The following is a 288,358-nucleotide window of genomic DNA, read 5'->3' as shown; positions in this document are numbered from 1 at the left end:
ACCTAAGTCCAACCCCCCTGCAGTGAGCAGGGACATCTTTTGCTACATCAGGCTGCTCAGAGCCCCGTCCAACCTGACCCGGGATGTTTCCAGGGATGGGGCTTCTACCACCTCTCTGGGCAGCCTGTGCCAGTGTTTCACCACCTTCTTTGTAAAAAATTTCTTCCTTATATCTAGTCTGAATCCGCCCTCTTTTAGTTTAAAACCATTACTCCTTGTCCTATCGCAACAGGCCCTGCTAAAAAGTCCCTCCCCACCTCTCCTGCAGCCCCTTTCAGCACTGGGAGGCCGCTCTAAGGTCTCCCCGGAGCCTTCTCTTCTCCAGGCTGAACAGCCCCAACTCTCAGCCTGTCTTCCTGCGTTCCATCCCTCTGCTCATTTTTGCAACCCTCCTCTGGACCCGCTCAAACAGGTCCGTGTCTTTCCCAAACTGGACGCAGCACTCCAGCGGGGTCTCGCTTGTCCGTAGGCAAAAGTTATTCCCTGTTGGTTGTTTTGCACAGAAAACTATGTGAATTTTTCCCTTTCAGTTTACAAGTAACTACAAGTACCTGTTGATGTAGGTATATTGAGAAAGTTAATTACTTATTGCAGGGGAGTATTGTACTTCTGCAATACCTAAATGTTGCGAAATAATCCATTTGCCTAGCGTGCTAATCCCGCCGCTTGATTTAAGTGAGAATACAACACGTATCTCACAAGCCCTGTGGTGGGGCAGAAGCGGCACAACAGCCATCCTCTGCAGCGAACTGCCTTGCTTGCGCTTACTGCTGGCTGCTTGAAACAAGTAAGAATGTAGGAGGGAAAAAAAGAGACGAATATGATGGTTAATCAAATTTTTGGATGTGTAGGAGCAACCAGCGTGAAGCAGCAGTGGAAAGCCGAATGTGCTTTTAGGAAACACTAAGCAAGACGTTTTAGGCAGAGGTATCCAAGCCATTGTATACGACAAAGGCAAAGTTTCACGTACAGCTGAGATCACCTAGCTTTAACAAAGCCTAATGTGAATGCAAACAGGTGCAGATGAGGATTAGCAGGTTGGTTAGAAAAATGGGAAAGATTAAACATTTCCCTGTTATTCCTTACAAAGAGATAAAAATGCCTTGATTTGTTTAGCCTGGTGGGCAGACTCTTATAACGGCATAGGACAACTATTTGGAAACGGATGGGAGGGTTATGTACCAAGGAGGGGAAAATCCTATATAAGAGGATAACGTTAGCCCCAGATCCAGTGTTTATTACCTGGTTAATTTAGGCTGGAAACTGGAAGGTTCCTGAACACTCGCAGAGTGAAGCTCCAAACAGGACCGGAGGGAGCAAGGAGTTTAAATTGTTGGGAGATTGAGTGTGATAAACCCAATGGAAGGGATTGTGCAACTAATTTGGCGAATTCCTGAAGATAAGAGCCCGTGCGTATCTGCTAGGTTCAAAAGGAAACCAGATCACTGCTTGCACTGTATTTATTTTTTGGTAATCCTGTGCTAAGACTTCTGCCCCTTTCTTGTAGGGATCAGCATAGATTTGTCCCCCTAAACTGTTTAACAAACTTTGTTTAACAGTTTCCTTGCCTATTGCAGGGATCTACCGCATCAGCGGTGTCTTCAGTCTCTCTCTTGCTGCCTGCCATCTACAGCCGTGTTGTCTGAGCTGTTCCCTAGGTCCTCGTTGGGTTACGAATATTGGGCAGGTATTGTGTGGAGGTGGGTACCTGGCCATCTGTCCTGTGCTTTCCTGGGACGGCAGGAAGGATCGCTGCAGGACCTGCACCCCAGTTCTCCACTCCTGCTAAAGGGAGAGCTGCTGAGTTGTTTTTCCCTCAAAAGATGCCGGTAATCCCGTAGCGTTCCCCCACCCTCTGTTTATACAGACAGTTTGTGTCCTTAAAGGCTATTTATTTTTTTGTTTTGAACATTTCATGAGACACATCGCTGTTTACTCAACCCAAGGCCTGGGGTACAACTGAGCGCTTGTCATGCTGCACTGACTGAATCCAAATTTATTTTGCCTCTGTTATTCCTCCTTTCCGGTGGATGAAAAAGAAAATATCATGGGAGAGAAGCACTCTTGGATTCTTTAAATATTCCTGGTGTCCCAGTGTTATGGCAGAGCTCTGTATGTAACTGCAATGAGAGCAGGAGTGATCCCCCTCCTTAGGACGCGCAGGCAAGGAGCAGAGTTAATTATTTTTTTTCTCTGATGGCTTTTGCACAGGTGACATAGCCATGAAATTTCAGAGACTACCGGTCATACCTGTACCTATCAGTTTACTTTGCTCAACAGTGCATAGTTAATTCCTTTTTTTTCTGTAAGATTGCTGTTTAAAAGCACTTGCTGTGCAGCCAGCTGCTGCGGGCGCCTCAAGCTGAGGAACAAAAACACACTGCCAGCTACAAGGTCTCGCTGCTGTACTTTTCCTTGCAACCTTTAACAAATTCAGACTGTTGTTATTGGGCGTAGAATCCAGCAAGGCTATAATCACCATAAAAGAGGGAGGTTGGTTTATGTTCAGTTTGGGTTTCGCTATTTTAGGGCAGACAGGAAAAATACTTCTTTTTTTTTTTTTTTTTTTTTCAGGACAGGAATAATCTTTTCTGTTGACATTTGTGGAGTGAGCACAGCCAGGTCCATGTAGTGACTGGGACTCCTGTACCACAGTATGTGAGTATTTGTGTTCTTACTTTTCTAACCCCCCCATCACAACGATCAGTGGATAAGCAGGTTTCATCGGAGTGAGATGTCTCAATAGTTAGGAAACATTGCAGCAGAAAAGAAACTATTTTCCTTCCGAGCAGCAGCAATCTAGCTCCTCCAAGTCTTGCATCCTACATCCCAACTTCCTACCCGTAAAACTAAATGAATAAAAGTCAAAACCCCTCCAGATTTCCCAACTTCCTACCAGTAAAAATAAAAGAATAAAAGTCAGAACCGCTCCAGATTTAACAGTTGCACCTCTTCTGAGCCCTCCACCACTGTTCCTTCCCCTCTCAGTGTTCCCTGCCTTTCTGCTCCCTGCACACATCCTCTCATCTTCCTCCCAACTACCGTGTGGGCAAAAGGCAGTGGGTGCGATGCCACGTCCTGAGCTGTACGTGCCCTCCCGGACCCGACTCAACAGGGAGCTGCTGATCCTCTGTTGCAGCCTTTCCCTCAACAGGGGCGTTTGCTGGTGTCTTCCATCTCCCAGAGCACTGTAGGAATTTGGGACCGCCTCAACCCCTCTGTCAAATGTGGCTCAAACCGCCTGTCGTGGTTGGAAGCCCTTAGGAAACGCAAAGCTGGGCAGATACACAGCATTATTGTAGAAAGCCCATTTAATCAGCAGAGCACCCTCAGACGACTGGACTTCCAGCTGTAATACAGACAGACAGATACATATTCCTACCCAGACACACACCATTAGCACTGAAGATGTGCCGTGACATACCTTCTCCAAACAGATGACTGGAGGGGGAGTGGGAGGAAGGAGAGGGATGTTTGCATCATCTCATGGCAGGTAACAATGTCGTAGCACACCTGAGTGCCGCTGACCTTGTTTTCTCACGCAAGCGCTAATGAAATATTTTGTGGGGAGGGGAAGGAAAAAAAAAAAGGAAAAAAAAAAGCTTGGAAACCCAACATCCAAAGGGTTTCAAAACTTTATTGTATGTGCCAAGTATTTCCAGCTGTTATTGCCTTCCACTTATTTCCCACAGCATCTTGGCCTGGGTCTGCTAGTGATCTTTGTTCGTTGATTGCATGAGATATCAGCTGAGCCAATGTTTATGCTGCTCCGAAGGATATTCCTCAAGCTTTACTGCCTTAAAGCTTGCTAACCTTCAAGGGATGGAAGCTTTCAATGCTAAATAATTTGGCCAGCATTTATATAGATTTTGATAATAAGTACAACTGGGTAACAGACTCCAGTCTGTGTTATAAGCTAGAAGCCATCACGCATCTTTCAGTTGCTTCAGAGTGGAGCGTCGACTGCGTACAGGAGTGTCTTAAGCAGCATGACACCTGCTAACTGCAGCCCATTGAGTGTTTCTAATGTACAGCTTCTCCAAAAGAAAACACTTCCTAAGATATTTGATAGTGAAAAATTTGGGGATGGTTTACTGGAGCTTCTGTGATCATCCATGGATTGCCTTGTGGCACGGCATAATCTTGTAAGTGGTTTAGTTCGGTTAAATCTAGAGCAGTAGCGGCTGTCTTGGATATTGTGGGATCAGCTGCCTTCTAACGTGAGACTTTATGAAGCTGTAGATGCAAAGCTTTTGAAAAGTCTGTTTAAGTTTTTATGTACCCGCCTATAGTGCTTTCTTAAAGAGCTGATGTCAGGCTACCCGAGTTATTCAGAAGCACAGTCTGGTTGATTGACTGCTTTTTGTTGCTGTTTTGGCTTTTAAATACTCATTAGGATGGGAGGAAGTTTTTGCTTTAATTTCATTTTCCACCATTCGCATTGGTGCTGCTTGCGTTTCTTTTTGTGTTGGTAATGAAAACATCCTACTCGGTTGTTAATTGTTGTAAACATTTGCTTAGCACTCTGCAGTCATTAATGAATTAATCTCTCTAATGCTGGGTAAGTGTTACGTGTATTTTAGAGCTCAGGAGTGTCGATGAGACATACCTAAGGCCATGAAGCGTGTCAGTAGTGTAGATGAGGATTTAATTTGAGAACCTTTCTGTGACTCACTGTAGTTAATGTGCTACTAGTGTCAGTCTGTGGGTTTGTGGACCAGCCAGGATTTGCAGTATTACAGAGATTACATCTTGCTTATTGTTCTAAAGCAGCTTTCAGGTTGCTGTTCGTTTTCCTTTGAGAAGTGGGTATTTTTGAAAGCTTGCTTCTATGTAACTGAAACGTTAACGTTACTTGAAAGGAAGCGTGATGTCCAGCTAAAGCAAAGCATTAACTGTTTCAATCCCTGCCCTAGGAGTCAGGCTCCAAAAGGTGAAAATCCCCTCTCCTCCTCCCACTGACTGGGCACAGAGAGACAACCTGTTCTCTTTTCCACTTCCCCGCCTGCAGGGACCCCCATAACCAACTTCTGTCGCTGAACCCCGGAGCTGCTCCCCAGTCTCGCGTGGCAGAGCTACATGGCAGAGCGAGGAGGAATCCGACGTCCCATCCTCTGTGGGACAATGCAGCCTCAGACCGAACGGGCTCGGGGCTGAGCAGCTTCGTGGAGCCAGCACAGGCTCTGCCCAAAAGGCCTCTTTGCACTCCATCGCACGAACGCAACACCCCGCTTTTTCTGGGGAGATGAGGAAAAAAACCATTCCTTTTATTCTAAAAAGGACAGAACCCCCCCGCAGAAAAGGCGTCACTTTACTGCCGGCAGCTCAGAGCTGGTGGAACAGCACAGAAGGCTCTGCTGTAGCGCTGGGTTATCAGAGCTGCGACAGAAGAAGCATTTTATATCACAGGGATATAAAAGGTGCTTTTACCTCACGTTTGCATTCAACGGCTGTGTTTCTGTTATTGCAGCTTCCTCATCTGGGAGCACCACTGGGTCTGCACTCACAGCCTGGACTCCAAGTCGTGTGACTATGGCTGTGGTTTTGGGTTTGTTCTTTCTTCACAAATACATTTGATATTGCTGCAGTCTCTCAGGGTTCAAGGTAGAACTAGAAGGTTTCTCAGAGATACGTGGGGTGGGGAGGGGGAAGCAGTTTTCCAATCACATAGTACGTTTTCCTCCGTTTTTTGCCACGCCACCTTTCCCAGGTGTCGCTAAATGAAACTTGGAGCTCAAAAATGTAGAAGTCGTTTTTTTGTAGCCGAACACCTCTTTCAAAGGCTATTTATTTGAGTGAAGTAACAATGCCAACTAGTGGTCAGACCCTTCATGGAGAAGAGACTTGGTATTCTGGCAGAAAAAAATGAAAATAATTTAAATAAAAATACATGTAAATCATAACAGCTTTTATGACAATCTCACTAGTCAGCTTTCTGATAGGAAAAGACTGTATTTATTGATTTTGGTTAATAAGGCCTTTCAATTAGTAATACAACAACTATATAATGAGATTAATGACATGTCCTTTGACCATGCATTAATACACTATTATGCTTTTCATTTTTTTCCCCAAAGTTAATTCATCCCACTTGCAATCTGATCACCCGTGCTAATGGTTCCAAAACCAAAGAAAGGAGTATGTTATCTCCACCTTGTTTCACAACAGTATCTGGGTTCTCCTTTCCTAAATGAGCAGTGGGGCTTGAATAACCACTCTTGCTCCTGTTTGAAAGCCCATGGTTATTCTAACAGCAAGGGATATTCTTCACATCGCTGAAAGCTTTTTTCTCCCCAAGTCTAAGTTTTAAATGTGTATCACCATATCAAAGCTCATGAGCTGCTGTCCCACAAGTCGCTTTTTTTTTTTTTTTAAATCATGTTGCTTAAGGATTCTTTTCGTCTCGAGACAGTCAGATTTTGGGACACATATGTAAATATTACTGTCTGTAATCTGGATACCAGTATTTAAATTTAAGTATTTATGGATTAAAGAGGCAAAACTGTAAAGCAGATATTTGGATTATTTTGAGTTTTAGGTTTTTGGGCACTTTGGTTTTTTTTCCCCCTTGTCAAAACTGTACCCTTCCTATAGTGTTCACCTAGCACTCAGTTGCTTTAGAAAACTCATGTGCTGATCAACAAAGGTGATTTCACCAGGTGATGAAAGGCCCAGATCAGGAAGACAGCTCTCCGAGTTCTACAAACCGGTTCAAATCAGGAGATCCATTTACTCTGCATCAGCTAGATGTTTTCAGAGTCCACAGTCTGTAAGTGCTCTGTCTTCAGTAGCTACAGTTCTCTTGATGTGCAGGATTTCTAGCAGCAGCCTGATGTTCGGACACACTGTTCTTTTACTGTTAAACTATGGGAGACATTCCCTGGAGCTTCCCCTAGAAACTGGCCTGACTACTCACCCCCCTGACTCTCAAAAAGCAAGCTTTCCACACGTTATCAGGTACTTACAATTCTTTATTTTGCATTCCTAACGATTTTGAGCATATCTATGCTATTCACCATTTTATGGCTTCTTGAAATAATAGCGACCTTACACGTTCTGTGAAGTCAGATAGTTTGCGTGTGCCTCTTGTGCCTTATAAATACAGCAGTCACCTGTCATTTATTGGATCCAGAGGCAAGACCAATTCACTTCTCTGATGCTTAGTGAACTTTGGATCAGCTCCTTGATCCCGTGTGTTTAGCTGTGATGCCGAGAGTAGGAAATCTGATTCAATCTGAGCCACAGAAAAATGGGGATCACACTTAAAGGAAATATTTTGGTGGTTAGTTTTGATTTGCACTAAAGCTCCAAATCCTTCTTGCCCTTCTGGCAGGCTTCTGTAAATGCTGTCCTATTCCACCAAGGAATAATCCAGAGAGAAATCTCCCCTCTCCTTCCTGCAGCATCAGGAATTGGAGCCTGCTCCCTACAGCTGCGAAGCTGACCAGTGACTGCTTATGGCACTGCTGAGGGTCAGGTTTGTACGAGCATCCTTTACCCAATGTCGTCCTTCAGCTCTGCTTTCACCTCCCTGACAGACAAATACTGGCGTTGTTTCAGAGCACCACGTACTCCAAGGCAACCCTGAGGTTTCCAGTGTGTTTTGGGGGAGTGTGGGGGTACACCATGTTCTTTGGTTCTTCTGCATCTCCACGGGGTTTCTGGGTTTCTCTGTCATTCTTTGACTCCAGACCCTGGGGTCGTGATTTTTCTCCTCCTACCTTGCTTGTTCAGTGCTGGCAAACCCAGAGGCCACGCTCATCGCGACCACAGCTTGTTCATTTATTTTTTTAATCTGTGACCACTTTGAAGATCATTTACCAACAACCTTCACGGAAAGAGCTTTCTAGCTTTACTGCTCAAAGTCCTCCACGTTGCTAGCTGCTCACCTATCTTCAGACCCGGTTTTTTGCTTTTTCTCCCCTTGACTCCAAGCTCCATGATTTGCATATTACTTTTATTCTCCACTTAATTTTTTTTTTTTTTTTTTAAATTTTAGCACAGAGACATCAAACACTGACTGCATTTCTGGATATATGTATTTCCTGCTTTCTCGCCCTTTGTAGCCTGAAGGCAGCCTAAGTTCATAATTAAACTATGGGCAAGACGGGAGAACAGAACTGTTTGCTCCATGAACTCAGCAGCATTAACCATTAACTATGCCTCTGTTTATTTATTTTTAATGAAGGAAGACGTGGAAAAATTAATAACATCTGTCTCTCACCTGTATGGAGACATGGGTTTCATGGAGGTGGGAAGCTAGAGAAGAGAAGAGAGAAAGATGCAGCCATTGCTTTCTGTCATCTTTTCCACTTCTACTCCTGGATAAAGGATTCCAGAATTCATTTCTCCCCACCCCAGTTTTCCTCCCTTTCTTTCTCCCCTCTCCCCTGACCTTGCATTACCAGCAAGTTCAAAGAGAAGGAGAAGGGAGCGGAAAGATGAAGCAGTTCTCAATCCACCATTCTTCTCCCCATTGCAGCCTTTCCTCTTCCCTTCCTGGCAGAAGAACGCTGCTTTCTTGCTTTTGGGGTTTCTCAGTTGCTAGGAATTCAAAATATTTGTGGCTTTTTAAAAAATAATTTTGGAAATTGCGTCAGTGCTGAGGCCCTGGGGCTGGAAATGCCAAGTGTTACCTAAGTGGAATACTTGGCAGCCTAGCATGGCACTGTGTGATGGGAGAAGAACCTGGGGCAAGAGGAGCCAAGGGTCGAAGGGCCCCCAGCCGTTTCCCAGTCAGGCAGGCAGAGGAGCGGTGCCCTGACTGCAGAGGTCAGTTGGCTGCTGCTGGAGCTGAGCGGTTGTCCTTCACGAGAAGCAGCCCACACACAGATCTTGGTGGCAGAGGGAAACCAGAGACTAAATGGGAGAGGTGAGCGGATAAGGAGCAGAAACATTCGCCTAGTAAGAAGAAAGAGGTTTCCTGAAGAAGGACCAAAGCTGAGGAGACCCAACTAGCCTTAACCTGTCGTGTTTCCTCCTTCCAAGCCTGTTGTTTGCCACAGGAGTCTGGGCAAGTGCAGTTACTCTCCCCCACACACCACACACCTCCGCCCTGTACAAAACTGTCCTACGTAGAAGATTCAGAAAGGAATGATGAGCACAGCCAGGAAACAAGAAGACTTCTCACAGGAGTCTGTGGACAAAGAGCTCCTCACTGGGAAATGAGTGGAAAAAAACCAGAGGAGCCGTCCCTCCCTCCCATGGGCATGACATGTAACTCTGCGGAGTGACACACAAACCAAGGGAATCCTGCCCTCTCCGGGGAAGGCTTAAGAAGTTCAAAATCCTGTTTTCTTTGGCATGTGGGGAAATATTGTTTGTTGTTTTAAACCCGATATTTCAGTAATGCCAGCAGAAGAATTTACAAATCACATGTACAATTATGAGGAGGTAGTGTCTGTGCACGTGACATCTACGAGAAAGGATCGGGAGCGTTCGAATAGGTCCCAGCCACAAGCTCTTCACAATATATTGATCGTTCGGCTGTTTTGTTTCTCCTCCAGAATATGGATGCCTGTTACCAGCAAAAATGACTCTTCTTCAGTCATTGTGAAGAGCCCCTGTATCCTCTAAGGAAAGAATTTTACATTGTCAAGAAATTCTGCTCAAGCAGAAGGGAGACTGGTGGGGTTTTTCCTTTTTTTTTTTCTTTTTTCCCCCTTCACACCAACTGCCCTTGCTAACAGCTACAGTGTAGTTCATGCAATGGACCAACTGCTTCGCTCCTCGGCACTGCCTGGCATTCTGAGAAAGTTTGGCTCAACCTGCACAGGATTAGTCACTTTCAGGGGTGGAAAAATGTTCAAGAACATACTCATAAATATTGCTCAGTACCGTTTTGCAACAATATACATGCAGGAATTCTCCAGTTGCCATCATAATGTCCTACAACTAACACTGGGCCACTGCAGTGCCGTTGTTCATACATAGCTCTGGGGAAATTTTTATGGCCTGTGTTGCAAGCTTCTCAAAATCCAAACCAGAAATTTCCCCCGTTAGTTCAGTCAGGTCCCCAATGGCTTGCTTCATTCCCTTCCCAAGGACTTGGGGGTCCAGGGCCCCATTTCCCTCTGTCCAGAGATGGAGCTCAAATGTGCTGCATGTAGGGCAGCTCGGGCTGTGCTTCTCTGGATGCCTTGGAGAACACAAGTGGAATGCAGACTTGAGATGTCCTGCTCTGACCCCTGCTACCTTTCCAGGGATCTGCTTAGGGGAATGTTGACCTGGCCAAAGTTTTCTGCCCTACTTCTTCCTCTACACAAACTCCCTTCTCCACTCTCCACTCCTATGATGAATGAGGGACAGATACCTGGACTGCAGAGACTTTTCTTGATAAATATGAGTACCCTGCACCCTCTTCCTCACCTCACTGCTTTCTTTTGAAAACTATTTTGTTCTTGTTGACATCTGGTAAGTGCAGACTGAGCTTTTGAAATCCTGGATAAAGGCAGAGCTCTGGTTCCTTCCTTCTGTCCTGCAAGGACAGCCAAGAAAGAGGGGGGCTTTAGCCGACCATGAAGCTACAAGGGAAGAGAATGGCAGATGGGCACATCACCAAAGCGGAGCAGGAAGAACTAAAAAGCTGCAGCGAGTCTGGTGATCTGAGGCAAGGATGTAGGCAGAAAGGAGTTGCAGATAAGGGGGAATGTGGGGGGGGTGTGGGTGAGCCAGAAGGAGAATTTGGGAGTAGGATAGAGGATTGGAGGTGAGGGAAGGAGTGAGAAGGGTGTGGTAGGAGGCTCCAGAGTGGGTTGCAGGGCCAAGACTAAGAATTTGAAACAGTAGAGGGTTTAATGAGGCGATGCTCTTGAACGGGAGAGGCTGAGGACACTGTGACTTCTGGGGCATTTGAGAAAAGGGGATGTGGGGTATTTGAAACAGGAGAGGTGAGAAGGGATTTGGGATCAGAGGAAAGCTGGAAGGAAAGAGGTGATGAGGAGAAAGGAAGGAGTTGTAGAGTGAACGCGGTTAGGTCATTTGAGCACTTAGTGGGTCACAGCAGCGCAGGGAGGTGAGGGATATGAGACCTAGGCCAGGAGAGGGACGGTAGTGGGGACCTGGAGTGTGGGTCAGAAGCAGGATAGGTTAGGAGCATGCTCAAGGCTGCAGGGACCTCTGGCTCAGGGGGGACTGTGATTACCAGTGGGCAATTTTTGTCCCTAATCATCCACCCTTCTCACTCGGACACCTCAAAGCCCGACTCAGGAACAAAAGACACCCAGGCCCACTTCCTTGCCTCTCCTCTCTGCCCCTTCCCCTTCCTGCAGACCAGCAGGAGCCACCTGCGAAACCCTCCCGCCGTCCTTCCCTTCTCTCCTGCTCCCATGCCATGGAGGTGGCGCACCAAGCAACGCAGCAGAAACTCAAAGTCACGGGGTCCGAAGCTCTCGGTGCTTCCCGTTCCCTGCAAGGGGAACGTTTGATCTCGGGCTGACTGCTTCTTTCAGGTAAGCTTGGGCTTCGAACACATGTTCAACGTGCAGAGCACAGTTCAGAATTACAGCAACGGCCTCGATCGTGATTCCTTGTTTCCAAATATAAACCATGGGGAGTGGGAGATAAGAACAACTTCGTACAGGCATCTGTACAGTCCCATTCTGTTTGCCGTTACTGCAGGTGCAAAGCCACGTCAAAACCCGTTACGCTTCTATTTTCAGATTAAATGGTTTTTATTAACAAAGCCTGAGTGTGTTTTAATGAGCCTGCAAAATGAATTCTGCAGACATTATTAAACACCACATGAAATGCAATAATTGCAAACACGGCCTACTAATTTGCTATCAGGTAATGTGAGAAAGCATCATCAGGTCCTTGCAAAACTTATTAATATATGGTAATTCTTTTAAAACGTTACGTGCACGTTACAACCAGAAGCAAGCACTGAGCGCTGTTTTAAATGAACCTGTATTCTTCTTCAGCGGGGCGATTTGTTAGAAACATTCACTAAAAATTGGATAGGAAGAAATGTCAGTGTATATGCAGGCCCCCTTCTTGAAAAACAGTTTTTCTCGTGTCAGGGGACTAGACAGTTCCCTTGCAGGCTGTACCTACAGACATGGCTGTGACTACATCCTTAGGCCAGTTTTAATATTTGTTTCAATTATGTTTCACATTTCAACATTGGCAATTTTAAATAGCTAATTTGTAAAAGTAGAGCAAGAAAGTGAACAAATCCTGAAATCTTCTGTTGAGAGGCTTAGCCTGTGAATGTGGCCTGTAAGCAAGCAGCTGTGGAGTTGGTGGTGGTGCAAAAAGAGGAACACAAACTCCCAGGCAGAACGTTGATGAAAAATTGCTGAGATGCATTTAGGTGACCCCAGTGAAGCACATCTGCAGGTAAAGTAATATAAAAAAATATTGCAAATATTTTTTCCAGGGCCCAGAGCATAAAAAGAAAGGTTTGCCTTCAGGTGCTATGCGATTAGCAGACATGGAGTAAGAGACTCTCTGAAGGCACTTCATTGGCACAGCAGCCTGAGGTCCATCTTGTGGATCTTGTAACATTTTTCTAACAAACAGGGAAGGTTCATGTATCCTCTTGGCCTTGATTACTCGCACTAACTGGTGCTCTGTTCAATCAAATGGCACCCAGGACTGAAAAAAATTGAAGGCGGTACAGTGCTCGTACCTATTCTGTACAATTTAACTTCCTAAACAACTCAGGAGGGGCAGCTACTTTTTTTGTTTGTTCTAGAGTAAAGAGCAAAATTACAGATGTTATGTTGCTTAGAATGGAGAATGTACCTCATCAATGCAGTGGTAAATAAAGATGAGGAAAATCAAAACCATTTCACCTGCAAATGAGTTTCAAGACTTATTTGTCCCTCTTCAATGAATGTCCTCTTGTCTGCTGAGGACGCTCAGGCTCGTGTTTTGTACTAAATCCATTCCCTGCACTAAGCTCACATAGGATAACACGGTACTAATTAATTTGCTGTTGCCTTTTTATAGAATCTTCCGATTCAAGATCTTCGTGTTAGCGTAGCAAACTTTTGTGTTTCCTATGTCCCACAGTAAGCTGTTGCTATAATCCAGAGCAAGGGACTGAAGATCTTGATCCAGCTCTGTTATTTGGCAAAATTACTGAATATTTATATGCAGGTATCTACCCAAATGCCTATTGTTCCATTTACCTTCCAAATATTTGCAAAGCAACCAAGCTCAGGTTTGCAGGTAGGTGAACGCTCAAAGTTGGGGCTCTGAGAGTCCCAGGAAAACACTCACAGACTTCACACGTCCTAATCCCCTGAGAAACACCTATCTCGAGCTTTTGGGATAGCAGAGACAAGTGAACACACGCATCACTAAGGCAATAAACATCTCTGCTCCAGTGAGAAATGTGGATTGGGAAAAATCTCCACTTCTTTTTATATTTCTATTTTTAAGTTTCCGCAAAGTAAAACATTGAAAAACTTAAGCTTTTGTTGCCAAATTCTGTCCTGATACGCACAAACGTGACTTTCATTGACCTTTTGAGGGAGGGCTGTGGACTTCACTGCGCACAGCAAAGAATAGCATAGGCTCTGAGTGGGAAAGTTAAGCAACTAATAGGGACTTCAGGATATTTATTACCAAGTCAGAAGCACTTGGGGAGTGAAAAAATGGCCAGTTATCGCTACGTTAGGGTGTGGAATAGATAAAGACACAGTAAAAAATATAAATCAGCAGGATCAACGCAACATCACAAAGCCAAAGAAATAGGAAAATGATGGAAAAAGGTCAACAAAACCAGAAGTGTCAGGAAGGCAACAAAAGATGTGACAAACAAGGGTGGAAGACTGTCTGTGAAGAAGACAAAGTAGGACTTTTACAATTACGTCAGGAACAAAAGGTCTGTGAGAGACTGCTTAAGCCAAGGGGAAGTTGTTCATGGCTGCACTAGATAGCGCTGGGAAACGGAGCAGTTTCTTCACCTCAGCATTCACCAGGAAGAAATGGGAAAAACCTGCCAGAACCAAACAGACTTTTTATAGAGTAAAAACCAGAAACACGACTGAAAACCAAGTCTGCCGACTGCAGCTGACAGAACAGTGTAACGGCTCAGCAGAGAGGTCCCAGGGCAGCTTGCTCCCCCCCCCAAAAAAAGTAAAGATGGCGGGTGGTGACAGCAGGGCTGGCAAGAGCCAACTGCATGATCTCCATTGCCCGGCACAGCATGGGTCATACTCAAAGAGCGGCTCCTCTTTCTTCCCTGCCTCCAGGCCTGGTATGCATGGGTTCTGGTGAGGGCTGTTTTGGGGGGTTTGCGTCTGTGTGTGCAAAGCTTTTGTATTTAAATTGAATTGAAGTCCTCCTCCTGCTTGCTTTCATCAATCTCCTCTTTCTTTAGGCTGTTCTCTTGCTCTTACTCAGCGTGCTCAGAAGACGTTGGATTTTTACACTCGGGGCGAGCATCCCCATTGGTCTGGGCTCTGTGCTCACCCAAAAGCTCTGGAGCTCAGATAAAGAAGGTCACGTTACGTTCATAAATGAAGCTGGGCATGACTAACTTGTGCATCTGGTGGGAGGAAATAAGGTGACACCTGAGGCTGCAAAGCTCATAGTCACCAATCGAACGAGGTTAATGAAATTGCACAGGGCAAGAGAGTTTATTTCTACCGCTGCTCCTGGACCACCACCCATGAAGAACCTGATAACAGAATACTCTATTTAACTATGGAATAGGTATCGTTCAGGCGTGCAAAATGGGTGCCTTTTCTTCTGCCTGTATGCCAACCCTGATTTGGAGAAAGCGCTGCTAGGCACAGAGGCAGACAATTATTAAGTGAAAAGGGGATGCTGCAGCCACTATCCCCTTCTTGTTGGCAGGAGGTAAGGCAAAGGTATTAAAGCTTCCCTTAGCACGACCCACGCAGTACGTGCTTCTGATCACTGGATACCCTCTCCCTGACCAAATCTAAATCCTGCTAAATCTGTAAGCTACTTCATTGTGTGACTTTCCAAAAATATTCACTTTCTTTCATAATTGAGCTGGTCTAACTTTAGTTTCTCATGATTAACTTTTTGGTTAGCAAGGCCAGTCTCAAAAGAAAGGGGCCAAACGGAGTCTTCTCTGATTTGTGAGCGTCTTTTCCCTGGAAATTAGATCAAGATCCTTCAGCTCTTATACTCTAAATTGCTGCTCTTTGACACTTGTTTGGCAACTGCGAAGGGCAGGATTCAAAACAGCATCTTAGAGGTGAAAGGCTACATATCCTGTTAGTGGGAAAACTTTCATCTCCAAATGCAATGGTATTTGTCAAGAGGCTAAAGAAGATCTGACATCAGGAAAAGCCTTTGTGAAGTCCACCATAGTAACAGAAATGTATTCACCTTGATTTAAAGCATTCTTTTTACAGTGAGATCTAAAAACAGAGCAAGACTGGGTTATAACTTAAATGCAGGAACTGTGACAAATAACAATTTCTACAAGGAAATGGAGGTGCCACAGGGATTGGGTTCCAAGGCAAACTTGTCTTGTGAAAAGGATATGAAAGTTAAGTAATGGTCAAACAACCAGGGATTTTTTTTGTTGTGGTTTTCATATTGCCTTTAAAAAAAAAAAAAAAAAAAAAAAAGAAAAGATAAAATAGCAGAAGTACAGGATTGCCTGACATTCAAGAAAGGCTTGCTTGTGATTAATATACTGAAGAAACTGCTGAACACTTAATCTCTGTGAAAGTACTACCTCTAGGATGTTGCTAAGATCAGGAAAAAAAAATGGGTTATTGATTACCTTGCCTGTGAATCAAACCTGCAGGAATGCAGGAATGAAAACCTATTATAGTTGATCCTGTTTGACTTGGGACATTTTCTGAATTTTTGCTCTTGAAACAATTCACTTTTAATAAAGAGTTACCGGGTTTGTTATGTTTGTCTTTTGCCTTGCTCTGCTTTTCTGTTCTAGAACAATAAGAACTCACCGGCAGTCTGGTGAGGATTTCTCTCAAGAGGTCTGAGCTGCTGCAGCTTAAACGCTGAGGAGCTGGAGGACAGAAACAAACGGCATCCTTCCCGGCGCTGTTTGCTTGCGATCAAACGACTGCGCAGTTGTTCTGCCACCCTTTCTGCTGGGCTCCAGCAGCAGCTGGGGTGTTGTACGTGCACAAGAGGAGGTCAGGCAGTTTGCTGAGCTTTGCTTTTTCCCTCTCAAATCATGGGCTTCCTGCTCCATTGAACAGAGATGGAGTTCCTGGAGCAATTTTCCAAATAAAAGACACTTTTTTGGTAATCCAAACATATTGCAAGAATGTCTCAGCAGAAGATGTTTCCTGTAGTGTGGTAATTCAGATCAACATGCTGAGAGGGACCTGCAAATAAGCCCAGGGTGGGTAGAGACAGACTGCATCCCTGTGGCCCATGAGGTGACCCAGTAGCACCAACACAGAGGTCCCAGTCCCTGGTAAAGCTGCCCACTGAAATGAAGCGCTTGTCCTTAATCAAGCAGGGCTGGGATTTGAATGAGAGCCCTTTCTTGGTTTATTTTCTTTCTACAACCGTGTAAATGCCCTAATTGTTTCAAGGCTATTCCTTTGCTCTGTTTTCACCAAAAATAATCTCATCTTCCATTATAAAAATATTAGTTTTGTCCCTGTACTGAAAAACAAAACTTCTATGAGATCAGAAGTTTCATTTAGTTTTTTACTATGCTCTACTGTTAGCAGTGTTCAGATGCAGGAGGTCAACATTTTGGTCTTCAAGCTTGTGCCTGAACCTTCATCCCAACAGATAGTTCAGTTAATTTATTAATTGTAGGTAATTTTAATTGAAGTAGTAATGCCATCAGAACACCACGAACTGCCTTCACCTTCCTCCCCTCTTTGGCCTCTAGCACCTTCCTGAGGGATGGCCTTACCATATGTAGCATACCCCAAAAAAGGGGCTCAACATGGAATCCTCCACGCATTTGACAATTTGTGTGTGTGACAACATCACTGGAGGAGCATTCCTCCGCAGGTTTTTGGGGATGCTTGCAGTAAGACAGTCCCAAAGCATTCCCTTCTCCCTGTTTTGCAGTTCTGAAAAGCCAAAGCATTTGCTGCAACTTGCCTTCCTCACATCTGCCTGGATTTTGAGAAGTGTTTACTCTTTAGCAAGTTCCTAGTCCAAGATCTATACAACCGAAGCTCCTCAAGGTCTCCCTCCCACCTTCTCACCACCAGCAGCTTTGACACTCCAGGTCTGCTCTGCAGATACCCGGGTGCGGTGGTGGAGATGCCTGCATTCACCCGGGTGGAGAGAGGAGCGCTGGAAACCCTTCCTCTGCCAGAAACGCCTTTTTGCTACCACCTAGTGGACATCAGCAGGTGTGAGAAAACAGACTTTAGAGAGGTCGACGGCAGTAACAGGAAAAGAATGTGGAGAGCTGTGCAAAGAAACCTCCCCTAAATTTCTTTGCTGTAAGATTTTGCTGCGCTGTTCCTGGCCCCTGACCCTGATGGTCTTACTTTTGGTCCATGGTGCAGGCAGGAAGGCCAAGACAGAGCTGTGGCGTGCTCTTATCCGAGACCTGCCTGCCATGATGCTGCAGCTTCTTCATCTGGTGCTCCTATGCTTGCTTCTGCTTGGCTGCCTTGGGGTGATGCATGCCGCAAAACTGCCTGAGATCCCAGAAGGTCCCCAATACTGTTAATATCGAAGGAAAGACCACAGTTGTCTCCTGACCCTGCAATGGGTTTCATCAAGAGATCAGAGGAACATTTGCTTAATGTCCTGGACCTTGAAACGAGGGCTGCATTTCAGGACATGTCAGTCAGCAACAGCAAAACACAGCAGCAGCTTGTCTGAAGGCCACAGAAGTGTTCGTCAAGTCAAGAACCTTGATACGTATGCTGTGAAAGATGGCCCTTGGCCTAAAGAGGTCACCACCTACCAAATGGCAGAGAATATTTCTGTCTCAAACTGGACGTATACACCAAAACTGTGTGTGCAATAAAGCATTAAGAGAAACAGTTATAACAAAGCACCTAAGCACTGTTGGGTGGAAGCGGCCTTCATGACCCTGCTGAGCGTTGAGGAGGGGACAGGAAGACTGAGGCGGTGACCTGCCAACGTGGATTTCACTTTTCTGCAGTCAGCCAAGACTGGAGGACGTGAAAACACAGAACAAGAGGAGAGGGCATCAACCCGCTTGTGAAGTGAGGCTGAGGTGGCAATATGGCAACTAAAGACAGACCCAAGTTGAGATAGGTCTGAAGATAAGGTGCAAGTTCTTCTGGCTATGTAGCCTGCAGGTCATGAGCCACAGTAAATACAACTGTAGAACAGGTCCCATTTTGTTCAGTCTCTGAGGATTTTTTTTTTCAGAGATAACATAGACACCGAACTGAGCCAACCACGTGAATCTTAGCGTTAGGCCTGTATCTTCCGTAGGGAATATATTTTTAATTGAGGCCAGGTACTTGCTAACAGCTATGCACCAGTGGATGCCCACTGAGAACTCAGTTCTGTTGTCTTGATTCGCCTTGGTTTTGGTGTTTTACTGCATGCTGACAAATTTGGGCAGCAACAACATGCACCAAAAGCAACACGGATAATTATGTCTTTGTTCTTAGTAAAAATTCCGTTGTCTGGTGTATATGATCTCTTCTCTACTTAAAATCACTTTTGTTCAAGAATGTGAGTGAGTACTGATTGATAGCCAATGTTTTAAAACCACTACCAGCAGAACAGCTTCTTTTAATGAATCCAGAAGAATCTTTCCTAGCACTTCAATTTAAAATGTTGATATTGAACATTGAAAAAAAGTGGACAGAATACCGAATTTCCTCAGGAAAAAAAAGCAATAGCTGGAGAACCTGAAACTGAACTCTGAAATCCATTTAATGAAACAGGCATTAAATATACAGGAAGACTTGATCCATTTTTGGCTCAATACTCCACATAAAGTTTCTAAAGAAAAGGATTTCCTTGATATTGGTCCAGAGCTCCTTTCTCAGTATCCCACAGTCTAGAGACACAAATGCTTTTGTGTAGATCACAGTAATATAAATCCAATATATTTCACTTTGTTCATGTGTGTGAGCGAATTAAAAACAAATTGAGATCTATCCAATCAGTTCTACAGCAAAAAAGTCCACCTCCATAAATGCATAATTAAGGAGCCTCTGTATATGCAATTTTACTTCTATTTTATAACTTATTTACCCCAGAACCACAAACATCCATCCATCCCAGAAGCGAAACAGGAATTAGAGAATTAGGGAGTGTATATTCATCTAATGTAATGTAAATTGTACTTCAGTCCCTAATCCTGGAATTAAATCCCTTCAGGCCTCTCCACAAATGTGGTTTTGGGAGATCTGTGACAGAACTGGCTGTCTACAGCAGGGGAAAGAAAGGGAGATGTAATTTCAACTCATATTGGGCAGCTTTCCGATGTCAGCTGTATGAACTACAGGAGTAAAGATTAAAGCTGTCTGGCTCTTGAGCTCGTCAGTCAGAGTGGGTTTTAGAAAACGTACGTTGAAATTCAGAGCGTATGTGCTAAAACCCCCCCACACTTATTGAAAGAGAAGGTGTATTTTGAAAGCTAAATCTTATCCCACATAAGCAGATGGCATAGATTTAAAATTTCGGTTCTACTTATATCCCCAAAGATAAACTAACCTGGATTGTGGAATATTACAGCCATTCGCAAAACAGTACCATAGAAATAAATCGCAAGGCAGTCACAGTCTTTCTAACGTGAATGAAAAATCATGAACCAAATATTCTGGCTGCTTTTTCCCAGGCAAGATCAAACTACTGAGATTAACACAGAAATCTTTAAGGTAATCATCTAAAATGACAGCAGAGGGTGCTATCATTTCTCCTTCGGTTCACGGTGTCATCACTGAATTTGTGGCTCTCTTACCCCTTGTGTTACTCTCAAGAATCTTGAAAAAACAAATTCTGAAATTCAGTGGAAGTTACCCAGAAGGGAGTCAGAGACCACTGATGGAGGAAGAAAATATGCAATGGTGTGTATTTAAGGTCAGAACTCAACTTCTAAATGTCAAGGCTCTGCAACAACACTTTGATTTTATAAAACTGAAATGTAGAGAATTTGACTGTTGTCTGGTTAAATTTCTCTTTTCTCTAGAAACATAAATGACAGACCTTTTAATCTGTAAATACCTCTCCCTCATGAATTCATACCTTATCTGCTACAGATTGTTCTCCCTACTGAACTGCTCAAACAGAAATGATAATATTGCTAAATGTTCGCAATGTCCTGCCTATGAAAGCCACTTAGTTTTCCTTCGGAAGAACTGATAAAAGAACGCTCTGCATCCTGGGCTGCCCTGCAAAATAAACCCAGAAACAGCTCTCAGTCTTTCCTGCCATCTGAAAGCTCTGATTAACCAGCACACATGACCACCATTTCCTTGGATTTGGGCTTTTGCCCGCGGCCTTTTGACAGGATCTTGCTGGGGGAGTGCCACCGCATCTTGCTGACGGCGTGCCATCGTTCAAAGCGTGGCCTGCGAGGCCACAGTCAAGTGAAGCCCTCAAACTCTGGCCACACTTGACTGAAGAGATAGCCCAGGCGTGAGGTTTCATGCTGAACTTACTCTAAGTGTCCTTCAGGATCAGCCCCAAAAAAATGTCAAAACACACCTATGGTTTCTAAACCCACCGGAGGCAGGAGGAGTACCCCACATTCTGTTATTGCACTAAAACCAGTCAGCCCCAGTTTTAAACTTTACTTGTCCTAAATTTAGACTCAGACCCATTCCGGGTTGTCTTTACAATGCGATATGTAAGAAGCTAATCTTATTTGGGTCTTAGTTGTCCTTTCCATATAATTTATCTCATTTTAAAACCCTGTATGCATCAGGTACAAGATTTGTGGGGAATATCTACAGTATAACAAATATAATAAATCGGCCGGATTTGTCACAGTTAAAAAAAAAAAAAAAAAGTTACGAATTTTTTGTTGTTGCATTGGTTTGTTTTTAAGGGAAATAAAGTGAAGCCACCTTGAGCGAGGCCATCCTGTGTGAGGCCTGCAGGCCTCCCCAAGCAGACAGCAAGGTGTGAGCTCAGCTCGGTCCATCAGAGGATGCAATCCCTACCCCAGAGTATCCCTGGCAAAGTTCCCACTGACTTCAGCGGGGGTCAGGATTTCACGTTGCAGGGTCTCGTCAGTTCAGGAACGCCGAGGGTCTGCCCTGGTGCCTCCGTTTCTCTCAGACCCGCTGGAGCATCTCTGCCCTCGCCTCTTCTGTTCTCACACGAATTCCTTCGTTCTTCTCTCCTGCCTGCGTGTTCACCTAGTCCCCCCTTACCGGGCTTTACCCCTGAGATGTTGTGTCTAGACTGCTGACCGGAGGAGACTGCCGCTGAGTCCCTGTTGCTGCGGTGCTCGCTGCCGTTCTCCAAAGAAACCACGTCCTCCCTGTGCTCACAGCCAGCCCGAGGCGTGGCGACAACTTCCAGAGAAACTGGTAACTGGTGGAAAACTGAGGATTTTCCACTCTTGAGGACGTCAGAGGGAGGCATCTGCATTAAGCATTGGATTTTGGACAGACCTTTTCTGCAAGTCAGGGTTGGCAACGTGTTTAATTCAGAGTTACTAACTGGCTTCAATAACCAAAGCTGCCTTTTACTAGCTTTCAGCAGTTAGTAAAGGCTGTCTTTCTGTGAATCTTTTGTGGATTTAAGACTTTCTTAGATCTTGCTTCTCATTTCCCATTTTGCCTTACACGGGCTTTGCTTCCAGGTCTTTATTCCATTTATTGGAGCAACTATTGGCACAAAAAAATACTCTGTCTGTGAATTATACCCTATTAAATTTAACCTACAAAGCAAGGAAGTGAGATTCCCAAGAGCTCTGTACCGCTATTGCACCTTTTACTCTGGTTGTATCCATTTGGGTTCCTGTGCTTTTTCTACACTCAAGAAGATACAACTGTTGGTATTTTCTTAATGAATTAAAAGTCAACATTTCTGCATTTTAAACTCCGGTGGATTTGAAGGAAATAGCTGTGGAAGCAGAACTCAGACCTAGAATTGGTTTTAAGACGTTCCCTGGCATCATCTCTACTTCTTTACAGGCTTCCTTTCACTTAAGTTATCAGGAATTTCAGGTGGCAGCTGCATTTTTTTCCCACCCTACCGATATGATAAAAATCAAAAGGCAGTATTCTGATCTTTTGAAGCTGTAGAACAGTTTTCAAAACTTTGACTTTCGAATCAGATCAAAGTTATGAATAAGGCAAAACAATCCCAGCTAGAATGCTCATTGGGTGTTATCTTCTAAATGTAACGAAACCGCTTATCTCCCCCTTCTGTTACAATGATTTCACTAAATATCTGACATTTACAGCTGACATTGTACTAGTGAGATGTATTTACTGTGTTCTTTTCCTCAAAGGGAAGTTTCCCATGAAATGATAAGCAACATTTCAGAGTTGTGATGGAAATATTAATAACTCTGTTTTGCCCATGTTATAACGTGTTTAAATATAGAGCAGTTCAGCATGTAAAGCAGTAACATAAGTGCTAGCATCTCAGCACCTTTTAGCATCCACTGCTGAATATACAAATGCACACATTTTGAAACCACACAGACGTGAAAATTTGCAATTCAGAACCTAAATTAGTTCATTAAAAAGACAGATTTTTAAAAAAATCCTTTATGTCTAAAGGCAAAGCAGCCTGCTGCCGCTATTTTAGGAAGGAAAATTAATGACTGTTTTTTTACCAAGGAAGCAGCTCTTCTCTGCAGTTTAGGTCTGATTAGTAAATGGATATGCAGAATGCTCTGCATGGAATTAGACAACTACGAGTCTGTGCACTTCAATCTATTTTATACATGTTCTCCAAGACCTCGACAACTAAAGCGAACGCTCCCTCAGCTCCATCGAACTAATTAAGCTAGGTCGTTACAGTAATGATGGGTTGCCCTTCTCTCTGCATTTACGGCACTTAGCGAGTCAGTGTGTGCGGACGCTTATCTCACGGAGGAGAAAGCTCCTGTCGATGAATTAGATTAATCCACCAAAAGAATTAATGTGACCTGATTACTGTCGGTATCTGAAAAAGCTGTCGTGCACGGCCCAGGTAACTGCAGCTGGAGGAAGAAAGCAACCACGCTCCAACCCACTGAGCAAGGCCCTGGGCCCATACCGCTCAATACAGGGGGTGCTGGCGCCAAAAACGGGGTGGTGGGCGGCTGAGGAGACGGATGCAAAGGGCGCCACAGGATCTGGAGGTGGCTCTCCAACGCTTAGCTTAACTTCGCTGGGCTGGCGTTGTGCCACAAGTAGTTCTGGTGCCTTCTGTCACGTAAAAATACTTCCCCAAATTAGTCCTCGGTTCTCTCGCTTCCTTAAGGAGCATGAAAGAGCACAGACACTTGAAAATGAATTAAGGGGAACTCCGCAGTCACCCCCCAAAAATAAAAAATTGCCTGAACTTCGGACATGGCTTTGACAGCTCGCTTGTTCGGTCAGTTCTTCCAGCAGCCGCTTCATCGTCTTCAGTTCTCTTGCTGATGGAGCGCCACGGCCGAGGTTCTGAACGGTTTGGAAGTTCCCAAGTACTGAAAAAAGTAGTGCCTTAAGCTGGTGATAACTGGCTGAGAGCAGAATGCAAAGATTCTTCTGTGTCATAAATATGAAAATATAATGAAAAGTTGATAGCTGGGATAAAGGAAAATGTTTGAAAATTGCTGAAGTGGAACTATATAAAGAACAAGAGGTTTTCTTCTTGGCAGAAAGAAATATGGATGTGGGCTTCTTTGTATTATAGACGTGACAATTACCATTTACCATGAAACCAAGTTTAAAAAACCACAAGTTTTAAACGTGACCTTAACGCTACCTCCTACTGGGCAGTTCCAGAATTTCGCTTATCAAGAATGAAGCAGTAGAAATCTATCAATAGCATCCACCAGTTTCGATTAATCATTTATTTAGCTGCAGCAAAGGGGAGAAAGACTTGGCTCATAGTCTCACACCTCCAAAAAGACAATATACAATTGGTTTTTCTCGCATGTAGCAAGAAGGGCACGAAGAGTCCCACAGAAGTGTTCTTCAGCCTCTCCACGCCACCCCTGCCCTCCCAGCATGGCTATGGAAGTTACATGGCAAGGTAAGTAGCCCAACACAGCCATAAAATAGCTATTTGCACCCACAATACATACTAAACCCAGTAAATTTGGAACAAATCTGAGAGGATGTGAACCACCGGGTGCGGCTTGCAAAGGTGGTATTAAGCTCAGGTCTAACCAGTAGTTTGCAGGCAGAACATAACGTGTGGAATTACCCAGCATGTCTTGGAGGAGGTGTTTTCATGAACAGTAGTATAAGAGGAAGAAAAGAAAAAAAATCAAAATAAAATAATATCCTGTGCAGGCCATCGTAAAACATTTTGGACTGTTATTTCAAAATCAAATTTCCACAAATATAGAGAAAAATGTCATTCACTGTGGCACTTTCTGCAAAGTCGGAAGGTTAAAAATAAAGTTATTTTGTAACCGAGCATAAAATAGGCATTTGAAAAATTATTTAGTTGGAAAAAACACAATTTTTTCCACATTAAGATAACTTAAGAACACCCAAATTGATTTTTATTAGACTTCTCATATTCAATTCTGAGCTGACACATGCATGAGATATTCAGCCCCAAAGGTCACTTCTGAGAAAGCTGTAAGTAACTGGAAACAGCACTGCAGGATGAAACGATGTCTCATTGCTAACTATTACTGCTGGAGAGTGAGAAATATTTTACTCCTGAGGCTAGAAGCCGGCTCCTGTAAATAATTTTCTATTTCTTGGCCGTACCGACAGCTGAAAGATGATGTGACAGAGCTGGTTTTCCCAATTTTAATTTTTTGGTGAATGAGGGAGGGGAGAGCGGCCTGACCTGACCGCCGGCTCCTCTCGGCCCGCTGGCCATGTCCTCCCTCCTCCTTCCTCCTCCTCCTCCTCCTCCTCCTCCCGGCCGCCCCTTCCCAGGGCTCTTCTAAGATGGCCGCCCCAAGGCCTAGCGCAAAGGGCACTCGTCACCCTGGCAGTGGACAGCTCATTCCCCCTCCCCAGGCTTTGGTCACCCCAGGCTTTGGCCACCCCACGCTTTGGCCACCCCACGTTTCATTCCCTCCTTTTTCTGTCGGTGCCAACGTCAGTCCTTAAGGTTTAACTAACAAAAAACCAAAGCCAAGGGGAAGGCCTGTGGGGATTCACAGCTGTTCTCCGGAGCTAAACGGCTGGTTAAAGCAAAGGCGGGGGCAGCCGGTTGCCTGCGGCTCCTGAGCCCCTGCGAAGCTCCTCAGGTTTGGCCTCAGGCCCCCCGCGAACACCCCCCTCAGCCCGTCCCGCCCCGTCCCGCAGGGCGGCGCGCGCTTCCCGCCCACCGCTGCCCCCCGGGGGGGGCGGGGCCGAGGAGCGCCCCGCCCCCACGCCGGGTCGTCCCAGGGCGCGGCGCGGCAGCTGCGCCGCCCCTTTTGCGCAGGCGCGGGGCGGCCATGTCGGCCGCCGTGGAGCGGCGCCTGGCGCAGTTCCGCGCCCAACGCGGCAGCGCCGCCGCCGCCGCCGCCTCCGAGCCGCCGGGGGAGGCCGCGGCTCCACGGGCCGCCGAGGGACAGCGGGCCGCCGCGGCGGGCCCCGGCGGCGGCGCTGAGGTGAGCGCCGGGGTGGGCGGGGCGGGGCCTGAACGCCGCGTCTCGCCGCCGCCTCCACAGGCCCGTCCCGGCGGCGGGGCGGCGGCGGCAGAGGAGGCTCCGGTGTGGGCGCGGCCGCTGCTGCTGAAGGTGCTGCTGTGGGCGGTGCTGCTGGCGCTGTTCGCCGAGCTGGAGCTGGGGCTGCCCTACTTCGTCCTCTCCCTCCTCTACTGGATGTACGCCGGTACCCGCGGCCCCGCCGAGCGGCGGCGGGGCGAGCTCAGCGCCTACTCCGTCTTCAACCCCGGCTGCGCCGCCATCCCCGGGACGCTGACGGCCGAGCAACTGGAGCGGGAGCTGCATTACCGGCCCGCCGCCGACCCCGGGAGGTAGCGAGCGGCCCGGCGGCGGCGGGGGAAGCGCCTGGGCTGGCGGGGACAGCCGCCTCCCGCTGGGCCGGCCCCCGCCGCCCGCCCCTCGTACTACGGACCCCGGGGCGGGGGAAAAGGGGGTGATTTCTATGCAAAACGCCGCTTGCGCCTTACGTCCGGGCCCGGCTTCCCCAAGCGCGGCCCGGTCCCCAATAAAGCCGAAGCAAAACGTGGTCCCTGGTCTCCTTTCTTGAGGGGGGGGGGGGGTCCGAGTAGGTGGCAGCAAACCCAGGGGCCGCTGGTTTCACCGCCCCGGCGGCGTCACCGAGAGGCACGGCTTTGCCCCAGGTGGCCTTTGCCACCGGTAACGGGAAGGCCGGGGATTGACGACACCTTCAGCAGAACGGCCAACTGCTTTTCTTCCCAGCCCTGGCTAGAATCCTCTTGCTGAAGAAACTAAAAGCCACGGGGCACTATCCATACATATAAAAGAGGGGGCTGCTTCTGTTCACACTCATGTTTTTCACCTGATCTTAATCCAAGTTACCTTTCTGCTCTGCATTACAGCTTTCAGCATTTGTAAGGTAAGCAAAAAAGGCATTATAGCAGGCAGGTAACCTGATTTAACCATTATTTAGAAACATTTTAGGGTGAGTGTGCAGCTCACAGGGAAACACAAGAGGCCCTCTGACAGAAGGGGATTTGCCCTCTCTTTGGCTACAGTCCTTTTCGCACAGCACAGAGGACTATGCTTCCCCCTAACATCCCACAGACCATCAGGTGTACTTCCTGCATGATCCACTGGGATTTTTTATATATAGATCATTGCATTAAAATAAATCATTAAATCATAGTGAAGAGCTGCTGGTAGAGCTTACGCCAGTGAGGACTGAGTTGAGAAGAGTCACAAGTTGGTCTTCCAACTCCTGTTTCATGAAGCCTTTTCTCATGGAGGTTACACAGAGGGTTCAGGCTTGACTTACCCCATGTTCCATCATTGGTGAGGGAATGTCCTTTATTGAATTTAAGCGGACTGGAAAGAGAATAGTAGATTAAAGCACAAGTAACATGTTCAATACCACTAAGCATCTCAGTAGCTCTCCCAGGCACACTCTTAGCTTCCAGTACTGGTCTTGTAAAAAGTCCAAATGCTGCTCTTTAAAGCCAAGCCCACAGGTTTGGGATTAGCACCTATTCCACTGTCCTCTGCTACAAACCCCTCGGAGTTCTCGCTATTCTTACCGATTCCTTCCACCTAGATGAATGACATGCTGCCTTTTGGTTTTGATTAACAGCCTCTGCAGGTTCAAAGGCCTTTTTGTAGAGGACAGTTGCAGATAGAAAGCTTTGTTTCTGTGGGAGACCCATGAACTGTGAGTCTTTCCATCCTTAGAAAGTATTCTTCCATTTGCAGAGTAAGAAGCAGCCAGGTGATTCTTAAAGTAAATATACCAGTAAGTGACAGAATTTGAAATTTTATTCATAAGCATAAAAATAAACATAAGTGTAATGCTTATGGGAGTTGATAATCTGACATCTGGTACAGTTAGATTCTGCAGGTGTTCTTTAAAACAAGGAAATACATGCAAATAAATATTAAATACACGGTAACATCCACGACATTATAAATCTTTGTAGCAGCAATGCTGGAAATAAAGTTTTCATTTGCTATATATAAACTCTAGTTACATTATGTCCAGGTGAATTTATAGACTCTTCTATTTAAAGCTTCATGAAACAGGTTACCACAGTAAGTGAGCATGAAGCTGAAAGGCACAAGAAATAAAAATTCACACAGTTAATCTGTTCCAGTGCTTTGTGTTGCTTTGCTTATTTCAAGCTACTCAAATAAACACACAGTATGAATTCTGAAGGAGAGATGGCACGAATAACCAAAGGCTTGTGAAAGGTTTCACTGAAGTAGATAAAAGTATGATGGAGAAATTGGTGTTTAGGCCTTGCTAAAAGTATTTCTCAAAATACACAATGACTGTAATTCTGCCTTGGTGGCAGTTACTTTCAATGCGTTGTTCCCTCAGTACTTCGAGGCAATTTAAAAAGGTTTGAAGTGAGAACTTCATCAGAGAGGGGGGGGGGGGAAATTTCCACCACAACCCTCTGCTTGGCCAAAGTCCCACTTTGTCATTTTTCTCTTGGATTCTAACAAGGCAGAAGTTACACAGGGAAGTTTGACATCTGGTGCTGGAGCGGATCTCGGGGGCCCAGAGCCCTCAGTTCTTAAGTGTCCAGGAGGGGCAAAAGGAGCCTAGTAACTCAAAAGCACGTCAAACTGCTGAAAGAATCTTGTGATGGCAACTAAGTACAGGTTTGTTACCACACAGGTAAAGGCTCTCTATTCCTGTGTCCTCTTTCGTTTGTTACCTACACTTTTCCCAGCACAACAGCGAGTTCAAACTTCCCTAACTTCTATTGTCACAGCAAAACTGTCATCTTGGTAACAGCTGAGCAAGTAGCAGAAACTTTTTTGTCCCCAGGTTTGCACACAACTAAGCAGGGCCCTGGAAAACTGGCACCCACTCTTGAATATTCAGGAGTGAAACTGTCCCCTCCAGTGTGCAGTGTCATACAGCCATAAATTTAACCTGTCATCGTGCTGCCTTTTCACCTACTAGTGACTAACTCTATCAGTCTTTTCCTATGAAAGCACTTAAGGGTAGATGTTAAATAGCAACATCGAGCACACTCCCTCCGTACAGAAAGCTAATTAATTACATTGCAGGACAGCAGTTAACATAGGCGGGTAGGTGTCAGGTATCGATGGTCACACAACACAGAAGCTACTCCCTAAATTTACAGAGGAACCTGAGGTGCTTCATTCCAAGGTCAGCTCTGCAACCGATGTTAGGAAGGGAAGGCCTGGAAGCGGCCCACGTGGAAGCCAGCGTGCTGAACGTACAGAAGTCAGCCCGGGAACTGTGGTGGATTTCTACCAACGTGTCCGACTTCCCACCCCCCACCCCCCCGGGGCTCAATTACAAGCATTATAGCAGAAGCAGGTAACCCATCCTCTCTAATTCAATTCTAACCTGACGACTGCAAAACTAATCCACCCCGTTGGCAATTTGGATTCTAACACAATGATTAAATAATCCCATGCAAAGCAATCTAGCTTCAGGCAGGGAAGATGCTGAATGACATCCTAGAATACCCAGTCCGCTTTCTTGGCAATGGAGGCTGTGAACACCAGTGCAAAGAGAGACTTGCAAATCGTTTTGCTTTTCATCTCTGCTGAGCCGTCTCCCTGCTCCGCCGCGGAGGTGACTTACTACAAGGAGCCTACGGACAGGGATATCCTCGGGACTAGCCTTTGCCACCTGGCCTCCTCGTTGTAAAGGGAGCCCGAGCGACAAGCCGGGTGAAGATACATAAAGCTCGTTACGACGTGATGTGACAGCCCACGTCCCGCTTGCCAAGGTACCTCCGTTCTTCCCCAGCCCCCCGGCAGACGTGGCAGGAGGTAAGGCCAGCAGCGGTGCGGACGCGCTCGCTGCCAGAGCCCTCGCAGTTTCAAGCAGAACAGGCCAAAGCCCGTTGGGGTGAGGGCAGATTTTGAGGGGGGGGGGTGTCAAACCCCGCTGGTGGCGGCAGCCCTGGGGGCGGGGAGGGGGCTGTCCGCCGTGGTGAAGCGGCCCCGCGGGCCGGCCCAGAAGCGAGCCCGCGGGGCGAACGGGCCCGTCCTTTCCGCGGAGGGGAGGTGTGCCGAGGCCGGCTGGGACCTCTGGGGGCTGGCACCCGCCAAGAGGGGAGCGGAGCTCGGACAGAAGGTGTCCTCTCCAAGCACAAGCCGCTACCCCGTCCCAGGGAACGCCCGTGTGCCAACGGGAGGGGCAGAGCACCGCCTGGGGATGGAAGGGCCGTGCGTTCAGGGGATAGTCCTGTCCGTGTCAACAGAGGTAACACACACCCATTAACAGCAGAAGAGGCCCCTACCAGATACTGCTTTTGGTTTGTTTTTTTTTTTTTTCTTTCAACTGAAGCTTAAAAAGAGCATTCAGAAGCGTGCACCACACTACCTGCTGTACTGACACACCTTCAGGATGCTGTTCTTCACCTACCCAAAAAACCCCGTAAGCCTATTTTCAGCTTTGGCTTTGGTAAACTCTTCACTATAAAACTGATTCTTCCCTAAAATGCAAGTTGGGTCCCACTAAGTTGCGTGTTTTTTTTTTTTTTTTGTATGGTTGGGGTTTTTTTCCCCCTCTAAAACTGGTGATAGCACCTTACCCTATTCCCATAGAAGTCTAAATGTATTTTTTTGGCAATCATCATATTCTGTAATTTAATCAGTCGATCACTCGGCTCACCCACTCAACAGTAATGAGCCATTGACCCTGTGGTTTCAGACTGGATCAATGCTATGCTTAAGTTCTGGACACCTGGAGGCCTTGTGTGCAAACAGGAAGAAACTTTTAACTTACATTAGACGTGATCAATTTTTCCTCTGATGCGTTGATTACATTAGCAGATTGCTTTCCCTAGAAACCTTTGTCCAACAGCCTGCAGGCAATGAGCAGCATAAGCCTCAGTTTCTTGCTGGAGATGGCACACTTAAGCCACTTGCTTGGGTATTTAAGGGTTTTCAGGTGTATTACACAATTCATTGTTCGCAGCCTGATTCGCCTGCAGAAATCTTAGCTGAACGTGGCCTGAGAAGTGGCAGCGTAGACACTACTGCCTACTGTGCCTCCACTGCTGATGCTGTTGGCTGGACACTTGAGAGGTTTCATACTGCTGTCTCTCTGGACATACAAATGTTCCAACCTCCAGCGCTCCCAGCTTTTCCGAAACTCCATCTGAACCTAACAGAAGCAAAGAAGGAAACAAAAGGAATAAATGTAGAACTAATCAGATGTTTAAATGACTCCATTAGAAGAGAGCAAGGAAAAAATAAAGAAACCATACTACTGAGAAAAGCTGGCAATGCTTTAAACCTGCAACATTACTCCTTCAAATTATCCAATTATCTCATTAGTCCATTGTTGGGTATTCTGTATTTAAAATAATGACAGTATTCGCATTTATTGTAGAAATAAAGCTCTTTTATGCACCAGGAAATCTTATCTTCGTTATTTTATTATAAATTGTATTCAGCTGCAATACCGAATGTACTCTGTGCCCTACCAGTACTAACAATTAAGTTGATTTTGCTTATCAGCCATGAAAGGACTGAAAAAACTGGCTTCCTGCTCAATACTGTCACCACAGGTGTTCTTAAGAGTTATGTTTTAACTTCTGGTTTGATTTAAACAGTATTGTGTCTTGGATTATTTTTTATTCTTGGCATATTTAAGGTTTGGGGTTTTTTATTCCATACAAAAATGAAGAGTTATTCAGAATTGAAAAATCAACAATTTAAGACTTTTAAAGACTGTACTCCCCTCTCCTTTTTAAATAGCGAGTCCAATATCTCGTTCCAGATACTAGCTTTTTTTAAAGCTACAGAATATGCTCATCCAGTCACACATTCTGGGTTCAACTGTGTAACACCTCATACTCATTTGGAAGCTGATCCAGGGTCTTGTAACTGCTAAACAAGAAAAAAAAATTTAGATCTTCCTGTTCCACAGGCAAAGTTCTTGCCACTTAACTGGAGTAAGAATGTCCATTAGCTTTTAACACATAAGGCAGAGGACATAAAATTGAACCTTTTTTACCCTAGAAAAAGGCAGCAGTGCAGCTACAGTAATCAACACATTATGGTGTGTACTTCAGCCTGGAAGTAAGGTCACTACAGGTGGGTCACTCAAGCAAGCCTTCTCTGGAGAGTTCCTTTTTTGTTTCCTCTTAGGGTCCGGTACTGACCACCAAGACCCTAAACAGGTTGATGGCAGTTCCAGCACGGGCTTGTCATCACACCCAGGCTGCTGAAACCTTCACACTCGGAGGGAAATGGTTCCTAGGGAACCAGCTGCTGCGTATCTGCCTGCTTTGCTGATTCATTGTGAAATACCAAATCTGAGAGGCAGCCCTAAAAAAAGGAGCAAAGCTTTACATAACCAATTGTCCTCCCTTGGTGGGTACCTCTAGCAGTGCCTGTCAGCTCTGGGCTACAGCCCTTGTACTGAATACTGTCCTGGTGGGAACCAGCTGCACCTCTGTGTTTCTGACAATGGGATCTGCCCCTCCAGTATCCCAACCAAATGGGACAGCAGGAAACATGCTGAGATAGAAGCTTGTATTTTACTGTGATAACTGTGGGTTGTTGTGTCAGAAGCTGCACAAAGACACCAGGAAAAGTGTGTCTCGGATAGCTTGGCATAGAAGAAAGAGGGAGAAGAGCCTCATAAAGACAGAAGAGGAATGCAGGGACCATCTTGTCTGCAGAAGAATTGACCGTATTGCCGTCCCACTACTTGGTACCTTTGGTGGGCACGCAAAACAGCGGGTATCACAGGCAGCACTGGGAAAAAGCAGTTGTAGACATTTACAGGCAGATCCTGAAAGAATGCATGAATGTACTTACCGACAGAATAAGTCAATAAGCAGTAGAAATGGATACCTTAGAATCAGTCAAAGGGAGGAAAGGAGCCTTCAATCTGGCTAGACAGGACGGGCTGTATCCTAGAGCTATGATACAAATAGCCTGCGACGAAGTGAACGGGAAGACCTGAACAAATGACTGTATCAGATATGTCATCTTAGGAATGGATCTGAATGACAGAATATTAGTTTTCTCTCCAGAGGTTACGGAAAGGGTGAAGAGTAGCTCTGCTGTCCATGTTGAATTGAGTTTTTGCCTAGACAGCTGAGAATGTATGACCGAAGGAGTAAGTATGACCGAGGGAATAAGTTAAGATTTATTTTGTAAAGTTCTTGAGCACAGAATTAGATCTACAGATCTTTCAGCAAAATAATTACCCTATTAACTTCCATGTGTGGATAAGATTCCTCAGAAATAAGCTATACAGGGAAAAGGGAACCAAGAACAAAGCTCCCATGAATAAAAGGGGAAGAAGGAAAATTTCTATGTAGAATATTTTGAAAGAGAAAGGAAAAAGGTATAAGAACTTGGAAGAGATGGGTCATGGAGGTTAAAGGTGGAGAAGACTTCTTCAGAGAGCAGCTCATCAAGCTTAATGAAGCTAATGGGCAAGGATGTTGAGAATGTGGCAATGAATCTGGAATCTGATTACAAAAAAGTTAAACTTTGGCAAAAAACATCTCAATAAATCACAGTGAAAGGAAAGTAGGTCTGAAATGGGATGGAATGGATCTGGTGGAGGAGTACAATGGATATGTATAAAGAATGAAAAGAAATGAAAAGGAGAAGGGAAGACTGGTCAGTAATTGAAATAATTCAGGAGTCCTGGAGTCAGGACAGATTCTTTAAGGTAGAAGAGAGTGAAGTGTACTTCCGTTGTGATAGGAAGGAGACAAAAAGGAGAAGCAAGACTACAGAGAATGAAATCTGAACCAGCTTAAACTAATTGTGGTGGAAAGAGGCAGCATCTCTGTGGTTTAGAATATTTCTTATAGCAAGCAACACTAACTGCAGAAAACTGGTCATATTCAGCCCAGCTCATTTTGCAAAGAACATTGATAACAAGCAATGTGATGAAATCCTGCTGTTGGCTTCAGAGTCGTATCAGAGAAAATCCAGAATCCTTCAGGTGAAATGTGACTGAAATATGAGCATATTTTAACATTTTTCCATAAATAGATATTAGAAAAGGACATTAACATCACTTCTAGCTTGATTTTTATTCTTCATCTGGTACCAGAACTTGCAAAAACCTTTCACTCTGCATGTTTAAGAAAGAAAAAAAAAAGGAGTGAGTCACATGCAAAAATAAAAATATAGACCATATTGCAAACAAGGATAGTCTTCAGGCTCATAGTCTGTTAGAAGAAAAACAGTTTCTCATTTAGTTTAGGAAAAACGTCTCATATAGTGTAGGAAAGAAATAGAAGAGATTTGACCTAATCAAACTCTTTACATGGACCTATTTTACGGATGCTCATGACTGGGCTTGACAAAATCCTTCTCCCTTCTTTTAATAAGAGTTGGAACAAGCAAAATAATTCATCCTAGACTGCCAGCTTTCTATGAAGCTGAGCACGTTGTGGTTAGATTTTACGAATTACATTACAAAGGCAAGGGCACTAGAGCAACAAGAGATTTGGAGGACCTCTTAGAAATGAAGGTAGGCTACTTCACAGTAAGGTCCCTCAAATGAAACAAGCCTATCTGTTTCAGGGTTTGTAATAAAGTTTGGGCTATGATGTAACTTTGCCCTTGTATCACACGGAGGAAATCAGTGGGCATTGCTCACAAGAGGCCTGGCTGCAGCTGCACGGTGGACGTAGACGCAAAGGCCAAAGTGGATCCAAATAAATACATGATGCACCAGCAGACGGTGCTGCATTTCAGGATTAAACCACACCTGTAAAGTTGTACAAAGGATTTGAAACAAATATTCTCAGTGCTTGAGCAAAGCCTGCTGCTACCCACCTCCGACTTTCGTAAGCAGTACAATTAACACGTCCACTTAAACAAAAACCTTACCCACGAGCTACAAAAGTGAACACTCTCCTGCAGGGCTTAACTCAGGGTGCCTGCTGCTTTTCTGTTGACTCCAGCCTGGCCGTAATGACACAAGCAGAACATTTTTCCATTGATTCCAACTCCTTGATGAGGCCTATCTCCCAACAGGTACCCTTGAATTACTGTGTCATGTTTAAAAGCAGATTTAGCAAAACACGTTGATGTGCATTAAACTTAATAATGTGCTGCCAGATCAGTAGTGTTTGCTTCCCTTGCAAAGCTGGCTACTGAAAGAATGAATAATAATAATCACTTAGCAAGTAACAGGACAGGTTCCTGCAATACTGAAACAGAACAATACTCGTTCCCCCAGCAGTGCCGGGATTCAGCAGAAGCCATAGAAGATGGTACTTGCAATCAATTAACTCAAAGCCCTGGCTACATTTCTTCTGGGCCTGTGGGAGAGCTCACCACTCCACAAAGTTCAGTTTGAATGAGCGCACGATGATGTCTTCAAGTAGCTGGGCCACAGGGAAATCAAACTAAACGAAACTGCATGGGCATTAGCCAAGAGAACTATCCAACCTCACCAGCCAGCTGAGCTGAGCTCTCAGAATAAAACAACCTCTACTCCCACATTCACCAGAACAAGCACATAAGCAGCACTATGAGACACATTAAGAGAAGCAGCTACAGTTCTTAATAAAAGAAAAGCTCCAGCAGCGCAAACTGTACAACTGCGAGCAAGGCAACTTGCAAGATTTCATGTCTACAAATAGTGGCCCTAAATTATACTGCCTGAATTCCTTCCAACAACATTTGTCTGAGGAGTTATCTTGTGTAGCTGTACAGAGGAGGGTCTGTAAAAAAAAAAAGTCCTGAACAATGACAATTTAGCAGTTCAAGACCATTTTCAATTTCCTTTTCCTATAGTGGATGCTGATAAGGCAAATTGGAACAACTAGTGTCTCTCTTACCTCATTATTGATGAAACAGTAGAGAATTGCAACCATCAGCCCCTGGAATCAACAAAAAACAGAAGAGCAGTGAGCAGAGAAGTGCCCTTGCTTTGCCAAAAAAACTTGCAGAGGGCCAGAGGCTCCACACTGGTGTGTCCCATGTAAGACTGAAAGATGGAGACAATCTGTGGTCCCTGTCAGCTCTGATGGCAAAGGAGAGGTTTGACCAAACTATGTCTCAAAGCACATGATCTTCAGAAAAAGGAGTTACTGTTTTCTTCAACCTGTTATTTTTTCCTAAACATTCATTTCCTCTTCTTTTTCCTTACCTGGTTTCATAAGCGAACAATTCATGGTGATCTTAAATACAGCTCTGTGCCTGATAAACAGGGAATGAGTGGGTGAGCAGGGAAACTAGAAGAATAATGATCCCCTTAGACAAGGAGAGTCTTCTGAAATGGCCTCACCTAAGGCAACAGCTAAATAAAAATCACAGTAAGCCTACATCCTCCTCACATGCAGTTACCAGCTGCAGACCGCTACCTGTCAAAGCACAAATTTTCCAAGGAGTATCAAAAACACTGGAGAAAGCACAAAATTCGCTTTCAGCAATGCTGTTATACAATTACAGGAAATCAGACAATTTCATTATCGCCTTGAGGTGTCCCATAGGAAGTAGATATTAATATGTGGATAGGAACACCAGTTTATTGTGGTAAACTTAAGAGATTGAAAATAAGAGAATGTGACACTAACAACCAAGCTGGCTATTAAAAATTAGTCCTTATACTTCTTCCACTGTCATAATCCTGTAATACCCAGTGCTAAACTGAGAAATACAAAGAACAGGGAACGTGCAATGAATGAGAGAGAAAGGAGGTCCCCAAACTGCAGTTAAAAAATACCTCCTCTACATGGGCATAGCATGAGTGCTACCTGGAAAGAAGCAAAGGAGAGCTCAGTAAAAAGCTTCACGAAGCGCAGCATCCCTCTGGCGTGCTCATCAGTAATAAAGGCAAAGATGACCTCATGGGTACCCAGCAGCGGGATCAGAGTCAATGTAGACTTGGCCAGCCTAAGATCACAAAGAGAGAAGAAAACCAACAGTGCCACCGAGTAGATCATTGATGTCAATGATCACTGGGAGTCACTGTCAGCTTTGGTTAAGTCACTGCACCAGTGTCGCAGGGTTTTCCCTCCAGAGGCTGCAGAAATAAAAAATAATCCTCAAAGTAACCTTAGGAGGTTTCAACATGTTTTAACTGCCCCTGCCACTCCACTGCAGACCACTTCCCCCTGAAAGCAAAGCTCTGTATTCAGCTACTGGCTGTATTTCACCTGGAAAATCAAATTCAGGAGGAGGCCATGTGCTTTCTTGTAGCTGAGATGGCTTCTTCTGTACCCTTGTCCCCATCTGTAAGTGGAAAAGATGACAAAAACCTACCTTGTTGATGGCCTGAAAGAAATGATCCATCAACAATTGGAATATTTAAAAAAATATCTTGGCAAAGGGAGGAGTACTTGCTATTCCTTCCCACTTCTGTGGTATGTTAAATCTTCAAAACATTGTAACTAACCGTAACTGCAGAACACTTTGTAAAAGCAGTTAAACTGTCTTAAAATGAGTGGTGACTCCACAATTTAAACAGTAAGCTCAAAGACTCAGCTAGCAAACAAAAAAAAAGACAAACCAACTAGAAATAAAACGTTTTTCACCTGTGAGAGCAATGCTCAGAGATACACCCACAGGAAAACATTCACAAGACTGGTCCTTAACTCTCTTAATAGACATACATGATAGCCACCCAACAGGATAATTAAAGATGCCTGAGCCTCAAGTGGGAGTTTATAGGGCTACCCTGGGCCACAGAACCTAGCAAAGTCTCACAGCAACCTGTCTCGAGACAATTCAGCAGGTCCAAAAAAAACCACTCAACTAGCAGGGCTATCAGTAGGCCCTGTGTGCCCTAGGGCTGTTGGCTGCTGCTCTGAATCATGCAATCATTCAGATTGGAAAGGACCTCTGGAAGTCTCTGGTCCAATTCCAGTTCACAGCAGGTCACTCTGGGCTGTGTCCAGCCAAGTTCTGAATATCTCCAAGGTCCTCCACAGCCCCTTGGGGCCTCTCTTCCAGCATCAGACCACTCTCACTGTGATTTTTTTTTTTTCACCTCTTGACATGCCATTGGAATTTCTCTCACTATAACTTGCAACCTCTGCCCCTTGTCCTATCACTGTGCGCCTCTGAAAAGACTCCGGCTCCATCTTCTGTATAACCACCATTAGGTAGCTGAAAACAGCAATTAAATGCTTGCTTAGTCTTCTGTTCTCCAGACTGAACAAACCCAGTTTTCAGCACCTCCTCCCGTGCCGCCTGGTCCAGCCCCTGCACTAGCTTGGTGCAAAACAAATCCAAGTCTCATGGGGTTGGAGGGACAGGACACAACGTCTGTCTTGTACCGGAGAGCATCAACCTGGACAGCAGAAGCAGTCTCACAAGTGCTGAACGGAGGGGATCGGTCACTCCCCTTGACCTTCTGGCTATGCTCTTGCTAGTGCAGCCCAGCATGCAGTCAGCCTACGCTGTCACAAGGGCACCCTGCTGCATCATGTTCAACCTGCTGTCTTCCAGCATCCCGAGGTCTTCTGTAAAGCTGCTCTCTCTCCAGTCAGTGCCCATCCTGTACCGCTGCAACGCCCCTGCCAGCTCCTCCACTGGCTTGCCAGTGTCCTCGATACACCGAGGGATGGTGAACCAAAGAAACGGTTGAAATGAAACAGTTTCCACATACAGGTAAGCAGAAATGCAGATCTCTAGTGGACCCAGGCACACCATTGCATTAGGGGATAGGGGGCTTGTTTAAATGAGCAGCCTACCAGCAAGTCTTGTGATGGAGGCTCTGCTCCACCACAACCTGCCTGAGATAGAGGCAGAAGTAGGAGGCTGACACTGAATGGGCTCTGGGCAAAACAAGGGACTGGTGTAGGTGTAGAGCAATCCCTAACTTACCTAATGAATGCTAACTCTTCCAGATAGGATACTTGGAGAGCTCTGCGTTGAACAGGAAGCCACACAAAGTCCTATGAAAAGGCCTCCTGGTTAATTAAGACCTCCCTAAAGAAAATCCTCTCCCTGAGCAAGGGGAGAACTTTCTCCAGAACTCCCAGTCCTTCTGCAGAGAAAAGGGATTTACTGCCATTCTGAACCGTGAGCTCTCTCTCCATCAAATGAACAGGCAACAGGAGAGAGGGGAAGGAAAGATTGGCCTGGGAGCAAAACGCTTTTCTTCTCTCTATACACAAACATATCTAAGCTAGTGACTTTCTAGGGCACCTAGACTGGTCCTTGTTTAAAGTAACACATTCCAACACAGCAGTTCTGTCTTCCCACCACCCAAAAATCTTTTCCAGTGTCTTTGAGCAGAAAAGAAGGGAGATGGAGGGCAGAAATTCTGATACAGGGATCTCTGACTATTGGTCTTGTTATCCTCAGAAGCATACCAACAAACTGGCTTCTTTTGGGTTAAAGACTTCCCAAAAGCTTCTGGCAATAACAACCAACCTCCAGATGGACCACCAAGACTAGAGTCTTCATCAGTGAAGGTGGCTCTGTTGCTGGATAAATCCTTTTCTGGTAAAGCCCTTCTGTTTACACAGCAGATTTTTGAACATGCAACATGAAGAAATGAATGAACGTGCACCTCTGACAAACGGCTCACCTGCATCAAACCTTCCTGCTGCCTGCAGAAGTCATGAGGGCAAGGGCTTTCTCCCTTGACAGGATACATTTACAGTCAGACTTTTAAATGGCTTCAAGCCATCAGAACTGGAAAATCTCCCCCTTCCACCACTGCAAATTTTACCTTGGCAAATAAAGGTCACGTATATTCAAAACAAACAGTAGGAACGAAAGCAAAGCCTACAGCTCATTAAAACAAATCCTCTTCTCGGCTTTAAGCTCTAAACACACATTAGTATTTCCAGAATTTCATGTGAGGTAACATACAAGGCAACTCTCTACTCTGCTGAGAAGGCACCAAAATACACGCTGTGTCTAGCTTAGAAGGCTGCAGCATTGAAATACGCAACTTCAAACTAGCTAAGCCAACCACCAGTAGCAGTCCAGCTACCACAGCATGTAGCTCCGTACTGGTTAATTCAAGAGCTAACTTGTTATTTCTACATTATTTTTCAGACTGCAATACAAAAGTATTCTCCAAGATGCAGAAATGAAGGATGTGACCGCGAATCTTAGCAAGGCGATTAAATTACAAGAAGAATACACACACGGACCGGGTAAAGCCTGCAAAATAAAAATTGAACATTTCTGTGATAACCCTGACATATCTCCTGAAACATCCTATGCATTAAAGATTGAAAGTTTGTCCCAACAACTGGCAAGAAGAACAAAAAGCAACACTCAAAATGACCCATCTTGACCTTCATTGAAGGTAAAGCTTTTATTTCTATCATTCATATTATTATTTTTATTCAAAATGGAATAGAATAAAGTGGAACAGAACATGACAGCTGGAAGGGACCTACAACAACCATCTAGTCCAACTGCCTTGACCACTTCAGGGCTGACCAAAAGTTAAAGCATGTTGTTAAGGGCATTGTCCAAATGCCTCTTCTCCAACACTGACAGGCTTGGGGCATTGACCACCTCCCTAGGAAGCCTGTTCCAGTGTCTGACCACCCTCCCGGTAAAGAAATTCTGCCTAATGACCAGTCTAACCCCCCCCGGCACAACTTTGAGGCGTTCCCAAGTGTCCTATCGCTGGATCTCAGGGAGAAGAGATCAGCACCTCCCTCTCCACTCCCCCTCCTCAGGAAGCTGTAGAGGGTAACGAGGTCGCCCCTCAGCCTCCTTTTCTCCAAACTAGACAAGTCCTCATCGGACGTTACTGCCAGCCCTGTCACCAGCTTTGTTGCCCTCCTCTGCATGCATTCCAAGACCTTAACATCCAGTACTTCCACATGCTGCAAGTATTTGAAAAATATCTGCTTAATTAATATTCATCCAGTATTATGGAAGAATGTAAAGTAACAAACGCAGAGAGCAAGCCTTCTGTTTAATCTGTAACACAGTGCAATACCTGCCCTGGCTCCACCAGGAAGGTTTTCTGGGGACTGACTGTCCAAGCAGCCCTACCAATGTGTGACACCACACCTGTATGTTACTCGAGGCCTGTGATCTTTAACCACCTTTGTCAATCCACTCCTTTTCATGTACCTCCTTGTTTAATTCCATTTGACAGGCACAAAAAGTGTCAGACCACCATATGACATACCTGCATTTTATGTCAGTTTTGCACATCAAATTAGCCTGTAGTTTGGAGATGATGATGCATATAACTCTGATAAAGATCAGGAAATTTACCTGGAAAAATGAAAGAAAGATTTTTATCATCATGAAGAAACATGTGCCTAAGTGTTGAAAAAAGCTAGTTTGTGCATGATGTGTAGGTCCCTGTACATGCTGCAGCTGCAGAATTTGCCATGGAACTCAACTCCTCGCTGAGGAATTGTGCTCTAAGTACATCCTCCAGGAATGCACAAGTCATCTTTGAAAACGCAGGCAGTTCACTAAAAGCAGGGGAGCTTACCTACATCTCTGAGGAGTGAGGCACAGCAAAGCTGCGGGCTCTCCCATTTGCCTTGTCTGGAGGTCTGAGACTGAGACAGCATTGTGGCTGCAAAAGGTGGCATTTCTCCACAATGCCACACAATTTCTTGCTCCTGAGGCCCAGTACCTGGGATATTATCTTCTACCTCCCTGTAACTACCTGCCATAGCTTTCTGCACACAGGGAAGTTAACGGGATTGCTGCAGCATGCTGTTTTGTTTTCCATTATCTGCTGCCACCACAACATGACAGTGTGCGGCCAGATTAAACAAAGTGCTGGTCAGGAATGCCAGTGACAGAAACCAATTTGGTTTCATAAAACCACATTTCTGAATGAAAATGTCAATACCCTTAAAGGTTATTAGCCTTTGGACACGCACAACAGCCGCGTGCACATCTGCTCTTTGTACTATATCATGTCCTGTTCTCGTGGAAATCTCCCAGCACGCTGCACATGCCCCATACTCACCCCAATGGCGATAAGAATGGGCAGTCTGATGATCAACCAGTAATTCATGTTATAGTTTCTGGTCCAGCAACTAGGAAGACGGCAAAAAGGAGGAGACAAGAAGAAAAAGTTTCAGTACGTTACTAAAATCTCCTGCTTTTCATTCTATCACAGCAATGCAGATGGAAAACAATATTGAGGACTAGATACCAGGAAAGCACATCATGCTGACATGGAAACAGATGCAGTTGCTTCTTAGAAACGCTGAATGTTTTGTACTATTGCAGCTATCATAATTCAACTGGATGCTACTTGCCAGCCTTTCTTGCCCACTAATGGCTAGCTCTCCTCCACAATTTGCTATGAATTATCACTAGTTAATTGTGAAGATTTACTCCATTAAAACCAAGGTCAAATTTGTCACGTGGCTGAAAGGAGAAGGGGAGGGGAAATGTATTTGTGTCAGACCTTTCCTGCGTGGTTCCTACCCTTCTCTTTCTGCATTATTTTTTTATTACTCTTCAGTCTCCACTATCAGGTCATCTTATTATTTAACTGTTCATTAGTTCTTTATCCCATTTCCTACCATCACTTTTCTTCTATCAATGTTTAGATCAGTCACTTATTTTACTTGTCCCTATTTTCAAAAAGGACCTACAAATTTCAACCAGGAGAAAGCAATTAAGGCAGCAAACTCCAGTTCCGTCAGTGTAGATACACAGGTTTCAGGCCCAAAAGGAGTTTTAAAAGTTATAAGCAAGTAAAATCTCAGAGACAGGAGCAATAGTTCCCAACTTCTGTTGGCCAGATGAATCCTCTGCCAAGGAAGTAACACACTGCAGGCAATATAATACTTCATTCTCACCATAAGTCTCATTTTAGCTTTTTAAATTCCTCTGTCCTTGACCAATATTGGGGAACAATCACAAGAAAAGTGATGACTGAAAGCCACAGGCTGGGATCACTGGTTTGAGGTGAACTTTACACTGGGGGGTTTGTCCATCTAGTTCTTTTAAGTCCCACCCTGGCCACAGCCAGCCACCCCCAACTGTATGGGGGGGTCATGCATGTGCACAACAGCCCACGTGTCGGGGCAGCGTTTACATGCCACTTCACTTGCTGCTGCAGTAACAGCATCCTTCATATTTCTATGAAATAACTTCGTTAGCCTCCTGCCACACTGCTCAGCATTGCTCAAAAGCAACAGACATCAGTAAAGCCAGCAGGTTTCTGAGCTACACAGCCTGTGAAACACAAACGATGAAACAGCAGCACAGAAAACGTAGGGTTCTTCACAAAACAAAGTTTCTCTTCGCCTCCAAATCCCATCTGCCCAAACAGGTACATGCTCAATTTTCCTTAAGGTTTCTTAACAGGACTACGAAGCTTCAGCTTGGGTGATGTTGATGGAGAGTAAACCCTCCCCAACCTCATAAAGGGACAGTCAACTTGAGAGAAACCAGCAAACCGTGCAGCACGTGGCAGGGATCCACCCTGCAGCAACACACCCACGTGGGCTCATGAGAGGAAGGTGCAGCAGCTTGGCTGGGGCAATTCCACACCCCCTTGCAGGTGCTGCAAGCCCGAGAAAGGCTCAGAATTTCATTTTTCCTTTCAATTTCAGTTTAATGCATATAACAAGCATAATATTGCAACCAGCAGCTCCACCACTTACAATTCAATTGTATTTTAGATACTGGAGAAAAAAAAAGGGGTACATACTGCGTGCAGCCAGCGTACCTGAGCCGAACCCGAGTAACAGAAGGACTTCTTAATTGGTATGCGTGACTAGGAGCCAGCTTCATGAAGCCTTTAAAATCAATTTTATTTGAACCCCTCAAGACCATCAGGATAATAGAACATGGCTGGAAGTGGAGTTCTAATTTTCTGACTAGCTGCAGTGGAAGCAGAGGCAATTTTAAAAGTTCCTGATAGTGACGGATGCTGAGAAATGATTCTTTACATTAACTCTGCTACGTTTCTGTGTGTATTAATTTGCTTCCTGTGGCACAGAGCAGTTTTAGCTACTTTTAAATGTATACAAATACATGCAATAAAAACACCATTACAGCCTAATTAAAATGTCACAGCTATTAAAATGTCCAGAAAACAAAATTGATAGATCTGTACGTGATTTCTTGTCCGTTTGTGCTTTCTGGGATTGTCACACTGATGACTACACCAACATCTATTGTTTTGGGGATCTATCCCAGCAGTTTGCTCTGCATCACTCAGGAGATGCTTGGCAACTAATAGCCTTACAACCATGAGTGGAGAATTGGTCCAGTGAAACAAACGGTACTGGGAAGTTTCTGCCTTTGCTTACCAACCTGGTATGCTTTTTCTAAAAATAAACCTACTGAATTTTTACCTTGAAGAGGTACAGCTGAATGGTTCAATTTTTAGAAATGTGTGTTCGCTGGCTCTCTTGCTCCCATAATTAATTGCAGATGGAAACAAAGATGTGTAAGTATCAGCTCTCTAGGCACAGCCTAATAACTATGAAGCACAGCTCGCCTTTAGTTTTGTTCACAATCTAGGCAAAGTCTTTTTCAGCAGCTCACTTTTTAAAACAGCAACTGCTTTTTAAAGGAGTGCACACTTCCACGTGTATGGAAAGGAGGAGCCAGCCTGCAAGTAAGTCCTGCACGCTTCAGTCCTTCACTCAAATGAAAACATCCACAAGACTGCCTCGAATTCCCAGCCCTGACCACACTTACTCCCAGTTATTCCTCATAGCCAGGGAAGTAGTTAAGTCACAAATGAGATTTACAGCCCGCTGCACATCCATGGTGACAGCGCTATGGCAAACAGCATGAAAGATATCCCCGGCTGCTCCAGCAAATGCCCGCCCAAGGCACAGAAATCTTGCCTTTCAGAGAAGCTGCTGCACGTGGTTATTTATGGCTGTATTTTGCAAATATTTATACAAGATTTAGAAAATTCAATAAGGTGCAAAATTGCCCCTTTTGAGGTCTGCTGAAGGCAGTGAGTGACAGTTTTCCTTAATAGAAAACATAAATCGGCTCTGAGCACCACATAACGTAGGAGGCTCAGCAAGAACGCTTTGGCTACATTTTCTACAGCAACGGGAAGATATGCCCATGGAACGTCACCTATGTGGAGGCCACATGTTCCCTATACTGATTCTGATATTTTCAACAAAACTTGCAATACATCAGTATGGTCATAATCTACCTACAGAATATTAACAAGTCAACCTTGAAAAGAAGAGCCACGAAATCTTAGCATTGCTTAAGCCAGAAAAGGCATCTTTGACTGAACTGGTTCAGTCCTATGAAAAACACTAAGAAAACCCAGTTCTTAATACCCATGAACACCAGAAAAAACTCAGGGGATGTCTCTGAGTACACTGAATTTTTACACTGCAGCATCTCTCCAGCAAGGGGATGGGGGCAGAAAAAAGGACCCTCTACAAAAGTGCTGACTGGGTTGTTTGGAAACTAAGAGGAAGACCCAATAAACAGTACATTTAGAACAAAACCGAAATAGCATAAAGTGATTATTTCATCACAAAGAAAGCTACCCCAATATTTCCAGGCAGTCACTGTCACTAAGAAGAGGAAGCCACTTTACTCCCTGTTTGTTGTGTTGTTTTGTTTTTAAAAAAAAAACCCAAAACTGCAGCACTATTTGGTACATAAAGCATATATAAAGGCAATTTTTCAGAAGAGCCACTGCAGTAAGAGTGGACAAAAAGTATTTTGTGCTTTGCAGAAGTTCTGCGTGTGGTATAGTTGACTTCAGCAAGACTAACATAAGCAGACAGAGAATGTGCCTTTATTTTAAGATGATCTTAAATAACAGGAGCTTAAAGAAGAACAGGCAATCACATCTCTGCTGCTAGGCATAAGCTAACCCCTACAAATCGCAGGCAGAATCCCGTGGGAGGCTTTTGCCTTCCTCTGAAGCACAACTGTAAAGGCTACTGCCAAAGGCACAGTATCAACAGTGGTCTTGGTTGGGTATGATGACTTCTACTGTGGATACTGTAACTACAGGAAAACAAAACATACCTTTCCTTGACCTGCAAGAGGATAGATCCATTCAGACATGCAGAAAATTCTGATCAGAAAGAAACATATGCTCCTTTCTGAAATGTTATGCAAGACCTTCAGACAAAACAGAAGCAATTATGCGATGTTTCTGCACATTGCCAAAGCAAACCACACTGAACAGAAAGCAAACAATGACCTGCTGGTGCACACGCACAGCGCAAACGAGTTAGCTAGAAAAATCAGAACTAAACCAACCCCTCATCTTCATAAAGGTACTTGACAGTTCCCCAGAGGATGACAAACAGCATTGGCACACCTGGGAAGAGAGGAGACAAGGTTGACACTGACATTAAGAGACAGGGAAAAGCAGAGAGAAGGACAAACCCCCCCACATCATGATGAACAACATAATTATCTGGTGGCAGGGCTGCTGCTCCTACCCAGCACAGATGGCTGTCAACGGTGGGAGGAGGAATCTAACCTGCAAGTAACTAATGCACCACGTAACTCATTTTGCCTGGACCCCCACCTAGCTCCTAACAGGCATGAAAAGTGACCAACAACAGACCATCACCCCCACACTCAGCATAAACCAGCTTTTCCACAGAGGGGCCAAGAGAACAAAATTTCTGGAAGCTCTGCTAGCCTCTGTAGTCACACCAGAGAGGAGCGCAGCGCCCTCCGACCCAAACCTTTGCCTCCACGTTTCTGGCTGTGGGTCAGCTACGCTGGATTCGGGCAGCACCAAGCTCAGGCTGCCTGTTGGCGTTGGGGCTGGAGGACACTCATCCCACGTACGGGAGGGCAAAAGGGGAGCACGGGCACACGACACACAGCAAGTGTGCTCAGGCCTCCCCCACCGAGAAGTCCCAAGTTTGGGCTCCGGTACTAGCACAGACTTGTGTGGCTGCAGCAAAGACGGCAGATACATCTGGCCTTGAGAAGAGGCTTGGATCTACACTTACCTGACAGTGGATGTGCTACGGTTGGTCAGTTTATCTGGGGTGTAAAGGGAACGGAGAAAAGCCAAATAAGCTGGCAGTCATTACTTGCTTTACAATGGCAAAGGCTCTCAAATGAGTTTCTTCCATTTATGAAATACCTAGGTCTTGAAAAGTCATCTTAAAGTGCATCTACCAACCAATACTCAGTCCAGGGAATGCCAAAAAAGCCCACAAGGAAGGAGAGCAGGTGGAGACTCAACAAGCAGGATGAGGAATTTCTGCCTAAGGATGGCGCAAGATGGTCTAATTCCTCTCTGTAGGTCCATGGACAGTGTCCAATGCTGTATGTACATTGTATAGGAAGGGCAACGTTAAATGTGCTTTGTGTTTGCATTCTTAAGAACCAGCATGGTAAGGGACCGTAAGAACATCAGTGTGCAGCAGTAAGTACTGCACAGGGCAAACACACAGTTCCTGACAGCAGAAGCCACAGGGAAATAAATCTGTGATCTCTTGCAGCCTGAAAATCCACAAGTGGTATCTGTAGTGGGTATTATCAGTAAGAACCTTCTTCCTTGTTGTACTGTACTTTTTTCTCTGTCAGAACAGCTAAATACTATCGACTCAAAAGGCCAATTATTAATTGTTCTCAATTCAAGAAAAAAAAAGAAAGAATAAAGAGTAGCAAGAAAAAAATACCAATAATTAGAGTAATAGCGAAGATAATGAATTGACTAGAGATTATTGGGGCAAGCAGTTGAACAAGTTCCATGAATGTACCTGATACCGGGAGTACACAGTATTTTGGGAGCAAAGTTACCAAGAACTCCGTGCTGTTTTGATAGCGGCATAAGAGATCAAGAACAGGCTCATTGCAAATCACTTCCAAACACAAGTGGGCCTTTGATCCATTGAACTACAGTTTGAATTATTCCCTTTTTTTTGGCTTTACTGAGAATTAAGACTACCATTCATTAACAGAATCAACATTGTATTCCAGTCCTGGGCTCCCAACATGCAGCCCTTCTGGTGCATTTCAGTTTCAGTCCTACACCTCTTTCTCTTGCTGCTGCTATTCAAAGAAAATCAGATAACTGAGAAAAAATAGCACCTGTTTATGGCAGGCACTTATTTAAGATAGACTGAACCCTTTCTACAAAACACTTTTTGTCATACAGAGAGCTCCAAGATCGATCTTTTCCCAAATCAACCGACCACAGAAAGGTCTCTGAATTCTGGAAACGGTAACATCTACTTTTGTCTGTCCTACATCACTGCTGGAGATGCCAGAAACTGCAACAGCCTGCTCATACCAGCCTTCTTGAGGGCTGAGAACTGACCAAAAATCATGGAACGCTACACAGTGATTATGAAATCCATCAAGTGCATTAGGAATTAAAGATGCCAACAGCTCAGCTAATAAAGTTCAACTTCAAATGACAGGGGACATTGCCATCATGCTGCATTTTAGGACCGATAAGTTTGTGTATAAGCTCACAATTCAGATGTAACATGACATCACTGGTTTCCACATGGTGAGAAGTTCAACCTCCAAGATAATCAGGCACACAAACCAGAAGCACACTACTTCTGTCAGAAGAACTCAAGTCATCCTCTTTCTCTCAAAACCCATCCAGGATGGTCCAACTTGGTCAGCTGCTTGACATATGAACACAAGAAGTATGTGATGAGGAACTGACTGATAAATAAATATGGCTATATGCAGAAAAAAGAGCATTGAAGATGTGAGAAGGTTAATTTTTTTCTTTCTAAGAAAGGAAAACCATGAAATACTTTAATCCAGAAGACAAAGAGTGAAGGGAATTAAGAGAAATTCCTGACAGATACATCTCTTACCACGATCAGTCTGGACACAAAACCTATTTTCACATCCTTGTCTGAAATACAGTTTTCATCTGAAAACAGAGAAGAGGTGGCCAGTGCAATGAATGCATCCTGTTGCTATAGTGAGTTCATACGGGGCTTCAGAAGGAAGGTTTCTTACTGACTGTGTTTCAGTCAGATCTTCCTTGCAATTGGGCTATAGATTTTGATGCCCTATCCAGGCTTCCTGCCTTTAACAGCTTCATTCCCTCAAAGTATTCTTCTGTAGAGCAAGACTGGATTGCCAAGGCTTGGAAGAAAGGGGATTATTTATTTTTCATGGCAGCTTCCCTGCTGCAAGTGCAGCTGGGTGTAAAATTGCCACAGCAGCTCATAGATTGTTTAGCTCTTCATTAACATTTTCTTCTTAGCCCTTAGTGCCGAAAATTGCCTCCTGTCATTCTTCCCGCCTGGATGTCGCACAGAGTCACTGTAGGATGTTGCTGCTGTTCTCCCATTCCTCCCTCCTCCTGAATGCCAACAGGTCTTTTTTCCACTAAAACCTGCCGAAAGATACATACAGCCACGTTACCGTATAAACTGCTCTTCTCCGGAGACTACTTTGTACAGCACTGCTACAGCTGCCTGAAGTCAATGCCAAGCTCAGCGACTCTTCACTTGGGCTCAGACATGATGCTAAGTTGGTGTCCTGGACACCCTGATTAAGAACAGTCCGCACAGCCCAAGAAACAAAGAAAACAAAATCATAATCATCTTGATCTCCATAGTTACACTGTTTTCCTCCCCTCCTTCTAGAGAGAACAAAAGATTTGCAGATGAGATCCATGGTCAAGGATTTCTCTTATGCCAGAGGAAGGAAGCACAAGGTACCAGTAATGTATAGCTACAGATTTTTTTTTCTGCAAGCACAGATACAGGCTGGTCTATGAGTGGATGGAGAGCAGCCCTGGGGAGAAGGACTTGGGGGTACTGGGGGATGAAAAGCTGGACATGACCCAGCCATGTGCGCTCACAGCCCAGAAAGCCAATGGCCTCCTGGGCTGCATCAGAAGCAGTGTGGGCAGCAGGTCGAGGGAGGGGGTTCTGCCCCTCTGCTCTGCTCTGGTGAGACCCTCCCTGCAGGGCTGGGTTCAGCTCTGGGGGCACCAGCAAAAGAAAGACATCAACCTGCTGTAGCGGGTCCAGAGGAGGCCCTGAAGATGCTCAGGGGGCTGGAGCAGCTCCCCTGTGAGGACAGGCTGAGAGAGTTGGGGGTGTTCAACCTGGATCAGAGAAGGCTCCGGGGAGACCTTACAGTGGCCTCCCAGTGCTGAAAGGGGCTGCAGGAGAGGTGGGGAGGGACTCGTGATCAGGGGGTGTGGTGATGGGATGAGGGGTAACGGTTTCAAACTGAAAGAGGGGAGATTGAGATGAGATATTGGGAAGAAACTCTTCCCTGTGAGGGTGGTGAGGCACTGGCACAGGCTGCCCAGAGCAGCTGTGGCTGCCCCCTCCCTGGCAGGGCTCAAGGCCAGGCTGGATGGGGCTGGGAGCAACCTGGTCTGGTGGGAGGCGTTCCTGCCCATGGCAGGGGGTTGGAACTAGGTGAGTTTTGAAGGTCCCCTTCCAACCCAAACTATTCCATGATTCCATGAAGAGATAAGGACTATCTGAATCCTGTTCAGCTGCTGTTGCGCTGACCCCCAGACTGAAGTGAACAACTCATCTACCTGCTCCGCCATTAGCCTATTCAGAACTCTGTTGGTACTGTCAGCGTTTCTGGTCCCTCCTCCCACCTCCCCACCATCAGCTTTGAACGTGGCATAGGCCCTTGTTTTGCAGTAAGGTATGTGGAACCTGGGGTTAACACAAATGTATGAAAACCTGTTTTTACAAAGAAAAAGACAACACAAGCAAGGCATTTTCCACATTAAATTAAATAGGAAAAATTTAACACTGCCATCTCAAAGCCTAGCAGGGCGTGAAACCTTGGCAAGGAAGCGCCTGTTACAGGAATACAGTGACCTCACAAGTAATCAGGAGGGTTTATAGAATCCTATCTATACACATGGTGTCGATATGAGTAACTCCCAATTTGTAAAACTACATCCATTTCCTTAGGTCTATCAAGATCTTATAACTTTTTTAGTTTTTGCAAAGTATAACAACATGAGATAAACAGATTTTTTTCCCCTTATAAAACACTTCGACAGCAGAGAATTACTAATTTAAACTGATCGACTACTGCCTAATAATGTTAAGAACTGACCTGAAATCATACAGCAAAAATATTTGGGAAATATTTATTAATTTTTCTTTACACTCCTCACTGTCTGCTAAGTGTTCCTAGGAAAACACAGACTGAGTACAGAACCTTTTACAGACATGTTTCTATTTGAAAAGCAGGTTTACCCTTTCCACGTTTTGAATTGAGATGAAATTATCACATTCAACATAAAGTGGGGGAAGTACTTTTAAATTTACACAATTACATGGACTTTTCCCCCCTGTTACAACAAAATATAGCATTTTTTTAATATAGCAGTTTAAAAGCTTGGAGAGAAATAGGTATTGGGACATTTCTGCCTATTTGAAAGCTGTCCCTTACGCTACAGTTTTGCTTGAGATTACCCGGGGAAATAATTTGCTCTAGTTCCTTGTTTGTTCCTTAAAGAAGTGCAACAGGGCAAACATTATGACCAAGAGTATGTGCAAACACTCAGGTAGACAAAAACCTTGAGGAGAATACAGTTTTATTCATGGGTACATTTGAGAGAAGTGCAAGTGCAAACATACGTGAGCACATGGGGGATTGCAGAAGCTATTCAGACAGCAACAACAATACTGTACAGTCTGTGAGCGATCACAAAGTTCAGTTCTAATTAGAAGAAATAACAACATCAAATGACTAACACCCAGTAAGTCTTTGAACAATACATAAACGAAAGTTTAAAACATAAATATTCATCAAATGATGAGTAATGAAAAAGTTAAAAAAATTACCCTGTGAGAGGACAGCTCACTAACAGAACAAAGGGTCAGGGCATCAAATAAGCTCTGACAATCAAATATTTATTTTTTGATCCAGCTTTATTTTTACAGTTGATAAACTATTTCAAAGAGCGGGACTCTCTCAGCTCAAACAGGAACCTACTGTCTCACTGAAGCCTCAGCATTAAGCTGCTCAAAAAAAAGAAAAATAAAAATCTTCTGAGCTTTGCAAACAGCAGAAAGGCGCCTGGTGAGGAACCTGAGCACCCAAAAAAAGGAGTCATCAGTGAGGCAGCAAGAAAGAGTCAAAAAGTCTTCATATGTTTCTACTTGTTAGAGATAAAACTGTAATCTGGGAGCACTGAAAGAATAGCTGCTTCTGCATTTGAAGATGGAGAAACACTGTCAAGGTTTGCATGTGCAGCCGTGGCTGGAATAGCAAGGAGTTGTACAGATGAGGATTGAATGGCACAGGCAGAGCTTTTCTAGGAAGCTGGGATGAAACCCATATATCCAGTGCCAAGTTCTGGCATTGCTACTCATTTTCACAAGCTCATCCAGAAATTCAATATACAGCATCAAAACTTCCATTGTAAATGAAGAACAAAACCAAACCAGTATCTTTGGGTGTCTCTTGCAAAAGCAGAAGGAAAAAACTAACTAGAAGTGATTCAGAGCAAAACCATCCTATCCCTTACTTCTAAAACAACATAATACCCTCAGGCTTTAGCTAGATATAATTTTGCTTTAATTTCTTTTCAATTTCCTCTCAAGACCTCAGTCAGTGCTTCAGGATAGCTTCCTCCATCTCCCCACACCCCCCCCCCTTTTTTTTTCCCCAATTGAGGGTATGGCTATTAATAAAATATGATTAAAACATACATAGTTCAAGCGTTATACAAGATGCTGTTGCTTTTGCTGCACGCCCTATATAAAACAATAATGGAAGATATAGAACTTTTTAACTAAAATTTTCTAGCAGGAAACTGCTATTACTTGCATTTATTTACTCCCATCAATACACCAGAAAGCCTTTGCTCCTCACATATCACTGTTCAGTAGAATTGGGTCATTCACAGTAAGCCATTTATATGCATTTTACTAGTGAACTAATTTGCTAGAATATTCACAGTTAGCAAATCCATAGAGAGAGGAGGACAGTCAAAGCAATTTAAAGGTTCAAATTAGTATCTGTGAGAGCATTTGCAGTATTTACTTGGATTTACTTTCAGCTTTCCAAAAGTCACCTGATTTCCACCAAAACGGGAGAGCAGAGAAGAGGAAGGGAGAGAACACAATAAAAGCACGCAAGAGATCACCCCAAAAATAGGATTAGTTCTGAACTGTCATACCCTTTTAGGCTAGCCAGGCAGTGAAAGAAGCAAGGCTTTAGCAATTCTACAGAAGGCGACTTCTGGCTCAACCAACTGATTTCAAGGCATCACAGCCCTTAATCTCAAAAGCACCCAGATGCTCACAGCATGTGCACCCTGACCGCTCTCGACCTGCTCTGCCCACAGAACCAACCCGGCAACTCCCTGCTAGCAGCCCCTTGTTCAGCCGCCCCTTCGCATCCCTCTAGCTCACGCTGCCGCCATTTCTCCTCCGTTATCCTCGACCAGATGCAAGGTATCGCTGCTGGTTCGCACCACGGGTAGCTAACACATCTTGGAACGCAGCGGGAAACTTTCAGAAGCAGCAGGACAGTTCGGGAAAGTGCACACTCACCTGGAATCACCCACACGTGTTTTCTAGCGGAAAGCTCTAGATGTCTTGCAGGAAAAGCACCACGTGCCCGCCGCTGGTTTGAGGAGTTCCTGCGATGTCGCACAGCCCCTGCGTTACGAACCCACAGCCTCTATGCCACGAGTACCCAGGAGCTGTGCTGGCCCAGCACCCTCCAGCTTTAAACAAGGTAAGGGATCAGGAACAAAAAGGGAATGGGAAGTGCAGGGCTTGAACTGGGAAGCACTATGATAGACACACGCTGCTCTTTCCTATCATACCAGTGCACACAGCCACAGGTGGACACACGGAAAGATCAACTTACCCCAGCCAATGCAGAGATAAAGCCGAAAAATCCTCTGCTCGGAAAAGACTGAAAGTACCAGCAGCGTGTACAGGTACATGCCTTCCACCAGCAGCCAGTAGTAGTTTGCAGCCACACAATACTGCATCATCACGAAGACCAAGCGGCAGCTGAGTGATTCCTGAGACAGAAGAAAGCACAGCCCAAAACGAATGCAGCAGGGGCTGAGAATAAAAGGATACTAACCCAAAAGACAGGTTCTCTCTTCTACTCTTGCTCCTCAAAACAATGCTTGCTAAATTAATCATATTTAAGTACGGTAAATTAATCACATTGAAGTACTGAAGGGACAGTAAGCCAGTTACAGGTGTTATACGAAGTAGATGCTTCCAACAACATTCCTCCTTTAGAAAAAGAATTCAACATTCCTCCCTTAGAAAAAGAATTCAAAATGATGTGTTCTGCATTTTCCCTCAATAAGCAATGGATTATAATTTGAAAAGCACAACACAAAGATGAAGAGCAAGTGAAAGGTACTGTATCAACTGCAGACTGTGAATTTTTTCACTTCCCCCCATAGCCTGTTCTGCAGCTGAGAATTTCTCTATTGAAGAGGAAATAGCAGATGTCATAATGTTGACTATTTTCCTGAACAAAAGATTTTTTGATAGAACAGCAATATTGCCCAGCACATGACATTTAAGTGCAAAATCTCTCCTGGATGGTAAATTACAGAGAAGCAGTCAGCAGGGCTTTAGGTAAGTATGAAACCTGATTACCTAATTAATATATCCATCAGATCTGATGAAACCACTATTGGATAAACCACGTGTGAAAGCATAAAGCCTAGGTTTTTTTGGAAGGAGGGAATGTTTCAACACGAACATTTCCAAATCACAGAAGCTATGCATTACAACGTTATTTCCTGCCAATTGATACACTGCAGATGAGAAGAAATGAACCATCATATGAGATTCACTATGTGGTATTAGCACTTAAGCCTTAGGGAGTGTCAGAAAAGGACAGGCATTAGAAGACATATCCTTTCGTGGCCCGAACCCTGTATTGCAGCAGCAAACACTGTACCCATATTCTTGAATCACAAGACCTATACAGATAATGAAAGACCCCTTCTTGAAGATTCAAGTACATTTATGGTTGGACTTGATGATCTTAGAGGTCTATTCCAACCCAATGATTCTAGGATTTTGTATTCCAAATCTGAAGGGGGAAAGGCATGCTTTCGTCATATTCACAAAAGAGCAGTATACCCTCTCCCTTCAACTAGGAGTATTTAACTAGCCTGTTCCTCCAAAAAGTTTTCTGAACACTTTCAAACTTGCATTTTAATTAGATGCTTCTCTTTTCTCAGTCATCAACAGATGACAAAGACCTCCAAGAATGACCAACTAATTTGGTCATTATACAAGACGGACAGTCCTGTCACAAAAGGTGTTGCCTTAGGGAAACGAATGCCCTCTTGTCACTGCTAGATGAACCTGCAGCATGGGAAGACGACATGGGCATTTGTGTGTGTGTATATATATGTATAAAACCACTATCTCTTCATGTTTCCTCTGTCTAGTAGGGGCAAACTTCCCACAGGCAGAGAAACACAGCACAGCATCAACTACATCCCTGTCCCAAGCCCGGGGTGGCCCAACCACAACTGCATACATCGTGCTACAAGTTTCAGAGAAACCCCGTGGACTGAAGAACAGCCCTTTGCGCAGCCCTCGTTGCACAGAACGAAGTCGCCTGCTGTCATGCAGACACACCACAGCGACAACTCCAATACCCTGAGACCCACCACAGTGTCTGCACCTACCTGGAAGGAGATAAGTCCTTCCCACTGGTGCTCTTGGGTGGCTGTGCTGTACATCCACTTCACCACAGAGTCTTTAATGAAGACGGATATAGCCCGGAGGATAAAAGAGGTGAAGAGGTTCAGGTGAATGTAATTCCTTGTGCAATGCAGATGCCTGTAAAAAGAAAGAACCAGTTGTGATCCACTGCCTATGTAAAAGCTGCAACATCACACACAGGACTGAGGGAAGGAAGAATGACCCCTGTTGGAAAGCAGGAGGTACCAGAGGAAATCCCATAACTTGAGAATGGCTGAAGGGATTTCAAACTGTATTTGGGGGAGAAATCACTATCAAGACAGACATTCAAAACCTCAGCCCTAAGCATGAATGCTTGGGGGATGGAAGCAGATCAGTGCTTAAGGAAAAAAGTATTTTAAGAGTTTAAAAAGTGTAAAAATAAAGTCATTTTCAGAAGACATCTCTGAAAGGACTAAAAAAAGTCAAGTTTCACATAACACTGAATCTAATCTCTTTGAACTGACCCCAGTATCACTGCACAGGTTTTCCTTGGCAAGGCTCAGGAACTGGTGTGCAGTACAGCTCCTGGCTGTGCTCAAACCCACAACGAAAAAACATCCACCTGTAAATTACCGTTTTGACAACAAGACAAAAACCAGATTGCCTCCTGGGGGAATTCTAAGTACTTTCTGGAGAACTAAAAGGAACAGAATTCTCAGCTCTGCCTTCAGAATTGAAAACAATAAAAAGGCAAAGAAAAAATCCTCTTGGATTTCAGCAGCCAGCTGCAAAGACAGTAAAATTGCTACGTGTCAAAAAAAAAGGCATGTTAAGGGAAACTGCAGTCATGTAAATGGCATCGAACTGCGAAGTGCTGCCAATGTTTAACCAGCCTTATCCACAAACATTTTTCTTCCAGAACAGCAAGGGTACGCATTTTGCTTCAAAGGAAGTTACACTGAGTGTGAGTCTTTTTTGATCCTAAAAGACACAGGTAACACACGATAAACAGCAAGTGTTCCAGCAAGAGTTTCAGAGAACTCATGCTTTAAGTATCTATTTTTACTGCTCTATAAAATTGGGTAGAAAAATAGACTTGGTCTGAAAGTTATCGGTTTTGCACTGAAGAGGAAGGAGAACTTTCTTTCATAGGTCAAATAGAATTTTTTGCGTCACTTAAGTAACAGCTTATTTCAAAGTTTATCTACTAGTAATATTTCTTTTCCTTTAACTCAAAATTTATTTGTTGCTACCCTTCAGAACTGCTACGCACTTAAATGGGATTGAAAAAATTATGTAAATTAGCCAATTGAGGAAAATAGGTTGCAAGTAGTTACTGAGTATTTCTGCTACGGGCAATGCAAGTTATTCAAATTGTTTCAGTCATGAAGTTATGAGCCTAATTCAGCTTCCATCACTGAAATTACGGACTTCCTTCCATTCCTTTCAGAGGATGCAAAAGGGCACACTAGAGATATATTGTTTCCTATGTTGTATCATTATTAAAAAACAAATATAAAGGTTATTCTGCAGTCTAAGACCTTAAAAAGGCCTTCCTATTACAAAAACGAACGTAAACATTTTGGTGCCACTGCATTAGACTTCAATCCCCATTTGTTGAGGTTGCACAGCTACTGGGGATTGGCCATGACGAGATGTTCCAGTTAGAATCCAGCAACTGCAATCCACGTAGGGGCAGGTCCCATGTATTTCATGAGATCCAGGACCAATCTCCAGATAGTCAATCCAGACAAGAAAGCACGCAATGGACTGATGGCATAGTTTTAACAAGGCTCTCAGCCTATTTAACAACTCTGAAACCTCATTTTCAAAAAATCAGCAGCACACCCTTGTGTACGTTTCTCCAGACTCTGCTTTATAGTCAATGGAAAATACGCTAAAGCATCTCTCCACAAAACTCAGGGCATCAAAATTATCTGTCGCCTACCGGTCCGTAGTGACAAACTTGCTCTTTGTTCCCTGCCAAAAGCCACGTTGCATCCTTCCTTCCAAAAGTGTATGGCTGTGCTGTGACCTCTACATTCGGACTACCAAGATTACTCAAAGTGTCATTGATGGGTGAAACAAGGAGAAAGCACTTATCCTGGGAGACATTCGGAGACTTCAAGACCATCTGGTGTTCTGTCAGATGAGTCCCAAAGTTGCACAAGTACAACACGTACAAATCATAATCATCCTGTGCCGTTCACAGAGGGTGAGCACGTCTCTGCATTTCTGTAGTCATTTTAGATCTTGGAGATTGCTACCCTATGCTTCTCCACTGGAAGGAGAAGGAATAATACAGCGCTAAAAGGTGTGGGACAATATTAGAAAGCTTGCATCGTTTTAGTTTTGGAAATTAGAAGCCAAAAGGCACCACTGATCTTTTTAAATATGTAAGGGGTATAAACACTTAGGAGGGAGGAAAGAAGAGGGGCTGCCTTGCTAACAGAGAGAGCTGGCTCCAGAGCAAATGATCATTAACTGGCAATGATAATTCTTTAGTCAGGAAAGAAAATTCTCTTAAGGATCAGAGCACTGAAGCTTCCTGACCTGGTTTCAAATAAGAGTACCAGCAGACTATACTTTTTTAGGAGGCAGGCTGATCAGCATGTAAGAGAGATGATGGGACCTGGCTGTATACAGCAGCAGGGAGCAGGACTTCATGGCAGAGGGACTTCCTTCCCACAACAGAGCAGGATCACATCTTTGTGCTTTCTAAACATCAGTCTCCTGTACTCAACATCCCCAAACTGCAGTAAAGTGCAGCTGGAATCAAGACACCGCTTGAGGGGGGGGGGAAAAACCCCACCAAAACCCAAAACAAGCAAATAAAAAACCCCCAAACCACACAGCACTCTGTTGCAGTCCAGAGTTGTTTGGGGGTTGTTTTTTGGGGAGGTTTTTTTTTTTTAAACCAAACCTACACAGTCAATCATTGACCCGTGTAACCAGTAGTCTCAAATTTGATGCACTCCGTGCAATCTGTTGGTGCATACCTGCATGAGCCCAATACACCAATCTAAGCAAGGGACAGCAAATTGTGTCACAGAAACTTTTCAGGTTTCAAAATGAGGTTCTCCTCTATATTGTAAAAAAAAAAAAAGAATTTCTGAAAGTTCTCCAAAAAGATAAATTGTGTCAAAAATCCTTTTCTGCATTGAAACACACCCTGCATATGAGGGCTGGGAAATAGGCCAGACTGAGCTTTATGCTCTGTGTAATTTCAAGCAAGGCAAGATGAAAGCAACTGTCCTAAATGTCCTCTCACACCCCAGGCTAGTGCCTCATCTGAAAGGCAACAGCACGAGGGGAATGCTGGTATCTCTCTCATTTTCCAACTCTTCCAGTAGAAATTTCATTGAAACAAAAAAATCTCACAATGAAATATTTCAACCGATATAAAGCATCTGTTCCACACATTCACAGAGGTACCACTGCAAAAATTTAGGAACTTTACTTGCAATTTGAGAAGAAATGATTGTAGGAAGGAACACAGAGGTGACATAAGATAGAGAAATAATGAGGTGATGGAAGAAAAGGAAAAAAATTAATCAAATGTTTTCGTCAAAGTGTGATACTATCATATAGAAAAACATAGCACCTTTTCTCCACTCTCTTCAGAGCTTCACCAGTTACCTGAATCCAAGAAGAATGGCAGTTGCTATTACAAGGGCAGAGAAGGAAAGAGCGTATCCAATGGTGTATATGATGGACAAATTCAGGAGCTGTTCCTCTGGTGCATCCTGAGAGCATACAAAGGAGAAAAGGGGAAAAAAAAAGGCAGGGGGGAAAAGACAGAGCTCATGGGCTTCAGTTCTCTTCTCCCAGCTGCCTTCTAACTTTTCTTAATGATAAACAGAAGTCATTCTCCTACTTTCAAGTTTTAATGCACATATCAAATCGGTCTTCCACATTCCGTATGCTCTAAAGAAATAAAAATTTAATCTTAATTCCCCAGCTGCTCCCAGGTGTTCGCTCAAACATTTGGGTTTTGCAGCCAGGCTAGAAAATAGATAATGCGACATTATTTCATAATACAGTCGGAGAGGCATGAATTACCACACAAGCAAGTCTTAAACAGATGGCAGGAAGCACAGACACAACTCAACCCTGCAGTAAAAATGGCAAAGCTGATGTTTTCAGACTCAAACCCTTAAAGCAAGCCTCCTTTAAGAAGTGGGCTCCTCTGGCTACAGCTATACTTCGAAATAAAACAAGCCAGGTCCCATTCGCTGACTCCGAGACAAAGCATGCCTTGCATTCATACAACTAAACCCTTTTCTGCCCCCAAATATTCCCTCTTCTGCCTCAACCATGCAACCTCCTGATAACGACCCACAGCCCAAGGCCACCTCCTGACCTGGCTGTTACAGCACTGCCTGGGAGGGAACGACCCGACACTGGCCGGAGCAGGGGGGATGCTCGCACCCCCCTGACAGTCCTGGGCTGATGCTCTCTTCAGACTCACTGCTGAAAACACGATAACTGAGACCCTTGAAAGTGCTGACCAAAATCTTTAGGGAGAAGCATTTGAAAAGCTACAGGTCTGAATTATAACACAGGCTTACTGCTCAGCCTCTGAGGCACATTCATATTTTCTGTTCTGGTTCATTTCTAAGCACGTATCTTTGTCTAAATAGACTCAGGCTTTTTACTTCCCTTCTTCAAGCTGCTAATTCTGCAATTGACTCCGAGACCTGTGCTGTACAACGGAATACGCTCGTCGTACTTCAGAAATAAGCACAGCTATTCACTGTTCAGCAAGCCAGTAGGATTTAAGGTGAACATACAGGCTGTTCCTCAGTGATTTGCTAGGTTAATGTTTTAAAGGGAATTATGAGAGCTGCTTTATGAAGAGAAAAGAAAAAAATCTCTTCAGTATCAAAGCTCAGGCAAACTATTGAAACCTGACAATTTAAAGCATCTACACTGATCAAAACCACATCACACCCTTAAAGTAAACAATGTTATTTTAGAAGGATTCACTCACAAACCCTTTGGATTTTGTTTTGTTTTGTAACATCATACACAGCAAACTTGTCCAAACAACCTCTTGTTCTCATGTACAGGACGCATAAAACAAAGTAGGTTATGAGGGGGCTCTATATACATTAGCTGGAAAACCAGACATGGCTGTTCACATTTCAGGGAGTGACCACCATGTACTCAGGGTTTCAGAATCCAGATCAGTTCATGGAAACTGGGAGGCAGGTGCCAAATGGCCACGTGTTATCATTAGGTATCTCTCTCCTTGGTACGTCCCAACACAGCTCTGGAAGAAACCGTAATGGCAAACAAGGAAAAGTCAAATGACCAGGCTTACACGTTGCATTCAGATAACACACTCTGCTGGGATACCCCAGAACATGGAAGGGACAAAGAACAAGGCTGCAAATGAAAGCAAAAAAAATTAAATTTAACATATTTGGAGAATTAGAAACTATCTCTTTTCCATGTCCTCCTAGTCTGCAGCCATTTATCCTTTCTGAAGAACAAGGCACTGAGCAACGGGAACTCCAGAGGACACAGATCCCGCAACACTTAGGAATTTCATATACTTAAACTGGTTTGGCTAAGTACGTACTAGTTCCCAGCACCCTGGGACAGAGGAGTGCAGTCAATTTACGTGAGGAAAAGCATCGCCCTTGGAGGCTCACAGCAGTCACGGTATCACGTGTCATGGGAACGCACGCAGTGTGCTAGTTGACGCCAACAGCTGACAAAAATCCCCTGGAAATCCCTATACTCCCCTTCATTTGGTGCCAGGTACCTCAGCTCCCTGCAGAGCGTAAAGCACTAGGGCAAGAAAATAACACTGACAAGCCTAATTCCATCGCCCACAGCAAATGAAGGCAAAAAGACAAAAAAACCCACCAAACAAATAAAAAGCAGGGACTGCCCCCTGCCCAAAGGTGAAAAGCAAATATCCTTCAGTTCAGTTCATCTTAATCACCTTAATAGCCGCTAATAAGACAGAGAGAACAAGCGGTCGCTTTATTGTAATGATGTGCCAATGGAAGAAAAGGCAAAGGAATAACTTCAGGTCACTCCTCTGGTTCGGGTGGGCTGCAGCTGAGCCCCCTGCAATGCACCACAGCTGGGACACCCTGGTTCACTTTTTTTGGCACTCTCATGGACGTTTAAATCCGCTCTCGTCTACCCTCCACCTTCCCTTTGTTGAAGGGAAGAGGCCTGACGTCCCTTACCATCAGGCTCACTGAACTGAGGCACCCAGGACGAGCTGGTAAAGATTACTTTGACAGGACAAAAACACGTGGGCATCAACCACTCTATTTTTCCTCTCTTCTGTTTTGTCCCAAACAACAGCAGCAAGAGACAGAAACTCTTACCTGGTCAGAGGCCTCACACTCGGACAGGTTCCTCCAGGGCAGGGTTGAATTCTCCTTCAGCAGCCACGTCCCCTCTGGGGTGCAAAACCGGTACACCTGCCCGTGCAGCACTGCCAGGAGCAAAACGAGCCACGGGGTTAACGGGAGGAAAGCCTGCTCACGGGGCAAGGCGGCCGAGGCTCAGGGTGACCTTTCTGCCTTCCAACTCGCTCCCCTGGCTGCTGGGGGAAGCCGCAGCATCGCTGGGGAAGGGTTTCGCCTGCTACCTGCCTGCGGCAGACCCCGCTCCCGCTCCTCACGCTCGGGGCCAGGGAGCGGCTTGGGAGGACGCGGCTGCCAAGGGGTCAGGCGGCACAGACTCCGGGACAGCTCCTGTTGTTCAGCGGCAGCACCAGTCTGAAACACTCGCTGCCGTCTTTCCAACACGCATGAAGTCCAGCTCGCGGAAATACTAGATTTTAAAACGCGCAAGTTTTGGCAACGTTAAGCCGCGGCTACAGAATTCAGAGGGCAAAGGGGGCGCGCAAAGAGTAAACGTGCTTTTTCTTGTGTGAGATCGTGCAGACCCAGAGACAGCTCAGAACAGGTATGCTAACACAAGCTCCCCAAAATGTAAGTGCTTCTACAAACATCTGCACCACAAAATGAAGCCCTAAATCTTCGCCTAAAGTACCCACGTACTCTTTTTATTCCCTCTGCCTACCTGTTTGAATAACAAAACCAGCAATAAATAAAACGCCTTTCCAAAGCAGTTAGCAGCTTGATCTTGTAAAAGCAGGTACGATGAAATGGCTCATAATAAAATTACACCAGACTGAAACATCAAAATAAATGTCCAAAGAGGAAAGAGCAGTCAATCATAGCGTATCAAAGGAAACCACTGTCTCTGGTGCCTGTAGTATGGCAGAAGCGTAACAACTTTTACAGCTGTACATAAGCAACCTCAAAGTCCCCTATACCAGGGCATAGCTGGAGTGATGATGTCAGCTGCTTTGCAAATGAAGTTTCTTACTAATCACATTTCTGACCCAGTAAAACGGACCTATTCTATGTTATGAAGCTCCTGCTCAAAGAGCAGTGCTGGGTCAACACCTCAACCAGGTTCAGCCTCTACCAAGGCAACATTCAGAAATAGACACTTGGAATGTTTTGAGGGATGAGAAGCAGAGTTAGGACGATACAGTGCTACACAGGTATCCAAATCTCTCTCAATTACAGCACTTGCTCAAACCCAGCCTTGCCTGCGGCAACCTCATCCTGTTGTCAGCTCCCTCATTACTGCAAACCAGAACTCGTCAGAATGCCGCATTCCTGTTCAACTAGAAAATATTAATACTTATTTGAAGTTATAACAACCTAGTAGGCTATTTGCATTAGTTGACAACTGGTAATTTGCTTGATAATCGTCAGCGGAAGACTAGCAGTAGGTACTCTAAGTGAAGAATGATCCTGTAAAAAATAATATAGACATTCATATTCTAATAAGCCATTTCTAATGAGCATGCTAAATGGTAACTGATAATGGTTTTGGTAGGCATAGTCTGTTTGGTTTTGTAATTGGTATACTGAATATACCAGTAAGAGATAATATAAAGATGTTATAAAAATTAAGTTATGCCTGGTGGAGGTCTTTCCTTACTATTAAAGATACCTCTTTGCATATATTCACACAAAATCACAAGGAGAGATTACTCAGCACACTCAACATATACATTCACATCCATTAACTGCTATGAACATTTTGTCACCCGCTCTTATTATCTACTGCCTGTGCCAACCGCTTCCTTCGGTCAGGATGTTGCTGCAGTGTTAAGGATCTCACACCCAACGGGAGAGCAACAAGTAGTACAGCTCTGTACTACTCTGAATAAACTCTGAATAAACATTTTTCCCCCTCAAGATTAATGGACAGCAAATTGAAGTCAGTCATTCGAAATGCCTATGCAAAGGCAGCTCTAGAAATCAGCAATCAGTAAATATTATGTATTAGAAGTCAATGAAGGTGAAATCCAGGGGGTAGAAGTCCAGAGGGTCACAGGACTCAAATTCAGTCTGATTCCCATTGCATGAGCTGCAAGTAAGTATTACAAGACAAAATTATTATGAGAAACAGTCTCACACAAAAAGAAATTCCACTATGTTCCTGAAAAACAAAGAAAAACTTGCTAAGGGCAAATTGACTTAAGAAGACAACCACCATTATTTCACATTCTCCAAAACTTCGTGAATTTTCCCCCCCTCCAGTAATTCTTATTGTCAAAGTCTAATTGGGATGAAAGCTTAGCCTCAGTGTATTTATTTTCTCTCCAAATCATGGTGACACATTTTAATTTTCTTTTTACTGATAACACTTCTTTTGAAATAATGAGAAAGAGAATCTATTGTACGCTGCAGCCTGGCATATATTGGAGAATGGAAGAGTTTACAGTAAACGAAACATGAAATTTGCCACCAGACAGAAAGACAAGGCAATCCATTTAGATAGGAAGAAAAATTAAGGTAACCCTATTACACTGGAGAGTTCCTGCCACATCTAGGAGTCAACAAACACTCGAACTGGACTGACGGCTCTGATGGACCTCTGGGTAGCCACAAGTCAGACAGGCTGCTGTAGCCTCACTGCTCGCCAAAACAGTGGTGGTCAGTGCAGGATCCAGAAGCAACTCAAGACCAGCTGAGCTGCCTGCATCCAGGAAGAGCCTTAAAAATCCAAAGAATTCATCAAGCCAAAAATGCAAATAGATGAGACTGCACATGAAAGCGTGAGTGTGTACACATCTGGTCTACAGAAAAATTTATTAGCCAAAATGCTTATGAGATAGAAAAAGTTAAAACAGAAAATTAGACTTTAAGGCAGCATTGAGATTCTGGTTGATAACAGAGAGACACATGCTCATGTAGAGCTGAGAGACCCCACAAAGCATGACACGAAGAGAGCACAGGGCTGAGGTACTGCAGGCAGCCAGCTACTCTCAGGAACATGAAAACAAGTCCCTCCATTGTGGGAACAGATTATTGTCAGTTCTGTGTCAAACGCCACAGACCCCACACAACACCAGCAGAGGTTCACGTGGGGCTGTGAAGGGCTCGGTGATGGATACACACCACACACAAGACCCTTCATGCCCTGCAGCTGGGCACATCCAACACCGGCACCACGCAGGACCTGTGAGGCAAGCCCAGCCGCCCAGGGGTGTTGACATCTTCTCCTGCTGTGTGATCAGCTGCAGAAGCCCCCAGAAAAGGGCACCCAGAGCCACAGTCCCATAAGCCCCCACCTTCACACAGCAGCCACCTGCTACCGCCCAAACACAAGAAAAAGGCTGTTAATGACTGCCATCTCAGAAGAGATGGTACCTTAACTGAATGCTCTTCCCTGGTCTTGCCTCGTTGAAGAGAGTCTCAACACCAGAACCTCTACTCTGGTGTGTCTCCAAAATAACTGATCAAAGTCTGAAGACTTTACATCTTTTTTGTTTCATATACAAGCTAAATTTTCATTAGTGAAAGCAGTTCCAACAAATTGCAAAGGGATCCACTGGCTTTTAATCAGGGGTGATTTGATTCAAGCACTGCAAGTATCTTGCCATTCTTACTGCTCAGAGAAAAGCAAGTGGTTTGCATTAAAGCTACCTATAAGTGTTCTTAAAACAATTTTCTCACATGGACTTTTTATGACTGACTCTCTGCACAGCTGGTCATGGCTTCGGATGGCAGAGATCTTCAACCTCCTAAAATGGATAAAGGGATAGTATTCATACTCATTCTCTTTGCCATGGGCCTGATCAAAAACTCACAGGAATCTCATTTCCTTCAGCTTTCATATGAAGCTGTTGCTGAAAAAAATTCAGTTACTAATACATGCAGAGGTAAACTTGGAGGTTGCCTCTGTGCCATGACAGAAGGGAAGACGCACACACACAGCTTCCCCCTCAGCTGCTGAGCAGTTACAGCTTCTTGCTTGCAGGTGGTTTAGTCAGAGGTGATTCACATTTGTCCATACCTGGATTCTGCAGTGACTCAGGCCCTCTTACCTTTAATGCAGTGCAAATACCAAACATACAAGGATCAGCTTCAGTTCTAACAGACCAGCGTGAGGAACAATCTTTTTTGAAAGTTCAAGTGGTTGCTGCCTCCTTGCTATCCCTATGATACCTTTTTCCTGTCTTGTAGTGCTCTTTGTTACCATATAGTCAATGTTTCAAATCACATTCTAGAACTGGCTATCGTCCTCTGCAAACAAAAAACTAAAATCTACATCCAGTGCATAGGGAATCTGCTTTTATTTGACCTGTAGGCTAAATGCATGCACTCAAAGTTGCACAACCTTTGGAACAGCAGCTTAACGACACCAGTTTATTTGAACAGTGTCAATCACACCTCATTAGAATTACACGTTAAAACACGGATTGATGCCCAAAACTCAGGCTCTGTAAACTGACAAAAGACAGAAAGGAGAGCCCAAGAGTTAGCACTGAAGTTAATAACATCTATCTTGTTCTCTGATGAGCCTGTAAATCAAATCAAATACTCTAACTAGCTAAATACTTTTATATACAGAGAAAATATGTTATCACACAGGCAGGACGCTCCCAAACATTTCCTTATGAGCCCCCTTTTACTAGAAATAAAACCAAATGAAGTGATTCCTCTGTTTAAACCAACCAACCTGATCTGCATTTTACATCAGGGTGGCAAGGTCCGTGTGAGATTACTCACCCAACTGTCCTGGAGGGCAAACTGGAACATTATTCATTGTAAAACCAAATTACAGCATATCCTATCCAATCAATTCTATTCAGGCAGAGATGAGAGAATGAGAAAAAGAACAAGAGACGCCACAGTTTTGTCTGGCTGCTGTATGTCAAGTATTGTAGATCTCTCCTCCATTAATACCTATTTTCTGTTTCCAGCAGGGAAAACATTTTGGAAAAGGTAACAATTTTCGCCATAAACCAGGGACTGTGTAGTAGAACATCACTACAGTCTTCAAAGCAGACTGGTTTGACCCTGAAATGAGCAACTCGCCATCAAAGGATGGAGACAAGAATTTATCTGAATTTAAGAGGTTGCGCCCCTATCAGCAGCTCTGTTCAGCTATCATTTGGTGTGACCCGGGCACTGCTCTCCTGAAACAAGCCACTCTTGGCTGTAAAAGCTGCTGCATAAGTGTCACTCAGTCCCAATCCCAGTGCTCCTTACAGCAAAGGCATCCTAAACTTAGCACTCATGCACTCATCCGTGCGGCTACAGCTGGGAGTAAGACACCAGGGAGCAGCCTGATCATGATGCCTCCGGGGAGCAGGAGGCCCTCCAGCCTGCACTACTGTCCAAGAATCACATTTATCAAAAAGTGCATTTATTCTGGGCTTACTGCCACATCATCTGAAATTATATTACCTCAACGGGCATTTTAACTACGAGTACTTTATTTAGTATCCCTTCCCATTATTCCTCCTCCCTCACAGAGGATTAGTCATCCCAACTCCTTTGCTTTAGTCACAATAAAAAAATATAATTGAAAAAGAGCTACACCTTGCATTTTGCCTTGAAGGCAGAAAGGTCGGTGGTCACTTCAAGTTCCTGAAGCAGGAAGAGAATAATTTTCAGTTATCTTCCATGGTTGGGATGAGAGGTGGGGAAAGAGATTCATACAGTCCTACTGTGAATTCTCCCCATCGCTAGCTCCTAGCTTGAAAGATCCAAGGAGCACTTGAAATTCTTGCAATAAAAAAACAAACAAACAAAAAAAACAAACCAAAGAATACTGCAAAGAAGAAGAGTGATGATAGGCATCCATCCACACACCTACCAAGAGCTGGACCTGAGCTTATGCAGACCTAACAGAGACCTTCACATAGCGCAAGGGGAGACCCAACTAAGTAGCCTCAGGCCATGTCACCAGCAGCACAAACCCACCCTGCATGTCCTGGAAATCCTCAGTGCCTGAATCCTGCACTGTCCTATCAAAAGCACAAAGTCAGAGACTCTGCATATGGAGATGATGGTGTCTGGCATCACCCAAAGGATATTGTGTCAGAGACTCTGCATATGGAGATGATGGTGTCTGGCATCACCCAAAGGATATTGTGTGCACATAAATTCTTGGTTTTGAATATTCATTTTGGAGTGAAATTAACAAAACAAAACTAAACATTCAAGAATTAGAAACTGTTAAGCTAAAGCTACTTCTGTGGGTTTTAGTTCCACCCAATAACACTGTTTCTACATACAGAGTCATACGTTCTTTCCAACATAATCTACTGTTTCATTGAGGATACAGAATAGAGGGAGATAATTCAATGGGAAATTATTCATCCTTACTACTGTGAGATGTCAAGTCATGTTTAAGCATACTGAATCAAGTCTATACCAAATCAGTATTTTCTTATTTGTATGGTCCATTCAAAGACCACCAGTTCAGCTCTGCAGTGAATGCTGTGTTATTATCTCACACATAACCCCAAAAAATAAAGAGCATATTCTAGTCACATAGTAAAGTCAGATTTATACAATGAAGAAAATTATGCAGCCACAAAATTTGTTCTGCACAGACATTCAGTTGTCCTAGTGCAGAGATCATACTCGCCAGCTCTGCAATATCTTGCCTCACTCAACACAAACTCCCACAGTTAGTGAGGCAATGATCCTGCAGAGAAGAGCCCCCTTTACTGCATATCTCACAAGCTGATCCATTCTGCATAGTGAAGGAATAAGAGATCTGTGGAAAAATCATAGAACATAGCTTCACAATTAAAAACTACTTGCATAATGGTGGCCAATAAAGGTTGTGTGAGCAAAGTCGACTACACCACATCATAAAGCAGTGAGTTGGGTAGGAGTTAATCTCCCAGAAAAATGAAAATACCTTCCTGAAAAAACAATACTGTTTTTTAACACAGAGTATTACCCTAAAAAGAGCTATACTCTCCAAGCATTTCAGCTGAGTAACTTATATTGAGAAAGAGCTGCATTAACTATGCTAGACCACACTGAAACCTAACATAACTTTGTGAAATATACTTTAAAAAACAACTCATAAAAATGCATGCATGTATGTATGCATTAGGTTTAATAGAGAGTGTTTATGAACTATAAAAGATATGTGAATTATTGTAATAAAAAAGGCTGTTTATGAAAAGCAAGTATTTATGATAATGGTACATCTTTGTGAAGGTTTGGTAAGATACCAAAAAGCACCATTAAAAGCTTTGTTCAGAATAAATAAAAGTGGGTTGCAATAAATTTATTGCAACAACAAACGTGACTGGAAGTTTAATGCATAATAAACTTGTAAAAATGGTGCTAAGAGGTTTTGTGTTTTAAAGTTAGTTAATGTAATTAATAGAAGACATCTCATTAGAGGATGTTAAAATAAAGCAAAGAATTATCCAATAAAAAGTTTTCTTAAAAGGCTGCAAAAGACACAATTAAAGTCTTCCCAGGGCAGAGGAATGGATCTACTTTACTATGCCCATGCTCCAAGGACTTGTAAAAATAAGCCCAAAAAACTCTGAATAAACAAACAACACGCAGACAGCGAAAGAAAGACAAGCTAAAAGAAAAGGAAACAACTAGGCAAATAATTAGCATAACGCTTGCTGAGCTGAAGCAAAGAAAAACAACTTTGAGAAAAAACAACAGATAACTAGTATGTTAAATATGCAAAGCTAGGAGGGAGAGGGAAGTAAGCGTGCAAATAAACACCAGTTGTTTGATGAAGCTTCTGAGCAAAACAAGAAGCTCCAGAAGATGCAGGCTAGAACCAGTGCCAGGTGCTGCAAACCAAGTGCCAATCTTTGGCAACAGGGAAATTAGGGGTATTTAGCCATCCTGAAAAACAACGGTATGAAGAACCAACGATTCAACAATCCTAATTTATCATCTCTCACAGGACAGGCAACAAAGATAAACCAAAAAATCCTAAACAACTGGAAGCTTTCAGCACAGCAACTGCAAAACATACAAAAAAAAGAACCCAAACCATGGAACTTCATTTAGAGATGACTATAATTCTACAGGTATTAGCCACTATCACAGAATGGTAGGAGTTGGAAGGGACCTCTGGAGATCACCTGGTCCAACTCCCCCACCAAAGCAGGATCACACAAGATCGCATCCAGGCAGGTTTTGAGTATCTCCAGAGAAGGAGAGACCCCACAACCTCCCTGGGCAGCCTGTTCCAGGGCTCTGTCACCCTCAATGTAAAGAAATTTTTTTCATGTTCAAGTGGAACTTCCTCTGCTCCAGTTTGTGCCCGTTGCCCCTTGTCCTGTCGCTGGGCACCACTGAAAAGAGCCTCGCCCCATCCTCATGACACCCACCCTTTAGATATTTGTAAGTGCTGATAAGGTCCCCTCTCAGTCTTCTCCAGGCTGAAGAGCCCCAGGTCTCTCAGCTTTTCCTCGTAGGAGAGATGCTCCAGCCACTATCTACAGAAAGTAAAGGCAGTGGATACTTCAAAGCAGAGCAAATAAAATGAAGCATCTCATGCGTTTCAAAGAGCGAAGACATCCATTTTTATTGAGCAAGCTGTGCAATGTGGCATTGGTTAAAGGCTTATTACCTCTGTATACATGACCTAAAGCATCTGAAGCTGAAAAGAAAAATGATATCAACTGGTAAAGGCTTTCCTACAGACATAGCTCTTCTACTCTCTGCAGAACTAGCATTACAGAGATAAGCTGCATCTATACAATAAGTCGTACCATGCAATGAACCCCAAACGCGGCTAGCTCAAGTATAAGAAGAAATACAGCCCCTGATTCTACTGCTCAGGACACTGCCCTGTGCCACATCAATATACCCCTGTGCTTTGGCAATGGATTTCTCTGCTACCCAACAAGGGGATACTGATTTTGAGTTTCAAGCTCTGTAGTAGATATGCCTTAACACTAACATTCTTCTGCCTTCCTCTCCTCTCTGCTTCCTTTGCCCCTCTCCTTTTAGCTACTGTCACACCGTTCCTCTTTCTCCCCTGCCTGCATTCTCCTCCTTGGTTCTCTCCTTTTCAGCTTTATTCCTCCAACCCTCCCTGTTGCTGCAACAGCTACTTCCATGCTGCTGATCTGCCTACCCACCGCTGACCCTTCCCCTTCACCCTGCACTCTCCTGTTCCTCTCCCAGGTCCTACTCTGACTTGCTGTTCTCCAAAAACACTGTCATTCAACAAAATTGCTACCTGACTCCAGCCTCTGACACCTCCCTTCTTGCTGATCCATTCCTCATCACGCCCCAGCCGCTCCTCCTGCTCCAGCCAAGCAGTAAGGAGGGGTGAAAACAATGAAGCACCTCTGTTCTCCAATCTGAAGCCTGCTGTGGCCAGCAAGGGCACATGCCCACACAGCCCATGAGCCAAAAGCACCCCTGGCCTGACAGTCACACAGCATTTGAGAAGAAAGGACCACTGCTCCGCTCTCACGTGGCCTCTGGAGACTGTAGGTACAAACTAGTAAGTCTAGGGAAGCACACATGAGGAATTCATCCCTGTGAGCAGCAAGAGGCATATCACCACTACCACAGAACCATCGTCCTCTTCCTCATCCACATACTGAAATGTAGAACAAGGTTTTGACAAAATGTTCTCTAAAAACATCAGCATTAAAACAGATTTCTATTGTGTCGAATCTCAAACAAAGCTCTGCAAACCTATAAGCTACTAAATACAAGCTCTTACAAACAAGAAAAAAGCAACAAGTGCTTTTATGATGAAAACCACTGTCTTTGCTGTCAATAATGTCTGGAGGCCACTAAAGCTGCAGTTACGTCCGGGTTTACCTTTCCATTGCAAAGCCAATCTTTACACTAATCTCTGATTCTTACTCTCCAACCCAAAGTTGGGACCTATCCCCTGACCTAAAAATCAGGAACTCTTACACCATTCCTTTAGTCATCTTCCAGAAGTTTTCTATCCCATTTTCACTTCCACTCAATTTTCATTTCTTGAAAGGTATTTGGATAGACTTACAATCCTTTTGTCTTAAACTTCTTTTCCTGCCAAGGTGCAATCTTTTCCTTGAATATCCACTACCAACGCTACCTCACATTTTTAAAACCTTAGAGAGTCCCACTGTCATTCATCAGCCACACAAACACAGCGTTTTCCACATTTTTCCCCATGCTTTCACTCTGTTTGAAGGAAATTGTGGGCACCCTCCTTCATTAAGCTCTTGGACAGCCATCAGGCAGGTTTTGCATATGGAAGCCAGGTTTTTTTTGCTTTCAGAGCAAATATGCTGATGAGCACTTGATCCTTTTCTTGCCTAGTGCATTTCTGCTCATCCCAATTGTCAAAAAGTAAATTAGTTCCAGAAAGGGCAGATGAGTCTGGCTGGGCACCAACCACCACTATCGTTATTATTGTCATTGAACCAGACACGTACCCAGGTTCTCTCATAAATATGTTGCCCAGAAACACTTTACTCAAAGAAAATTTGAAGTGATATATGGGAATCCTAACAGTTAACATTTGAGGCCTGTTTGAGGAGGATTAGATATACTTTCAAAATTCATAGCAGGGACCTGGGTCTCAGGCAAAATCTAGTCTATGACAGAAAACTCTCAAGGGGAAAGTTACCAGCAAAACACACAAGTGGAAAAGGATAATACTGCAAAATAAATAAAATTGTGTACATGACCAACAAGTGCAATTATTGTATAGGTTAGCACATTTTCAAGTTAAAGCTGCATTTGTGAAATGGCGTGAAAGGAAGGATGTTCTATAATTAGACTACTTATAGGCAGACACCTTTTAAATCAGTCCACATTTTTTTGCATGACTACTCTGTCAAATGAAAATATTATAAAACTTTCAAACAGAGCAAACAGAGCTAATAAATTCAAGAGGCAGCGTAATTCACCTTTACATAAAACATTTGCTTTTATAGATATAAGTAGATTGAGTTGTATCTTCATCCAAATTCAACTGAGAATTTCAGGAGAAAGCAGCAACCTTTAAGCTCCAGAAGTGTATTTGTTATGTGAGGGAACACATATAGGCTGGATGCGAGAAAAGCATTTCCCACCCCCCAAAGGTGAAGTGCCAGTGATTCCTGGAAAAGGAAGGAAGCAGCGGGCTGTAGGTCATACAGCTAGTTGCTCTCAACCTATGCTGGTTTAAGATCAGGTATTCATGTTTCATCCCATATTTGGGATTTGGAAAAAAATTAATACTTCACTAATTAGCAATATTTAGCTAAGCAAGAAAGATAATGAGCTGTTTTCAGCAAGGCATTTAATTATGTAGCACACACAAGCACTTATTCAGGCCCTTAATTAGTTCAATTTACTCTTTGTCCACTGCAATTAAAAACTGCAAGTTCTTAAGTGCAAGTAACATGCAGAACGGTTTGATGTCCCTTCATTTAAAAGAGTACAGGGGTACTGTGAACAAATGGAAGTGGGTAGGTAATACATAATTCAGTTATGCAAGACCTGTAATGAGAGAGTAGATGAAGTTTAAGGTATTGGTGAGCTCAAACACGTCTGTTGGAAGCTAAGCTACCTGCCAGATTAGCAAGGGCAAGGCACAGAGGCAGTCCAGTAGCTTCCTTGCAGCTGAGTTAACGATATTTGTCACTTAAATGTTCACAGCCAGATCAGCAGCTGGGCGCAGCTTCTCAAGGAGCCACAGAAGGAGGCTCAGCTACGTCTCTGCACAAGTGTGCCTTGATACCCTTGACTGTTCATCTCAGAACTGCTTTAGCAAAACTATTATACAGTTCTAACTGAAGAACTGCTGGAAAACATGTGGTCCTGCCACAGACACAGCAAGCTGATATCCTACAGCAAGGCTGTCCAGCAGATATGCTGTGTCCAGCAATGCAGAAAAGTAAATTCTCCCCAGAGGGCCTCGGGTGACCAGATCTGTACCTGACACAGGAACAACATGCAGCTGCTCCCATCACCCATACGTGCCCTTCAATGTTTGGCCACATGTAAAAACTTTTCTCCTCTTCCCATCACAAATGTGATGAGGATTGCCCGTGTTTTGGTCGCAGGAGAAATCAGAGCATATAGCTTTTCACTGTGCCTAAAGAAGTCACATCTCACCCCAGCTGCAAGTTCATAAACCACTGCTCTGTTGCATGTACCTCAATCTGAAGATAACCAGCAATTTACTTAAAAATATAGTTCAGGTTTTTTAAACAAATAAAATAGATGAAATGGAGAATGGCATTGCCACATGGCCCACAATAGATGCATGTTAATAAATCTGTTAATGACGACTTAAAAATTATTTCTTCCAATAGTCGCTATATCTACCCTTGAGATGAGCAGCATATGTTCTAGAGTTCTCTGGTGTACTACCAGATGGAGACTAAAAACAGAGACAGAGGTGAACTTGAAAGACTAGGGGGTTTATTTTTTTTTTAAGAAAAATGAGATTGCCAATTAGCTTGAGACAGTTTTTCGTGCAAGGAAGTATAAATTTTGAATTGCTTACGGTTTAGTGAATGCAAAGCAACATCTTTTTCACTCCAGCATTATGGAGAGCTTTCTGGAAACTTGGTTTTATTAGAGCAAAGACGGGAAGAAATGTAATAAGTGTCTAATCATCTTCACTTTATCCAGTATTTGAAGTGAAACATTTTCTTCCGTGTTAAAAGACAAACAGGTAGTTTAGCTATATGTTCACATAACCATCTGCTACCTTGGTTTCAAGAAGGTATCAAACTGTGAAACTGGATGATTAAACAAAAAGTGAGAGAGATTAAGCCAGACAAGGTTTAACCTGGTCCCCCGAACCAAATGTTCCAGCCATGCCTATACTTCCAAACTGTCTGAAGGAAAGACTCTCACACAAACATCTCCTTCCTCAGCTGCAGCTTTCCAAAGACCCCTCTAGGAAGCAGCACATATTGTTTCCTTTGGTCTGCCTCGCACAGGCAGTAGCAGCATTTCACTGCCCCAGCATCATTACCCACAGGAGAGCTCACAAACCAAAGCATCTTCTGTTTCTGCTTTTTGTGCTTGTGGCATTATGGCACCCTGTCCCCAAACTCCCTCCCCTCTCCAACTCCAAACCGTGCCCAAACCCAGGCAACCCTGGGGAAAGGAGGGAGGACCAGGACAGTGGATTTAATCCCGCAGCACAGCGGATGCCCTGCTTGAAGATCAGCCCTCCATGACCACATTTGATGGCAGGGGGAAGGCGTTAAATCACTTTTAAGAAAAAGTTGCCTGCAGAAGCTTTTCCAACGGCCCGCAGGCAGTGGGCTGAGCGGACTGACGGGACCGCGTTGCTCACGGGACAACATTTGAGCAAGGCTTAGAGAGATGAAGTCAGTTATATCACTCCCCCAACCCCAAACGAGTGCCTACCACCAGCCTGCTTCCCACCATGCTGCCACCTGCCCAGCCCAGGAACACTCTGCTGCAGGGAGGGCATGACGCTACCGGCCACCTCTACCAACAGTCAACGACCCAAAATCCCTGCTGAGGCAGAAGTCTACTTGCCATCCCCCCTCACCTGGGTCACAACGTGGTATGCCGTGGGCCTAAAGCACTTGCAACAACGCCCTGATGAATGTGACAAGGTTCTCTTTCCTTTTTCAGCCCTTCTCTTTGGTGGTCACAACCACCACAGGCTAATCTCTCTGATCCCAAACCAAATCCATTTCAACACTTCACATTTCTGCTGCTTGGGTAGCAGGGAATAGGATCTGCAGTATTGCTGTGCATGATGCCATCACAACTCTAAGTCTATAATCACAGCTTTTGGGGAGGGGAAGGTGCCACACAGGAGGGAAGTATTAAGGCATGATAAATTCATGATTTAAACAGCAGCCAGGACTAAGCTAGACACTAATCCGAGGGGCAGCGGGGACTGTGAGGAAATTTCCATCATCTCTGCTGCACCACAAAAAGGTTTGCCTGCATCTTATAGCCCTGGGGAAATTGCTTTTAAAGAGCATAAAATCCTCACGGTTAGCCTGGTAATCTCCGGCACTTGGCAGTTCTGAGGTAACGCCCCATTTCCACCCAAAGCCTCACACAGAGCCCACACTTACCTAAAGACACCTCAGGAAAAACAGTTTTGTCACCAGAGAGGAAGCGTGTAGTGCTGGAAAAAGCGTCTCAGATGTAGGTTACAGCAGGAGCAAATGGCAAAGAGCTGACTCGGATGCGTCCTTGCACATAAAGGTACTCTGGAGCAGCAACCCAGTCTCTGGACTCTGCATTACCACACCCCTACATGAAGCTCAGTTCATGCAATTTCTGTGACTGGGCAAAACTACTGTGCAAAGTACAGTTGTGGTCCCAGATCTCCACAACACCCTTCAACTTATTAGATTTCATCAGACTCCGACTGCACCTCTAGTAGCCAGAGGCAGCCACAAGGTTGCTATCAGAAGTCATCTAATATTCCTGCTGAGTTCTTCTGCCATCAGAGAGACTTTCAGGTCTTTCACGTCACAGGCTGAAAAGCTATGTTGTTTCCAGTGGTCCCCAGGCTGTACTTCACCTGGTCTTCTGGGAGAAGAAGGGAGTAGGCGTCACCACTGCAACACGTAACGTAGCAAAGAGGATAATATAGAAAATAAAAGTGAATTATAGGAGACAAGTGATTCAAGCAAAGGTGAATGACAATGGAAGTTATTAGCTAAACAGAGGAAAGGATTTCAAACTAGAAGAAAGAATCTAGAGAGCATGGCGAATTACAAAGCACTGAGGCCTCATGGTCAACAGCAGTTAAAGGCGCACAAGCCAACTAGCCCTTTAGCTGGCACAAGAAACACTCAGGATTTACTGAGAGCTTGGTAGTTCAGGAGTCCTCCAATGGCCCACATATGGTCAACACTGGAAGACTTCATAGTAGTACAGACAATTTATTAGGTCTTATGTCTCCAAACAGGACTGAAGAGAATCCAACGCACACCTAGGGCATAGCTTCCTCCAAAGCAACAGACCCCAAAACTGCTCGAACTAACGCAGTCACAGCAAGTGACTGCAAGTGGGACAATCAGGGGGTTGCTTCAAAATTCACTATGGTGCCAGAGCAAGATACCAATACAGATACAGACCAGCAGTCAAGACAATTCAGGTGTCAGACTCCTCAAAACCAGAGAGATTTGAAAACAAAAAGCATTCAAAGAGTTCACAGGATTTTGAGTGGAGATCTGAATAACAGCCATACCTGTGTCAACGCCAGTTTGCAGCCAGCTTCTGCACAGCCCAGTGCATATAGGAGCAACTGATGTGGCTATTGTTCACATAACTTGTCTGAAACTAGTACCTCTGCAAGGTTTTTTAATTAGAAAGGATTTAGTGCTATTAAACAATAAAATATCAGAACCCCAGAGGGGGCATAATTGCAAGATGAATTGTACAGCTCCACAGTTTCCAAATCCACATGGTGCTATTGGCAGCTAGCCTTCAATTATAAGGAGGTAACAAGAAAAAAACCACGCAGCCAGTGACAGTGAGGCAAGGCGCCTGCTGCCCCTCAAAGAAATACTGCTCTCCTTGGAGGTTTCTGCACTGATTGGACTCGGAGACAGCTGCTGCCCTAGTACGACGCATGGTAATCTCACCAACTACAATGTAAATAGCAAGATATGCAAAGTTGACCTAGTCTAACTTCAATGCCACCATAAACTGAATAGGCTTTCTGTTTTTTTTTTTTTCACTAAAGGCAAGGTTTGGCCCAAGCCACATATGGGAGCAAAAGCTTTGACTCAGGCAGTCAGAAGTACGTGAAGTTTGCCTTCAACAAGCTTTGGCCACGATACAAAATCGGTGCTGGCAACTTCACAGAACAAATCTTTTTACCAATAGCCTCCCTCCTTCTACTTCAGCATCTCCCCATGAAGAGCTGTCCAACAGTGAGAGCTGCACAAGAACAAACAGAAGCAAAACAAAGCCGGAGTGAAAGAGCGCATACAGGTTTGAAACTGCCGTTTCACTGAAATTTCACTGCAGAGTCCTGAACAGAACGCTTTGTTTGACCAAAATTAGTCCCCTCCACCTTCTGTTTGCCACTGCTTCTCATTGTCCCAAAGGGCCTCTCTCACTACACGCACAAAGCTGTTTTATACAGCACTAGAGGGACACAGATGACTTTATGAACTCCTGCCGTGTAGTTACAGCCCAGCAGGGTCTGGACTCCTTGTTTGCTATGATACCAAACCCCTGCACTGTGCTGTGAAACACATTAGCCACCTATTTCTCATTCCAGTGACAATGCATTGAAACAGAAGCTACTCTAAACCTCAGCTCCTTCGGCTTCAGTGTGATACCAGTTACCCAGATCCCTATAATGTCTTTATTTTGTAATTTATGGTATTGCCTTAACAGGAACAACCAATATACCTGAAGCAAGTGAATGCTAATACAGCTGCAATCACACCAATCAGGAAACTGATCTGCACGAGGGGAAAAAAAAAAAGACAGGACTCACAGGGATGAGGACAACCCCCCACATTTCAGCTGGCTGAAATTCCCAATCTAGCTTGCTGCATAGCTACAGATGGAAAAAAGGCAGTTGTGAAGTACTACTGAAGAAACACATAATAGACCAACCTTCAGGCCACATCCCAAAAGTGCACCAACAATCCAATACCCACTACACTTCCGTGTGAACCATAAAACAAAAATTCCTCCAAAAATTCAGGTTTAATTTACTTGCCTGTCACAAAGCAAGTCTGCAGCAGTACAGGGATACGCGCTTTCGAGCGCAAAATCTTGGTCTAAGGTGATCATTCTCCTATGCAATTATCGCCAACATATTCCCCAGCCTTCAGAGCCCATCCTTGCAGACAGCATGCCAACACCAGGTTTGGCAGGGATGCTGACACATCCACTGGGTTACACAAAAAAAAGTCTCAGGTTCAGTGTTTCTGAAGAGAACTGACACGCAAGTCAAGATTATCTCTGCTGGACTTTGCTGCTTGCTAAGGCAGCCTATACTTTCAAAAAGGGCAGAAAATGAATGTTGCAATCACAAAGCAAGGGATGCTGCGAGACAAAACCTTGCAACCGCATGCATGGCTTAGCACAGAAGACCTGCAGGCCCATCCTCCGTGGATTTGTCTTGTGAAAGACTAGTCTTGAGTCTCCATATACACGTAAATTTGAATGGACATACAGCACTGAGCACCAGGTTTATTCTCAATTTCGACAATGAACAGATGCCCATCTCCCTGCAAGCTGCTCTTGTACCTTGAGATAAGTGAGCAATCTGAAGACCTGGAGGAAGCATCACTGCTGAACCCATGCCCACAATGCCGGCAGCGATTCAGAGGCTGCCACCTTAAGGAAACAAAAAGAAAGTTACACCTCAGCAAGCACCTCTGTGGCAGCAAGTAGAGACAAGAATGTACCAACATGTGGGGTTGGACTAGTGACACAGCACACACCTGCTGAGCAGGTAAAAAGTTCTCCGTATCATTTCCAGCTTGCCGCTCTGCTAGGCCACCCGCTGAGCTACATCTGCTGTCGAGATCTGCAGAAGGGCAGGCTCAAGACTGACAGCCACTAGAACAAGAACAGTGGGACGCAAACAAGAATAAACGCCGTTAAAGTTTAAGGTTTGCAAAACCTGTAATTGATTAAGGAATGCTCCAGCATTACAAGCTCTTCCCATGCCAATTCTTTTCCCTATCTCCTATTCTGGCTGACACCAAGGGAAATTTGTAGCACCTGACAGTAACTAGTTACCAAGACTTAACATCTTAAAAATTAACAGAAAGAGAATCACAAACTAGTCAAGATTGGAAGGGGACTCTGGAAATTTCCTAGTGCAACACCCTGCTCAGAGCGGGGTGAAATACAGCAGGTTACTTAGGTCCATGTCCAGACCATCTTCAAAAATAGAGCCTCCAAAACCTCTCCAGATCACCTGTTCCAGGCATTTGGCCAACCTCAGTACAATAATTATGTTTAAAGGAAATTTCCTGTATTTCAATTTGTGACCATACACATTGACAAGATCCCCCCTGATCCTCTTCTCCAAGGCTGAAGAATACCATTTCGCTCAGCCTTGCCTCATACAAGAGATACTTCCATCCCTTAATAATCTTCATGGTCATTCACTGGACATCCATGTCTCTCATACTGGGGAGTCCAGAAATGGACAAAGCACTCCAGACATGTCTCACCCTGCCCCCAGAACAGAGAAGGATGATCCCCTTGAGCTGCCCATGACACTCTTCCCAATACAGCCCAGGAAGCTGTTGGTGTTCCTTGCCTCAAGGGCACACTGCTGCTCATGCTGAGCTTGGTGTCCAACAGGACCTCCAGGGACTTCTGCTAAACTGCTTTCCAGCCAGATAGTCTTGGTGCACGCAGCTACTTACCCCACCCCCCCGGGGCAGAACTTCACAGGATTCCCATCAGCCCATTTCTTCAGCCTCTCAAGGTCCTCCTGAATGGCAGCACCATCATGTGGCATATCAGCCACTCCTCCCAGTTCTGTATGGTCTGCAAACTTGCTGAAGGTACACTCAGTCCCACCCTCCAAATCATTAATGAAGATGTTAAACAGTCCTGGCCCTACTACCAATCCCTGGGGTACACCCCTAGGGACCAATTTCCAACTGGATTGAGTGCTGCTGACCACAACCCTGTTTGTCCAGCAGCTCAGCCTGTTTTCAGTTAATCTCATTGTTCGTTTATTGAATCCACACTTCATCAGTTTGTCAATGAGTATATTATGGGAGACAGTGTCAAAAGCCTTACTAAAGTAGAGATAAATCCATCCAGTGCTTCCCCCTTATCAGCCAAGCTAGCCATCTCATCAGGTTCGTCAAGCATGACTTCACCTTCATAAATCCATGATGACTACTCCCAGTCACCCTCTTGTCCTTTATGTGTTTGGAAAGAGTTTCCAGGATTATTTGTTCCATCACCTTCCTAGGGCCTGATGCAAGGCTGATCACCTAGAGTTCCCCAGATTCTCCTCAATGTGCTTCTTGAAGACAGTGCTGACAATTACTTTCTTCCAGTCCTCATGAATCTCCCTCAATTGCCGTGACCTTTCAAAGATAATCAACAGTGGCCCAGCACTGGCATCAGCCAGCTCATTCAGCACTTGCTAGTACATCCCACCCAGTCCCATGGACTTGTGTATGTCCTGGTCAAGCATTCTATTATCTGATCCTCCTCCACTAAGAGTAAGTCTTCCTTGCTCCAGACTTTACCACTGATCTCAGGGGCCTGAGATTGCTGAAGGTAAACTTTACCAGTAAAGACCATGAAGGCGGCAGCAAGCACCTCAGAGTCATTTCCCCATCCCTTGTCACAAGATCCTCCTGCCCCATTCAGCAGTGGATCCAAGTTTTCTCTCATTTATGTTTAGAAGCCCTTTTTTTCACCTCCACATTACTTGTCAGATTCTGGGTGGGCTTTGGCTTCCCTAATCCTATCCTTGAACAAGCAGCATCTCCGTATGCCTCCTGGGTCACCTGTCCCTGCTTCCGACTCTTCCACACTTTTTATGGAAACGACCAGGTCATAAAGAGAACGGCACTCAGTGCTTGCTCCATTTCAGTACCCCCATCCTAAGCAGTATTCAGTTTCAGGTGTTTCAGTTTATTGCCCAGAGGGCTTCTGGGGGTATGGTGTGAAAACCTGACTCCTAATCAAAGGAAGTGCAGTCTTAAATAAGCAAGCTTGGCTGAAGCACTTTATACTTCACGATGACCTTCACTGGACGGATTTTGAAAGCACTTTGCAAACATAGTCTTATCTTTTAATTTTCTCCACTTTCATCAGATGAAGAGATGGAAGCCCTACAGTGCTAGAGGCTATTTCAAGTTCCAAGTACGGGGCTAAGCAAGAAAAGTGATTACTGTAAATCCCAGGGTGTCCAATTTCCTATTGCTCTAGATCTTCCACTATAATGATGGTACCTTTTCATCATGGCAGTCTATTAGCATTCACTTTGAACATGACTCCACAAGAAGTCACAAAATAGTATGAGCTCATGGTAACTCAGGCTCCTAAGTTGCGTACCTGGCTTTGATACGAACTTCTTGTTTTAAATTAGATAATGAAAGGCCTCCTTGTTCCATTTCTATTCCTTGCTGATAAAACAGATTCAGGTAGATGCACAGTATGCACAACAAGGGAACATGTCCAGAGGTTTAATGACTTTCTGAAGTACTTCTGCAATCCTCCCTAGCAAGGGGTTATACAAAATGCTGAAAATGAACTGAAACAAACACTGCGTTCAGGATAACTAATTTTCTAAAAAAAAACTTATTTCCAAAAGTATGAAAGATATTGCACATTGCAATAATTTATTAATCTGCACTATTGTGTTAAACCTTGGCTCTCTCCAGCAGTGATATTTCATGAGCAGTTGGAAGACAAGTAAGTGTGTCCAGGGTCTTAAAGACAGCAAGTAAATCAGTTTAGAGGAAAGAAGTTTAATCTGTGACGAGTTTTAGATATTCAGAAAGATTAGCATTATTGGAAAAAATTCTGCAGCATCCAATAATTTTACATCAATTATGAGGTAAGCATTAATCTCAAGTTTATAAAAGCTTGTTTACCCATTCTAAAAACATAATATCTTTATGAATAATCTGAAGATCAGCAAGCAGCATTTTAGAGGTTATCAAATTGGCAGTAACTACCAAGATAGTTGAGGTAATGTAGAAGATGTGCAGAACTTAGAAATACGGACACATTAGCATAATATTCACCCAGTAGAATAGAGAAACACATCAGGGGTGGGGGGAGGAAGTCACCCCAACATAGATGTTCAGCACAAACAAGACAGGAATAAAATTGCCAAAGCACACAGGTCACTTGACAAAGCAGGCAAGGCTGAACAGGCAACCAAGCAGCAGCAGGACCCCAGCTGAGGTGCAGAAAGAGTGGAGCAGATCATCTCTCCCACACACACCGCAGGTGCCCCTAACCACTAAGTACACCATAATGCTGGTTCCCATCTCTTCCCTTGAAACCCTAGTATCAAAGATGCATCAAGTTAAAGTGAAAACAGCAATCCAGACTCAGCAGTTTTGTCTTAGGGACTTAACTCTGAGACAAGCTTAAAGCTAGCCAGAAAGTTAATAGGTTGTGACAGTTGACCTGACATTTCCCCGCACGCATACATCCCACCACCAAACTGGTACATTTCCAAGCATCTGTCCCACTCAACTGTAAAAGCCATGAAGTGCTACAGCAGGTTGCCAAGGGCATCTGTGTCTAGATGTTGGCAGGATGGGACTGCAGGGTGGCCTCTGTCAGGAGAGGCTGGAGCTGCCCCATTGCTGGGCACAGCTGGTTCCAATGGACCCACCACTGAGCCCCTCAGCCATGATGGTTGCTGCCTCAGGGGAAATGTAAGAAGGCACCAAACACTGCCTGCCAGTGCAGAGTGAGGGGAAAAACAAGTGTGAGAAACAGCTCTGTGAGCACAGAGGTCAGAGAAGATGAAGGGGAGGAGGCAATGCAGGCACCAGAGCAGAGACTTCCTTGCAGCCCTCAAAGGTATCATGGTGGATGTGATGAGCTGACCTCAGCCAGCTGCCAAAAGCCCACCCAGCCACTCCCCCTCCTCAACATGATGGGGGAGAAAATGAGATGGAAAAGCTCATTGGTCAGGATAAAGACAGTAACTGGGAGAGGTAATGGGCAAAACCGGGACTGCCTGTGGCCACAGAGGGCAATAATTGTGGGGAATCTTTTGTGGTTGTAAAGCAGTGAAGGGACAAGAGATGGAGCTTTATTGTGTGCGTAAATTGTCCACTTTTGTCAGTGTTGTGATGACATTTTGATTTTGGTGCGAGGATTTCACCCCCCACACACACCACTACCCCTTCAAACAATGACAGTTTAATAAGCAAAGCAAATGCTGCAAGCACAAGCAAAGCAAAATAAGGAATTTATTCACTGCTTCCCATCAGCAGGCAGATGCCCAGCTACTTCTTGGAAAGCAGGGCCTCAGCACACATAACCATCACTCAGGAAGACAAACATCATTACCATGAGTGTCCTCCACCCACTTCTTCCCCCTTTCCCTGAGCTTTCACTGCTGACCACAATGTCCTATGGTAGAGAACATCCCTTTGGTCACATCAGGTCAGCTGTCCCATTTATGTTGCCTCCCAACCTCCTGCAGAACCCCAGCCTACTGGCCTCAGGCAGGGCACAGGCTGGAGCAAGAGCTTTGATGCTGGGCAAGCACCGTTCAGCAACAGCCGAACCACTGGTGCACTATCAACGCTTTAACCATAGATATGAAGAACAGCACCATACAGGCTGCTAGGAAGAAAGTTACCTCCATTCCAGCCAGATGCAGTACAACCTCCACCCCTTACTCCATTCCATTTGCATCATGTCCAGCTCCCACATTAGCCAATACATCTAAGCATCCTTTGACCATCCTATTACTTTTCTCCCGTTCCTGAAAGCCCGTCATACCAACACTTATAACACAAACTCCACACTTAAATCACCTTTACATGCAGCATTCAGATTTATACATCCTCACTGAACCAGTATCATCTATCCCTTAAAACAGTGGCCAAAGCCAATTTGCCACACCAAGGTAGCGAGTCAAACTGTTTCATTTAGACTTCAAAACATCGGAAGGTCCTTCACAAAGAACAAGCTGTACAAGACACTGCTTTCAAAGGCAGAACAGCAGACGAAGCCATCCAATACACATTGCTTTCAAGTGGCACCCAGTGTACATAAGGATGTAAAATTTAAAAGGTGACATTCAGTCCTTTAGAGAAAAAAAAAGGTTTTGCAATCACTGACAATGCCTTCATCTTGCAGCATGCTGAGAAACAAGTTTATCTCAGGAAGCAGCACAAAACACTTTCACTTTAGACCTTTTTGCCTTCAGCTGCTCCAGAACAACCTACCATCTAGCTTTGCTAGTTTTAGCTCAGTTTTCAAACTACACCATTATTATTGTTAGATAGTCTTCAGCAAGCACCACGCTACTATTTTATCAATAGTCACCACTATTCAAGCAGCAAAAAAGCACAAAAATCCAAACTAAGTGCAACCCTTAAAGAACAGTCTCTTCTCTCATTTTCATTTTCTCTTGCTAAATGAGATAAGAGCGTATCATGCTGAGCCCCATTCCTACTTTATTCCGCAGAGAACTGACTGTATTCAGACCCATTTAAGCCAAATTTATCCTCACTAAGACTATACAAGGAAAACGGAGTTGGTTTAAAGCTACGCCTGTAAGGAAAGGCTCTTACCTGCGTTAGCCCAGGGGAGGTACCAGGGGCAGCTGACATTCACATAGGTGCCGGGCAGTCCGTCTGGCCAGCAGGCATAATTGTCAAATGTCCTGTTGCAGAACTTGCCTTCTGCAGAGAGATGTAAGGGAGGGTCATGCCATTGCCTTGCACTAGTGCTGCAAGGAGGAAAAGACTGAAGAGCAGAAAAGGAAAGACATGTGCATTTAAGCCACAACAACATCATACAATTAAGCTTTGGTATGGAGTTAGGCGAGATTTCCTTGTCCAAAAGTTCATCCCCACAAAAACCAGGAAACTGTTGTTTCAGGGGGGAATTGAAGAACAGATAAGGGTCTTTGACTAAACCAAGGTATGAGAAACTCAAACTAAAACGCCATCTACAATACTAATCCATTCTCATCTTTTCTTTTACATTCTTAAGTGTCTCAGTTTAATTAAAAATAATTTTGCTACAAAAACTGTAATTATTTCCAAGAATGGTTCAGAGTTGTGCAGTTGGAAAATCTAGCCTAATATATAGATCCATCAACGAAATACTCACACACGACCGTAACTTTGCATTACAGCTTAATCAACATGAGAATACTTCAGATTTATTAGACTGTCATTGTTAGAGGGCAGCACTCAGCAGGATAATAGAGCAGAGGAGATGAATGTTTCCCTGCCACTGCTGTCACCAGCTACTGCTCTCACCCTGCCATAATAATGTAGTTAAGTGAAGGAAAATTAACAGTTTTGAAATAATTCTTCACAGACACAACTTTAGACCCATCTTATCTCTCAGTGTGTCACAAAAGCACTGAGGCATAGGAGAGGCTGCACTGTGCCCAGTTGTGAGCGTCACTGACAAATCACCAGTGTCCTCTAAACACCATGATGCTGGCACACCACAGCTGCTCTCAGCACATTACAGCAGCTCATCTGCTAAGACAAGCTGCATTCTCATTTTCACTAAGGCTTTTTTCGGGGTTTTTTTTTTTTTTGGTTGGTTGGTTTGTTGTGGGTTTGGGGTTTTTTTTTGCCCTTTGGTTTGTTTTTGATTTTTTTTTTTTTAAAGCCATTTCAGCATTTTGCAATGCTCAAATTAATTTATACCAACTTTAAGGCCCACAAAGTGCTAGGTCAATGTGAACAGCATAGTCACAGGTTTCCTAACACCTGTGCGCTCTCTCAACCTTGAACCCTAAAAAAGTCTCAGGGGTATTACATTAGTGTGCTGCTTTGACGGGCTACAGCCACCACAAACCACTCTGGACATAAAGACGAGCATCTTTACAATGAAATTGTTCTAGAAAATGCTTCCTCAGCAGAGAGGAGAGTCCCACAGAGAGCAAATGGGATAAAGAAGAAATGGACTGGAAAGTAAGACGGAGAAGTATTTTCAAGTTCTCATTTCATCACTCCCTTGCTACTGTTATCAGGCATTGTACAAATTAATACATTCTATCCCCACCAAGTGGGCTTACCTGCCGCAATGGGGGGTGCCTCGTACAAGTATTTCAGGCATTGGAGCTGATACTCCTTCCACTTCTGCATAACCCCAGAGAGGGACCCATCTGAACTCTGAAAGAGAAATAACAAGTCTCAGACACTGCAAGGATTTAAACTGAATGCTTTCATGCAGCCTGGGTAGAGGAGTGTGAAAATGACCACTAGAAGCCACAACAGCACTGCTTAGCATAAGGGGTACAAGATGCTGCTACGTGTTTGCATAGCACACCAAAGAACTGCAAAGAAATACCTTTGTGCCACAAGGAACTGAAAAGAAGACACAAGCAACTATACCATGCCCTCACTGAAACCCAAACTGAGCTAGCCTTGCTCTCTTGGACACATCCCAATTGTGGGATTTATTATCTCACAAAAAGACAGGGACAGCAGCAAGTCCTTCGGGGAGAGGTTTTCTTTCCAACAGCAGTATTTCTGCTATCCCATAAATGAAACCAAGCTAATTCACTGTATTCAGCAGATATTCCCCAAGCATTCTTACAGAACACGGATAAAAGCTTTTCCAGCTCAGCTTTTCTTCCATGAACAGCAGCTTTTCCCCACATCCAGCATATTTTTCCCGAAACCACAGAAAGAGCAGGTACCTCCTTTTTTTGCACAGTTTGACAGGCTGCAGATGCCACCATCAGCTACCCCAAGTGCTGAGGGGGCAGGGGAAAGTACACACAAACTCTTCTGAGCACAAAGGAAATTAACTGTTACTGAACTGAAAAATTTCGCGCTGGCTGCTTGCTCAAACCTAGCAGATGCCTCACCTGGCTCAGAGGCCCAGCTTACTCACTGCATCTAATTAAAGAGACATTAGTCCTCCTCTCCTCTCTCCACATTCATATAAACTGAATTACAAGTGTCAGGATTAGCAGGCTGCAATAACGCAGCTCACTCTGCATTCTTTTTCCAGAGGAAGGCCCAGCACAGATGTCTCAGATACAGTCAACAGCATAAACCTAATGGTACAACACACTAACACTGAGTGGAGGAAAACTCATTTAATCCCAGCTGATTAAAAGGAACCCGGGGCACACGAAGGATTGTTTTAAAACAGAGTAGTAATTCTGGCTTTCAGGAAAGGCGAACTGAATGCTTTCCACTACAACCGATGTGACTAAAATTTAGACACCAGTGCAATCACCTTGGTCTAAAAGAAGTAGAATTGGCATTTTTGGACTACAGACCTCTCTAGTCCTCTCCTCTTGTATCCTTCCAATTAACAAAGTTGTTTGCTTTTTAAACAACACATGCATCATGCTTCTGCCCAGATTAAGACACTACATTTAATTACAAGATGCCCTTGTACACGCAAGTAGTACAACATTTAGTAGATACCTGTATCGTGTTGCAAGAATAACTGCCTGTATTTACATGCAACTTAACTGTAGCTAGTGCCTCATAGCCATAATTTTAAAGAGTTTAGCCAGCTCCCCCTGAAGTCAAAAGATGCACAAGCTTGTGGATCTTTGAAATTCAGACCCTTGTGTGCCTGATTTAAATCATTTTATCTATGCCAATAAATGCTGCCAAAGTCTGTCTGCGCTGAAGTCCCTAGTGTAAAATGAATGCATCCCACTGAAGTTTAACCCCATGTGTCTACGGAAACACACAAACCTGTAGCATAGTGATCTATGCTCAGCATACCTGAAGGAGAACAAACCCATCACGACCGAAATTAGGTCTACAGGTGTGTGTAGAGAAACACATAACCAGTAACTCAAACTAAAATGCCATCTACAGATCCATGTCGGCTGAATAAGGATGGATGACCAGAATATGGGGAGAGAAAAACACTTTCAAACCTAACACTTCCCTCAAGCAGTCTTTAAAAAGTAACTTTCAGGTTACACATCGTTTAAAAGGTCTTCATTTTACAAGGGTGGTTACTGAAGTTATACAGGACTGTTTCACCCCCCCTCTCATCACCAGGTTAAGACTTTAATAAAGGAATTAGAAGGAACATTCAAGATAAACTCAAATTATGGCTCATAATAATTTCAGAAGCTACTAAGTGTCACACATCTTCCCAAGAAGTAACTATTGATCATGCATGCAGATGACCCCATCAAGTTAATCCAAATTCACCCATTAAAATTATGACAAGATAAAAGATGCAGTTTCATTTAGAATCAAGACTACCTTTGAAAATACCCTGAAAACATCCTAAAACTGCTTGCACTAGGAAAATTAGCTCTTTTGGAGTCAGCAAGCCTCGAAGTATTTTCTTCTAAATCAAGTTTTCATGTATTGCTTTCATGAATGCAAGAACAACCAACTTTAATTACATCTTAGAAAAAGCAAGCCTCTATCCCTCCATTTAATGAAAAAGTAGAAGCATTCTACTTATATTGGTTTCTCATAGTGTGAGAAGACAACTCTAATCAGGAGATTAGCAAACTACAAGAGTAAAATAATTAGACATGCCTTTTTGTGGTGATGACTGATTTGGTAGACAATTGGCTATTATCTGCCGTCTGTTGCACTAAGACAATCAAATATAAATTCCAAGACTACTTAATTTGTTCACTCTATGCCACAGTTTACTCTGGTTCAGCTAAATACCATGTTTGGTATCAGACAAATTGACTTACATTTTATTTTAATACATACTAATCCCCATTTCCCAGAGATTTTGGCCCACACGAACAAGAATCACAAGTTATACAGCGCCAGATTTACAATGTGAGTAGTTACTCAAATAAGAGGTACTGTATTTTCTTGAAAAGTGATTCAATACCTTCTGCAACACCAAAGCACTGAACACACATAGACAAGGACAAGGTTCTTGAGTGAGTACCCAAATTTTGGGTCAAATTACAAAAGTTCAAATAGATTTCTTACACTCAGGATTATACTGTTGTTGCTAAAAGCACTGGTTCTTGCATTTTAGTTCTGTGTTTTGGTTTTGTTTTGGTTTTTCCCAGCTATACTCAACCATGGGAGGAAAAACAGCAGTAGTTTTGCTGTGGTGAAAATGTATCACAGAAGGACAGCGGAGGAGAAGAGGGTGGAAACAAGGCTAAGTGGTTAAGGTAGAGAAGTCAGAAGGCAAGAATGGATGATGAAGGACATTAAAGAAATGAGTAATGGCACAGCATAAGGAACATAAAATGGAAGCAGAAAAATTAAGACAGGCCAGAGCACAGAGACTGGGAGCCTTTCAGTGTATGTATATAATTCAGTATCATTAATCTCCAGTGATAAATTAGCTCGTTCAACAGTCTGAAGACAGAATTCCTTACAAATCCTTAGCACCTTCATAGGAAAGTCTCCTTCTGTGGCCATCATTTGTCTTCACAGACCCTACTGTAAAAGGAAGCATTTTAATCACTTTTCAACACATCTTTGAAACTCCTGCTGCTGCAACAAAAACAGCATCCACACGGATCCAAGGTGATCAATGCTACAAAAGCACCATTCTAATACAGCGAAAGCCGAGCACACAAAGTATAAACCCTCAGAGGACTCAGATGGGACAAAACACACCATGGAACAGCATCATTCAGAGTGGAAGGGAGAATTCTTGGAGCTTTCAAAGCAGCCAGTGACTCCTGGGGTTATCTTCCCTCTTCTCCCATCACCATATAAAAGTACATGCATCAGAATGAGAAATTCCTCCTCACATTTGTATTTCTTACATCTTCGGTTGTCTGTTTTTCAATGGGAATACTTACGTCACAGCTTTTTCATGCTTTTAACATTGCAGGATAATAAGCAAGACTTCAACTTGCTTAAGCTAAAGGCTCACGTGTAACGTTACAACCACTGGGACCACCAAAATGCTCATCTTCATCTCCAAAAGTAAAAGCTGGGCAACCTGGCACTAAACCATGCATTGGTATGGCCTTGGTATTCTTCCCCTCAGACATTAACAATGACAGATCTACCTCAGGAGAGGAGGGTTCAGCTTACATTTACTGCCTTTTATCCCAGAAGCACCAGGCAGTTACTTTTAAACTTTACTGCCCTTTTTGAGAAGCCCAATGTGACACATTAGGCTATTCTACTCAGGATCAGCACAGGAACCAAGTCCAAGATAGATGAAGATGACACATTTTTAGCTTCATGCTTACTCTGACTCAACATTCTTTCCTGTATAATATGGATCTTACTAAACCATCTGTTGTGTCAGCATAAGCTATAGATCTGCATCAATAAAAGCCAACCCAGAGTGGAAGCTAAGCTGGCCACCCAACAGGTTTATTCAATTCATAGCATGGACATCAACTGAATTTACAAGACAGTTTTGTCCTCAGTTCACTGCCCAAATGGGGCGGAGCACAACACTGCTACCCCAGAAAGATTTGACCCAATGTCACCTTGCATTTATTGGGAGGAGACTCCTCCTGCCCAAGAATGATTTCCAGGTTTCAAACTGAAATGAATTCATTCTTGTGGGGCTTAAACACAGTCACATTCCTGAAAGCACTTTCCCACCTAACACGATGCTTTGGCTTGCCACAACAGCACCTCTAAGAACAGAATTTTAGAAACAGGCTGCAGCACAGCACAATTCTGCAGCAGACAGAACAAGCTTATCCCCCTTGCAATTTGTCATCACTTTTCGCCACTTCTAATTTGAAGGAAATACGAAAGCATATGAATGACAGGATGCTTTTACTACTTCCTAAGCCCATCCATTAAGATCTAATTTCTCATTAGTTACCATAAATTTGTCAAAAGAGTCCTGCAAATGTTGATGCTCCAACCACCAGTTTGTAAGAACACTTAACTGTTGCGGGGGAAAAAAAAACCACAACACTACACCAAAACACCCAACACTGAGCTTCATCGTAATAGAGTCCTTCGACCCACTGTTCACCCCATGACAGAGCAGTCCTGTTGAGGATCAGTCCTTCAGGTACAATGATCCCTGAAAACCAAAAGAGATTTTGGAAACGCATTAGTATGGGAGCAGGCTTTCTTCTTTGAACTCCCCCCCCCTCACTCCCCAAAACCAGATGAGATTTATCCTGATTTTATAACTACTTAGTTCAGCTTCTGTGTAATGAGCTAATCTGAATCCATTACAGGCAACACCTCCAACAGTCCATCTCCTTTAAGTACTGAAGCTATGTCAAAGGAGGAGGTACATCAAGAATTACAGCGCTGCCTCTATTATAGGTAGTACAAAAGAAGTATCATTAAAGATACCTGAGCAATACATTTTCCAGAGATCATAAAGTGAGATGACACTTCAGGACATCTGACATCCCCCACATGGCCATATTTATTGCATTCCCTTCCCATATTACATTGCCCAGTATCAAGTTTAATGTGGTCATCTGACATTATGCAAGACTAATCAACCCTTTGAAGTAAAGTCATTATTCTCAGCCCCTTCTGTAGGGCTGCTTGACAGACCAGATGATGTAACATTAACTATGCTTCCCAAGTCATATTTTACAACATCCTTCGTCAGCAGTTGGATCACTCTGGACAAATCCCTCATCCTCCAGAAAAAAAAACACCAAACGGGATCAAAACAACTTTTCTTTCAGAGAGAAGTCCATCACCAGCTTCTAGGAGCTTTTCCTGTAAATGCTTCTGTTCCTTAGTTACTAATGAACCAATGACTTCAGTAGCTCAAGAGCGCCAGAAAAAAAGAAACCTTTCAGCATCCTCCCCGCTAGTGGAAAGCGGCAAATGAGCTTCCACAAGAGGAGTGACTGGATTCAGCGAGAAACTCCCTGGCGACATCTGCCAGCTGAGTTTTCTCTCAGGCTGTAGCAGCTCAGCTCTTACAACAAAACTTTCAAGTCCCACAACTTCAGTAAAGGCAAATCTTGAACAGTGTTTCACCAGCTATCTAACCATGGAGAGCCCTCTATCCTGCCACTGTTGTAAGACTTTCAAGTTTTCATGACATCAAGCTTTTGAACCCAAAGCTGCAAGAGCAAGCATTTGTCATGCACAGAAGAGACACTCCTCCTCGGTCTCTTCAGAGCTGTTCAGCCCAGACTGACAGCACACATCCAGTCCTGAACAGTAACACTGGGCTTTCAGTAACTTCCCAAAACACAGACGATCCCCTCCCACCCATTCCATTTCATTCTCTGCCTGAGCAGCTTCAAAACAGTATTTCAAGCCCCCCCCAAAGAATAAACACTCCTGTCAAAGACAACAATATGTACAAAAACATCCATATGAGGAATATTGTTTTGTTTGTTTGGGTTTTTTTTTTGGTGGTGTTTGTTGTTGTTCTTCTGTTTGTTTTAGATAAGAGGCTGAATCTCTGCATTTGTGTCTCTCAGCTGAAAATAAACCACTGCACCACATGGTCCCTTATTTTCTTCCTTTCACACACCCACACAGCTTCAGAAGGAAGGGTGGGCTGTGCTCAATCCCATAGCAGTCTATAACAGCACAGGGCACCAATCACCACCCTGTGCCACCCCCACCCCGTTCTTAAGACCTGTTCTTGCCAGATTAAGGAAAACAGGATAGAGTTTGGAAACACAGATTCCCAAATGCAGAATGCTTCTGCCCACAGTCTCAGCGAAGGCATTTTAAAGAACAGACCCAAAACTGACTTGAGGCACATTCCTGCTTCTCTCTACTTCTGTTGATTAGGCACAGGCAGCTCCCAGGTCAGCTGGCTTATTTCACAAATGGTTCCAAATATAAGCTGTCTGAACAGAGAGGAGGACTCAGCCCTGACCACAAGGGTTTCCACTCCAGGACCAGACATCCCAGGTCTGTCCTTAGATGCCTCATTCATGCTTTGAAGCTGATCCATTTTCTCTTCCTATCCCTGAAGTTTGTTTTGACAAGGTGCATTTCGACAAGAATAATCTCTTGGCCCCTCTCATTTTCTGGATCAAGGAAAAAGCATTTGGCATTCAGAGGCACAGATGTCAAAGTAAACTTTTTAAACACCTAAATCAACTTGCATAGCACACGGTCTCAAAATCAAGGGAACAAAGTACAGCCTAATATTTCAGCATGCTACAAAATTAAGCATCATCTTCTAGAGACACAAATAAAATCAATCTCCTGTAGGTCAGGTAGGATAGACTGAAAATGCAGTACAAAGCTGTGTTTGAGGGGTTATTCTGTTGTTTCTGTCCTCAAGTGGAGGACAGACCTGGGATGAGAACAGTCACCTGCAGAGTTTTTCTGCCCCATGAAGAGCTTTCCCAGCCTGGAAACGGGTTCCCTCTTTGGTCCCTGCAGGACCCATGAATCTGTATGCTTACATTTGAAGCAGACACATGTTTAGACTGACAGCATTGTTACCAGAAAATGTTATTTTCATTACAATGTCTTTTATCTGTCCTGGTAAATGTTCCTGTCAAGTATGAATTACATGAGCCAGTCAAACATGGCAGAAGAAACTACTGAGAAACTATCCAGAGAATTAAAAAACAAAAATTCAAAAGCAACTAAATCCCAAACTCCTGGAGGGCAGAATGCAATCCCACAATTTTAGTGGGAGACAGTGTGCCAGCACTCATGAGAATTCAATTACCCTGTACAGGGATATTTTACTGTGCATTGCAAATCTAGACACATGCTTTGTGAAGTGCTCTTTAGAAGAGGACTTTTATTGATGCAGTTATACAAGAAAGCAAGCAAACCAGCAGAATGAAGAGTTTAAATTGCTTTTTTAGACAGATACAAAAGGTGTAGCACTAGAAACACTATGGAAGGAACAAAGGCAAAGTTGAGCAATGTTGTGGGAGCAGAGGAAGCTACAAGGCTGAAGATGACAAGAGCACTTCAGATCTACCCTCACAGATTTCGAAATAAAATGCAGCCTATGTTACTGGAAGAGGAACTTGTCATTTCATTCAAGATGTCGTAGCAACAGCATCATCAAATGGCTTGGGTTGGAAGGGACCTTTACAGATCATCTAGTTCCAATCCCTCTGCCACGGGCATGAACATCCTTCACTAGACCAGGTTGCTCAAAGCCCTGCCCTGTCTAACTTTGAACATTCCCAGGGATGGGGCACCCACAGTTTATCTGGGCAACTGGTTGCAGTGGCTCAACACCCTCATACTAAATTTCTTCCTTATATCTAATGTAATTCTACCCTGTTTTGGTTTAAAACCACGACTCCTTGTCTTATCACACTACAAGCCCTGGTAAAACGTCTCTCCATCTTTCTTAGAGGCCCTCTAAGTTGGAAAAGCCACAAGAAGGTCTCCCCAGAGCCTTCTCCTCTCCAGGCTGAACTACCCAAACACTCAGAGCATTTCCTCATGGAAGAGATGCTTCTGCTCTCAGATTCTTTTCCATCCACCGGCTCTGCTCAAGCAGGTCCACATCTTTCTTGTACTGGGGGCCCCAGACGCAGCACTGCAGGTGGGGTCTCATGAGAGTGGAGTAGGTGAGAATCACCTCCCTTGACCTGCTGGCCACACTTTTGATGTAGCCCAGGATGGGGTACCACTATCACAACAGAGTACAGGGATAGTGAGGGACATATGTCTGAAAAAGCAGTGGAGATTTAGGGTGGAATTTAGATGCCTGATCACAGGCACCTACTGTTCCTCTTGACACACACAAGTGCCTTGCTTCACCTCCTGCCACAGCTGCAGAGAGGTGCATGCTTCCCCTGCACCCTACATCATACCTGTTAGTCCCATACAGGTCCTGAATACTGTAGGAAGTTTTGAGCAGCACTAGATCCTGAAGGTCTCCGAGCTGCCAAAGCAAAGACCATCCGTCAAAGCTGGAGTTTTGGCTCCTCTTGCTGTGGTTTAGTGTTTAGGTTGGAAGAGACCTTTAAGATCATTGAGTCCAACCATTAACGTAGCATTGCCAAGTTCCACTAATAAACCATGTCACTAAGCACCACACCTCCACATCTTTTAAATATCTCCAGGGATGGTGACTCAACCACTTCCCTGGGCAGCCTGTTCCAGTGGTTAACAACCCATTCAGTGAAGAAATTTTTCCTTACGTCCAATCTAAACCTCCCCAGCAGAACTTGAAGCAATTTCCTCTTGTCCTTTTACTTGTTATTTGTGAGAAGAGACCAACCCCCACCTCACTACAACCTCCTTTCAGGCAGTTGTAGAGAGCGACAAGGTCTCCTCTCGGCCTCCTTTTCTCCAGACTAAACAACCCCAGTTCCCTCAACCACTGCTTGTAAGACTTAGGCTTTAGATGCTTCACCAGCTTTGCTGCCCATCTCTGGACACACTCCAGCATCTCAATGTCCTCCCTGTAGTGAGGGGCCCAAAACCACACATAGCACTCGAGGGGCAGCCTCACCAGTGCCAAGTACAGGGGCATGATCACCTCCCTGCTCCTGCTGGCCACATCACCTCTGATACAGGCCAGGACACTGTTGGCTCATGTCCAGCCAGGTGTCTACCAGCACCCCCAGGGCCTTTTCTGCCGGGCAGCTTTCCAGCTACTCCTCCCCAAGCCTGTAGCGCTGCATGGGGTTGTTGTGACCCAAGTGCGGGACCCAGCACTTGGACTTGTTGAACCTCATAGAGTTGACCTTGGCCCATCGATCCAGCCTGTCCAGATCCCTCTGCAGAGCCTTCCTGCCCTGAAGCAGACCAACATTACTGCCCAACTTGGTGTCATCTGCAAACCTGAGGGTGCACTCGATCTCCTCATCCAGATAAATGCATAAAGACATTAAACAGAACTGGCCCCAATACCGAGCCCTGGGGAACTCCGCTTGTGACAATGCAATTAGTTAAGCCAGTTCTTTATGACATACTGAACCAAGAGCATTTAAAAGGATGTTTCTTAAGCTTATCACTCACTGGTTTCTCTAACAGCCAGGAATGGTCCAGTCCCAGAGCTGGCTGAGCAGAGACAGACAGAGCCTGCAGTCACACAAAGCCGGGGAATTCAAACACGTGAGTTTCGAAGCGAAAAAAAAAAAGAAAAGGAGGATTTCACAAAGACAATTGGTCTTCATCACAACCTCAGGGACTGAGCGAACATCACTTCATTGTAAATAACTATTTTCATTAGGCAAGAAAAACTCTAAACCTTTCCACCATTCACACCGAAGTGTCCCAAGGGAGTCAAGCTCCCCCCAACTTTTCAAATTACTATTTAACAGTCACTCTTCTAGAGAGCTACTGCACTGGATTAGAAGGCAAGGTGCAGAGAGTTAGCTGTTTTTCCCAGGATCACAAATCTTATAGAAACATAAACCTGGTCACCAGTTTGTCAACCCATCACTGCAATCCCTGCAATAAGCTCAATAACAAGGAAAAACCCAGGTGAATCAGACATAATAACCTTTAGACCTTACTCTCACTGAATCTATTTCCATTTACACTTTATTTTTTAAACAAACCTAGATCTCCAGTAAAAAAACGAGATTTGACAGAAAAAAAAACAATCACCATAAAGCTATTTCAAACCAACAACACACAAACCCAAAAACTCCCATAATGTAATGGGTTCTGCCTCTATGACTGTTTAGAGATCACTAGAGAAGAACACAATCAAATCTGCATGGCTTTTGCAGTTCTAGTTGAAGGCAGTAGTTTATTCTGGTTTTAACTAATGTGAATTACCTCCCTCAGCAGCTCACTGTCACAGTGGCTCAAGGTCAGAAGACAATGAAGAGGTACACCTTTGCATAACAGAATGGCAGGACAGAAACGCTACAAGAACATCCTTGCAGTCCTGTATCATATACAGTAGCGTTCACATTTACTTGGTTGGATGCACTGTCGTGTTTTACAGCCTGCATATAATCTTCTACTTTTCAGCATTCAACCCACACAGCTGCCAAGTGTCATATCCCAGGGGCTTGAATTGTCAAAAACAAGACAGGAGCAATGTTGCATAAAGACCAGAGTATTACCTCAGCCCAATACAAAAAAAAACAACACACATTAAAATGAACAAAAACAAAACAGTAATAAGACAAAAGTATACTGAGATGCTACCCAGAGATCGCACACTGATCACACGAAACACAGAAGTTACACGGGTTGACAAAGGACCAAATCAACATGCCTGAAGCTAAGCTCACAGTGGATGATCACGTTATCGTATCAAAGTTTGAGGGGAAGACCTTGCAGTCCTTGGACATCAAAATCAAGAGGGGGCACAAGCTAAAAGAAAATACTCCAGCACCACACTCTCCTGCAGCAGCATCCTCAGAGCTGCGCTCCCAGGCAGAGAGAGACAGATAACACTACCAGTTCCAGAGACCACCCAACCATGGAACTTGCATTCCTGCCTTCATCCCACCTCACATGTCCTTTTCCTTCTACTGTCTTTTAAAACAGAACTTAGAAGAGTTTAACTTCCCTATACAGGGCTGCCTTCCCCCCTCTTCTCTTTTTGGCTATGCTCCTCAAAGCCTCTAAGCAGAGAGGCAATTTAAAGCATCATCTTAACTTGTCAACAGCCCGCTGTATTTGTGAGGTCTTGGTAGCGAAGTCTGCACAGTCATTTTTCTCCCAAAGTGGTTACAAGCAGGAGTCAACAGCAGATACGAGTGTGCTACGATGTCTGCTTTCACTTCTGCAGTTTTACATTTGCTTTTATTTGCAGAGGCCAATTCAGCTTCCCTTGAAAGCAAAAATAAAACAGCTCCAGCCTACTACCTAAACTTTCTGCTTTCTCATGCTCTGAGGATAGTCATCACCACCTTCTACAATATTTAAAATTAGTCAGATGGAATTAATCTAGTTGCAGGACACAGGAATGAAAGCCAGTAAAACCAGAAGCTTTCATTAATAAATTAGTTAACATTAGCTTTTTCTTTTTTTTAACATCTTTAATACAGAATTGATGCTTTTAGAGCTTTCCATAGGACTAAGCAGGCTGAAGACTTTGAACCCAAGGAATTCCAAACAACTTTTAGCTGTTCAGTATTTTATCACAACAACATTATGTTATTTCCTTTGACTCGAATGATTTGGGAGGTCAGTAACACCCTCCCCCCTTCTTCCCTTTACACAAGTTAAAGTACTTGTCAAATTGATCCAGAATAGATTTACTTCACAGTTTTCCTACAGTCCCTCTCAGCCAGGGAAGCAGACTGCAGAAATACAGGCAAGTCAAGTTGAATCACAGACATTCCTTACTCTAGGACTGCAAAGCAACTTGTGAACCACACTATTACTTTAGGAATCAGATGAGGCTTTTCCTCAAATCTGAATTAGTCTACCGCAATACCCCTTTCAAAAAGACAACTGTAGTTTCTTCATTTCAGAAGCACAGTAAGATGGTCAACCAAGCAAATGGTCAACCAAGACACAAATGGATTCTGGGAGTTCTGTCTTCCCCTAGTTCCCCAAGGAGATGACAATAGTATCAGTTCTCTGAAGTTCATACCATGACAGAAGTTAATAAAATTAAAAATGCTTCCGCATGCTTAATGCTGAGATCTTGCTTCAGTACACCTCCTCCTTGAGCTCAGAGGATTTGTAATTTAAGAATTTTAATAAAACACAATCCTCAAACACTTCTTTCAGCAGTTAATATTGTGCCAGTTTCAGACATGTGAGTTTCTCAGACAAAACAGCAATTTTCCCAATTCCCTTTCTGTGTATTTTGGTTGGGTAAAAAATGAAATGACTAAGCAGCCTGCAACTCATTTCAGTATCATGCACACATCAGCTCACTGTTCTCCCTATCCCCCTACATCCCTACCTTTGTTGCATCAACCTTGCATACGTAATACTCAGATATTAACACTCAGTCCCTCCTCTGCCCAGAGATCCTGGCACTGACTGCACAAGTTAAATCAGTAGCAAAGGGTCTGCGCATTAGTTCTGCAAAGGCAATCCCACATGCTACCATGCTTCTGCCTCCCAGCAGCAGCCCAAGAAAGGAACTCGGACGCATGATGTAAGTTATAGTTTTCAGAAGTTTATCCCTACCCCCATCTTCAGGCCACTTCTGGCAGGCTTTTATCTTGGTCAGCTGGAGTCTCACAACATCGTTTTCCCCATACCTGGGAAATTAGTGGATTTTCAGAATTCTTACCAGCCCCAGGGCCAGATCCTGCCCCTTTCCTTCTGGCAGATATGGCAGCCTTCAGCCCCGCAGGTCTGCTGTAGCAACAGCCACTTTCAAAGATAGTCATAACTCCCCACAGAAATCAGCCTGCCACCCCCTCAGCCCTTCTTTTCTGTACTCTTGGAGACGCATGTGGAGCTAGAGAGGTTTGTGGCCTCATCCACAGAAATGAACTGCGATTGTGTTAATGTTAAAGCTGAGTGGACTTATGTTTCTTCCCACCCTTCTTTGGCAAGACCTTGAAAAGAAAGGGGGAAGTGAGCAACAGAAGATGACTGTGCAGCAAGGACATTGGTTTTCAGAAAGCAAGAGATAGGATAAAGCCCAAGAGTAGACTGAAACAACTTTATAATAAGCCAAGCCAAGAAAAACATGCGGAGAGCTTCTCAAGAAAGCTGTCCAGCCTGGACAAACGGAAACACAGAAGAGCTGTCCCTCCAGTCAGGTCTCTAACCTTTGTCAAAACGGGTATTTCAAGTTGTGCACAAAGCTCCCTCTCCCCCAGCTCCAATTTTCAAAGCACTGAGGGAAGCAGTGACCACGCAGTAAAGCTGAAAATGGATAGGTCACACAAAGCAATTAAAATCATTCCATTAGTTCCATGTTAGTAGTTTCACAGCCACATATTCCCCATCTGACGTTAACATTAAATCAAGCAGTGCTTGTAGGAACAGAACAGATTCACGGAGAAGAGGCTAGAGAAAAATCTCGGGAACTTCAATAGCAGTGACTATTTGACATGTCTCTTCCAATGAAAGGTTTGCTCTCTGAACTAACTTGCTCTGCAAAGGATGTTTATGTTTTGCATCTCAGTTCATCCTTAAGACATACTTCTGGAGCACAGAGTCATCTTACAGCATAACTATCAACTTTTAAATCAGCATAAACCAACACTGCTGTTAAAAGAAGTGGTTGCTCTGTCCCCAGAGAAAGATTACAATTTCCTCCCCTACGCCTCGCTCCCTTCTTTTCCTTATGCCACCATAAGCACTTGCACCATCAAACTGCGAGCTGGACAGGCAAACTCTCCAGGGTAAAATTAAACAGACAAAATGTTCATGAGGATAAGAGCTGCTGTGAAGCAGAGACAAAAGCAGCACAGCTCACAGTGAGGCAGAAGAATAATGTTAATTTTCCACCATCTTGGAACTAAGAGGAGCCCAAAATGAAGCCCACTATTTGTATAAAAATGTTAAGCTAAGAGTCAAATGTTTATTACTCACAAAGAAGCAAAGACTTGAGGACTTCAGCTATTTGAGAAAGAGCCCCTGAGGTCTCTTCATCTATGCTCATTACTAGGCAACTCATGGTTTCTCACCTTTTGCCACTAGGAATGGTACATGGCAACCATGGTGACCCTGAGGTCAGGACCCATTATGAGAGTCCCCATTTCCTGCATAGCACCTTCTAGCGCCCCACACTACCTTCAGCATTCATCTCACACATGCTAGCTTAACCAGAAAATACCACTCAGACACACACCTAATCTCGACTTGGAGCTTCAAGTGACAGAATCCACTGCACCCTTAGGCAAGCTGCCACTGTGGTTGATTACCCTCATATTGAATTCCACACCTATTTCTGGTCTGAGCTGAATTAGCCAAGCAAATAAGTTTCCTTAAAAGGAAGTACCTTGCAAAACATGACGTGTCACAATAGTGTTAATTAATAAAATGCGACTGATGTTCTTAAAATACATCCAGTTCAATTTTCCCTAGATAACGAGTTGGTTAGTATTTATGACATTAGGTCATTTTTAGCCTGTTCACAACACCGCTGGAGGAGCAGACTGAACAGCTAATAGTTACTAATGAAAGCAAACACACTGAATTTTTCATAGTACTGCTACCATACAGTACCGTGCTAACACTCTGCTCTGGAGCCCTGTGGAGGAGAGGCCAGACTCCTCCACCCCACAGCCGTTAAGACTGAGTAAGTCTGACAAAGGAGCCAGTTATCCTTTAGCCCCAGCCTCCACAGACTTTTCAGATACTTCAGCCTTCATTAGCATTTTTTAAACTGTTGGTTTGCACTTGTTGCCATCAGCTTCCCTACCTTTTGGTTATACATCATTGCTGGAGTCATTTTAGCTGCCACTTTCATTTCCTACAGGAATGGTTTAGCTTGTTACAGAAGACAACCCAACAGCTAGAGGTACTGGAGACACTAACAGCATCTTGAACACCTCATAGTTAAAAGTATGTGGGCTTTTATATGATAAGTTTTTCCTTGCACATCAGTTTTACTCTTTCAGCTTTGCAGCTGCAGATAGTAGCTTACATTTCTTTCTACTTTTCCAATTAGAAAAAATTGATTGGGTAAACAAGTCAAAACCTGTCGGTGGAAATGCTGCAGTATCAGAGCTGTAGATCACATCATCTTCTGGAGATTGGCGAAAGCTTTCATGCCCGACTACCTCGCCCCAAAAATAAGTCTGTTCCTCATAGCTTGCAAAGCAGCACACCGATACACTACATGCAACAGTCCCTCTTCCACCTCAGGTACCTTTTTGCTTCAGCAGCACAGATTTTGAGGACAAAGTTCACCGAAATGTTTAAGATTAAAATAGGTAAATTAGCCACTGCTTGTGAAAGTTCTGCTCAAACATCACACCAGCCATAGACACATGTGTGTGCATACACACACCTCTCCTACACCCTTCCAAAGCACCCAGAGAACACAGCATTACACATCCCTTGCCCTTCTCCTTTCTTGCTGTCTTCCTCTCCCTCTTACTGAGTGTATGTGGAGTCCAGGAAGACATGACTCCAAGCACAAGACCTTAAGTGGATTCACAGTATAGAAGCATTAATAGCCTCCATTCACCTTCTAACTTTAATTCTTGGATTCTGCGTAAAATTCTCAGCAGTCTTATCCTCCTCTCCTACACATACACTCACGTACAATACTTAAGTCATTTTTAGTTTGCATGTTACAGAAACACAGCAAATTTCAGCCTAAGATTAGTATCTCCAAAGCTGCCCGAGATGCTCTGGCACTTTTATTAAAAACACACTTTTTAAAACAAACTCACTACCACAGCTTCTCTCTCAAGGTCTTACTGCTCTGTCACACCCAGCTCTCAACAGGCTGAAAGCAGTCACCAATACTCCATAAAAGAAAAACACAACAAAAAACCTCCCACAAAATAAACCAAGTTACTCTTCATCACTAAGAAATGAAATCACAAGTTCTAAACCCTATGAAGGACTAGTCACTAGATCAGATAGACAATTAAGGTTGACATGTGACTGTAGAACACACTGCAACCAAGACTTTTACCTAGTGAGGTAGATATATTCTCATTACCCAAGTAGAATTGAAAGTACTAAGTGCAAAGGAAAGCAAGGTCAGCTTTGATTATCCTCTTAAAGCCCCTATCCAAAATCACGCTAGAAATGGCAGGCACCCAAAAAACCTTGTGCTCCAACCACCTGCAGGAACAGCTTCTGTTCAGGTACACCTTCCTCCTCTATGGCAACCAAGATTTATTGAATGAGTCTTTGTGCATGCAAACCTCTCAACATCCTTTAGACAACAGTTTCCAATTATTAAAATGAGCAGGTCATGAATTCATTAAAGTCTCATTCTTCACACTTTCTGTCTCCAAAATGAGGGCCCACTTAGCTATAGAGAGTGCTTGAAGAAAAAGAGGACATTCTTATTACCTTTTCAAAAACAAAAGAAACACCAATGCTCATCGCTACAAATCAGCAAAGTAATTTGTACAGGATCTCTCTAGGCTGATCACTATATAAACAAGTGTTTCAGGCAATAAATAAAATCCTAAACCCCCTAGTCTTAACTGGAGTTGTTCAGAAGCATCCATTTTATGGAATTCAAGGAAGGAAACAATACAACCAAAAAAAAGGCAGTAACTCACCACATGGAGGACAGGAAGACAACTCTGGCCAGAGCTGGGACGCACTCCCTGGAGGAGCCCATTAGATAAGCAGCTTGGGCAACTGGACAAACACACAGCAGACCGGCCAGCTTGTCTGCCTTTTTTTTTTTCTACCAAAACTTTTAATGGAAAGGACACTAACCCGCAGAACATTCCTCTTGTCAGATTACTTGGGCCAGAAATGGTCAAAAAACTTAAGGCGGCGCCCGGGTGGAGGAAAAGACAGATGAGAGGGAAGAGAAGGGTAAAGAGAAAGTGATTTAGTCAAGACCAAAGTAGGCTGACACTTCCCATTCCCAACTGTTCAAACAGTTTCTTTTCCAGTTCAGGTCATAAAGCCAAAAGATAAGCATAGCAAAATAAGCACAAAGCAGTTAGCTCACAATGGTACTGGAAGTTGAACATTTCCATGTTGGTTGCCTGTCACCCTGTACTTGACAGTGTTCCAAGCTTGCTATAAATTTGCTATGAAATTATCTTCTCATTTCCCGGTGACAATAGTCTGCTGCCCATGCTGCCTTTCAAGAAACACTTTTCTTCTGTGCTGATCCCAGCTGTCCATTGAGCAGGATACACCACTTTGAACAGCATAATAAATCTGTTTGTTTCCAGAGCTTGATTTTGCTCCAAATATTTCCAGCATGACAAAAACAGGGGAAAAAGGGAAGAATAACAGCTATAAATCAAAAACAAGCTGAAAAACTCCAGAGGCCGTAAAGTAGCATCACATAAAGATCTTGATCTTGGACACAGTTGGGGACAAGAGAAAGTATTTGGAATTCAGGATTTTAATGCAAGTTCTTCCTTGCACACTAACTGGAAATACAGTTTCTCTTGACCAGCCAGTACACAGGCGTGCTCCCTCTCTCCCCCTCCCCTTCCCCAAAGTACAAGCGTATTCATGAATTACTTGAACACACAAATTTTCTGTAAGGCTTTATTTAAGCATTATGCCAAGCAGCTCAGAATGACAAAGCCAAGATTCAAGAGGACTTTAAGACCCTCTGTTGAAGAAAAACCATAGAGTATTGTCAACGACTACAGGGGACAGCACACAGCAAAGATTAAAGCCAGGCTGTGAACCAAGCTGCTGAACCCGAGGAGAACTCTACAAGCAAGGGGCAACACAAGGGACAGACACAAAGGAAACTAATTATTGAAAGCTTGAGCAAGTAGAAAGTTAACCTCGTGAACTATGAAGGATGTTTACATTAGCTCTGTCCTCTCAATATTACAGCTTTTAATCTTCGCAAGTAGTACGTGTAGCACCGACAGCTTAGTTTGTTATTAAGTGCCTGGCTCTAAAGAGTATACTGTTTAACAGTACAAAGTCTCATCAAGATGTCTACCGTGCAGCTGTAACCCCTCCTCCCTCTGCAATCAGTTATACAGGAACTGAGAATATTTTCAGAAAAAACACAGCCCTTCAACCCCAACTCAATACAAAAAGGGATTCGTACTTTACAGCCTTCTGTAGCTATTACAGATATTTCCAAGACATCTATCATATTAATATCCAAGCACACAGACTTCATAATCTACATGCACACGGAAGACAGCTCATCACTACCACTCCTTCCTCAAAACAGGTATTCGGAAGGGGTCATCTCACCACATCAGCAGCATGCACATGTGGGCATCCTACCTTGTTATTAATAGTGACAGTGACAACTGCTCCTACTTTTATGCAAAATGCAAGACAACACTGCAACCTATTTCCCTATTCAATAATTAAACCATACACCCACAGGAATGTTAATCACTTAACTTTATCTCCCTAAAATGTAGAGTACAAGATATTCAAAGTTTGCAACTTTAACTCTTTCTGTGTAAGATAGTAAAGGAAAAAAGCAAACACACCCTCAAGCTGGACATATCTTGTCATCTATCAGCCACAAGATGTTCCACCAGACTTGCACAGGGGCACAGAGACACATTTAAGGTAAATCTTGAGCCACCTCTTTCTTTTCTGACCTGACTATTCCATTCCCTCTTCCTAGAAGAAAGCCTTTATCTGCAAGCGCAGGCACTATATAAGATAAAAGAAAGCTCTAACAGAACAACAGCTTGTGAATGAGACAAGTTTCCTTGCCACCAACCACCACTGTCTTAGATGGCACTTCTCCCTTGATTGCTCAGACTAACGATGACTACTACAGCAACGTGGACAGTTTGTCACCCACCTTCTCTTCCCTTTCCCCAGGTACAGAAGTCAGAGCCTTGTCCCCAAAGAGGACTCCAACTACTTTTTGTAGCTGAACTTCCCACCCATCCTCACACAGAAATGTCAGTTTCCTGTTCAAAATAAGAAACATTTTATCCTGAACAGGTTTTGAAAGTGTTTCCCCACAAAAAAAAAAACACCCCAACAACCCTAAACACACAAACTAAAAACCCCATCCTATTCTCTTCCTTCTGGGAAAAGAAAGAGCATCCTGGTAGATCACCATAAAGGTCCAAACAAGAGACTGCTACTCACACTTGGAAAGCCTGTGACACCCTCTTGCCAAAACCAAGTAGAAGTAGAGAAAGCTGCCCCAACTCAAGGCTTCTTTCACTGAAGACTAAGTCTACATCTGTAACAGCTTACTCTAGAATTAATATGTAGGGGAAGAGATTAATCCACGTAATCATTTGCCCATTTCCCTGCTCATATAATGTTTCATTGCTGGTGCAATCACAAAGGTCTATTTGAGTACAATCAGAGGACTGCAAGTCTATCATATCATTATGAGACTTTTGCATCTTGAAAAAGTTTTCAATGGTGAAATACCACATGTAAACCCTGCTCCTGGATATTTAAGAAGGATGAGGGTGGCCGAGTGCAAAAGAAGGTAAGAGTGAGGAGCAAGATGAAAGCTTCCTTGAGTCATCTGAGGATGTCCCAACACTCATTTACCATAAGCAGCAAAGTAGTAGGAAAACTGGTTAGGAAATACAGAGCTCTTCAGCTGCTCAATGACTCATCAGCATGGATTCTATCCTACCACACACAAAAAATGTTTGGTTGGTTGGTTGTTTTTTTCCCCAACCACAGGGCCAGCTCTAGGTGGCCCTGCCTGAGCAGGGAGGTTGGACCAGATCACCCCAGAGGCTCCTTCCAACCTCAGCCATTCTGTGATTCCAGCCCCAAGACACCCATGTAGCCTAGACAACAAGTAAGAAACCAAGAAACCCAGTTGCAAGCGCCAGTTTTGTTTCCTGCAATTTACAATTGTCTCTACTATTGCAAGGCCATTAAGAGTTCAAACTACGAAGCTAACACACTTTTATCCTTACATCTTATTAGTAACAGAATCAGTTTTATTCTAGAAAGCTTTAATAACCTCATTCATTACCACCACGTGTCTTAATCCCCAAAGAGCAATGAACAAATTCAGAACATACTGAATTACTCTATAGATATCTTCTAATGTAAGTTTATCCTTTAACTAACAACAGCTGCCCCTTGGGAGTCCACAGGGACACGAGCTGAATGAGACTGACGACAGTTTTTGTGAAGTTTCCAGTGTCAACTGTCAGCTAAATTCAACTAACAAACAGGAGTGCTGAGATCTAGACTTAAAGCACATCTATCACAACACTCAATGTGTTGGAACTTAGTTTTCCAAAATCCTGTTTGAACAGGATGTTTCTGGCCACCTTTATACCTGAATATCTTCCATACCATCTCTGCAACATTTAGAGAAGTCATACGTATTAAGGATCTGGGGATTTTTGAAACAAGTCCACTACAAATCCATCTTAATGTATTTGATGTGCAATTTATAACTATGCAGTGTCACTGTAAATAGCATATAATAGCTGCCTGTCTTCTTTCTCCAGAGCATACCCTGCTTGCAGTGTCACCAAGTTTAAAAGGAATGGGATCTCTTTGCTAGAGCAATGCATTTCAAAAGGTATTTGATGAACTTTTCTTCATTAAGAAACAGTAATGAAAAGGGCAATAGATTAGAGGATACCACAGCATCTGACAAAAGCAGAGACCAATAGCTATTTTAAGTAATTCAGATCAAATATTATACATTTACTTTTCCCATCTCAAGGGATAAATAACAAAAGCTTTATTCATTGTGTATAACTAGCTTTGTCCAGCAGACAATTTTTATTTGGGCTGAATGGGACTGAATGAGGAAGATGGGGATTGACCCACCTGAGTGTCTCTTTTTGTAACCCGTGCACAGCCGTACCAATATCCACAACACTTTTAAAGGTGACTTACACGGAAGCACAGGGTTTTTTCCAGGGTCTGGCTCTTTCCACCACAGCAGTAGCACCTCTAGGAATATGGGGGCATATAAAGCATATAAATGTCTTCCTAGATGTTGTATTCCCTTCAAATTTCATGCTTCCTACCCAATTTCATACTGAAACAGAGGGAAGAATTCAAGTGCTGATGCCGAGATTCTCACCCTGTCCAAAAGGCACAGAGCTTGGATTTCCATCTACAAAACGCCTCAGCACAACAATCAGCCGGTAGAAGAGTCATGGCCTGCCATAAAGGCAACAGGTTTCTGGACTTCCCAAACCAGACAGGTACCTTGTCCCACCACCCTATTCCGGGTCCCAAGGGGCTCACTTGGAGTGATCGAATTGGGATGAGTAGAATTATTTATTACACAAAGTTGTAACTTGAATAGAGTATTCCGTAACTTATAAATCAAGTCTTTTGAGAGTTTCCTGCTTTTTCCCCTCCAATTCAGCATAAAGATGCCTGATGCCTGTCAATGCTTCTGTACACTCAGCCCTTCTGTATGTCAAAAAGTCTTACAGCAGCTCTTCAGTACGTTCTGTACAGCACTCTAGACACGTCAGCAGAGAAAAATAAGCTATCAATTTCCATCTTGAAGAAAATCTATGAAGAGGCTACAACATTGCCAGGAGTCTGTGTATGTCAGGAAACTAATCTTACACTAGAAGCCCACAGGTATCAGGCATGTCACTCTCCCAGTAGGTTTGAAGTACATTAATTACTACTTTTTTCACACCACAGCTTAGCAGTTACATTAACCCCCATACTTTAGAATTTCTACCAGGAACCTGCAAAACCAGAAAACTATACCAGAAATGTCCTCCAAAGAGAGCAAGGCTTCTGCCATTACTTTACCTGCAATCATTCTGAGTTAAGTCTCCTTTACAGGAGGCAACAAAAAAAATCTGCTGGGCTGCTGACAGCGCATACAGCACCCTGTACCCAGGATTTATCTTCACTCAACAAAAAGCTAAGAGGCAGATGAATACCACAAAAGGATAAGAGAGAAAAGTCAAGAGAAAGATAGTCCAATGTCTCCAACCCCTCCCCAAAGACAGAGCTTTAGAGATGAACTGCAGCATAGAATAAAACCTTTAGCCACATCCACCAAGGCTCCTGCCAACACGCACATCAAATACTTTCTCAAATGCTCTGTGCGTACGTGGTCTCAAATCTAACCCGAAACCAGAGTCTCTCCATCTAACTGATCACAGACCCTTTGTCCTTTCTCCTCTCCATTAAAAGCTGACTATGTCATCTTGAAAAAAACAAAAATTTGGTGATCTCTGCAATTGCAGGGACATACCATACCCTCTCACCTACTGTCCTCCTAGTGCCCCATACAGTGAGAGCAAATTTCAAAGAAAAAAAAAGTTCTACAACGCTATGGAAGGTCAGTTTCGTTCCAGGGTGGGTTCTTTCGGGTTTGGTTGTTGGTTTTTTTTTGAAGGTGGGGGCAGGTTTTGACATCCATCAAGGGAACAAAGTAATTCTCTGATTTTTTTGCTCTAAGAGAATCTTAGAGGACTGAGTCACACTTGCTGCAGTTGAGAAGCCATCTACTTGCTATCCCTCTACTCTTCCCCCGAGTCACACCCTACATTGTCACACAGTCCCATTACACTCATTTTAGGAGAGCTTTATTCAGATGCCAAGAGACTGAGCTGATGAAAGATGAGAAAAATGCAAAATTTAGATCGTAATCTGGTCACATTAAAAACAAACTCTTTGAAACTTAAGTTACAGAGTTGAGCTGCAATGAAACAATTGGAATATGCTTTGAGTAAAAAACAACCAAAATATTTCTCACATTTTAGAAGGAACCAATATATGAGGATGCATATAGCATCCAGGAGATGTTGGTCAATACCATGAGCAGTGTTGGTATCTATAGAGTAGAAAGGGAGTAGGAATATTAGCAAACAGAAGACAATTGTTTCCTGTAGGAAAGAAACACACAGAAGTTTGCAGCTAGCAGAATTCAGAGGAAAAGAAGGATGCTAGATATCCTGAAATATCCCAAGTCTGATTTTAAGAGGTGCAATCCACACACTCCTTGGGAAGGAGTCTTGATGATCAGAGCCCAGCAGACAGCATGGTAAACATCTTGGTTATGGCATCAGCTGCCATCCCTTAACTTGCTTCAACACACAAGACCTCCTCTCCAGTAGTCGGACTGCCTCACAAAGCACCACAGAAACACCCATTAGGAACAGCACCAGAGCACTCGGGAGGCGGCTCTTCTGGTAGCTGAGCTTCCCGTCTGCGTTTGGCTTGTCCACACCCAAGCACAAGTCACAGCCTAAACCACCCATGCTGCGGTGTAGGAGGACTGTTCCACAAGCTTCTGCCAAGCCCCAGAGATGTGTTCAGTGCAAAAGCCTCGGTGGCCACCTTTCTTTCCATTTAGAGCAGGATGTACACAAGGGCCCTGTTTTCCCTCCAGCTTTTCCCCTCAGGCTGGTCACAGAAGCGTCCTGCTTTACCTGATGCCAGGCCTTTTGGCATGGATCCATTTCCAGGCTGATGTGCTGAGCAGCACCAGAACTGCTGTCAGAGGGGTTACCAGAATGCCCCAGTCACAAATACAAGTCTTAAAAGCCAGGAGATTTCAGAGACTGTCCTATGCAGGTATGTCCATACGCACACCCCTCCTGTTCGCCCTGAAGACACCAAGTCTAGCAAATTTGCAAGGAACTGCTTCCTGGAAAAAAAAAAGGCAAACAGCAGTGCAGTTTTACAGAGGGGCAGGGGAAAAAAAATCAGTTGGAACAACAGCAAGGGGCATGAGTGGGCAAGCAGACAACACACGCCACATACAACAAAATTTAGATGGCGAGCTAACTCACACTGACTTGTCCTTTAAGGAAACAAAAGGTGGTGAAAAAGGCAGGACACCGAAAGAGCCACAAGCTTCCCAACTGTGCTCTAGGAGTTCATAGTCTAACATTTGCAGAAGGCTCTTCCACACAGATCTTTACTCTTTAGCTACTTCCAAGGCACAATCAGAAAGCCGCTTCGCTTTCTTGAACTTCTCCCGTAGTGCAGTATAGAAGGCATAGGAGTAGCAACAGAGCAAGGAAGACGGCCGCAGCAAACAACAGCTAAAACCACACATCAAGACAAGAATGTAGGTTTCAAAAGTTGTCCTGAAAGCACCAAGGAATGCACTGGGAGAGAGTCAGGGCAAGGCAGCGACAGGAGAATGCAGATGAGCTCAACGGACAGAAGAGCCTAAGACAGAAAAATACGGTAATTGGGAAAGCCAGCACAAAACAATTTAGAAAAAATATGGCGAGAGGATGAACTAACAATGAAGTGCAATCAATTGCAAGAAAAACAGCACTCGATACCAGACTGCACTAAGACGGCAATCCATTAACAATCAATTATAGTGAAACAGCAATAAGATGTAGTCAGTAAAATGACCCTCTGAAGGAACTATTCCTTTCCACACATATAAACTACAGTTTCCTCTACCCAGCTACCATTTTTCAATTTTCATCCACTAAATCAAGCCTCTATTCAATACATAGCTGTAGTGTTGATGAGACTACTCAGAAGCCATACTTGAACCTGGGGCAGAGGGTTGCTCACAAGGTTTTTCACCTACGCGTTTAGGAAAGAGACTCTTATGCTATCACATCTGCCCTTAGCAAGCTCTATCAATTCATTCACATCCATCAGAGGGCAGAGGTTGTTGCTTGTTTCTTTAAGACAACCATAAAGATTAAGGGAAGGCAACGGTGGAAATCCATTCATATCCTCCTCCACAAAGACCTGCCGCGGTGTATCCCAGGAACACCGTAAGGCTTACTGAAGTCCCCACAAAGCTGCAGGGAGTTTCCCTTTGTGTGGCCCCACATTCATGGCAGCAAGAGCAGCATCATCTGCTTTCCTTCAGCAGTGGGAGAGGTGGACTCTCCACACTTATGCTTAATCACAGATTATGCAACTTCGCCTGGAGATTCTCCTCCTGCCGGTGAAGATCGACACACATTTCATAAGCCCCTCTACGCTCACAGCAAAGGATCACCGGAACGCAGCAGACCATAGGCCACTGCGTTTGCCATCTATAAATACCAGTTTCCAATACTGAACAAAAAGAGGCATCGAAGAAAAGTATCAGCCACCAGCAGCAAACATATTGACCTATGGTAAGTTCAAACCTGCTGCACTTTGTACAAAACCATGACATTGGAAGGGGCTACCTTCCATTTGGCAAGCTAGAGATCCCTCGATACTGTTTATCCGATCCCTCTTCTGATAGGAGGCATTGGATGCAAGCGTTAAACTTGGTCTTTCCTTCAGTAGCTAGGTTTGGAAGATTTAATTAAAGGAGTTGCTGCCCAGTGTTTTAATTCAGCCTCACAAGAAAACAACATTGTAGGTCTTAAATAGAAGGTCTCTTATCTACTGAGCAGACAACTTTTTTCCATAGCAAAGGCATATCTGCTATTGTGTAAACTTACTTTTGTGGAGACAAACTAATAGGACTGATGCACTGCGCCAAGGAAACTGGAGCAGACAGCCTTGGCAGCAGTACATACACTGGTTTACCACGGAGAAAGAAGCACAAAAGCTTTTAATGAAAGAAGCCAAATGCAAAGATAATAGCTTTCATTTCACTACAGCATTGCAGGAGGAAACAATCAGTTTTCCAAAGGACTTCTCCAAGTTGTAAACTAACAAAGGCCCTGTGATTTCAGAGATAACAGCTCCTCCTGGATTGTCCTCTCCAGTAACTGGAGATCAATTAACAAAGTAAATTGAAGCTCAATTCAGTTTGACAGGCTAACAGAAACAGGATATGATACAAAACCTTTAAAAATCTGTTTTGACAGCCAGCAGACAACTGTTTATGCTTCGTATATCAGGCCCAGTTTCACTGAACTTTATTGCAGCTATAGAGCTACAACTTTTGGAGGGCAGGAGTTTTAGTTTTGCAAAGCTCCATCGCTTGGAGAATCTGAGTTTTTCTTCTCACAGATGAGCTGCACAGACTTCACTGCTGGCACAGCCACGAAACACGTCCTTCCATGCCCAGCTGTATCTGCCCACACTTTACCTCAAATGGTTTTTTTTGTCCAAACTCTTTCAGACTGCTGCCTAGTTCAGGGGGTGGGGTGCAGGGTGCAGTAATAGCAGTGGAAATATGGGGAAGGTAGAAAGATTTGACAACTGTTTCACTAACTTAAACTTGCCTGGACCAGACATCAGAACTTTAAAACAATGCCAAGGGCCAAGTCATTGTTCTGCTGTGTGAAATACTGTCCTGTGCTTTGGCCCTTGGAGATCAGACAGCCGAGGTCCCTTAATGAAATGTCATCCCTGGCCCCCCTCCCCCCCATACAGTTAGGTTTGGGATATTACAACAAGTAAATAAGTATCTTCTTTTTAGCTGGTATAATCAGGTTTGCTGTGTTAGACCATCTGGCTTTATAGCACATGCACAGTCACTAGCTTTATGAAGTTTCCAGAAAATTAGAGTTGTTTCTAAAAACAGCAAACAACAAAAACAACCCCACATTATTTTATGAATACATAAAGGTTTTAGTCATTCAGGGCAGCAATTTAATCTGTACTAATTTAGATGACTGTACTATTAAGTAATTCAAAGTTTTACACCATACTAATACAGTCATGGATTTAAGTAGCCTATAAATATTAAGTTTTTAAGAACCTGGCCATATTCCTGGGAAAGAAGTCCATTGCCTAGAAGCCAGCCAAGTATCCTTTGATAATAACTACAGCAAGGTGGCACAATGTCAGACCTTGCCTGCCACCCTTTCCTCCACTGCTTTCTATACCACTGCCAGTACATGCTGCTGAGACTGGTCTAGCACATTTTGATTTTCAGAGTGCAGGCAACAAGAAAACCAGCTCTATGCAAGCTTTTGGGAACAGAAAATGGAGAAAGAAAAAGAATAACTCAGAACATGCGGCCAACCTAAGGATGGAGGGATTTTTTTGCCCAGGTAAAGAGCCCATTAATCCAGATGCAGTCCAACCCCCATCCTTGCTTCTGCATGGAGTCACTGGTTTCCAGGTCACTTTAGTTGTTTTCAGCCAAAACTCTACAGCTATTTTCTCACCCTAATGATTTTTAAAGAATATAAATCTTCAGGACAGTTGCCAGGAGCCTTAGTTCACTTCTCTCAATGTTAGGGCATGCAACAGAAGTCAAAGTCTGCATGATCCTGCAAGCCTGTGCTGGGACATTCAAACACACAGGGACTTCTGTGCTGGCAAGGGCAGAGCACAGCAGACTAACGAGGCATTCCCAACCACCCCCTCACACTGCATCTTCTCATCATGGCTTATCAGGATTCAAAGCTAACCCTCTCAGAGACAAATACCCAATTCCTAGATACCCACGGTTAAAGAAGCAGATGCTGCAGAACCAGAAGCAGCCACTGCAGGCTTCAGAAGGGCAAGCGAGGAGCAGTAACTACACATGCCCCTAACACCTGCAACCTAAGAAGTCCTGCTGACTGTTGGCTTGGAGAACGGACTAGAAACTGTACCTAAATAAGCCTGAGTAAGACAATAGTAACTGAAAGCACCAATAACATACACATACCTAAATACTCCTACGCTCCAATTAATTTTGATATTGATGCAAGTACTCTACTATTCCCGTACAAGAGTACTTCAGAAACAAGAACCAAGGAGAGCAAGAGATCTGTAACTTTCCCACTGAACTCAGCTGGTTGTACTTCCACCCAGGAGCCTGTACTACTCCCATTTTAGTCTGTGGAACAAAAGCACCAGGGTAGTCTGAAGAACAGACCCCCCCCAATGAAGAACTGTGCACAGCTCCTGCCTGCTCTTCACTGACCTTTAAACTACTTCAAGATTGTCTTACCAAACCTTTGTGCACAAGTGCTACATCGAAAACCAGGAGATGTAAAATGCAAAACCGAGAGAGAAGCGGATGGTAGGGAACCAGCGGCCAGCTGGGTGTCAGCGCTGGCAGCAGCGGGACGTCGCTGCTCACGGCCACGCAGGGAAAGGACACAGGCTTGTCATTAGTAACAAGGTTCTGCAATGCAGCCATGTGCTACCAGCTCCTGGTCATCTCAGTGCTCCAAATGCAGTAAGAAATATCTCGACATTTATTAAGCAATTCCCAGTCACCCTGCGTTGAAGACTACGGCAAGCAAGCACCTCCTCAAAAGCTCTGGACTTTTCTTCCCGCTATGCACATTCTCAGCTTTCTCTTCTCCCCCTTCCCTTTCTCATTTTGGGGGGGGGGGGGGGGGGGGCAGCAGAGGGAAGATCAGAGTAAAACAGTAGCCAAAGCACCAATAAAATACTTCCTCCCCTAACTCCGTGTCAAATCATTCTACCTTCCTCTCACACCTCTCCTGCCCATTTCAACCAGAAGACTTTGCAGCGATCACCTAGATTTTACTACCCACCACTGCCTCAGCAGTGCTATTTTCAGTTTGCTTCAAATATTACCTTTACGACTGCTCTGAACTGAGCCTGAGAAAGGGCTCCCGACAGCAAGTCCCACGCTTTGGTACACTTAAGACCGAGCAGAGCGTGTTGTACATTTTCTCAGCATAGAACAAGCACAATAACTGCTCGAGACAAGTTGTCTGGTAAGACCCTCTAGTGTCAGAAGAGGTTATAGAAGTACGCTTTCTCTTGCAAGACTGCAGTCAAAGGGTGACCACAATGTTGAGACCAGAGAAGCCCCTACCCGCAGCTCTGTGTCCAGCTAAGGGAGACCCCTTTGTTAGCAAAGGTACTTCACTTCGATTCTCTCCCTCGGGCAGCCCCATCACTGGTTTGCTCACTGGTACAAGCTCAAGCCTTACCCTGTCAAAGGACAAACACCTCCACAGATGGAGGGTCCTGAGCCTCTCTGGGCCCCCATTTCAGCACCTGAATCATCTTCACAATGATGACATTTTCCTGACTGGAATTTTCCCGACTGGAATTTTCCCTGATGCAACTTTGCCTGTTGCTCCTTTAAGGACCTCATGTCTGTAACAAGGAACAAAAAAGCCACAAAAAAACCCCAAACCCAGAAGCCAATACCCAAGACAACCCTACAGACTTAGACCTAGTTGGGAACTGAACCGATCACCTTCGCGCTGTTCTGTACAAACCAGTAACCTCAAAAACTTCCAGCAACGGAAAAGCAGCTGCACAGAGCAAACTCGGTCCATCATCCTCATCTTCACTGCCCCTTCCTTCACCGCTGCAGCCCCAGCCCGACCTTGCTCTCGGTGCTCTGTCCGTCCTTGCTCCCCCCACAGCAGCATCCCTCCTCCTCCTCCTCTCACCGGTCTCTTGCCCTCCCCTATCCCCAGCCCCACCAAACCGCAGTTCGCCTTCTCCATCCACCACCCCCTCCCCTCCATCCTCCCCATCCCTCTCCACACCAAACCCAACCCCGTCTCCCCACCCCACGCCCCAGCAGCCCCCTCCCTCCCCAGCCCGCCACCCCTCCGGCCTCCGCCCGGCACCGCCGGCAGCTCCTCCGCGCCCGCGGGTCCCGCCAAACGCGACCGAAACCCCGCGGCCCCACCTGTCCCGCCGGGCCGGGGCGGGAAAGCGCCGCCGCCACCCGCCATTTCGCTGAGGGGACCCGCGGGGGCAGACCCTCCCCCGCTCCCCCCACGGCACGACCCCTGCCCGACAGCACAACCCAGCGCGCTGCTGTCCCCGGGACACACACACACACACGACACGGGACGCGTTACCTCGGGGGGCAGCGGCCTTAAACCCGAACCGCCCCCGCGGGGCGCACCCGACGGGCGCTGGAGCCGCTGCCCGGGGACCCCCGCCCGCTCGTAGCGGGCACCCAGAAAGTGGCGCCTCCAACTTCCAGCGGGTCCGCCCGGCACCGCCGGCCGCGTTCCACTCCGCGGAAACCCTCGGGGGGTTAAAAAAAAACGGGGGGGGGGGGGAAGGGGGGGCGGCCCCGCAGCCGCCCGCCCCAGCGCCGACGGGGGCGGAATAACCTCGGGAGCGGGCAGCGGCGCGGGGGGGACCCGCCGGGCAATGGGGAAGGGGACGCAGGTGCAGGCGCTCAGCGCGGGCGCGCAAGTGGCGGGCGGAGGGCGCGGGCAGCGCCGCGGGACTCACCCGCCTGACGGGGAGGGACCTTCCCGCGGCCGCCAGCAGGAGCAGGAGGACGAAGCCGGTCGGCGCCGCCGGCGGGGAGAAGGGCATGTCCGGGGCGGCCCCGCCATGCGCGGGGGGCTCGGCGAGGCTCCGGCTCCCGCTCCCCGCGGAGGCTCCGCGGCGGGGGCCGGCAGCGCGGCGGCGGGGGCTCCGGCGGCCGCTTTTGTAGCGGCGGCGGAGGCGGGGCCGGGGCCGGCCCAGGTGCGGCGCGGCCCGGCCCGGTGCGGTGCGGCCCCGCCCGGCGGGGATGGGGTCCGCAGGGCGGAGGGGGGGGTCTCAGCGCCAAGGGCCGCTCCGGGGAGCGGGGGGGGAAAGGGAGGGGAAAAGAAAAAAGCCGAGAAAGCGCCTTGGCCATCCCGCCCCGCGCCTTTCCAACTGCTTTTGGGGGGATTTTACTCTGACTTTGTCCAGGCTTGGGCGCCTTGGTGGCCGTCGTGCTGTTGGTGACGTCCAAGTTTTATTAGTTCTTAATGACAGTAAATGCAATTACTCGTTTATAACATGAGCGCGCGGAGCTGCGTGTCAGATCGGAGCTCGGTTTCTAAGTTGAAGTCGGGGCACAGGTCGCTCCTAGCAGTGGTGTGATGTGTAAATTCGGAGGATTCAGAATACTTATTTGCCGAGCAAAAGAAGACTTTGAATCTACTCTGTACTAGATTCACGTTATCATCCTTATTTAGTCACTTTGCACTGACTAGGAAAGCTAAACGTTCACCAAATCCTGTGTCCTCGGTGAGATTATGCACCAGAAGCTGGAAGAGGAAAGCATACAGCACCTAACAGATTTAGAAGGAAAGCTCAAAATCGAACTGGAAACTGGGGGAAAGATTTCACATTGGTCTGTTAGATGCTGCTGGGCTATAAAGTTGTTAATAGCTTAAATATTAATGACATGTATTAATTTCAAATATAACACAGCATCAGGCTGATGCTTTGGGAATGTAACTAGTCACAGCATTGATGCTGTGAGTTCATGAAATCATTAAAGTCCTCAGCATGTGAATTGCCAGGACAGCAGTTCCATCTCAACAGCTGACTCCAGGCAGAAAGAATTTGCCGTGGTCGTTTGGTTGACTGAAGGCTGAAAATATATTTCCTTCAACTTTTCTACAGCGAGAGGAAACAAAGATTGAAGGGGAAAAAAAAATTACTCCCAAAGAGGAGAGAAAGAAAATACATTTTAAGTTGTTAAAACAGATGATCCCCAAACACCCCAAGTTAGCTGAAACCCCTATGTGTGTCTCAGGTGCTGGTTTTTATGTTGCTCATTAAGATTAATTTTTTTTACTATCCCAATAAAATAAATACTCTGTTCCTGTAGAATAATGACATCTGCTACAGACATTGCTGAAGACTTAGGGAACCGTGAGAAGGAATGAAGGGTGAAGGTCTAATGGAAAGAGTATGTTCAGGCACAGCAATGTCACCTGGAGCAAGGAAAAGATGCTGTGATTTTTAAAGAAATCGGCAATGCCCTGGATTTAAAAGATTTGAACCCGTACCTAACGTTTGCCTCAAAGGGATGAAGCTAATGAGCCAGGGAAAAGCCTGCCTGTTTTGACTGAATCTGTATTTGTGTGTGTGTGCTAGGACAAATTACACATACATACAAGAAGCTTCTGTAAAAACTACATTTCTGTTACCTGCAGTTATCACACACCCTTGAAGGAAGCAACCAGAGAGCATCTGCAGTACCAGACCGCTGAGGAGTGTGGCCAGGAAACCGAACAGCTGGCTGTTAACTGTTCTGTGTGGATGGACTCCCCTGAAAGGCTGAGAGGACCATGCCCAAGCCTGGTCCCCCCTTCACAGGAATGTTTGACCTGAAGCCCAACACCTGATCCCATTTGGAAGTGCCTATGGGCTGGCCTGACCTCCTGGCACCTGAAGACCCTGAATGTTACGTGTGCTTTCAAGAAACGAACAAAAACACGGAGCAACTGAGCAAAATATCCTCCAGCTTCCTTCAGGCCAGGCAACAGAAACCTTTACCGAAAGGGAAAGAAACCTCTTCCTCCTGGATAGCACCACCAGCCTTAGCAGTGCTGCTTCTCGCAGATCTCGACTGCTTTCTGCTGTTTCTGGTGAAGTTTTCCAGTTAGGACCTCTGCTCTCAAGATGACTGCGCGCAGCAGAGGGCCAGCTGCTTTTGCAAGAGCCTTGTAGGCATCTGTCTCTCTTGAGAAGTCTTATACGGGCTACGAGGGTGGTGTCTTGGGAAGGACAGTCTGATTTTTTGTCCTAAACAACCTGTTTTGCAGATTTAATGTCTGTGTCTTGAACAAACCTGGTTTACAGGGCAAGTTTTATGTATTAGCCCTAAAACCAGCCTGCTTTGCAGTACAGCCTGCTCCAGGGAGGGAAGAAGCCCTGCGAAGGTGGAGCCGTGCTCCCTCCTCGGAGATGAGAGCGTGGAGCGGTGTGCTCCCTTCAGAAGCTGTAGTTGGGGTGACCGATAATGGGGGGCTTCAGTTGGAGCAGCTCCTCAACCTCCCCTATCCAAAGGGACAAACCCTGCAGAAGAGGGGTGTTTCTGGACTCGGCGAGGTCCGCTCCCTTATCTATAGTGGACGGAATACCCTTGGAGACCCCCCAAAATGTTATATACTGTGCCCGCATCCTCATTAGCATGGAAAGTGAGAAGAGGAGGGGATAATGTGAACAAAACTCGTGAATATTAATTGAAAGGGACAATAAAAATACCAATAATCAAGACAAAGGCGTGCACCCGCCACTGAAGAACCAAAGATCAGACCAGACCTGCGAGACATCGCTGGACCCCAGCAGTGGTGATCTTTCTTTCTTTCTCACGCTTTTTTTTTTTCTCTCTCCATATTATTAGACAGAATTAGGGAAAACCGTACCTTCATCCGATCTGTGAAATGTTATTTTATCCAATCTGTGAAATATTACTACTATTATAGTGCATTGTTGATGCCAATCTACTGACCAAAGAGGGTTATTAACTCGCTACCTTTGCCGAGCAGAGGGTCTCTGCCGTGCAGAGGAAAACCCCTTTAAAAGGGAGGATACAAAAGATTCATCTACCCCAAAACCCACCGAGTGGGACGGGACATATGTATCACTTGGGAAGGAGAGGTATTACTTTGGAATAATTCTGTTTTCCGGAAGTAATCAAAGGTAACTCTTTAGGTATGATGATACCATACACTAGTGTTATCTACACGAATGTTTTTGGAGGGGAAAAAAAAAAGGATCAGAGTAAACGCTGAACAGGCACATTAAGAAGCTATTAGCAAATTTCAGAAGGCTGAACAAGTCCTTTTGACTTAAATTATTGAAATAAAAGAGGAATTCACTGTCCTGGTTTCAGCTGGGGCAGAGTTAACGTTGTTCCCAGTAGCTGGTCCAGCGCTGCGTTCTGGATTTAGTGTGGGAATAACGCCGATAACGCCCTGATGATGTAGCTGTCGCTAAGGAGCGCTTACCCGAAGTGAAGGGTTTCGGTTTCCCATGCTCTGCCAGCGAGCAGGTGCCCAAGAAGCTGGGAGGGAGCGTGGCCGGGACGGCGGACCCGAACCAGCCAAAGGCTGTTCCGTGCCACAGGAATTCCCGCTCGGTGTGACCGGGGGGAGTTGGCCGGGAGGGACGGGTCGCTGCTTGGCCAGCGGTCAGCCGGGGGGGAGCGGTTGCGTTGTGCATCACTTGTTTTGTATGTTCTATTATTATTATTATTATTATTATTGTTTTCCCTTTATTTTCTGTCCTATTAAACTGTCTTTATCCCAACCCATGAGTTTTCTCACTTTTACTCTTCCCATCCTCTCCCTCATCCCACTGGAGTAGGGGGTGAGCAAGCGGCCGTGCGGTGCTTAGTTGCCAGCTGGGGTTAAACCAAGACACTCATTTTCCTAGAGACGGAAAGGTGTTTGTCCAACAAATTCGGATCTTTGGTGGGGGGAAATACTGATGAAAGTTGTCTCTAACACCTGGCTCTGCTAGATTTTTGTTGTATTTACTCATGGTTTTGTTAATATTAAAATTTGACTTGATCTTTTATCAGTGTTAATGTAAGAAAATAACAGTTTAAAAATAACCATGTGAAGCATTAAGGTTATCCAAATTTGAAAGGAGCAGGCGTCCTTTCAGTTTGGAAAATACAATACAATGAGTTGAAGAAGCTTTGTTCAACCTAAGGATTTTGTTTGTTGAGGCAAACACCTCTTTTTCTGTAGCTGAAGGACTGCAAATGCTATTTAAAATGCAGGACTTGGTAACCTCTCTCATGTTCCTTTACGTCTAGGCTGGACCAGACCTCTCAGATGTGTTAAGGAGAAGCTACTTTGCAGTTACACTGCATACAGAGATTATTGTACTCCTAAGACATTGAGCGTTATTAATGCAATGTAGTGTATTTTGAGGGCAAAACTGCATTTTTATAGAACCATGGAGTGGTTTGGGTTGGAAGAGACCTTAAAGACCATCTAGTTCCACCCCCCTGCCATGAGCAGGGACACCTCCCACCAGACCAGGTTGCTCCCAGCCCCATCCAGCCTGGCCTTGAGCCCTGCCAGGGAGGGGGCAGCCACGGCTGCTCTGGGCAACCTCTGCCAGTGCCTCACCACCCTCACAGGGAAGAGTTTCTTCCCAATATCTCATCTAAATTTCCCCTCTTTCAGTTTGAAACCGTTACCCCTCGTCCTATCACCACACCCCCTGATCCAGAGTCCCTCCCCACCTCTCCTGCAGCCCCTTTCAGCACTGAAGGCCGCTGTAAGGTCTCCCCGGAGCCTTCTCTTCTCCAGGCTGAACACCCCCAACTCTCCCAACCTGTTCTCACAGGGGAGCTGCTCCAGCCCCCTGAGCATCTTTGTGGCCCTCCTTTTGAAAAAGCTCAGTGTCTCTTTTAATAACCTCCCCTCATAATCCTTCTCTGCAGAACCAGCCTCACCAGTGGCTCACCACCCACCAGAGGTTCCCGCGGGCGAGACAAGGCCTTCGCAAGGGTTCAGGCTCCGCTACCTGAAAACTGTGACCACTAGCCCTGTATACACAGAAAGTAATGTCTCTGTCCCGCAGGAGACTGAATGCTTTGTCTCTGAAACTTTGTGAAGAGAAAAAATGCGTTTCATGGAGAAACTGCATGTTTCTGCTGTGACATTTTTTGAGTAGCGGACATTTTTCTGAGCTGCCTTAGGCAGTTTCCTGAAGGACGTTATTAGTTTTCAGTGCAAGCTACACACTTTGTGCTTCTCCATGGCCAGTAATGATTCAGTTTTATAAATGTCATCTTTTATAATAAGTTTGTTTATGGGATAGAGACATGCCATTCTTGGAAGCAACCACGGTGCGATTAGATGTAAACTTTTACTGGAATTTTATTCTTTTCTACCTTGTATATGTATATTTGAAGTTGCAGGGTAGCTGAGATTTGGAGAATGAAGTGTTTTACCTAAACTCGGGGTTCATATGAAAAATTGAGGGAGCTGCTGCTCTTACAGTGGCTGTGTAAGAGTCGCCTGTGTGCCTGAAAGGCTCTTGGCTATTTACTCTTCTGTTTTGTAACTGCAGTGTGCTCCAGCGGTCAATACACTTTGGCTCATTTTTTTTGCTTTACAAAGCCAAGAGGATCTGTCAGTAAAGATCTTTCAAGCTCAATAAAAGTTAAAGCGTCTGAGCTGAGGACCAGCCCCTGTGAAGTTACTCAAATAAATCACATAGAAATTTGAAATATGTGTTTAGGAAAGGAAGCGGAAGAATTTCAGCGTTGAATCATTGAATGTGGATAGTGTTTGCAGAATTTCAATTCCTATAGGTAACTACTTAACTGAAATAAAAGTTCATCTAAGCTGAATCCTTCTGTAGAGCTCCTGGGGGAAAAAAAAAGGTAGCTCTGAGCAGTATTATGCAAATGAGAGTTTCAAACACATAAGCTACGACTGCGATTACAAGCACACCGGTGTTTAGAAGGGAGAACATCTTGTCTTGGAGCTATGTATACTTCAATGTCTTTGGAGAAACTAAATAATCAGAATTGTACCTTGAAACCTGGGCTTTGGGAAGTGGGTAATTTGTGCATCTCAGTAATGCTCAGAATGACCTTACGGAATTCTGTGTCAGAGCATGGCTACAGCAGTAGGTATGTGACAGAGCAACCTACAAAACTTTTAAATCTGTAGCGCATTAGGAAGCAGGAGAATTTCTCCTGGTTGCTGGCCATCGTACACATTTATGCACTAAATATTGTTATTTTTGGTTTAGTGCTTATAAACCTTCATTGTTCTGTTACTGAAGTTACCTGCACACGTGCAGGACAATGTGCTCAGTACCTGAGTGGCTCATGGTAGCTACGCAGGCTGGAGCGCAGGGGTTAAAATCACCCGGTTTTCTACAACGTGTGGTAGTGTAGCTGTGGGCTCAGAAGGAACGAACAGAAGGAGTTGCTGGTTTGCAGCTCCAGGCGTAAGGGCCTGGTTGTAGGAGAAGAACGAGCGGTGCTGGAGCGAAATGGACGGCTCCGTTTCTCAGCTGTCCAGTAGTCTGGCTTGTACACTGGGCTGTAAAGTTCTTGAGGATAACAAGATACTAAATTTTTATAAACTGCACCCAGAACTGAAATAGCTGTATCAACTTTTGGGGTCTAACTGCCTTGTGGAATTTAGCCTACGTAATGATCGTGTGGAGGGAATGAATTGGGTAGGTATTTAATTTCAATACAAAGCTTACGTTCTCTGTCTTATAAAGAAGAAATGGCTTTAAATCTTTCCCATAAAATGCTGTTAAAGGATTCATAGGGCCCTGTGTTGAGTAATTCGTGAATCTGACCCAGACACTCTTAAATTTAAAAATCATAGAAGTATAGAAAAGGAAAGGGTTTTTGCAGTCATGTAATATAACAGGAAACAAATTTTTTTTTTACAATTTGAATTTCTTTCCACAACCCCTGACTCCTAATTCAAATTTCCTCATTAAAAACCCGCTATTCAAGAATGCTTTGTTAAGAATTGTATTTTATTCTGTAGCCTACAGAAGGCTGCTAGGAGGAACAAAATGAGAAGGTGCTAGCACAAAGGAAATGGTGGTAAGAAATACTCAGTAAAGCATTCCATTTCCTCATTTTTCACAAGAAGGTAGGAAGCTATGAATCACAGAACAAAGGAAAGAAAGAGTAAAGTCAAATTATTCTTTATTAAGTAAAATTGACAGAAATATTACTCTCCTCTCTCCCTCTTCTGTAGTGGTGGCTTTTTTCTGTGAGGAAATTATTTGGAAATCACTCCAATATCTCCTCACCAAGGGGAAGCTCGAAAAGGAAGATTGTCTTGTACAGTTTGATACACGCCCCGTGCAACGAGAATAATGCTGGTCTTTTCCAAAGAGGCGGAGATGATTTCTCTGTACTCTGCTGCTAGACACCCAGCAGGTAGGACCTGGACTCCCTCAGTAAAAGGCTTCCCACATGCCGAGACAAGCGTTTCACAGCATCTGATGGGGTTTTGAGAAAAATATCCTTTGAAGAGGAACAGGATGTGCCTCCTGAGAAAGAGGTGATATTTTATAGTCTAGCAAAAAATATTCCCTGGATGAATGAGTGAGATGGGGAAACTGTTTCATGGGTTTCCCATGGGCTATCTTGGTTATGATGAGAGAGAGAGAGAGAGAGACAGACAGACAGACAGACAGATTATGGAGAGAGAGAGCGCTTATGACGAGAGAGATAGATTATGACGAGAGAGATTATGACGAGAGAGAGAGAGAGAGATGACGAGAACAAGCGAGATTGTGACGAGAGTGAGCAAGCAGGGCACTGTTTGGATGATTTAATTCTGTCATCATAAATATGCAGGTTCAATCCTTTCAGTTTACATAATTTTACTTTTCGTGCTTATGTGCCCAGTGAGGAGGAGATCCCAAACTGTTAATCAATGTCTTTCGAGGCCATAGCTTTTCGTATCATAACTATCCCCCCCCAAAAGAGGGTGACCCCAACCGTCGTTCATTTCCATCACTACACAGCAGCCTGCTCGTAAGGCAGCTGAAGCTGCAAGGACCCGGGGCAATTCTCTGTTTAATGCGGTTCTCCATGTCTGTAAGGCAAATAACCGAGGGCAGAGGTGGGGGGAAAGGCAAAGTTAAAGACCTTCTTTATCTTCAGATGTGTCATTTTGTCCAAGAAAGAATAAAAGGTGGTGTTTTACGAATATCCAGAGAAGGGAATCACATTTCCCTGGAGCTGAATGAGGCTTAGGGGGAAAACCACTGATAATCATAGATTAATTAAGGCAACTGACATTAAGGATAAGTTTTGGATGAGATCTCTGTATTTATGAAAAATGATAAAATAATTTTGCTAGAGATTGAACCTCCCCTGAATGCTGTGAATATCTTGATGAATAATAAAAAAAAAATATAAAAATCTAGGGCAAATGATAGGTCTTATCAGCAAGATAAGAATTAAGTTGAAATCCTCCAAAATGGACTTTCGGCCAGAACACAACCACTAATCCTTTTAGGTATTTGGGAATGTGAAGATGGTGGCAGTTAGCTAAGTCGGGTCTTGCATTCCTCGATAACCATTTCTAGTCATCAACTAACCTTGGTTGTGTCATTCCGTTATTAGTCAATGCAGTAAGTCAGAGACTGTTCAAATGTCCCAAACAACTTTATTAGCATATGTTTACATCTAATAAATCAGAAATTGTAATGGAAATAAAGAGGCATAAAAGTAAGTCATCCATATTAACAGTTGATAATTTCCCCATCCTGATCTCTGCTACATAAGAATCATGTGGTATTTCTATTTCCAAAGTCAGTTTCTGGATTTGACCTTTATTGTGGACTATTGCCAACTTAAAAATGGAAAGTTTTCCTGAATTTCTAAGAGTTAGTCTGTGCATTTTTTCTTTTGTGCCCTGAAGGCAGTATTAATCACTGGAAAAGACATCTCTCTTGGCTTTTACACAACCAGACGTGCCTTGGGAATAGCCTGCTTGTGTGGTGCAGATACAGGTACCACATCTTACAATGTTCGGTTTAGTATGTGTGACATCTGCCCTGGGAGTGTAAACAGTACCAGCAGCTTCTGAAGAAGTCTGAAGGGACTTGTCATAGCTGTGCAATTACACTCAAATATATATATATAAAAAAAAAAAATCAGCAGAAACATAAATATACTTAAAACTGCAGCTTGCACATTCCACATGTTTCATTTTCAGTCTTTGTGTCGACAGAACTATACTTACATACTGCTGACAAGTGTCCTTCCAGACTATCAAAGTAATGATTTACTTTAAATATTAAGAATGGATATGGTCAGTAAATGAGATTACTGAACAAGAAAACTGTTCATAAAGGTCTTTCCATAAAATACGAATATTATGAATCTCTGATGAACAAATTTTAGTCACAACCAACCAGAATCTAGAGGCAGAAACAGAGGGTGTGAATGAATAAAATTATTCTATGGATTTAGCAAGGTTTTAAAGTTAAAGTTTGGGTGAAATGTTAACCTTCTTAGAACAAGCTCATTCCAATCAGTGGTTTTGTGAGATGTAGCACCTGACCAGAAAACAAATCCTTCCCGCCCTCCCCCACCGTTTGCAAGCTCTTTTCCATCGTTTTGATTAACTCTACCCATTGTTTACCGTAACAGCCATGCTCCAGACTTCTCAGGAATCATCACCTAAGAACAAGCACTTTTGTGAAAAGTGAGTATTTTGATATACAATGACATATCATGTGTCATATACAATGGCACATCAATGACTCCCAATTAATGCATCTACTCTAAAGCAGTGGGAAAGAGTAGGCCTTCTCTTGTCTCACCTGCTTGAACTTACCTGTCGAAATTAGGGCAAATGGGTAGGAGCATCCTTCTGGGTGATAGTTCCACCGAGCGAGGAAAGAATAACACAGACTATGGATGCACCCTCAAAGCTAATTCTGGACACTTTCTTCTTGACATTCTCAAACGCAGATCTTCGTGAGTTAGGCCCTCACTTTCACAGAGGCTAGTTAAATGTCGTATTTCAAGGCTTTGTCTTTTTTTTTTGGTCATCTGTTAAATGTGCTTTGCTGACATGGCATTCTTTGCTTTGCCAATTTGAGCACCGCAGTAATGTCTCACAACTTGAACAGCAGTATCTCGAATGGCAAAGGAGCACAAAAAGGTTCAGGAGGTAACTTGTTCAGTAACTTGAAAAAAACTAGGTTAGAGCTAATTTAAGAATTTGAATGCTTGTCACAATATCCTGGATGTATAGAGCATTCCTGGGAGTGAGAGGTCTTGAACTGCGGTCTTGAATTCCTATAGATTATGTCAGAGGGGAGGAATGATTTGTGGTGATTCGAGTAATTAACTGCACCTTGTTAAATGTTTGCAGAGCTGGCTGTAATCAACTTCAGTGAAAGAATACTATCCACATATGACTAGGACAGAGAAATACTTTGTGAATATTCCTAAAGCACACAGAGACAAAAAAAGAGGCCTTCTGACTGTTGCTGTCACAAAACATAGATTATTCCCATGAACCTTTTTCCTTGTGCCCCTATAGAGTGTAGACTGGGAGTGCACAAGAACATGGGAAGGGAAAAAGCTGGGACAGCTGACCCAACCTGTCCAAAGGGATATTCCATAGCATGTGATGTCATGTTCAGCACCAAAGGCTTGGGGAAATGGGAAGGAAGGGGGACATTTGTGCTTATTGCACCTGTCTTCCCAAGAGATCGCTGTGGGTACTGAGGCCCTTCTTCCCAGGGAGTGGCAGAACATCTGCCCGCCAGCGGGAAGCAGTGAATAAATTCCTTAATTTGCTTTGCTCGTGTGTGCAGCTTTCCTTCACATATTAAGCTGTCTTCATCTTGACCCATGTGTTTTCAGCTTCTGCTTTTCCAATTCTTTCCCCCGTCCTGCTGGGGCAGGGGGAGAGTGAACAAGCAACTGGGCAGGTACTTAGTTGCTGGTCACCTTCAACCCACCGCAAGTACTGTCAGCAATTTTTTGATTACTTGGAGCAAAATCTCTTGCAGTTGCACAGTCAGATTATTTTTTTTTTTTTCTCCTGTGCAGATTTAGTTCTGTGGTACAACCTTTAAAAATATATAGAAATTGTAAAAGTTAACTAATACCTTTGCTGGTTTGTAACTCTGCTCATATTTTGTGTCGATGTAGTGTTATTTGCTATATGACTGGCCTTTCTGCAAGAGGGTATCCTGGGAGGGTGACCTCTAACAGCAACCCGTAGGATTATAACTCGAGGAAGAGCCTTTGACCATCCCATCAGGTGCCCCCGGACTTCATCAAGTAGTAGCTGCTCTTTGCCAGAGCAGATGCATTTGGCCACTCTTGAACTGCAAAAGGAAGCACATAGTCCAGTCGTGGGATGTAAGTGAAAACCTGTTGCCAAATAAAGGTACCTGAAGGAAGAACAAATTTTATGCAGACAATTAAAGAGATAGTGCAGGCTGCATATCTTGTTTAGTATTACATGCATAGAATTAGTTTGATACTAATTATGTCTGGAAAATTCATGCATGTTCATCAGGTTTATCACAGAATAATGCTATGACAGCCACTCCAAGGACTTCTATATTTTAGAGCTAAGATGAGACGCAGGGAAGTAATTGTAGATACTTGTAAATAATCTGGTTCTCTATTTTAATTACAAAAACATCCATATTAAGCAGTTGGCATTGTTCTACTTCTGTAGCTGTGTTCCCACACAGCTCAATTGGATGGAGAACATACTGCTCTCTGCCAGATACTCCAGACACAAACATTCCTGGTGTAGTTTTGCTCAATCTATATAGTTTAACAAGAACAAGTGAACCCTGAGAAACCACAAGCAAAAAATACAGAGTATACTTTTCTGTCTTAGTTTCCTGCAGAGTCAAAGAAAATAATATATATCATGCAGACTCCAGGAATATTTTAAAACTTGTGTCTAGGAGAACTTAAACTTTGTTATGTTCTATATTGTTTTCTGTTGTCATCATATGTCACCAAAACACCAGCTAAAGGTTTAATGAGAAAGAAGGTGAAAAGGCTACCTTTTTCTTTTTTAAGGTTTAATGGCATTTTATTTTACATTAATTGTATTATTAAAGCAAATATTCCTTTTTTAAGTCATATAATGGAAACATCAGAGACTAAAATCAGTGAACTTATTTTGAAAACTTAACTTTAAAACTACCATCAAATAGCCAAGACAAACTGAATTTACTGGAAGCAAAGGAAAAAATTCATTAAGCCATGACTGAAACGAAACTTTTAGTATAATGGCCAATGACCAATGGCCACCAAATAAAAACCAGCAGAAGAATTACACATGTAATTGGTTCCATATGTTCTGTTTCTGTCATGGTATGTAAAACAGTTTACTTGATGTCAGACAGGAGAGCCACTCCTCTCAATATCCAGTGGTCTGGAGGCTTTAATGTCCTTAAATAGATCACTGTAACATAGTTCAGGTCTGTCCTCTTGGGCTTCTTGTAAAGAGGACAAACATAGAGCTTGGGATCCTTAGGACTGATTGTATTAACAGCAAATATGTGCACCACAGGCAGCTGGACAAAAAGAATCTTCGGCGTAGATTCAATGAGTCTGCTATTTTTTCTGTCCCAGCCTGCACCTTCCAAGTATAGCCGATAGATATACACTCCTTCCTGTGGGGAGAGTAAGCAGATATATCACACAACATAAAGCATCTGTTTCTAAAATGAGTAATTGGCTTAAAACTGTAAAAGGAATATATATTTTATAGTAAAAAAATCTGACATTGAAGCTTTTCAAACTATTTAATTTTAAACTATAATATAATCTTTTTTTCAGAAAATAATGCTACTGAAATGGATGGCAATAAAAGTTGCTTAATAAAGCCCATTCACTACAAAATTTGATCTAAAGTTTACTATAAATTCAAAAAATCAAGAGGTGGTACAGTGAGATGGTTCTTTTAATCAAGTATTTTTGTAACAGCAAAATAAAAAATTAAAATCTTCTTACTTATTGTTATTTATCTTCTATGCTGAGCAAAAAGAGTGAGGTGAAGGCAGTAGTAACTTTTTCCTCTAGCAATCTAAAACGACTGAATGGTGCACGATATAAACTAAATACTGAAATTAATCCTGAAACCTCTTTGAGGTCATACATACAGAAGGAGGTGCTGTAATTTCTTCTTTGTTTTCCTTTAGCACTTTGTTATGGATTGTAACTCTATCCAAAGCCCAGCCTTTATGAGCTCGAGTTGCTTCTTGTTTCATCGCTGTCAGGAACCCTCGAGAAATTAAGCCAGAGATTTAGTATCTATCTCACATGACAAAAAAATCTTGCTCGGTTATCTGCGTGGTTCTGCACCGAGTGTTATAGACAGAGACTCCGATAAGCACCCTGACTAATCACAGCAAACTTCGCTTTGGGGACGAAATAGGAACACAAGTGGCATAGAATGCATTACACAGAAAAATCTTTTTCAATGGCACATGAAATAATATACTATTTTTTTTTGCTACTGAATTATTCAGTGAACAAAAGTTTACTTAGGGTACTGTGTTACAATTATCATTAGGCAATCAACTACAGGATCCATGGTAGAGGTGTGTTTCAAGAAGGGAAGGCAGACGAGATATCAATTATGTGAGCTGATATTGATGTAAAGGCGACTTATGGAAAAGGAATTTTTGTTTTTTTAAATGAAAGAAGTAGAAAAATAAAATCAATTTCACTGATGGAAACCAGAAAAGGTATGTCTGAATGTGACGATAAAAAGAACTATATGAGTGTGGAGAATCGAGACAAAGCAGTGCCTACGAAGGGTGAAAAAAATTATGTTTTCTTAGTGAAGAAAAGAGAGTCCTAGTCAGAAATGAAGGTCGACAATGACACAGTCAGCAGAGAGTTAGATGATTCTTTGAGTATTGTTTTGAACAGACTTTACAGAGGTTTGCAATATAAAAGGTTTGAGAGGTGAAGGGCTGAACAGTATAAGCACAAGATGATAAATAACTGGGCAGGACAGAGGTTTGGATGTGTTATAAACGAAAAAGCTACAAAAATGAAACACTTGTAGCAAATACCTGGTTCTTTCTGTATAAGTGTCTTAGAAATGACAGAGCAGTCACCAAAAAAACTGATAGCTGCTATTTTATGGTAGCAGATGCAGAACTACTTGGGGTTGTCAGAGAGGGATTGAAGCGAAGAGAGAAAAGTTACCGATGGAGACCTGCATATTTAAGAGTGATTACTGTAAACACTTGAAGATGAAACAATGTCAGTTCCTTCCTGATAGGGCATAAAGGAAAAGACAACTAGCGTTTTGTGGGCTGTCGAGTATCTACAAGGAGGAGAAACCACCTAATGAAATCCTGACAAGCCAGGGTGGAAATCATGAAAGCACACTGACATGCAGTAGAAGACAGCAGTTCAAGATTCAAGAAGTGGTTTAACGTGCTAATTAGGACAAAGCAAATTAGAAGGTAAAGTATTAGTCACGGCTAAAATATTCATACCTGATGTAAATACAATTAACGTAGTACTTCAAATGAACATGTATTCATTTCTCAAGTACTATGTATTCTAATAAAAATAAAAGAGTGTTATTTAGGCTTTAAATTTTGCTAAAATTTAATTATATCTCTACATGACATTTAGGGTTTCATAAGCCTGTTCATTCCAAGTGCCATGTCTACTGAATGGAATCATTAACATCCATTCTCCCTTATAATGATAATTTATAGGAGGCAAACACTGATAATGCTAAAAAAAAAAAAATCACAACAGCTTTAAATACAATTATTGATAATACTTTATAGTACTATGAATAGATGTTTCCACTAAACTGATCAAATACGTTCCTTATGTTTTAACATTATAATGTATATGCCAGTGCTGTGATAGACGTAGAGTTCAATTCACCACTGCAATCAGTCTAGATTTTCCTGCAATGGCAGCACAGCATAGTCCAAATTCTGATTTGCCTCACACCAGTCAATTTTTGACCTTTACTGTATGATTTCATTTACTTAGAATTTGCTGGTGAGCAATATTAGGAATACAGTAACTATACTTACCTCACCCCTAGCCGTAGCACACCTTTTGCACTTAGCAGACTTCTTTCTCCATCTGCAGGACTATTTTTTTTTTGGAACACAGAGGTTGAAGCATGTTCATCAAGTTCAAGACCACCTGTGTCTCAGGGTTGTTTGCCATTAGGCTAAATATTTTCTTTGGTCAAAAGAATCTGGTCCTTTGTCCTTTACACCACCATGAGTGCTGTTCTTGAATCACCAGAGATCAGTATGCTTACCAGCTGTGCCATTTATGGTACAAATGGAAGGATATTTTGACTGGCATCTCAATACCATCATTTAGTGGTAATTTGGACGTGCTCCAGGATGTGTTTCTGAGAGCAACTCCAAAAATAGACTTTGACATTAGTACTTTTTACAGTCCCGGTCACAAAAAGGCCAGTAAGAATAGAAGTGTCACAAAGTGAAGATAACTCATACAATATTCAACAATTTCAGAGGTTAATCCTAATGAAAAAAAAAGCACCTCATAGCTGTTACATAGAAGTTTCTCACAAGAATTTTGTATGGGCAGTTGTGTAGAGCAAATAAGGGTCTTCTATGAACATGCATCTAATGAGGTAACAGGTTTTGTTACTTATGGAGGTGGTTACAACTTGGGTTTCCTCTTCTTTCCTATAAATGGTAAATATGTCAAGCTATAACAGATAATGTTTACTTGTACTTTGCAGTGTGTCTTTTACAAATTTGAACAAACTGTTCATTAAATAACCTGTGAAATGGAAACACTGTGAAAACTACTGTTTGATAATTCTCCGTGACAGACAGGTAACTGCTATAGATTCTGGTGTAGTTGCATGTTCACAGAATCGTAGAACAGCCCAGGTTGGAAGACATCTCGAAAGATCACCTGGTCCAACCTTTCATGGGAAAGGGAGCCCAGATGAGATTATCCAGGACCCTCATTGCACCTTGAAAACCTCCAGCAACAGGAACTGTACCATGTTCCTGGGGAGGTTGTTCCAGTGAATGATTGCTCTTGCTGTAAAAAAAAAGTCCTATTGCTACTGTACAGCACGTAAATAGCATCTTCCTCTAGATTAAAGCTCTTCCATGCTTGCAACTTACAGTCTGGAATGAGTTAAACAGCTCAAAAACACAGGAAAATAATATTTTCTTTAAAAGCTGTATCGTTATCATTAAGTATTTTTTCTTTAGAGACTGTACCATATCGTGGTACAATACATTAACAAGATAAAGCACTTCATTTGTTAGCCATGTGTTCTCCTTCTTGTAACATAAAACTGTGTTTACAGGTCAGACTAAAAGAGCATCTGTACAAGCATCCTGTCTCTGACACGAGACAATGGCAGATGCTTAGTGAAATAATATTACAACAGGCAAAATGACACATAAATCCTTTCCCTTCTATGTTCTTCCAGATTCTGGCAATCGGGAGCTTAGGGACCTCCCAACTCGAAGGTTAAGTTTGAACAGTCATGTTTATTGCTACCATTGGACCCGTTTCCCATTACTTTATCTAATCTCTTTTTTGAACCCATTTATTATCTTGGCTTCTGTGGCATATTCTGATAGTGGTGAAAACATCTTTTCTAGGTGTAATATTAAATTAGATATGTAGTAAAAAACATTAAATTATGATTAAATAACATTACTCAAGTCCTTTCAGTATGCTTACCTTGAGGATTAAAGAATCCGGTCATCCAAAATACATTTGGTCTTCCTTCATATAGCCAAGCAGAGAATTGAGTATTTCTTTCCAAAAGTTCACTAAACCAGAAGCCAAGTGTTGAAGAATCCCAAGATACTCTTTTCCATACTTGAGGAATTCGAGCATCATACATATTATCAAGTGCATCTCTCAGATTCTGAAGGAATGAAATTATAATATATGCACTAAAGCAATCAAGAGAATAGTTTCAAATAAAGTATTCCATGTAGGAAATAAGCTTTGCTTGCCTCACTCATGACAATAGTTCCTTCTATGGCCAATTTAAGATCATTCAAACTGTTGCGGACTATTGTGATGACCTTTTGCATTCTCTCAATTTCTTGCCGAAGAAAAATATTCATAGAGTTAAGACATCCCATTTTAGTTAAACGAGCTTTTACCTAAAATACAGAAGCGCAGAAGGAGGAATTTAGTTAAATCTGAATTGTTGAAATAGGGTTGTCATATACAACATCTTAACTTTCTTCTGTTCAGAAAAGTAAGCAGCAGACTTGTACTTCACATTATTCAACTAACAATTATCCCCTTAAAACTGTTGAAGTTTTTATTTTCATTTTTTTTTGCCTGACACTACCAAATTACTCATGATTTTGCTCAAATAGGACTTCACCCAGAAGGCCCAGGAAACTGCTGTCACAAAAAGTCAAGATTGATTTTTTTCTGTGTTTTCACATGCAGCTTTGGAAGCCCAAGCATAGTCTCCATGACGTATCCCCATGATCAATTGTCAGATGTCTTGCTTTTAAATAAAAAGCCTCATATTGACTCACGCCCAAAGCAACAAAGATGTAAGTTCTTTGCTTGAATCTGCTACTCGCTATATGATCTTTCATTACAGTTCAGGGTTTCTTTTTCGGGATGTCTTCTGTGAAAACTCAACAGAAAGAACAGTAAGAAAACAACTAAGATTAGCTTGCCTCGTGAGGTACGTAATCTGGAGGAAGTTTCTCTAGCATGTCTTCAGCTAAACGATAAACAATTGCTTCACGAGTTTCTCCGGGTCCTGCGCCACTTTCTTTAGGCTGGATGTAGGTAATAGTATCTAGAACATCGGCTGCTGTATTACTTTGGTATCTGAGAGAATAAGAAATACGTTATAAAGTACACGGGATTTTTTTAATAGTTAAATGATACTTTGCAGAACACGCAACTTGAAAGTTGAGAACAAAACCGTACTGTGTCATCAGGTTAAATCAAAACTCTCAAAAGAAATTGCTTTCCTTTGCGTCCTGCACCAAGCTGAACACACTGATCGTGAGCTTTGGTTTTCCACGACTGCAAAGAACATGAACTTTCCTCTATGCACCCTGCTACACACTTGCTGTTTTTCTAAATCGGGGCTAAGAAGGAGTTCTGCAAACTGAGAATGTGAGGTGGCAGAAAATCCCATTGTATGATTTCTAGGGATTCCGAGGAAAGGGAAGAAAATGGCATATGCCTGATAAGGACTTCTCAACAGCTTTTTGCTGGGAAGAAGCAACACAAGTTTTGTAACAAGGAAAACTATTTCCCTCATTTAGTTACTGCTGAAAAATGGAATGCAGAAGAAGGAAAAGGTGGAGGCAGAACTCTGCAAGCTGCCTCTTTATTCATTAGTAAATTCCTTCTACTTTGAGGTATTTCAGGCTTAATGACAAAAGCTGCTAAATTTACAATGTTGGAGATGAAAACCTTCTATTCCGTAGTACAGCATGGGCAGTGCTAATGTAAGTTTATGTTCTGAGTCAATACAAAAAAGTGAATTAAATTTGATGGTAAAAGATAGTAGACTACATCAGTCGTTCAACACAAGCAGGATTACAGGAGCACGTTCGTTACAACGCTGCCTAGTGGCACAGAGCTGTGAGAGGCCATAAGAAAACCTGACAGTGTCCATGTTGGTACTGCAGTGCTGGCGCTGCCTGCTTTTACCTTATGGGATCGGCTACATAAGGAACATACAGCACGAGTCCGACACAGAAGTTAAATTTATACTGACTCCAAGCATGATTTTACACATCAGTTTTACTTTTCAACCATCACACAACACCCATCTCCTCGTATTCCTTTGTCGTACGTAATCATAGAAGACATGAAACCAAGGATTGTGCCACAGGATAGAACATGGGAACTCCTAAAGCATCTAAGTGTTGGAGGCAGTATCGAAAGACAACAGAGGCTACATACTGCAGCATTTCAGCATAAACTGTTTGTGAATGCAACTATGAAGACTATAAATCAGAAAAATAGAAGAAACGCTACTGATAGTTTGCATATCAGAGGATGTAATTTCTAATTCTCAGTGTAGGAATGGTGGGGCTTCCGTGGTTTTTGATTATGCTTGACTTTAGGCTCTCAAGTTTTTTTCAATTTATGCCCCATTTAAAGAATGACATATTTATTCAAGACCACATATGAGTAGAAAAGTTGGATAAAATCAAATTTCTCTTGGACTCATGGCTTCATTCCTAATTTGAATGACGTGCTGGGGGTTGTAGCCCTTACTCTGGGTCTCGATCTAACAACTAGCAGTGAGAAAGACGTGAACCTTCCTCTTGATGCTGCAAGTACTGGTCTTCCAATACTGCTGTCAGACTGTTCTATGGAAGGAATAGGTCCCATGATTATTACATCAACCAAATTATAAAATATTACAGATTTATAAAAAAAGGAGTGGTCTTTCCCCACATATAAACAAAAATAGAAACAATTTCAAAAGGAAGGCAATATGCAAACTTTGGGGAAAAGCAGAGAACAGTTTCTGAAAAATAACCTCAAAGGAGCAGAATCGAAGGTAAATAATATTCCTGTCTCCAATGACACAACCTAGGAACCTTCCAGAGAGGAGAAATTATCATCTGAATCTTGTATAAAGAAGCAAACATGAATAGCAATAGCAGTTTGAACAAGAAGAATTTTGTTGTAAATAATACGAGAAAAGACAAAAAGATGCACCTTGATGTGTACATAATGAAAAATAATATTCCCATGTGGAAGTCAGGAGAAAATAGAAACAAGAAATTTCATTCATGTAACAGCAAGACAGTCAATATAAAAGACACTCTGGAACAAAATTTTTGTGGCCTTTGGAAAACCTGACTTTCCTTTACATTGCGAATAAAATGCTGAAGTACAGATGCAAACAATAATGAAAAATGATCGCACAGGTTTGTGGAGAAAGTCCCATGTTCCTGGGAAGGAAATCAAATATGCACAAGGGGGTGTCCCTGATCGCATTTAGATATCTATGTGTAGATGTCTACAGAACAGCTGTTTTGTCTAGCTTGCCCTTACAGGTAATGCAAAGCAGCATGATGCAGTTCAAGCTTTTTCAGATGTCTGCTTTGTGGTCAGAGGAATTGCACTTGACAAGGACCTATTTTTTCTCTATTACAGTAAAGGAAGTCTAAGTTTTCATGATCACTGCAGCCAAGGCTTCCCTTGAGCTTCACGTGACCCACCAGCCCCTCTTTGTTGGTGAGAACAAGTTCCAGCATGGCACCCCTTCTCGTCAGTTGCTCTACCACCTGGAGAAGGAAATTGTCATCAACGCATTCCAGGAACCTCCTAGAGTGCTGGTGCCCTGCTGTTCCTTCCTTCCAACAGATATCTGAGTGATTGAAGTCCCCTGTGAGGACAAGGGCCTGTGAATGTGAAGCTGCTCCTATCTGTCTGTAGAGGGCCTCATCCGCTCAGTCATCTTGATCAAGTAGGCCTGTAGCAGACCCCCCACTATGATATCACCTTCCCCTGCCTTTCCTCTAATCCTGACCCATAAGCTCTTGGTCAACTCCTCAGCTACCCCTAAGCCAAGTTCCGTGGACTCTAGCTGGCTCTTGACATAAAGGGCAGCACCCCCTCCTCTTCTCCCCTGCCTGTCTTTCCTAAAGAGCCTGTTCCCATCTATTCCTACACTCCAGTCATAGGAGCTGTCCCACCACGTCTCAATGATGCCTATAACATCATAGCCTTGTAGACGTGCACACATCTCTAACTTCTCTTGGTTGTTCTCACATGGTGAGGTCCTGGCTGCCTCAGCGCTCCAATTCTAGCAGTTAGCCTTCTGCATCTTCTGAGATGACTTGGTAGGAGATTGTAAGGAGAATTTTAATTTTATATCGCAGGGGATGCTCACCCCTCTGGTCTGGATGTCAAAGGTGAAATTCAGACAGGGTAGTGCACAGTTGACTATAGCAGACTGTGACAAGACATGGAAAAAAAGCATGAAGCTTTTGAACATTTTCCCAAACTCTAAAGAAACACCTACAAAGGAAAATCTCCAGAAAAGGACTAAAGTAGCAGCAATATGCTGATACACCAAATGGAAGAAAAACTCAGTACTAGAGAGAAATGAAAGAGCTGCTCCTACTCACTAAAACTCCCCCAACAGTGTTAGTCTCCAGCTTCCTCCTGTAAATTAGCCATTCTACAAGCCTAATTTTGGATCCAAAGTATGTCTCTCTTTAGGACTTCATTTAGTTCTCTGTTAAATCTTGGCTTTTCTTTAATCAGTTCTGGAAGGGAGGTCTTGCAAGTATCAGTGAATGACTTGAAACAATCTACTCTTAGATTCTTTTCTTCAGAAGTATATATATATACAGCAGTAGGTGCTGGGCAAATAAAACTGTACTGTTCTCACAGCAAGCTTAGAACACTGGGGTTTTGATATGGCATCAGCCTCCCAAATTTGAGATTGAAAAATTGTGGGAAATTATTGTTTTGTCCAAAAATGTTAGAAGATAATAGGTTTCCATGGCAGTTGGGCATTTGAATAACATTTGTTTTGTTTTAAAATACAAAAATCTATGTTAAGAAACAATAAATGTGGACATAATGAAAACGCAATAATTCATGGCAGAATTATTAAGAACTTCAGTGAAAAAAATATAGTGATGATTCATATCCTTTCACAGGGCATATAATGTCAGAAACAAATAAAAGCCAAGCTGTTACACATGTTATTTGGAATGAAAAACTGAATTATATCAAAGATAAAATTTTAAATGGAGTTAGTACTTGGTGCAGTTGAAAAGCCTTGTCTAAATAATGGAAATGGCAGGACTGATGGTAACAAAAGATTGTAGTTACATCCAAAGGCATGCTTGTAAACCAAATGACAATCCAGAGAATCATTTAATAAGTAGGAAAATAATATACTACTTGGAACAGAAGGCAAGTATTAGAAACTTTCTCTAGTTGAACTGTATAGAACTTTGTATCATGTGTTTACATAGAAGTTTTATAACGCTTTCAAATTAAAAAAAAATTCTAAACCCATGAAAAGTAAGTAATAAGAATTCTGACTGCTTTAAAAGAACATGTAAAATGTAGCTGAAGATACTGCATTCACAACCATGTGCGTACACATCAAGTGTTCCACCTCAGTTGTGAAATTCACATGAATCCTAGGTTTCCTATGAAAAATATACATTACATAGGGATTTGTTTCCAAATAGTAAACAAAAGGGTCTCTGTTTTCAGTATGTTGAGACCTACTTACGTAATATCAGCATTAGGATGGAGACCAAAGACCTTTGGGCTGTCCATGGCAGGGAGTGACTGGATGTATTCAAAATACTGTTCCAGGGTTTTGCACACTGGGATTTTATATCCAGTGTAAAAACAGAAAGTGCTGTCAAACATCTTTTCATTAAACCATGCCTGCAAAAAATCCAGAGGGGAAAAAACCCACAATTACTTTGGTACTGAGAGTTTTCTTAATCTCATTTTTATTCCTGGAGAATTAGGGTTCTTGTTTTAGCTGCTGTATCCAATTTTACTTGAATACACAAGTATGTCATAAAGAGTTGTCTTCTAAGTTTGAGTTTCAGCTAAGTCTTTTTAATAGTTTCTGCTCCTCACTAAAGAGAAAACAAAGGGAAGAACCTCACTGTCAAAGAATGATGTTTTGAAAAATTTGTTTTACTCCAAAGAGTCTTACGAACTGGTGAAAAGTACATACTGAGCAGAAGGAAGGTCTCGTGATTTCTGTATTGCAGCTGCCAATAAAAAAGACAAAAAACTGTATTTCCAAGGTCTCCTACCTTTGCAAAGCAATTAAGAAGACGTTTATCAAAGTCATCTGTGACTCGGCCTCCATATTGTATTTCTCCAATCATGTAGCGTACTGCGTTCCATGATATCCCCTGGATGCAGAACAGTAAATGAAAGACTAATTGTAACACGTAAGAAGGAGATATCCAGCCTGTAATTTCAATACAATCTGAAGCTCATAAAGCTCAGAAACGTAAGCTGAAAAGATCATTGTTGGAAGAAAAAATACTTTATTTCTAATGCATTTTTTGAGCTCTGCTCTGTAATTTTATAGTAGAGTAGAGCTTGATCCTGTTAGTAGAAATGTATCTCGTTATTTCTTGGGTGACCTGAAATCACTCTCAGCTGCTAGTGCCTCTCCTCTTGGGTTTTTTTTTTTTTTATTTTCCCCTTCCCCCAGTTTCTCATTTTTCTCTATTGTCAAAGTGCTGCTTTGCAAGGAATGGCTGTTCTATTACATTATTCCCTGATAAACAGTAGAAGACCGGACACAGCTATAGAGAAGTTTGACTGGCTCTGTCAAACTCTGTAAATATTTTAGATCCCTTTCCAAGACAGATATTCTATAAACCTGTTAATATTTAAGATATGATACTGAAAAAAACAAGATCAAATTCTGAAGTTCTTAACTATTACATATTTTTCTATGGACGATAGCACACAAAACATTTCAGCTTGACTGTCTTGTAGAGAATCTGAAACTTTGATCATGAGAAGCTGCACTGAAAGAACAGCAATGAATAAAGTATTATAAACAGTAACGTGAAGAAAAAACAATTACAGATGCTGTGCAAAGCAGTTAAATATACCGTATGCAAATTTAGCATTCACCTTCTTGATGTCACATTCTTCTAGGTGATTTTGTATAAACTGAACACTGGCTGTAAAGTCTGCTGAGTTAAATTCATAGGGAATATTCCAACCCAAGGGCCCAAACTTGCGTCGTTCCTTAGGAATACAATTAAAACCAAATATTTTTAGGAAACAACATACGGTTTTGTTTCATTATTAAAGTTCCATGATAATAATAATAGTTGAGTAAAGAATTGAACTCAAGAAGAAAGCTAGCCTAGGAAACCGCTATGTGCCTCATACACATCAGTAATAAACAAAGTTTACCATTAAATTATGCCATGAGGGATAAATATTTACAGGAAAAGCAGCAGAATCATTTATTGCTACCTTTACTAATCAATGTATCAGTCATAGGTTTGAAACATCTCATGTCTGTGTGGATGATCAGATTTTTATATTAAGTAATTAATTTAAAGAGTTACCAAATCTCTGCATTTTCTGCATACTCAACAATTCCAAGGCCAACAGTTTTTCATTTTTTTCCTACATATACTAATGATAGTTTCAATTTTTCAAGCTCCTGTATTAATACTCAGTTATCCAAAGGCTTCTAGGTTGCCCGTTATTGTTTCACTGTATTGTTTTAGTACACTTTTTCCAAAATTCACAGCTTTATTATAAGGCTGCAACCACTATATTACTCAAATTTATTATTGCGTACATATTTGAAAACAAAATGATAACACCTGCAGAAAAATAGTTGATTATAAAAGAATATGATCTGCAGCTCAAACATTTTAAATATCCAACACTATTATATTTCTCACAACTTTGTTTTAGCCACCTCAGTTACATCACTCAATGATTGTTTTCAGAATGTAGAACTAATTAACCCAAGAAGTTAAGAATTAAATTGCTGAAGACCGCTGATATTTATTAAATGAATAAACGGCGTAGTACTGGTGTTCTAAAATTAACTGAGTGATCAGATATTTATGAGAGTTTAAATTACCAGGTCAACAATGACTGACAGTCTTTGACATCTAGTTAGGTAACACTTAGGTACCTTAGCTTCAATATTTAAAAAGAGCTAGAATTGAAAAAAAATCTTTTATTTTTTCAAAATCAAGCATTGTTTATAGGCAGATGAGAGAGCATTAACCAATAATACCCTGCAGAAAGGTATAATGATTTTCTGCCAAATTCTCTGATTTACTTCTTAAGCCATATTTATCACAGCGATCTTGTCACCAAAGGAAATTAGGAACTGGTCAGTTAAAGGCGAGGCAATGTATATATTGCTTGCTGACTGGCAATCCATAAATAAGTTTTCTGAACAGATGAATAGGCATAATAGTTTTTAAAACTTGGTTGATGAAGCTTGGATCTTCTAGTTCTGCAAGAACAGTATAATCCTGTGGTAGATTTAACACAGAACAACTTATAAAAAAGGTAGAAAAAGGAAAATAATGCAGGATATTGTATCTTAAAAGGGACCTCCAACCCGTTGTCCTTCTCTCACCCTCTTTGTTACACACTGAAAATATGGGCAACTCAATAGAGCCTAAGGCTTAAATAGTGCTTTATGACTATTTTGAGATCCTTGATGAAAGGGTGTATTCAGAAAGCTCAATATGTTGGTATTTATCACGATCTCAAAACTTGTATATCTTTAAAGTACAAAGCATAGATATCATTGTCCTCACATTGGAATTAATGTAGAAAACATTGACACAGATAAGATAAAACCAAGACACTAAGTGATAAAATTTTATTTAATTTTAGCCATCTAGAAAGTAGACAGCGACTCTAAGCCAAGCATCTGGATCGCCTTTGAAATCAAGGAGCAGAAAGAGTGATATATCTCTAGAGAATGATCCACTTTTCTGTAGAGACACAGCTAAGACAGATGAGCTGCTTTTCTTTTTCAGGGTGCTTATCTGTTTCTAATGACTACAGAGAGAGCTTTTCCCCTTACACCAAATGGGTAACTTTTGGACAGCTAAAGTTAGGTAAGAAAAAAATTCTTATTTTAAATGCCCATTGTAGGAAAAAAGCGTAAAATTTATAAAATCTTGTAATACAGACAATAGAAATTCAAGCTTCAGACCTGCAACACGATGCTACAATAAATATCAGAACGTGTATTTTCAGGAATCCCTGCTAAGTGAATCCATATATTATAACACTACTTGCAAACCCCGTAAGAAATACCTGAACAGTAGAATGCAGGAAAGCTACAGTGTAAAGCAAAGGTTTCCACATAGGCATATTTCTAACATCTAACAGATCCTGGTTAATTCCAGAAAATGTTCTTTTCAGTCCGGCACGTATACCTTGGGGAGGTTCATTTGTGAACTTGATAGCAATCTGTCATGTGAAAAAGATAACAGCATTGGATTTGTTTACCGAAACAAAACCAGCAACATGTCACAACTATTAGTTATAAATAAAACGTAAATAGCTGAAGCATTGTAGAATAAAGTTGATACGTAGTTTTACTATAAACTGCATAGAAGGAGTACTTACTAGATTAGGCCACAAAAGATTTTGAACATAGACCTTCAGTTTAGATTCGTCAGAGCGATCGCTGACACTTGTCTATCTAAGAATTTTCATCAAGAACCTGAAAGCAGCTGCCACGCTTTTCAGAAGGCGTCATATGATTCTCTATCCCTGATTTAGTGACTGAAGGGTGGAAGAGAAATGTCCAGAGCAGATGACAAGAACTCTGTTGTATTGCCGGTCCCAGGACTTTGCAGCAAACGCAAAGAGATCTCACCTCTCTTCAGATGAGATCTTTATGTCCACAGTGGCTACTCTGGGCTCTGTGGCTACGTCTCCAGCAGTAAATTAGATTCAACCTGAGAACATTCCTGGGCACTCTGGTCAGCAGGTGCAGAATCCACAGCTGTAGTAGTAAACTGCCACAGCCCCTTAAAATATAGCCCCGTAGTTTCATGTGAACTGCCTGAAGGGAATCGTTGCTACATAATCTTAATTGTCAGACCATACCTGCAAATGATTTGCGAGTTGGCACAGGATTTCACATCAGAGAACGTTGTAACTGCTTATCCCTAGGGGCTGCTCCACTCCAGTGCTGGGTAATGTTCATGGGGCACACCTGAATCTATCAGTTCAGGGACAGACTGGCCTTAGCAGCATCTCTATTCCTTAAGACACTTCCAAATGCTGGAGGAACTCAAATAAAAACTAAGTATTTTTCTGCTCCAACAGTAATTACTGGTCTGGCTGGACTGGGTAACATGGCAGCATGGACTGAAAGCATAATAAATGCCAGGCTGCCCATGAGCTGAATGCAAGAGTGGCTCTGAACTGTTTCCACTTCTGAGACACACGCATGAATGTGTACTTCATACCTGGTAGCTTTAATATCTCCATATTTGTGGTAAAGAAATTAAATTCTTTTTAAGGAATGACTTTTCGACTTCAGTCTCACTGGGCTGCAGAGCCCAGGCAAGCTGTCTCAGAGATGAGCTCTAGTCTTCTGCAAGGATATCCGCACATGAACACACTGAGTGCTGGATTGAATGGGAACACTTGCTAACCAGTCTTTCCACATTTCGAGGTATATCCTTTTCAGTTTTTGACGAATGTTCTGTATATAAGAAAAGCAAATTGTTCTCTTCTTTCTTCTGAGATGGAGCTGACCTTTGGTTTGTCAGTTACTCATTTCTTGGAATTCCTGAATATGTTAATATTTTAAAAGGTAACCTGATGCTATAGACTGGGAAATCACATGCAGTGAAGATTGATCTAGCAACCCTCTCCATTCTTTATTCTCACTTTTAGCAAACTATATGTTTATACACCTCAGTATTCATAAACTCCTTGAAGGTGCAGGATGATTTCATTTTCTATGGAGAAAATACAAGAGAATGTAGGTCCATACAGCTGGCTTTCTGTACACAGTGTTTTCCCATGGTGACACATATTTCTTGAGAAGATTGTCTCCTAGATTCATTTGAGAAAGGGACATTTCCCCTCCTTTACATCCTAGGTGTCAGGTATGGTACCTACTTTTTCTTTTAGAGAGGATGAGAACCACTAAGGAGACCTCTACTGTGTTTGAGAGGAAAGGGGTCTACGAACACAGAAGAGTCAAAGCACAGCTATTATGCTAGACATTAGCCAGCATTATGACCTGCCGTGAGAGTGCTAGGAACCATCATAAGTGACTCAAATGTACTTTGTAAGAGTTTTGGCAATTTTCCTGGTACTGATGAAAAACGTCTCCTTGAGATCTACAGAACAACCATTTATAGTTTATCCAACGAAAAATAGGTGCTTCTTGGTAGATTATGTTCTTTGAGATGTGCTGTCCCTGTGTGTTCTGTCCCCTTTATCCTTTATTTCAGATAGGGAGATCTGGAGGAGTCTAAGAGCAGTTGTGGGCATTACTCTGTTCACAAGGCATCTTACTGAGCAAAAAGGGATATAAGTAAAGCCGTATAGTTTTGATTCAAGTGTTTCTGTGTACAGAAGTAGTGTGAACTCACACATACATAATGCATCTTCCAGAACTTCCAGTTACTGGTAAGTAACCTTCCTGTTTTAAAGTGGTATTTGCATTGTAATGGAAGTTCATTTCTTTCTTGGGTTTTGTATCCACACCCCCCCCCCCCCCCCCCATTTATTTAATTTCCATGTACACATTTAATGTGAATAATTTGGATGGCATGAGGTACCCAAATTAAATATTAGAACAGACCTGTAGCAGTGTAATTGGGAATTTAGGATGTGGTTCAGTAGTTATCCAAACTCGAAACGTCTCATTCTGTATCTCAGCAGTAAGAAGTGTCTCCAGTAGTTCATCCATGAAATCCAGGCCAAGATGACAATTCTGAAGTAACACCCAGCCTCCCTAAATAAGAATATCGACTATTACCATATAAAATTTAGAACAAGTTATTCACAATGTTAAAATCAACTGTCTATCAAATTTGGCCTTGCATGTAATATTTTGTTTCTTTTAGTTTTTCGACTTTTGGTCTGTTCCTGAATATGTATTATCATGTGATTTGATATGATATTGGCACAGTTAAAGAAAATCGGAAAAGTAAGTGCAAAAGTTATTTCCACATCCTATTGTTCTCAATGAAATGAATATAACGAGAGCCAATATTCTAAGTAAAGTGTCAGTGCTACCTAGTGGCAAAAAGAAGTAATTCCTGTCCTCTCCCAGTTAAACATTGATAAGCAATCCTGCCATCAGATCCAAAAGAATAGCAGTGGAAAAGTAACAGCTGAAATCTAACGAATATATCTTTTTTTAAAACTTATTTGTTAATAACACAATCTAAAGTAAGTGCAGAGAGATGGTGACAAGACTCTGAAACTTTTCAGCTGCAATTAGTTTATCTGCAGTAAATGCATTTGCATGAAATTCAACCTCCACATATTAATTTTCATCTTATTCAACTCTCAAATTGCATGAAAGCTCTATTTTGATTAATATCTCTCCGCACTTCTGCTTATGAATTTAAATTCAATCAGCTTTTGTAGCATCACTTTAGAAGCCTGATGAATCAGAAGCCTGATATTAAAATGGGACATAATTTAATCAGTTCTAAACATTGATGTGTGTATTTCATTACAGCTTGTAATTTTGTTTTGGCAATTTTGTTTAAGCTCATTTAAAAAGAAATAAATAAATCTGGTGACAAAATGTAATTGAAATATTTATGGTGAACTGACGGATTTTAAAAAAAAAAGACTAAATGAAGGAGGGTTTTTTCCTTCTTTTATGGGGATCCACTTTTTTGAGGAAGATCCTCAATCGATTTGTCACATTGCCAAATGAATCAGACTAGGTTTTTGAAAATTATCTACCTGTAACACAGCACAGCAGTTTTAATCGTATTATATACTCTTGGCCAGAGGAAAGAAAAGACCCCCAGATATTTGTCTTCATAGTCACTAATTCTGTTTTGTTATTTCAAATCTGATATTCACATATCCCTCCCTCTATAAAATGTGTGCACCAGCGAGGCATTTAGTTCAGCAATTGTTACTAGTAGCCCTGCTGGAGTGCTGTTTTGAGTATTCTTGTGCATTTAATCGAGGGCAAAAGAAAGGCAGGGATGCCTCAGTTTTCACCATTCCAATGAACTGGAAGTTGATGATGAGTATTCTAGACACATGGACACAAAGAAGTACGACAGATGTACGTGTGCATTTGCACATCATAAAAAATGCCATCTGCTATAGAGAGATTTCTTCTTTCTCTTTTCCCGAAGTGGGGTACGTCTATATTCCAGTACTTGTGTCACAACACTTGGTAGGACTTGAGAGGTTGCTGGGATACGATATAGTGAACTCCATAACCAAGGCTGCATTAGCCAGAGAACCTTGGAGTGTACAGTAGTGTCTAGAAAGCGTGCAGTAAAGGCCATATACAGGTGTTACATACGTCCATAACAGAAAAACACAAAGGAAGCAGAATGTACTATGGTCAAATGAACAAATATCATCTGACAACTTTTTTTTTTTTGCCTCAAATGAAGATATCTCAGATAGCAGGCAATGATCTAGTTGAAGATGTCCCTGCTTACTGCAGGGGGAGTTGAACTAGATGACCTTTAAAGGTCCCTTCCAACCCAAATTATTCTATGATTCTATATAACAACTGGAATTCCCTGGACTGATGTTGTCTGACCTTTTCTTTTTTCTGTGTGAAAGACAGGAAGTCCTGAAAAGGCTCTGAAGCTTTTCAGTTTGTCAGATTAAGAGGACAGGACTTCACAGGAGTCTAAAGAAGCTTTTCCTCATCTCATTATAATTAAACATTAGAGAATAAAGTGACAGAAGAACAGTTTAGTTCAGATGAAAATCTGAAATTATCTTGATTGTTCATCTGCAACAATCTCACAAGTACGTTTGTTCTTGCAGAGCGTTCCGTGTTGTGATCTCATTTTCGCTGTTTGTGCTACCAGAACTCTTAACGGCTGAGGACGAAGACCCAGGGAATCTAATGGATGTCATATATTCTGAGGAGTTAAGTTTTACTTCTCATAATGAATCCATCTTTAACTTTTTATTTAACAATTGATGAATACTCCTAGATATAAAAGCATATGCTGGCTAACAAATAGGTAACATGGTACCACTCAAAACTATTACTGAAAACAAGACAGTTCAGATTTCTTTAGGTGAATATTACAAGCAGTTCTGTACTGCTTTAGTGAGGACTAACTGTTGGTCATGATCATAAGAAAAATATGTTTCATTTATCAATATTGTTCTTGCAGTCTTCTGCTCTCTATTAGAGGAGATATTGTAGGTCTTCAGAATACTGGTATAAGACTAATTCCTGATATTTTGAGTTTACAGGCAACTATGGCTCTATGTCTTCATTTGCAACGCTGTCCACAACTCTTTAAGGTGTCCAGCTGACTAGACAGTGCTACCTTTACACTGTAACTTTTATATTGTATTCGAGTTTTCAATTACCATCATTCTGTAGCTGCTACTTAGACTTCTCATGTTTTTACTGTTTGAAAATATCATCTGCTGTAACAAAATACACTACAGTATTTAAGAGAAAAGTTCTTAAATATTGTTTGGAAATTCTTAGACGTCCTTGGGACTCAAAGCCAAAAGGATTGGCAATTAAAGACAAAAAGAACTGAAAACAGTTGCTGGTGAGCAAGGGGCCCTCTCACTAGCACAGATGCGAGGAAAATGCGAGGCCGTGTTAGGAGCCAGCACATCCTGTTGTATCTACAACTATGCAACATGCAGGTAGCTCTCATAGGGGAGGGGAAAAAAAGAAAAGAAAGAAAAAGAATGCCAGCAAAGAGGTGGGATCTGCAAGTCCTGAAGGATAGAACTAGAAAATTATTTCACCCTTGGTTAACAGTGTAGTCGTAAGAAGGGAATGTGCTGCCCTTGAAAAGCTGCTCAGTGTCACGCTCCAGAAGTATTGACTTGGACTCCACTGGCACATGCATATCCCACAGCAGAACGTTTTTAAGCCCAGGCACTCAAGGACACTTGTTTACCTTGAGATACGCCTGATAGCAAGGTGAAAATGCAGCATATTAAAGATTGCAAGCCAAAGAGGTGTAAAAGAATCAACTTCTATTGCAGTGGTGTTTTCCTACCTGTTGCATTGACATCTGTAGGAATTTGCGTACATGGACTTCTTGCCCTTGACCCATGGAGATGATCCTACATTCTATAACATAGTTGACAACGCATGATTAATGAACTTACATTCTTAAGAAAAAGTAAGAATTCAGATTCAGTCCCAAAAAAGTGATATTAACGTAGCAAAATTGAGTACATTTTAATGCAAAAACATATACTTATGAAAGTAGAATCCCTTCACCGTTACATTATGCTACTATGTATACATTTTCTAGACACTGAAACTTTATAAAAATAACACTAAAATGTACATCCACAATATTTCGTGTTTGTAGAAGTGAAAGACTGTGACTTACATTGCTGACAATGGGAATTTGTGCCAAATTTTAATGAAGTAAGCCACAGCATTTGAAATAGAAAGCCAGATTTGTCTTTAAGTGAAGATAATGAAGCCACATAAATAAGCAGTATGCATAATTGTGAAATTGCATTTGTGAACACTTTAATGTGACTAATATAATGAATATAATTGTCTCCTTCCAGTTCAGTTTGTATGCACAGTTTTTCAAAATTTTCATATAAGGTAGACATAAAGTCCAGAATATAGAAATGCAGATCTTGTGGGTATTTTTGGTTAGACAGCAATCTTGTAAGCAGATTGCTGATCGTTACCTTACCTGCAGTTAAGAGTTAAAACAAGAAAACAGTATTGTCACCATGCCAGAATTCTTTTTTTTTTAAAAAAAAAGGTAAATATTGTCTTACAGACAGGGATTTAAACAGTATTATCACTGGGAAGGATGATAACAATTTATAAAAAAAGAACTGAAAACATTACTGTCCGACTGTACACAGAATGTTTCTCAGCATACCATCTTTTATTTAAAATACTATTTTATTTCTAAGATGGTGTTTTGGAACAAATAATAGTGCAACAGAACTTAAGAAATACCTTTCAGAAAAAAGATCTCTGAAATTACTTGATTACCCTTCTGTATCTTAATGCGTGACAATGAATTATTACTTTCATACCCAATTTAAGCTTCCTAGCCAAGGAATCAATCTGAATAGTTGGGTCAGATCCCATAGACAAGAAACAGATGAGAGGTGTTCGTGTGTCACTTTCCTCCCAAGTTTTCTCTAAATTCAAAATGACGGGTTCTGTATATTTCTCATCCAAGGAATTTGCAATATATTTCCTGGCTTGGGAAAGCGTTCGGTCTGGACACCAAGATCTAGAAATTAAAATATATACCAAGATACAAAATTCACTGCCTCTTCCTGTTGCAAAGACTAGGCTTTGAAAAAAGAAATACTATTTTTATCAAATACAGGTTTTTGCTTCATAATATGCTTCAACACACACATTCATATACATGTTTGTAGGTTTGTCTTTACAGATGCAGTTACAGACAGAGCTGTTAGTCTCCCTCTATTTATGACTGTTCAATACTTTTCAGTCGATTACAATTTTGCTTTAAGTAAACGATTTACACTGGAATTTTCTGTTCTGGGTCCCTTTATCAGGTTGGGATATTCCTCATTTTAAATAGACCTTTTGCATCTGAGAACACAAGTAAGAAATTTAAGATTGGTTTTGCCCTTTAGTGAAATTCTGCAGGTGTTTCATTGGGTCTGTTAGTCTTTGAGAGTACAGACCCAACTCTTTTGCACTTGGTTGCATTTGTGTTGGGGATGAGTCTTTATTCTTCTCATGGGGATAAAAAACAACAAACAAACAACTACTTTTGGATAAAAGATACAACTTTGCAAAACTTCAGTTACTCTTATTATTTAAAGGCTTAGGACTTAGATGCTCCCCTCCCCATTTAGGGTATATAACATATAACACCACAGTACTTCTTCCATCAGATTCTGGCTTTTTTTTACTGCACAGGTTGAATCTGCTCCAAAGACAAATCATGGTCTAGTAATTAATGTTGTTGTTTTTTGCAGTGTCTCTGATTTATTTGTCGCAGCACTTGGAAAGTATACAATGACCGTAGGAAGGTATGATCTCATGCATAAGGCAGCTGAATGCTGCTTTGGGGAAATCCATTCTGTCCCAAGCCCTGCCACAGAGATCTTAGCTGATGCAATAAATTAATTTAGAGCCCCTTTTCACACGGGGTTTTTGAATAACTGTTTTGCATTTTCACAAATTTGGTTGTTTTTTTTTTTTTTTGGTTTAAATTATCTAAAGTTATTTAAAATAGTTCATTTCAAAATAAATTAAAAAAAAATTTAAACTATCTGAATCATGCTACTTTTTTAGTGGCTTTTTGGAGAGGGCTGCAATGGGATTCCCAGTTTCCATTTGTCATGACATAAAAGCAAAGCTATAAAAAAATATTTTCTAGAAATAGCTTTTCTAGACTCTTCAGAGGATAGCTCTGAAGTGAGCGAATTAAACCGTATTTCATGTGAGTGAATTAAATAATGTTTCATGTCACCCAGAAATTAATTAAAATCGCACTGTTATGATAATAGCATACCAATAGACTGAGATGTGATGCAGCCATGTAGGTTATTCCCTAAATTTCTGAAGGTGCTCACCTGATGAGTAAAAGCTTGCGAAAGGTATCAAGTGAATCATTATATCCATCAGGTATAATTTCTTCCTCGGGAGCATCTTTATCAAACCAACTTTTCCATCCCTTTCCATTACGGGCTATCTAAATTCATTACATAAACACACATACGTTTCAGCTGTAGTAATGTCCCCTTGTAAATGTATATTTTAATGAGAGTCTGTTATTATATTAGGATACATTACAAGTAACATTAAGAGTCTCTAGCATTTAAGACACATGCCAAGTGAATTGCTATTGAGCTATTACAAATAGAAATTTTAGTATTAAGATGCAGGCTCTTAAGCTAATCTGTTATCCATGGATTCCCCTTCCAAACACATGCAGCTATGTAAGAAAAATGAATAGTTAGCAGAAGGATTCTGTACTACTAGAGGAACATACTGTGATTAAATTATTCCTTCTGATAAGAAAATACTAAGAGGAACAGAAAAATCTGTCCCAGTACCGTCCAGTCAAGAATGGTCTGGGAGAGGAGTGAGAAATGAACATACAGAGACCTCTTCCAACCAGGTATTGCCTATAATGAAATTAATTCAAAGAGATTCACAAACACCAAATGTCCCTTTCTGAACTATAATCCGAGAAAAAAAATTTACTCTGTGAGCAAATAGCTCAGTTCTACGGTAACTGCTATCAACCTGAGCACATGCTAGCAGAGTGTTCAGAGGAGGTACCTTCTCAACGCCAGGCCACAGCCAGAGATAGGTTACTGAGCTACAGGGACTTCACTTGACTCAGTAAAATCATTAACCTTTCATTACATCTTTCTTTGTACCATCTCTCACTCAACCACAGCTGGAAGTAGTAAGAGTGTGAAAAAGAACAAGGTCATGTAAATGTTTAAAGAGGAACATGTCTTTATTAAATTAAGTTAGGCATCTGGGACTGGAGGACTTCAGTTTTAGAGGAGGAAAAGATTTGTAACTGGCAAGAAAAAAAGAAAAACACAGGCAACCCCTTGAGAACTAGGCATACCATTTTCAGGTTTTTTTCTTACTTTAAATAATTTTCTGCTTGTATCTAAACGAATAATAATACAGTTGTATTTAACATGATGAGCCAAATAGAACAGCATATGTAACGGATGCAAATAAGTATTTAAAAACATTATTGCCATATTTGCATTTTTCATTGATATCCTAGTTGGCACCCTCCCATATTCCATCTCTATCTATTACTAAAATCACCTAATTGTCACTTTTCAACTTGTAAATATACGGTAATGTAACGGGTTTGCATGGCAAGGTTTTGGTAGCGGGGGGATTACAGGGGTGGCTTCTGTGAGAAGCTGCTAGAAGTTTCCCCATGTCCAAGACAGCCAGTGTCAGCCAGCTTTAAGTCAGACCCGCCGCTGGCCAAGACCGAGCCCATCAGAGACAGTGGTAGCGCCTCGGGGATAATGGGTTTAAGAAGGGGAAAAAAGTGATTGCACGGCAGCAATTGCAGCCAGAGAGGAGTGAGAATTGGGGAGAGAAACAACTCTGCAGACACCCAGGTCAGTGCAGAAGGAGGGGGAGGAGGTGCTCCAGGCACCAGAGCAGTGATTCCCCTGCGGCCTGTGGTGAAGACCACGGTGAGGCAGGCTGTGCCCCTGCAGCCCATGGGCGGTGGAGCAGATGACTGCCTACACCCCGTGGAGCACCCCACGCCGGAGCAAATGGATGCCTGAAGGAGGCTGTGACCCCGTGGGAAGCCCGCACCGGTGCAGGCTCCTGGCAGGACCTGTGGCCCGTGGAGAGAGAGAAGCCCACGCTGGAGCAGGTTTGCTGCCGGTGACCCCATGGGGGACCCACGCTGGAGCAGTTCATGAAGAACTGTAGCCCATGGGAAGGACTCACGCTGGAGAAGTCATGGAGGACGGTCTGCCGTGAAAGGGACCCCTTATTGGATCAGGGACCCCACATTGGATCAGGGGAAGCACGTGAGGAGTCCTCCCCCTAAGGAGGAAGGAGCAGCAGAAACAACGTGTGATGAACTGACCACAACCCTCATTCCCTGTCCCCCTGTGCCGCTCGGGGGGAGGAGAGAGAGAAACCAGGAGTAAAGTTAAGCCAAGGAAAGAAGGGAAAGGTGGAGGTGGAAGGTATTTTAAGATTTGGTTTTATTTCTCATTCCTCCTGAGTTGATTGGTAATAAATTACATTTTTTTCCCAAGTTGGGTCTGTTTTCTCTGTGACAGTAAATGCTGAGTGATTTCCCTGTCCTTATCTCGACCCATGAGCCTGGTATATTTTTCTCTCCCCTGTCCAGCTGAGGAGGAGGAGTGATAGAGCGGCTTTGGTGGGTACCTGGCATCCAACCAGGGTCAACCCACCACAGGTAATTTTAAGTTAGAGCTACAAAATCAGTTAAAAGAGAGGCCTTTTGGTGTAACATGGTCGCCCAAGTATTTTGGAGTCTGAAATTTTGTTTGCACCAATTCTAGAAAAGTCTATAACAGAACCATTACAATTACAAATTAAAAGCAAAATACGTAATTCAAAACCCCATGGCTAAATTTAAATATTGTTAGCAAGTGTGCAGTGGCGTACTTTTGGGTTCCAGTGCCCTGAGCCACCCAGAGTGAAGAGCTAACTAGAATTCCTCCAGGTTTCTCCTAACTCAAAATCCTGTTTTCATACCTCCAGAAACCAAAACCTGTAGGAAAGGGGCTGGTACGTATCCAGATCTTGCCTTGATACAGAGTTGGGAAACAGCCAGAACCACTTCTAAGTACCCCATTTAGATCAAATCTCTGCTACCCTTCAGGGCACCAAACGTCATCACAAAATGGACTAGGCTGACCAATGCTGTAACAGCAAGAACAACTTCGTGTCCTGGTTATCAGGACAAGGAATAACAAGGAATGCTTAGGAAGTACAGAAAGATGCTTAGGGAGTGTTTTAACTACACTAGAGAAAGATAAATTTACCAAAGTAAAGAAAATAACTGGTAAACAGGTCACAAGCTTATATGCATATAAGCTCATGTATGCCCCGAGAAAATAAATGATATTTTTATATCTAGCTTGTCATATCTGAATAATATGTTAACCTTGGAGTGGAAATGAGTATTTAAAAACAAGCAGCAATTTACTTGTAAAGAAAAAAAAATAAAAATCTATCAGACTCAGAACATAGAACATTGTAAATTAAAATCTGACTCTCATAGATTGTCTGAGCCTTTTTGATACCTCTACTTTATTATCCTTTCTCCTTATTTCTGTCTCTCTCACTGACTTCCTTTTTTACTAGTTCTTTGCAACTGTTCTCTTCCTACCTCAATGAGTATAATACAAAAAATACAACAAAACACATTAAAAAAAAAAAGAGTAGAGCAAATAAATATGCCCCCATTCATGCTACCTAGCTGTAAATGTCTATGCCTTTATTCTGTATCTCTCTGGCCTCAGTCTAACTACCTACATCTCTTGTGCATTCCAAATGTAAAATATGGATCCAATTATGACTGGGAAACTGGTTATTATCACTAAAAAAATAACCTCTAGATATCACCTGATTCAAAATTTCTGCAAATTGTGGAAGTTTGCTCAATTCCACTAGGTTCAACCACGTCATGTCAAGAATCCAGCAGAACGGTTTGGGTGGGCAAGCCTGTAGATCCAATGCTGCGCCTCCTGTGGATAAAAACACTCTGATGAATTGCCATGACATTCCAGGGGTCAAGACGTTTATTTTAAAATTACGTTTTCTAGCCCATGTAATTTTTACCAGGGTAATAATTGCACTTTTGTACTTTGCATTTATTTCGTAAGATCATAGGATAATTTAGTCTGGAAGAGACCTCAGGAGATCTCTAGCCCAACCTGTTCACAGCAGGGTCAGCTATGAGATAAAATCGGGTCTTCATCCTGTCTGGTATTGAAAACCTCCAAGGATGGAGACTGTACAACCTTTCTAGACAATGTGTTCTAATGTTTGCCTGTCCTCATAAGGAAAAAATTTCCCTTTCACCCATTCTGAACCTCTCTTTTTTCAGATTGTTTCTGTTGTCTCTCATCTTCCTACTATGCAGCACTGAAGAGCCAGGCTCTGTGTTCTTCATGGCCTTCTCACAGCTGCTGGAAGGCTGCTATCAGGTCTGCCCTAAGCCTTCTGTTCGCTGCATTGAACAAGCCCAATTCTCAGCCTCTCGCTGCAGATCGTGTGCTCCGTATAGTTTGTTGTTAAAAGTTTATACAATGATACTGATTATATTTGAAGTAGAGGAAATTCTTTCATAATCTCTTTTCCTTTTCATCTGTGCTGACAATACAGTAAAGGTAATTATGTATTTATCTGAAAGATAAAAATATTCCTCTGAAGACGGTCTATATTTTATCCCACTATTCCTAAAAAGAAAAGAAATTCTTATTTTCTCATCTGCAAACATAACATAATTATTAATTGTCCACCAAAATAGCATACTTGGCAATATTTCTGGCTTTAAGTCAATAAAGCCAAAGATGTTTTGCAATTCTTCTGTAAAATGCTCTCTAATATTTATGGAGCTTCTTAGTAAATATATTTTCTGCTGCAGAAGAGCATATTCTTCCCTTGTGCCAGTCCCTCCAGTCCCTCACTTTTTACTGGTAAAGTATGCAGCTTACCTAAGTGTCAAAATCTACCTGCTTAGATTTTCTCATTTCTTTTGGTTTTGATTTTGTTTTGTTTTGTTTTGTTTTTTTTCCTACAGTTTTAATAAAAATTCTGTACCACCATCACAGGAGGCTATTTTCCTATGATTTGGGGACCTGCTTTCTCTGTTTTGCTGACTTAAGGTTACCTTCAACTTATGCATTAAAGTATTCAGGAAGGGCCTAGTGTTTGGCTGTAATGGAATACAGAAGATAGAATGAAATTCAATTTGTGTACTCTAGCAGAAAGAAAGATTTTGAGTTTATAATCTCCTGGGACTAGATGAATAACAAGTTCTGGAAACTCTTTCATTTCAAATAGCAATGCTTATCTCACTGAGACGTTCCCTGATAAGATGGCTGACAATAAGCCATGAAAGCTCTCCTGGAAAAGAAACGGAAAGAAGAGGAAGAGATTTATTTTTCAAACAAACCCTTTCTTCAGTTGCCCAATGATGCATGGCAATCATTTTGCACCAAGAACTGCTCATCCAAGGAGGAAAACTGAACAATTCATTGCAGAAGAATGTCCAGGACAATTTGGCTAGGCATCTGCCCACTTCTCAATCTTATTTAATATCATGTGAATAATTATAGAAAAATCTGTTGTTACTTTGGTGTCATTTTGTACATCAGAAGAATTTCTCAGTGTCATTTTACTCACCAGACGGATTTCTCACTATCAAATCAACTGTGGCAAAGCTAGGCAGGAAACTGCAGTCATATGTTCTAGACAAAAATTGCTAAAAGTACTCCTGTATTTTATTACAGATTCTCATCAGTTAAAAAGGGGTAAATGACCACTTTCTACTTCAGATGCCCAAGGTGTATTTTCCTCTGGCAAAACAGGAATCCATGACCTGAGAAGCCAAGAAATATGGTTCCTTGTCTAACACTTCACTAAAGCAGACAGTTCATTTTGAAAGAATTTCCAAGCATGCCCTGCCTGACATCAGTGGTAAACTGGTAGCTGAATACCATTCTTAAAGGATAAAACCATTACAAAAAAACCTGGAAAGCAAAACAGAAAGTGAATTTAATCTTGTTTCCTACCCATTTTATTCATTAGAGGCAGATAATGATCTTCGAATCTAGGTTCACTACTTTGGCATTAGACCTTTGTCAGATTCATCTGAACACTGAAAAATTCAAACAGATTTTATATGGCCCTCCACATAGCAATCCTGATCACATTTTTCAGCAGAGGCACAAATTCACAGAGCACAGGGGAGGCAGACCTGGCCAACTGGGCCACAGAAACACATGATGTTCTCTAAAAGTCAGTGTTAGCTGGTTGGCAAAAGCCAGAGAAAGCTCAAGCTGAAACTGATAAAAGACTGTCGCACCTCCTGGACTTTATATGGAGTTGTTCTGGCAACTTAGGAGGTAGATTTGTTCAGCTTCACCAAAGCAGAGAAGCAAAGGAGCAAGAAGTCAAGGAGCAAGAAGTGATCTAATTTATAAAAATAAGGATACAAATATAGTACAAAAATACACAATTATTAAACCAAGTCATGGAGAGAAGCAAAACTATCACCTTGATGTCAGGATAGAACGCAGCCTGGATAAATGGTGGAGGTAGAACTGCGATGGAGAACTGCATCTAACTCCACTGGACTGCACCAGGGGTAAGGACAGAGGCAGCTCCCACAAAGCTATTGGTAGAAACTATGCAGCCAAAAAATTACACTTTGAAAAGGTACAATAGTTTAAAAAGTCAAAATCAGCTCCACATATAGCACAATTTTTTACACTTACCTCTAATGAGTGCATAGAATTCTCTGGTTTTCACATGCCCTCTCTCAAGGTCAATTTTTAACGTCAGGAAGAGGGTAAAGAGGAATTTGTGGTTTTCATACAAGCCTCTAACAAAATATGAGTAAATTTCAAAGGTAAGATACTCAATAATATTTGAGATTCTTTTCTGAGGTAAAGGAGACTTCTTAGATCTGAATTGTGAAAACAAAGCACAAAGAAAGCATGTTAATAACAGCAAATACATTGGAAAGACAAACATCTGAATAGTAGAAAAATCTGTGTCTTCCTACTTGGCCATGGACTGATCAAATAACTTCAAGAACTGAGCCAGTGAAGTCTGATACATATTATTGACCATGCCCATTTCTGTAATAAGAAAATAAAGAATGCTGCCACGTGTAGCAACAGGTCGATATTCTTCCTGAGCAGTGTTAATCTTCACTTCAGTTTCTGCTGCCACAGACAACTTTTCAGCTACTTCAGCAGCTGTTTGCTTAGTTGTTTGCAGAACACCAATCAAGGATTCATCATCTACTAGTGAACCTAAAAAGTCAAATATTGTATGTTCAGTACATTATCATAACAATTTTTTCACTTCATATATGTAAAAATCAAAAAGCCATATTACAGGAATTGTTTATAACAAGTGGAAATGATTCATTGAATTGCAGAAAGCTTTTAAAATGGAAACCAAACAGGATATGTAATACTAAAAATTATTTTTATATTCAACAGGCTAAATAAATGCATTCAACCTATGTCAATATCAATGATTCTATACCAACAGAATGCTGCATACATGTTTGTAGCATGTACTAGAGAAGTCAGCTTTCCTATGCACATAACACATATTCGTACACAGTACTCCAATTATTTTAAAGTCTGTTAATTGGTATGCTCAAAGTCAGAAAGACTGAGGGTCCTAAATGCCATAGTCACACAACAGTATTCATGCATCTCAACCACTTGCTGATTGATTTGCTGGAAGTTACCACCTTCTTTTTCCACCAGAGATGGTAATCTATCATGTGCAGGCTCCTAATATACTGCAAAAGACTTCCCAACGCCATTTAAACCCATTTTACTTTGCCTTTTCAATGGATCAAGGATGTGCCCATGATCAGTTACCTTATCTTATTTGAGTGTCAGAAAGCTTTGTTTAGGTGTTAAAAGTACTTAGTGTCGAGAGTTTTACATAGTGGCAGGCTACAGTACCAAATCCCTCACACTCCGGTAAATCACCATCCTTCAAATTTCTACCATTGGATAATCTCTTATTGTATCTTGGATGGATAAATCAGTTTCTGTGTGGAAAGGTGAATCAGCTTAATCTGCCTCATCTGCTTAATTATTTGATACAGAACCTCTGGTTGCACTTAGTTTGTACAGAAGATTGTCTTCCAGTTCTTTCATCTTCCTCTTATTAAAAGTTACATCTTTCATGAGTTGAATTCGTTCTGCCTCTTGCTCCTATTATTAAAAAACAAGAAAATGGCATGATACTTTACGGACTCTGACTACGAGTCTTACTTAAAATCCAGCTGCTGATTTTTCAAGTTCATGAAAACTGATTGAAGAGATAGGTGAAGAGTTGGATCCAGTCATGAAATGTGCCTTTTCCCTTTTCAGGTATCCAAAATATGTTTTTATAGCATCCTCTTATTTCTAAGCAATGTTTATTCAGTATCTTATGAAGTATCTTATCAATGCCAAATGCTTGTGCTTAATTGTTTGGGTTGTACTGACAGGCTTACATAGAAGATCCTCTAGATGTATTTTTGTTATCTGGAAATTTCTATACTGAATCTCAAGAAAATTTTAGAAAATGGCTGATGTCTTTTTTCTATTTGAGCATTTCTTTTTCCCTATGTACTAAAGCCAGTTAAATAAATAAAAAATAAGCATCGCTATGGTTTGTGTGTACTGTTAGGTTACCTTTTTTTCAGTAAGAATTACTCTTCTCAGTAACTGATTCTCAAGTCCTTTCATTGTAACAGTAAAATCAATAATTGACGTTTTTGCATTGATTTCAGGTGTGAAAGCAGGATTGGGTAGCTTTGTAGTAATGTACAGTCTAAATGAACTCATAACATTTACTTCCTTATCACCAACTTTCACCTGTGGAATAAGTTAGAATTGTATTAAGGAGAGGAAAATGAGCTTTATTCAACTCAATAATATTGACCAGAAAAAAAACCCTACGTTATTTGAAATGTGAAAGAGAGGAAGTTTATTTCACAATTCAAAATTGTCAGGAAAATAATGATCGATGACTAAAGGCAGCAGTTAGGATATCTTACAAAAGTAGCACTCCCCTCCCTTCACCTGTGGAATAAGTTAGAATTGTATTAAGGAGAGGAAAATGGGCTTTATTCAACTCAATAATATTGACCAGAAAAAAACCCTACGTTATTTGAAATGTGAAAGAGAAGAAGTTTATTTTCTATTTACCATTCTATTCCAACTAGAAATGTACTAGAATATATTTTCTAATAAAAAAATACAGGGATTACTTCCACTGTGGATTCTAATTAATGGCTTCAGAACCATTTGGTTCAGGTTTTGTGCTTCTAATCACATCTCAAATGAAGATGGTAGAAACTATTAACATTTGGAGAAAGCATTGCTCTCTTGTGCTCAGAGAAAAGGTAATTATATGATCCAACAATGGAACAGAAATTTTTGGAAATTAGTTCTATATTTATTAAGACTAAGTGGATCTTAAAGAATATTTCTAAAGGAACTATAAATTTACTCGGAATTTTCCACAGAAATTTTTAGAGAAGTTAAGTCTAACTTGAAAGCTGCAAGGAAACCTGATCACTGTGTATAATCCTCCAAGGCCACTTCAAATACCTGCCTTAAGACGCAGTAGGACCAAACCACACGCTTAAGCATATTGTTTGCTCTGACAGTCAAAGTAAAACTATTCCACAAAAACAGCAATCATTTTATTTTCATTATCATCAACAATTTGGTCTACCATCTCTCTCATATCCCAGCCAGTTAATTAAGATTATTTGAGAAAAATATATATGGAAATATTCAACATGTGCAGTCATTTTATCTCAGGATGTCTGAAGGGGGGTTGTTTTTAAAATTTGGGAGTGATTTCTTCGTCTGATGAAAGTCAGAAACACTCATGATTTTTCAAGGTTGGGAATATACTTAATATTATTAGTAAAACTTCATGGGTTTTGGCTTGTTCCACCTGAAAAGAACTCTCTTCCAGATTAAAGATTCTGCAGTTGCTACAAACAATGCAAGGAAGAGCGAGATCTTTTCAATTCTGTTAATTCTGTTAAAGGATGTAAAATGAAATTGCTTGAAAATCAATAGAAAATATTGTAAGCTTTCAATAGTATAAACATAACTGGTTCCAGTTTGGAACCTTCAGTAGTAACTCCAGTAGTTAAACTCAAATTTTAACCTCATGAACTTACTCATGAACTCAGCTGAGGCTCTGTCTCCTACTTTTTATTAGTTCAGTTTGAGTCTTCGCACTACCCTAACTAGTACAGATTTTACCTGATTTTAGCAGAGGTTTGGAATAAAAGGGTAAAATATAATTCATCACAAAGACAGCTACTTATTCCAGGTCTTTTGTTTGTTTACTAACCTTAAAAGAAGTTCCAGCTTTTATGAAATTCTTTTCTAATACATTATCAAGGACAGGATCCAACTCTTCACCTATATCTTCAATCACAAGTGATCGTCCAAGTGAAAGGCTGTCTTCTAGGTGTGTACGGAAATACTTGTCATTCAACGTTGTTACCTCAAAAAGTAAATTATAAATTGATATAAGGACAAAAACATTTCTTCAAAGTCTTACGTGAAAACCAGAGATCTAACTATGAGAACTTTTTTCATTGTTTTTGTTAATGGCAGTTCAAAGAAAGTAATAAACGTTGACCATGCAGCAGTTTATGCAGAAATACTTCTTGTGCATACAATGACAAGTACCTTGAAAAGGTGAATTAAAAGACTGGCTGTACTAGAATCCGACAAACTTCATTATGAGAGTAATAATGCACCAAATAAAGCTGATACAGATTGTTGGGAATTGAAGGTGTTACATACAGTTTTGAAATCAGAGACACATAACTGCTAATTTTCTGTTCTGTGTCTGTCCTGAGGACTAGATTTTCTAATTTTAGCATGAAGCATCGAGAAATTCTTTCCAGAAACCTGAATTCAGTCTAACAAATGAGTCGCTGTTACAATATTATGAACTCAGATCTTTGAAATATCATGGAATGGGATTCATAGTATATGAAATAATTAAAAAACATGAATAAATAAATAAACCACTAATTTTGCATGGCTTTCTAGGTTTTGGCTTTCAGAAAGTTCTCCTATTATTTTCAAGGTTTTTCTCTGCAGGTCTGAAATGGAGCCATTCTACTGGAAAACAGCTTTGCAAACAAGTTGCCCAGAGAGTTGGTGAAGTCTCCATCCTTGGAGGTATTCAAAACCTAACTGGACAGAGTCCTGGGCAACTTCCTTTAGTAGATCCTGATCTAAGCAGGGAGGTTGGACTAGATCATGTTCAGAGATCCCTTCCAACCTCAACTTTTCTGTGGTTCTGACAGTTTGCTTTATTAATGATAAAATTATAAGCAAGAACTTCACATCCCTTTTACTCCAATACTTACAATCTTCAAAATCTGGAGATCCTAAAACCCCGAAAATACATGGAGATTCAGGAGGACATACGAGATTTTGCAACATTCATATTAAGGGGTTTAAAATCACGTTCCTTTTCCCACGCTACTTCATTTGTGATGCCAACTACAGGTGACACATGAATATCTTTGCACTATATTTTATGAGCAGACATTTAAATCTATTGTCTCAAGCTATAAAAGAGCTATTAAAATCGCAGTAACATTAGGATATCCAAATTTGTCTTGGATTTGCTTTCAACTGGTTATCCTTTGTAGCAATAACTTCATGTATGAAATCATCTCGGGTTCTAAATTCTGGACTTCATCGGTTTAAGTACTTTGGCTGCACTTTCAAAGCTGTAAGTTATCCTCCCTTTGTCTGTAACCTTACTAATAGTTGCCCAATTTACTCTCATTTAATAATTTCATATTGTGCTCTCTTACTGTGTTTTTCACCACTTTGGTATGTTCCCTATACAGGGGGCAATTTTGAACACAAGGCCACCTCCTTCTCTTTCAGACTTCTTGCTGGATTTCAAACCGGTATTTACTTATTTTATCATCTTTCCCAAGTCCTTGAATAGGGTTTACAGCTCTTGTCAAGATCCCTCCTGACACATCTATGTCATTGTCAGTCTCCACACAAGTTAAAGTTATCTCAGATATGCATGTGACTGAAATGCAGACATACCATAAAGCAATAATGTTTGAAGGAATACAATAAAGCACACGATTCCTTTAAAAACTGTTCACCTGTAATTTGTTATCCTGTTCTTTCTTTTTAATCCACGATTTTCCTTGAGTTTGTGGGTCTACCAAAAGCGGGTATCTAGTTGCCTTAGTGACAATGATACCATTCTGAATTGAAAGATCATCTCCAGGCAGTCCTTGAAGATTCCACTCACTAATCTGAGGGAGGGGAGGAAAAAAAAGTAGTTTGGAATAAAATCTCACTGTAATTATCCTTCAATTACAATTGTTCTAAGAAATAATGGGAATAACAAGCCAAAAGGGGATGTATATCTAAACCTGCTGAAAAATGATTAATGTAGATGGAAAAATATTTCCAGGATTTTATTTTTATGGATATTTTTAATTATATATAATGACAAAAAATATATTTTAAAAGTGTAAGAAACTCAAAAGGCAGCTTGACAGCCAAATTAAACACTGGGATCGATTAGGAGAAAACCAGGCTAAGATAGCTTTTGGGGCTTAATGTTTACTGGAGGAAACTTGAAGATTCTGGCATTGTCCTCTGTTGGATTTCTCATACCTTCACACTGAATGAAAAGACTTTATACATTCTTTTTTAAATGTTCTTTTTGATATAAATTTTTTTTTGAAAGCAGACTCGGGTAATACTGACAGAACCAAAAGCTAACAACCAAACCCACTGTTTTAGTAGATATGTGATCTTTATCTGTGGTGAAGGGTTCTCAAAATAAGCTACATGAAAGTGCAGTCTTACTGGCAATTGTGTAATTGTGTAATATATCTATCTAAACTTTGCTCCATACCAAGGTGTTTAGTGGAAACTGAAAAGAACATTTGAAAACCACAGAACTACATTGCACAGCAGTATTGGGGATTATAGTTCTGTTCCAAACAAACATAATGCTGCCTAACAGTCACAGAATATGTTAATTGGCATTAAAATGAAACCCACCAAGCACCAAGAACTTACTGTTGGCAGATCTACCAACATAGAAATCAGGTTCAAATTTTCAGAAAAGGGGATTTCATGGGCTCTTATCTCTGCTTCCCATAAATCTTTAAGCAAAAGCTTCCTGAAGGTTTGATTAAAAGGTCCACAGTATGAAAGAAAAGCTGTGCAGAGCAGTACATCTCCCACAAGCCTAGAAAAGGAAAAAAAAACCCATAATTAAAAGGTGTTGTACAATTTCAATCTCCATTGATTTAGACAACCAGCTTCTGAAACATAAGAAGGTTTCTGTTCCGAGGACAATTTAAGGAGAAAACTGTTGCTTATTTGTACTTCCAAAATATTTTTGTAGCAAAACTATTTCGGGATAGTCCACTTAGTTGTGTAACTATAAGATTTCCAGGAGAAAAATGAAGAACAACTATTATAGCTACTATATTGCTTGTTAGCTCTTCAGTTTTTACAGGTTTGGGGTTTTTTTCTCTGATGAATTGGATACCTGTTAATCTGAGATTTAAATTCTTTACTTTGCTGAGTCCACCTAACTTTCTCTCCACTCAGTCCATCTATAAGCACAGAGGCTGCTTGCATCTTTCTTCTGCATGTTTCTGCATCATTCAGCAAGTCCTAAAATTAAAAAAAAAAAGTCCTGCATAATTTAATAATCAAACACAAAAATCTAAAGAGTTTTTTCATCCTTATATTTATTATGACTTTCATATATTTAATTTTTGAGAACTCTAAGTGCATCTATTGTCTGGCATGTTCCTATTCACAGAAAGAAGGAAATATGGGAGAGCATAGTTTAAATCTCTTCTTTTCATACCTGAATCTCATCCACGTCATTCAAGGTAGCAGGCTCTAAATGTGTGTTTGTATCAATTCCTGCTCACACAACAGTATTGTATGCAAGCACTTTTCATCATTTTAAAATACTTTTCTCTCACCATTTTCTCCTTCATTGCTGCATCAGACTTGGCCTGCACTTTATCCAGTTCAGCTTGCTTTTCATCTAATGCCTCCTGAGCCTCTGCTAATTCTGCATTAGCTATTTTCAGGCGGCCTTCCTGTTTTGCCAAGTTAGCCTGCAAAGAGAAGGAATACTAAAACAGTAATCATACAAGATTTGAATGTGCTTTGATGAATTATTTTAATCCTGCTTAGCTGGTAATCATGAGACAATAATACAGCAAAATAACTTTTATAGTAATATTTATATAAATATTTAAAATATTTAGTCTGAAAACTGTGTCACATAGATACTGCAGACATGATTTTTTTGTTAAATAACAACGTAGCACTCAAAAGTTCCTACTATATGTCCACTTCATTTCTTTCAAAAAAGTTTAAATTCAAAGAAGCTGGTTAAGGAAGTATCTGATCCGTACGTATTGATTAGCCTAGAGGAACAATCACTTAATCTTCTTGCTTGATTATATGCTTTATTTTTTTTTTTATTTGTACATTCTGTAGCTATCAACAATTGCAACAACAGGAGATCGGTCCTTTATCAGCTAACAGCACAGATTTACTCACTACAAAACCGTGGTCTTAAACCAGTGAATCTTCCCATTGCTCCTACACTAATATTTATGCTGAACTCAGGAGATTCATTAAAAAAATGTTTTTGAATCATCCACCTGCATTGCTGTTGCTTTTGTAAATACCACTTCTACCAGTGACAAAAACATGGAAAAGGTTTGGAATCACAATTCAGATGCTTCCCCCCGCACTTTTTTTATAAACTGTGCCACATGTAGTAATCAAATACCTGGTTTAGGATCCAAAAAGCAGTGCCTTTGAGTTTCTGTATGGTCTTTGCCTTTGATAAAATTTTTAATGCGAATGTTCACAAACATAAAAAAGAACACCCACACTGAAGTAAAAATTACTCTTAAAAATGTTTTACTCAGTTTGGTTCCCACTATTGCAACATAACTCCTTTATTGCAGTGAGCTCAGAGTCTCTTCAGAGTGCCAATATTTGGGCAAGATATCAGTCCTCCGCTCCCTCCAACTTACTGTGTGAAAGCGAAGGAGGTAAAATAGCTGCAAACCTCTGTTTGCAGGAGTTTTTAGAGAAGGAATAAAGATCCTGGTACAACTTTTTGAAGACAATTATAAAGTAATTATAACATAATAAAAACAAAGACTGAAAACACCTTTCACTGTACACAGTAAACCAGAGCACACAAATTCAATGTGGGCTATCTTTTTTGTTCTGTGTTCTGTCTAGAATCAAGAAGAGGATATGGGGGGTTTCTGCTTTTATCACCCTTAGCCACCAAAGTCTACAAGGCAATTAAGTCTGAATGAAGTTATCTAAATATATTTTTTAAATCCTACTACTATTAAAGTAAATAAAATTAAATTACATGGAAAGCAAACACAAAGCATGAGATGTTGTATTACCTTAAGAGGCAAGACTTCTCTGTTAACACCATAAAATATTGCCATGGCTTGCGTCCAAGAGAGGAGTCCTGCCACGTTACCACACACCTTTTCACCATACTCCAGTGTATAGTCTTCCATGTTAAAGTAAGGCTGGAGTAATTCTACTGTCTCTTCATTGATTGAATCCTTTGGAAACTGCTGTAGACTCTGCAAGAATGGGCCACTCATAAGCTGCAAAAAACAACACAGGATATTTATAAGCTATTTAGACATTATAGATTCAAGAGCTTGTTCATAGTTGAGTATGTTAGAAAATGTTCCTAAAATTCTTCTGGAAAGAGGTAATTCAGTTAATATTATGCGTGTGCTATTCACTTGTAACTCCTTCCACATGCCTTCAATTATTTTAAAGTCTTAAGCAGTTACACTTCAGTAACAAGGCTTGGAAGTTATTGATGTACTTTCCACCTTCCATATTCCTGTGTTGCCATTTAAAAAGCATTGAATAAGCAGCATTTCATAAAAAAAATAAAATAAAATTGGACTGAGATAAAGCCTCAGAGATACATTCGTAAATTATCTAAAGAATGCCAAAAAAGCTGCTTACGCGTTTGTGAAAGGTGATCTAAATTCTTCTGGAAAGGGAAATCATTGGGTTTAACTTTTTTCCAACAAATGTTTAACATGTTAAAGTCAACTCATGGAATAACTGCTTATCCCATTTCATTATGCCAGTGAAAAATGAAAAGCTTTCATGATTTCTTAACTCCTGGAAAAGTTTAAATAAAAAGCAAGAGCCCTATTCATATCTAAAATATATAACTTTTCTTCATTCACATGACAAAAAAAATGAGGCAATAATATTGGCAAGTTAATACACTAACAGAGGTAGAACAGGATTGAAAGAATGGTGGGAGAAGGCATGGAAATAAAAGAATATCCCGAGAGAAGCTGAAAGTCTAGAAGGAAGAGATGGCTGTCTGATCAAGGACTTTGGGCTTGGAACATCAAAAAGACAGAATGGGAAAAGCTACTATCTCTTAGTCAGTCAAATAATCTTTCAAACAATCAAGGAGCCCAGGAGGATCAGAAAAGACTGTTTAAATGTGAACCTCTAAGTTCCCAAAGAGAAAGAGAGGTTTTCCAGAACGCCCTTATCTCATGTATGGTTAACACGATTGGTATCCTTTATTTATTTGCTATCAGGTCATATGCTAGGAATGGGAGAAGGAAAATCTAAAGCTCCTACTGCAAAAGTCTAAGCAATTCGCCTACAACTTCCTACCAAATAAACTCCATTCATATGTTAAGTCTATCTTAAAACCATACGTTTGCCTTCTTGCAAAATTCTGTCCTGTTTTGAGTAAGCAGCACCATAAATTCTCTGATATGCAAGTTGCTATTTCTGATGTTCAAGAAACGCTGTTTGAAAATTCTACTTACTTTTAATGATTCTTTCCACGATGGCTTGCAGCAAGGATTTTCTGGATCCGTGGTAACTGGATCTACTTTCTTTTGGAACAGCAGCAGACAACAGTCCATGACTCTCATAATCAGGTGAGGAGGTTTTGCAAGTTTTCTAACAGTAGCGATATCCACCGGTTTGATGGTCTGTTTGAAGAATAACGTAACAGAATCCTGCATCAATATCCTTGTTCTGTTTTCCCATTCAATATCTTGATTTTAATGGTTGTTTGTCAAACTTTTCTCTGAGGCAAGTTTGTACCAAGTACATACAGAAAAAGTGAGGAACTGGGCTTACTTTAACTAAAGTCATAGTTTCATGAGACTTTAATTTTAACTAGTACACATTAGACAAGAATATTTTCTCAATGGTAAAGACACCACTCAAAAATCAAATTTAGATACATGGAACAGCAGCATTAACTTATCACTCTAAGTGTCTGAAGAAAAGTATATTGTAAAATTGCATAGAACAATCAAAAGCAGTTTCCTTGGTAAAATAGTATTTTGGATTTTTAAGGGTTAAGTGTCATCGTTTATTCTGAGATGGATTTGGTTATTTTGGATGGTTTTTAATTTATCATAGGTACGAGATACTGCTTTTTTACTGCACTTTCTAGCAGCATCACTGACACTTTGCTTAGTTCAATAACAAATAAAAATAACTAAAAAATAAAAAATAACTGAAAACTTCAAAACTAACATATTGATTTGTGTCTACAAAATACATGCATGCCACTACCTGTCTAGAAGGAATAGTTACAGATACAGTATAGAAACCACAGGACAATGTATACACATTGTATGAGTGAATTTTGTGAGCATTTTTGGAAGTTTCAGCAATTTGATTATCTAAATGTCAGTGTAAGAGCAAACAATGCTCCTTTTCTGGCTTTTTCCACTCAGTATTTTTTGTAACTGGAACAGAATGCCTTGAAAATATGTCATTGATTTCTGATTCCAGAGTTCTTTACTTTTTAATTGTTCACAGTGGCATAAGGAAATTATGTAGTACAGCAGTGCCTCCAAATTTCTTAACCCTGACTGATCAACTTTGACCCCCTTTGTTTCCTGTTTCTCTCCAAATCAAACTGAGATCTTTGGAAGAGACAGCTTTTTATTTGTCTTAAAAGAATACACAGCTGGTTAAGAGAAAAGGAAAAAACACTCTTTTAGCACAAGAAGTGTGCTCTTGAATTCAGAATAACAGATATTCTAAAGGCATCTGGAACTTTTGGAAAGATTTACACCTTTGTAATGATCAAATATTGGAGGAAGCAGAACAAGTACAATAAAATAATCTCTATGTGTTTAAGGCAAAATGTGAGCTCCATAAATATTCAGAGAGATGACCTCTAACTTCGAAGAGCTGGTGACAGCAGTCAAAACCAAGTGACAACTGCATGCTGGTGGCTCTAGCCTTTCTTTCATGGATCATTCAAATAGTACTAAATGAATTAAAATGTAAGAATTTTATTCACATTCAGTGCAGCTTTTGCTGCTTCTAATGCCGGTTTGGCTGCCTCCAGTTTAGTCTCTGCTTTCACTTTTTCTAAATCAATTTCATCTACGATTTTTTGTGCTTTATCTTTCACTCCTTGGACTTCATTTTTCACTTTAGCTGCAGCTTCAGCACGTTCTGTGACTTCTGCTAGTACCTGAAATTGATTACAAACACACAGAATGTATACATCAAAATTGTGGAACAAGTAGTTTAGTTATCAGACACAAGACAAAGCTTCATCACTGGAAGTGTTCAAGACCGGGTTGGATGGAGTCTTGAGCAACCTGATCTAGTGGGAGGTGTCCCTGCCCATGGCAGGGGGGTGGAATTATATGATCTTTGAGGTCCCTTCTAATCCAAACCACTCTATGATTCTGTGATATGTAAAGGCTATTATACAGAAAAATGTAAAGCTAACCCTAACTATATATGGCATTATGTAACTATGGAATAAAAGGTAATACAATTTACAGAAACCCTACAAAGAAATTTCGTATGAGTGTCTCATGAGGAGTTGAATAGTAAAAACTAAACTATTTTTATGATGGATAGAAGAACTTTCAGTGGCTTTTAAAGCCAGTTTTTTATCCTATGATGGATTTTTATCCTATTTAAACCTATACTTTTTCAATACAATAAGTATTTGCTTTTTTCATTTTAATTCTGCAGATAAAAACTGAAATAGTATAACTAATAAAAGTAATGGAAGACTGAACCCTCTGCACCAATGATCAGCCTCTCTTTCACTCCTTTAGCCTAAAAAGATTAATTTTAATTAGTCTATTCAAGCATAGACCCATGTGAATTCACAGCATGAAGTCATCCATTTGTGTCTGGTTCCTCTGTACCTATATTTTTCATTCTCTTGTGCGTGTGCAACATACCCTTGGTGTCAGAATGGTTTTTGACCACTATCAGCTATAGGGTCAAGGCTGGTACTCTGTATAAATAAATAATGCTCCCAAATACCTGTGAGAAAAAAATTACAGATAAAATCCCTAAATCCCTCAATTTTTTTTTATGTGAAATCCAGTTCTGATTTCTATAGGCTCATTACTACGGGAAAGAAAGAAATGTACAGAATTTGAACAATATTACATGTAGTTCAAATAAATGTCTGTTCTTTTACTACTTGTTCACATCTTCTACTTCTGATGACTCGTAACTAGGGCCCTATTGAAAAAGGTGTCAACTAAGAGGCTGTGTGAATGATTGCCAGAGAGCTACTTCAAAATGTACATCAAATATAAATGTTAACTAAAGTGAACTCTACCAGCATATGTCACACTTCTGAAATGTTAGAAGGATAATTTCATCCCTTTCTGGTATGATTTTCTCTCTTATGAGATGAAATGCCTTGAATGCAGGCAGTCCCTTAGCTGTCACCAGCCAAAAGTTTGCTCTGCAGTGCACACTAAATAGGCACCATCGTAGCATTACGGTATCTGTCAGAAAACAGAATGCCCCTACTAATACATCCCCTAATATACCTTTCCAGAGAGTCAGTCTGGAAACTAGATTTCTACCAGACCACCAATCTCATCAGCACCTGGACATTGTGTTAATATATATAAAAAAAAAAGGAACTGAACTGTGGGGAACTTTTTTCTAAGCAATTTTGAAATAGTCAAGTCCCATTATCAAGGGTGAACTTCTTATCTGCAAGTAAGTGCACATAACCCCAGATCTAATAAACGTCAATCAAGCACGCAAAAAACCTTGAAACAAAAAATGAAACCTGATGCTTATAGGAGTGGGTAAGAAATGGGAGAACAAGGAAGGCGCTCAACCTCTGCGGCAGTCTCAAAGTGCCTCACTTTCAGAAGCAAATGCTGAAACAACATGCTAGAGAGTGCAGAGTGAAACCTCATTTTAGATCACAACATTTTTTGGCTTGTAGAAATGATGAGAAAAATCTGCAATAGCGCTTTACCCATCTATATATATCCTGGTGCTGTCCACTGCTTTTTGCTATTGAACACACAAGTACTTACTTTATCTGCCTTAATAGATGCCAAAGTCAGTTCCTTCTTCTTAACAGCCAGCTCCTCAGAGAGTTTAGCAACAGATTCACTGGCCTCCATCAGCTTAGACAGACCTATTAAAAAAAGATAAAATTCAGAAGAATGAGAACTATTTTTTCCTTGTGAGATAATACAGTCTAGTTCTAGATCCCAAATGCCTTGTACCTTGTGTTCTTATTTAAATTTGTATAAAGAAGATGAAGTGGGTGTAAGCAGCCATACTGTCATGATTGTGCGTACTATTCACTTTTCATGGATATAAATAAGTTCACAAGGTGCAAAATTATTATAAATAAGCCTGATTCTTCAAAAGAGTAATCCATACTTCTTAGGTCTAGTTTGTTATAGCCGTAAACAGTACCTAAAAGTATATAGCTGGGATAATACCTGCAATAAAATATGTCCTTATGCTGACTATATAGACTTCTTGGAAAAAAAAAGAAAAAAAAAAGAAAAAAATAACAGAAAAAAAAAGATGGGGTATGTCAAGGATATGTTGTGTCAAAGTCACAGGACAAGCAGAAAATTAGACTGATAACACGTTGCTATCATTACATGAGGAAATGACATAAACAATAGTATCTGTAAGTGCCTTCCCATAAGGAGTTCTTTCTACAAAGAAGTGGGAAGAAGTGGAGTCACCAGCAGTGGACCCAAAGGTCACAGCAAGATTACAACCTCCAGCTCCTGCATGCTGAGTTCACCCTTTCTTGTCCCTGGTGACAGAGTGCAGAAAAGCACACAGAAGCGTCCGTGCCCTCCCGGCTTAGGGCCAGCCCTGTCGTAGTTCTTCTACGTGCTGCAGCAACCATCCCTAGAGGCCATTCAGCCTTATACGAACGGTTGCCCAGAAAGAGGCAAGTTTGCTCCCTCTGTAATTATTGTATATTCAGTCTTTCCCATGCCTTCATGCATTCTTTTTTTCCGTCCTCTCTTGCGCATAGATTTGAGCACAGATTTTTGGTTATTCCTGAGCTCCACATTGCATGCTGAAGCCTTTCTATCCTCTCCTCTCCATCACTGAATCTTAAAATCTCACAACTTGTCTGGAAGCATTCCCCTTCTCTCCCTCTCTCCCTAAAGGCTGGAGTCAGAGCACACCTGCAGTTACACATTTGATACGCAAAGTTTCTCTGTGATATCTCTCCACTTTTCTGTTACCACATTTCACACAGACAAGCACTCTCTCCTAGCACATTTCTCGTTCTTCTGACACAGCTGCCTCATGACTAGGCTACTGCCATTCTATAGGCTCTTTATTATTCTTCCTCAAAAGACAAGTTATTTTGCCACTCAACAATGAAGTTCAAGGGTATATTCACTGAAAGACATTGACTTGGAGACAGGAGAGATGTTTTAGAATGTTTCCTTTTCCCAGACACATGCCGTTTCCTAAAATACTCTGAGGAACAGAGGTACCATACATACGAACATTCTACGCCCACCTCCCACTCTGACAGCCATTTCCAAAACAGTTGTTACTTCACGGTAAAACAAGTTCTGAAAGAGAAGGTATGAAAGGGAAAGTGATACCCATCCTAGAGTGAGAAGAAAGAAAGATGGACAATGAATGGGAACACGCAGAACGAGATGCATTGAAGAATTTCAGTGGCAAACAAGAAACCTTTATAGCTTCTTCAGGTCTCCTGCATGCTTCCAATCACAAGAGACATTACATCAGTATCATGCCAGCAGATAATTTTTTTTTTTAGTTCTTGTAGTCATAAACGAACGTCTGATTTGGGCATTAGAAACAGGAACAGTGTTTTTCAGGGGGATATGTAGAACCCATGTAAGAACTTTACTCATAGCAGCTACGACTCATCTAAAGCCAGCTAAAAAGGCACCGTATGTTTTGATCCTATAGGGAGAATCAAAGTAATCTTTATCTCTTTATCTCTTCTTCTCTTTATCTCTTCTCAACATATTTTGTAACTTGTCTAGATGATTACTGCAGAAAAGTAAAGAATATAGAAAAAAATTTTAAATCTTTAAGATACTAAGCACCTCAAGGATGTAATTTCTCTCACTTTTAATCAGCAGGAAATTTAGCAACAAGTTGCTTAAATGGATGACGTGCCCACTTTGTCAGAGGTAAACTGAGGTCTCCTTGTAGAACCCCAGTTCTATATGAAAAGACATTATCTACACATGTGGTGCTCTACCAAGGATTCCCCAGACGGATTCTGAGAGGACACAAGATGTTAAGCATTCAGAACTAATTGTAATTTTCATTGGGTCTCAGTTTTTTTCCTCCGTCTTACAAGATTTTTCATCCAATCTATCTTTCAAAATGTGTTGCTCGTATAGATAGTGCAGTGCTGACAAGCACGCTTTCAGTGTGCTCAAGCCAGAGACTTTTCTAGAAATCAGCACTGATCGAGGTATTTCTTAGAATTTTGCTGCTTTACAAGCATCTTGAATTGGCACAGACATCGTTACATACAGGAAAAACATTTCAACAAGGAGATGAGAAGACTGAGATTATCTCAGCTGAGTTTAATAACATAAAATTTAAATCCCATATCGGGATAATCTCCTAACAAACTGAAACAACTTTCAAGGTTAATCTTTTTAACCTTCTAAATCTTTTTGACATTAAGTGATAAAAGACTAAGGATTAAAGGATGGATATGAGAGGTAGTAGCTAAATAATTCATAAAAAACTGTTGGAGAAAGTCCCTTAGGATGCAGTAAACAGTGGAGCACATTTGGAGTCAGGGATGACCACTATTTTTGTTGGGTTTTGCATCTTTTTTATGCAAGTGAAACTAATTAGAACATTTTATAACTGGCATGAGTATTGCCCATAAACTGACAGACATGATTTTCTGAGCAACCCTGCAGTAGAAGATGTACGTGTACATGGTCATCCATACATGATCATTCTGTTTTGAAGACCACATAAGGAATTAGTGATAACATGCGAGAGGCTAGGAAAATCTACATGTGGAATTTTCTTGACAGTGCTGAGGTTCCTTAGGTTACTACTTATAAATTAATTTTGAAAACATACTCTTATTCTATTCTTTTATTCATGTGAGGTGTGCCAGTTCCATTACTAATCATATTGTGAATGCTACATCCTTTTACCTTTGTATGAAAAAAATCAAAACCCGTATAATGTAGAATTCTCTGTTCTGTTAGATTGATATACAATTTATTTTCCCATAAAGATCAAGTTCCCTAAGCTGTTCAGTTGCCTTTGTACCTTTCCAAAAGCATGTCTAGATGCAAGCCAGAGAACACTGGAAATGTATTCTGAACCCATTAAGTACTAATCGAATGCCAAAAATTAGGTAATTTCAAACAGATATCCAAAACTAGGACATTTCAATCACACCTTTCTGTATTCCAGGTCTCTAGTTACAGTGACCACAAGTAACAGCTACTTATCCTATAGAAGAAATCTGAAATAAACCAGCTGTGAAGCGCTCAGATTGCATAGTGAGAATTTCCATAGACAAGTCCAGAAGTAAATTAATAACGGTGTTCAGAGCTACCTCTCTCTACACTGGTAAATCAGATGCTCTTTCTGGCCATTTTCAAGTACTACTTTCTATTACAAATGCTAAATTGGAAATATTAAAGTTTAATGTAACACTGAGATGAAATATTAAGCTGGCAGCTTCTTTGAGGTGTTTTTTTAAGAGAATCATTGTGAGTGGGTGATAGCTGGAGTGCTTGGAAACAGTCCTCATATGCTACCAGTTTCGGACCGTGATCCAGCAGAACTGATTTTAAGCAATCACTGAATAAGAAGTCTAATATCAAAACTACAGATCATCTGAGACCATACATGGAAACAGATGGTTATCCCTGTATCTTGCTTACCAATTTGCATACGTTCGGCTTGTTCACTAATACTCTTTAACTTTTCAGTATAAACTTCTTTGTAGCCATTGATGAAAGAGATATAGGATTTAGGTGTTACGTATGCTCTTCTTTGATACCTAAAACATAGTATATAAGCAACATCCACTTAGTACCTATTTTTGATACGTACAGCCATTTGATCACTTCCAATGAAACAGAAGATGATATAAAACGAGTCTTTAATTCTGTCAATATCAAATTTCTTTGTAATGCAAACTCTTATTTCCAATTACATTGCTTTTATCCACATAAGTACCATGAAAGATTCTTGAATAGTGGAAATAAAGATAATGAATTTGCAACAAAATAATCACTTTTCATGGCCTTTGCATATCTTTATATAGCAGATTTAATTTTGTATTAGCCTTAAAAGACACTTATTGATTCGTATTAACACAATGATTTCAAAACACACTATCAGGAGCAACACTTGTGGGATTAATTATTGCAATTGTATAAAATACTACCTTTGGAAATAGTTCTCACAGCTTTCTGAAACTATATCATGAAAGACACCCATGGTTTCCACCACTTGTGTTTTAACTGATGTAGAGCAGACCATATTAAATTCTGAAAGAAAATAACTGGCTACAGCTACAAGAGCTTCCTTGGGCCATTGACTGAACCAATCCATGGTGCACCCTGATATGAGACCAGGAAATTTCGAAGAACGTGCACGAAACTTCTCACCAACCTAAAGAGAGGTTAACATTATTAGTTCACAGTGTGATACTTGATTAGGTTGACAAAAAGTTTCATTCATATAAACATCTAAACAGTCTATTTTTTCCTTGCTTATTTTCCACTTGGAACACCCTGCACCTTCTTTTATAGAAGTATTCTGCTAAACTTCCAACATTCAATATTTTATGAAATTTGAAGAAAGAAGTTAATGACAAATATAAATGTTCCTTAATATTCTAAAACTTCTATTAACTTACTCTATTTTCCATTAAATTCTTCTGTTCAGGTAAAAAGCAAGAATTTCACAAAGGTACATTCAGTGATTTGTATTAAGAAAGAATAAGCCAGGAGAAAAAAATAAAAATTACTTTAACACGTAAGGAATTATTTACTTTTTAAGTATTTTGCTTTTAAATTCTGACAACTGTACCGTTATTTTTATTTTCTCAGCAATTACAACCAGACTTCAGTAATCTTTTTATGCATCTTTAAATCTCCTTAAAAATATAAAGCTTGAATAAGCCTGTCACACCTTATAGGTTAGTTTGCTAATGGAAGTAAGGAAGACATATGAAGAAAAAAAACTTACTGGAGAAAAGCAGAGGACAATATGCAAGTTCTTCTTTGCCCGAGTTAAAAAGTATTCATAAAGATTATCAGAAGTAGGAGGACACCGAGGCATCTCTTTTTTCATCACAGGTATTAATCCTTGGGTGATTTCATCCAATTCATCCCGAGCGAATAAATTAGAAATCTTTTTATAAAATTAAAATTGAGAAGAAAATAAGTTGCATTGATGTCATTATTATAGAGTTTATACCTATTTGTCTGCTTACATCTGTATCTCTTGCTCTGATTTAGACTTACGTAACTCCATTTAAAAACTAGGAAATCTCACTCAGGAAAAGTGCAGATCTTGACTGGCCAGGGAATCTTTTTTTAGTAAAGGCTACTGAACTACCCATCACAGCTCCTCATCCTTTCCTGGCTTACATTGAAACAGAGACAAATGAACTCCATGTCAAGAGCACTCCTTATTTTAAAAGTTGATGTATTTTGAAGTTAATCATTATTTTGGTAATAAATTGTAGAATAAATAAAGAGAAATAAACTAATAGGAACAAATTCTGCAGTTTCCTTTTCCTAAAGTACATTGCCTGTCACGTTGAGACTCTTACCTCTCCTGAAGACAGCAGATTATTGACATATTCCAAAAACGACTCCTCTTTTATCTCATTATCAGTGAAAATAAAAGTGATGCCTTTTCCTTCTACTCCAGCTGTTCTATACAACAATTTTAAATCATCTGAGAGATTGCTTACATTATAGGTTCTAGGAGGAATAAGAAACACCACCTGTGGATTCAAAGCAACTCAGAATACTGCTGTTTTCAGATTATAGTATTTTATAAATGACAGTGCAAACATCCTTTGTAAACACAGATATTTTGTCTCAGGAATAGCTTACACACGGTCCAGCTTTTTCAGCTCAAATGATCCCATGTTGTATACAAACCAGGGAAGAATGTCTTGTTTTTCATGTTTTTAAATGGCAGCAAAATAAAAATAAAAAAGGCTGTTGAAAACATAAGGTTATGACTGTGTAAAGAGAAAGCAGCAGCATAAATCAGATTTATACATTTCTTGTATTTCTTACCTCGTTAAGGTGATCTGAAATATTTTATAGCCAGCAATAAAGGAGGCCAACCTTGAAAGACTTTGTTTTCCAGAACCACCAACCCCAACAAGTAAAGCATTTCCATACGCTGTCCGAATTATCCTGGAAATCTGTATAGGAAAAAATGGAAGAAAATATCATTAATAAATTTAAATTAAAATGTTAGTTAACAAAATTAAAAATCTGTTATTCTCCACACTTTATTTACTAGAGTACAATGTAAAGATTATTAAAAGGACATTTGCAGAAAATTTTTCCTTTCAAAACAACTCGTACATTCTTTAGAAATTTTGTGTAGTTAATGAAAAAGCTGTATGTGAAAGTGTAGGATAGTTATAATCAGTTACACCAAGGATTTAAATACATAACATGAGCTCCATGTTCTGTTGAAGGTATGTGTTTAAAAATATCAATTAAAAAACTTCATCTTGAAGAATAAACATACTAGGTTCCTAGTTTTAAGAGTCTGAAAGACTTGGACACATTCAAACTACCATTGAGTGTTATCTTCTATTTTAGCTACCTTCTATGTTTCTTTTGAGATAGTTTTCTTAATAAGTTTCCGGGATATAAAACCTGGATTACAAATTTACAAAATGGTTTTTTTGCAGATCTCCTGACTATACACCACATCTTCCTTGGTTTTATTATATTTTAGTGCACTGTTACTTTTAAGATGCTACAGGTTGCTTTGCTCCTCATTTAAGCTATGTACAAAATGCAAAAGATCGGCATCCACATCAAGACTTTGAACCCCTACTAATTTTTTTCTTCAAAGAAATGTTGGGTTTATGCACAGTTCCCTTTGAGCCTATCCAGACAACTACATTAAAACAGAAGTCTGAATATGAAATTATGAGGGTGACTAGATTTATTGTCACCACAGTGACAGCAGGACTCATTTCTACTACCTAAAGTGCATATTCCAGATATTCTGGTTAAAACTTGCCAATAGAAATGGAGTATCAGAGACTTTAAAGGTCTTCTGAAATTCCCCTAGCATCATATGAACTATATTTTTTAAAAAAATAAATTATTTTCTTCTGTTTAAATGCAAAGCAAACAAAATAGTTTACTTCACTGGGGGTCAACTACAGAAGTACCAAACATCTCCTCCTGCTTTGGTTTCACTGTGGCTTCTCTGTGTCTATCAGTAAAGAGATCATCAAGTTAAAGTAATTCCTGAGAAAACTAACAAAACTTATTAAACCTGAGGCACAGTGCTTCCAACACATCTCACACTTAGCCCTTTCCCCCCTCCCCCAAATCAAATTCTGGCTTTGGATAAATTCTTTCCTTATATCTTCCTTTCTGAAGAGGGGTTCAATTGATTGGAAACTTGGACTTTCGTCTGCCCTACACGCTGATCCTACTGCAGCTCTGATTTCTGGTTCTTTCCATGTTTCTCATCCAACCAGATTCTGCCTCATGTTGTTCTGGTCACTTGTCAGGTACAGATACCTTTGAAGTGTTCTCTGAACTCCTAATGATTAAAAGTCATTCTATACATTCTATATACAAAATATAAATGTGCCTCTCTATGACCTCACCTTTCCCATAGAGGAAAATCCTCCTATCCCTGAATACACAGAAGCTCAAACAAACACATAAAATAAGGTTTTTATTACACAACATGCAAAGAGGTAAAATGACTGTAGCTCTTTCCTAGTTCTTGAAAACGGCCAGGCAAAGATGGCAAGCAATTTTGGGGGTAAGAGTAGCTTTTCAGAATGTGTCCTCTAGGCATAGCTTGCCCAAATCAGGAACACTGTTCCAACAGTTAAACTACTAAAAGAGTAACAAACGCCAAACCTTAATAAGATGTGTCATTGCATCCTTAAAAAACACCAAATCAAGAAATGATCCTCTAATACATTCATTGTATTGTCTCTGATACATTTGCAATTTTTCACAAAGAAATTCAAAGCTTGGAATCTGGGAAAAAAAAAAAAAAAATCAGTAAAAGTAGTACTGTGGCCCTTCAGAATTTAAAACCACACTGACACTTTTACACAAACTTAAGTTCATGTACTAGTCACATATAATGAGATTATCTTCTTAATTCACTGTCGTGACTGTGGCTGTGTTTAAGCAGAAATTTTCTGCAAATGGTGGGAAAAAAGGAGCAAGGAGAATAGGAATGCATAAACTAAATTTATATGGGATTATTAACATCACTAAAATGGTTTATTGCATACTAACTGGAAAAATCTAGGTATATCATCACAAAAAATGTGCTAGGTATTCAACGAAACTTTCTGTATGATAGGAGTTTGGCAACATAGCATACTCCCTAATTAAAGGAAAAATTCAGTGCCTCATATTTTAGGTGTAAAGTAAAATACCTCCTCATAAATTTTTGGTGGTTCAAACACAAAATCCTCTGGTTCATCACCAGTTGGTTCAGGCATCTCCCGTAAAAAATCTGCAAAATATGGTTCAGCTTGGAGAACTTCTGTTAAGGCTGTGTCCACATATTCCTCAATTGCTTTAGTAATAGTTTTATCAAACCAGGCTGTATCTTCAGGAGTAATAAATCTAAAAACCATTAAAAAAATAAATATCTGAAAATCAAAACCTGATTTCTACTTATATAGGGAGAAAAACAGATAATTAAATACTAAAAAACCCTTGTAATATTTCAAAGAAAAATATATATTAGGCAATACATATTAGACAATAGTCACAGAAATGGATTAGGCAGTATTCACAGAAATTAAATGCTTCCATAATCTAAAGTATAGCAGTCAATCACATGAAACATAACACACAAACCAACTTGACTTTCCAACTTCCACCTAGAACTAGGCAATGACAAACCACTTAATTTCCAAGGTGAAAAAGGTTGAATGATTTCCAAATAACCATTGCTAGGTGACCCTTTATCATCTTTCAACCTGCAGCAGAATGGCATAATTTATGTTGTAGTACTGCCTGTGAAATGCAATGAGGTAAGGAACAGTGAAGGGAAGATAATACATGTCACTGCAACCTGACTTCATTCTCAATCCCTTTTACACAAAACCCCATAATTAACAGAGGGGGATGTACAACCCGGGAGGGGGGACCGAGGCAGTGATAATGCAGAATGAAATAGAACAAAGCCTGCAAACACGAATACTCATGACTAAGTTTCATTGTTTGAACAGCTGTATCTGCTTCACTTGACAGGTTCAAGACAGTTTTAATACAGATAAAGTTCTTTGACTACTTGACTGCTCTGATTATCTGTGATTATCTGAGAAGCAGTCAAGCATGATACTCAGTAGTAATCAGGAAACATAAAAGACAAGAAACACCTCGAAGCCAGAAAAAGGGAATGCCATCTGTGAATGTCAGACTACAGGAAAAAGAATGTTCGTCTTTACTTCTTTTCCTTTTCAGTGACACAACTGAGAGGAAAATAAAGACAAACATGAAAAAGCTGTACACAGGGCTCTGAGTTTTCAAATAAGGCAAAGAATATTAAAGAACTGGGGTACAGAGACAGCCTAGATATACATTATATACTTCATTATTGCTAAAGGCTTTGAGTGATGACATTATAATACTAACCACTATGAAGTCTAAAAGCAGCATGGAAGAAGAGACTGCATGACTACTCTCTCTCTCTCTCTCTCTCATTTTTTCTAATATATAACAGCTCTGTACAAATATATATCTTGTATGTATTTTTAAATTCCCCACGAGAAATAAAAAAAAAACATATATAAAACCATCTCCGTACATGTCAGTGACATCACTCCTGACTTTAAAGCAGAAAATACTGCACTCAAAGCTGTATGACACTTTTGCATCAGGGCTATGATCCTAACTTCAAATTCAAATGAAACACTTTTCCCCTTTTTATATCAACAGCACTCTATTGCACATACAAGTGCACTTACATCAATTTCAGGTAATTTGTAAGTTTATAACAGACAGTAGTTTAGGCACTTAGAAATACCATCATTGTTAGACTTTGTAGCAGATTTACGCTGCGTAAGCTTGCTTAGATTGTAGAGAAATAGCTATTAAAGTCAGCAGAAAATTCTGGCCTTCATTTTTATACTTTTGACAACTGATGGGTAAGATTCCGGTTTAGATTTCCTGCATGCATTCTCTGAACTCAGCGTGTGTATCTAAGCAAACAGGAGCAAGTGAGCAGGATTTTCAAATCAGAGTTCCTCTGGGATATTTGAACTGGCCCTAAGAGCAATCTTACTTCCTTGGCTCTTAACTCAAGGTTGTTAATGAACCTTCCCAGGGAAAATGAGAAAGCATCTGCCAGTTGATTTGGAGCTCTCATGGAAGAAAATGAGGGATTCGAGAACATACAGGTAGGGATGGTGAACAACACTGGTTGACACTGGTCTATGTTTTGTTTGGAATTGTTTCAAACATTTACCTGAAACTGAGGGCAGTTGTTCCGTCCACCAGTTTTCACAATGGGTAATTAATCTCTAAGTTTTACTTATCTCGTTTTGTTTCTGTTTCAACTGAGTACATGCTAAAGTCCACATATCGAAGTATACTTAGGAGTATTTCACACTGTCCCTCTTGTCTTTTGAAACCAGAGGTGGAACCCCTTATAGTCCTTTTGTAGCTTTGTTCTTCCCTTTATGTTGACAAGTTACTAAAATAACGGCAATTGAGCCTGACTGTGCTTGAACACAACGCAATCGTTACGTACACATCTTGCCTGCTGCCACGCCAAATCATCTGCATCAGACTGTATTTCTGTAGCTGACATCTTAAAGTTGATAAATTCCATCACAGATTTCTGCAACTATGTTGAATACTGAAAATATTCTGGTCATGACACTCCTAAGCACCTGTCATTTCAAGGCCTTCAGGTCAAATTTAAAGTAAAAGCAATATAACGTGTTACCTTGTGTCCACTGCAAAATATTTTTCATTCCTTTCACTTTGTGATAGTTTTATAAAGTAAATGCAGTATAATAAAATACATGTATAAAGTAAATGCAGTATAATAAAATACATGCATATATTTTTAAGAGTCCACATTTAATTTCAGTGCTGTAATGATAGAGCATTAATTTTATACAAATCATGAAGGCCCTTCCTCAGGACATCAGAATAAGAAATGCACAGAGTGGTGGGTGTATGTCAAGTTTTTACTGACACCTACAGTACTACATCAAGAATGTCACAAGAAATTGAAACACTGTAAACACAGAAATACTACTGGATCTTTAACACACAGCTCATAACTATCTGTTTTATGAATATTTTAAAGGAGATTTAGAAGAGATGGGACATTTTTTAATCATAGCCATGTCACCCTTTTTTCTGTGAGGAGATCAAAGCAATTTTAAATTATTCTCTGTGTATGAATTTAGGACACTGTACAATCCTGGTTTTTAGAGAGCAACTGTCTGAGTGTAGCTGAAGATAAGTGCAAAAAAGCGGGTTAGAACATAGAAGAGGTGAATGTTCTGGAGTTTTCCAACCAACTACTGGGCTAATCAACCAGCATGTAGAGCATGGCATTTGTTGGGATAGTACCCCGATGGAAACTGCATGAAAAACAAGACAAAAATTTTTCATATTGGCCTAATAAGGTTTGTCACACTATGAATTTTTACAGATGCATGAGCATAAATGAATTAAATGGCTAAACCTACTAAATACAAAATGCTACATTTATTATACCTGTCAGCAATTACTCTGGTACATTCATGTTTAAAAAGCATGAGAAGGACAGTGCTGTTGCTGCATTCTTCCGCCTTTATAGTTAGCATTCCTTGCCAAATTCTAGACAGGTCTCGAAGGTTGAAGATATAGTGGAATTTAGACGGTGTAGGCAGCATCTTTGTCTAAAGAAAAATATTGTTAATCAAAACCAGTAACATTTAGAAGGAATCAAGAACAATATAAACCATAAATTTATAGTTAATTACACATAAAATATAAAAATAACAAACCTACTAATTTTCACACATAATACTGCAGGCAAACTCTTTCTAAGAAGCCATCAAAAACATCTCAGGTATTTGGAAGGAGGATCTAGCATGTAACCCCCCAACTTTTATAATGTGTAATTATTTCATATTTTGCTCTGGGCTTTATAAACAAAAAATTATGATTTATAAAGAATTTCACTCGCTGTTCCTTACCTAGAGTGATTACAGCTTTGGGTAACACGGGTAAAACTATAGGAATGAATGGATTGAATTTTCCATTCATCTGCCTTGTATACTGAAATCTGATATTTTCCATACTATCTCCAAAACTTTTTTAGCCCGTCTTTCTACTGTTGTTTTTTTTCTTGTTAGATATGTCCTTAAGGAATATGTGGCTAAATTATACAAATAGCCATTCTGTTCAGACTGATTGTGACAAAATTTTCCCTGTAATTTATACCTTTGTCCACTGCCACAATATTCTGCCTGTTGGGACCAATTTTTTTACCATATCACATACTTCAGGGTTGAATTTTCTACAGGAATGAAAGTATCCACAGCCAATAACACCTGAAAAGATAAAATGCAATCTACAATTAATCTCAAGTTGTAGGATGTAATAAGGTAGGTTGTGAGCAACACATACAAGTACTTACTTAAAACACCGATTTACTTTTAAATTACAGATTAAATAATCTTGTCTCTCTTGTTCATGGCTTTTCTGAACTGGTGTAAGAACAACTGGGAGTAAGTGCTGGCTTTTAACAATATACTGTATTGACAAAGTTAACAGTTGAAAACTGCAGCAACAGAGGCCATTTCAGACCATGCAGAGGTGGTATGGCAACCTACATAGTAATAATTCTTCCAGAAAATGTCATTACTTTCTTATTAATTATTCTGCATGTCCAAAGTTAGAAAGACAAAAATTTAAATATTTAATTTTATCTTCCACAGCACTATTTTTGATGTAATACAGCTTCAGTAGTTTCACTGGAAGTACTCTGAATTTGCATGACAAAAATGAGAGAGAGATCATATTTTTTACATTTTAAGTCAATTGTGAAAAAAAAAAAAATACTAAAACAAGGGAAAGAAGTACCAAAAATTTTGTCGATGGACGCGTTGGATGGCAATGTACAATTGAATACACAAAACTGTCTTTTTAAACGCTGGGGGATATCATTACGGCCTCCTCCAGGGTGTATCATCGCTGCTATTAGTTGTACATCTACAACTGTAGTGAAGTCTCCGGGTTTATCCAAGCTGTACATTCCTTTCATTTCCATCATCTGACGAACTATTTCATTTGTTACCTGTAAGTTTATGTAACTAGTTTTCAATCCGAAATTCAAACAAGAAAAAAAGAAAGTATACCCTGATAATCTAATTTCTTCTTGTAACTCTATCATTAATCCCTAGAGAGGTGTTTTCATTTCAATCTAAACTCAGGTTAAACTATCTTCCTTAGTCATATGGGAGATCTCGGTTTATATGATTGTAAACAGCAGGAAAATTGTTTCAGAGCTGTACTGCCGTATAAGACCAACAAAATGTATTTGTATTCCTATTAAGCAAATAAAGTTAAGGCAATGAACTGGGAAAAAAAATGGTTTGTTCCATATTTTGCTGCTGGACTTTCATGTCCAGATGTTCAAACTATGCTTTTCAGTTTTCCCTTGGACCTCCTTCGAAGGAAAACAACTCATTTTCTTTTTTGGAGGAAGTTGTTTATTCTGGAAAGGTTACTTACTCCACATTCCACTCTACAGAACCTGTATGGATTAGTTTGCCCCCGTAGCAACTGCTCCAACGATATTCAGTAAACCTTATGCGCTCACATACCCCGACAGAGCCACACGACACGCAGCAGGACACCGATCACAAACCATCATCCCATTAAAAATATTTCAGCAATGTTTTGGGGCCATCATGGAAGATCTAGTGGAGGTCCTTCCATAATGGACATCCTTCCTATTATTGGACACTGCCTGGGTCTGTGAGGGCTTTTCCTCAAACACAGCCATCTGTGTTCTAGACTACGGTCAAGCAGCTCAGTGTTGTGGGTTATTCAACACTAGTTTCATTTTTTTAACTAAATTAACGTTCTCTCAAGTGAGAGCAAAGGATGCAAACCAAAGAACTGATGTATATTGGCATTTAGGTAGAAGGCCAGGCTCCATTTCAGACACTAAAAACACATGTTTGGTGTCTACTTTGACAAAACCAGCCTTCTAAAGCGAAGAGGAGGAACTATTCAGTCTACATAGACCCATTTATATCCATACCACCACTGAAATATGTGCTCAAGCCCACTCTCCGACCAGACCTACCACCCACACTGTTAACAAACCAGCTCAATGCTGTGAGCAGCCCTAACCCAAACTGTGAGCCTCACAGAAGCCAGAGAGCCTGAGCACTCAAAAGTGCACAGAAGCCCCAGGTTTCTCATTTGTTATTTACCCTGAGCAAATTAAGACAAGTAATGAGAAACATCCTTGGTCTTTATATTAGAATAAGCATTCCAGCAGATCTGGAATCCTGGGCAGGAAATACCTTAGACCTGCTGCGGGAAGGAACTGAGAGACACTTTTGCCTGATTTTAGGTCTGTGTAAGCATATGAATGTTACACAGGCAAATTGTAGATGGGCTCATCAAAAGTCTTTAATCCGGTTTGCAAGCCAATGGGTTACCCTTGAATCTGGACACTTTAGTACTTTCTCCAAGGTATCACACCTTCATTTTGCAGAAAGTTTGTTTACTGGTGCTCTCAAATTAATGTCAGTCTTGAAATTAATAATACAGTACTTTAATACAGTGATGCTTTTTATTTAGTCTTACAAAAACATAAGAAAGTATAGAGATAATGTAAGGTCTGACACCATTTTCTACATGTCTTTTCAGTAAATCTAATTTGCTCTTTTTTTCTTCATTGGTGTACCATACTAGAAAAACTTTCTAATAACTAACAATTAAAATAAAGAAAGTCCAGATTCCCACATATGTTAAAAAAAGGCACAAGAATTTGAGCACAAGTTATACTTGTTAAAAAAAAAGTTTACCTGATCTCCCCATTCATTGACAAATGGCATATTGATATCATCAATAAAAATAGTCATTTTTCTGCCTCCAGGAGGTCCATAAGTACTTCCAATGCGTTTGTCCAAATAACTTTCTATTGTCCTCTAAAAATTAAAGAAAGTTCTTTTTTCACATCTAAAGTAACAATATTTAAAATGTATTGTTAAAAAATGTGTTAATTACTGCTTTCTGCTCCTGCACTTATCCAGTGATTTTATCTTTTTGTTAGCAGTTTCATCTTTGATTCATCATTAAGGACCTCTATTCTCCTGTTCATCACACTCATTCCTATGCAATTCCCTGGCCTTAGGACTATGTCCTGCAACCCACTTCTGGCTCCCAGAGAAGTTCTTAAAAACTTTTCAAACTTGGAAATTGTTATTTGATTATCAGCATTGAAACCAATTACCAAACTAAAATTACATTAATTTTAGTATGATGCATTATGTCTGTAGAAGATATTACATCTTCTTGTGAATTGCATTTCAGTCTTCAAACATATCAAGAATAATGCAAGAGAAACTGCTAAGAGATAAGAAAATGAACAGATCAGAAGCTGTGAATTGTGTTGCATAGCTTTTTTTTTTTTCCTCTTGTTGCTCAAATCAGTAAGAGATAATGGAAAGATAGTACACAATTTGAGAATTTAAGGATTAATCAAAATTATATTAATTATGAGCAAGCTAAAATATCAACAAGCAGAAAGAGTATTTTCATTGTCGACAGTATAATTTTTATAAATACTGGACTTATTTAGAAAGGCATTTAAGAATCTCCCTTCCAAAGGGTAGCTCAGGAGAAGAATGCAATCTGATTTCAGAGAATTTTTCATGCACTGTCTGAAAATTAGGATTGTTCTAGACTACCCCTAGCTAAACTCAATTGATTTATATATGCAGTACAACTGCAGACCACATAGAGGCAACAGATTCTTTTCACAATGATTTCCCAGGTGTCTTGTAAGCTAAGTAATGCAGCATTTTAACATTTTGTTGGCAAGAATCTTTTAGGACTGAGTTTTGAACTAAACAAGAAGCAGGCTGCAATAGACAAGACATTGTTATCTAACTGAAAAATATGTTCAAGGTTCTACAGCTCTAGTCTTTCTAAAGGTACTCAGAACATAAACAATGGCAGAAGAAATACCTTGCAAGATGGTAGCAAATGTTTTCCTTAAACAAATATTTTTTTAGTCTCACAAGCATAAATGTCATCCTATATGAGTAATGTGGCATGTGCTGTCATCAAGACAGAAGTATTAATAGCATTTTTGAAACAGAAAACAGATACAAGTTTTGACAAATATTTTTCTGCTGTTTCTTCACAACAGAAAATAATTAGCTGAGTGTTCCAAGATAAACAGGTATAGAATATTGTTAGCATTAATGCATTGTTTTGGAGATACACGATTAAGGTGAAAAAGAGAAACTGCTAAGAGAAAGAAAGTGATTACACAAGGAATCAAGAACTTTGTAGCTCAAACATCCAAAATCACCCCATCTTTCAAATATCTTCAAAATTAAAAAACTTTTGAGTGTGTCTCTTTCATGTATTTATAAACATTTCAGCTGGTTTTCTGCTGCATCTCTCTTGGAAGTCAGCAGAGTGAGCTATGTGTTCAGCTAGCTGTCTGAAAAGAAAGAGCGTGCCTTCTGAGGTACTACGGGACTGCAGCAGAGGCAAGACACAGTACGATCCTTTCACAGACTCCCTGTACCAGCGACAAGGAAGTCTGCGTTTTGTTTAGGAGACAGTTATGTTCTAGAGACCTATAATACACTAAGTAGAGGACACAGGCAGAGATAACGACTGTTCAATTAATCTCCCATGCATGAAAGGATGCCTGCCTTATTCTGTCTCACAGTTTGACATCAACCACAGAGATCTTACGCATAGCAGAAAAGCTCAGCAGATATTCTGTGAGTTTGGAATCGTAAAAACTAGATGTTAAAGCCACTACTTTTCGCCATTTTCTTAATAACATTTACATTAGTTTCTTTAAAAAAAAAAAAAATGCTTGATTTTGGGATGGAGTTTGTAAGACCTGCTCCACAGGCAGGCTTTTCAATAAAGAAATATTCCAAGATCATTACTTTATCCTACTGGATTGTCATCATGAATCCATTGCTTTGAACTGGTCATGAAGCCAATTCAACTTACAGGATCACATCCTAGCAGATTAGTAGTACTGAGTCATAGCACAGCGATATAAATCATCCTTTCAATCACTTGAAAAAACTACCTGTAGTATTTCTTTCTATTTATATGGATTTTGGCAGTTATATTGGGAAAAGGAAGTATCTACAAAGTTGCCATGCTAGAGGACCTTAAAGATTGGATTCTTGATGCTGTAGTCACTCCAGAGCTGAGGAAAATTAAGAGGAACTGAGCTGAAATCTGCTCTTTATTTAACAAAAATAAAAATTATGGTTATAAAATGAAGAATCAAGAAAAACTGAAGAAGTATAACCAAAAATTTTCATTAATCTAAAATGAAAAGGAAGGTTCTTCAGCAAAAAACCAGATTCTTAGAATTCCATAATGAAAAAGCACACAGCAATCATGCATATACATACCCCCCTGCGACTGACTATATTTTATTCTGATCTGCAAAAATTATTTTTTATGGAATTTTCTGAAGTGTTTGAGTGACTTCAAGGAAAAAGATCCTGTACAGTTTATTTCTAAATCACTTCTTTTATCATCAGAATTAAGTGCACTTTAAATACTTAGCAAGGAAAAGATCCACAAGAATTGCTTAAAATCTGTACTTTTACCTGAAACATGAATGGTTCTGTGGCAGATGAAAAGTTTAAACATTTTGACAAATGCTCTTCTGGGTCGTATTTCTTCAGATACGCCTTAATCATGACTGTCTTTGCAGTTCCCTGTTCTCCTGTGAGCAAAACCGCCTGCACAGATAATTAAATCATATAAGTAGTATCAAAGCTTATAATTAAATATACGTAACAGACCCATTTTAGAGAAAGGGATACTTTCTGTGTCCACTTTTGAATGGTATATTTTTCTGGGAGGTTTTGCTGTGTCTCCATATACAGTGACACAGTATGCATTTTTCATCCCACTCAGATTCTCCAAGAAAATTGTTTAGAGTGAAAAGAGAAAGGATGAAGTGAGAATGTACTAATGGTTCTTCTTCCAGTTGATTAACTTCTTCCACTTTCCAACATGTTCACCACAGTAGTCTCTTGTAGTGGACGCCCTTAAGAAGGCTTTCTTTATAACAGAAAGTAGTCTCCAACATGTAATTTGAACATAAAATTTCCACTATTTGGTTTGGCTTTAGGTATCCTTTGTGACATGCGCTTGGAATAGAAGGATAGCTCCTTCTTCCCGGCTCTGTCCTTAAAGCAACAGTACAGTACAGATGAGATGTAGCTATATCCGCTCTCAAGAACATTGCTAAAAGAGATACTCAAAAGGTCTGTAGAGACACGATGTAGTGATAATTGTAAATAAGAGACACTGAACTGTGTACAGAAATCTTAGCTGACCCAGCAATATCCACAGCTTTGTGGTAAAATGTTATTAAAGGTGAGAAACAATTGGGTAAGAGACAGTTGCTTTCCACCTCTGGAAGTATAGTCCTTTTTGAAGCTCCTCTTATATTTCCATATATTGTCTAAAATCCCTGAACAATTTTTTTCTCTAATGTGTGTGTGTGTGTATATATATAGTATTAAAATATATGAGATTATAAAACTTATTTTCTGGTTAATCTGTACTCTAAGTGTCATTTCCCTGAAGGAAAAAAAAAAAGTAGTAATAAATGTGTCAACAAAGAAGAAAGTCTTTCCTGGTTTCCTTCTTATCTTGGTAAAATCTGAACCTAAATCAGAAAGTTGCTGAACCAAAGGATGAACATTTCTTTCCTTTCTCTAAAGCCTTTTAGAGAAATCACCCACTTCATCTCATGAAAACGAGCTAGAGAAGAACCCTGCTCTTTTTTCAGATACGTAAGGATCCTCCATGGTTTTTTCCGGCTCAGAGTTTCATCCTACTTATGTTTTTGACAGATGGTATTATATTCATTATTATATCCACTCCATTAAAGGAATTTAATCAGTTTGCAAAAAGAAGTATGAATTAATTTATGATTGTGAGCACTGAAGTTGATAATGCAAGAGGTTTGAAATGCTCAAATACTCCTGACTGACCTGCTCCTACTTTAAATTAATGCTCTCCAACCGACAGCCACAATGGTACCACATGGTCTCATTCTTCGCCCTCTTTTTGAACACCCAAGTGATCAATCAAGCATGATATCACAGATGATAGTAATAAACCCTCAGAACCAACAAGTGAAGTCAGATCTGTAAAACCCCACTTTGGCTTCATCTAGTATTTGCAATTCAGCTGTAGCTGGAAAGAAAGTTCATGCTGCTGTGGTCTGATCCAGGGGGAAAAAACCCAAACGCCACAGACATTTCTCTCTCACAGTTCAATATGTGATTAAATCAAACCTCATCAAATTAAAAATTGCTTGAAAACCAAGTAAGCTGACTGCTTTCATGGAGGGGAACATTCTGCTCAATAGGGAAGCGTAGACAAGTCCCATTGCACGTGGAATGCTGGAATTTTTCAACTGAAGAAAGGAAGATATAAAACTGTACGCCACAGAAACACTGAATTGGGGAAAATGCCAGGTCTCAGACTCATTTTGGAGAATCTAAATTTATTTCTACTGCAATGAGGGCCAAAAAAATGTATCTGAAAATATAGTCAATATCTCCCAAGGCATTAATGTACCAAGATTAATTGTTTCCAAATATATAATTTTGCATGTTTTTGTAATTTGTGTCAGATACATCAAAGGCACAGCCACACTTTGGCCTCTGGAACAGTTTCATCGAAGCCACTTGACAGGTTTTCTGTCCAAATCCCAGAATTTTATCCAAAAATCAGGTTCCAACACTGGCTCATGCACTTGTGGTATTTCTAATGTTGGCTCAAGCTGCTAAGAAGGAAGTACATTGATTGATATTTCACAAGCCGCCACAGATTTCCATAGGAAGATGCTGGGGTTATTATTAAGAGCACTGTGCTAAAGCAAAATACGTATTTTTCAGATCTTCCTCTGTTTGCATATAGGCTTATATATGTTTTAATAACTATTGTTTAACATGGCCTGAGTCAAAAGACACGACAACAGATTGGTCCTTGTTGGTTAACGCTGTGTGAGGAGTGTTCTCTCCTTTTCTATAGTTGTGGCTACTGCTATTTACTACAGCTTTCTTAATGAGAGAAAAAGAACAGTAAAAGGAAGGAGTTTCAGGGTTTTAGTGAACTACCGTATGAAATTTATTTTCCTTGTTGGCCTGTTCAAGAAAGCACAAATCAGAAAAATGAATATGGCGTAAAGAATAAGAACAAGGTTTTATATGTCTTCCTCTGAGAAAAATGATAGGCTGTGGGAATTAAACTTTTATGACAAAAAAATTGTTTGACAAAAAGGATATTTTAAGCATCTTGCCCATGCACAGAAATAAATGCAGAGGATTCATGTTAGGAAAATAAAAATAGAGTAATATATAAATAATGATGCACCTTGCAAGCAATGACTAGAGACAGAGAACATGAATAATGTTTGCAACCCCCAGTTAATTTATAAGTAGGTTTCTATTTATTTTATATAGTAGACATATACTTAAATAAGTAATCCTGTGCTTACTTTCTGTTGTTTTGCAATTGTGTTTATCAAAAACTGAGTTCTGACACTGTCAACATTTGGAACGAGAATAGATGCATAGTCTGGAACAGTATCTGTTGGATAAACATATTCCTGAACCCTTTTACTCCAGTGCTCCCAGTCACCTGAAATGACAAAATAAAAGCAGAAGAGAAAAATATCTCGATTGTGTTCAACATTTTGTTAGTACAAAAAAAAAATCCTAGATGTTACAGATGAAGTACTACAAAGTATATAAAAAGGGATAAATTTTCGCAAATCTGGATAAAACACATCTAACAAAGGACATAGTCATGACCTCTAATTAGTCTACAATCCTACTAAATATACACATATTTATCAAATTTATATATAGCTATCTAAAAATAACCCAAAAGAACGTTTTCCTAGAAACTTATTCTCACATTGCTGGTGAAAAATTATAGAATGTGAGAATAGGGATTGCATACGTGTACACTAAATCAGCATTGCTGGGAAAAAAAACCACCTGAATTTCTATGCAAGAGCAACAGATGTATTCATATAAGAATACACTTTGAAAGAACAAGTTAGTTGTGAAATTTGTTATGTATGTGTTACTTAAACTATGAATTTATTGTGGAAAATATCACACTATTCAAAATATCAGTATTCACGATATTCAAAATACCACACTATTCTTACAGTTTTATAAACGATAAGATTTATTACTGATTATCAGACATGGATAAATAGTAATTTCCACATGGAATTAAAATCAGATTATATTTTTTAACAAGAAATACTAGCTGTGAGGAAATTAAATATAAAATTAATATTAATTTAGACTAAACCAGCCTAAGCATAAGTTATCTAAAAACTGTAGCCTGGTTAAGTTAATAGAAAAGAAATCTGTAAGAATGAAGTGAAAACCAAAAGACATAAGAAAGTGTTACCAATGAGCAGTCGATCCCCCATTTCTTACTCACCTCCGCAGAGGCGCTGCATAAAAAAAATCTGTGTTTTACTGTACTGTCATCAAAAATCTCCACTCATATGACTGTATCAGGACTAAAGGAGTAATTTTAAATGTCAAAGCGGCTATACTCAGATTTAAAATGACAACATAAAATGAATGTTAGTGCTTTTTCTTACCATTATCAGTAACATAAAACTCATACATTGTTTGACTGGTGCCAGGGGAGATTTCTGGTAAGTCTAATTTGTTGTCATGTGCTCTAATGAAGGCTTCAAGTTTATCTCTGCTGTCTAACTCCAGAAGGGCACCTAAACTCCACATTATTGCAAAGCAGAACAATTTATGCAGTTGAAATGTAGTTGATAAACCACCTTCTTCCTTCGATGGAATCAAACCCTCCAGAAGATTGATAGACTGAAAATATTTTTAAAATATTTTGCATTAAGAAAACATTGCATAATCACTTTTTATTTTTAAACACATTGACACATGCATTATTTATACGTACTCAAACTTTAAATCATAATTTGAAAACCCATACAGGTTACCAAAGAATAACATAGAAATCAGAACTACAAATCCAAGAAAATAGATTAAATATATCTATATAAAACTAGATAAAATTTTCAAAATTACTTAAGTAATTTGATCATCAACTATCCTTTTACATTTTCTTATATAATAAATGTAGTTTAAGAGCTAGGGAAACAGAACAGCTTTTTAAGAGATTTTATAATCTCTAATGGGATATTCAGAACTCAAAAAATAGGTAGCCATTTATTTCCATTTTTGAGCTTGGAAGAACTTTCAGCATCTGTCTAATTAATTTCATCTAAATTATGGTCAATTAATGCATGTATCACATTAACTTCTAGACTAAAATATTACATTTTATGATTGCTTCACTCTGTTTCCTAAGGAACCTGATTCCAGATTCCAGAAATCTAGTAACTTGCTGTCGAGTTCCGTGATATCACTCATGAAGCCAAAGGTTTGACTGTGTTAGATACTACCACTCCTATTCCCTTTCTATACAAGGCAGTGTCAAGCACATTCTTCCAAAATATGTATTTTTAACAGCGAAGCAGATTTTCAGACAGCTTTATTCTTTGTGCTGCCTTGGATCTCATACTTGAAGTGGGAAGTAATGCAGTAACATACACATTTAATGCAGCCTAAAGGACCTAAGTATTCAGAATACTTTGGATTGCTTTAAAATTCAGTTTAAAAAAATGATTAATCAGTATCAATTACACTTCATGATATTAAAATAAGTTCACTTCTTTTCTTTGGAAGACAAATGGTTTATCTAATTATTTCCAGGACAGACCGTGTCTCAGTTTATCTGAACAAAATCTTTTTGTTCCCTCAAATACAAACTCAAGTTCAAAATTTCCCGTGATGCTCTGGGTCTTAGCAATACTCTGTAACAAGTTTTTGAAGAAATAAACCAGAAAAAAATTAAACTAACTTTAAAAACACACAAATGGTTGAAAAAAATCAGATTAAAACTTCAGCTTGCCCAGCATCTCATCTACATTAGTGACCAAAAGTGGACACTTAGAGATGACTAAAAATCACAAAAAACCTCTCTTGGCTTGTGGTGGTACTAGGGCTGGTTCTTCCTGCTGGTACTCTCTTCAGTTTGAGGCTTTCTGAACCAAATACACTATTTCTGCTTTTAGTACTCCTCTATGGATTTTTCCACCCTGAAAGTATCCAGGCTAGTCTTGAACCTACATAAACTTTTATCATCTATAACATCCTTTGGCAAGATGATCGATAGGTCTGCTCTTCACGGCATTGAACAGTTTGTTTTTCCCCTTTGTGAACCCCTTCATACTTATCTTAATTGAATTTCATTTGCCATTTTATTACCTATTTATTCAGTCTCATAAAGTCTGTCTACAGTTCTTCATGGTTAGCTGTTTTGTCCTTACTACCCTGAATAATTCAGTATCATCAGTAAACTTCTTCACCTAAAATTTTTCCAAATCATTTATAACATTTTGAACAGCGTTTGTCCCTGCAAAGTTCCCTCGGGACCAGTGGTAACCTCTGTCCTTCCTAAGAACTGATACTCCAATCACACATTTCCTATCTTCTAATCAGTTATTTACCTAGAAATGAACCTCCTATCTTCTGCTATGACTGCTGAGCTTCCGTGTAAATCCCTGGTAAAGAACTTTGACAAAGACCTTTGTTCCTTCATGCAGATCGTATCAATCAGATCTCCTTTAGCTACAAGTTTATTGACTGCTCCAACAGTCTTGTAAGGCAAGAATAACCCTTGTAAGGCAGGATAACCCTACACAAAAACTATGTTGAATCTCCTAAGGTAAATTATATTTCTTTACCTAATGAGGTGGGCCACATGGAAAGTCTGGAAATTACAAGGAGGAAAGCAAAGGTGAGATGACATTTTATACAAAACCATTATGGAGCTGTTGTAGATGAAAAAACAGCTTAAATTGTACACGCTAACAAATGGCAGATAGTTGGGTACACACGCATGTTTGAGTGAACATCCAAACCTGAACTTGAGAACTCAAGCACCAGTCTGCTATCTGCAAGACGCAACTGGCTTGAGACAGTTGTAAATTTTGAAAACACCTGAACTAAAGCGGCATGTCCTGAATTCCACAATCAATAGACACGGAGAGAACCACCAATCCAGAGGCTGAAAAGGTGCAGTGCTTCTGCACATAGATCATTTACGGCAAACCTGAGATCTTAGGGTTCTGGAAATGAGAGGCGGTGCGGAAAAGAAGGGTTCCCAAAAGAAATGGTCTTGGAAAAAAAAGGGGCCCAGAAAGCAAGAGGTGATTGGAAAAGATCCTGGAAACAAGGGAGGATTCTGGAAATCAGAGGGGTACACGCTGGATCATGCCAAGAAACCTTGTCAAGTAGTGCCCAATCCTGGTAGCTGCAAGCAGCTGCACGGCACAGAAACCAACATGACTTTTCGCCCTACCTTCCCACACCGAGAATTAAATCCCTGCTGGGAAGAGAAATCAAGACTACGTGAATGTAACACTAGAGGCAGAAGCAAGTGAGGAAGTGAATCTGTAAAATGAGGGTATAAAAGCTCTAGTCTCTCCGGTTCTTAGATGAACCCCAGCAAAGAGATCCACTAAGGGTTATTTACTCTATCACTCCTGTGACAGAAACTCACTATTCACAGGAAGAAACACTCAATACAGGCTAAATCAGGGAACTATTTCCCTGACGAAGCAGCATGAGTAGAATGCTGACTTGCTCGCACTTCCTGACAAGTCCTAGTCAAAAATAACATAGAAACTTCTAGTCACATGAAAAGTCTTCCGTGAAGACAACACCAATTCAGAGATTTCACAGATAAGAAAAGTAGGAGAAAAAAAAAAATTATCTCTCAAAATTTTGGCCATAGCACGTCCATCCTGTTCATCATCATAAATTGGTAAGTTACATAGTTTCTGCCTGTGGACTTCAATTCTATAGATATCCTAATTCCATTTGATACCGCACAGTTAATCTTAATGTGGCTATTAATTTGTAGCAAAATACTTTGAACCGTTGAAAATTTGAAGCTAAATCCTTAATGAACAGTAAAGAGATATGAGGTGCAAACTGACTAGTTAATATTAAATTGAAGTGTTATCCAAAACTATAGCTTGTCCACCCTCTTACTCAGGGGCACTACCGAATTTGTTATCAGAGTGTCAATATAAAACGGAGATTACATGGACAAATGGAAAGTCTGGAGACCTCAAATCTGCAGCTGACCACAGACTCAAACAAAGCAGCTGGAGACATGCAGTATAAGACTAAGAGTCTTGCAAAAATCTGTCAAACACAATTTTATTATTAATAAATCACTGATAAAATTTGGACTCCACTCAAGGTAGAATTCCAACGGATAGAAAGGGACACGCAAAAATTACTACCTTGGCCTTGGAAGAGCTGACTGACAGAATATAGCTATTACAGCTGGAGATGAAAAGACAATTAGAATTGTTCTTCACTTTCTCTGCTGACATTACCAGTAGGGTTAGACTCACCCTTATCACAATTTGTTTGATATTAAAAAAACTGGAATAAGACCACTAGCTTATTAATATATGCTTCTGAAAACTTACTGAAGCCTGCAAATTCCAGTCAACAGAAGACTAGCCTACATGTGAAGTGATAAAGAGACGTAAAATTTTCCCCTGCACATCTCTAACAGTTCCTCTTACGTTGCCTCACAAACAAATACTGAGTTTGAGATTTTCTTTATCAGGAAACAATCTTTTCGAATTAAATTTTATTGCTATTAAAAGTTCTCTTTGCTATTTCTGCATACTTACTATAGTCAGTCAATTCATACAGAATTACACAATATCTGCTTTACCTGCATGATGTAGTTACATTCCAGAAGCTCTATTTTTGGATTAAGGTTTAGTTTCATGTATGTATATGCTGGTTCAAAGATTCTATCATACAAATTTTGTAAAACTTCAGCTTCTTGAGAAGAACGTTTTTTCAGCCATGCCTGAAAAACATCCACAATATTTTTCTGTATGAAATGTATAACAAAGTAAAGTTAGGAGTAGCCAGAAATGATAATCTTACTTGCAATATTGGTCTCCAGCTGAGGGCAGAAGAACTGATATAGATCATACCCATTCGAGAAACTGTCGCTGGAGAGGCATTCTCAATGTTGTGGACCTCAAATAACAGTTTACATGTAGGAGACATAGGAATTCGATCTCCATTTGCTAAAGTGAGGGTCTTGTTATCATCCAAAACTGAATTTAGATTCTCAATCCAGATTGCATCTACAGGGCCATCTAAAACCAGAAACACATTTTCACCTGGAAAAACAATCAAAAGAGACATAGTTCATAACACAACGCTGAAAAAGCAAGAAAATAAGTTTACAAAAGATGGTCTACAACTTAACGTATAAAAATGTATTTTGTCTACTGTAATTCCTGCCATCTCCATGGATGCTCATTACTGTATAAATCGCACATTTAGTTAAGGAACTGTTTTTGAAACAATTATTAGCAAATGAGAGCACAAGTATATCTTTATGATGTTGAACATCTGTGGTGAAATCACCTTGGCTGGCTGTCAGGCAGGCACCACTCTCTCCCTCCACACTACTCAACAGCACAGAGGCAGAAAATAGGGTGAAAGTGCTTGTGGGTTGAGGTGAAGACAGGGAGATGACTTATGAGCTACTGTCATGGGCAAAACGAATTAATTTTCCCCAAGTCGAGTCTATCGCAAATTAACATAGACTTGGATGATGAGAACCAAAGAGAAGAAACCAAAACACCTTTCCCCTACCCCCTTCCCTTCCTCCAGACTCAACTTCTTCCCTCCTCCCTTCAGAGCAGCACAGGGGGGAAATGGGGCATCTAACATTTTGTTGCTAAAATAAGGGTTCTTTGGGTAACTAAACAAAAGACATTGAGTATTCACAGATTCCATTTAAATTAATGAAAACTACAATCACTCCAATTCTGAAAATCTTGTTGTTTTTCTCTTATTTTGAAACACAAATACAGATGAATACGCCTAAATTTTGGCAATCAAATTTTAAAATTCTGGCTTAGTTTTGAACACAGAAAATTTCAAATAGACAAAATATAGACAATTCCAATAAAGAAAATTCAACTTTCTTTTAAAAAGAACCTCCGTCTAGGAAGGTTCCCTGTAAGAATTCCCTTTCTTTAATAAATAATGAATCCCTGTGAAAAGGAATTTCGGTATTCCAACCCTAAAGTACTGAAATATAAATATGGGTAATCAACATACTAAAAAAACATGCAATAAACATTATTTTAAAGCTAGTGCAATTAGTACAAATAAATCTAAATTATAGTTTATCAGCTTTCAAATAACACACTGTAGAACTGAAGTGGCAAGGAAACGAGCAATATTTTAATGTAGATACACTACTGAAATAACGATTTTTAAACTGTTGCCCTTTCTTGAGAAGTGAGCTGTAACCTCACCTATGTTCCCTATCGTTTCTCTCAACAGGGAACTTCAGCACATTTGCAAATTGAAGATGCTTTTTTTCAACATTCATTCAAGAGATATTCTTGTGATACCACACACAAAGTATTTTCATACCCCTTTTAGCTTTCAGTGTTTTCCTCCACAGTGTAGAAAAGATTCCATCTGTCCAATCATTAGTTGCAGCATCTAATTTTCCAAACATCTGAGGAACAGTAATAGCTTTGGGATTCATACGCATTTCTCTGTGAGGCTGGCCACATTCTGTCAGTGCTCTCATTAATATAGTTATGACCGTTGTTTTTCCAGATCCACTAGGTCCAAGTATCATCAGCCCGTGGCGTACTAGAGATGTTTCATATAACTATGAAAAAAACCCAAAATATTTTAAGAAATATATGCTTTTGGAAGATTTTGCTTGCATTTAATAGATATAATAGTCAGCAATTATAAGTGTATTAGACATAAAAAAATTACATGCTCAGAATGGAAATCAGCATGCATTTGCTGATTTTTAGAGTTTCATGGAATAATACATACCTTCACATCCTAATCTTCTAAGCACCTAACAAGTTTAATATAAAACAGCCTACAGGACTAAATTTTGCCTAAACTTTTGGAAAGCAACTGAAAATAATTTTACCAGATTTTAAAAAGGATTTTCTGTATTATTCAAAAGGAAAAATGAACAGTAACAAAACATTAATGCCACAGAATGACTAATCGCTACAGTGCTAAAATACTTGAGTATATGAAATAAACATAAGGGCTGCACTTCCTCCAGGGCTGTGGATGGGTTTAGGTTCAGGAGAGTTCTTTATTGAATATTCTATTTTTCTTCTAATATTAGCTTTAGGCTTGCCATGGAAGTGGCAGGGTCTGCCTACACAAGTATCTCCTTTCGGAGCAACTGAAAGGAACAAAAAGTGGTAGTCCTCCTGGATGACAGAACCTTGTAAGGAGAAAATCTATAGCTGCTTGCTCTGCAAGCTGGGTAAAGGCTTGTGTCAGTCTAGGAGGAAGGTCTACAGGTACCACAAATCTAAACTAAGATCAAGTCCACCATGAACTTGACAATTTCAAACTTCTTATTCCCAGTGGAAGATGGAATTTGTTAAGGCATGAGCAATCTTCCTATGACCCATTTGGCAACCAGAAATATTAAGCTGTGAATACAACTGTGAAGCATGACTTTAAGCAGGATGGTCAAAAGCGTTCTCCCATGCAAAAACTCTGCTGGTCACCAGTGTGAAGCCCTGTGAAAGACAATACGGATCCAGCCTGCAGAGTGTGGAGCAAAACCTTCTGTAAATTGGGTGGAGTCTGAGCAGAGCCATAAATACACCTCTGGTTTGATGACAGAGACATGATATTTTAGTTGCTGTGAAGTAACCTAAGGCAGAATGTTGCACTTTGTAGAATACTGTAATGCATTGTATCTTTTGCTGTCATCACACAAATCAGCAGTTTGGTTTTTTGAAGTTTGGAAATTTTGAGAAATCTGGTAATAAGCATAAAGGTTAGTGCGCCTTTCTTGGTTTACATCTAGTTTATTTTAAGATACTTAGTTCATAAGAGCCAATAATGTAGTTTCTAATTTAAGACTGTACAGCTGATGAACAAGCCTAGCACTTCAAGGCCTGTAGTTTCAGGAAGTCTTTATTTTGAGGTTGTGTTTGAAGAAGATGCAAACACATTTACATAGGCTAAAATGATCTCACTTGTCAGTTATCGTAGCGGTACTCTCAGCTTCACAATCAGCAAAATTACAAATAAATGCTTCTAGAGCATGTAGTTTTCAGCCATTAGAAATGGCCAAGGTTATCAGTCTTAACCATTAATGGTATTTAATTACTATCCAAAAAGTAGGGATAAGTAAAACACAAAAATTAGAAGACAGCGTAATTCTTCTCTGGCTGACAAATTTTACAAAGCAAAATTCAACTTCAACTAATGGAATTAAAAAACAAATCAATTTCACAATCTCAATGAGTAATACAGCCAATAAAGTAAAGCTGATCACAGTTTAAAGCTTGGTATTACAAGAAAAATTGTTCACGCCTTGTTGCCTGCATGCAGAAAAAACCAAAGAATCAGAGAACACAGGAAATCAACAGTCATAACACCTAAAGACATCACTATCGTGAACAATTACGGTGTGCTCTCAGAAAAGAGCAGAACAAAAAGACAAAAGAGCAACAATGCTCTAGTTACTTTTCTAGCTTGCTAATTTATAACTATTTTGTCATTGTCTAACTGTTTATTTCTTGAGTTGTTAGTCTGATGATTCGTTAAGTTTGCTCTTTAAAAAAGGATGTGTATAGGGAAGTGCGTTGGCATAAAAATCATCAGAACATGAGTTAATTCAAAGTTAGTTTCAAACATGATTGCATGTCATAAATACAGTCATCAGCCGTTTAAATGTTGTGTTGGAGTACAGGTCCAAAAAGCCATTTCAGCACCTTTTTTTTCCTTCATATTAGCTACATATTTATTCATCACAGCACTTCATAAAAATTATCCCACACTAAACACAAATTACCATAATCCAAAATTACGGTTTAATCATTGAATCATTTGTTTATGAAGCATAACATCTTACAAATATTCTGAAGTAAAAATTATTTCTTGCAACACCTTAACAATATTCTCTCTTTGGCTTCGGAATCAGAGCACACTGCAGGTCTAAAGAGTTTGCAATGCAAGATAAAAACATACTACACTCCTGGCAAGCTGCCAGCACACAGGGTCTACTTTTCTGTTCCTCAAGTGCCAAGAACCAAGTGGTTTTCATGTCAAAAGTAAGCAATTTCTTGGTTTATGTAAACAAGACAGTAATAACGTTTTGCTACACAGTCTCTCCTTCAGATTCTGTGTATTTTCTTGCTCATTTTTACTAAAGCAGAGAGGGATACGTGTTCCACTTAGGTGGGGTCTTTCCACACTCTTCAGGTGGCTAACGCGCTTCAGAAGGATGTTAGCTTTGAACACTACAGATACAATTTGACAGAGGCTGGGCTTGTTCATATCTTTTGCAGTCTAGAAAGCCTCTAAATCTCTTTAGAGCTTTATTCTTCCAATCACTCATGCACTTGAGAGAAACAATTCCCTTTTCATGGCAGAATCATTCTTATTATTGACAGTATTTTTGGTTCTTTCATTTTATAGTACCTACATGCATGTTTATTTGCATGCTTAGCCTTGTTATAGGTTTCCATAAGCTTGTCATAGCATATGCTAAGACCTGTATGCTCTGTGCCTCCTTATACTTTAGCTCTTTCAACTCAATACAGGTAAGATAGATGATTACCCAAGCAGCGTACAGCTTCTCAAAACTTATGTGAGAAAAAACTTTGTCTACTACAATGTCTGCTCAAATTCATCATGAAGACTCTTCTTCATTACAGAAACATATTTAAGTCAGAAATACATATCTCTTACATTTCTCTTTGCCCTTATAAAGGTCTTTTAGCTCTCTCCTCCTACTTAGCAGTTGGGCCCTGACTATGTTTCTTCTCACTCTTTATTTACTGCTTTGGCCTTCAAAATGCCTCCCAGTCCTTCTTATGCTGTGCTGTCCCTACTCTAGTCTAAGAAACTCCTGTTAGAGACCCATGTAGGTGCCTCGCTGCTTCATTCAGATGCGCAGATGCACTGCCATATCTGGGAACGGCTGGGTTAAGTAGCACGCTTTATGATATTTCTTTACTTTTTCTGGATAATGTAAAGAAATAAAAATGCAAGTCTCTTAGATTGATCTTCCTTGATGTGGTGTACACACAGCCTTCAGTTTTTCCCCATATTAGAAACACAGGTCCTTGAGTTAAAGTGTTTTAACAACTAACATGGTGTTCTGACTCCTGTTTGTTAAAGATGTTTTGGGAAAAAAAAAAACTTTTACCTGAACAAGCTTAAGATTCCATGGTGGATGGTTTATCAATCCTGCCTCTTCAACCTGATTACCTACTGCAGCCTGAAGCTCAGCATAGGTACTGCTGTCCAACTGTAACCCCGGAAAGACATCGTTGATAAGACTGAGGAACAAAGGCTCATCTTCATCTATCTGAAGCAAACAAAAAAAATTACTAAGTGCTTAAAGTATAGTTACCTAAAGAATGCTCTCAAACCAAAAGTAATCTCTATTTTAAAATAATAAACAGTAAGAATATATTTTCTAAATACAGTAATAATAAACAGTAAGAAGATATTTTCTAAATTTAAGTTTATAAACACAGCCAGCCAACTTACTACAAAAATAACATTTTTTAAAAAATGTCATTCATATGCCGTGTGAAAAATAAATTCAAGACTGAAAGAAATTTCTCGCTGAGTAGACACTGGAATCTATTTGTAAATTTGACTTTTAAAACACTTGCAGCATATATTGGAAAGGACATCCTACCTGGAAAGACACTTTTAAAAGTCTAATTTAATGAACACTCAAATTATTCAGTTTGCTTATGGTACAGCAGACAGACTGTGCGCAAGTCAGCACATAAAATGTCACACCCACAGCTAAGTCACTATTCGCCTACTTGACTTGGCACTCTGAGCACGGTTTACAAGTCTAATAAACTCTCACTGCTGATTAATGATAACATGGTGATTACCATTGTTTCAATGTTTGAGATTTTTTTCTAATCTTCTAGAAAGCCCCATGAACCATCTAGAAGACTTGCCTCTACATGGTGCTAGAGTATTAAATTAGATTCTTACCAGCTTAGAAAGATTCATATCTCTTAGCCCTCTCATAACAACACTTAGTTCACTTTCGTTTGGCCTGGCCCTCTTTTGGGATCCAAGAGTCCTCAGTACTGAAAGGATATTCCTCAGACCAAAGTCATAATGGACCTAGAGAATGGAAGAAGGCTTATGCATCAGTGACAAGTTCTCGAGCTTTATTTCATCAGCATATTAAACCTTACTTGCATATTGTATAGTATAGTTGCCTTGCCTGGAAAAGGTAGCTAAAATAGGAATTGTTACTGTTTAGGAATTATTCTATTATATAAATGAAGGATAATAAGGTTATTTTCTGGAAAGGGTATATGGTTTTTCTTTTCTAATTTAAATTTGACTTCACCATTTCTAATGCCATATTGCAACTATTTTGTAACTCTGTATAGCAGGGCTTTAAAAAAATAATAGTTCCGTTCCAGGCTGGGCCTTTGCAACTGAGGCAGCTTAAAGCCAAGACTTCAGATCAAGGCAGTGCTCTGAGGAGAAGGGCAACAAGTCAAACTTGAGACATTCCTCCTATAATTTCCAATTTCCAGCTACTTTCTCTAGCCCTAGACAAGTCTTACGGAAAAATGGCATCAACAGGTTAATATTTACCTGGCTGCCACTTTAGGCAGAGAACCTCATGTACTTGCAACGATAAACTATCATTCTATAACAAACAAAAATGTGTATGTGACTACATATACATGAATTAACACGGTTATTTGTTCAAAAATTTTATAGAGATGTTTGTTTTAATCTACTTCAGCATTTTCTAAAAAGCACAAAAGTGATGCTTCAAAACAGTCTGCCCAACCCAAAAACTACGCAATTGTATGGTGTAAATAGGAAGACAAGGAGGAAAGGAATACACAACACTACCTGCTTAGTGAGCTGCTCCTCACAAAGTTTATAAAGAACAAAGAATTTCTGAGACAAGATCACATTCTCGATAAATCCATAACTTGCAAGCTTAACTCTTATAATTATCTGAAAACCAATTTTTTTAGAAATCCCATTAGTTTTCCTAAACACAGGTAAGCAAAGTAAAATACTTGGTTTTTTCCTTTCAGTTAGGTCAGTAATGGTACCTGTCTATCCGGAACCATCATTGCGACAGTTCTAAACTGAATTTTGAGATTTTCTGGTAGTTCTTGACGTCCAGCATATCCAGGATTCTATGTAAGAAAACATGCTGTGTTATTATTTACAACAGTCAAAATAACATCTTTTTTATTGCTCAATGCAAGTAAAATTATGCATAAATACCTAGATCTGCTCAGAGTTAGAACCCTTGTCTACTAATGATTAAAATGTGAAGAAAAAACATCAACCATAACTATAAATTTAATAACCTAAGCGTAATTGCCAGAGAAATAACTGAATTTCTTTATCATAGCAAGTCAGTAATCAGAATATTAGAATTTCGTGAAACACAATGTAGTTGGTTGATTTCTTCTACCGCATTCCCAATGCGAATGAAGCTTTTGTTACCTTTTGCATAAGGTTTTGTAATATTAAAAATTCGATGTCTAGGAAAAGCCAATATAATTATTATTAATAATAATAATTTTAAAATATAACAGCAGTCTACAGTGAAGAAATATTAAGATGCCCTTCTCTATTTCTTCTGTCTAAAAGGCTAGCTTAAAGTACTGAATCTCACTGAATGTTTAATGTGAGTGAATCCTATCCACTGAAGTAAGAATCATACAAGAAATTGTAATTCTCTTTTAGTGAGAGAAATTATGTTAATAATGGCTCAGGAATACACAGAGAATATTTTGTAATCACACAGTAAAAATAAGACAGTCAACAAAATTAAAACATAAAAACTTTACAACCAAAATCACATGAAAGGAAATTTTAACGACCAGATCAAGAGAGTTTGACTACTAGAAGATTTCTGGAAACTTGCTGCAAACATGAGCAGTAAGTCTGACATCAAACAGGTGACATTTAAGAAATCAGAAGCAGCCAAAACGTATGTATGACGTCCTCAGTTATTATCCTGCACTCAAGCATGCAGATGCAGATTTTAATTTCCCATAAAGTCATCTTGGACTGCCATCAGCCTTGGCATTAGGAAACACACACTATAAAATACCCTGCCCATGAGATTACAGAAATTAGTGCTATGAAGCCTCAGGCACCTGATGGCAACAAGGCAGCATACTCTGAAGGTTGATATTCTAAATCCAAGAGTTCGTGTTTCTCCGTTGGGTAATGGTTGACAACTAGTGTAAAACTACACACACTGCCCTGCGTATCTTTTTTGTGCAGATTATCTGTTCAGTTGTGGGACCTAACTTTCATCTGTACATACTGCAAGTCTTTTTCACAAGTAGTCATTAGAAGAAGGGGAACAATGCATCTCAAATACCACCTATAAACACTTCATGATATAAGACACACAGTTGTCATAACACGTGCACTGATTCCAGGACTGACGCACAGAGCAGAGCGGGCCCCTCGGCCACAGAAGGCCAAAAGTGAACATCCAGCCTTGTGTTCACCACTTTAGACACATCCTGTATCAACAAATTAAAGAATCTGATAAATTTTTTGCACAGGTTTTGGAAAGACCTGGTGTCACCACAGTACAGGGAGGGTGGTTCATTCCAGAATGATCATGCTTGTCTCTTCTGTAAATCAGCCTGAAGAATTCTCTTTATATATCCTCGTACTCGTTAGACAAGACATATGTCCTTTTCCTATATCTCCTGCTTTAAATGGATGCTCTTTTTTTTCCCCCCCTATAGCATCTTTCTCACTAATACTATAAAGCATTTCACGCTGAGTTAAGTAAAGCATATTAGTGTTTCAGTCCTCTCAGTGAGCACAGAGAATTCTGGAAATTTGGCCAAACACTTAGTCTTCATTATGAACTGCAATTCAGTAATGAAGGGACATATTATGAACCTTTTCAATAATCTTAAAGTAAAAATGAGGGCATGTAATTCATGAATAATCAGATTATTTATAAATTCCAGTAGTTTAGTCTAATTCTATTGCAACAGCATCACTTAATAAAACCGGTTATTTTCACCTTGTCATATAATTAACTTGCATATAGTACAATTGTCACTTCTCTGGAATTATTACTACATTTACCATTGTTAGGAAAATTCCAAACTCTGGATTTAAATCTACGCAGTCTCCATCAGAAAAAATGAACTGCTTTTTTCTTTCTTTTCTTGCTGTCAAAATAATATAGATTTGTTGTGCTGCTACTGACAAGACAGGCAACTCAATTCGGTTGAATTCATCAAAACATCCCCAAGATCCGGACTGTGCAAGACCTAAAGCAGGGACAGAATAATATATTATCTGTTGTTCTTTGTGCATATTTGAGATATCTGAACTAGATGACTTTTCCTTCAAATAATTAAATAAAATTGGTTTTATTTATTGCCCTGTGGCCGAGGTCAATATTCCTCCAATCCACCTGACTATTTCTGTATCAGTCTGAATTAACTAGTTGACTTATACAAAATGCTTAAAAGTAAATCAAAATCAGAAAAAATCTTCTGAATGTTTTTGTCCAGATCTTTCTGTGAACGTAGCCTTTTATTGTAGAGTGGCAATTGAATTATTTGCAAAAAGCTGTATCATTATTCTAAAAAAATAGAAATGAGTTACTTAGAGCTACAAAAGGCTAACCTTAAATGTTATAACAAAAAAACCCACAAGTTTTTTATTTTTGTTTGGGTCTTCCAGCCTTCCCAATGCTTTTAAAATTACTTTTTACTTGCTTCTTATAAATCATAAAGGTTAAAATTAAAAATTAAAATTATTTTTGCTCTAACTAGGGGTTTAAATAAAACTGTGAATCTCACAAACAGAAAATAATGATCTTGGAGCATATATATTTATGCATAAGCATTATCATTTTAAGTCCACACTAAACTACGAGTTTTTCATGTAATGGTAAAGGGTATCAACGTCATGAAAAGTGTTGACAATGCTCCACATGAACTTGTCTATGAAAGACAGACAGGAAGACAGAGAAAGAGAATTAAATCTAAAGATAAATCTAGAAGCACTGTATTAATAACAACAACATTTTCATAAAGGATTTTCTCAGTTGCCCTAATTTCAGTTTGGAAAAGTAACACATATTTAGTAGAAACTAAGAGAACTGCTATTGTTTTAGCAACATTTTATGAGAAAATTTGTAGCAGTTTCTTTTTCTGAATGATATTAAAGTACCAATAGGTAGTGGTTTTCTTTCATGTATACTGAAAGATAGCTATTTAAAAGTGAAAAATTTATTGAATTCATTCAGGGTTTATTATTGTTACACAGTTAAGGCTAAATCACTTTAAAGGGATTCTGTCATGTACTGAAAGATTCTCTAAAATTTGAATAGCTTGACTTTCAAAGGGGCGAAATGTTTATAAACCCACAGCTTTAGGCACTTTTATGCCACAATTATTTGCTTGCTAAAAAGAAATATTAAAAAAATAATTGATAGTTTCACCCCTTGCTTCTCAATACATACAATACCATAACTTTGAAAAATGAGCTGACAGAAACCTCGTGAAGGTCAAGTCCTTTATCTGGAACAGAACTACTCCTTCCAGCAGTACAGGCTTGGTGCTGACTGGCTACAAAGCAGTTTTGCAGAAAATGACCTGGTGTCCTGCTTAACAGCTGATTGAGCACGAACCAGAATTATGGCCTTGTGGCAAAGGCAGGCAGCTGCCTATGGGGCAGGAGTGTAGCCAGCAGGTTGACAAAAATCATTGTTTGCCTCTGCTCTGCACTTGCCAGGTAGCAGCTGGAGTACTGGGGCTTACCAACAGGGCAGAGGCATCGAAACACTTGCATGACTTCAGCAGGTGGCTGCCACGATATCCTCCAGTGGCTGGAGGACATGACACAGTGGGACAGGCTGAGAGAACATGATTTGTTGACCCTGAAGAGAAAGTTAAGGGGAAAGCCTATTGCTGTTCATAAATAGCTGAGAGAAGGCATTGAAACATTTGAGCCACGCTCTTCTCAGAGGTGCAGCGGAGACAACAGACATAGGTTTCAATGTAGGAAATTCCAAGGCAACTGAAGTATAAAAAAACCATTACCATGACGAAGGTCAAACACTTGAAAAGGGGCCTAGAGGTGTTGTGAAACATCCATTCCTGCGGATACTCAAAACCCAACATGAATGAGGTCCTGAGCAACCTGCTCTAATTAGACCTGCTAAATGACATGTGGAGGTCTCTTCTATCCTACACGAAGAAGTCTTACCTTTGAAAATCCTACCCAAACCTCTGAAGTCCATTTGATCAGAGCAGTTAAAGACTACTACGTATTTTCCCAGAGCCTTTCCCATGTCTTTCGTTGTTTCTGTTTTGCCAGTTCCAGCTGGTCCTGCTGGAGCTCCTCCCATGTTCATTCTCAAAGCCTGCGCTAAAGTTATATAGCACCTACAAATGTTAATTCATATTAATTTATTAAATCATATGAAAAATATATGTGTATATATAAGATAACAATGAGTTATGCAATGGATTCTACAGCTCTTATGTCAAAACTTTCTTCATAAAGCAGTTCCATTGATTTCCATGAGTGCAAAAAGTTGAGAGGTAAAAGTCACAAAATACAGCATTTAAACATTACTTATAAAAGCAAAAAATTTTATCTGGTGTTAATTTAGCTCGTTACAATCTGTGAATATTAGATAGGCTGAAAAGTTAATGCACACCAGACAAAGGAATTTAATTGCCATTAACTCTTTTGGCAGTTACAAAGTGGAGATTCTGCTGTTGAATTCTGCCACCTCATCATATTCTGCAGTATCTTAATCTGTACGTATTTCATTAGGTTAGGTTACCTTGGTCTGAATCCTCAAATGTGAAAGAATAAGGATATATGGCCCCTTCTACAATTACGGTTAAAAATTTTTTACAATTTTAAGAAAAAAAAAAAAAAACACAACTAAGCTTTACCTTTTTTTTTTTTTTTTGTCTGAAAAAGTTTAGACTACTATTTTAGTTATATGTGAGTCAGTTACAATTTAAATTCATGGTATGGTATGGAAGACTAATACTAAAGGAAGTAAATGACAAAGGTCCTATACAAACACTGTTAAATCAACTCAACATACCTTGAACGCACTTCTAGCTAAAGTATTTCTAGTTTTAATCCATAATTGAACAGAGTTTAATAACTAACTCGTTCCTACAGTTTAGCTTGAATCATTACAACATATTATGCCAAACTTGCACTGCAGGGACCTTCATGTTTTCTAAACAATAAGAAACTTGAAAGTGACATCAATGTTTTACTTCTACGGTTCTACTGATGTCAAGGCACATTTTGGGATAGAATTTAACATTTTGCATGAGAACACTTGATTGTTGAGGGCAGTACCAGTTCACTGCACAAAGGTACTGAATGTTCCATAGCGTCACAATAACAGTCGTAGAAGCATAAAGTTAGAATGTCTTCTGGAGAAATAAAGGTGTTCAAAAAGCTGTACAGACGTATGCTCCACACAGGCAGCAAAGTAAATGATTGTAGGTTGGAAGTTATTGTTGGTTCATGAGGGGATCTTTTTGCAAGTGGAGTATCTTTTGGCCTTCTATTTTATCATTTGATCAGAAGTGACATCTCAAGAAAGGAATAAATGGAGAAAGAATATTGACAAGAAAAGAAGCCAAGAAATTCCCAAGAGGAAAAAAGAAAAATCGTTCTCATGGTTAAGCCACATTTGAAACAAAATTAATGGTCGTTTGCTTGCCTGGCTACAGCAGAGTGGCAGGGGAGGGCATACAGCCAGGATTTTGTCAACATCTAGATTCTTATGGACAAATCGTAACTGTTTCCCAGTACCGATAAGATGACAGACTGATTGTCTTAGACTTTCAAAGACATGGGTAGCCCCAAAATCTTTATATTTGACCTAACCTTTTCTTCAGTAAAGATATACTACCAAACTATATGTTACTGTATAACTTTTAAATTATTCATTTCTCTTGCCATATCTTTTTTGTAAGACTGGGCAGTGATAAAACTTTTCTAGGAATTAGTAGATGCACAAATTCATGAGACTCTTATTTTTTCTAAAAAAGCATGATTAAGCAAATGTATGAAGATTTTAATGAGTGACCTGGCCCACACAGAATTTAATTCAGAATGTACCTCTTTGAAAATATATGTTAAATAAACTCTCTATATTAAAAGCATTCATTATATAAAAATTGTTTTTCTAACCTGTCTGTAAGAGGTGTTATAACCAGACGATCAGTGCAACCCAGAAATTCATTTTGGTAAACAAAATCAACGTCTGTAATGGATACCAAGACTCGATCAAGATTCTCTTTAAAGTAGAATCTAGACTGCTTTAACCATTCAAAATGAGTTGGTGATTTGATGCACATTTTTACCTTAAAAGAAAGTAAATAAATGTATATGTTATAACTGAGCATCCACATTTATTTTCTTCGGTAACTGTGATAAAATGCTCATTTGTGTGAGTATAAAGACTGATTACTCAGGATACAGTTCCTATGTAAGTAAACTGAAATACAAAGAAGCATCACATAATACGTTCCGATGTAGGCTAAACTGATACTAAAACAAGTCCTGATCATCACAACATCTGTGTTAATCAAATAAATCTTAAATTGTTTTGGTAGTGCAGCTCACCTTCCAAGTGAAATTAGCAAACACCACACTGCTAAATCCACCAAACACATTGGAACAAAGGGCAGGACAAAGAAAGGACCTGATCGAGGCATGGAAGGCAGATTGTATAGAATCTAATAAGCTCATGTCATCAGCAGTAAAAATGTGAGAGATGTAGTGCTGAGGGATGGCATTCCTCAGGGAATGGAGGAACATAAACAGTTTAGCACAGTCTAAAAAGTTCAAGTATAGGTTTGCCATTATCTGTTGATTTTAGTAGGTTTTTTTCTTCGTTTGTCTTCTATGTATTCTCTTTAGGAAGCAGAAAGCCGGTAGCCTGCTCTCAGAAAGAGTAGGAGAGACAGAAAGAAGAAACTAGGAGATGTGGAAGATATTCTATCATTGCAGTAACTCTAGAACGGGTGGAGCGAAGGTACAGCCTAGTGGCAACTACTGAGATTCTGTAACGAGCCAAGAGGAAAGTATCTGTGACAAAGCTACAACACCCTCAGCAGACTCAACCTTTTTAGTTATGCAAGTAACAGTAATTCAATAGTTTTTCAAAGAAAAGACATACTAAAATATTTTTGTCTATCAAAACAATTCTGTGGGAACAAGTAGAAAATTGAAATATTCTAAGAAAGGTGTAAAACTGAAGCAAATATTTAGATGACAGAACTGATGGATTTTATTCTAGTCTAAGTAAAAATGTACTATTTTTACTACAAGTGAGATTATGGAAGTCTCTGTCTTACAGACACATGCATACATGTGTAACTGTATCTGCCACACACAAGAAAAAATATGATGACAGAAAATGCATTTAATTGCCAGAAATCAAAATCTGTACTTTACCAAATCATCAAAAATATCACGCTGATGCACATGAATGGTAATAAGCGTTTCAAATTTCACTCTGTCAAACTTGGAAAGATCATGCGTGGTTTGTCTAATCAACATATTCAGAATCCCCAGAAATCTCCTGTTGGTTACTTGCATGATTTTTCCATCCTCTTTAGCATTCTGTAGAGCTTCTTCTGAATCATGTGTCCACAACATTTGAATTCCCAGTAAACCAACCTACAAATTTAACATGTGAAAAAAAATACAAAAGAATCACTTGTTGAACACTAGCCTTATTAGAGAAGCCTTAGGTGGAATAGGAATAATAAATTATGGGGCAGAGAGTCCCAGATCATCACTACATTCAGCACAGGGCTATCCTACCAGTATGCTCTGCACGAGCTAATTGGCTCTGCTCTGGTACTGGAAAGTCCTGAGAAAACACTTAGAAGCTTTTATGAAAATTTGTCCCATACAGAGATATACACAATTTAAGGACGAGTCTCAGTTTCACTTAAAATCTCTTAGTGTACCCCAGTATCACAAACATAAACAGGTCTCAAATGGTGGGGAGAAGTCCTTATAAAAATTTCCCATTGCTACTTCATAGCTAATTAAAGAACACTTAAAAATAATGCTGTGCATTTCTGCTGAACATGGGATGGATTGCTGTCTTTCTAACACATTGCCATGACCTACAGCACACTGAACTGTAAGTTATTTTGCTTCCAAATAAAACATCCTGTAAGTCTCTGGATTTATGTAAACTGCAGTCTCTGATTTTAATTTACAACATGAGGCACACCCATGACAAAACAGGATAGACGAGAACTGTACCAATATCTTTCCCCCCCACCCCATTTCTACATTCACAAAACAGCAAGACCTGAAGATTTGACCCACTCACTCTTTCTACTTTTCTATCTCACTCTACTCATAGTGAGTTCATGGTTACAGAGACTGTGTAGCAGGAAATATCTCACTATTTTAGAACCATTAGGCTACCATCAGTAGAGTCTAAACCAAATTTATTTTAGAATGACCAATTAATCATAGGGAAAAAAAAAATCTTTCAGTGTGACTTTTTCATGCTACCTATAACAGGAGCTTCTCAGACAAGAACAAGGCAGTTTGAAGGAAAGAAAACATTTCAAATATTTGTCAGTATTTTGCCTGATTTCTTCTCTGTCCTGTAACACAGCTTTTCTTCCTCTGTACTTTAAATTTCTTGGCCAAAGACCATTTTCTTCTCCCCTGCCTTCTAACAATGACAATTCATTGAACATAAAAACATTTGGATTAGCAAGACACAGGACAGAAGACTTTGCACGTAGTAATAAAGCCACTTCAAAACGTCTGATGTTCAAACAAGACAAAGAGTCCTTACCTGTTTAAAGAAAAGTAGTAGACTTTTTAAAATAAATGATGTTGAGATAATACGTAATTACATCATAAATACAGCTTTAAGATAATTCCATCCAGTATTTAAGTGTAGTGATTTTTTTTTTTTTTTAATCAGCAATGTATGGGCTAGTTTAAATATTTGCGGAATTTCTAATAAAAAAAATTACACCCACCGCTGCTGATTGCAAAATACAGAGTCAGAATTTGTACAGGATGGGAAACAATTCATTACTTGTTAATGAAATTTATGAATTATTGGTAAACTGGAGAAGTCTCTAGGCAAACTAGAATCCTTCAAGATAGGCTTCTACTAGGACTGCATTTTCATTGTGACAAATATATGAGGTAGATCTTGTAAATGACGAGATAAATGACCATAATCGTAGCTCTTGCAATCTGAAATTATGAGAGAGAAATCATTCTGCACAGGAAATTTTATTTGCATCTCAAAAGGGTTTGAAATCCACCACAGAAAATATAAACTCTACTTTATATTCTCCAAGAGAAGAAAAATGTCTTTTTAAAGTAGATTACAAGAAAAATACTGTGCTATACACAGGGTACCAAAAATGAAGTATTAAGGATTGCCTTCTGCTGAGTAGATCCTTATCCTTGTTTCCTCTATGAAAACTTCCTCATACAGACAATCCCATGTGCTCTTTACATCCCCGCACATACACAGCCCACACTGCACACACAAATCCACATCCCGTTATCTCACCTGTGCTGGGAAGCGATTAAGAAAATCCAGCAACTGAAATCCTGAGTCACTAATTTGGTAATACGCTGCCCTAATGATGCCGTGCAATGAAACCTGCTGCACACGCAATAAATCCTGCAACCAAAGTTCCACCGGTCCCTTTGCAATCACTGGAGTGTCCAACTGAAAAATTAATACAAGTAAAAGGTACAAAGAGAACATAGTTACTAAACTTCTGCTCAAGAATGTTAGTTACTAAATAGTTACTACATTTCTATTCAAGGCAACTAGAGTTCAATTTCAATAAAAACGCTATAAATTTATTTAATGAAGACATATTATAGTTTTGTTACACTATGCCTTGAAATGTTCAGTTGTGATTAACAGTAATTCAATTTAAAATATATATGTTCAATAATAGAGCAATTTATCTATCAATAATATTTCTGAAAAATTTTTTCAGGTAATTACTGGAATTTTTTCTCCTTCTCTCGATATGACTGCCAGTATGCGATCATAATCCTCTGGGTGAAAGTCAACTTCATTTATATTGTCAGATACGGAAAGCAGATGTGGCTGTAACGACAAGTCAGAAGTCATTCAGTGTAAATACATAACATCAGCAAAGAGAAAAAAACCTCAAATACAGTTATCCTGCCAAGTTTCATCTGAACTTACAGATGAATTTCAGGCTATCTGTAGGTGATGATTACAGAAATGGTTGCGTAGGATTTTATCTCCATTTGCTGGTGTTTTTTTGGGGGGTTTGGTTTTGTTTTGTTTTGTTTTTGTTTGGTTGGGTTTTTTGTTTGTTTTTTTGTTTGTTTTTGTTTTTTACAATTTCCAAATATGATCTAGCAGAACAGAGATCAGCTATTGTGCGAGATCAACTATCTTACCTCAATCAATCCTCTAACAATCCAGACTAACTGGATGAGGTTTGCAATACACAAAGCAGGAAAGTCTCACAAGGTCCCTTCTGTTAGTTTAGTTGGGAAAGGAACCACCAGCAAATCACTTGATGGGACCATATTCTAGGGTTCTCAATTACAGATAACCATTTCATATTTTATTAATGACTAAAGAGCAAGAATGAAAATTTTTCTCAAGCAAAATTTATGAGCAAAATGGTTACATTTTAATTTACTAAATGCTTTTCCTTTTCTTTCTTTTTTTTTTTTGTTGTAGGAAGAAAAAAATTGCCAAGATTGTACCTGAATTGTGTGAGAATCACTTGCTTGTCCAAGAATTTCAAGAAGGGCAGGATCAGAAATAAAAAAGAACCTAGGAAACAGTAGTCTTTTCTTCTCTAAGTACCTTTAAAATTGAACAAGAACTTTATTAGAATATTTCAGCTCTTCAATTTTTTCTACATGAGTGAAATACTGAAATACTATTAATATTTCATATAAACTATTTACAAAACAATAATGCACTAAAAAAAAAAAAATCAAACAATTCATACCCTGTAAGGGATTTCTGACATATTTCCAACTCTTCATGCAAATGAGGGAGAAGTTGCTCCATAGTCTCATCTCCAACACAGCAGTTAATTACATTGGGGTTTTCACGAGCTCGTTGCATTATTCTTATCCATGTTCTATCAATATTCTGAAAACGTTTCGCTTCCTATATATGGCAAAACCATAAGTACTTTCACAGCATCATCTATTGGAAATTATTATACAGATAATTTTTAATAAACAACAATAGGTAGCATTGTAAAGTTTACCTGGGGTAACTCTTCTGCGATATCTCCCCCTACAAAAACAGCTTCAAGATAAATCCAGAGTTTCTGTACAACCAGCCATTCTTCAATTATGTCTGTAGATCTGCTTAGTTTATAAATCCAGCTCTGAATTTCATTTCTATATGGTGCGTTATATCTAAAAAAGGATGAGAAGCAGAAATTATTTGATTCATAAGCTATTATAAAATGAATACTTACAATGGTGAAAAAAAACCCCAAACAACGCTTATTTCACTTAGAGCAAGAAGAATCTCACAAGAAGTTTCTACCAGCTTGATTACATCCGAATTTGAGACAACAGTTTTCTTCTAATGAAAAACTTCCTCAAGTGGAAGACTTTCATACATTAGACACTGTAACATTATTTTTCATTAAAAAATAATGTTCCATTCAAATCTACTGCTGATTTAGCCTAATAATAGCACAGTTGCTACCTCAGTTTGTTCCTGAAGAAGCCATACACAATCAATTTGAAAGTACCTCTTGGTCAGTAAAGAGCCAAGAATCATTAAACTGTCCTCCATCAACATTATAATATCCAACGATTCAGTTCCCTTTAACAGTAACTCTCCTCTCCCTTTGAATGATGAAAAGCTCAGAATTTGGCTTCCCCAAATGTCAGCTATTTGAGATAGTTTGGTTTCTATATCCTTTTCCTTTGTAGCAGATATGCATATGTCCTGCAAAGGAAGAGCAATTTTTTAGAATCTCCATTCTTCAGAAGTAAAATCTCCCCTAGCACTACACATCTAGTAATAGAATATTTTAAAACAACACATGAAATTTTATAAAATAGTACATAAATGTGCCACATAAATGCACAGATCACACTACTAATTTTACTCACTCAAATTACACGTATGGGTAGCTGAAAAATGCACACTTGGAAACGTGTGGATACATCACTTCTGTGGCTTCACATTTGTTATTTCTGCACAACAAGATTTCGGAATCATCATTTGCACAAGGTTTAGGGTAGTGACGTGTAGACTCCTCACCAGATAAACTCTCAATCTTACCACATTTCAATTTATAGAATCACAAAATCTAAGAATAGTTTAGGTTGGAAAGTTCATCGACTCAAACATTCTATTCAAATCAGAGCTTAACTCAAAATTAAGCAGACCTCCTTGGAATGCTTCCATGTAAATCGAGTATGAGTATGACAGTATCTTTTGCATGCATATTTAACCTATGACATCTGCAAAACCCATAGAGAGTTTTTTCAGGTTACGTGGGGGATCTTTTGAAGCTGTATGGTTCAGAAGAAGCCATAAAGATCTAGAAAGCTACGCATAGTAAATATTAATAAGCATGGAGCCTTCCTCTAAAATTTCTGATTTATTTACAAATCTTTAAAGCAACCACAGAGTTAAAAAATCAGGTGACCATGATTACTCGAAGTTTTGTTTGAGGTTTTTTTTTCTGTTTAAAAAGGGCTAAGAAAATCATAGAAAATAGGGCCAGGAAGAATGTGAAGAGATTATCTAGAAATAAGTGTCTAAAGAGTCCATTTGTTACTCTATCTTTGTTCACATGGATGAGAACTTCCATTAAAATACAAGTTATTTTAAACTAGTGTGGTCTGATTGAGAGCCAAGGACTTCAACGAAGTAAAAATATTTTTAATAAGAGGTGGTAATTTCATAAATAATCATATTATTTTGCCTGACAATATAAAATGAACAAGGAGGGGGAAAAAAAAAACTTATTACCTACCTCAATATCATCTCTATGTTTAAGAATTGGTGCTTCCAGGATGTTTCGAAGGCAAAAGGATTCAGATTCTATATCAAATTGATGTCCTGTTGTTTCAGCAATACAATTCCAGTGCTTTTGCTTCATTGCTTTGTTGGTCATCATTTCCAACAAAGGACAACACTCACTAAAATCATCGATTTTTTTCTTGAGATCTAAAAATGCTTGCCAGTGCTGGAGGCCTTTAGGTAGTCTACGGCACCTGCAGTTGAGTTAAATTGATACAGTAGTAAGTGCCTTCTGTCAAAATAGGAATTGTTTAAACATTTTAAGAACAGACAAGGAGATATGAAGTAGCTTGTATTGAGGTCAACGTTTCCTGTGTAAAATTCCAATTTGATCAATTCATCTACCTTTTTAGGAAAAAAACTAACGCAAATGCCCTACTAACAAATAATAATATTTACAAGTTTTAACCACCAATATGTTCTTTGCAAATAAACAGAAATATTGTAGTCTGCATTAAAACATAGCTTACCGGCTGCTTATCATCACAAACTATTGGCAAACAAAGAACAAAGCAAAATTCGTTAAATTTCACATATGTAAACCTTGTACAAATATAATATTTACTTCAATTTACTATACCAGTAATACACATGGCACATATTAACACACCACTTTGGAGACAGAAGTGAAAATTAGAAAAATATGACCACCTTCTCCTCTCCTTTTGGCTAGTGGTCCTGAAACTATTCATGAAGAAAATTAAAATTACATACTTCTAATGAGGAAAAACTCCAGCAAAACAGTTAAATGAATATTCACATCTTGGACCACACTTCTGCAGAGCCTGCACACTAGGAATTAAGCAGTTGACCCACCACAGGAATGTCCTAATATAAATGATCAAGTATATCGTTAGCAGGAATGTAATAAAGCCTGGATCACATTTTGCTTGGTTTTGCATCCTTTAACACTTATCTCCCTACCTCCCACTGATATAATTTCATATTTTCTGTAACCAGGTACAACACAGCAGTCTGTGCCTGGCTTAGAGCTGTGTTGGTGCTGTATAGTTCCCAACACATTCATGTTGATTACTTTAGTCGCTGTCAAACAGAATGCTTAATACCTGTCTGCCTTGCCCCGAGGGGGAAAAGTATTTTGTGTCTGGTTTTGGAATACTGTGAAGTTTTGACTTTTGTAAAACGCATAGACACTTACGGTTATTTTGTAAGTGTCATGGTTTAGCTTCAGGCAGCAACTAAACACCACACAGCTGCTCGCTCACTCCTGCCCGCTCACTCCTGCCCGCTCCCAGTGGGATGGGGAGAAGAACTGACAAAAAAGAAGTAAAACTTTTGGGCTGAGATAAGAATAATTTAACAACTAAAATGGAATAATAATAATAATAACAACAACAATAATAATAATATAAATTTTTATTATATAATAATAATAACAATAATAGTAATGAAAAACAAACAAACAAAAGATAAATAAAACCCAAGGAAGCACAACGCAACCGCTACCCCCCGGCTGACTGTTGGCCAAGCAGTGACCTGTCCCTCCCGGCCAACTCCCCCCGGTCACACCGAGCGGGAATTCCTGTGGCACGGAACAGCCTTTGGCTGGTTCGGGTCCGCCGTCCCGGCCACGCTCCCTCCCAGCTTCTTGGGCACCCGCTCGCTGGCAGAGCACGGGAAACCGAAACCCTTCACTTCGGGTAAGCGCTCCTTAGCGACAGCTACATCATCAGGGCGTTATCGGCGTTATTCCCACACTAAATCCAGAACGCAGCGCTGGACCAGCTACTGGGAACAACGTTAACTCTGCCCCAGCTGAAACCAGGACAGTGAGAAATCTGCCTTGTTGAAAGTTGAAACTAGTGAAGAGATTACAAAGAAAAAAAAAGGTATTCAAGAACACTGAAAAAGAGGAGCACAGGCATGGTCAGATAGTGACATCACAGATCACCTTTTTCCTTAGAAAACTGGGCAAAACATCTGAATATTTTATAAATTTCTCTGTTTGCAGCCATTCTTTTCATTCATCAGTAAAGAGTTAATGTCAGATTCAGTGACTTGGGACACAGGAATCGGACACAGCAAAGCAGTAGAGTGAGTGACACGCTGCAGGTTCCAGAGCTGGGAGTCCTGTTATCCTTATCGAGTCTTGTGAGTCAGGAGATACCATTTCACACAAAGACGAGATTAGGTGTCTGTCAACACCTTGCTTGAGAAACGCTCAATCCCTGAAATTCTGTCAGCATATGTAACCTCAAATTTGGGAAAGAAAAATACTCTGTCACGTATTTCCTTGAAAGGTAATTAGTATCTGGTTAATGCTTCCCATTTAGAAATTAAGAAGTAATGCAAATCTAAGACCCAACCTTCAACTCCAGCTGTCAAAAGTGCAATTTCAAAACTACAGAAATTCTTCACTTAACAATTTTATGCCTTATAATGACCTATTTGGTATATTAGCTAACCTTCAGGAAATCATATGTTTACTAGACTACCATGACACCCTAGATTAGAAGACAATAATAAGTAAAAAATTCAAGTCAAAAATTCCACAGTCTGTGGAACAGATCCTCTTCCCCTGGTTTAGGAAGATTATGCTACCCTTCTTAGTTACCTGAACCCATCAGCATAAGGCATGAAAAACTGCCAAAGTAATGCCAAGAGGTAAGATATGTTGACAAAATGGAGAATGGAAGGAAATGATGAGTAAATAGGTGGGATGAGCAATTAACAGCCTAAGAAAGAGCTACTTATACTGAAGGTTTTTCTCTTCACTGCAGTTACAAAAGTAACTGGTTTGTTTGTTTGTTTGTTTTTTTCTTTACACACTTCTACTTGAACTACCTCAAACGAATGCCTGTTTCAAAGAGCAATATAATGTAGCTCTTGCAGAGCTCTGTGTTTCAGCAATTAGACTTCAACATTATCTAAGACTGATTCATAGCTGGTTTAACGGGCCTGCACTTCTCTGTAAGCGTAGTATAGATATCCTCTAAAAGATCAAATACTGGCACAGGTACAAATACATCAATTAGTCGTGCCTTTATTTTGGAAATTAATAATGAAAGATTCTAGAATATTGTTCTAATAGGAGGATAGGGGGTGCGAAGAAAGTGCCAAGAAAGCTGGAGTTGTTTTAGGATGGAGCTTGCTAAGTTTATAACAGGACTCTGTTAGGGAGCAGGAGAGCTGGGGACTGCACTCGATGCAGTTATTCTGTTGTAAAATAATCCTTGTCCTAGTCTTCTGTATTCTTTCTTCCCAAAATAATATAGGTAGTTTTGAAAATATTAAAAATAGAGTTAAATGAAAAGGTTAGAAAACACTTCTGAATCAAACTAATTACATCTAATCTTCTCAACTGTGTCAAAACCATTTTAAGATTTCAGCATTACTGCAATAATTTTAACTTTTTCACAAACCCATACTATTTAAGACACTCAGCATTGTTAATGTATTTGAAATGGCAGAAATATTTTCAAAAAAGGATAAAATATTCTAAAAGACTTAGAAACGTTATTCCTGTATCCAGGACTTAAAATCAACGGGCCAGTCCTCCTAGTTGAAGAACCCACCTTTTACAAATAAACTTCTAGCTCTCCTAATGTCTTGGTCGGTTTAGCTAAGGAGATCGACTCTTCTGCTGGTTGTATGCCCTTCAATTATCAAAACTACAGGTAAAGGCTGATTAACTAAAAGTACAGTGTTATTCTGCTCTTCCCTGAAGGATCTTATCACTTTATGATAAACCTTATTCATGGAAGTTTTATATTTAAATACATCAAATACCTTTATTGTAGTGACTTAAATCTTAATGCACTTAACATCAGTTATAATTTATATTATGAACGTACCTGTTTCGAAAATCCAGAAGTTCAGCGTTAATTTTTTCAATATCTACATCTGCCCAAAGTATCTCATAATAATCATTGATACTGTTTATCACAGCATCATATAATCGATACAATTTCTGAAGCAAGCCTAACTCCTCCCTGGGGAAAAAAAAATAATCATACTGATAACTTCAATCAGCTATTGGGATATCTCACAACAGCAAAATACAACAAAAAAAATTGGGGTAGATAAACTAGGTTATGTTTCTTAATGTAGCAAAGTGCACTTTATTAATAAAATCCACAAAAAAAAAAAGCAGAGCTGGTGCTGAGGACCTAACATCAGCAGTAAATATATTTGGTGGAAGTTTTGCTTTAGTCTAGTTCTATAAAGTTTCCATTCAACCACAAGGAAGCTAGCTTATGTACCCTGAGCTGGCTCTGCAGGGCCACACAGAGCACGGCAAGTGGGGACAATTAGTCGATCTACTTTGGAAGCCCTCTCTGAGTCTGAGCTAAAATGCTGATCTAAAAATAGCCAGGAAAAGGTCCCATCCTTATCTGGGGTGAATCATCATCAAAGCACTGAAATGGCTGGGGCAGAAACTTTGTACAGCTGCTCAAAAAATTTCGACTTTCATAAAAGCTCTAGTTTTATTTTTCATATAAGACGATAGCGACCTTTCCTTGCCTTTTCCTTGTTCGCTTTGTACCATATCTTAATACATAATACTGTATTTACTCACCTGCTTAAGTATATTATGTATATATTTTTTTCTATGGCATGGTATTCTGCTCCTTTATATAGTATTTACATTAGTAAAATAATCTGGTAAGGTTCTGTTATCACAATAAATAAATACTATTATTTCTTATTGGCAAATCCATTAGACCTCTATTCCTGTAATATTTTATTTTTTAAAAATTTAATTCAAGGCAACTAAAATCTTCCATATTGTAATATTTCCGTCTTTGGTGTACCCTAACCCTTTCTAACATACATAGTAATCACCTAAGACAGCTTTTAACTGTTACCTGACTTTACGCAAAACTTCATAGTCTGTGACAGGCAATCCAAACAACTGTTCACCATGTGAGTATGTGATAAATTTTCTCCACAGCTTATCAAAGTGAGCCTGATAAAATTAGGATTCATACAGACAACATGACAATATGTTTATAAGTTTTAATTTTAAATTGTCTAATAATAAATCATTAAACAGTTCTAAACTTGATTAAAGTAATCCTATTAGAAGCATATTTAAATATCTGAAAATATTTTTTATCTAAAATTTTGAACAGTTCTTATGTAATGTAATACTCAAAACCATATACTGAATTCAAATAGTGAAAGTTTATATAAGAAGCAATAATTTGAAGAAGCATTTTATAAAAATGGGATGTAAAATAAATTATACAGCGTCAAGGAAAAAAAAAAAGAAAGAAAAGGAAATACTTGTATCAGATGGTAAAATGTACAGCCTGAAAAAAAACCACTGAAGAGTGCCAAAAAATACAATTTCATTCAAAGTATAACTGCTGTCCAAAGGATATGTTCACCATAGAAAAAAGAATGATTTTGGCAGTTGCTGTCCATAAGTACAAAGCACTTTCTTGGCAAAATAGTCAAAAAAATTCAATCCAAATCACTCAATTTTCAGCACATACTAGATGCACTAGGAGGTTTAAACATCTTCCATTAGTTACTTAGTGCTTTTCACAAACTTCTAATTTACTTTTTACAGTCTATACAATACATAAGTGACTGGCAAATGTCCTTTTGAAAAAAAAATCTTCAAGTTACTGTAACTTGCAGAGAAAGAAGGATTAAAAATAGATTAAAAACTGGTTATGCACCTGTGAACTAAGGTTCATAACAAACAAATATCATTTATCTAATGGAAAATGTGATCTTTAAAAGATGAAAAGATTGGCCTATATGACCAATACATAACCTGGCTTCTTTTCAAACATTATTGAATCGTCGTACTTGACTCTTCCCTCTTCGACTGCTTTTATTACTTCAAGTTGATAATTTCTTCTCACAAAATGTGAGGAGTGAAGCAAGGTTACACATCAATAAATCGATCCTTCTACACCTTAAGGAAAACATTGCCTGATACAAACTAGAGCATAGTTAACATAATACTACACAGAATATCCACCAAGACACATTTACCAAAGATTGTAAACGTATCTTTTTCTAAACTTGTTTTGATAATCAACAGCAGATCTGCTTTTAGTTATTTGGAAATGCAACAGTTTATTTTCTTACCTGAAAGATCCACAGCCTATTACTGACTTCCTGCGGTGGAATACTTGGAACCATAGGTCCTTCCTTTCCAACAAGCAGTTAAAACAAATTCAATATTAATTCTCAAAGCGACTGAAGACTACCGTATATTTACAGGACATCAAAAAATGCGTATTTTTTTTTGTACTCAAAATCCAGTCAAGTTAAGTATCTTGGTAGTGCAACTTACAACAGTAAATCTAAGTTAACTTTTATGAAATTGAAAAATCTTTAGCTTAAACTCGATAGGATTAGACTTTCATTTTTCACATTTTGTTCTTCTGCTGTAAATAAAATGCCCAGTGAATGGCCTGAGACAGTCCTTTTTAATGCTGATGTGGAAGCAAAGATAGCACAATCTGTGCTACAATTTATAAATTAATTTCTAAATTAATTTCAGATTTCATGGCAAGTTGTACAACCAGGGATTATTTTCTTCCCTTACAGAGTTGTGTGCACTGCTATGTCTTCATACCGAAAAGTTTGACCTACAATGATGACTGCTCAGCAACCAGGGCATCAAACATCCAGTAGCTGAGCAGAATAAAATTCTGGCACGCAACTGCTGCAAACTAAAAATACTGAAAAACTAAGTACAAGTCTTACAGATAACTATTACATTAATTTACCGTTTCATAGGACATTTCAAAGTTTGACACATCCTGCCGAAAAACTGTGATTGATTCCAGCAAATTACTCTTAAATTTGGGCTGAATTTGAAGCAACTCATCTTGAACTCTGGTCTGACATACAAAAGATTAAAATCAAAGTTATTTCTTTAAAAATCAGGAGCAAATATTTGAGTTATATATAAACCAAAATGATAAAGTATTAACATTCCGAATAAAAATTTGAAGTTAAATAGGTGGTTTTTTCCTTTTATGGTGCTATATGTTCAATTTTTGAGATTAAAAGTGGAGAGAAAAAAAAAACGTAAGAAAATCTTCCCTCCACGTTTAAGTGAACATGTTTTATTACAAGTAGTTGGGGGAACAAACAGACACCAAAAAAAGGCAAAAATATCAATCTTATTCTTTTCCTTCCTTCCCACCATCCAAAAAGCCTCTCAAAACCTAAAGTGTTAAGGTCCTCTTCCTCATGGATGGCTCAGCCTTCTCTTTAACAACTTTCTTATTCTTTGTTCAAAAGCTTGAGAGAAAGATCCAAGAGCTGCATTAAATGCAAATGGAAAACATGCTCTTGAGTCAGAGTGAATGAATCTGTGGGATAGGATGTAACTTAATTGTTCCAACAAAATATCTACACGTTTCCAACTAAACCACCTACACTATAGAAAATATTCAATAAACATGGAGCTTTTGAGGGATATAAGGCTGTCCTAAGCAATAAAGACGGATGTGGAATCACCACTTAGGGGTAAGGGCACTGGCAGAGTGCACGCTTCTTAGAAGTAAGTAATCTAAGAGTAGCAATCTTGCTGATCAGACAGGAATGACACAAAAACTGGAAATGAAGGAGGGCAGAAAGAGCAGAAAGAAATATTGAATTTCTCAATTTCTTGCAGGTTTTAAGCATATATCTAAAAGCTACAATAATATGTAAAGAAGTCTACAAAAACAAAATTAGAAAACAAATATACTAATAATATAGACACTCATATGCAACTGAGGCCAAAAGTGTGAAGATAGAGTGGAGTGACAATTGGTCCCACACTGTCATTTATACTCTGAAAAAAAGCACACGAAGACAAATGGAAAACACAATTTTATATACGTACAGCTTCGGTCTGCAACTTATTGAAAGAGTATCTGAGTGTATCAACTCCTTCTGATTCCTCTTTCGTAATCTCAATTTCAAACTTATTTAAAATGGCATAGGCTTCCTAGGTGAAAAGAATAAAACCTTAGGAATACGGCATTTTAAGTTCATTTGCAGGAACACAGATCCAATTTGTAAGAAACTTTTCAAAGAAAATCTGTTCATGTAATTTAGGCATGAAGTGTTTTGTTTTAAGTAAGGATGACAAATGAGGAACTAGGGAACAGCAAAAAATATTTCTTCTTGGATGTAATTCTAGACAAAACATACAAACACAATAAATTTAATATTAAAACCAGATAAAATTTTATCATCTCAACGGTATTCTTATTCCACAGATTTACAGTCCACCTGAATGTCAATTTTGGTGAATTTTTCCTAACTCTGAATAATTATGCACACTAAACTACACATTTTTAAATATTTTCCTTCATAGTCTAGGAAGTATTTATTACTGTGTTTGCCAAACTGTTAAGTGCCACATATGTATCTGTTACAGAATGAACCTTTCTTATAACTTGTTCTCATTTGCAACTTGTGTGTGTTATGTTAGCTGTTCCTTTGACTTACAACTTGTATTCTGTGCAGTTTGTGATGGCAGATAAATGCAGTTGTTTATTCCATGCAGATATCTACACTTAGACTTCTCTCCTGTTCAGTTTCTGAGAGGTGTAAACTAAGCCACCGAGGTTGAAAGGGGCTCTGGAAATTGCCTAGTCCAACACCCCCACCCTGCTCAGAGCAGGATCATCTAAATCGGGTTGCCCAGAACCATGTCCAGTCAGGTTTTTAATATCCTCATGGATGGAGAGCCCACAACCCCTCTAGGCTATCTGTTCTAGTGTTTGAGCACACTCATAGTAAATTTTTCTTAGGTTTAAATGGAATTTACTGTATTTCAACGTGTGCCCGTTGCCTCTTGTCCTGTTACTGGCTGCCACTGAGAAGCCTGGTCCCCTCTTCCTTCCTAGCTCCCATCAGGGACTCACACACATTGATAAAATACCCCCTGCACCTTCCTTCTCCACAATAAATATTCTCAGCATTCTCAACCTCTCCTTATATGTCAGATTCTACAGTTGTTTAACCAGCTTTTGCTGAACTCACTCCAGTATGTCCATGTCTCTCTGGTATTGGGAAGCCCAGAACTGGACACAGCACTCCAGATACGTCTCATACCCCAGAGCAGAGGGGATCACTTCCCTCAACCTGCTGGCAACTTGACTCCTAACACAGCCCACGATACCCTTTAACCTTCTTTCCTGCCAGGGCACTTTGCTGGCTTATGTTTAGTTTGATGTACACCGAGAAACTCGGTTCTTTTTCTGCAAAGCTGCTTTCTGCCCAGCCTGCACTGGTGCCTAGGGTTACTCATCTCCTGGAGCAGGACTTGGCATCTCCCTTTGTTGAACTTCATGAAGTTCCCGTTAGCCCATTTCTCTATCCAGGCGCCTCCGAAAGGCAGTACAACCATCTGGCGTGTCAGCCACTCCTCCCAGTTTTGTGTCATCTGGGAACTTGTTCAGGGTGCACTCTGCTCCATCCTCCAGGTACACAATACTGGACCCAGTATGCCCCTGGGGTATACCAATACTTACTGGTCCCTAGCTACCTTTGGTGCCACTGATCACAATCCTTTGAGCCTGATAGTTTTCCATCCAGCTCACTGCCCACTCATCTAGTCCACACTTCATCAGTTCGTCAATGAAGTTGTTATGGGAGACAGTGTCAAAAGCCTTGCTACCATCACAATAGACAATATCCACTTGTTCATGAGTCATCTCATCACAGAAGCCCATCAAGTTGGTCAGGCATGATTTTCCCTTGATAAATCCACATTGACTACGCTTAATCCCTTTCCTTACATCAAGCCCTCTTTCCTTCAATCATATTCTAGTAAGAAATACAATGCCTAATCACATCATCCACAAAGTTCTAATTAAATCCACCAAGAAAACAAGACATAATAGTGGAATTACTGACCAGTTGCCATTGTTCTATATTAATGTCTTGATTTTATCAGCTCTATATTTTTTCATTATTTAAGGATAACTGATGAAAAAAGATCTAAGGTCTACTTGTTAACGTGGCTAGCCCTACTGATACCAAAGGAACTCATTACATTAATACAGAAAGGGAGTAAATGTCTGCAAGATATATAGAATACAGGTGATTTGGGAAAGAAGCTTATTCTAATATTCATCTCAAAGTGCCAGAAGAAGGTATAAACAAACAAGCAATGTTAATACTTCATAATTTTGTATACTTCTTACTTATTTATTTACAAATTTTGCATCACTTCCTACACGTGTAAAACCTAACAAATAGATAGTGCTGAACTCAGTTCCTCTTGCTTGTTTTATTTAACATCTCTGAGTATGATTATCATGTCCGTATGTTCAACCTGAAGACAGTCAGACTAAGAAATAAGGTTTAGTAGATCTAAATATTACTTTAGATGTTAAAATTATTGTTCAGTTTCTTCCTTTACTTGTTTATTCTCAGCCTCTTTTGGATCACAGAACTGGTTGTACTTGCCTTTCAAACAGTCTCTCTACCATTGCTGGCTTACAAACCACTGCAGATATTGCTAAGACAAAACAACAATCCACTGAAAATCCTTTCTGGTACCCTGTTAATGGAACCTCTTCAAGAAAGAAAATGTTGCTATACAGCAATGCAATTTCTTTTCCAAAAGGTGGGTGAATATGTAAAACAAATGTGTTATATCGAGCTGAGTGTTTCAAAGTCTGATAATAAATATCAAGTATATATAAAACTTATTGAGCTGCTTTTAGCTTCTTTCTTACAGGAAAAACTAAGAGAATGCTGCAAGTTTCTGACAGCATACAATGATGTGTGGCTCCATGAATATATTCAGTTATCTTTGATAGGGTCAGATGATCAAGATGTTTTTGTATACATACAGAAAAGATAAGGAGAGGATTAAGGCTAATGGAAAAGCACACAGCAAAAGGGAGAATACTGCCCCCTTCTCTTGTACTCTCATCTGCTTATTTCTGCATGTTGTCTCCTAGATTGGATTTATATTGTAATTTATTTGAGAGAGAATAATTTTTTCCGTTCTGCATTTATACAGTATCTAGCAAAGTATCTAACACTGATTCGTAATTTATAATAAAAATAACTACAAAAATATCACTTTGTTTCCAATCTTCAGCCTAGATCCTTCAGGACAGGAAACTCATTGTTTGGGTTCTCAGTTTATCTTATGACTCTTACTATATAATATCATTTTAATCAAGATAAAAAAAAAATAAATGTTATCTTACTTCAATAGGTCCCAGAGTCATACCCATTTGTATCTGATTATCATGTACGATAGTTAATGCTTCCATTACAAATCTGATGTCATCTAAGTCGTGCAGAGGTCGAGACATTTTCTTTAAATATTCAGTTATGAACGACATCATGTCTGTCATTTTCTTTTTATATTCCTCATTTAAATAACGACAGAGGAGCTTCTTCCAGGCTTCGGCTTCACTTGCTAAAGTTATTTTCAGTGGTCCTGATTTAAAAAAAAAAAAAAAAAATTAAAAATTTAAAAAATTCAATCTACATCTTAACTTTTTTCTGTTAAAAAACCCCACATCATCACACACGGTTCTTTGACAGCAATTAGTAAAAGCAGACAGGCAATCCAATTACTGTCTTTTAAACATTTTAAACCAATTTCAACTATACTTCAATATATTTCTGTTGTTTTCTTGTCTATTATGATATCTGTAAAACATATTGGTAAGCTTATCTAATAGAATATATAGAGAAGATGAGTAAAGAAGAAAACACCTACTTACTAATGCAGATTCTCAGAGGATACCTTTGATATATATTTCACAAAATGCCTAAAGATCAGTGATATTTAAATGGTTTATAGCCACTGAGGAAATGGCATCTTGTGATTTCAATATTTGGATTTGGAACAACTGAAACAGTAGGGTGTCACATGATATCACATGTAGGATATATATAAACACAAACCAACACTGAAGAGAGAAAAGCCAGTCACTTGCACTCTAACTTATTATCAGAATAAATTGGGATTTTAATAGGTAGCATTTTGCACTCTGGTGAAAGAAACCAGAAGACACTAAAATCATATAACCTTTCTGCTCACAAAGCAAGTTTTGCAGTAGATCTAGTTTCTTCTTTAATAATGTGGCTATTAGCATTAAAAAAAAAAACGATTCCTGAAGGCCAGGGGTAATTCAATAAAAGTACTGTACCCTGTCCAGAAGCTACAATATGTAAACAACAATAAATGAATTCCCAAACCTAAATTGAGTCAGAGAAAACTATCTCCTTCCCCAGATCATAAAACATTCAATATCCTTGTTTTTGAACCTAGAGTACTTGGCTGCCTTTGATGCAGTGGTCACAGATGAGGGAGTAGTGTGACCATCAATAAAATCCATATTCTTTTGGATACAGTGCTTCTTATCACCCTTGGTCACAGAATAATAGCAAGAGTTTTCCAGAGTGAATTAATTGGCTCCAGAGTGATTTCATCAGTAAGAAGTCGCATCCAGGAACTGGATGACAACATGCAGTCAGCAATGTCTCAGTTTTGCTTATTCACACCACAAGAAAGCTAGGAGTAACACGCCACCAAGATCCTGAAGTGAACTCTAGTCAAAGCGTGCAGCTTCTGTCTTCTCTGATGTACAAGGAAGACAAGTTGTACAGAGATGATTTCTCAATTGAATCAATCTAATCTCTCAAAGATGGAAGTTGCTCATTAGAACTGTGGCCACAATGGTATTTGGAAAGGAATACATTTACTACTGTCCCTAGATAGCAACCATGACAACATCTGCCACAGAAAGTGAAAAAACAAATCAAAGAGAAGACGTTAGCTACATAACAGTCTGTGAGGGATAAGTGCCATCGAAATCCTTGCTTCTCTGTCATAGCACAAGCAGCTTAATTCTTCAACAAGCAGTTCTCTGGAGAGAATACATTTTTCCACACCTGACTGCTCTTCAGAGTAACACAATCAAGGAGTAGCAGGTTGTCAGGGCCACAGAAGGCCAGGTATCAGGGCACGGTGCTCTATAGAACTGAGGGAACATGTGCTGTGTGAGAGAACTCATTCCGACACCAGGTCTTGGTGCCAGTTTCTCGACTTTTAAAGACACTAGAGGTGGACAGGAAAACACACGATACTCCAAGAGCTATGGTTGCTAAACATGGGAATGGCTAAGCAGCCGTATCTGCTGCTGAAAGAAATATTGGCAGTGAAAAAGCAGCTAATGCAGCTGTGTGTTACTGGACCAATACCAACGAATGTGATTTATGCTTCCAATGCTCTTTATAACAGCCGACCTGGTGCCAGAGGTGACCAAATCAGTGTCAACGCACATTAACTCTTCAGCAAGCTGACTTCAGGGAGCAGAAGGCAAGGGGAATGGAGGGGTTTTTTCAATTCAGATTTCTTACAAGGGTCTGAGTGAGCCCTGTCTGATCAGTCAGGAAGGTCTCTTCAGTAATTTCTATTAATATTGTAAGCACTTATTTCCGAGAATAAACCAAACAACATGACTATTACATTCATTATCTTACTGTACATGCAAAGACAAGAAAATGTCATACCTGTATGCAATTCGATTGGACCAAGAAGAATAACGGGCTTTAAATCTTCCATCTCTTGCTCAAACATAGCATAGTGAAGTAATTCTTGTTTAATTTCACTCAGAGATGGACAGCTAGCCAAAAATTGCTGTGTATAGTTTAAAAATGTCAATCAACAAATGTTCTTTTTCGTATTTTTGATAAAACACGTGGCAACAGTTATGCAGGAATTACTGAAAATGTAAACCAATATTATACCTGTTTTTAGCCACCTGTGTAGCCTTGTGAACGTAGTAAATTGCACATGATGAGGCATTAATGCTTATCAATTTCTTTGTCAGTAACTCTGAAGCTTGTAGGGAAATTCCATTCAAATTTACCAGAGAAACATCTATCCAAGCCGTGTTAAGTGCTTACTAGTTTTGTGAAAACAGGTGGTGAAACAGAGATCAAAAAAATACATGCCCACACTTACAGAAAGACCGCACCATTAGCCCATTTACACATGAAATGATCTCAGTAAAACACATTTTCTGAGTAGTTCCACGAGCAGAACTGAAGTGTAGCAAAGTTCTGTGCTTCTGAAAAGCTGCACTTCAGAAACGTTACACAAAGTATGTATTCAATATGCCTCCATTGCACGGGCAAGCAGTAAATGCTGAAAGCTGTTTCCCACCTCTGTTCCTTTGTCTGAGAGTACCCAGACAGGCGGTGGAAGGCTTGGCATAATGCAAAAGAAAGAATGCAGAAAGTAGGCCCTGCGAGTGTAAAACTTAATTGCATTATTATTATTGAGGCTTTCTCTATAGCAGTATCCTTTTCTTCAGTAGTAACTAGATCAAACTAATATTATTTATTTGATTAGAATTAAGATTTTAAATTACACTAACAGTAAATTCTCAGCTCTGCCTATAAAGAGGGGGTTTTTAGCTCACAAACTGTACAACTTGCATTGTGATGCTCAAAATATACCAGCGCTCCTGTAGTAAACAACGTGATGCGATATTCCCAGATCTATGTACATATAATGTAGCCTATTAAACAGGAAAGATAAGAATAGAAAACTCAAGCCAAGGATAAAGTAGATATAGAAGCTAACTTTCTTTTACTGAATCTCTAAATTCAAGCTCTAAATTAAAACTATATTGTAGGACAGCATAAAGTCTTCCGAAGCAGAAGTCCCAGAGGCCTCCAATTCCTGGAAATGAACTTTTTTCTGCTGTAGTAGAAGCTACATTTTTCTACTACACTTGAGGATTCAACTTACAAGTTCAAAAAACAAAGAACTGAATAGAGAATTCTTCTTGGACTAGAGAATGCAGAACTTGCCTCCTAAAATAACTACAGGAAGGGTGGTGAATAAAAATCTGTGCTGAACTCAAAGTAAACACTTTCCATAGGGAAAAGTGCACAACTACGAGCACTGATGCTATGGGAATTTCTATGGGTTGTGGTGTACATCATGCCAGATTAAGGTAGTTTCTTGTGGCCTAAAAATCCAGAGTTCCCCAAACAAAAATTAAAGCAATTCACAAATTCGGACCAGTTTATCAGTATCTAGAATGGCACAGAAGCAGGAAAAGCCAAACCCCAGCACAAAAATTAGGTAGCATTCTATTACTTCTGCTTAGGAAATATACTACTATGACTACCGAAAGATAAAATAAGAATTTCAGCTGTTACTGTGTTTTCTACATCTTTTTCTTTAATTTTTTTTCCTCGATGTTTTCTGATTTTGAAAGGTAAGATTAGTGAGCAGTCCTGTAGGTAATCATCATTAAACTCACCTGAATTTTGGCATCTCTATCTTCTGCCCACAGCACTTTATATTTCTGAAAGTCCTGCAGAACTTCACTAGCTACTTCTCTTAAAGAAGTCACAGAAGAAGAGAGGAGCATAACTAACATAGAAATATCTTCACGTTCTGCAACATCCGAGTAAAAATTTCTAAGGTTTCTGACAAGCACATCATCTTCAACTCCTTCTGTAAAATAAAATTATATGTAAATGAATGAACCATTAAAAGTCTGGTTAGAATTCTCTTCTAAGCTCATGCATGCCAAGTTAATCAATGATGCTATTCAGTAAGGCTGAATATCCTTCTTCAAATGCCTGTCCGACTGCTTAATATGAAAGTACCAAGTGCTAGTGCAGGCCAGGCTCTACACAGCTGGAGCAGATTCAGTCCAGAGTGAAAGTTTCCAAATGAAAATGGTCATCTTAATTCACAAAGTTAATTTTCTCCACTGTAATTTAATTCTAACTAGAACACAACAAGGCCTCATAAACATTCAGTGTTATTTTCTATATTTTTTGATTCATACAAATGAAGATTTTTAATTGTATAAACCCCTTGAAACAGTGTAAGTTTCTTGAACTTTAACATGCCTCAAATAAGTAACTTCCTGTTATTCTATTTAGTCATTTCAAAAATGCTGAATTTTGCCAAGTCACATATTAATGAGTGCAGAAATAAAGTCTGTCCTGTTTTGGAGCGGCACTTGTTTTACAACCTGCTAATATCAAAGTCTTTCGAGTCTTGTCTGAAAGAGGTTAGAATTGAATGAAGGAAAAAAAAAAAAAAGAAAAGGACAATCTAGACATTTTCCTAAACTTCTTGCCTCCAAATATGCTTTCAAAGGGGGTTAGACAAGGGTAGCTGCTGCTCCAGTTACATGGTTGATATTGAAACAGGAGCCCTGCCTCTTTCAAGAACTACAAGTAAGCTCAAATAGAAGGAAAAAGAAATGCAATTTTTCCTGTCCCTTCTTCATCTTTGATGACTTGCTGAGACAATCGGGGTCAATATAGACACTGATATCCCTGACATCTAAGGAGCCCGTTCTATTGTAACAATCCCTGAGCAGATTTGAAAGAATAGAGAAGAAAAAGCCGCGCTTCCCACTACACACATTATGTAATTGGGAGGATTTAATGCAACTTCAAGTTCTCTTTTAGTCTGAAGACCTTTTCAGGGACCAGGTCACTGGAAACATAGTCTCTGATTGATCCATCCTTGCCCGTGTACTCCCTAGGTCTCATGAGACAAACATCAACATGCACCCCCCAGGCGTTGCTGATGAGTAGTTCAAAGGTAATGGAAATGGTTACTTGCTGATGACGTATTTTGACAGGGCAGAGGAAAAGCTATGACTGTCTGATGAGGGTAGTTCCCTGAAGCCCATTAAAGAAGTTAAAATCATACAAAGCACATCAGTAGAAGATTAAAGTCCCAGCTCTGGACTACTAAAAAGAATAACTTTCCAAAATGTTACAGACTTTCCAAAGGAATCACAACAAAGACACAACTGTATTGTAGATCACTGGTTCAGTCAAGAAGTTAAGAGAACCTGAGGATAAAAGCCATTTGGATTTTTGTGGATGCTTGCAATGCATATGGGCAGATGCTTAGAAATAATATTAAGGAAAAAAGTATCTGACTAAATGTGGGTCTATTATATACAGTCTGAATATTCACATGAACAAACACTTGAAGTGTTTTATAACCCACTGTAGGAACAGAGCCAGCAATTAAAATCTTTACTGAAATCTAACTATTAAACTAGCTCTTGTTCTATCTCAATCTTCCGCTGAGAGCTAGTCTGCAGTCATTGTTTATGGTTTCAAACATAACATTATGGCTACATTCCACAGTAAGTAGGTAAAAAAGATAAATGAACAAGCTTGCTTTGCCTCCAATTAAATAGGAGATTTAGAATCTAGCAATTTTAAAGATTTTTTTGCTTATTGTTTCTCAATGTTCTAACACTTACGTAAAAAATACAGCTAATTAAAGCAAAATAAACCCAACAAATTAATCCAAGATAATCCACAGTTGGCCTCTTTGAAGAAAAGTGAGCTTATTCACAAATACTTATACATGATATTTTTATTAAAGTAAAGAGTTGAAATAAGGTAAAAAAAAAACAACCAATCAACAAACACTTACTTTCCCATTTTTGGGCTATTTTTCCTGGTGTAGATGCTGCCTGTGTGCCTGATTCTGCTTTTAAGATAGATTTTTGCAAATGTCTCTGTCCCCACTGAGCAACTCCACGACTTACTTCCAGTATTAACTGAACCGCGCGATTGATGGCGTGCTGTATATCATCTAAACTGGGAACCATTACCTATATAAAACAGTTGAAATATTGTTGAAATAAACTCAACTGATTGTCTTTTTCCAAGACCTCAGTTTTACTCCACTCGTAATGAATTGCAGAACTTGTCCCAGAAAAGCAGCTGGAAAACATAACTTTACCAGTTAGTCTTGCTCAGAACTGCCTCTAAAGAAATGAAATATATTGTACTGACCTTCCATCTACTTATACAGTCATATCGTGGGTAAAATGACAAGCAAGTACATAAGTAGATAGATTTATTGGGGGGGTTACAATTATTTTTACAATTCCTACAACACTTTAAACAGCATTTTTTTTATAGTGTGTGGGAATACATTACAAGCCTCCTTTCCTGCATTCTAGAATCACAAAGCATTAAAAATTGCAGGTCAAGATCTGTTGTTCTAAGCATTGGAACCCCTTTAAACAGGAGGATACAGAGCACACTCCTACCCCAAAACCCACCGAGTGGGACAGCACACACCGTGAACGTGAGCACACATTTCATCAGTGCACTGAAAGGCCTGAGCAACTGCTCTCCTTGAGAACGGCTGCTGGTTCAGTAGAAGCGTGCCCACACGCTGTCCTTGGGCAAGTGCAGAGAGAACAGGGGGTGTATTTTACCTTACCTATACGACACATAACTTACCACATTGGGAATAGCAAGGTGTACTTCTGCTTTTAGAAGAGGAGCAACCTCTTCAGATTTGCTTGGATGAACAGAAAACTTTGTTCTCCCAAATGCAGTTTTGCTAAAAAGAATTTTGAAACATGTCATAAGTACTTCACCATGAAACCCCCTCAAATTATCTTAGAAATATAATTTTGAGCTTTTCTGGGCAAACCCTCATGGAGAATTTTCACATTAAGTTACGAACTGCTTGACAAAACTTACAGAAGCTCCTTGTTTAAAAGGTAAAGATCACAGCCAGAGCTCCATCATTCAGACAGAGGTTACCTTGGATCCAGCCATTGCTTTCGTAATTTTTTTTATCCAGAATATTTTCTGATTCTGGATTTTAATCTTTCAATCTAAGAACAACGGAACTCTGCCAGAGCTTTGAGTAGGACATAAGAAAATTTTACTGACATTTCATGCAACAACCTACCAAGAGTAAAAGTTTCCTCATTACATTTTAGATAAATATTCAACTGAACAGAAAAAAAACCCAGCACCTTGAAAGCACTTCCAAGGGAAAATGGAAATAAAAACAAAAGGGTGCAGGCAGAGGGGAAACAATAGTAGGAAGAAACTTGATTTTCTGCACAAAATAAAGTGCATAGACTAACACTAACAACAAAAAAGAATTCAAGTATGAAAGAAAAATGTGGGCCAAAGGCATCACTGCAACAAAAAGCAAATGCTCTCTAGGCGTTGGTTGAGCTAAACAGGCCAAGAGGTCTGGAACTGTGTAACTGGTGATGCATACACATGTACCTTTACATGTGTATATATATGTTTGTATTATTATATTATTACAGAAATAACTGTTCTGGTAATACTGTTGAAGGTATCTTTCATTTGCAACTTACTTTGAAACAAATATTCTTTTTTTAAGACTATGCAAAGACAGTTGGGTGGCTTTCCGGAGGCTGTCTAGCAGCTGCTGACTGAAATAGGCAACGAGCTCTTCACATTTCTGTAATAAATAAAATGTGCATTATTTAGTATTGTATTCAGACAGGAACCAGAAGATTATCTCAAAAGGTTTTAAGTCAAACTTATTAGTTCTTGTCTGAAGGCATTTATGCTGTAAACTACATGAGAAACACAGGGGAGAAGTTGGGGGGAAAATAGTCTGTAAGTAAATAAGTAAAAGCTGCATGAAAAAGAGAATATAGCATCTGAGGAAACTCAATTTGTCTTATTCAGAGACAGAATACTGAGATCTGGCTGAAGTCTCATGCTTCTTCAGAAAAGCTCTCGATATTAATAAAAAACCCCACCATCAACTATCCAAGCATACTGGTGGATGTGTACCCTTTTCAAGTAAGGGCCAAATACAGTAAAATCTGACTGCACTGGATTAAGAACAACACGAAAATACAGTAACGTGTAATAATCACTAGCACAAAACAACAGAACGCAACCTTGTAACATGATTGCATTTGTGCTGGCAAGTTTATGAGTCTTAGTTCTCTATTCCCACTTCCTTTCTCTGCTGAAGATGAAGAGATTGTATTCTTCAAGGAAAAAGTACAAAGTTCATCTTTCTTGGTGAAGGTGGAAGAGGAGGATAGAAAGGATGTTTGCTTCTGCCCACCCAAGAAAGAAAGCCCGTGTTATGGCTTAAGCACCATATTCTCTCCAAACCTGTACACTTACCACTCACATAAAGAATTTGTTTGATAACTGGAATAACATGGAATATACTTTTGAAAGCTAAAATCCATCTTAAAAATCACTTTGTAGGAAAGCTATTTCGTAATCTTTACACGACATTCGAAATTTTCTATGTGCTGTCTTTCTGTAATAGAGATACCCAGCTACCAAAACTCAAGATACTGTATACTAATCTGATTGGTCTGAAAAAATTCCCTTCTTATCACAAAATACCTTTTTAAACTCATCTTCATCATTCCCCTTGCTATTATCACCACGAAGAGCTGCAGACGTATCCTTTTCTCTCTCCTCTTCGTTATTTCCAAACATTACTTTTACTGTAAATTTAAAAAAATAAAAACTTATTTTTTTTGTTAACTGGACATTGTGTTCTGTTTTGAAGCACGCTGTACGCTCTCTTTACAGGTAAAACAATATTGTGTTTTATTTTATTAGTACCTGGATCAGCTAATTGGTTTTATTTCACAGCCTACAAGCCTCAGTCTAACAAACACCATGCATGTTATTAAAGATAGGTAGGCAGACATGGATATATCAGCTACAAATGGCCAAAATAATGATCGATATAAACAATTTAACAAAATACAGAGATGTATCTTTTCATCAGGTTTTTCTGGTTGCATCATACTAAACTACCTGGAGTATTGACCCTGACTATGCCCCTACACCTGAAGGAAACTGAACCCAGAAGGAAAAAATCCTGTGTAAGGAAAGTAGCTCCATTACTGATTAAGCTTCAAAGCGGAATTTTTCTTTAGATAATCCATAGTATCTACCTGGTAATACATGTTTTCCTGAGGTTTTCTTAGAATCTTTAATTTCATAATTCTTTTCAAATACAGATATTAGTTCTTGAACAGCATTTTCAATCTGCATGCTTTTGTGGTTCAGTAACTCAGCACATTCTTTAGTATAAGCCTGTTAAATAAAAATATCAGTCAATTGATAGTCAACCAATATCACTGATTATCTTATTATTGTTCCTCTTCATGGAAAGACAAAACGTTTCCCTGAATATTCCATTCTTCAGATTAAGACGATTTCAATGAAACAGCAACATTTTAAAATTCTGTATTTCTACAGTGAGAAGAATTCTTTTCTAGTTTTCTATTAATTTACTAAGGCGTTGTTTCCAACATGCTCAAGAATTCAAGTTCAAAGAAGTACAGTGGCACACACCTCATTGCAGGTCAACATATCCTCTACTTTGATAGGACCATCTACTGGTAAGACAATTAAAAGAGTATTTGATATTTCTTTTAATATTAAATCAATCTGCACTTCACTTAAATCATTAACCTGAAAAAGAAAATCATATTAATACCATACACTTATCTTTAAAGCATACTGTGTTCTATTTTAGAGAGTTCTAACATGTATATAATGTTTTGTAGAAAAATCAAAAATTGTGTCTCTTCTCAGTGAGAACACAAAACCTTACATAGTAGAAAATCCTCTAAGGAAGTGACTCAGAAAAAAAAAAAACCAAAACCCTGGGGTAAAAGCACCAACACAAAAGACCTCAAGAAGAGAAAAGCAGAGGAAAAAGGAAACGCAGCAATGCTTCATGAGATGTAGTAACTCCAGAAATTTTTATAATGGCTAAATAGGGTCTGCTTTTACTGTGAATGATCCTCTTTCTCTCTTATCTACAGAGGGAATTTAGGGAGACAAGTACCCTACAAAAAATGTAGCTTTTGTTAAGGTGTTCCGTTGCAGACAATCTGGAATATGAACAATGAAAGAAGAGATCTAAGTCTGGAAATTTTATGGTTACTATTGCCACAGAAAACAAGAACTCAACTGTTAAAACTGTATTTAAATCCTGCACAGTGTGATAACACAATTCTACAAAGATCAGTAGTGTGCACAGTTTCATTTCAGGCAGTCCTTTAAAAACAAAAACTCATTCTTAAGTATCTGCTAGTTCCATGTTGGGAATCCGAGATACATGAATCCTTGAGAAAGTGAAATCTTTAGACAATTTTGGTGTTTCCACCTACTTCTTCACAGATTTCTGGTTATCAGCACCATACTTTTAAATTCACTGCATAAGTGAAACTAATTCACAGACAGTATGAGCCAAGACTACTTCTGCATCATAGCAGCAATGATGTAAGTTTTGGATGAGCTTCTTTGGACAGCTCTTTGACCTAATCAATCTTTGAGGTAGACAAATGAGTGACAATGGAAAGAATTATCTCCTATGCCCCAAGAACCTCATCTGAAAACAGTCCCAAGACTAAGAGTAGCTTCTTTAAACTTGTTTTTCTTCTGCCCTGAAGGTTTAGGAATTGATGGAATAGAAGAGATCTCTTGCTCCACGAGCTTATTGATGCTAGACTTCTTAAGAATCCTTGCTGTTTTAAGAGCAGTTTTAGGCAGACAGGCAGTGATAGTGAATCAGACCCCAGATCAGCAGGATACACTGCTGCTAGATTAAATAAAACAGACTAATAAAACAAGCTACGTTAATATAAGATGATTAGATTCTTGTTCATGATCTCACTGGCCACGAGCCTAGTTGCAACGCTAGTTGGGGCCTGCTGTATCTTGCTTGACGGGTTAGTCTTCAGTCCTTCTTTCACTCAACATAACTTTTCACTGTGTTTTTTGACTCTTAATTACAGCATTATTAGCATTCAGTCAATTATAGTGAAGTGGCTTTGTCATGGCAGGATCCAAATAAAACTGACTTCTGGCCAATTTAATTTTTTTTTTACCTGAAATACTCTGCATCTGTGATATCCCATCTTGTTTCTCACAATACCGCTCATGCTTCTGGTTTACTTTACTCTTTCCCTATTTGTTTACATTATCCCACTCACAGTAATCAAGGGTCTGAGTTTACATCTTTTTGTATTGATAGGGGAGGGGTGAGAAAGTCAGAAATACACATGACCTACATATTTAAGGAAAATAGAGCGTATCTACAAAAGACATGGTTATCTGAGATATACTCAGGCAGAGAGAGAAGTGTTAATTTTTTACATAGCCATTCTTTTTTTTTGACTTGATGTTTCAGTGGCCGACAGAACACAATTCTGTTTTCCTGCCATACAGAAAAAGTAGTGGATATACCCACCAGCATACCTACCAGAGGAGACAAAATTTATGATATTGGTAGGAGAGATCATAGCCATAAAACTCAACCATCAAGCCAGAAGGATGATGTGACTATCAAGGTAAAGTCTTGAGGAAAAAAAAGAACCAATACAGGTCCTCAAGCATGTTAACAGAACCAAAAGAATTCAGAAATCAGGTGGCAAACACTAGGAGAGGAAAAAAGCACAGACTCAGTCAGCATGCAGAGAACTGTGAGGAAAAGGCATGTTCTCCTTCGTTATTTTATGGGCTGCATGAAAAGGAGAAAGTTTCACAGCATGGATGCCCCGAATAGAGTTAAAGCTTCCCTAGGCAGCATTTACATGGAGGTATCTTGTGTGCAACATCACTCAGGGGCAAGCACTCAAAGAGAAGCAGAGGTTGACTCTGAAAATCCAAGCGGCAGTCAGAATCTGAGGACAAGAAGGGGAAATACATTCTACTGCAAGAATGGAGGCAAATATAAAACATTTGAGGGTAATAATGGGACAGAATCATTGAATATATCGTTCTTCAAAAAAAAGAACGTACTTTAAAAAGCAAACAAAATGCCTACATATTTCGGGTGATACAAAAATAAGTACAGATCAATTTCTGATGTGAAGAGCAGTGCACTAGAAATATAATTTCTCTAAACTGTCATTTCATTTGTATAGTGATCAAGTGAATACCTTTTTCAAAAACCATTTAAATATACACAGAACTTGATCAGCTTCTTGAAAGAAACTTTCCAGTGTCACAGACGACCAAGTCAACATGGTAAGTCCTTGCCTCAACACAGCTTCCATCTAAGCATAAAAATACAATTTCATAGATTAAACAAAAAAAAAAAAACCACAAAAAAACCAAGCAACAATTTAAAACAAATGCCATTATTATGCATATCACTCATGCCACTAATGAAAGAAAGAATTGTGTCTAAGTTTTGCAAGGAAAGTTATAAGTTTTCAAGGAAACTATCAAAGAAACCTACGCAATACCGGGGAAGGCAAGGGTAGTGCATACTATAGCCTCTGGTCACAACTGTCAAGGGTACACACTCAGCAAAGACCTTTTAGTGGTTCCCACTACTTCCTAAAATTAAAATCAAGTCCACTATTGATCTCACAATTTGTTCTTTAACATGTACCTAGACCACTCTCAACTGCATAATCACTTGTTTTACAACCTCATATCCACCTAACGATACTTTTCATTCGTCCCTTTTTGAATCACACTGGTCCCTTCAATTTTTTTTTTATAGCCTCAGTGCTATTTTTACAAATTCTCTCTTCCCTACCATTTCCCTTACTGAATTCTTGGTTCTCCACAGTCTGTTTCTTCTGGATTTGTCACCAAGATGATCAGCATGTAGCTGAAATCTGCTCATTTTCCTGTCACTGAATGACCTACACCAAAGTCCTTCCTTCTTTGCAGATCCTGTACCATTAAAGATAGGACTCTGAGGAAAAGGAAATCTTATACTACCTCCAGGCTATGAAAGTCAAGCTTTCCAGACTCTCTCACAGAGCTCCCCTGAAAGTTTTGCCTAGCATTCCAAAACTTCTCACTGATTTCCCAGTATACAGCCACCACAATTTTAAATTTTGCCAATCCCATCATGCTTAAAGTGACAGAAATTTAGTTTTGCTTAATTGTTGAAAAACTTTAAGCTGCTTCCATTCATGTTTAATTTTAAATAGCCACCTATCATATCTACTCTTTTGTCTCGACATTTGCCAAGTCACTGCCTGGACTTCACCCTCTCTCTTCATCCTAATGCTTCTTTTTGCTATACCTATATCGCAGCTAAAACATTGAATTCAGGTCAAACAGCCACAAAGGTATTTGCAAATACAGCCACTACTATCACCTTAATAGCTATGTTTTGAGGGAATATGTTCAACTCTACAATGCTGGGATGGTACCGTTACTGGTCACCAATATAGCCAAACTAGAAACAGTGTAAGGGTCTACAAGAGTCACTGCCAAATTACGGCACCAATGCAGCCATAGATTAGATTTGCTCATTCCATCTTTGGATTTGTGCTTTCCTCTCTTCTTCCTCTACACCAAAGACTTCTTTCCCTTTTTCAAATAACATTTTCATCTTTGTTGTTTTTGAAATATTAATCCTTCTCTTTTGTCAGTTGTTTCCTCCAAAATAGAGAGGTACATCATTCCCTCTATGATATAATGATGTTTACAGTAACATCACTATGAAGACTATCATCTCTTTGTCTTGTTATTTAACTCTTAAGAGTATGGCCAAGTGTTTTGTCTCTCACACTTCAGCACACGCCAGCTATGTAGTTACACAAACTTATGCAAACTCTGCAACTTTCTGATGTTATTATTTACAACTAAAAAGGGAAGAGTTACTCAGAACAACTACATGCATACACTTGCAAGTGTCCGGCAAAAGAAAATGGCTTGTAGGATAAACATCCTGCATCTCCAATAAAACTGTACCTTTAGTGTAGTATATAAGCTTTCTACATCACTGAAGAGACAGGATCAATTCACAAGGCTAATAATCCTCTCCAAGCAAAGACAAGGTTTATGATATTTAGTATTTCAGCTAAGTGAAAAGCACAACTTCCTGTGAAAACCTCTAAAACTGATACAAGTGATAATTTACTTCCGTGTCAAAACCAGAGATTTATGTAGATAAATAGACCCACAAACTCCATATTCTTTGTTCTACTGGATTTACATCTCATAGGCACTAAGATTATTCTATTGTAATACACATCATTTGAGCACTGTATGAAGGATGCAAAGAGCCAATTTTTAGTCTTAAATGTTTTAGTAAAACTCATTAAGTTCATAACATGCAGATCCATATAAATATTTTTAAACTATTATTAAGTTATTTAACTTCTTCTGAAGCATATTGAAGTGCATTTAGCAATACCAACCTTTTTCATTTTTGGTGCCATTAGATTTACAAAAATCACTGGTGTTTGTTGACACAACTCTTCATAACATTGGAGAAGACCCTATTAATTATTAGAAAGGATTGAGAAGAATATTTTAAGTGCTTTCTTTATTGGAGCAACCTGTTATACAATCCAATAATCAGAAAAAACATGGAACGCATTACAAGACTATCTGAAAACAAGTGTAGAACTTTACACAGACATTACATCCCTATGTACATCATTTCTGGAACGTAATTAATCCATATCATGCTACACAAGGAGGAATGAAAGCAGCCTTTGTGCAACACATTCTCTATGCACAAAGCCAGACAACGACCTTTCTCTAGAGGTAAAGACAGCTTGAGCTTTGGTGACAGTAACTTGCAATACCTTCTGAACACTGAGTATCATATGCTTTAGATAATTAAAGTCACATATAAACTCAGTTTTAAAATATACTTGTCTCACACCTTGCACACATACACAAAACTTTTATGGCACACCTCGTCCCCAAGATATAAGCTTATCAAAACACAACAGCAGCAAATACTACAACAGGTTTCAGAAATCTGATTTGTCTGGCAGGTAACCTGCCAAGTTCTTGATGTTTTTGTGGCTCACCGTATCTTCCAATCCAGAAGAATTCCAATCCTTACTTCTCAAAAACTCTGTAAAACTGTACTTTATTGATTTTCAGAGAGCGAGCACTTTTTGCACAGCTTTACTTATTTAATCATCAGAATATATTTAACATGTCACAGGGTACAAGAAATATATATGCTTATATTTAAGTATATACTAGCTCACACAGCAGTTAGTAGAGGTTTTTCAAATTAGACTCTCCATGCCCACCTGTGCATTCCACTATTTCACCTTAAACTACTTCATACCCAGCTTTAATCTTTACTTAACCATAGAAAAATTTCTATGGTTAATCAGATTTTCTTTCTTAAATGATTTCTTAAATCATGATAAATTTAAGTTTACCTCCAAATGCAACTTTTTTGACTTCAGGGTATTTTCCATTTTTACAATCTTTTTCGCTTCCTTTGGTACTTCTAGCCCCAACTCTATCACGCATTTGGTCTCTCGGACTATCTCTAGAATTTGGGGATCAAAATTAACGAGGAACTTCCCAGTTTCAGGATGACACACAGATATTGTGGCTTGTAAGGCTGTAAAGACATTTTAATGTAAATTTCTAAGACAAACAATTGTTTCCTCTAGAAATCTGTGTTCCATAATAATTTATATAGTGTTACTTCATAGTGAATAAATATGTTACTTGTGAAATAGATTCCCATCGCTTTCTGTTAAAGAAAACATACAGCTGACTTTCCCCATCTTAGCTTCCTGACATACATAACCCTGCTCTTTATAAGATAAACATGCACCAGACCCATGTTTATTGGTGGCTTTTTTTTTTTTTTTTTTTTTTAGCTTGAGTCAGAAAATTATGAAATTAATTTTCTAGGGACCTGGAAACACCATACTTTGAGATACTCAGTATCTTACAGTAATTTGTCAACCCGGATGACGAATGCTTATATAGGGATGTTGCAAAAGCCCAAAACAAAGTAAAAGTCCAAACAGCAACACAAACCCCTCTGTTGACTGTGTGATGACAAGATTTTATTCTTACAGATCTCATCCTAGTTTTGAAGCCCACAGTGTCTACAAGTTACATGAAAAATTTACTCTTTTTTTTTTTTAACTTCAACTCTCATTTAATTTTAAAATGATAAAGCTTGATGCTAAAACATTTTTTCTAGGCATAAAGTAATACTTGTCCTGAGAGGACCTGGGATAATACATCTGTATAAACTATTATAGTGGAAAGACAACAGGAAGAATTATTAAATGGTATACACAAAGAATTTGAATACAAAAATGAACCACTGTGTGCCTTCAATTTGTTCCACTACTGTTTCCAGTCACCTGTCAAACAGTGTACCAAAGCTGCAATCCTCTGCACCAAACCCAGTTTCAAGGTCAATAAAGGGTAGAGATTTGTATTATTCGGCCTGCTTATTGGATCATGATTAATTTGCACATTTTAAGGGTAAACGAGGCTTCAAAATTGCCTGATTTGATTTGTGTTAACTTAGTGCTCAGTAACAGTTAAAAAAAGACCAATTACATATTTAATTACTTACGATGTTGTAATTGCGAAACTTCCTTCACCCACGCGTTATGATAGACTACCTCGAATTCCACCAGTACATAGGCAATGCTGTTGTATAATTGGACAACTGCTTTACCTTCTGGACTTGACAAGATATTTGAGTTTTTCTATTAAAACACAGTACAACCAAATTAAAATCATATCAGAAGAAAACCATACTATTTGGGTTTTCCTCGATCTGACCAGCGACTACACATTCTATAACTTAATATAAATTATACTTACAGAGTTCTTAAAAACTGTATCAAGTATTTCTGATTAATCAATAAGAACTTGTAAGTAATAAATGCTAAATATTTAACACATGTACAATTACTTTATTATAAATACCCATAACTCACAGATGCTCAGTTCTACTCAAAATTGAACAGAAACTAAAAATTGATTTTAAAGAAACCTCCTTTTTTGATCAGTAATAATATTTATGTCTTTTTACTTTGGAGCAGATTTAGGTAATCATTATTCCCATCTGAGTGAAGCAGCAAAGTGAAAACCTCTCTGACATAGAAGTTAACTTGGCAGAAGACCCTAGATACTTTGTAGGAGAAACATTCAAACATTTCAAGAAATAGAATTGCTATAGCAGATCCTAGTATAGCAAGATTCTAACTATCCCAGTGAAAGAAGGAAATCCAATACCAAGAGATTCCTAAGGGCCATAAACATTAAAGCTTACTGTGACTGGTACAAACCTTCAGCTGGACTGTTAAGCGGTACAGAAGAAGTAGAATGAGAAGTTCAGTAATGGATCTCCCTGTTCTCAGACTAGTTCAGAGACCACGTCGAGCGAAACTGGTGACCAGATTCTCAATTATAGTACTGCAGCTATTGTGTGGGTGCTTAAAATCAACTTGCTTTTTCAGTAGTACCAAAACATATATACCAGACAATTTAGGGATGTCAGGCAGTCCACACTGATGCCTTAAGCTGCTCCTAGCAGCTGCTTGGTAAGGAGACACGATTCTCCATATAGAACCCCATGGGGCTGGAGGAACAGAAGAGGTAGGTACTCGTTTAAAACACAGGACAGGAGTCTTACGGACAAGCCCCAGTCTGCTCATGACAAAAAGAAGACCACCACCACTACCACCGGCAGGAACAGTGAAATATTGTGGGCAAAATGAAGACAGACATATGAACAATTAGGTCCATATTTCCAGCTTGGGGTGCTAGTTCAGCAGTAAGTCAAACAAACAATTTTCCTAGAGTTTCGTAAGGCTTTTGATACTGTCCCTCACAGCACCCCTCTGGACAAGTTGTCCAACTGTGGGATAAGAGGGTTTACAGTGCGCTGGGTGAAGAACTGGCTGAAGGGCAGAGCTCAAAGGGCTGTAGGGAACGGGGCTACATGTGGCTGCTGACCCGTCAGCCGCAGCATTCCCCAGGGCTCAGTTCTAGGGCCAGCTTTGTTCAATGTATTTATCAACAATCTGGATGCAGGAGTTGAATGCACCATCGGCCAGTTTGCTGACGATACCAAACTGGGAGGTGCTGCTGACTCTCTGAAGGGACAAGAGGCCTTGCAGAAGGACCTAGATAGATTGGAGCTTTGGGCTGTGACTACTGGGATGAAATTTAACAAGTCAAAGTGCCAGATTCTGTACCCAGGACAGAGTGACACCAGGCACAAGTATAAATTGGGAAAGCAGTGGCTGGAGAGCAGCCCTGCAGAAAGGGACCTGGGGGTGCTGGGCGACAGCAGGCTCAACGTGAGTCAGCCGCATGCGCTGGCAGCCAAGAGGGCAAACACAGCATAACCAGCCCGCCAAGAGAGCTGATTATCCCCCTGTATTCAGTGTTGGTGCGGCCTCACCATGAGTACCGTGTGCGGTTCTGGGCCTCACAAATTAAGAAGGATGTGAAGGTCCTTGAATGCATCCAGAAGAGGGCAACAAAGCTGGTCGAAGGGCTGGAAGGAATGTCCTATGAGGAGCGGCTAAGGACTTTGGGTTTCTCTAGTTTGGAGAAAAGGAGGCTGAGGGGCAACCTCATTGTTCTCTACAGCTTCCTGAGGAGGGGAAGTGAAGAAGGAGGTGCTGATCTCTTCTCCCTGGGACCCAGTGACAGGACATGCAGGTTCAAAGCTGCACCAGGGAGCTTTAAATGACATTAGGAAGCATTTATTTACCGAGAAAACGTTCAAACACTGGAAGAGGCTTCCTGGACAGGTGGTCCTAGAGAGGTCCCAAGCCCATCAGTGTTTAAGAGGCATTTGGATAACGACCTTAACAACACACCAAGTTTTGGTCAGCCCTGAAGCAGTCAGGCAGTTGGACTAGATTATCGCTGCAGGTCCCTTCCAACTGAAATAGCCTATTTATTCTATTCTAACACTAGAAAGAAAGTTCACTGTTACACGAAACACCTCATTTTTCTTCACATCAACTTACATGGAAATAGCTGATTGGTTCATTTATCCTTCTGAATAGCTGTCTCGCCCACAGTATCTTTCCTGTAACAGGTGGCATATTTCGAGGAAGAGGAGGGTCATCTTTCTGAATTTCATAAAGCTACGATAAGAACAATATCATTAAACACAGGGATTAAAAAATCTGTTGAAATGTTAAACTGTTTTTCCTGCGGTACCACAATTTCTTCCTCCTCTCAAACAGATTAAATTTGTGTGGAGTCACACAATAGTTTACTGAGAGAAAAACGTACCGCTCCCCCACTGAGATGTGCTTCTGAGACGCACACATTGATACCCCTGTTGGTATGTCTGCCATCTTCATTACGTCATGCTGTTTCTTAGCTGTTCTTACTTTTAACAGAGCCCTGAGTATGCCAAAAGGCCTTGCAAACCTAGGAGCTGAGTGGCCAGTACTCAGGGCCAAGCCTGCACTGTGTAACTTCGGAGCCACCTACTGCGAAAGCAAGCTGTGTAAGGAAGTGTTGTGAGATCCCTTACTGGGACTTTTCCTCTTTTGCTTGGGAACTGCCTTAACAACAGGCCTAAGCTGTACTGTTAACGGAGAGGTTTTACTGGAACAGAAATGTCAACGCTGTTCTTGAGACACATACACCTGACTGATAGCTAACATTGCAGGAGTTGGACTTGATTCTTGTGGGTCTCTTCCAACACAGGATAATCAGCGATTCTACGATACGCTCTTTTCTACTAACTGCTCATCAATATGTAAGTAGAGACTCCTGGGTTTTATCTGTGCCCAAGATGAGGAGGAAAAAAAAAAAAAAGGGGGGGGGGGGGGGGGGCGGGCGGGAAGGGGTTGCTCACTGAATGGCTGCATTCTAGGCAAGAAAAATTTGGCCTAAAATTATCACATACCAAATTTGTATTGACAAATTATTCAAGGACTTTAGAAGCAGTATTCCTGTGGGAGCAACTGTTTGTTAGAAATAACTTGCTCAAAGATGAGAAGCAATCCAGTAATATCTAATAAACAGTTAAAACTAGCCAGTATATTGGCAACATTTATCAACAGAAGGAAGAGGAATATTTGTACCCACCCTACTTTAGGCATGCAAGCTCATGCTGTGACAACACAAATAGCCATACTGCTTAAGCAAACACCACTCTTCACTTACTGACAAGTCTTCTAACCCCGATATTGTCTCCTGCACAGTCCCAACAAAAGAAATTAAAGTAGCTTCGTGGTGAAGCTTAAGAGAGGAATTGACTTGGATGAAACCCCCTCGAAAAACATACCTATTTTTTTGGCTGGGGTCAGTGATTTCTTAAGCAGGCAGTGCTGCTGACAATACATTAATCAAATTAAGCCAGTAATTAGAGGTTCAGGAAGTGCTATATACAGTGAGTAGTTAGGCAAAGGACACTGTAAAGAGCGGTTCAGAGCAGCTATGCCAGGCTACAGTTAAGTCACTGCTTGGAGGAATCATTTTCTAGTAAGTACAGAGTTTACAGATACTTGGCTCCTCATGTAAACACGTGTCCTTCATCTGACAAAGTGTAAACATCTCTCCAAAACTGTTCACATCAGTCTGGTTTTCCAAATTCCTTTTATACTCATTGAAGAAAACCAGTCATTTCAAGGAAATTATTTAAAACATCAGGAATTATTTAAAACATGCAAAATAGATCAGATGAATCGACTCTGGTTTCTTTCTTAATACTGTGATGCACACAGCCAGTAAAGAACACACTTTTTTTTTCTAATTGATGAAGAGATAACAGAAGAGATTTTGGTTTAAAAAGTAAAATTGGGACGACACGTTTGCCTGCAAGAACATGTATAACATTTGCTACACACTCAAGTTCTGTAACAGGAAAATAGAAGTATGATAAATTGACCATTTACAGTCAGTTTGTGAAACAGACAGAATAAATAAAAATGAATTATATTAAAATACTGGCTTTTATTTTAAGATGATGTTTAAAATTTATTGCAAAGAAATGAAATACCTTTTTAGTAGCTTCAAGTTCTGATACATAATGCTGAAGAATACAACCAACTGTATGTACAATTTCTTCTTGAAGGCATGGCATTCTCAGATTTTGAAACCTGTATTAAAAATGAGTATCCAAAATATTTCTAAAATGCAAATAATTTTTTTTTGGGGGGGGGTGGGGCTGGTACATGAACATTACATAAAATGAAAGAAGCACAAATACAGGAACACTTCTGGATCTGGGAAATTTTTTGCTTTTAGTAAGTTTAAGCAAATTGACAAGTTCTGCCCTGGTCGGATTTTTTTGTTGTTGCTATTGTGGGTTTTTAGGGTTTTCTTTCAGTATCCTCTTGTATATATGAAATGAACTAACAAAATTAAGAAACAGGAGAATATATCAATTCTGATAAGACAGCTAAAATACACCTTTTATCCTGATTACGTGGTTCAGCACACCAATAATGAGAAATTCTTGATAAGGCTTTTTGTTCTAAAACTGTGTTATTTAAATTGTGCTAATCAGTAGCTTGAAGTTACTTGGAAATATTTTAAAACATAGTTGCCAATACCTTTGAAGTAACTGAAGGGCATGTTGCGAAGACAAAATTCTCTCAAAACGGGTACGCATAAGTGTTTGTATCTGTATCTAAAGAATATATAATTTAGTACAGTTTTTCTGCTGATATAATAGTATTTTGATATTTCCTAACATAGTAGCATTTGAAATCGTTACTACTTAAAGCACAAAATAACAGCCTTCACTGGTCTATGCCTGATATAGCCAATAAATAGCTAGTGTCAGCCAAGCAATTTCTTAAGATGCCAGACAATTCTAGGAAAGAATCAAATCACACATTGAAAACAGTTGTAGCTTTGTTCTGCCCAAAACCTCCATGTAGCTTATTCTCTCAGCTCTCATAATTTTTGTCTTTTTGACCGCAGAGTGACGGATCTTCAATGATGACTGTATATTTTACAGCTTCCTTTGGAAGGAAGAGAAAGAATGGGAAAAGCCTCCCTCCAGACGAACACAAACTCTATGCTCAGTGGAAAAAGAACACTGTAGCCTATTTGCAGTCTGAAGCCTCACTGACATTCAGGGAGATACTGAGTAAGTAATGACAAGATTCCTCCCCAAGAAGTTACAGGTAGCAATATTACATACCTCTAAATCTTCAACTTTTGCCATGAAGTTCACAAAATCCACATCAAATTCTGGTTTTCGTCGATCAAGGATGTCATATTGTTTCTTTTGAACACTTTGGTAGATATTTTTGAACTTTCCTGCTATAATACCTATCCCTTCAATGGTAGACAGACTCAGTGTACGAAAAGTTTGTACTACAGTTATCAGCTCGGTAATCTGAAATATAAACATTACATTCATGCCCATAAATTGTTACTACCTCTACAAACTAAAACCTGAGGAAAATAAAATAACGAATAGCCCATTTTCTAACTACTGCATTAATGTGTTGCTTCTGAGCTTCTAAGTCAAGTATCTTCAACAGAACGTGGTTAATTCAGTTTTCAACATGAGGAGTTCTCACCACAACCCAAGACAAAGTAAAATCATCTTCATTTTTTTGACGGTAAAGGGATTCTTTTTATATTCGACTGTTAGATTCAATGAAGTAACATGGGAAAAGTGTTAAAACATGACTTATGCATCCTGATGACACAAAGAGATTTCACAGAATAAAACACAACCATACAGATTACTATATATACTGCAAAATAAGGAAAAACATCAAAGACTCATAGTATTCCTACCCTGTGGTGACTGCTCCATTATCCCCTTATCCCTTGCCTGACCTTATTCTGCACCTATTAACTTTTCCACACAATGTCTATGAATGTTAGTTTAAAATTCTGGCGTTGGGTTAGCGAGCTGAATGTTAAGAGCACAGCAAGCAGCAGAATCACCTGAAGAACTGCATTTGGCAGTAACAGGAGTTCTTAATGCCTTAGGACACCATTCAGAAAAGCAAAGGTGTGTTATTTTTCACATAATTTTAAACCTTTTGATCTAAGTCTAAATCAATTATATTTTTTCTCTATACACTAACAGAGATAAACTCACAAATTCAGAAAGATATTGTGAGGTAGTTGTCTAAAGTATTGGGATGACTTCATCTGGGGAAGTGCCTAATTTCTCTCAATAATCAGTTACAAACATCTTCACAGGGTGATTAATTAAGAGCATGTATGTTGACAAGTTTCCACCTTGTAAACCATTCTTTGGAGAAGCCCTTCTCCTCTACAGGTAACAACAGCACACAGTGTACTCACTTTTTCTAATCTCCTACAAAAAGCTTCAGATTTTCCAAAAATGTACATTTCTGATACTTCAAATGTCTTCTCTCCTAGAGTTTCCAAAATCTCTTGCTTTGTTTCACGAAAGCATTTCTGATATTCTTTCAGTAGAAGCACGCAGTTCTAAAAAGTGAATGAATAAATACCATACTCATTATGCTATTCTTATGGGTGAGAGACTGGAGAACTCATACTATCATTCCAAAGTGGTTAATTATCACCAAATCTAGTTTCAGTCAATAGGCAGTAATGACCTTCATACAGTGCTTTTCTTTCAATATGTGTAGCAAATATCTGCAACATATGGAAATCCAACAGTACAGTGAAAGTCTAAACACTGCGAAATAAATCACCAAAAATAAGAACAGGAAAGTTTTAGTTCTTGTTAGAGCGGCTCAGATGCAGCGAAGAGTGGGTGATGACTCCTGCTCTAAAGGAGACAATTGAATATTAACAAAAGCCATTAGCTTAATTAAAAATGGTCGGACTGTCCTCCGGATAAGGACAGAATTTGGCATAACTAGGTAGTCCGTTTGGAACTCCCAGGAGACTTAAAGGAAATTGTTTTTCAATCTCACTTTAACTCAGGCTTGTTGACATGCATTAATTTGTATAACCAATCTCAGTCGATTATTTACTTAAAATACTAAGACCTTATCGGATGTAAAAATAATGACCGGTGAGAAATGTAAAGTCTTTAATCATTGGAATACAAAATCTTCTGTCAGTTCTTGGAAAACAGAAAGTAGATTTTATCACAATACACTGGCAGTCACCAGACTGTTTGAATATATAGGTGTATATATAACAATTGGCTAGGAGTTACAGGAAATTAAAAAGGTCCTTGTTGAAAGGAACGTTCCTATCTTCACAAATACACAAACACTAGAATGAAGACCGATTACCATAGTTAGAAACTGGGTTTATATTTCTCTTATAGAATAACGAGGGCTCATCGACTCTAGAACAGTCACCAGATGACCTCAATGAAACAGATGAATTATTAGAACCATATCATCCTGTCAGGTCAGGAGACATACACTTTCTGTTGTACCTCTGGACCCAATTTTTAAAGGACTATGAAATCCTATGCCTTGTAAGATAGGGTAAGATAGGAAGTCAGTACCTGAAGTCTAATAAAGAAGAGGCTGGAAATGAAGTCAGTATTTGCAACCAGTAACCCCATAGCTGGACGTATTTTGCCATGGCACATTGCATGTGCTTAAGTTGCTCTTAATATTATTGTCACCATGAGCTGAAGAAGAGAAGACTTCCCTAGCGCTGCACTTTCATGGCGTGCCAAGGAAATCTGGTATTGGAAGGAGCTATTGTAACGAAGTGGGGGTCTATTCAAATACCAGGTTCCGCATGGTAGAGGAAGATGGTACCATATCAGATACCCTCAAGATGGAAGAACATGTATTATGCAGGACAGTAAAATTCCTTGGTCACGTATATGGCAAAGATCACCATTCCAAGGTCAGTGACAAACCACCCTGACAAAGATGAGGCCATTGTAATTTCAACAAGTGCCAGTGGGCTAAGGAAAGGGAAAACACTCAAAGCATCATGAAATAAAACAGCAAGGAGGTGTGAAGTACTTGATACATACTGATATGGACTTCCTTGTGCATACCAATAGCTAATCAATAGGTTTGACAGGTAAATAATAAAATATCAAAATACAAACCTTAATTTTTCCCATGACTGCTGATGTGTCCTGCTCCCAGACATGAGACAAGCCACCATCTGTAATATATGCTTTACATGTTGTGACCATTTGATTTGTAACCTAGTGCAGACAAACGAAAACAAGTAGGTCTCAAGCTTATAAGGTAATTTGCCCATTTCACAAAATCTAACAAAATTGCCATATGTATCTATTAGTACTATCAGAGTTTGGGGAAAATTCATCTGTGAGAGTAACAGTGGCTAAATAATATATGTAACATACATGACAAACACCCTATCAAAAGTCTTAAAACACTCTGAGAAGTGTATTTAAGCCCCAGGAAATATTTGTAAGTGCTGTAAGTGCAGCAATATATACGCATAAACACAGAATGCCACCAATCATAACTCAAGAACAAAGTTATTTAACTATTCTTCACTTACTTTTTAGAGTGTGCAACCTGATTTAAAAACTGCAATTAAAGAATTTTATACCCCAACAGTATATCTTTACCTTGGTCTCCCATGGTTATGAAAAGGAGAAAATATTATTCTGCTTCTCAACCACAAAAATCCAAACTTTGTAATGACAAAGAGAGAGGAGTTCAGGTGTGAATGCAGATATAGAAAACAAATCTCAGAGAACAGCTACAGGTAGATAATCTTTTCCATCTATTAAATAACGTGAACAATTCAAAACCGTTCTCCTAACACATAAGAATACTGTAACCAGGTCCTAAGAATCCCTAACTGAGTAAGACTGAAAACTGTCACACCAAAGGCAGCCTCACACTGTAATACAACTGGTGAAGTTGTAGATAGGACCTCCAGAGTAACCTCCAAAGATCTTTAAATGAAAGCAAACAGCAAAGGGGTCCTTAAGCCATTGCATCAAAACAGAGCTTTTTCCTTTCTATTTCTTAGCACAGCTTCATGTAACCAGTTTGTTACTGGCCTCTGTAGCGAAAAGCCCAATCCCTTGGACTGTTAAATAATAGACACCAGCAAGTGTCGATACACAAACATATAAAAAAATCATTCCATAACAGGCAACGCAAACATTGCTGCATAATCCATACCCAACATCTGATGTATGGAAAAGGGCCCCAGCCATGGATAAATGTAGCCCCAAAGCAGCACATAGTTCTTCATATCCTAGTTCCTATTGAATTGTAACAAAACTTTACACTAAAGCCGGGGGTGTAGTGAGGGTCTGCTATGAATTTCCCCTGTGTGCTTACTGGAGATGTGTGTTGTAGTTATGAAGGATTTATTTGATCCAAAACCATCACACAAACCATCCTTTCCTGCAGTGAATACCTGGATTTGGCAAAAGACGTGGGTATAATTACCTAGCTGGTCTTAATTTTCTGTTTAAGGTGCCAAAGTTTATGACCTGAGATTCAATTAACTTTCCAAGTATGACTTGCTTCTGACAGCAGGAACTTTTTGTCCTTCATACCTTTTGGAGGAATAGCCTAGTCAGACTGATGGCCATCTGCTTAATTAGGTCTTCAAGGCTGATAATAAAAGAATCTTTGTGGATTCAGTGGTTTAGGAAACAACCGAGCAGATTAATCAAGAAGATAAGGAAAAAAATAATTAATTTCACTGAACCAAGAATAACAACAAAGTTCCTTCCAGAAGACAAGTCCCTAATCCAAGTTCAATCCTCTCCTGATCAACAGACCTCCCTTCCTTTCCCATGCAAGTAACACTTTATCTATTACCATTTTTTAACAAATGTCCTACTGATTTAAACAAAATAAGGGTTTTTCCCTGAAAAAAATCACATAATTTCTATAACAGATATACTACTTAGATATCTACCTTTATAAACAGTGATGTCATTCTCTCAGAAGTATTGTAATATCTTGAAACACTGTGAATCATTCGTATAGTCTTTATCAAGTTTGGTATTCCATGTGTCATTGATACCTTAGAGCAGAGTTTTGGAAAAAAGTTTACTTTCTATTCTTACCAACTGTATTTTTATTCTATTGATAGCTCTTAAAATTAAATTTTTCCCTACATCACATGAACCAATCTTCAAAATGCCATGGCATCTTACTAAAAGGCTTCTTGCAAAAAAAAAAAAAGCGCTAATCACACTCAATACATTTTTAAACCTCAAATAATAAAACTAATAAAACAAATTAAAGATATTTATATGAATTTTTAATGTGATATTTTAATGATCAAAATTGAACATCGATTCAAAAAGTACAGGTTGCATTTTTTGGCACAGAAGAAAGTGTTCTGGCAGCTGACAGTGGTTGTCTGTGATAAATGCTTTTGTCCGCTCTCCTTCAAGTACATCTGGTAAATATACTCTGTGATTACAATCATTATGTAAAATGTTTCATTCAGACATTTAACAAAACTAATGAAATAATTGTTATGATGTTAATTTAATTGAGTGCTTAATTCATTCAATTATCATGTGAAACACCTAAATGTTTCACATTTCACAAAATCATTGATCATTAAAAAAAATTAAACTGCAGTATTACAAGTGCTCTGCAGTTCAATCACTTCCAAAGCATTTTGAAAAAAAGAAACAAAAGGTAAAAAATGATAATTCATTAACATTATCAGGGATTTACTAGAGTTGCAATTCAGAACATCAAGCAATTTTGACCATCACCCGCCAGCAGACAAGCCAAGCTCCTGGAATTAACTTCAGGCTTCCAAGTAAACACACCAATCCTGTGGATAGAGGTAGCAGGTATGTGCACAGCAGTGGCACATGACACTCTCCCACAGGACACCCCTGTCTCTAAACTGGAGAAACATGGGTTTGATGGATGGACCACTGAGTGGATAAGATTTTGGCTGCATGGCTGCACTCAAAGAGTCATGGTCAACAACTCAATGTCCAAGTGGAGACCAGCAACAGGCAGCATTCCTCAAGGATTGGTACTGGGACTGGTGCTGTTTAACATCTTTGTCAGCAACACAGACAGTGGCATCGAGCGCACCCTCAGCAAGTTTGTTGGTGACACCGAGCTGTGTGGTGTGGTCGACACGCTGGAGGGACAGGAGGCCATCCAGAGGGACCTGGACAGGCTGGAGAGGTGGGCCCAGGTGAACCCCATGGAGCTCAACAAGGACAAGTGCAAGGCTCCAAACCTGGGTCGGGGCAATCCCAAGCACAGATACAGGCTGGGGGATGAGTGGATGGAGAGCAGCCCTGGGGAGAAGGACTTGGCGGTGCTGGGGGATGAAAAACCGAGTATAACCAAGCAACGTGCGCTCACAGCCCAGAAAGCCAATCTCATCCTGGGCTGTGTCAAAAGCAGCGAGGCCAGCAAGTCGAGGGAGGGGATTCTGCCCCTCTGCTCTGCTCTGGTGAGACCCACCTGCAGGGCTGGGTTCAGCTCTGGGGGCACCAGCACAAGACAGACATGGACCTGCTGGAGTAGGTCCAGAGGAGGCCCTGAAGATGCTCAGGAGGCTGGAGCACCTCCCCTGTGAGAACAGGTTGGGAGAGTTGGGGGTGTTCAGCCTGGAGAAGAGAAGGCTCTGAGGAGACCTTACAGCGGCCTCCCAGTGCTGAAAGGGGCTACAGGAGAGGTGGGGAGGGACTCTGGATCAGGGAGTGTGGTGATAGGACGAGGGGTAACAGTTTCAAACTGAAAGAGGGGAGATTGAGATGAGGTATTGGGAAGAAATTCCTCACTGTGAGGGTGGTGAGGCACTGGCACAGGTTGCCCAGAGAAGCTGTGGCTGCCCCCTCCCTGGCAGTGCTCAAGGCCAGGCTGGATGGGGCTGGGAGCAACCTGGTCTGGTGGGAGGTGTCCCTGCTCATGGCAGGGAGTTGGAACTGGATGGTCTTGAAGGTCCCTTCCAACCCAAACCATTTTATGACTTGGCAGAAGAGTGTGAAAGACAGGCTATATGGCGTCAAAACAACCCTCAGCATCCACGTGCTGTTCATCACCCTCCTCCCTGCCCCCCCCCCCCCCCCCCAAAATGGAATCAGGAGGTTCAAAGTCTACTGATTTTCTTTTTCAATCCTTAAGAAAAAAATAAACCCCTGAATACTGGACTATGTAGAGATTTCTACGATTCAAAGCCCCAAGTTAAACAGCCAGTATAAATTTTTCACGTAATAACTCACTTCAGCTACAAATGTGACTGTGTGTGACCCTGCATATACTAAATGCCATATTTTAGGCACACACCAAATATCACATTAAATCTTCCTGTACTCAAATCTTAAACCACTAATACTTAAAGTCATTTTCAATATCAGCTATTAAATTCAACCCAATTCAGAATGTGATTCTTTTTAAAACAGGATATATTTAACTTTGATGTCATTACTTTTAAGTTGAATACCATAGAAAATCCTGCTGAAGTTACCTTGATCCCTGGAATAACATTCCAAGAAATGAAACAGAAATTCATATTTATCCAAATTGCTCCAGGTTAAACAACGAGCTATAGTTAAATATCCTGTATTAGTAAAGTGATAAACTCTTTAATGGGTTTCTGCCCACAAATGTCTTTCTGTTTAAGATAAACAGAATTTTATCTTAGTAACTCGTATGAAGCAGCTTGGCATTATGGCCTGGTACCTAGCACCCTCTAGCGATACGCTGGAGATAAAAAAAAGCATCTTGGTAATACTGTTCGTCATACTCCTCTCTTCTACTGTTCCATGCAGTATCAGTTCTATGTCATATCACAGACTTTTTCCTTCCCCTCACTTAAAACTTTGAAGTAGTATTCTAAGCTGTCAGCAATTCAAAAGAAACACAACACTTCTTGGCAGAGGCCAAGAGGCAGGTAGGACCAAAAACCAAGGAAGACTGAAAAAAAAAAAAAAAGAAAAAAGGCAGAACAAGCAATTTTTTCTAGGGTATTTCCTCCTTCCACTCTATTCTGCCACAATCATTACAAACATATACCTGTCACAATAATTAACAGTTCACATTAAGCCTACTAACTGTTACCTTGAACTAGGGCTGACCAGTTGTCTATGTTTAGCCTGTACCCAGGGCTAAACTGCAAGTTGTCTATCACCCAACAAACCCTCCCCAGCCAGGGAGGGGAATCAGGAAAGGAAGGAGAGCAGACCCGTGGGTAGAAGTACAACGGATTTAACAAAAACACCACCAATCCCAACAGAGATATACTTAGCCAAACAAATATGGAATCATCACAATTGACCCCAGAGCAATCCTCAGGAGAGGCCAGAGAAGGAGCAGGGGGAACCAGAGCCAGAGGAACTCCAACAGGAGCTCCCTCTTCTCAGCCAACCTTCCCCCTTCACAATGACCATGACACGATGGGATGGGCTACACCTGTAGCTGCCTCAGGTCAGCTGCCCCGGCTGGCTTGAGCCTGACTAGCATGGCTGGGCTGGGATTCTGTCCCAGCCAAACCAGGACACTGGTCTACAAGGACAATCAATTATTTAAAATCTGACTAGCTGGTATTTCTGCAAACAGAAGGAGCGAATACTGTTTTCAATATCAAAATACTAATTTACCCATTCAGGACCTCATTAGGTTTCATTACTGTCTATTGTCTACACTTAGCCTGTACCCAAGGCTAAATTGTAACAGTCGCTCTGTCACCCAACAACCCCTCACCAGCCAGGGAGAGGAATTGGGAAAAAGGAGAGCAAACCTGTGGGCAAAAGTGAAACAGATTGGATGAAACACCACCAATACCAACAGAGACATACAGTTATACTCAGCCGAATATCCAGTCGTCACAACTGACCAGAGAGCAGTCCTCAGGAGAAGCCGGAGGAACCTCAGGAGGAACCCCAGAGGAGCTCCCTCTCCTCAGTAAACCTTACTCGGGTCAGCTGCCCTGGCTGGCCTGTGATTCTGTCCCAGCCAAAGCAGGACCCCGACACAAGGGACATTGCGGTACGTTGGTTACAGCTGTGTGAGTATTCATGGACGCATATGGAATTTGCAAGGAAAGACATATTTTGAGATTCTTGTATTATAAAATATATATACAATACCTGTTTTAGCTCATTTTAAAAATAGTATGAGTAGCAGGACTGACTTACGAGGCAGTCATATGTATTTATATATATGATAAAATACATATTTTAAAACAACATATTTTAATGTAATATAGAATAAACTAATGCTTTAACATTTAGCTTGACAGGCATTTTGAAAAAAAATAAAAAAATAGAAAAGTAAATTAGAAAAAAATACTTTTAAGCAAACACAAAGATTTCTTTTGCCCTGGACATTCTATGTAAATACCCAAACCACGTTTAAAGAATGACGACAGGCATACTTACAGGATCACAGTTGTAAAGTGGCTGACAAACTTTTGCAAGTGTGCGCAAGTATTTCACATCATCTTTTGATTCATGTGCTGCATCTGTGATTCTGGCATCTAACTCTTGCCACATCTACAGGGAAAATAGTACTGTAAAAAACTTCATACAAAGCGAACTATTTCTTAGCTTGCATTGATCTGCCAGAAGTAAACCTTGGTAAACTAATTTTTAAAAAGCACTCTCAAAGCAGGCAATAAAAGTTATTTTGATTCATGGTAATTTTTGTCTGTATTTCTAAAAATGTCTTGTTTTTTCTCTTAATATATTAAGAACACCAGCACCATATTTAAATTTTCCTCTCTTAATTCTCCTCAGGAAATGTCTCTTAGATGCAATGAAACAAAATAAATATCGCAAGCTTTGTCTACTATAGGGAAAAAAAAAAAAATAGAAGAAGAAAAAAATAATTACCCTTAGTAGTTTAGAATGTCCAACATTCAGAACATTAATGACAGCTTTGCAGTTTGGTCCTTTAATCTGCTCAATAATAAAATTAAATTTAGCAGACATACATTTCCAGTACTCTAGTTCAGTCAGTGGACCTGAATCATCACCTTCTTTCCTCACCTGCTTACTCTCAATCAGAACCTGCAACCAATTTGAGAAAAAACAAATGTCTACTATAGAGAATAGACAAATTATTGTAAAGAAGAGAAGCTACTCTTAGGATACTAACTTAAAAAGGAACAAGCTTGCAGTTATTGACACATGAAAATGGTTCTGATTTGGAAAAGCATCCTAAGTGTGAATCGTACCCAAATACATCCACTAACTGAAACCACGGCAACTAATACATACGCTCAACTGCTGTCATAAACTGAGTGAATCTCAGCATGTACGCGTATTTTTTTCTTTAATCAGAATCTATGGATTGAAACACACCAAATGTAAGTTCACTCGTAAAAAACTTGAAGAGCTACTTCAATAAAAGTGTTAAATATCAGACACAAAGTTATAAATGTACTCATTGGTATGTTGATAAACGTGCAGTCAGCTCTTTTTCCATGTCCTTTATGCTTTTATTCTTGTCAGCTAAGCACACTAAACATAGTATGCCCTTCTGAGTAGAGGATGTCCCAGTCTACACGGATTCTGTATTTTGACAAACGGTTCTGTGCTTTATCACGGAGGTCCCAGACACCAATTTCTTGAGACCTTACCATGTAAGATTTACACAGGATCAAAAAATCCCCTAGTGGGCCTGGTCAAAGACCTTTTATTTAAGAGTAGTATCTCATACTATGACTGGCAGCAGAAACTTAACAGGTAATGTACAGAGTACACCTAACCGTATACATGTGGTCCTCACCAGCGTTATTATTCCTGCGTCCTTCTGACCTCTCCTTCTTACTATTTGTGTATTAACTGTTCAGAAACTTGGTCTTGCTAGACTGTAAGTTCCTGGGGACAGGGAGTACCTACTTCACTTCACTTGTGCTAGAAGAGAAACACTTGTCTTACGCAGCTGGAGATGCAAGTCTGCAGGCAAGTCTCATACATCATTTGTACATATCTATCCATATTCATGCTGGACTGACGTGTGAAAGCAACAACTTACCTGTTCAATTTGTCTGTACCATATCATAAGTACTTCCTCTAGCTGGTGAACTATGTCAGGATTATCAGCTGCTGCAGTCACTTTCTCAAAGGACTGGAGTTTAGAAAAATTAATGTAATCTATTTTTTTCAACTCAACAGTTCCCTCAATGCTTATTATAGCCCCTGGGGGAAACAAAAACAACAAAAACAAAAAAAAAAAAAAGAGAAAAGCAATTACAATACAGAACCAATTAAGACTTTCAAATTAATTTCCACCAGTGTAAGCAATTTAAATTTGGGAATATATGTCTGCAAACAGTGTTGTTTTCAAATAAGAGCCATTTTACTGCACTCACAGAAGGAGTGTCCCTCCTTAAAAGTAACATAGCATTGGAGTACTTTCTTATGTAAATAATCTACCCATGTACCTATTACGGAAGTAATTGATTATTTTCTTTTTCCTTGCAGAACGTGAAAAGCTCCTTACCTATGTGTTACTGCCTTTAAACGGAAATTCTTAAATAAATTCCTCTAGTTTGATTGCTTCCTAAATGCAATGCTTACCTTCTAAAAATGAAAGGTATCTGTTAATTGTTTCCACAAAATTCTGTTTGGTTTTTTTATCCTGTTCGGTCTGACTTAGGGCACCCCAATTATTTGTTGCAAGGATAGCAGGGAGAAAAATCTTTTCTATCATACTCCTAACACCATGTAGGAGTCCTTCAGTGGCATCCAAAACACCAAAGAATATATCCTGCATTGTAACAGAATGCTTGTTAGTAATGCAGTAACTTAGACTGGAAACAGTACTATAAAACCAGTGGGTTTTTTTATAAAGGCACTCCGATCTGCCAGTGAAAACTTTAAGGAAACAAATCTTTACAAAATACTGATACCTACAAAGTGACCATAAGATACAGTTTTCAATAAAAAAGGGAAGTCATAGAACCATAGAATCATAGAATAGTTTGGGTTGGAAGAGACCTTCAAGATCATCGAGTCCAACCTTTGTCCCAGCTCTACCAACACCACTAAACCATGTCCCTAAGGACAACACCTACCCGTCTCTTAAACACCTCCAGGGATGGTGACTCCCCCACCCCCCTGGGCAGGCTGTTCCAATGCCTGACAACCCTTTCAGTAAAGAAATTCTTCCTAATCTCCACCCTGAACCTCTCCTGGTGCAGCTTAAGGCCATTTCCCCTTGTTCTGTCGCTTGTTACTAGAGAGAACAGACTGACCCCCGCCTCACTACAACCTCCTTTCAGGTAGTTGTAGAAAGCCATAAGGTCTGCCCTCAGCCTTCTCTTCTCCAGGCTGAACAGCCCCAAATCCCTCAGCCGTTCCTCAAACGAGACACACTCCAAATCCTTCACTAGCTTGGTAGCCTGCCTCTGGACCTTCTCCAGCACCTCACTGTCCTTCTTCTAGAGAGCGGCCCAAAACTGCCCACAGCATTCGAGGTTGAGCCTCACCAGTGCCAAGTACAGGGGCACGATCCCCTCCCTGCTCCTGCTGGCCACACCATGGCTGATACAGGCCAGGATGCTGTTGGCCTTCTTGGCCACCTGAGCACACTGCTGGCTCATGTCCTGCCGGCTCTTGACCAGCACCCCCAGGTCCCTCTCTGCCTGGCAGCTCTCCAGCCACTCCTCCCCAAGCCCGTAGCCCTGCTGGGGGTTGTTGTGGCCAAAGTGCAGGACCCAGCACTTGGCCTTATTGAAATTCATGGAACTGGCCTTGCCCCAGTGATCCAGCTTATCCAGATCCCTCTGTAGAACTTCCCTATCCTCAAGCAGATCGACACTTCCACCCAGCTTGGTGTCATCTGCAAATTCACTAAGGGTGCACTCCAACCCCTTGTCCAAATCATTGATAAAGATGTTAAACAGAAGCAGCCCCAGTACTGAGCCCTGGGGAACACCACTCGTGACGGGCCGCCAACTGGATTTAACTCCATTGACCACCACTCTCTGGACTCGGCCATCCAACCAGTTTTTCACCCAGCACGGCGTATGCCCATCCAAGCCAAGAGCAGTCAATTGCTGTAGGAGAACACCGTGGGAAAAGTCAATAATGATTTACTACAGTTTTAAAAGGCTGCCAGGTTGTATTTTTGTCATTTCATTTATTTCCCTATCATACAGAAAGTTTGGAAAATTTTAAGTCGTACATAACAATTAAAAACATTCTAAATGTCCCCATCTACAATTAGGTACTAAGTAATGAAATGCAAGTAGCAAAAATGCTCTGAATGTCCATATCTGAAGTTATATGAGAAGCAATTATCTGACTGAATGTATATTACTTTCGATCGGATGAAATATTTGTCTGCTCTCCAAAACTAAATCTTACAAGTTCTGATTATTTTTATTTTTCCAATATTTTAAATATTCTTCAAATCAGCAAATACTAACGTACTTCATGTAACAAACTTCATCGAACATCAACTTCCTTTTATGTTCACTTCAGTAAGGAATTTGATGCAAAAGCAATATTTATGGCCAATTTTGAGACTCTTGATGGACAGATCTTGTGTCTTCTAACAGTGCTTTTCCCCCTTCACCTTCTCAGCTCTCAACAGGAATAAAATATTTTAATATATAATATAAAATACATAAATTAATAATGAATTTTCTGTCTGAAGAACTTGAAATCGTATTAATTAGAAGATACACACATAAGACTGATTCTTATCCATTTACAATCTCTTGAGCACTGCCCGAGTATCAAGACATGTAGCTATGAACGAGAATGAAGCCCATACTTAGCTAAGAATTTGTCTTGTAAAGCAGAACCTCATGCTACATAATTTACACAGGATAAATGTATATTGCACACATTCAAAGACGTATAACAGAGAACAGTACAAGTAAACTTTTCCTCTCCTGGTATTTGCAATAAAGTCTTCTCAGTGAGTCCTTCTAGTTTAGAGATTTTGATGACAGCTAAAATGATGAGTGGCTTTAACCTCTCCAAAACCAGCAAGGAGAACGAGAAATGAATCTAGATGCTGACTTCTTTAACAAGAGTCCTGTAAGACACTGAATTCACCAGATACCCTGAGTATTTGCTGAAGTGATACAGCTAATGCACTGTCTACCCAGAAAGGAGAGCAAAGGGCACGGTATAGCTTAGCTCTCAAAAAATGCAGTTACCAGTAACTTTAGTTATGTGGCAAGAGTGAAACAAATTATGAAACAAAAATAGCTATTTTTAAAGTTTTTAGGTTTTGAAATATAGAAAAGAGTACCTCATGTATAGTTTTTGTGCTGAGAGGGCTGTCGTTCCTACAGAGGACAAAAAATAAGCACAGTCCTACGAATTTGTCTGGTGTCTTGTCCACATATAATCGCATCATTTTACTTCCTTTTACAACTCCTGGAATTGTTCGACCACATTCTGAAAAGAATTTCGTAGGTGTCACTATTTTCAAAAGTAAGGGGATTATAAAATGCTTAAAATCAATGTAGTGAAATATAGACATCAATTATTTTCTTCTTTTATGTGTAAGGGAATCAAAACCAGCAGAATTTGCGGCTGTAACTACCACACAATTAAAAATCTAAACTAAACATCTAACATATGCCTTGCAAAGCCATTTTGGTGCATTGTACTGCACTGACAAGGGAATTTGCTCAGGTCCATTATTTTGGGTTAATTTGCTGGTGACTGAGGTACTTTGTGTGTTTATTCGCATTCGCCCTATCAAACAAGATGTCATGCCCAAGTGAGAAAACAGAATATGAGATGCCTGCGGGTCCCTTGTGGATACAGTCCTGTGCAATTTGATCATTTCATATAAACAGGTAAGGGAACAGCAGGTTCAGTGCTTAGAGAATCATTTTAGACATTAAATTCTAATTCTTTACTGAGCATGTGAAAACGAAAAAAAAATCAAATATTTGTAAAATGCAAATTCAGACAGGTTTTATGAAAGTGCTTTCTAATGAACTGGGGGCGTAACTCCTGTAAGAACAAGTTGCAACCAGTTTAAGATTTCAGAACAACTTATCTATTTATAGCCTTCCTTCCAAGAGTAGCTAAAATCGACTAAAATTTTTTAAACAATTTGACATGAAGCAAGCATTTAAAACATGAATTTTCAGTACTTACAGCAAAAGGCTGCAAAATTACGAACAAGTAGAAACAGATTTTTTTCTGGGAAACATTAAACAAAATTAACAATAGAAGGCACTATTACATCTGCCTGTATTAATATGGCGAAAAATTTACCTATTCCTGGTGCTTCTCCTTCTTGATAGAAAACTTTCAACGTTTTACTTCCTCCCTTGGCAAAAAAAGAATCAAAGGCTTCCAACTGTTAAATAAAAAAGAGAATACTTGTTACTCAAAATATTTTTATGTGCTTTCAAGACATGAAAAAATAATTTGACCATGCCACTGTTTAAAGTTTTAGTGGTACGTAATGTTTGCTGGATTTGATCAAAATTCTCAAATATTGTGAGGATTTACAAAACAGCATCATAGATACTTCAAATATTGCCTTCAAGTACCGAACCCGCGCACACAGATGGCCTCGCTCCTGGTAACTGTGTATGAAATGGTTACCTTCCCGTCCAGCAATGCAGAGACACTGGAGGATTTTCTGTCACTCACAGAGATCTGTAAGTCTAAAGCTGGAAGTAACTCAGAAACATGCACAGCAGCTTTGCATGGCTTGACATACCCTGCTAGTGCTACTCTGGCCCTAAACATAAAAGATTAATTTTTAAAAGAGGAGTAACATGACACATGAGGATTTTATCCTGGAGACATGAATTACCTCCAGAAAAAAAAAAGGCTCCAAAACCTTTTAATGACAAAGAACACTTTGCTGCCCTCTGGAAGGACAATGAGCTCACATCTGAGGGAGACCATGCTGCCCCATAATTAGCTTGGGGTACCCATCCATAAAACACTGGGTCTCTAGATGGCATTTTGATTTCTGTCATGTTATACCGAGTGCCTCGGACAGTAAGGATGAAAAGCTTTGAAACAAACGCTTCTTGTATATGGATTATCATTCTGAAGAACTGTAAGAGATGACTTGGAATTCCCTGAAATGAAAGCAGGCTGAGAAGGGGCGGAGGAGAGGGGCAAAGGCCCTCTGAGCCCTCCCAAGGAATGCTTCAAACCTCAATGAACGATGCAGACCTTGTGCTTAACGAACTGATAAGGCTGACATTCGTTTATCTCTTGTGGGCCTGAGCAGCACAGGCTGCGGCTGGAGGAGGGAGTCCTGTGGAGACAGGGCAGCTCTGCTCTGGCCCAGCTGGTTTGTTTTCGGGGCTATCTTGTCCGATGAATGACTTTTGCCTCATTATCCACAAAATGCATATTGAAGTTGAAGCCCCTTTATATGTTCATGAAGATTTTAGAGCTCATGTCGTGGACCTAATTAAGAGATATATTAATCACTGTGGGCTAATAAGTGTTTATGTACAGACCTTGAGAGTTGTCTCACCTTAGTCCACTGGGGATTTGTGAATCCGAGTCACGTGCCCCCCTCTTCTGAGTGGGTGCTGACAAGACTTGCCTGAAATTACAGCTAGGGTTTCCAAAATCTGAATTTTCCAACTGCCCTAGGCAATGTGTGTGTCCTGGTAAAACCAGGATGCGTGATTTAGCAGGAAGTGAACAAAGCTCTGAAAAGCACTGAAAGAAGGTTTGGAGGAGATCGGAAGGGACAGATCTGGTCAAAATCCAGCTTCTTTCAGTCTCTGTAGTTATCTGCAAGGATGACTGACTCAACAAGAGGTGACTGGGCATTCAGACTCTCCAACTGAAGGGCTCAGCCTTGGTAGCAAGACCTTCTGTTTCCTCCCCATCAAAAAAAAGTCAGAAATTTAGCTAGCAAGTATGTCTGGAGATGCAACACCTGTTCAAGCACAAAGCATACAACTCTAGATGTGGAATATTTCTTATAAGCATGAGTTTTCCCTCCAAAATAAACAAATATAACATCAGAATCAGAATGGCAACAGGAAAATGAGTGACAACCATGTGGAGAGAATTTAAACTCGCTCTTTTGAGAAGACAACATTGTGTGAAAATAAAAGTAGTAAAAGCAAGACAGCTCTAGAAACGCACGCTGCGCTTTCACTTTGGTTAGTAGGCACTAGTGAATAACAGGGTTAAAACTAAGAAAAATACAGAAAAAATCCCCCACCAATAGTGAAAGAAAAGAAAAATTGTTAAAGTATTGAAATGACAAAAATCAGAAGAAGATCCGCTACTGCAAACAGCACTCCAGCCTGAGAGGAAGAGCAAGGCAAACAGAGAGTAACTTTTGGGCTTGTGTGATTTTACACAGGAGGTGAGACGTGAGCTGTGCCTGCGGCTACTGCTGCTGCAATCGGCTTCTGGTTCAAGCCCACACGGTACAAACGCTCGCTGTGTGAATGCACACACAGGTAATGCTTTAAAGGGGGAAACTTGACTCATGGATGTCACAGGCAGGATGTGGTTACGGAAATTTACTGACAGTTTGTTAAAAGCCCCACAGCCTAAACTGTTTATGAATAAATTAAAACTGGAAACTGGAAAATTTCCAACCATAAAAAGGCTTCAGATGGTCCTGGTGACAGGAAAAAAAAACAACCAAAACCCAAAACAAATGGAAAACTAAAAAAAAAAAAAAGGCAAAAAAAAAAGCCTTAAGAACCCAAAGGTTCTCAAGTGTTTGTATTAATCAAACTCAATGTAGAACAGCAGTTTTACATGGAGCCAGAATGATCTAAAAATATATACCATTTAGCAGCCGTGAAAAAAGGAAATACTAGTTGATTGGCAACACTTAAAGCACCTCTATGTTGTGAAGCATACAAAAAAAGTACATTTTATGATACATAAATATCAGTAAACAACAAATAAATTCAGATTGGGACTATATTTGGCTTGTAAGTGAACAGCTGAAGTTCTAACGATTTGTTTCAGCAAAGGAGACAATATCTGGCGGAGTTTTGAATGCCAAGTGAAATCTCTAACAGACAAAATACCGTCATGCAATCAGAGAAGGCAAGGGTCATATCTTTTCAGAAACAGCCATACTGAGCTTTGAGGCTCTACTAAAAAGAACAGTTTAGCTGGTTGCTCCTGTTTGTTCAATCACTGTGAAACAACACGAAAGACACACCAGGAAAGACACACAAAGGATAACTGAGCTTTCAGTTGTTCCACGTGTTTGGGATCTACTCACTCTACAAACCCACTTTATCCCACCTTTTAAACATTCAAAAATAAACAAAGCACTTAAACCTGAAAATTATTTAATGGGTCTTTCCAGATGTAATTACAGTAATTAAATGGTGCAGGATTGATCTTCCCGCTTATGACTAAATAACACTCTTGATTTTCAAAATGTTCCTATGAAGTTACAGGTATTTTTGCAGAATCTTTGGCATTTCAGTGAGGATTTGCTTCACAAATAAAAAAAGATCATCTTTAGACTATAATAATGTCAGGCTGAGATGGATGAAACTTGTTGGAACTGGCAGAGGTGACAAGAATCCCTCGGGTCAAAACAACAGCAGTAATTCTATTTCCCTTGAGGTAAGAAAAATGAAAAAGCCACAATCAAAAACCTTGGGAATATTTGCAAATCTGCCAGGAAACTAAGCTGAATGATTTAGTCAGGCATAATTTTAGATGAGTTGTGTGCCTTATTAATCACATTTTCCGGCAGAAACAATCAAAATGATGGATAACACTTCATATCAAATGGGCAATCTGCTATATATTTTGACTAATAATTGAAACCAACAAACACACAGAACCGACTCACCAAAGGGGCATCCAAAATCATTTCTTCCACAGTTGCTAAGTCTAAACCTAGCCGGACACTGAGAACTTCAAATATGTATTTATATGAAGGATCTACTTTTGTTCTTCGATATTCTCTCGCTTCTTTGTATCGAGCCTGAAACATTAAAACGGTCTTTCAAACTAAAAATACGCAAAGTGATGACAACAATTACCTGCTACTTAACTTGCAATAATGCTGAAATCTACTGTCTTGTGAGACGACATAATTGCCCTACTCTTAAAAAATATCTGATTTTTCAGAGGCTAACAGAAGAATAAATTATTAATAGTTACTATAAAACATGAACTAAATTCTGAGGATATGTCAGGGAAAAGCAAACATTAAATATACTACAGGTAGATTTTAAGATATTTGCATGCCATATTAACTGGTGTTATTTTTCACAATCAATATTTCAAATTATTATATTAATACAGAAAGGTCACAACATTAATTTAGAACTAAAGTATCTAGAGTCGGTAAATATTTGCAGGAACTAAGCTAGGTACAGCTTTGCTTCAGTGTCAATTTTTCAGTTAATATCTCCTGCTTCCTTCCTCTATTACTTTAAAACAAAATCTCACTCCAAACATTGGGAAAAAAAAAAAACCTCACTCACTTTCTACCAGGAATAATTTAGTAAAAGAACTGTGTATAAATAAAAAGGAAAGATAAAAAAAACCAAACCAGAAACTATTAATATAAACTGAACTTAACCATCTGAGAAAGTAACCAGAAATCTACTTCAAGAGCGAAGGTTGGATACTAAACCTGTTTTTCTTTTAAAAATTGCAAGGACATAATTCCAGCACTGCACCGGGAAAGCCTAGACAACTTTCGGCTTGCCACAGAAGCAGCCTCTAGGGGAGAGGAAAGGCTTGCTGTTTGTTGAGTGTGGGGCATAGGTCCGGCTCCAGCATCATCTGCACGACTGGGTCCAGCATCTTCTCCAGGGTTTGAACTTTCTTCATTATTTTTTCGTACCTTCTCCATTCTGAAATCTGAAAATTTGCAAAAAAAAAATATAAATTGCATTTTTAACAATACAGATTTTTCAAGTCTACCTTTTCAAGAAGGCAGGAAGGAAGAGCAAGGTAGGGAATAAAGACACAACAAAAAGAGAGCATCTCAAAACTGATTTCCCCAGTACATAAATTTAATCATCTCATCAAGTCCTCCTCCAAGATCTTAAGATAACAGACATTTATATAGGTTTTATGACAGGTTACAAATGTCAAGCTGAAGATGATTACAGAAAGACTTTTTAAAAATAATTTACCATACATTTGTGTTTTGTAGAACAAGCATCTTTCTACATAAAAAATAAAATTTTAAAAATATTAATACTTTCACTGAATATCTGATTACTGAGAACTAGAAATGTTTTAGAATATAAATGACTTGTTTAAATCTTAGTTTGCAAAATACATACACATATTCAGCGACTGAGCTTACAAAGAGACTTGCATACACTTCCATACCAAGCACGGCTGACACAAGCACTTACACACGATTTTTTACACAAATGCCCTGCCATGCATAACGTTCTCAACATGTGCTAAGTGTTTGCGGAAGTGACACAAGACAGAGGGTGCTGGGTAGTATTTTTTCAGTGGAAAAAATTTCATTTTAGCATGAGACATCCTCAGCATAATGAAACAAAATCAGACTTTCTCTTAATTCTGTGCCTAAAACCTGGAACACTGCAGTGCACAGGGAATGGATGCTGTTCCTCCACAGGAGAAAGGCATTCCTCAAGTCCATCTCCTGGTGGCCAGGGACTAGCAGGTTAATCATCTCAGATGAGGATTTCTAAAATGGCCCAAACGGAACGATGTTCACGGTTGACTGCTAAGCAGCAGGCCGTTATGCAACGGTGGCTCCTTCCATTTTCTTTCCCTTTCTACTCCACTAGCACATAAGCCTCGGAAAGGTTTGGTTTCTGAATCCCAAGCCCATAATTCAGGGCTACAAGATTCACCTAAATCCTCTCTCTCCATGTTTTCCTATCATGGTGCATACTCATCCACTTGCATTTGCTGGCTGCCATCAATCCTATTCAGTAGATCTTAACATTCATAAATATATACAGAAAATTAAGTGTTTTAATCAGTGTGCTCAAATCTAGACATGGATCGCGCAACTAGTTTTAAGGCACTGTAATCACCAGCAGAGCTATGCCTAAAGTCCTTGCTCTGTGTCTAATTTTTGCTCTAAAAGTAGATTGTTCAGATTCACAGGGATGTTATAATGCAGAAATAATTTATAAAACAAATGTTAAAACATGCCGTTAAGGTCATACCCAAAAGAATAGATAAAAAAAAGCCCAAACAAACACAGAAACTGCTAGTCTACTCTGAGCACTATTACTATAAGAATTAAAATACCTCTCAGGAATTACCTAGTAGTTCCTGTGAGGCCTTAGGGCAGCCAGCCATAGGTGTAACTGGGTTACACACACTCTTAGATACTGCTGCCTGGTTCAGGAGACAGAAAACCAGGAGTGACGCTGACATGAAAAGCAACACCTGGTGCTACATTCCTATCACCTTATTTTTGCCCATGATTAGCAAAGTGGCCACTGTTCCAGGGACTCCGGCGTGCAATCACCTGTTGCAGGAAATGTTTGTCTCTTTCTTGAAGTAAAAATACTAAGAAAAAACAACTTAGGGAAATCACATTAAAAAAAGGGAAAAAAAAAAAGAAAATGTAAAATCTAAATCAATTCCTTTCTTTTCCTTTACATTTATGTGGCTGAGCTGGCCATCTATAAGGTTAGCAGTGGTACTTTCCTCCTCAACACTCACATTGGGTGCTAATTTCCTTGCCTTTTAACTGGTTCTCTTGAAGTTGACCAGTGAAATCAATACCTTTCCCTAAAGCCCAAGATGAGAGAGGCTGGGTTCTCACAGGTTTTTTCTTAAAGCAAAGACTACATTGTACACTGGCATCCTCCCAGACTCTCCAAACACCTGTACTCAAGATGCCTGGTGGCTCAGCTGGGGCTTTCACACTTTTCAAAAACCAGTGCCTGAACTCCACCTGGCTACCTGTCCTCGTTTGTAACAGCAGATGTGCTTTTATGTTAAAATCTCCTTTCCTCCCCTCCAGGGTGCCCTAAATCTTGTCTACAGGGCTGTTCTTGCAAGAGAAGTGGGTCTGGCTTCCAGCACACGTCTTAGAAGGTAGAATGAGGTGAAGGAGGGAAGTGGAGGATTCTCAAACATAGAGCCAGAGGGATACTGTAATGGGTTTTCATGGCAAGGTTTTGACAGCAGGGGGGTTTACCGGGGTGACTTCTGTGAGAAGCTGCTAGAAATTTCCCCTATGTCTGATGGAACCAATGCCAGCCAGCTCCAAGATGGACCCGCTGCTGGCCAAGGCCAAGCCAATCAGGGGTGGTGGCAGAACCTCTGTGATAACGTATTTAAGAAAGGGAAAAAGTTACTGTGCAGCAGCAATTGCAGCCAGAGAGAGGAGTGAGAATTCGGGAGAGAAACAACTCTGCAGACACCAAGGTCAGTGAAGGAGGGGGAGGAGATGCTCCAGGCACTGATGCAGTGATTCCCCTGCGGCCTGTGGTGAAGACCATGGTGAGGCAGGCTGTGCCCCTGCAGCCCATGGAGGTTAATGGTGGAGCAGATCTCCTCCTACACCCTTTGGAGAACTCCACGCCAGAGCAGGTGGATGCCCAAAGGAGGCTGTGACCCCATGGGAAGCCTGCACTGGAGCAGGCTCCTGGCAGGACCTGTGGCCCCGTGGAGACAGAGGAGACCACGGCAGAGCAGGTTTGCTGGCAGGACTTGTGACCCCTGCGGGGGACCCACGCTGGAGCTGTCTGTTGCTGAGGGACTGCACCCCATGGAAGGGACTCACACTGGAGCAGCTCGTGAACTGTAGCCTGTGGGAAGGACTCACGCCGGAGAAGTCATGGAGGACTGTCTCCCGTAAGGGACCCCACGCTGAATCTGGGGAAGCACATTGAGGAGTCCCCCTGAGGAGGAAGGAACAGCAGAAGCAAGTGTGATGGACTGACACCAACCCCCATTCCCTGTCCGGCTGTGCCACTCGGTGGGAGGAAGGAGAGAAACCGGGAGTAAAGTTAAGCCCAGGAAAGAAAGGAGGGGTGGGGGGGGAAGGTGTTTTAAGATTTGATTTTATTTCTCATTACTCCTCTCTGAGTTGATTTGTAATAAATCATGTTTTTCCCCAAATCGAGTCTGGTTTGCCTGTGACGGTAATTGCTGAGTGATCTCCCCCTGTTCCTATTTCGACCCTCGAGCCTGTTGTATTTTCTCTCCCCGGTCCAGCTGAGGAGGGGGAGTGACAGAGCGGCTCTGGTAGGCACCTGGCGCCCAGCCGGTGTCAACCCACCACAGATGCTGCCTTCTGGCTCTCCTAAAAAGCTGAGGTGCCTCAACCCGCATTTCTGCTTTGGCCCAGAGATGCAGGCAAAGAGCCTCACGGACCTGGCTGCAGCGGTGCCTCGCAGCGCGGAGAGGGACGCGCCCCCCGCCCAGCAGCCCAGCCGCCTGCGGCTTCCCCCCCTCAGGCGGCCGGGCGGACTCCCCTCCTCAGCCGGCGGGGCGGGCGGGTGGACTCCCCTCCTCAGCCGGCGGGGCGGGCGGGCGGACTCCCCTCCTCAGCCGGCGGGGCGGGCGGGTGGACTCCCCCCTCAGCCGGCGGGGCGGGCGGGCGGCTCTAACGGCTGCCGCGGCCGCTTTCACCGCGCCAGCCCGCAACCGTTAAGGGGAGCCCGTAACGGTCGCGCCGCCGCTCGCGCCTGGGTCTCGCTCCACCCCTCTGCCCGCGAGCCGCTGGGGCAGAGGCGCCGCTGCCGGCTGCTCCTTCCAGCGCTGGCCCGGGCGAAGATCGACGTCGACCTCCCCCCCCCCCCCACCCCGAGGCTGAAGCGTCGTTCCCGCGTTGGGCACCGGGCGGCTTGATGCCGTGTATTCCCCCTGCTCGGGGGCTGGTTTTAAAGGTACCTACGGCAGGGACTTCAGTAACGCAGCCAGAGTTCTGCCCTGCCAAAGTGCCACCCTCTCAATTATCAAAAGCGCGTATATTCCCCCAGAGTCCTCCATCCTGTTCTTCATGCTGAAGGGAAGGGCATCCTTCTGTCAGACCTGAAATAACGGTTCACGCTAAACGCCGCTGCACGCCCCCGAGGGGCGCCAAGCGCTGCCTGCCACCCCCCAGCCCCCGGAGGCGAAGGCAGGAGCCCGCCGCCGCCAGCACCGGAGCCACCGCGCAGCGGCTGCCTCCGCGGGCAGGGCTGCAGCCGCACGGCCGGGCCTCCCCACCGCCCTAACGCCCCCGGAGCTGGGCACGGCCCCCACGCCGGCTCAGGCGTTTGTAGGGTACCCACGGCCTGCGAGCGGCAGCGCGGAGGATCCGTGGTCTTGTTGACGGAGGGTCGCCATCACGACAAAACTTATCTACCCCGCGGCAGAGCAGCCGGCACTTCTGTACGGCAGCGCTGGGAAGCACGGCGGGTGGCTCCTCCTGACGGGCTTCAGTTACATCAAAAACTCGGCATTTCTATATCCTTTTTCTGCAAAGTCATGATCCTTAACAGATTTTAACATAAGCATGCATGTTATGACCGCTGTTAATGTTGACATCTACAATGATTGGTCCACTCGATCATATAACTTTATTAATATTCCTATACTAATATAACCATTAGTTATTTTACTGATCAAAATCTCTGTTCTACAAATGAGGGTGGAGAGGATGTGAGTCTTCACAGCAACATTCCTTTGTGTCTACGGTTCCATCCCATGAGAGAACGAGCGGAGACTGTACCATTTCACCCCCCGTACCTGCCTCCCTGCCTCCCCGCCCTGTGCTCTGCACCATTTCACCCCCCGCAGCAGCTCTGGCTTTGGCCATCTCCGCAAGGCAGCAGCTGCTGGCTCTGAGCATCAGGGAGGGTTTGGGTAGTTCCTACCATCATGTAAATTAATTGCATCAGGAAATTATTAAATATAAGACGGTAGTTGTTCATTAAAAGCAATTATCAATGAAAAGTAATTAGCTATTCAAAATTCAGACCTGATTATAACAGTCTCATTCCACGCCTCAGATAATTAAGGCCACAGTCAAGGGGCTGCGGCCTCTTCATGCCGCTGGAAACGACCAGCGCTGCCGCCCCTGCCCCTTGCCCCCCGCCGTGCCCCTGCCGCCCCGCCAAGCAGCGGCGCGGCCGGAAGGACGCCCCCCGAGGCGGGACGGAGCGGGGCACCGCCTTCCCGCGGGCGCGGCCACCGTCGTCTCCTCCTCCTCCTCCTCCTCGTCCTCCTCCTCCTCCCCTTCCTCTCCAAAGATGGCGGCCCCAGCGGAGCTCAGCGGCCTCAGCGACGAGGCAGCCTACGGCGCCTGCTCGGAGCCGGATGCCAGCACGAAGGTGGGGTGGAAGGGGGTGACGGGGGCGCCCCGGGGCTGCCTGGCGGCGGGAGGGTTTGCGACGGCACCGGTGCCCGCCCGCGCTCCTTGCCGGGCGGACGTGCGGTGGGTGGGGGGCGGCATGGGGCCGGGCAGGGTCCCGGTGCGGGCAGCGAGAGGGGCGGGTGAGGTTCGCTCGGCAGGGAGCTGCCCGGAGGGTCGGGGTGCGCCGCCCCGCCTGGGGCGGGGGGTCCGTGCGGGCGTCGGGCGGCCCGGCTCGGCTTCGCGGTGGTGGCGAAGGGCGGACGCGCTGGGCCGGCCGCGGGGCGCCTCTGCGGAGCGGCGGGCAGGGCGGAGCTGCGGGGGCCGAGCGGCTCCTCGGCTAGGTGTGGCCCAAAATATCCCCCCCAACTTTTTTTTTTTTTTTTTTAATTATAAGTACCATGTCATTGCATTTCGGTGGCTGTACACCTGTCTTTTGTTTGTTTGTTTGTTTGTTTTTAAATCCGTCAAGGCTATCCTACCATTCACTTTTTAACCACTTGTTCTTTAGCCCTTGGTACATAAAATATTACTGTGGCTTAAGGGAAATACCCTTGCAGAATTGCGGGTCGGTTTTGCTGGCAAGATACCGAGCTTGACAGAAATTCAACATGAAATAATAAAACTAATGAGTGCAGGAGTTGAGCTTTATTTAAATTTTGCGTCTGCAGTGAGGCCCAATAGCAGATATTCACGTGCCCACATGCAGAGTGCTTTGTGTGCAGTACAGCTCCATAAAAAAATGATAAGGAATGACACCTTTTTTTGATACCACTGATAATATATATTGAGTGATACCAGTGATGGTTTTATTTATTTGTTTTAAACATTATGTTACAAAGGTGTATTTATATAACACAAATCTGTAGGTGTAGGATCAGGATAAAAGGTTTTACACTTAATGTAGCACTCAATTTGTTACTTCTAAACCTGCTAATTTTAGATTCATTATTAACTGGCACCTTTGTTAATACCCATAATTAAATTCTGGTTGATGTATAAACAATAAACCTTCTTTCCCCCAGGATTTTTTGTTTCAGCAGACAATGTTAAGGGTAAAGGATCCGAAGAAGTCTCTGGATTTTTATACAAGAATTCTCGGAATGACGTGAGTAGAAGTTGTATGTCACAATCAGTTTGTTTTTTACTACTGTTCTGAAAAGTTTTTGTGATTTTGATGTAATTATACTAATTGGTCTAACAGCAGAAACAATGCTGGCCCGTCAGCTGATGCCCAGCTGGACAGTCTGGCAATCTCTGAGAGCTCCCGCAGCACAGTTAATGTCTACGCTGCAAATGAACTCCTATTGGCCTTGACTAGAAACTTCTTTTTTTCTTAAATAGGTCGTTAATTATCGTTGTACAACTTGCTTACGTCCTCCTCACCGAGCCTGCAGCTAGCTCCTAACTTTTATGACAGTGCTTATAATCGGGAGTCGTTGCTATAAATCTTGAAATTAAGTAATTCTCAGAGGGTGGCTTGCAACCAGCGCTGGTCATGAGAGACCAAGGCAATGGAAGCTGGAGACAAGGTCCAATCTCGGCCTTTTGAAGGTGGCTATTGGGAGGCAGCTGCCCTGCAGTAGCCTGATGCGTTTATGCTGAGGCTCTGGGCACATTCTTGTCATTTGAAATTACTTACTTCAGGACAGCATTCTAGCATATTTTTAAACACCTTGAAATGAGTTTAGGCTAAAGTAAAATAAACTACTTCCCCTTTAGTGAAGATGTGGGCGTGAGAAAAAATAAATACCTAGTAAGCTGAAAAAGAAATTAGATTAGTTTTGCATACCTACTTGTTCTGGTTAAACATCCTACGTAAAAATTTATACCTCGAGTGTTTTTTAGTTGATTAAATTGTCTCATCTGGAATGGATTTTATCATTGAAAATTAGCTATTGAAATTGTGAAAGTATTTCATCTAAATGTATGTTTGTTTCTTAATCCTGCTGTGTTCTTAAACTTGGTCTGGTGCCAGTGAGCTCCCCAGCATGAGTAAGTTTCAGTGTAAATATTTGTATTCCTTGGTGATGTTTTAAAGTGGATAAACATAAATATCTTCCTGAGGAAATACGGACAAGTAACAGAGTGGCAACTTCAAGACGTGAGCCTTTGTGCTGGCTTTGCTATTCGGTTACTGATAATTCGGCTTTTAAGCCTCTGATTCTTCTAAATTTTGTAGGTTTTTAATATGTTCTGGGGTGTTTCTATTTGATAGTTGAAAATGTAACTATTTTAAGATGTAGATTACGGTCAGAAAGGCAAACAATCACAGCAATAATTCTTCCCTGGGAGAAGCATCTTTGTTTATTTGCAAGTTACCTGATTACCTTTTACAGTTACTATTTCAAAATAACTGTTGCCATTTAGACTGCTTCAAAAATTTGACTTTCCTACTATGAAGTTCTCGCTGTATTTCCTGGCATATGAAGATAAAAATGATATTCCGAAAGATAAAACTGAGAGAACAGCTTGGACCTTCTCTAGAAAAGCTACACTTGAACTGACACAGTAAGTATTGGTATAATGAGAGATGACATTTAGCTAGCAGTGATTAAACAGAAGTGAATGAGTGTAAATCCTGTTGGACTGAATAAAAAAATGTAATCATTACTGTGGAAACATCTTCACTACCATACAGCCTTAAAATTCGGCTGAGATCCTGGATACTTGGCAAGCTTAATCTTTCTCTTTTTCAGAGCTCTTTCAAACTGCCAGGTGAATGGCGGTACATAAATACGAAATAATGCCTGCTATGTTCTGGGTATGCATGCCATCCGGGGGGGAAAGCTACAGAATTTAGGAAAACCCAACATGGTTAGAACTTTCTTTGAATCCCCAGAGCGTCCTAATAATGGTCAACTATTGCTTTTGGAATTTAATCAAAAGAGGTATTACACCAAAACGTCCATTTCCCATAAACAGCACAATTTGCTTAATGCTGGCAGGCGTTGTAGTTGTGCAGAAAGTGTCTCCCAACTACCCTGCTGTCTCGCTTAGCTTGAGGACCTGCTGCTCCCACTGTTAGTTCCCCAGTGGTGGGTAGATAAACTGGCTCATGCAGCACGACTTTCTCTCCAATCTGAATGAGACAGGAGCATCTCTGCCTTACTCAAATGTGGAACCTGAATACTAGTGGAGGGCTGTGAACGTGACTGGATTAGCCCCAAGACTATCCCTAGGACCTGTGAGTAGGGAGAATCGTGGTAGTTTCATGAATGCATCCAGCAGCTGAAATTCTCTGGTTTCTTAGGAGGAACAACTTACTCTCCCGAGGAAACTAAACATTTAGGATTTGTTAATTTCGATGCTTTCCTTCAGTATGTAATTATTGCTTCTTACAGCAACTGGGGCACTGAAAATGATGAAAATCAGTCTTACCACAATGGCAATTCAGATCCCCGAGGATTTGGTAGGTTTTTAGTTTTGTGTTTGTAGGTTTTAAGCTTTGATTTATTGTGATTACATTTTTTTTTTTCCCTCTCTTGTGTATTGGGGAAAAATGGAGTTTCAAATGTTTTTTTAGAAAACTTCTATATTAAAATTTTGTGCAAAGATTATTGGGTCACTATATGCCCTAGGGTTTTTTTAATGAGAAAATATTTTAAACTTGTATGGATGAAAATACTTTTCTAGTAGGTTACTTCGAAGAGAACGTACTAGCACTAGGAAAGAAGGGAACTTGCATCTCACCCTTTATCTCTCTTCTTCCAGCATGTGAAGGATCATGAAAATAGGTAAACGAATGTGTTTCAGAGTCATGAGCCACAGTTACACTTTTTATGGAGAATCTAATCCTTTGGCAAGCAAACACTTGCTAATAGTAAATGAATGAATCTGCCGAGTGAAGAGCAGTAATTACTCTTGTGTATCAGATTATCATGGTGTTTAGACAGATTCACGTTTGGATTTCTATTTTATAATCCGCTGGTTACCCATGTTAAGCTAGAAGAAGTCTGTTTGTCCGTAGCACTGAGGATAGTATTTGTGTGGCTCGATTTGATATTTTGAGTGCTTGAAAGGTCACTGGCTTGTCAAACAAGTTTCATACTCCATCGAGCCACTTGACATTTAAAGCTTCTGAATTGATTTGTAAGCTCAGGCCTCGCACAGTGCTAGTGTTAATCTCTACAAATACAGTGTTAATGATAAACTCCTTGTTCTGTTGAACTGAGTAAATGCAACAAAGTCCTGTTGCGTGGGCATGCTTCGAGAAAGGAAATACAGATAAAACAGTCTGATTGAAAAAATCTTACTTTTTCCTACTTTAAGTAATATTCTCATCTAAACAGTGTGAGGTATTTTAACTCTTAAGTTCCAATTTTAAAAGGCATTATCAAAAAGCCAACTTTCTGAAGGAGAATAGTGTTAATCCCCAAAATGCTCTTCTTTCCAGAAGCAATGTTTTTCTTGTGTACAATCCTATCTTCTGTGAACTACAGTGCGTAAACTTTTTGCACAAGGTGAAGTGTTGGGCAAACTTTTTGCCAGAACACCCAGCAATACTTACGGTGTACTTCACTCTGTTTACCTTGTTGCACAGGACACATTGGCATCGCTGTCCCTGATGTCAATAAAGCTTGTAAGAGGTTTGAAGAACTGGGAGTGAAATTTGTGAAGAAACCAGATGACGGTAAGTCTTGATCAGAAATGCAAGTCAGTGTTTTTCCTTGGTTTTAACATGTTCTGTCTAGTAGATCTTCCTGGGAAGCTGGGTAATAACGTTTCCAGTAGATGTCATCGCTTGGAAGGTGCTAGAACCGGTTACCCTGCACCCTCTTACACAGGGGGCAGAACTGACAATGGATCCCTCTCGGTAACGATAATCAGCCTCGCTACCTGCCTTCTGTTCGTAGTCTGACCTTCAGTAAAGTCACGTGCTCTGTTGATGTCATAGGTTACTACCTATACTACTGCCTAGGGTTATTACCAAATTTACTTCAACGTGGATCCAATTCACACGTCACATCTGTTTGGTTCCTATCATATAAAATAAGATGACTCAAGACATAATTACTCCCACCCGTTGACTTTTCTGGCTATTTTTATTTAAATCCACCTTATGCCACCTACAAGCTATTACCATAGCTTTGAAAATAGCCACGTGAGTCTTTATCGTATTTTACTTGTATAACTTTTAGTAAAAATTGCATAATATGTGGCTCGAATGTCTAGAGAGTACCTAAACAAAGAACGTCTGTGACAAAATAGCCTAAAGTGCAGGAATCGGTGATGAGGTGTCTTGCGTTTTTCAGCTGGATTCTCTTTCATGAAGAGACCTCGTAAGAGTTTTAGGACCAATGCGTTCCAAAACGGACATGTGATACTCAGCAGCATGCACAAATCTGTGATGCTGCTTCTTTCTGGTTGTAGAAACTAGGCTGTTGTCACTAATGGGGGTGTTTTTTTAGTCTGAGAGTAACATTAGTACGTGAAGCTTCAGTTTACACATACTGGAATTGATCTTCTAGATTCCTTGCTAGAGGAATAAGAATGAGTAACTGAAAAGAGACTGAAGTGATTTTCATCTTATTACTCACTGTGTTCTCAGCTGAAGCAAATGGAAGAAGCGTAGCTAGAAACTTAACTTGAATATAGATTTCTTGAGTTAATTTTTTACTGTTACTAATTGACCATAATATTGCTCGCATTTTAGAGTTTCTGAGGCCTTTTTCATTTGTTCAGCACCTGTTGAACCTTGTGAGAGTTGAAGTGAGAGATCCTGACTGATTCTGTATCACTGCACAGCTCTTAAGTACGTAGGAGGGGAAGCTTAGACTGTAAATGGAATAAATGACAGGAAAGAATTCTTGAAGCAGTCATGGACTTCACATTCATTGTTTGTGGAGTAGGCTGAGACACCTAATGTTTGGGGTTTCTTTCTTATATTACTGAACCAAACATCTACTATTCTCTGACAAGTTTTTGCAACTAGAATATATTAAGATATAGGTTGGTTCTGTTTCAGTAAATAGCCTATTAGAGCACATACAATTAAAAGTGTGCAGTTAGCACTGTAAGATAATACATTAAACTATGATCTGCTGATCTACTGTTGATGACAACTTTTGGGGACCCTGTTCTAACAAGTAATATTTTTTCCAATAGTAAAATTTAAAACATTTCCTGCCCTGCATTCCTCTGTTTTATGAAGTGATGCAAATGCGTGCTGTAAACCACATCAGGGGGAAGACCAAACAAGAACCAGTAACATAAAACTTGAGCATGGAGGCAGGAATGATGAGAGATGAATGGGGCAGAGGAGCACAACGTTTTGTACTGGCAAAGCCAGTTTAAGAAAATACGTCAAAACATCCTGAAGCATAAATAAATAAGTTTTTCTGAATTTAGAGGAAGAATGCTTACAGGGCCGTGTGCCGAAAACTTTGATGTACAAAAGACTTTAAACTACAGCTATGTTGAGAGCAAGACTGACAATTTAGCATACAAAGATCTAATGCTGATGAAAAACTAATCTGGATGTTTTCAGGAGTGGCTGCCTAAATTTCAACTAATTCTCATGCAAAAGGAGAAAAACAAAAAATATTTTTCTGAGTAGTCATATTTATCATTAAGAACTAGTCACATAGTCTTAACTTTATCTTCTTGTTTGTTTGTTTTTCTTCCTAATAGGTAAAATGAAAGGACTTGCGTTTATTCAGGATCCTGATGGCTACTGGATTGAAATTTTGAATCCTAACCACATTGTGACTCTTACTTAGTTCTAGTGAAGTATATTAGATGAGAGATGCCCAGATTCAGTTCCCTGGAGAAAATCTGTAATACTGTTTGTGAAATTCTCGCTTAGTGGAGAGGAATCAGTCATGTTCAGAGTCTCCTCTAAAACTATCCCCTGGTCCTGTGATGCCACCGCAATTTGTTTCCAATTAGGAATATTCAAACTTGTTTTTTGGAAGAGTGCTTACACAGATTCTCCTCTTGAATGCTACTTAGTTAATATTTCACTAAATGCTATCAAAAGATATATGACCAGAAATTCACTGCATCTCACACTGTTTAGATTTAAACTGACAACAACAGCAAAATCCTGTGTTACTGCTGATGAGCTTCAACAAGGAGGAAAAAAACCCACTTCAGAATTTTTTTTTTTAATGAAGTCAAAAGATCCTGAAGGCTTCACACCCTGTCTTGTACGCTAGAAAATAAAATGTCAGACTAACTTTGACTTGAGTAGTAGCATGTTTATGAAAGTCCTAACTTTACTTATATTATGCCAGGCAAAACTCTTTAAGGAGCAGCCTTAAACAGCCTTGCCTGGAACAAGAAACTTTGTGGAGGCAATAAATCAGTCCAGCAGAAAGAATTCCGTCTTTCAGCTTCTGGCTGCTGATTGACAGCCAAGTCAGGAGGTCTCATAGTTGCCAACTGACAGTGATCCTTCTAGAAAGAACTTGCTCGTAACTTTTGTTTCAATGAAAGTCTGGGGCTGTAGTTAACTGAAATGCTCTATGTTCTGCATTAGGAAACTAATGAAATAGAGTACCTGAAACACCAATTTCCTGCTAGCAGGCACTTTGATCTGCCCTCAAAGTGAGTGACAGTTACTGAAATTATACCTGTAAACAGCAGGAAAACTGTAACGTTTCCATGTCACACAAATTATTTGGTTTTATGCTGTTCACCTGCTACCAACAGTGCAAACCATGTCAGGTTTTGAATTCCTGTTGTTCCTTCCAACACGGAAAAAAATCCTCTGCCCCATCTTGCTGTGGTTCGAGTGGCTCTTAACTCCTACCAGCTCTTCAGTTATGGACTATTGAGTAGTGTAACAGCGTTGCCATTCACTTCCAAATAAAGCACTGGTGAAAAGGACAGAATAATTTATAAGCAGCGTGACCTGTTGCTTTGCTAGTTGAATCCCAGGTAACTGAAAGGCCATTTGTTTTGGCTCGTGGATTCTTTTTTGAGAAGAACTCTGGTGATAAAAGAATATGAATTGGGGGTACAGTAGCTAAGAAGATGACTGTGACTTGATTAGTAGCAGGGTGTTATAGTAACTTAATGATAATGTGTGGAGTTAATAACTGTCAGTAACTCCCTGGCTAAGAAATAACTGCGTTTGATGTCTACTATGCTAATGTAGATGTTAATGACTTAAATGCTAAGTTTTGCTGTCCTGTCTCCTTATCTGAAAAATTCTGAATTTGTCTGCCGCCTCTTAACAAGATAACATAGATCAACTCAGTAATTTTACAAAGCTCCACATGAAAAATAATTCATAAAATGTAATCCAAGATATCTTATTTACCCTTGGAAATGAGTAAAATAGATGATATGCTTCATGTGGGCCTTAGATGTTGGAAAAAGGAATGTGAAAACTGTTGCTCTGCTTGGTACCCTGCACAGATGTGCAAGCCATCATAAATTCATTGGAAGGCAGACGTAGTAACTCAAAAGTGAATCTTTTTCCAGTTTTCTGTTTGTTATATGAAGCAACCCTGATCTTTTTAAACTATCATCCATATGATATTTTCTGGGTGGTCTCTGCAGTATCTACAGATACTGTGCTGTAGGTGGTGCCTCTTCAGTGTTACCCATATGCAATAGATTCTTTCCCTTTCTTGAATATTTGCCAAGTTGCCTTTTTTCTGCAACAATAAACACTGTTGGTTCATGGTTGCGTTCTCGGTTTCTGCCCTCCTGTACTTCCAGAACGAATCCCTAGCCTGTTGGTTATTCTCCTGTATGTTGGGTCATTTTGAGAGGGACAAGATAGTTACGACTGTGCGGCGTGAGATCTGAGTGAGCCGTCTTAATCGCTGTCACCACGTGGTCTCACAGTCTTCCTCCTCCCAGATGTGGGGCTTTTGATGTTGCACCTCCTGCCCCAAGCAGGCTAATTCAGGTCAATAAAGTGGCAAAGACTTTCTTGAATGCTGGGTTTGTTTTTTGCCAAGTTTATTATGCAGAAAGGAGGAGCCAGTTGAAGGCTCCTTAGTTCCCTGACTGAGCGAATGAAGCTGTTTGATTTAGCAGAAATATAGGTTGGCTCAGCTGACTCGTGAAGTCTCACCGTACATTAAAAAAAGGGACACAACATTGCAGGGTACCTTACAGCAGCAGCAAGCGAGAGGACTCTTGGTTTGAACACTAGTGTAGTGGATCTTCCGAAGTCCGTAGGATGAGAATAGTGCCAAGAAGCACAAGAGCTACAGCAATGAGACACAGCACTGGGCTGGTTGCAGCTTACGTTGGTTTTGATGGCTACATGGTGTTTTTCACACACATCCCTTCTGCTGCTGGCGTTTAGAAACGGGAACTTGAAATGAAGTAGAACTCAACTGAAGCACAAGTGCTAACTGCTGGTCCTAACCATTCAGACTCTCTCATTAGTGTAGAAAATTTGTCTAGACTCGTAGTAGTCCAAGTGAAGTTGTCTACAACTAAGTTTCATTTCAGTCAATCCAGGTGTATCATCTAAAGCTTCACGACCAAGGCAGTGGCAGGGGCAAGGAAAATCTCAAAATTTTACCAGCACGTAACATCGTAGTTCGTATTCTATCAGCGTACAGTGTTTCATTCAGGTTTGTGGCACTGTGCTTCAAAGTACAGGTGTGGCTGGAAAAGCTACTGACCCAATTGTGTGGAGTCCAGTAATTAAAACCGGGATAGGTGGTGAATTGGATGAGTAAGTTCGAGGGTGTGCATCTGTAGTTCAGTGGAGGAGGAGGAGCAACCTATGCAGGAGGTTCTCTGCTTAGTGTGCGAAGAAAAGCTACTCTGAGCATGTTGTGCAAAGCTTGGAGTGACCCTTGGGGTTTTATGTGTTTGACAAAGTGTTGACAATGTGTCAGATGATGAGGTAATAAAGAGGGAACTAGTAAAAAACCACCTGTGTCTACAAACTAGTTACAGCAGTATCGTGAAGTGGGCCAGGTTTTTGGCTTGTTTTTTGGTTTTGGTTTTAGTTTTTTATAGAAGTTACTGCTACTTGCCCTACTGAGAACCAATGAAAACCAGTATTCTCAGTTATGAAATCCAAGGATAAACTACTAAAGAAAACCACTCGATGGTGATTTTTAGCCTGCAACAGCTGTTAAAGATTTTAGATGTAAAAACTCCTGAAGTTGTCTCATATTCTTACTGATGATGTTATTTTTACTTCTTACACTTCTTTTTTTGCTAAATAAAGCATGGAATTAAATAGCACAGAGTGCTTAGCCCCTTGGAGGGCCTAAATTTAGCTTCATGGAGTACCGTAAAAATTAATTTAATGATCCCGTAGAGACAAACTGACATTCTCGGTGAGGAGAGGAAGAGGTCTCGTTACTCAGGAAAGCCGAAGAGCTACCGCCTGCCGGGGCACGGGCGAGCACACCGTATCGCTGAAAGGAAACGCGTATTTTCAGCGTAGCCGAGTGCCGGCGGGGGCGGACAACGGGGAAGGCTGCGCCCCCAGCCGCTGCTCGGTCAGGGCTGGGCGTTCAAGGGTCCCTGGGGTCTCCACCAGCGCCTGGTTTCTGAGGAACACTGGCGTGTGCCCCGGCGTGAGGTGTGTCCCCCCCCCGGTCACCGCCGCTTCAACACCCCGCAGAGACGCTCCCCCGGCGCCGCAGCGGCCGCGGGGCCTTCCCTGCCCACCGAGCGGGGGGGGAGGGGGGGGCGCCCCCGGCGGCTGGCCGCCCTGCCCTGGGCCTACCCCGCCGCGGCGCGGTGCGGCGGGCGGCCCCGCCCTCCCGGCCCCCGCAGTGCGCGGCTGCCCTCAGCGGCGGGGCCGAGCCCCGAGCCCCGAGCGCTGCCCGCGGCCTGGCCCCGCGGGGGCCGCTCTGCCACCGCCCCCCCGCCCGCCGCTCTCCGGCCGGAAGAGGAAACCAGGCGCGGCGCGAACGGCGTTACGGTGGCCGAGGCGAGCCGGCGCCGCCACCGGGACCCGTTCCCGACGGTGCTCGCCTACGTCAGCACGCAGGAGGACGGCTATTGTTGCTAAGTGACGTCAGCGCGCCGGTGGACGTAGCGACGGCGGCGGGGCAGGGGGTGGAGGTCTTGACGGCGGCGGGGCCGGTGAGTCCCGGGGGAGGGTTGCGGGCGGGCGGGGCGGCCGCTCCCCCCACACACACCTCGCGGAGCGGGTTCGTGAGGGCCGGGCGGAGGCTCCCGAGGCCGCCCCTGCGGAGGGCTCCGGCCCCGCGGTGTGCTGCCGCCGGGGGGTCCCGCCGGGCGCGGGCAGGTCCGCCCGGGAGCGGGGGCGGCCGGCGGGAAGCAGCGGGGTGGGCGCGTCGGGCCGGGGAGGGGCCTCGCCTGCAGCGCCCGGTGGCGGAGGTGAGGGAGGGGGCGGCCGGGCGCGCCGGGGTCACCTCCCCGGCGCTTCTGGGCTCGGGAGGCGACTCCTGGGGCGGCGGCGGCGGCGGCGGCGGCCCGGGCTTCCCCGGGCGCGACCTTGGGCCGCCCGCCCGCTCTCGGCCGCCCTCTTCCCCCCGGGCCCGATGCTTCACCCGCCCTCCCCTGTGCCTGCCCCCGCGCTTCGCTGGGCCCCGCTGTGGCTCCTTTTTGTTTGTTCGGTTTGGGGTTTGTTTGGGGGGTTTTCGTATTAGGTGGATATTTTGACGCTTTGACAGTACACACGGTATTTTGACAGGTTCTTCTGGGGGCTTAGTTCTTCTACTCTTGCACGTTACGCACTGCTGTGATTCGCTGAAATTACTTTTGCTTTTGAAGAAGCTGTTATGTCACCAGACTTCAAAAAAAAACCCAACTTGCTGTTAACTTGTGAGCGACCTGCTTGTAATCTTGCTCGCCCAGCAACGTGCTTTGCTCGCATTATTTTTAAAGCACAGCACACGGACCCCTCCCAAAGCTCTGTGCTGGCGTCGCTTAATTTTTTTTATGTGTTTTAAGATTTATTTTGAGCCTTCTCATAATGCGGGTGTGTTTGGCGTGTCTTCTGTTATAAATCTGTAAATCAGGTTCTTGAGGTATACTGTTCTCTGGGGGTCTGTTCACTCATATTTATCTAAAAAAAAAAAAGCCCACAAGAATTTTCATAAATGGCTCGAATACATTTTGATAATACAAGCCAATTTGATAACAGTATTTACATGTTACATGTTATTCTCCAAACCCAGGAGTTCTTTGTCAAATACCTGTTTCCAGTGCTGGATTAAGGTGTGGTTGCTTTGCAGTTCATGAGACTGTCTTCTCCTCGCTTGCTCCCTCAAACATGTACTTTAAAAAAGATTAGAGTGTCTCTTGTGAGAGAATTCATAGATCAGGGTATCATCTGTTTAGCAAACTACATACAGTTTATTTTTCCTGATGGCAGGCATGATGGGAAGAATAACAATAATTTATTCTTGTTGAGAGAGACTCA

The 288,358-nt window shown here is 40.6% G+C and overlaps 4 protein-coding genes across 7 annotated transcripts; 2 read left to right on the top strand and 2 right to left on the bottom strand.

The window, feature by feature from the left end:
* Nucleotides 1-25,438: 25,438 nt before the first annotated feature.
* On the top strand, nt 25,439-25,966 carry SAYSD1 (SAYSVFN motif domain containing 1). 3 transcript variants are annotated; one of them, XM_086461198.1, is made up of 2 exons: nt 25,439-25,594; nt 25,655-25,966. In XM_086461198.1, the coding sequence occupies exons 1-2, from the start codon at nt 25,439-25,441 to the stop codon at nt 25,964-25,966; spliced, it is 468 nt and encodes a 155-aa protein (XP_086317324.1). The 3 variants fall into 3 exon arrangements, with proteins under 3 accessions (XP_086317324.1, XP_086317325.1, XP_086317323.1); XM_086461199.1 differs by having other exon boundaries at nt 25,439-25,610; nt 25,686-25,966; XM_086461197.1 differs by having other exon boundaries at nt 25,439-25,966.
* A 4,630-nt stretch (nt 25,967-30,596) lies between these two features.
* Nucleotides 30,597-115,863, bottom strand: GLP1R (glucagon like peptide 1 receptor). Its single transcript, XM_086461910.1, has 15 exons — nt 115,374-115,863; nt 115,102-115,270; nt 105,204-105,315; nt 86,116-86,212; nt 84,647-84,757; nt 61,473-61,582; nt 58,759-58,865; nt 55,122-55,275; nt 53,315-53,474; nt 45,761-45,821; nt 41,508-41,577; nt 40,704-40,792; nt 36,346-36,484; nt 35,428-35,469; nt 30,597-30,764 (listed from the first exon to the last, which is right to left on the bottom strand). Exons 1-15 carry the CDS (start codon nt 115,861-115,863, stop codon nt 30,597-30,599), a joined length of 2,079 nt encoding a protein of 692 aa, XP_086318036.1.
* Nucleotides 115,864-128,752: 12,889 nt separating this feature from the next.
* DNAH8 (dynein axonemal heavy chain 8) lies at nt 128,753-270,444 on the bottom strand. Of its 2 annotated transcripts, XM_086460546.1 has the most exons (92): nt 270,370-270,444; nt 269,578-269,712; nt 266,028-266,112; nt 265,045-265,193; nt 262,356-262,545; nt 261,811-261,974; nt 260,664-260,840; nt 260,211-260,324; nt 255,761-255,868; nt 253,950-254,051; nt 252,236-252,382; nt 251,109-251,306; nt 250,513-250,589; nt 249,957-250,056; nt 247,966-248,085; nt 245,547-245,682; nt 244,378-244,565; nt 243,388-243,468; nt 241,159-241,275; nt 238,562-238,681; nt 238,126-238,300; nt 237,596-237,693; nt 236,572-236,678; nt 235,688-235,748; nt 234,867-235,047; nt 232,705-232,901; nt 230,939-231,065; nt 228,619-228,854; nt 225,285-225,389; nt 224,176-224,289; nt 223,529-223,591; nt 222,289-222,389; nt 221,275-221,412; nt 217,413-217,653; nt 216,174-216,373; nt 215,676-215,829; nt 215,409-215,572; nt 215,158-215,260; nt 214,415-214,519; nt 213,965-214,126; nt 211,852-212,076; nt 210,583-210,755; nt 208,615-208,793; nt 206,479-206,666; nt 204,456-204,542; nt 204,247-204,354; nt 203,359-203,493; nt 202,544-202,705; nt 198,760-199,006; nt 197,245-197,486; nt 197,024-197,164; nt 192,828-193,065; nt 191,697-191,839; nt 188,782-188,916; nt 185,986-186,108; nt 184,025-184,238; nt 183,383-183,492; nt 182,672-182,835; nt 179,362-179,554; nt 178,829-178,951; nt 176,996-177,126; nt 176,518-176,671; nt 175,929-176,093; nt 175,123-175,349; nt 174,614-174,732; nt 170,750-170,853; nt 168,733-168,909; nt 167,231-167,398; nt 165,806-166,018; nt 164,342-164,479; nt 163,894-164,021; nt 163,416-163,587; nt 162,482-162,637; nt 160,681-160,836; nt 158,997-159,179; nt 158,426-158,531; nt 157,352-157,604; nt 157,062-157,252; nt 154,183-154,304; nt 150,651-150,769; nt 149,127-149,329; nt 148,109-148,182; nt 144,715-144,867; nt 142,197-142,352; nt 140,019-140,135; nt 139,178-139,279; nt 138,634-138,794; nt 134,072-134,228; nt 133,382-133,534; nt 133,101-133,290; nt 129,530-129,651; nt 128,753-129,040 (listed from the first exon to the last, which is right to left on the bottom strand). In XM_086460546.1, exons 1-92 carry the CDS (start codon nt 270,397-270,399, stop codon nt 128,753-128,755), a joined length of 13,758 nt encoding a protein of 4,585 aa, XP_086316672.1. In that variant the 5' UTR covers nt 270,400-270,444. The 2 variants fall into 2 exon arrangements, with proteins under 2 accessions (XP_086316672.1, XP_086316673.1); XM_086460547.1 differs by lacking the exons at nt 237,596-237,693; nt 238,126-238,300; nt 238,562-238,681; ... (17 more) ...; nt 269,578-269,712; nt 270,370-270,444 and having other exon boundaries at nt 232,705-232,895; nt 234,861-235,047; nt 236,542-236,672.
* Nucleotides 270,445-275,922: 5,478 nt separating this feature from the next.
* Nucleotides 275,923-283,216, top strand: GLO1 (glyoxalase I). The gene is made up of 6 exons (XM_086460544.1): nt 275,923-276,010; nt 277,056-277,138; nt 278,401-278,541; nt 279,375-279,442; nt 280,574-280,663; nt 282,664-283,216. Exons 1-6 carry the CDS (start codon nt 275,930-275,932, stop codon nt 282,750-282,752), a joined length of 552 nt encoding a protein of 183 aa, XP_086316670.1. The 5' UTR covers nt 275,923-275,929; the 3' UTR covers nt 282,753-283,216.
* Nucleotides 283,217-288,358: the final 5,142 nt, after the last annotated feature.

This window comes from Leptosomus discolor, chromosome 2 (genome assembly GCF_034619465.1).
Source record: "Leptosomus discolor isolate bLepDis1 chromosome 2, bLepDis1.hap2, whole genome shotgun sequence".
In the NCBI taxonomy this organism is placed as follows: Eukaryota; Metazoa; Chordata; class Aves; order Leptosomiformes; family Leptosomidae; genus Leptosomus; species Leptosomus discolor.
Note: the sequence above shows the minus strand (reverse complement) of the source record. Positions and strands in the feature narration are given on the sequence as shown.

Bases quoted from the DNA above. Each gene is read 5' to 3' on its own strand.
- GLP1R (XM_086461910.1), bottom strand. From the start codon at position 115,863: ATGGCGGGTGGCGGCGGCGCTTTCCCGCCCCGGCCCGGCGGGACAGGT. The intron at 58,866-61,472 runs GTAAGAGTTTCT...GTATGCTCTCAG, and splicing joins AGTGTGAGGCCTCTGACCAG to GATGCACCAGAGGAACAGCT. The intron at 55,276-58,758 runs GTAACTGGTGAA...TTCTTTTTACAG, and splicing joins GCCATTCTTCTTGGATTCAG to GCATCTGCATTGCACAAGGA.
- GLO1 (XM_086460544.1), top strand. From the start codon at position 275,930: ATGGCGGCCCCAGCGGAGCTCAGCGGCCTCAGCGACGAGGCAGCCTAC. The intron at 277,139-278,400 runs GTGAGTAGAAGT...GTTGCCATTTAG, and splicing joins ACAAGAATTCTCGGAATGAC to ACTGCTTCAAAAATTTGACT. The intron at 279,443-280,573 runs GTAGGTTTTTAG...CTTGTTGCACAG, and splicing joins TTCAGATCCCCGAGGATTTG to GACACATTGGCATCGCTGTC.
- DNAH8 (XM_086460546.1), bottom strand. From the start codon at position 270,399: ATGTCCTTGCAATTTTTAAAAGAAAAACAG. The intron at 260,841-261,810 runs GTAAGTTGTTGC...AATTGGTTGCAG, and splicing joins GGTACAGACAAATTGAACAG to GTTCTGATTGAGAGTAAGCA. The intron at 184,239-185,985 runs GTAAACTTTTTT...ATAAACTTACAG, and splicing joins TCAATGAATGGGGAGATCAG to GTAACAAATGAAATAGTTCG.
- SAYSD1 (XM_086461197.1), top strand. From the start codon at position 25,439: ATGTCGGCCGCCGTGGAGCGGCGCCTGGCGCAGTTCCGCGCCCAACGC.